The 288,358-nt window shown below is 43.0% G+C and overlaps 2 protein-coding genes across 2 annotated transcripts; both read right to left on the reverse strand.

Moving 5' to 3' along the window:
* Positions 1-45,117: 45,117 nt before the first annotated feature.
* Positions 45,118-48,768, reverse strand: LOC148476964 (uncharacterized protein F54H12.2-like). The gene is made up of 3 exons (XM_088457438.1): positions 48,540-48,768; positions 45,795-46,301; positions 45,118-45,476 (listed from the first exon to the last, which is right to left on the reverse strand). The coding sequence occupies exons 1-3, from the start codon at positions 48,766-48,768 to the stop codon at positions 45,118-45,120; spliced, it is 1,095 nt and encodes a 364-aa protein (XP_088313564.1).
* Positions 48,769-75,741: 26,973 nt separating this feature from the next.
* On the reverse strand, positions 75,742-237,948 carry TSNAX (translin associated factor X). The gene is made up of 7 exons (XM_088457419.1): positions 237,766-237,948; positions 237,506-237,662; positions 233,877-233,984; positions 196,415-196,529; positions 163,860-163,990; positions 100,144-100,256; positions 75,742-76,539 (listed from the first exon to the last, which is right to left on the reverse strand). Exons 2-7 carry the CDS (start codon positions 237,519-237,521, stop codon positions 76,153-76,155), a joined length of 870 nt encoding a protein of 289 aa, XP_088313545.1. The 5' UTR covers positions 237,522-237,662; positions 237,766-237,948; the 3' UTR covers positions 75,742-76,152.
* Between the last annotated feature and the right edge of the window lie 50,410 nt (positions 237,949-288,358).

Raw genomic sequence — 288,358 nt, forward strand, 5'->3', positions numbered from 1 at the left:
GTAGTCACTGGAAGTAGTGAAGTTGTTCAGGCTACTTCCTGTTCCCCCGAGCCTGGCTAAATACACTAAGGTAGCAATCCACTGAAGGATGGTGTCAGCTGACAGCAACCAATGCTACCATTGGGTAAATGGCTAATCAGGTGATATAGACTGTCATGGCTGTGTCCATGTTGGTTACTACAGAAACCAAATAACAGAGCAAAACTTGGATGTCTTAGCAGACCCCAGGAATAATTCTCATTGCATCACTCACTGCCGCATCTGGAGTCTGACTGCCCAGAAAGTCAGGGGAAGCCAGCACTTAGGCCGCAACCTGACACCCCGATCATGCATCGGATACCAGGCTCCCCCTGGCGATCAGCACTCCTGGCACAGGGGCCAAAGTTTGCAGTCACAGGGTCATCATACCAAGTCCCGAGAGCAACTTACCACCAATGCTAGGGATATAGTCCAAGGGGATTACCTCCAAACTCCAAAACCTGCAGTGAATTATAATGGTGGCCATATTGGACCTAGCCCCTTCTCCCCAGGATCAAGTGGCAATCTTGGGAGAGGAAAAATTTGTACAGCATACTGCAGCTACCAAAGTCCAGAAGATGGCTCTCCCAGTTCATTAGATGGGGTAAGTTTTATTGTGAAAGGACCAGATTTCTCTAGTCCCAGCAGACATATCAGAGAAAATGAGTGCTATCTACACAGGCTGGGAAGCAAGAGCAGGCAGACATGGGTGATACTAGGGGTTTCCAACTGGGCACAGTGGGAGATGTGCTCTATCAGGGAACAGGCTATTACTGGGTTGAAAGAGAATGCTCATTCACGCCTCATGCACACAATTTCCATAACACACATAATCAGGCCAACAAAGATAGGCAGTATGCAGATCCAAAGGATATAGGGCCTGATTCAGACCCGGACGCTATTTGCGGACGCTCGTTCTTAAAAAGCGGCCGGATATATTTAAATTGAGTGCTCGCTCTTTGCGGTGAGTTGACGCCTCTATGTCTGAGCGAACGTCAGAAAAATGCGCTCGCTATTTTGTAAAGACGCCCCTTTGCCGTTCGCATCACACATCATCTCCGTTATTTATTAGATTAATTGGGAACATCGAAAGGCATCTGAACTGCTCGCAGTGCTTGTGGTAGGATCTACTTCCCGCTATCACTGAGAGCAATTCAGGCTAAAAGACAACCAAGTGACGTGGTCGATGACACTCCTTTACTAATTATGCACTCCCATTAAACACCGTTTTGGCCGTTAGGCATGCCTGCGTTCGGATCTCCACTCCCCCGTTTTCAAGCACCTTCCCCTGTTACCACCCACAAATGGTACATTCTGTCAATCAAATTAGCAGCCCAACGTTGTTTTATGAGCGCACGATTTCCGACCACAATGACTGGTTTGCGCATGCGCATTGTGAACCATACGCATGCGCAGTTGTGCAAATATCGCTCAGAGCAAACGAGCGGCCACTTACGAGTGGCTCTGAATCAGGCTCATAATGCCAGTAAGTCTGAATATTCATTAGCGAGAGCAGTGAGACGTCAGGTACAGCGGTGGGTGACTTGCTGAGTATTATCCCCGGGGCCCAGATGACTGTCATGCAATTCTCCATATCGGAGTTCCTGCGATGATGGTCATGGGCGCAGCCATCTTGGCTGAATCACCTGATAGATCCTTATCCAGTGGTAGCTGTATCAGTTCTCAGCTGACTTGCTCATCCAATGCAGGCACAAAAAAATCTAATCACAGGTGCACAACTCCAAATTACTAATTATATATAAATACATTATGCAATGTAGGGAAGGTCTCTAACATACTAGAGTTCAAATCCAGAGAGCAGGACACCCCAAAACCAGCTCAGCCAAGCCACCCCAGGGCATCGCTCTAAAGAGTAAGGTGAAGTGTAAAGTATGATAGGTAAGAGCAGCTACGGCTGCATATATAGGATGGAGAAGTGAAAATACAAATCTAATAAACAAACAGTGAAAGTGATGGAGGGGTCACTGGTGAACACCTCCCAGCAGGGTTAGACTCCGCACCCTAGGTCAGGTCTCACCAACATTTGATGCTTGTGGACGAGGAGACTGAACATCCAGGCCCCTCACTCCTGATGCCTTCATTGACCCGGGACCACAACTTCCAGCCCCTTAGTAGGGGACTCCAGGACACTAAGCATGATGGTTGATCAAGCCAAATGTGGAAGTCGTGGCTTCTCTGGGTTTTGAGGCTATTCAAGTTCTCGCTTCCCATATGAAAAATCAGGAAGCAGCACAGTTACAACTGGCACAAATTATTCAGGCACTATCAAATCAATTTACTACCATTAAACCCTCCAGTACTCTAGTATCTTTAACTCCAGACATCTGACTACCTCCCAGCGATTACTGGAACAAGTACAACATTCCCTCCCAAAATATTTTCAGTTTATTCCTGAGTTTCTTGGTGTTACCTCTGATTCTTCTAAATCCTCTACTGCGCAGAATAAAGTAAAACATCAGAGTTTCCCACGTCATAAGCTTTCTGAGGCTGAATGTCAGTGGCATAGGGAGTTTTCTATGTGTTTGTATTGTGGGAACTCTGGTCATTTTATAAAAGACTGTACCATATGCCAGCCCAATTCTGAAACCAAAGGTCTACGTTCCAGTGTTCATGTCTCTAGTTTTTCTCATTCACCGTCTGCAGTCACAGTTCCCTCAGTCTCGGGCAAAGGGTCAAAATCTATTATGCTAAAGAAGGTTCATCTTTTTGACTGGGGTCCTGTAACAAGATACTCCAATCTGGGAACCAAGGAAAGATGTCTAACCCATCTACAGCCAGGGAGACACTTGACTTGCCAGCTTCAAGTGACACACTTGTTTTGCCAGTTCCAGGAGAAATATTAGAGTTGCATACCTCTGGAGGGGTCTCAGCTTCGAGTTTCTTACCCCAGGAGGGGGTCATAAGTTTTTCATCTCAACAGGAAGTTTCAAGTCTCTCTCCTCAAAAGGGAGTTTCAAGTGTCACACTCCTAGAGAGGCTCTCAAGCTTTTCGCACCAAGAGGGGGTTTCAAGTTTCATTCCCCTGAAGGGGGTCTCAAGTTCCCTACCCCAATAAGGGTATTCAAGTCTCATACCCCATGAGGGGATCTCAAGTTTATCTTTTCAAGAAGGGTTTCAAGTCTCACACCCCAGGAAGGGGTATTAAGTCTCTCACCCCAAGGTGGGGTTTCAAGTCTTGCATCCCAGCACTGGTTTCAAATCTCATACCCCGGGATGGGGTCTCCATTTCGTGTTATACCCCAGGAGGGGTTTCCAAGTATTATACCCCAGGAGGGGTTCTCAAGTTTCTCACCCCAAAAGGGGGTTACAAGTTTCATACCCCAGGAGGGGGTTTCAAGTCTTACACCCCAGAGGGGGGTTTCAAGTCTCTTATCCCAAGTCAGGGTTTCAAGTCTCACATCCCAGCAGGGGGTTTTCATTTCGAATTTCATGCCTCAGGAGGGGGCCTTCATTTTGAGTTTCACACCCCAGGAGGGGGCCTTTGTTTCAAGTGTCATGCCACATGAGGGGGCCTTCATTTCTAGTTTCATACCCCAGGAGGGGGTTACAAGTTTCACGCCTCAGGATGGGGTCTCTGATTCAAGTTACATACCCCAGGAGAGAGTGTGAAGTCTCCCTTCCCAAGAGATAGATTCAAGTGATGTACCTCAGGAGGGGTTTCCAAGTGTCTTACCCAAAGAGGGAGAATAAAGTACCATATCCCAGGATGGGTTTTCAAGTGTTATGCCCCAGGTGAGGGTTCCAAGTCTTATTCTTTCAATGGAAGTCTTCAGGTGTCATACCACAGGAGGGGGTCACAAGTGTCATTCCCCAGGAGGGGTTTTCAAATATCATGCCCCAGGTGAGCATTCCAAGTGTTATTCTTCAGGAGAAGTTTTAAAGTGTAATATCCTCAGGAGGGGGTTCCAAGTGTCCTACCTTAGGAGGGGGTTCCAAGTTTTATACCCCAGGAGGGGGTTTCAAGTGTTATACCCCAAGAGGGGATTTCCAGTATCCTTCCCCAGGAGGGGTTTTTAAGTGCCATGCCCCAGGAGGGGGTTTCGAGTTTCATGCCCCAAAAGGAACTTTCCAATATTAAGTCTCAGGAGAAAGCTTTAAGTGACTGAGCCATCCCAGTTGGGAACTCTTCCTTTTGTATTATTGAATGTACTTCAGAAGCTCTTGACATCAAGCAGACTCCCCAAGGAGTTAATAGTTACATAGAGGGTCAGAAGTTTGTGATCTTAGAGGTCTCAGGACTCGTGGGAAAAATGGAACTCAAGTCATTAATAGAGGCTGTTGGAGGCAAAATTATGAAAAACATTAGCAAGGAAGCCAACTACCTCATCATGAATGGTGACAATGAGGAATCCAAATGGAAGATGGCAGAAAGTCTTGGAACCAAGCTTATTGATGCGGATAGGTTGTTTGAATTAATGTGCTCCTCGACCGGGGAAAAATAATTTTCCAAGCCTATCGATGGATTATTTAACATCAATTCAACCTAGTCATTGGGTTCTATCCATTCTAATGCCCACCGGCTTCCGCCTACTGATACCTTTGCTGTTAAAGCCTCTAGTTTGAGTTTACCATCCACAGACATAAAACTTAGGTACACTGCTTTATTTCCCTCTCACATAACTATACAGACCAAGTTCAAGCTGTCTGGAAGGGGAAAAGACTCAAATAACTATTAGGGGTCAGCAACCTTATACCATCAGAATTGGTTACGCTTCCCTCAGTCCATCTCCGAAATCCTCTGAGTCTACAAATCATATTAACTCTTCCTTTGGACACGGATTCTGACTCCGAATTCAACCCTATACATGACAATACTCCTTTCCCTGAAGACCATTTGTTATTCAACCCTATTCTTCCTAGTTGTGTGTTTCCCTAAGAATTACCAATAAGAACTACTACACTGCAAAAGAAAAGTTCTTCTTTCCATGCTAGATATCATCTCAAGATAGGGAAGTCCACAGCTCCTCACGCTATATCTTTGTGTGCTTCATTTCTTGAAAATACTCCTTTTTTAGGCATTACCAAAGACTTTGTGGATGATGAAAGTTCCACCTATAGTGAAGATGAATGGTCTATGGACCACGAAGATAAGAATATTTTTTTGGATACGAGAGTTGGGAAGACGTCTGAAACTTAAATTTCAAGTCTTGTGGCACACAATTCTTTTTATGTCTTCAAGCAAGATTTTTTATTTTCTTGTGTTTCAAATTATTTTTTCAAGATTTGTGTTTCCTTGTGCTCCCAGTGAAGATCTTCCAAGGTTTTTGGAAGCTTTGAGTTAAAGAGGATTCCCTGGAAGATATTCACTTTTCATGGTGGATAGCCGATCATGTTTTTCTGAGAAGTTCCAGCTGAACCTCTATTAGTGTACATAGTCCACCCTAAAAGGAGGGGGTACTATCAGGAGTCTGCCTGGGATTGGCTGTTACTTACCACAGTGCTGGATATCCCTCATTAGCTAGAGCAGCAAGACATCAGGTGCAGCGGTGGGTGACTTGCTGAGTATTCTTCCCGTGGCCCAGGTGACTGTCACGCAATTCTTCATATCGGAGTTCCTGCGACAATGGTCATGGGCACAGCCATCTTGGCTGAATCACCTGATAGATCCTTATCCAGTGGTAGCTGTGTCAGTTCTCAGCTGACTTGGACAGCTACCTGGGGCTATAAACAGGACTCCAGGTAAACAGGACATTGCCTGATCAACTTTGTTATTCCCAGATTGTTGCCGTTTGCTTCATCCAGGCTTCACATGCAATCTTTCAGAGACTCTTCCCAGTGGTATTTGCAGTATATGCTTTGTACATCTCCTATGTACTGAGCCTAGTGATTCTTTACAAAGTGCCATATCCTTGTGCAGCAGTGTGATAGAACATCTTTGCCTGTTTGCTATTTACAAAGTGCCATATCCTTGTGCAGCAGTGTGATAGAACATCTTTGCCTGAGTAATATTTACAAGTGCCATATCCTTGTCTTTGTCTGTGTACAATTGCAAGTGCCACCTTTTGGTGCAGCAGTGAACCAAAATACATTTTGCCTGTGTACGCTGTACGCACAGTGGTATACAAGTACAGATCCTCCTTCTCCTCGAGTCAGCAGCATATCTTTATTCTCCAGTGTTAGCTACAGAACATACTATTCAGTGGATTTCCTTTCTCTGGTCTGCCATAGCACCTCTTCAGGAAACATCTCTATTGTGCTTCTCTGTACTAGTGGTACGGAGATTATATTTCCGATGCTTGTGGATGAGGAGACTGAACATCCTGGCCCCTCGCTCCTGACTCCTTCATTGACCCGGGACCACAACTTCCAGTCACTCAGTAGGGGCCTCCAGGACGCTCAATGTGACAACGGCACTGCGGAAGGACTCCAGGATGCTCAATGTGACAACGGCACTGCGGAAGTGCAAAACATCTAGCCCCCTCATGGGAAGATTACATAGCATGTAAGACTACGATGAGCAAAAGTTTACAGACAGACAGGGATACAAACCAGGTTAAACCGCTAACAGACATATTTTCCAAACAATGTGAGGTCGGTGCAGAAACAGAATGCACGCCATGCTCAGGAGATGCAAAAGCAGAGATACAATGAGCACTTCAGTCTGGTGTCACACAGCCAGTCTCGGTCCCCAGCTAGCTCCGGGGGAGCAAAGGAGGGTCCTTCATCCCTGATGCTAGAGAGTAAGTATGATCATTTCAAAACTTACTCCAGCCACACACCTGAGTAGTTCCAGTAGCTCTAGCTCAGATGGGTCTGGCAAGAGCTTGTGCAGGGTTATTCACTTGCTAACATGCAGCTTACAGAAAGGGCAGAAGTGCATGTGACCTAAGTGGTGGGTGCAAGTAATTTGGCTAAGCAGAGGGACAATAAAGGCTGGTATGACAACTACAGAAGTTTTGCCACACCTGTGGGCTGTAGTGAGAGAGAGTCGGTCTGCAGCCTGTGTGTCCAGTCCAGGTGGGATTACAGTTGGAGACCAGAATGGGCTGGGAAGCCACTGGTGGCTAGGAAGCTGGGTTCAGACCTACAGGAGGTAGGGAGAACTCCAAAACTCCAAAAGACTGTGTGACAGAACAGCAGCTAAGCGGCAGGCTGAGGAAGCCAGGGCCTATACCTGGAGGAGACAGGGAAGGCCACCAAGATTGACTGTGTTTTGTATAGCTGTGGCAGCAAAGCCAAGCCATTCTGGAGCCAGCAATAGGGCTTCAGAGAAGTTGGCAGAGACTTTTTTGGCAGACTAGCTGCACCCTTATAGTCAGGGGTCAAGAAGTGAGTTAGAAAACCTAAATAGGGGCTAGGCTGTTTATTATTTTCTGTTCACTTTTGTTTCTGGATTTCCCTGCTACCACCATCTACTGAGCTAATTACCCCTGTGTCATCACATTCCCATTCTAATATGTAGACAGAAATGCAGTCACCTGGGCTGATTAAACACACCTAAGGGCAGATGGGTGGGGTGCAAATTCCAAATAGTAGAAGTCTCAACCTTCAAGTATACAAAATATACACAAATATAGTAGTAAGGGGAGGGCTCGGGCTGCATTATTTTAAACATAATAGGAGGTGCTGCCATGCTGAGACTTGTAGTACAATGCAGGGGGTATAGAATGCAGGCACACACTCTAGGTACTAAGAAAAATGATAGACAAAATAATTATAAACTCTACAATTAACATGGAGTAAAAGTGAGGTTCTTGGTACAGTACATGTTTGGCCAAAAAAGTTTTCCCACCCACCGTGCCAAGGTGAACCCCATAAGATGGGTGCCAAACATCCCTATTACTAACACATTGTGTTAAATTTTCCTGGACTTACCTGTACTATTGCCCATTCTAATATGTAGACAGAAATGCAGGAACCTGGCTGATGATTAAAAACACCTAAGGGCAGATGGGTGGGGTGCAAATTCCAAATAGTAGAAGTCTCAACCTTCAAGTGTACAAAATATACACAAATATAGTAAAAATGGGGGGCTTGGACTGCACACCCTAATTTTAAACATAATAGGAGATGCTGCCATGCTGAGACTTGTAGTACAATGCAGGGGACATAGAATTCAGGCACACAGTCTAGGTACTAAGAAAAATGATAGACAAAATAATCCTGATAAACTCTACAATTAACATGGAATATAAGTGAGTTTCTTAGTACATGTTTGGCCAAAAATATTTGCCCATCCACTGCATCAAGGTCAACCCCATAAGATGGGTCCCTAACATCCCTATTACTAACACATTACATTCAATTTATCGAGGACTTACCTGTAAGAGCATCAATAGATGACGATCTTTATAATATGCATACAGACTAACTACATGCAAACAGGCTGACTACTTCGCCTGATTTAGAGATGGACGTAAAGGCGATGTTTACAAAGATGAGCAATTATCGGTAAAATGAACTGCGCATGTGTCAGTGGTCTCAGTGACTATTTTCCCACAGTGTGATTGACAGTAATGGAGCACTTGGGGGAGGTAACAGTGAGTGGCGGCAAAAAACGCAAGTGTGTTGTGACCATTTTGGGGTGATCACATTTCGGGGTGATCTTTTTGGGGTGATCACATCCTGAGTGATCCAATGCGCAAGAAAAATGTCTCAGGTGTTTCAGTTCCCGCAGCCATTCTACACAACCATAGGGTTACTAATAGACCAACAATCGAAGGATCTGCGTCCAATGCAATGTCTTTGTACAGTATGTAGATGCTTGAAATTGCAAAGCTGCAGGTGGGTGTCTCAATAAAAATCTAGGCTTCTGCAACAACTGCATATTTTTGCACATCCACTGTGTACACCGATGCAGCAGTGGCAGCATTAGCGTCCATCTCTAAATCAGGCCCAATGTGTTTAGGCCAGAGGTTACCAAACTTTCTTGAATAATGATGCCCTAGAGTATCAAAAAAATGTTATGGCACCCTGAGGACAAAAGTTTCTTATTGAGCAATTTAGCAAAAATTATTAAATTAAGTAAATTGTGCTTACCTGTCAACTTTAAGTTCAGTTGTAGTATATGGAGGTAGACATGTTTATGTTTCAGTGTGTCCATGTATTTTATAATTGGCAGTAAACAGGACTCATTTTGCCTACCACATTGACCAGAAATAATTTGACTTGGTCCTGAACCACCATCCCGTGGCAACCCTGCAAGTGCCCCGTTGTACCCAGTTTGGGAAACACTGGCATAGGCAATACTTGAATCTTTAGTTTGTATATCACACTATGTCATACTAAATGTATTTAACTTTTTTACTGTTGAATGCTAATGTGTGCTATGATGTATTCATTTATACCCAAGAATAAAGATTTAAATTCCTTTTTTTACTTTTTCCCTATACCTCATATCAAAAATGAAATGCAAGAGATTGTGGTAAGGAATGGCAAAATATATTTAGCAAAGGTACAGGCGCTGACAACTCCCGGCTGCAACAGAACCACACATAGATAAAAACACCACTTTATCCAAAAAAATTTTTGCAATACTTCAACAAAGTGTCCCATCTGCGCCAAAAGATTGTTCCAAACAAAGAAAAAATCCTCCTTCATCCACTGACAATGTTTCTCCAAAGTATATAAATATAAACAGGAGAAAAGGAGATATAGACACTAATTAGGAATACAATCCTTCCAGAATCACTTCAGATAGAGAGAATTTCCCAAATGACCAATAAAAGGTATTTTTCAGCCGACACCTCTAACAGTGGTATATGGAAAGGGAAAGCCACCTCTATGTACATAGGCAATTTTCAATATAGGCTTACATTTCATGCTTACATAAATAAACATGTGACATGCTCATCAAGGTTTCTTTCTTGAATCCTCCTCCTTTCCACTCCAAAAAAGTGCATATAAAGAGAGGAAACAAACTCCAGGTGTATAAAACAACCTTATATTTATTGGTAAACAAATAGACTAAAACAGAATGAAGACATCTGTACCATCACACTTGTACAGTCCTGTAATCACCCCAAAGATGTAATAAAGACCCGGGCTCAAATAGGTGAATGACAGGATTTGCAATAGTGCCAATGCTAGATTCCTCAAATGCCACTTTCTATGAATGCGTTTCGACGCTACTAAGGTGACTTTTTCTAAATATTGTGGCTAAAAACAAATTAAAACATTAGTAAACCATATCCTCCCAAAGCAGATATTAGGCGCTAGGTGGAATACTCACATCGTTGCAGTTCTGAATTAACATCCGACTGTGGCGTTTCCTTAGCCGTGTGTGTGCTATTTACCCACACACAGTGATCCGACTTCCGCGTATGTCACTTCCGGTCACATGTAGACTCGGACGTGCATCTCTAATTCCCTGCCTTTCCTGCCGCTTGTATTGGCGGAAGTGAGACTCCATCTATTTGTGGAGCCTGGTAGGGGTATTTTTTTGATAAAACTGAATGTTAGACCCGGGTTTTTATTACCTTATACAAACACTGTAATCAATAACTTCATATAAACTGTGCATAAGTGGAAGGTTTCAAGCAATACATAATTACATGAAATGGAGATTTCCAAAAAAATCTAAATTAATAAATATATAAAAAATGTCCAATAATAGGGAAGACATACAAACTCCAAACATAAAAAGTCCAAAATATATAAATACATAAAAATGTATACATAAAAATAGGGAAAGTACATATAAACTCCAAACAAAAAAATGTTTTACTAATGAAAAAAATACATATAATTCCATACGGTACTTCATAATAAAAAAAAAACATACAAGCTCTAAATCACAGCAGTCATTTACCCTCAATAAAAAGTTCTAATTCCAAATTTTATTTACTATGCCATTTTGGAAAGAACATATAAACTCAAAACTATAAAAAACATTTTATCTCAAAATTGCCAATAAGGCCAGTTGGTATTAATGTATCTAATTCAAATATAGTTCTCATCTCTGCTTTAGCCAATCTGTTCTCATTATTATTATTTCTCCAATCATCCTTTATTTGTGATAGGGCTGCAAACCTTCTTATTCCCATAGTGGAACAATTGTGTTTTTCTTTAAAATGTTTAGAGAAAGGGTGATCTTCCTTTCCCTTTATTACATTTCTGACATGTTCAGCCCATCAGACTTTAGCTGCTCTAGTAGATTTTCCTATATAAATTAAAGGGCAAGTACACTCTATTCCATAAACTACAAATTTTGAATGACATGTCAAGAAATCCTTTATTTGTATATTCCTTGTTGATGTTCCATATTCCGTTATTTTCCGTTCTCCTTTACATTCTATACACATCTTGCAAAACCCACATCTGTGGAAACCTTTATTTCGGGATGAATTTCTTTGATGTACCTGTGGGAGTACACTGGATACTAATCTATCTTTTATGTTCTTTGATTTTCTATAAATGAACTTAAGGGTTGGGTTGATTATTTTATTAAGTACAGGATCTTTTAGTAAAATATCCCAATTTTTTCTTATTACTTTTTACACAGTTTTATATTGTTTATTAAAAGTAGTAAAAAAATTGAGGATATATTCATTTGATTTTCTCTTATCTCTATTTCCACCAATCAGATTATCTCTATCCAATTGCCAATTTTGAGATAAAATGGTTTTAATAGTTTTGTGTTTATATGGTCTTTCCAAAATGGCATAGTAAATAAAACTTGGGATAAGAACTTTTTATTGAGGGTAAATGACTCCTGTGATTTGGAGCTTGTATGTTTTTTTGATTATGAAGTACCATATGGAATTCTATGTATTTTTTTCGTTTGTAAAAAAAAATTTGTTTGGAGTTTATATGTACTTTCCTTATTTTTATGTATACATTTTTATGTATTTATATATTTTGGACTTTTTATGTTTGGAGTTTGTATGTCTTCCCTATTATCGGACATTTTTTATATATATTTATTAATTTAGATTTTTTGGGAAAACTCCATTTCATGTAATTATGTATTGCTTGAAACCTTCCACTTATGCACAGTTTATATGAAGTTATTGATTACAGTGTTTGTATAAGGTAATAGAAACCTGGATCTAACATTCAGTTTTATCAAAAAAATATCCCTACCAGGCTCCACAAATAGATGGAGTCTCACTTCCGCCAATACAAGCGGCAGGAAAGGCAGGGAATTAGAGATGCACGTCCGAGTCTACATGTGACCGGAAGTGACATACACAGAGGTCGGATCACTGTGTGTGGGAAAATAGCACACACGCGGCTAAGGAAACACTGGAGTCGGATGTTAATTCAGAACTGCGACAATGTGAGTATTCCACCTAGCGCCTAATATCTGCTTTGGGAGGATATGGTTTACTAATGTTTTAATTTGTTTTTAGCCACAATATCTTGAAAAAGATGCCTTAGTAGCGTCGAAAGTGGCATTTGAGGAATCTGGCATTGGTACTATTGCTTATCCTGTCATTCACCTATTTGAGCCCGGGTCTTTATTACATCTTTGGGGTGATTACAGGACTGTACAAGTGTGATGGTACGGATGTCTTCATTCTGTTTTAGTCTATTTGTTTACCAATAAATATAAGGTTGTTTTATACACCTGGAGTTTGTTTCCTCTCTTTATATGCACTTTTTTGAAATGGAATGGAGGAGGATTCAAGAAAGAAACCTTGATGAGCATGTCACATGTTTATTTATGTAAGCATGAAATGTAAGCCTTTATTGAAAATTGCCTATATACACAGAGGTGGCTTTCCCTTTCCATATACCACTGGAGAAAGTTAGAGGTGTTGGCTGAAAAATACCTTTTATTGGTCATTTGGGAAATTCTCTCTATCTGAAGTGATTCTGGAAGGATTGTATTCCTAATTAGTGTCTATATCTCCTTTTCTCCTGTTTAGATTTATATACTTTGGAGAAACATTGTCAGTGGATGAAGGAGGATTTTTTCTTTGTTTGGAACAATCTTTTGGCGCAGATGGGACCCCTTGTTCTTGCAGTATTGTGGTAAGGAAAGTTAATGTATATTTAATGTGTTACAGCCTGCCATTATACTAGCTACCAACATGTCTCCCCACAGATTCTTTTACAAATAACTGGTTCCTTGTTCTACTATAAAGAACATGACTCATTCCCGGGATAAAGATGTTGATGTTTCCTGCTGGTTACCTTTAAAACACAGCTGCACTACATGGGTCTGATCACTTTGTGTGTGAAGTATAGAGGTTGTGGGATTCAGGGGGAAGGTACTCCTGATGCTGAATTAGTCGGCCAGGTGATAGAGAGCTGCTAATGTTAGCTTAGTGTTAGGGAGCCATATTTTCATCAGAAAAAGCCATCTGACAAATGCAACTGCTATCATGCGTGTTTATGTGAAAGGAGAATCTTACACTGGACATTGTTAGTACTGTATATGTGTAAATACATTCTAAGGACACAGGATAGCATTAATATACTGTTATAGGAACAACCCTCCTTGTTCTTGATTTATTCAAAGGAATTTAAGCACAAATATATAATTGGAGATTTATTACTTATAAACAAAACAAGAAACTTATCACCCTTGGAAGGCTAGAGAATATAACTTGAACACTGACCTATGCTGGCCATCCACTAGGCGATCAAACTTTGTGATTGAGTTATAACAATGATTGTTATCGCTCAATCGCTTGGAAATCGCCTACAAATCGGGCAGTAAAATGTCGTAAATGACCAGCGATGCGCGTACACGCTGGTCATTTTCAGAATCGAGTGTCATTCTGTTTTGCCTGTCAATTCATCATTATCGGACATCGCTGTTGTGCAATCGTACATGCATCGGTCCACATTATCAAAGCCGGAATGACCAACGACCAGTTGCTCCATAGCCACTCCCAGTTCTCCATTTTAGATTTTTCTTCAGCATGGTGCAGAGCAGTACAGATGCAGCAGTGAGGACAGAGCAGAAAAACTTCAAATAAAGGAAAGTATAGTAAAAAAAGGGCCCCACTGTCCACCAATGACCCCCACTATACACCAACATCCCACACTGTCCACCAATGATTTATAGGTGCCTGCAACTGCCCACTTTATTTATATCAAATAGAAAATATAAATAAATACATATATTGTATATACAGATGTGCCCAGCTAGTTTGTTGCTCCATACAGCCATGTAGCGTGCCATGCATCTCGCACCACACAGTAGCCTTGAGTCACGCCACATAGCGTAGCACTGGAAAAAAGTCATATCATGTAATACATCTTTTTGTCCACCAGGTGTCACTTTTCCTAAACTACACAGCACATGCATCAGAGTTCCAATGCATTCTCTGTATCACCACCCAATGATTGATTGACAGAAGCTGTGATTCGGTATACTATAGTATAGAATTTTGGTCATGGAATAAGGGCTCTAGAAGAATGTATGTAATAAAGTATTAAATAATAACAGTACAGTATGTGTGTGAGTCCTGTACTGTTAAAATATATATACATATATATATACCCAATCCAAATTACTGGCACTCCTGTAGTGTGAGCAAAAGATTTTCTTGCTGCGGTGCTCTCCCTGAGGATGGACGTCCCCCATATGTATAATTTTCAAAAGGCAGGCACTCGCAGACTACATAGGCTTAGAGAAAAAAAAAAAAACTAAAGCTTTATTGCATTAACGCATCTACGTTTCGGGGTACATTCCCCGTCATCAGGACACAAATAATGCATACAAAATACAAGTGATTTATACTCACAGACAAGGTGCAATTTCCTGCCGCGTGCTGTCCCGGTCTCCGGTGGCCGGCGTCCAACTTCCGGTTACCATGTCACCATATGACTGGAAGTGACACACGCCGGGTCCAGGAACCAGCATTGCAGCTAGGAGTGACAATTTAGTGTTGTTAAAATGGTGTGAACTGTCCGCATAAAGCGGGCTACACTATACAATCATAAATATACCATATTCGTTGTGCATTAACTACAATGTTATTTGGACATAAAAAGACTTCCAATATTATCTAAAAACTAACTATATATCATAAATTAGTTCTAATTAAAAAAAACATGTTATAAACATTATACTCCCTTTGCTCCATCTAGTGGGCAAAGTTATTAATACATATGTAAAAATAAACTATCCATATACACCAATCCAGTTATATTAATATATTGCCACATGTTTATCTAAAGTTATTATACAGTTGCCAACTACTTACTTAATGCCCACCAAAACAAGAATTGGGTATTTATAATCTTACTAACCCAAATTCTTTTCACTTTGTACCATTTCATAGAAAACAGCTCAAATTTAGAGATTCATTTAAACCATAAGGATTGACTGTGTTTAATTTGAAAATCCACTGACTTTCAATTTGAAGCAATTTTTTTGCTCTATCTCCTCCTCTAATATGCCACGGGACATGATCGATCATGCGGTATCTCAATGTAGCCAAGGGATGATTGGCTTCTAAAAAATGGCGAGCCACGGCCTGTTCACTATGACCCTGCGCTATAGCCGCCCTGATGGCTGCTCTGTGTTGGGCCATTCGTTCTTTGAACTGCCTTTCTGTCTTGCCCACGTAGCCTAAGCCACATGGGCAAGACAGAATGTAAATCACGAATTTTGAAGTACAGGTTAAAGAATGCCTGATTGAATAAAATTTACTAGTATATGGGTGGTTAAATTTATCACCAGCAATTAAAAAACTGCAGGCTACACACCCTAGGCATTTATGACAACCTGGTTTTCTCATCAAAAATTTTGTACTAGGTGTATTACGATCCATAAGGTCAGTCCGTACCAACAAATCTTTCAAATTTGGGTTTCGTGTGAACTAGGTAGTAAACGACTGTTTTTCAAGGTTTTTAATTGTGGATCAGTCGTAACTAAAGGCCAAAATCCTTTCACCTGTTTGACGATATCTTTGCTTTTATTTGTGTATCGATTCACCCAAGGAATACTATCCTTTTTAGATTGTTCTTCATTTTTTTCTTGTAATAAAACCGACCTTTCAGCTTTCTTCCTAGCTTCCATTACTATTTTTTTGGGGTAACCTCTACTCAAGAATTTATCAGTCATCTGTTCCAATTGAATATCCCTTTCTATCAAATCATTGTTAACATGGCAAACTCTAATGAATTGTGAATATGGCAAGCTGGATATGGTGGATCTGGGATGACAGCTGTCATATTTCAAAAGAATGTTTCTATCTGTAGCTTTACTATACAGTTTGGTATAAATCTTTTTATCTTTAATACTTAAATTGACATCTAAGAAATGTACATTGTCAATACTAGTAATCATGAAAGCATTTGCAAACACCGGGGCTGCGCATGAGCCCATGGCACATCCCGATGTTTGGGGTGTATCCTTAAGATGGGTGAAAGTGTTAGAGATGCACGGCTGTAAATATAAATCCACAAAGATAGCTAATGGTTCACATAAGGAACCACGTGCCGAGATTATAGGTCTCCCTGGAGGCCTTTCACTATTTTTATGTATCTTTGGGATTATATAAAACAGAGGTGCTTTAGGGTGTTGTGTTTGCAATACATTTTGTATCTCTACTGAAATGATTCCCTGTGAAACCGCAGTAGACAAAATTACATTAAGTTCTTTCTGATTGCACTCGGATCATGCTCAAGACAACTATAAGTTTTATCATCTGATAATAATCTTGAACATTCCTCTTTATACAAATCTATATCCCATACTACTATCCCTCCCCCCTTATCCGCTCCCCTTATAACAATGTCCCGACGTCCCCTCAAAGCTTTGAGAGCTTCTTTTTCTTTCTGGGACATGTTGTTAAAAATTGGAGACTTAGTATGTTGGGGAGTCTCTTCCGCCATCCTAGAGAACGTCTTAATTGACGAATTGAAAGGGACGTCAGGACATTGTTATAAGGACTGATTATTCAAGTACCTCAGCAAGTGATAACGAGATAAATGCTTCATCAATGTTTGATCCACAACCTTTCAATTCGTCAATTAAGACGTTCTCTAGGATGGCAGAAGAGACTCCCCAACATACTAAGTCTCCAATTTTTAACAACATGTCCCAGAAAGAAAAAGAAGCTCTCAAAGCTTTGAGGGGACGTCGGGACATTGTTATAAGGGGAGCGGATAAGGGGGGAGGGATAGTAGTATGGGATATAGATTTGTATAAAGAGGAATGTTCAAGATTATTATCAGATGATAAAACTTATAGTTGTCATGAGCATGATCCGAGTGCAATCAGAAAGAACTTAATGTAATTTTGTCTACTGCGGTTTCACAGGGAATCATTTCAGTAGAGATACAAAATGTATTGCAAACACAACACCCTAAAGCACCTCTGTTTTATATAATCCCAAAGATACATAAAAATAGTGAAAGGCCTCCAGGGAGACCTATAATCTCTGCACGTGGTTCCTTATGTGAACCATTAGCTATCTTTGTGGATTTATATTTACAGCCGTGCATCTCTAACACTTTCACCCATCTTAAGGATACACCCCAAACATCGGGATGTGCCATGGGCTCATGCGCAGCCCCGGTGTTTGCAAATGCTTTCATGATTACTAGTATTGACAATGTACATTTCTTAGATGTCAATTTAAGTATTAAAGATAAAAAGATTTATACCAAACTGTATAGTAAAGCTACAGATAGAAACATTCTTTTGAAATATGACAGCTGTCATCCCAGATCCACCATATCCAGCTTGCCATATTCACAATTCATTAGAGTTTGCCGTGTTAACAATGATTTGATAGAAAGGGATATTCAATTGGAACAGATGACTGATAAATTCTTGAGTAGAGGTTACCCCAAAAAAATAGTAATGGAAGCTAGGAAGAAAGCTGTACAAGTTGAAAGGTCGGTTTTATTACAAAAAAAAAATGAAGAACAATCTAAAAAGGATAGTATTCCTTGGGTGAATCGATACACAAATAAAAGCAAAGATATCGTCAAACAGGTGAAAGGATTTTGGCCTTTAGTTACGACTGATCCACAATTAAAAACCTTGAAAAACAGTTTACTACCTAGTTTCACATGAAACCCAAATTTGAAAGATTTGTTGGTACGGACTGACCTTATGGATCGTAATACACCTAGTACGAAATTTTTGATGAGAAAACCAGGTTGTCATAAATGCCTAGGGTGTGTAACCTGCAGTTTTTTAATTGCTGGTGATAAATTTAACCACCCATCTACTAGTAAATCTTATTCAATCAGGCATTCTTTAACCTGTACTTCAAAATTCGTGGTTTACCTTCTGTCTTGCCCATGTGGCTTAGGCTACGTGGGCAAGACTGAAAGGCAGTTCAAGGAACGAATGGCCCAACATAGAGCAGCCATCAGGGCGGCTATAGCGCAGGGTCATAGTGAACAGGCCGTGGCTCGCCATTTTTTAGAAGCCAATCATCCCTTGGCTACATTGAGATACCGCATGATCGATCATGTCCCGTGGCATATTAGAGGAGGAGATAGAGCAAAAAAATTGCTTCAAATTGAAAGTCAGTGGATTTTCAAATTAAACACAGTCAATCCTTATGGTTTAAATGAATCTCTAAATTTGAGCTGTTTTCTATGAAATGGTACAAAGTGAAAAGAATTTGGGTTAGTAAGATTATAAATACCCAATTCTTGTTTTGGTGGGCATTAAGTAAGTAGTTAGCAACTGTATAATAACTTTAGATAAACATGTGGCAATATATTAATTTAACTGGATTGGTGTATATGGATAGTTTATTTTTACATATGTATTAATAACTTTGCCCACTAGATGGAGCAAAGGGAGTATAATGTTTATAACATGTTTTTTTTAATTAGAATTAATTTATGATATATAGTTAGTTTTTTGATAATATTGGAAGTCTTTTTATGTCCAAATAACATTGTAGTTAATGCACAACGAATATGGTATATTTATGATTGTATAGTGTAGCCCGCTTTATGCGGACAGTTCACACCATTTTAACAACACTAAATTGTCACTCCTAGCTGCAATGCTGGTTCCTGGACCCAGCGGGCGTCACTTCCGGTCATATGGTGACATGGTAACCGGAAGTAGGACGCCGGACACCGGAGACCGGGACAGCACGCGGCAGGAAATTGCACCATGTCTGTGAGTATAAATCACTTGTATTTTGTATGCATTATTTGTGTCCTGATGATGGGGAATGTACCCCGAAACGTAGATGCGCTAATGCAATAAAGCATTCGTTTTGTTTTGTTTTTTCTAAGCCTATGTAGTCTGCGAGTGCCTGCCTTTTGAAAATTATATATATATATATATATATATATATATTTGTCTCATGGGCTCAGACAGGGGTCACAGGCATGCACAGCTTTCACTGAGACATGATGAATGTGCTTACGTGTACTGTACTAATAAGGCATGACTCGGTAGCTCGAGTGTCTTTTATGCAACTTTTTTCCTTCAAATGCATCTAAATCACACAGCGAATCAAATTGATAGCACAAGCAGCTTCTGCTGATTAAAATGATATGCAGCATGCCTATAATCTGTGAGCCAGTGCTGGTGTATCTGCATGCAAAATGTTACATTACACTAATAGCGACTATAACACTTTAACATAGTGATTTGCTTGCAGATACACCAGTATTAGCTCACAGAACATAAACATGCTGCATATCATTTTAATCAGCAGAAGCTGCTTGTGCTAATAAGATGCATTTAGGGTACAAAGATGCATAAAAGACGTTAGGCGCTACCGAGTCACACAGCACTCCTGTGACCTATTCAATGCTGCCGCATACTGAGCCTGCTATTGACATTGCCTGCTTTAATTTCCACACTTCACATCACATACACATCAGGTGCAGCTCTCAATATGGCTAGAGTGTCTGGGCTAGTGGTTATGGTCTGTACCTTGCACCTTGGGAGTCAGGGGTTTGAATCATGGAAGGGGAGTTTTTTTTTTCTTCTTCAGTTTATAAATCTTCACTACTAGATTACAAATAAATCACTTGGTGGTGTGTTTGAATTATGTTATTTATACAAATACATATACTGATGGGTCCTCATACATCCAGCCTCCTTGCACGTTAAACAGGCCATCTAGTCACACCATGCCATGGCGTGACTCAGTAGCGCGAGCATCTTTTATGCATCCTTTTACCTTCAAATGCATCTGAATCATACAACGAATTGAATTGATAGCACAAGCAGCTAATGCTGATTAAAATGATATGCAACAGGCCTATTTTCTGTGAGCCAGTGCGGGTGTATCTGCATGCAAAACATTACGTTACACTAATAGCAACTATAACACTTTAACATAGTGATTTGCTTGCAGATACACACGTATTAGCTTACAGAACATAGGCATGCTGCATATCATTTTAATCAGCAGCTGCTTGTGTTAGTAAGACACATTTTAGGGTACAAAGACGCATAAAAGATGCATAAAAGACAATCGGCACTACCAAGTCACATAGCAGTCCTGTGACCTTAGACTCAAAACATTTCTCTTGACATCCCACCACTTGGCATTTCTGCTATACAGTAGACATTGTATTGTACACATAGCAGGTGGCTGGTTTTTCATAAAAAGAGATCATGTCAGGTTCAATACTTTTAAAATACACTACTTTGCACTGCCCTTCTCCCTTCCTCTCTGTGTATGGCCACCCAAGTTCCTTCACCACCTCACCCCAACATTACAGAATTACTATTCAACTCCATTGAGCTCATTGTATGGCTCACCACCACGCCACCATCATTCGCTTCTATTCAATACTGCCGCAAGCTGAGCCTGCTATTGACATTGTACACATTGCCTGCTTTAATTTGCACACCTCACATCACATACATGACAGGTGCAGCTCTCAATATGGCTAGAGTGTCTTGGCTAGTCGTTAAGGTCTGTACCTTGCACCTTGGGGGTCTGGGGTTTAAATCACGGAAGGGGAGTTTTTTTTCTTCTTCACTTTATAAATCTTCACTACTAGATTAAAAATCTCTTTGAATATGATGCCACAAGCTTTGCACACCTATCTTTGGGAAGTTTCGCCCGTTCCTCTTTGTAGCACCCCTCAAGCTCCATCAGGTTGGATGGGAAGAGTTGGCGCACAGCCATTTTCAGATCTCTCCAGAGATGTTCAATAAGATTCATGCCTGGGCTCTGGCTGTGCCACCCCAGGACTTTCACAGAGTTGCCTTGACACCACTCCTTTGATATCTTGGATGTGTGCTTAGGGTCGTTGTCCTGCTGAAAGATGAATCAGCATACCAGTCTGAGGTCAAAAGCGCTCTGGAGCAGGTTTTCATCCAGGATGTCTCTGTACATTGCTGCATTCATCTTTCCCTCTATCCTTAATATTCTCCCAGTTCCTGCCACTGAAAAACATCCCCACAGCATGATGCTGCCACCACCATGCTTCACTGTAGGGATGGTATTGACCTGGTGATGAGCAGTGCCTGGTTTCCTCCAAAGATAATGCCTGGCATTCATGCCAAAGAGTTCAATCTGTGTCTCATCAGACCAGAGAATTTTGTTTCTCATGGTCTGAGAGTCCTTTAGTTGCATTTTGGCAAACTCCAGGTGGGCTGCCATGTGCTTTTTACTAAAGAGTGGCTTCCATCTGGCCACTCTACCATACAGGCTTGATTGGTGGATTGCTGCAGATGATGGTTGTCCTTCTGGAAGGTTCTCCTCTCTCCACAGATGAATGCTGTAGCTCTGACAGAGTGACTATCAGGTTCTTGGTCACCTCCCTGACTAGGGCCCTTCTCCCCTGATCGCTCAGTTTAGATGGATGGCCAACTCTAGGAAGAGTCCTGGTGGTTGCGAATTTCTTCCATTTACGGATGATGGAGGCCACTGTACTCAATGGGACCTTCAAAACAGCAGATATTTTTCTGTTCCCTTCCCCAGATTTGTGCTTCGAGACAATCATGTCTCGGAGGTCTACAGACAATTCCTTGGACTTCATGCTTGTTTGTGCTCTGACATGCACTGTCAAGTGTGGGACCTAATATAGACAGGTGTTTGCCTTTCAAAATCATGTCCAATCAACTGAATTTACCACAGGTGGACTCCAAATAAGCTGAAGGAACATCTCAAGGACGATCAGCGGAAACAGGATGCACCTGAGCTCAATTTTGAGCCTCATGGCAAAGGCTATGAATACTTATCTACACATGATTTCTTAGGGGTTTTTTTTATTAAATTTGCAAAAATCTCAAAACTTTTTACACATTGTCATTATGGGGTATTGTGTGCAGAATTTTGAGTACAAAAATTTATTTATTCTATTTTGTAATAAGACTGTAAGATGACAAAATGTGGAAAAAGTGAAGCGCTGTGAATACTTTCTGGATGCACTATATATATATATATATATATATATATATATACAGTGGGGCAAAAAAGTATTTGGACAGCCAGCTATTGAGCAAGTTGTTGCACTTTAAAAGATGAGAGAGGTCTGTAATTTCCATCATAGGTACACTTTAACTGTGAGAGACAGTTTCAGAACAAAATATTCCAGAAATCACATTGTATGATTTTTAAACAATTTATTTGTATATTCTTGCGGAAAAAAAATATTTAGACAATCAAAAAGTTTAACTCAATACTTTGTAAAGTAACCTCGGTTGGCAATTACAGAGGTCAAATGTTTCCTGTAGTTCTTGACCAGGTTTGCACACACTGCAGCAGGTATTTTGGCCCACTCTTCAATGCAGATCTTCTCTAGATGTGTCATGTTTTGGGGCTGTCGCCGGGCAACACAGACTTTCATCTCCCTCCACAGATTTTCTATTGGGTTGAGGTCTGGAGACTGGCTGGGCCAACCCAGGACCTTGAAATGCTTCTTACAGAGCCACTCCTTAGTTGCCTGGGCAGTGTGTTTGGGGTCATTGTCATGCTGGAAGACCCAGCGACATTGCATCTTCAATGTTCTTACTGAGTGAAGAAGGTTTTTCTCCAAAATGTCACAATACATGTCCCCATTCATCCTCTCCGTAATACGGATCATTCGTCCTGTCCCCTTTGCAGAAAAGCATCCCCAAAGCATGATGTTTCCACCCCCATGCTTCACAGTAGGTATGGTGTTTTTGGGATGCCACTCATCATTCTTCTCCCTCCAAACATGGTGTGTGGAGTTTATACCAAAAAGTTCTATTTTGGTCTCATCTGACCACATGACATTCTCCCAATCCTCCTCTAGATTATCCAGATGGTCATGGGCAAACTTTAGATGGGCCTGGACATGAGTTGGCTTAAGCATGGGGACCTTTCGGACGCTGCAGGATTTGAATCCATGACGACGTAGTGTGTTACTAATGGTAACTTTTGTGACTGTGGTCTCAGCTCTCTTGAGGTCATTGACCAGGTCCCCCCATGTAGTTCTGGGCTGATCCCTCACTATTCTCAAGATCATTGATACCCCATGAAGAGAGATCTTGCATGGAGCCCCTGGTCGAGGGAGATTGTCAGTGATCTTGTATTTCTTCCATTTTTTAATAATTGCACCAACAGTTGATCTCTTCTCACCAAACTGCTTGCCTATTGTTGAGTAGCTCATCCCAGCCTTGTGCAGGTCTACAATTTTGTCCCTGGTGTCCTTAGACAGCTCTCTGATCTTGGCCATGGTGGAGAGGTTGCAGTCTGACTGAGGGTGTGGATAGGTGTCTTTTATACAGTTCATTGAACAATTAACAATATATGGTAGGTGCTCTCAGGATGTATACCTAACCTACTAAACCACTAGCAGCTTACTCTATGAGGTGTTCCAACCTCTTATAATTATGATAGTAATTGTAGGGGAAGGGTGAGCGCTCTGTGGTCTAGTACTTAACATGAATGTGTACTTTAGAATTATGTGTATTGGCTGTATCCCATATTATGAATTTGTGCAAAATGCTGTGGCTCTGAGCTTCTTACTCCAACTGGTCGGCAATAACTGTAGGCAGAATTTTCAATTTGTAAATATTGTCTAAATGTGAAGTCACTAGTAACAGTTTATGGAAAGTCAATTTAAGATGGTGTGGTGTGTCTGCTCGGCAAAAACTGTAGACAGTGTATTCAGTGATGCTGGAGTTAAAGTGTAGTCCTACTTCTATATCTTGCTCCAGTTAATTCTTGTCTGTTGCATGCAAAGTGAACACCTTTTCTTGCCTCTCCTTCACCTTGGGTACCTCAAAACAATGAGTGCAGTATCAGGATTGTGTAGACACTGGTGGTGCAGATAAAGGTAAGTTGGATGGTACTTACCAAACAGCTTTTGCTGGTCCTCCTGGTAGCCGGCTCCTGTCCCAGTGGGTGTAAGTGATGTTATAATAATGGGAATAAGTAAAATAATTCAATTTATTTGTCAGATGGTATTATGGCCATCCAAGCATACGCGCTATAATATCCTGTTAAAAAGTCAATAATAGATAATGGGTAGTGGGTGCTGGCCCAATGCGTTTTGTCCTCAATTTGGAATTTTTCAAGGGCAAATGGGGTCATCTGTGTCATCCTCTGCTTTATACTCACTCAGTTGTCCATTCTCGGTATTTTCCTGCCGCACTTCCTGGTTTGTCACTGTGTCCGATCATGTGACCAGTCACGTGGGTTCCACCAATCAATGTCTTTATTGTGCATGCATTGAACTGGTGCTGCGGCCACTGTTTGTTTGTGTTCTGTGAGGCGGTAATGTCCTCTAGTGGCTGAGGTTCCCTTCAGTTGCCATATATGTTAGTTCCCTATTATCTGGGCTTCAGTCTCTAATCCTGGAGGTGGCCATTTTGTAAGGGTCTCACAGTATTATGTTCATATGGCTGATCCTCCAACTGTTTCTATACATCCTTGTGCAGATGTTATATTGTACACATGTTATTAATGTTTAATGTACATGTGATTGCCAGGAAGAGGGGTTGATAATGATCTATGTCCTGTGATTTGAGGAGTGTTATATAACTGTGTGTCTTTTAGTTTTAAAGACTATATAATCATGGTATGTCCATTGCTATTTTTATGTGCAGGTCAGAAAGGGCTGGAATTAGCAAGTAAATGGCTTTCAGGTAACAAAATGATGTATATCCCTCACAGTGTGAGGCCATGTGTGAACAACTCTCCCTTTTTATGACCCCTGAAGTCAGTGTCCTAGATCATAATCCCAGAACCAGACCTCCTGTTACTTCAGTGCCCTACTTCTAAAGACTCTTGTTATGCTATAGAGGCTAAGATAAGGATTCTGGTATTTACTATAGGTCTAGAAGGGGGAAGTTGAAGAGTGAGTTATATCATCACTTATCATTAAAGCAGGGACCCTGTTAGTTTGGCCAGGTAACCCTGTATTGGAAATCTATTAATCGCAAACCCTGCTTACCTTATTGGGAGACCTTGTTAAGTATGAACAAAGAATTAGGGATGTATAAAAAGGGAATACCAACCAGCATTCAATGTTCACTCCTTGGGGTTCAGACAGTCAGGTCTGGGAGTGCATCAGGATATTCCTGTGGGTGAGATCCCCCACCCCATCAGCAGTGCTAAGAACTTTAGTGTAAGTTGTCTTAAGGACTCTGAATTATTTCTCTCTTTATTTTGTAAGAGAATATTTGCATTATAATCTGTTTGTCATTTTAGTAATATTTTTGTAACTAAGCCTTGAAAATATTTTTTGGATTAAACACATTTAATCTAGCATATTCTCCATGATTCTTATTGAATTTGCGTGCCTATGCTACATATTTGTGTGTCATTTGAATGTGATTTATTATTAATCTGTTGGGAGATTGCTGACCTCCGGAGAACAGTCTGCGTGGTGGCAGAAGAACCGTGTATTTTGGTAAGTGACCACGGTGCGCCGGCATCACAATCAGCTGATCCAGATTCCTGTATCTGTGAGTCAGCCCGGGTTCATGACAAGAAGTAACAGGTCTGTGAAAACCTGAATTCTTGCTGGTTGGTAGGTGTCCAAATATTTATTTTCCACAAGAATATACAAATAAATGATTTCAAAATCATACAATGTGACTTCCGGAATTTTTTTTATCTGATTCTGTCTCTCAAAGTTAAAGTGTATCTATGTTGGAAATTACAGACCTCTCTCATCTTTTACTGTCCAAATATTTTTTTGCCCCACTGTATGTATATATATATATATATATATATATATGTAAATATATGTGTGTGTGTATATATATATATATATATATATATATATGATATGTATATTTCTATATATATGTGTATGTATATATATATATATTTATGTATATATATGTGTGTGTGTGTATATATATATATATATATACATATATATATATAATTATGTATGTAGACATATATCTATATATATGTAAATTTTTATGTATGTAGATATATGTATGTATATTTATGTGTATAGATATATGTGATAGAAGCACTGGTAAAGTGGTCAATGGCAGGTACATTTGTCCTAGGTTTTTGGCCTATGTGTTCTAAAAAACCCCAGGAGAAGTCTGTTTTGTAAGCAGACCAGAGTGTCAGCTTTTGGAAAAGCCGGTTTGGGTCCTGGGGGTGTAGATGTGAGGAGAGGGCCACTCCAGGTTTCAGGTCTTTTGGCCTGGGAGCAGGCCAATTAGTGGTTTCACCTGGAAGTGGCTCATAAGAGCTGTGTAATCTCTTGGTGCAGTGTCTCACACCTGGGAGAGCAGGCACAGGCTAGCTTGCTCTGAGACACTGCTGAATACAAAACCTGTGAGTAATATGGACATGCTTTTTGTTTAGTGTTCTGACAGAGAGGGAACATTATGTCTAGTTAGAGCCCAGATAAGCTAGGTTTTTATTTATGTTTGCTTTTGTATATGTGTCTGGATAATAAAGACTGGCACCGACCAGCTTGTATGAGAACCCAGACTTGTGTTCTGTTTATCTTGCTGCTGTGTACTTAAAGAGGGAGTCCATCTACCCAGGAGAGGGACCCCTATTCGGACTGTGTCACATTTGGTGGAGAATGCGGGCATACACACTGAAGTTGCAGCCAGAAAAAAAAATTCTATGTTTAAAATTTTTGGGGGAGGATATAATCGTTGAAGTCCATGGAGGTGGCACCTGCAGATGCTTAGAGAAGCTAGATTTTGCTTCCAGACCACACCTAAAAGCAGCATGGAGGACATCGTTAAAGCCTTACTCCAAGCTACGGCGGCTCAGCAGGAAGCTACCAGGGCTCAGCATGAAGCTACCAGAGCTCAGCAGGAATCCACCCAGGTGCAACTGTAGGCATTGGAGGTGGCCCATAGGCAGCAACAGGTTACCATTGAGGAAACCCACCAGGCCTTAGCGGAAAATAGCCAGACCTTGAAGGAGATGGGACAAAACCTAGTAGCCCGGTCTGGTGATGCTCCCACTGGTCCTCCCACCACCGCTTGCTCCATACGCGCCAGTCATTTCCTACAGAAGATTACTTCGGGCGATGATGTGGAAGCATATCTCACTGTATTTGAGAGAACAGCAGAGAGGGAGAGTTGGCCCAAGGAACAATGGGCAAGTCTGGTGGCACCTATCCTGTCTGGAGAGCTACAAAAGGCCTACTATGACTTGTAAAACACACACTAAAGCGCTGAGTGTGACCAATAATCCTCAGATATCAAAAATAGTCAATGGAGACTGCAGCTGCCTAAGGTGAGATGCTAAAACTCAGAAGAAAGAAATACAACAAATATAATAAAAAGTAGGAGCGCTGACCACATCAAAATCAAAATATCATTTTTAATTAAAAATACTAAATTGACTGGATTGTAAATCAATCCCAAAGGTAGTCAGGTCTATAATAAAAAAACATGTCATACAATAAATAATCACAATATATCACACAAAAAAAGCATACACATACATATAAAAAACAGACTAATGTCTGAATTAGGAAACAGCTGTCAAGATAATATGGGCGTCATTAATATAGCCCAAAAGTCACAATAATATTATCTGCAGTGGTTGAATGATATGATAAAAAATATATTAAACATCACAGTTCTGATGAGAAAGATGCAATATGCAGCTTTGTACAGAGTCCCGAAGAACAACCTAATCCATTAGGTGAAAAAGTATCCAAAAGTCAATATCGCAATGATGTTACAAATGTTGTAAACAAATTGATTGCCTTGCTCTGTGAATGAATGAGGTGTTCAACCAGTGTTAATTCTCTGATTACAATAGTGGCTGGGAATAGAAAACTGCAGAATCCCGTAAACCAGCCTGTGTAAAGGTAGATGGTTGAATAAGCCGTGCATGGCAAGTGGCCAACAATATTAAATTGCTCCTTTGCACAGTATCTGCTGGAAAAGTAGGAAATGCAAAAAGTCAGGGGCCCGTAGTACTTATCTGCTCCTGGTGATCCTTCAATGGACCTACATGAATGAGGATTCACTCTCCATCCACCTTGTCAGGAGTGATGTCTCAGAGACTGCTGAGCCGGCATTGGTGTAGTGCTCCTGTGTCTCACACACTAGCATCACTGTATAGGTGGGGATATGCTCTCTGTCCACCTTGTCAGGAGTGATGTCTCAGAGACTGCTGAGCCAGCATTGGTATAGTGCTCCTGTGTCTCACACACTAGCATCACTGTATAGGTGGGGATATGCTCTCTGTCCACCTTGTCAGGAGTGATGTCTCAGAGACTGCTGAGCCAGCATTGATGTAGTGCTCCTGTGTCTCACACACTAGCATCACTGTATAGGTGGGGATATGCTCTCTGTCCACCTTGTCAGGAGTGATGTCTCAGAGACTGCTGAGCCAGCATTAGTATAGTGCTCCTGCGTCTCACACACACTGGCGTCACTGTATAGGTGGGGATACACTCTCCATCCTCCTTGTCAGGAGCAACGTCTCAGAGACTGCTAAGCTGGTGTTGGTATAATGCTCCTGTGTCTCACACACTGGCGTCACTGGGTTAGGAGGCACAGGTATTAAACAGGAGCAGATATATACGGGCTGAGCAGATATAATTCTTACAGCTGATATCCCACAAGGAGTGTGTCTTAACGCATTTCTCAGCCTCCACACATATGGCTGTTTCCTCAGAAGTAACTCCTCTAAGTCCTTCCTATTCTTTTATCGTGTAGTTCCACTAATCAAGTCCATGTGTTCCTTGTTAGTGAAATTCATTCCAGTTGTTAACTAATTGTTTTTTCTTTCTTAGTAATTGAATAGTATTAATTTCACTAAAACAAATGTTACACAAAGAAAAAAGTATAAATAAATAAATTTATATATATCTGTAATACATCAATTAACATTATTTAAAATTATTTAAAAGATATCTGAGGTAGGTATCATCAATACAGCAGGCTTTTCTTTCTGTTCTTATTAGATAAAACACAAACTAAAGATAAAAATGTTTAAATATACATAAGTGTGTCATATATGCTGATCATCATGTTTATCAAAATTCTTAAAGGCAAACTGATAATCAATAAATCACCCTTTAAAATATAGTAATAATACATACAAAATTATTATCAGATGTGGACATTTGCAGTACATACAAAATAATCTCACTACATTGATAGACTTATATATAAAAATAAAAATAAACCACAATAAGAAGAAATCTAAAATTCCCTTTCTCTTCGGATCCATTTCCCTTACTTCTAAAGATAAACTACATACCATCCAAGGGAACTTAGTTTGTATATTGATACACACATGCCAGAGGATGCATGGAAATAACTATCCATCTAACTAACAGTACATAAAGAGAAGTGCATACAGGTAAATATAGTAGGGGGAAAAGGGTTACTAAAAGGATATATAATGGTTCCAAAAAGTAGGTATGGGAAAGAAGGGTATATAATGAATAGATACCCCAAATACAGGGGATATATAGGGGTCGGCGAGCCCCCAGGGAACTGGAGTAGAACACCAACTAAAATATACTATCCCCAAAACAAAAGTGCCAATAAAACTTAAATCCCATTTAATTCAATCATATAATTCAACCCATTTGGAACTAGCGTTCCTAATTTAAAAATATAAAAAGCCTCTTTGCGTCATAAGGATTGAAACCTATCACCCCCCCTACATGTTGGTCTAATATGATCTATAGCTTTTACTTTGATATTCTTCAAATCTCCGGACGGGCACATGGAAACATGGTTTACTAAACTATGTGTCTTCAGGCCTTTTAAAAGGCCATGTCTATGTTCCAAGAATCTCACATTAAGTGTGCGCATGGTCCTACCTATGTATTGGATTGCACATCCACATGTGATCACATAGATCACAAACTTTGATTAACAGTTTAGAAAGGAATCAATTTTGTGGGTTACTTTGGTCCACAAAAGAAGTCACTGTATTACTTTTATGATTAGCACAGGCACATGTGAGGCATTTATTCTTACCACATTTAAAAAATCCCTTTGGTTTGGGTTGCAACCAAGTAAGACCATATTCTCCCCCGGAGATTTTAGTTTTGCTCTTCAGCATGCTAGGTGCGAGTTTATTTTTAAGATTATCCGCTTTTCTGAATATTATTCTACTACCTTTTTCAAAATCTTTAGCCAGAAACTTATCTCTTTTTAATAAACCCAAATTTTTATTTATTATCTTCTTGATTTCTAGGGCAGAGGAATTATATTATCTTCTTGATTTCTAGGGCAGAGGAATTATATTTAGTAATAAATGCTAAAGACATTTTGTTCTCCTCCTCCAATTTAGCATCCAATCCTACAGTTTGTTTAGTCTTAGTCAGTAAAAGTTTAGATCTATCCATAGACTTCACTTGTTCTCGTGTTTTGTTCAACAGTTTTTCCGGATATCCCTGTTTTAGAAAGGCTTCATACATGACCCTAGATTGTTCCATGATAATTTCCATACTAGAACAGTTCCTTTTAAGACGCATAAACTGTCCTTTTGGGATGTTGTTTTTTCAGTTAATATTATGACAACTCTTATAGTTTAAATATTTGTTGCAATCTACACTTTTGGTATAAGTTGATGTGCAGATTTTGTTGTCTTCTATTGTGACTATGATATCCAAATAATTTATTGTCACATCATTACACTCGCTTGTGAATTTTAATCCGAAGTCATTAATGTTCAAATAATTGATAAACTATTTGACCGAATCTAAATCCCCGTACCAAATAAAAAACAAATCATCTATATATCTACCATATAGAACCAGGTTCACTCCAAAGTTACCTCCCCAAATGTACCATTCCTCAAAGCACCCCATGCACAAGTTGGCGAAACTCGGAGTGAACCTGGTTCCCATCGCTGTCCCATGCGTTTGAATATAAATGTGATGGCTGATAAAACAAATTCACGTGATGTATCTGACATATGGGAATCTTGTTGTAGGTAAAAATCCACTGCTGAGATTCCCTGTTCATGTGGAATATTCGTATATAGCTATTCTACATCGCAAGTTAATAATTTATATGATCCTTTCCATTCTATATTATTAATTTTATTTAAAAAATGCATATTATCTGTTGTATTAGACTTTAGATTCATCATGTGATCTTGTAAAAAGGAATCTATAAAAAAGGATAAATTACTTGTCAAAGAGCCAATACCCAAAATGATCAGATGACCAGCTGGATTAATCATACATTTATGAATTTTTGGCAAGTGGTAGTATATTGGATAACCGGGTGTGTAGTATATAGAAATTGCCATGTACCTTTTGATATCACTTCACTTTCTAAAGCTTGGTCTAACATTTTTTTAAAATTTTCCTGGAATATCAATGTAGGGTCATGTAATAACCTTCTGTAGAAGGTATTGTTATTTAATTGTCTCGCAGCTTCAGCCAAATAATCATTCTTATTCTGTAGCACTACTCCTCCCCCCTTGTCTGCCTATTTAATTATAAGATCATTTTCAGATATTAGTTTTTTCAAGGCTAACTTCTCTCCTTTTGACAAATTGTCTCTCCTTTTATTCTTCATTCTTTTACTTTCTAGTTTTTTACACATAGGGCCTGATTCAGACCCACTCGCGAGCGGCTGTCCACTCGCAAGTGGGTCGATGGTGTGCACTGCGCATGCGCACAACGGAGGGATCTCTGTTGTGTGCATGCACGAGACACGACGAGCGAAGGACTTTCCTTCGCTCGTTGTGTCTGATCAAAGGGGGCGTGCTGTCGATGTTGATTGACAGCACGCCCTGTTTGGTGGGCGTGCCTGCCAGATGGAGGCGTTCCCAAGGGAACGCCTACCGTCAGAAGCCGGCCCCACTGACATCACTAGTGATGTCAGTGGGAGTGATTTGGGCTCTGATAGAGCCAAAATCACTCCTGGCCTTGCGGTTGAAAGACCCCTCTAATTTTTATCCGCTTCAACATCAAGGACCTTTTGTGGAAGCATTTTATTCCACCACCAAGACTTCCACCACCAAGACTTCCACAGTATGGCCCTTTGGTGGGCGTGCCGGGGGCGTGCCTGCCAGATGGAGGTGTTTCCATGGGAATGCCTACCATCAGAAGCCGGCCCCACTGACATCACTAGTGATGTCAGTGGGAGTGATTTTGGCTCTGATAGAGCCAAAATCACTCCAGGGCTTATGGTCGAAAACCCCAACCACAGGCTTCTGGTCGCACTGACGATGGTCGCGATGGTCAAGACCATTGCGACCATCATCCTGCATGCTCGTATGTGCTGTGGGTGGTTACCCACAGCTATACGAGCGTCCAGGAGGACGCTCCATTTTTATGGAGGACGGCCCTCATTTAGAACAAGCGCTCTGCTCATAGCGTCCGTCTCTGAATGAGGGCCCAAATTTCTGTCAAGATATTTTTGTAATGTTAATTGATCCCACCAATGGCGGGTTTCTGATAAACAAACAGATCCCATTTTATTAAATAGTTTAAACATGTCACTGTTTCCATCTACTTTAGGCAAATGACCATAATCAGCATCCACCTGGGATAAATACTTATGTCTCCTTTCTAAGTGTTCTGAAATACATCTTAAACCTGAGTAGTATAGAGCACACTTTTCTGTCAAACTCAAAAGTGACAGGTGCCCCGCCCACTCTCCTCCCAAACCACGCCCACTTTCCTCCCACACCATGCCCACTCTCCACCCTAACCCGGCCCTAAACCCGCCCTAATCCCGCCCATGTCACTCCTCCTGACACTCCCTGTTTTACGCCCCTTTTTATATAAAATGTCATATAAATTTTATATCCAGTATAAATTTTATATCTTTTTTATATAAAATGTCATATAAATTTTATATCCTATTAATATTAACTGTATATAACTTTTATATGCTGTTGATAATAATGGGCTATCAAATTAATATAGCATTTATATAAAATGGGTAATTTGTAATTAATTGCAGCGTATAATGAATATTATTAACCCTTATAAGAGTAATAAGCTGATTATGTCTACAATCAAATACATCGACGTTTGACACCACGCGGCTAGCTGGGAAAAATGCGGATGAAAACAGCATATTACAAGTTTTATGCTGCAAATAAAGGCAGGTTTAAAAGAACCGATATTAAAAAATGGCTGTGTGATCAAGATGCTTAAATAAGCGCAACAAATTAATATAGCATTTATATAAAATGCGTAATTCGTAATTAATGGACGGCGTATAATGAATATTATTAACCCTTATAAGAGTAATAAGCGCAACCACTGCATGTTACGTAGTACGGTTTCACAGCGGTGAATACAGTAGTTAGATATATAAACGTATTACAGGACTTCATGTTCAGCTATAATAATACATAACATAGAGCGATTAGGTGTATGCTGTGTGAAGTGATCCACTCTAGCATTTTGAGAATTTGCAAGTCACGTAGTGTGAATACATTAATAGATGCTTTACAGGTGCTCATATAAAACCATATTAGCACATACCGCAGGACAATTAAGTGTATATCGTGTGAGGTGGTTCCCTCTAACGTATTGAGAATTTTCAAGACCACGCAGTGGGAGAATAGTTTAAAACCAATAAATCCATAGCAGTGTTTAGCTGTCAGTGTACACGTATGCATCTCCAAATATAAGGATATAATTCATCAAGGTTGCATATTCTGGAGCATATTGTGTAATACACATGCACAAAAAAAAAACACTAATAAACAGTTTTTACAAGGAAGGGGCTTCAAAGCAGGCCAAAATTTGCAGATGGGAGAGAATGCTATCGGAGTTTTGACAGGATGAATGGGTGGAGTGCAATCCACAACCCACTTGTTTGATGTTATGCTCAGATTAGGATTCACACTATGTATCCAGGGAGGGAGCTGCCAATGTAAAATTGTGTTTATGTGAAGAAAAAAAAAAAAGCCTAAGCTATTCCGTCAGCTGTTTAGGGTCCTGAATTATACCAAAGAAATAATTTATAGTTATATTATGTATAAAGTTCAAGACACTATAAAAGGAATAGTAACGACAAACCAAACTGGTGTTACATTATCGCCAGCTAATAATGATAGAAATTATGTTCAATTTATGGGATGTGGAACATACTGGAACTTATTTCTAAAACACTCACACATTTGTTTTTCACATATGTGTGTCTCACATTATAAGTGCATGTAACTTGTAAAGGTTTATTCATTATCCTGCATAGGGTTTTTTGTCTCACGCTATAATATATCTTATTTTAGGCAGTGCTAATAAAAGGTATATTTAAGTAATTGAGGTCTGAATGCATTGGCATTTAAACTTCAGTTTCAAATGCCGAAATGTAAGATATAAATACATCAACCCTCTGTAAAAGAAAATACAGCAAAAATATTTTATTCTGATTATGCAAAGCCAAACTGAGACGCTACATTATCACTAAAAATTATGTCCAATTTAAAGCAGTATAAATACATTGGGTTGAAATCAACTGATCACATTTTGCCACATTTATGGGGTTGGAGTGCCATCTTGTGGTCTATATATATGAGTGCAGCTGTCTATACTATACAGATATATGTATACAGTATGTATATATATATATATATATATATATGGGGCAGCATGTAATACAGTATGTACATTAATAACATAGGGCAAGTCTGGGCATGTCCGGGCATTATTATACTCTTTGAAGTGGTAATGCTATATGGTGAATACACAAAATATGCAGCATTTCCACAAATATTAGTTTAATCGCAACATAATTAGTATTAAAATTTAGGTCATAGACTGTGTAACATTCTAGTTTAAAAATGAAGACTTTTTAAGGGCTGTAAAAAGCTATTTTTTAACATTTAAAATTTTTTTTCATTTTAAGACATTTATGAGGTTGGAGTGCCATCTTGTGGTCTATATATATGAGAGCAGCTGTCTATACTATACAGATATATGTATACAGTATGTATATATATATATATATATATATATATACGGGGCAGCATGTAATACAGTATGTACATTAATAACATAGGGCAAGTCTGGGCATGTCCGGGCATTATTATACTCTTTGAAGTGGTAATGCTATATGGTGAATACACAAAATATGCAGCATTTCCACAAATATTAGTTTAATCGCTACATAATTAGTATTAAAATGTAGGTCATAGACTGTGTAACATTCCAGTTTAAATGTAGGTCATAGACTGTGTAACATTCCAGTTTAAATGTAGGTCATAGACTGTGTAACATTCTAGTTTAAAAATGAAGACTTTTTAAGGGCTGTAAAAAGCTATTTTTTAACATTTTAAAAAATTTTACATTTTAAGAACCAACCAAAGTGGGGTGGTGCCATTTTTGCAAGTTGTGCAAAGTCACTATTTTTTGTGTCTTTACACAAGTATTGCTGTGTCACCATAAATCCTCCTATATAAGTTGGTAACAGGGTGCTGAGAAACTTACCACTGACAGAGGTTGACTGGGGACTGCTGCCGTGAACTACACAGCTATCAGGTAATTTTATTATTATTATTATTATTACATTGAAATACTGCATCAATTAAATATTGAGTGTGTGTGTATTTAAGAGTCAAGGGTTTGAAATATTGCATGTGTGGGGTACTATTACCGAAATGAAAGATTATGTATGAAAGTTATTATACATTTTGTTAAAGCGGTAGGATGTTTTATATTCATTGAAATATTGATTGTGTGTGAGTTTAAGACTGTAATATTAATAATGTAATGAAAATACACACTCATTGGTAATAGTGCTTTTACTGCATGTGTTATATCAGGGTGGCATTTTAAAAGTCACAAAATGGGGTTTATTTAATCTGGCCAATGCTCGTATTTATGTGGGAATTTGTAATTTATATGGAAGCGCATCTGCATTTGCATAAACATCTTGTTCATTGGCATAAGTGTTTTACGGTATGTGTGACGGTGAAATAATTATAATGACGTTGAGTGGTTTTTATGTATTACAGATTTGTGTGGTATTTGCTATAAAAGTTCCTCTGAAGCATCAATTTAATATTCATAATGCAGGTTTGTGATTCTTCTTTTTTTATTATTGTATTTTAATTCTTTAATTGTTAATTATTTAAAATCTGTAAATTATTGCAATATGCACAGCATTATATTTTAAAAGTGGATATATTTTTGTTTCAGTTGCTATTTTAAAAATGGTACTGATTAGTAAAAAATAATTTCCCCTTTATATCATTTGTTTTAGAAACAAACCAAACAGAATGCTGGGGAAGCAGCAATAACATTGTGTATATTTCTGATTCCGAAGTACTGCCCAGCCATCAATATCAAACCATGAGTGGTACGTTAAAAGTTTAAATCATGTGTTCATACATTGTGGCTATGGGTATTAATTTATTACTAATATTTTAATTTCACTTATTTACACAATTACAGGATCTGTAGATGAATATGTGGCAGGAAGGAGTGAGCTATTGGGTGCCGATTACGTGTTTGGTGATGATATTGGTACATTCCGGAATCCTTTTCCCTCGTACGGAGATTTACCAGAATCACCAAACAGTTGTAAGTATATGAATGATTGTGAACAATGAATTGTCTTTTTAAAACATATTAACTGATTAAACAAGGTTGCAAAACATGTGTGAGTATTTTGTGCAAAATGGTTTTAAATGACACATATGTATTTCACAGATAGCCCAACCCAGGCATGTGGAGAAAAAAATCACTGAAATGTTTATACACGGGGTACCACCATGTCCACCCTCATCGCTGGAACCAGAACCGCTCCAAGAGCGTACTGTGGAGAGTAAGTTAAAACGTTGTGTGACTGTGGATCTAAAGCAATGATTTTAGCCTCTGCGCAAAATATAAATCATAAGTGTATATTTAACTCTAGTTTTTAACTTTCAGCACTCGAAGCAGATGACTATTTTGCTGATACAGAGGAATATTATGACAGGATTGTATCGGATGATGAAGCGGCTGAAGATGCTGCGGTACGGCTGAACACAGATGGGAAAAAATGTACCTCAACCCTGTTGAAGACTCAAAGTCGACTGAAGGGTTCTACAGCGTTGGTTATGAAGCAGTGTGTCTCAGCCCCAAGGAAGGCTCATCATCGACAGAGGGGTTCTACTGCATTGATTCTGAATCAGGAATATTGTAACATTGACCCAAACAAGAAAAGGCAGGTATTCAGTGCACGACGCTATGGGGTTGTGCAACTAAAAAGACAGGTAAAAATCTGAAAAGAAGACTGACCTATTCAGATGATGTCCCAGCTTATCTGTGATACCCAAAGATTCAATAATACTTAATGACGACGACGCACAGACCCCCGATGCAGTTGGCAAAGCAAAATGTGACATTATCATAATTCCCGACACCCAGGAGGATGAACATGCAACAGGTACTACTGTTAATATTACAGATGCTGTAAAAGTTAAGAAATCCTGGCGGTTCTCAAGAAGAAAACTTAATAAACCTGCCCCTGCAATACAAACCGACATCATCATAATCCCAGACACACAGGAAACCCCAATATGTATAACTGATGCACCTCAACCCATGCAAAGTGATATTACGGTGGTAAATAATGCTGATTCCTTGCAGGCTCAAAATCTTTTGCCGTGTGAAGTTGCAACACAGTCGGTAACCAGTACAAAGCAGTCGGACAACGTGGCAGCCGAACATGATGATTCTGTGTATGCTCAAGAACTATTGCAGGATGAAGTTGCATCAGCTGCTGATGTGGGATTGTCAGATGACATAGCATATGGACAACAAATTCCAGAGCGCTCAGACAAAGTGGCTGAATTGCAGTATTATGCACTGGTGGGTAGACTTTGTAAAGATGTTACATTTATGGAACAGATAACAAACACCATGTCAGCGCTCATGAAGAAATTAATGCAGAGCGGTAAAAGACACTAACATTACTTTGAAAAATTCATCACTCCGTATATTGATGCCACGTCAAAAATCAGAGATCACTCTGATGAAACATGGTCCTTTGTAAAGGAAAATATACTTCACATTAGTGAAGATGTGGAGTGGCTAGATATGATGGGTTGTGGTTTTAAACGCACTGTAATTAAGAATTTGTCAATTTGTAAGACATTAAAAACTGATATGATGTGGCGGTCGTCAAAAATGTAATCAGGAAATCAGTAAGGTTGTTGTCAAAATTGCAAAAATGTAAAAATGTTATGGGGCAGCGGTTGGCCAGTGGTAGTAGTGAGCAGACTGGTGCCGTGCTGCCTGAGCCAACACATGTAATACCGCATGAACCAGAATCACCAGATAATATTAGGTCAACGAGGTCACCATCAGAGCAGGGCAGTATTGAACATGCAGAATCACACATACAGGGTGGAGTGCGCAGCCCCCCATTACCGGGAAATGAGAAGGTGCAGCCGGTTTTTTTAGAGCCCATTGATCGGTTTGAACGTCAACGCCCCAATTTCAGAGCTGTTGAATATCATCATCATTATTGTTTTGTCAACCTGGATAGGGTTACATCTTTTGCACATGGTATCCAGGGTGTACATGATGCTATACAGGTTATGCTTGATAGTTTCCTGGTAGGTGTTGACACTAATGATCGCATTCAGTTACGTTTAGAAGGTAGTTTCTTACATAATGCAATCTATTCTCATCGTAAGCCCCACGAATCATTAGATGCAATCACTTCCTTGAATCAGATAATGAACACACTTCAAAGTAATGCAGAGTTCTTATTATCAGACAGTTTAAGATTTGTGATCACTGTTTTCAGGAATAGATCAGGTGGTGCTCTAACGGGGCGTGGTTTAAGGCGTATCCCCCACAGTCTTATTATTGAAAAACGTCGACGTGTGTTGTACGATTTTAACAATGTCAATAACAAACTGTGTTTAGCTGTTAGTATCTGCAAGCTTCTGGATAAAGATAACGCCACTGGCACAGTGATTTGTGAAATAGCTCAAGAGCTTCATAAAGCATTGAATCTTCCGTATGACAAACCAATTGGATTTAGTGATGTTTTTTTTGAAAAACATGTAAAAGTCACAATTAAGATATTATATTACAATACTGATTGGCAATATTTTTGCACCGACTGCAAATACAAAGACAAAATTCTGTTCATCTTATGGCATGACAATCACTACTATGGCATTTTAGACATTAAGGCATTTATAGGAGCTTGTTTCTTTTGCACATTTTGCCACACCGCATACCACCATAAAAATAGATAGGCATGTCATTCTTTTGTAAGGCATGTCTCAGGCCTGAATGCCTTGATTCAGGTATGCCCGCACTAAGGTGTTCAGTGTGTAGGGTATTTTGTCGGTCAACTGAGTGTTTAGAGACACACAGGTCCCTGGCGTTGGCCCAAAAATGCCCTGTCTTGAACGGGTTTATTGTGATGGCTGTTCAAAATACACAACTGCGAACCACAACTGCCAGGGCATGAAGTGTCCTATTTGCAAGGTATATGTTGATGGTTTTGCTGATCATTTGTGTTATATACAATGCACCAAGCCCACGAAGCCTACAAAGAAATACATTTTTATGAGTTTGAATGTATGCAGGAGACTGGTGTACACATACCAAACTATTGTTATGCTCTAACATTAGCGGATGAGGAGTCCTGGGAGTTTGAAGGCACTGCTTGTATTGAGGAATTTGTAAAAACTTTCATGAAGCCAAAATTTGCGGGGTACACACTCATAGCCCATAATGGCGGTCGTTATGATGCATACTTTGTAATGCACCAGCTGATTAAGGAGAAAATTAAGATCGATGTGCTGGCACAGGGTGGTAAACTGTTATGTGTAACAGTGATCGATTTAAAGATAAAATTTGTTGACTTTTTAAATTTCTTGCCCATGCGGCTCAGTTGATTACCAAAGGCTATGGGGTTTGAGGGCTCAAAAGGGTATTTCCCCCATTTTTTTAACGCAGCTGCTAACCAAAATTACATAGGACCAATGCCCTCTGTAGATCATTATGGTCCAAATTTTATGATGATCAAAGACCAAAAAGAATTTACAGATTGGTATGAGAAAAACAAGCACACGTCATTTAACTTTCAGGAGGAGCTTAAATGCTATTGTAAGGAGGATGTCAAAATATTACAAAAAGCATATAGCTCTTTCAGAGCTGGTGTGTAGCTATGACAGAACAAGAAATTGTTATACATAAGAAAAAGGGGCCAGTCATTGAAAAGAGGTATGCTGACCCCTTTCAACTGACGACATTAGCATCAGTTTGCATGGCTATGTATCGATGCAGGTTTTTACAGGAAAATACCCTTGCACTTGTACCCGGAGATAACTACCACAAAACTCAGAAGTGTTACTCAACACCAGCCATACAATGGTTAATGTACATAGAACACAAATAGGGTATTGAAATAAGGCATGCTTTACAAGGTGGTGAAAAGAAAGTTGGAACCTATCACCTAGATGGCTACGCCATAATTAATGGCACACCAACAGAGTTCCAAGGGTGTTTTTACCATGGTTGTGGGGCTTGTTACAACCCCAATGATAAAAACAAGCTGAGTAAAACAACTTATGGCCAGCTGCAACACAAGGCGCAGGTGAGAATGAACTTTCTTAAATCCTGCGGGTTACACGTCCGTGTCATTTGGGAATGTGAATGGAAAAAAATGTTAGAGTCTGATGAGGCTCTACAGTTTTTTCTGAAGGGCAAAGATTTGCCCGAGCCCTTGGATCCATGAGCAGCACTTTACAGCGGTCGTACAAATGCCATAAAGCTGTACCACAAAACAAACACTGATGAGCAAATACATTACTTTGACTTTACCAGTCTGTACCTCTTTGCCAACAAAACCAAAACTTATCCTGTAAGCCACCTCAGGATCATTTATAAAGATTTTGATGATGTTACCACATATTTTGGCATTGCTAAAGTAAAGGTGTACCCACCACGGGGTCTATTCTTTCCCGTTCTACCTGTTAAAATGCATGGTAAACTAATGTTTCCATTATGTCGCACATGTGCAGACTCTGTACAGACTGAGGCTTGTGCTCATAATGATGACTCTTGTGCTCTTTTTGGCACATGGTGCACCATTGAGTTAAAACTGGCTGTAGACAAGGGGTACAAAGTGTGTCAAATTTATGAGGTGTGGCATTTTGATGAACGATCTGATGATTTGTTTTCAGGTTACATTAAGTTACACCTCAGGGATAAACAAGAGGCCTCTGGTTATCCCTAATGGTGTATAGACTCTGTGAAACGCCAAGAGTATATAGACGCCTATCAAAAAACTGAAGGCGTGTCTTTGCACCCCACCCATATTGACATCAACCCAGCTAAGTGCCAGATCTGTTTTTGAATGCTTTGTGGGGTAAGTTTGCGCAATGTACGAACATGAGCAACACATGTCTTGAGTCTGACCCCGACAAGCTTTTTGAATCCGCGTTTTTACCGCACTATGAGGTATCTGCTCTAGACTTCATAGATGACGACACTGTCATGGTGAATTGGAAGTATGCAAAAGACCATTACACCAAATCATCCAATAACAATATTTTCATTGCTATTTTTACCACAACGTATGCACGCATTGAATTGTACCATCTCTTGGATAGATTACAGGAACGATGCCTCTACCATGATACAGACTCTGTGATTTTTGTCAGCAGACCCGGTGATTAGAACCCTCCACTGGGTGATTATCTAGGGGAGTTGACTAGTGAGCTGCCTCCGGGGACTCATCTAACTGAATTTGTCTCATCAGGTCCGAAATCATATGGTTATAGATTAAACAATGGGAAGACCAGTTTAAAAGTTAAAGGTATAACCCTCAATGTTGATAATGCGAAACATGTTAACTTTGACAGCATGAAGGAACTGGTCTTAGATTATCCAGTAAACCCTGAAGGAGACGCTCAGAAAAAAATTGTGCTCCGCCAATCTGGTATAGTTTGGTTTAAAAAGTACTGGCAGATTGAAACGCGAACACTGCAGAAAAAGCAAAAGTGCGTTTACACTAAACGGAGACTTACAGATAACTACACAACACATCCGTTTGGGTATTAAGATAGATACCCATTTGCAACACCCATTCTCGTGTATTTTAGCTGGCCCCTCCAATTCGGGGAAAAGTTATTTTGTGAAAATGCTGCTGCAAAATGCTGCGATACATCTATCCCAACTGCCTGATAACATTGTTTGGTTTTACGGCTGCTGGCAGCTTATGTACGATCAGCTTCTACGCAATTTCCCAGGCATGCTTTTTATAGAAGGGCTGCCTGAGACTTTTAACGATGACCAACTTTTTCCCCCGACCAAATTAATTTAGCTGTGGTTGATGATCTGATGGAGTCAGTTAGTAATAATTCAGAGATTGAGAAAGCCTTCACAAAGTATGTACACCATAGAAATCTCAGCATCATGTACTTAGTACAAAATGTATTTTGCCAGGGTAAAAAGAGCAGGACAATACATGTAAACACAAAATATATGGTCCTTTTTAAAAACCCTATGGATAAATTACAGGTAACAACATTGGCTAGACAGATGTATCCGGGTAAAACTAAATATTTTCTAGAAGCTTTTGAAAATGCTACGGGCATACCATACGGCTATTTACTGGTTGATCTAAGAACCAACACCCCTGATGAGTACCATTTACGAAGTTGTTTATTTCCACCAGATGTACCGATCGCCTATGTCAATAAAAAGTGTGGTTCTAAAAAGCTATAAATGAACAGTTTTTAGTCATTTGTCATAGTTCTACCAGCTGTGAACTTGTCAGCGCGGTTACGTCGTAATTGGGCGCTTTTAAAAGCATTAATAAAGGCGCCACCACTGCAAAGAAATGTTATTTTATCAACGGCTTCAAACGATTTGGTGACAGCCATTTGTGAGATTGCCCTCAATACGCTTAAAGGTAAAATACCACTGTCACAGCGACAGTTGAATTACCTTAAAAAAAAGCGTAACCTTATAAAATTGCTTTGTAATAAGAAATGCGGCATTGGTAAAAAGAAGCGACTGGTGAAGCAGTCAGGCGGATTTATTGACTCATTGCTTGGCTTCAATATACCCTTAATAATTGGACTTCTGACTAATCGGTGATGGAATACGCTGAGAAAATGTATCTGGTGCCTCAGCAACAGATAGAGCGATTACACAACAAACCGGGAAACAAGGATATACGTAAAACAGCAACACACGGCTTAGATATAGAGATCGTAAACATACTAAACAATAATGATTTATCGGAATATGACAAGGCAAAACGCTACACCGCAGCTCTGCAGAAATATCTGGTGCTGAGTAAGCAGTCTGATAGAGAAATGTAAACTTTAACTCTTTTAACGCCCGACGCAAAAGCTGATGATGTAACAACTAAAGCAGAGCCACATGTTGATGGCGATGATATTTATCGTGAAATTTTGGACGGCGTCAATGCGCGGTATAGGAAAATCAGTGAAATACTTTTGAGTAAATTTATGTGCTTTAAACACATCACAAAATGGAATGGTAAAGGCGAGTTTCTGTATAAAGGGCAAGTTGTACCGGGGTCCAACATATTGCATTTAATAAGAAACATTACGCAGAGTCATTGCGTTTCAAGCAGCAAGATGCTGAATGGCTGGCCTGTATTCATGCGCGCTATGTCTGAATTGAATGTCCCGTCCACTGTGGTTGGTAATGTGGCAAATAGACTGTACCTAGATCGTTTAAAAGCAGAGACGACCGATACTGCTGTTGGTATTGTAACATCACCTGCTCAGCTACAGCTCCTTAAAAAAAGACTTATAAATGTTTTAAATTCACCCGGCCTAACAACGCCCCATGGCTACTTGCTGCCTAGAAAAAGATCTGTAGGCCTGTTTCAAGAAACCCCCTGGTTGACTCTATAACATTTTGCCTGTTTTATGTGTTTATACATTAGAATTTGTGTGTTTATTTTGTAGCCTATTTGATTTGTATTATGACGCTGAATTGTAAAGAAATGCCGTGTTATATTTCTGCATCGGCCATGTATCTGAAATATACTTTTTATCTTACAATAAAACATGACTATGGTTTAGAAAGACGTGTTTTGTGATTGTGTGTTTCTTACCACTGCACTGATTAGAATAAAAAATTTAAAAAAAACAGCATAAAGTTTAAAAACATTGATGTTTATTTTAAAATCATCATAATTATGATGCATTGTACATAAAATACGTCAAGCACATCGGTTATTACAACAAGTTACACATTTCTGTATATATTTATCCGTATAATGACTCAAACAATGACTTCTTGGCATGCGGCTTACAAAGTTTGAAACTAAACTATCATTACGTTTTGTATTATTACTAAAACGAGCCAGGAATTCCCCATATTTGTAGTTTTTACACATAAAAAATATAAAGTAAATACAATGTTGGCCGCACACATCGCTTGAAAAATCTTGCAACTGACGATTTTGGTGACAAATACTTTTTGAATTAAAATGTATAAAATGTAATATAATCTTTGGGAAAATGCTACTGTCTGGCGAGAGGCCATAAGAATCAAAAAAGTAACAAATGCCCTGCTCATTAAAATAAACAGCCAGCCAGTGTTCACCAGGTTGTCCGCTAGTATGGGTGTTGATTACAAATGCACTCGGGTAGTGTGTCAGTTTACCATCAGGCAGCATATCACAGGGGTAGGTTCCTTTAAAAACAGACTGTGTGGTCGGTGCATCGTACAGAATGCAATTTATCTGTAGTGTGTTCATTTTTCATCGGGGTATTGACAATTAATAAAATATGAGAAAAAAATTAAAATAGGTTTTTTCACTTATAGGTAATCATACAGCACATCGCGCCTTTGATTAATTTCGATGATATTATCAAATAGCGCGTAAATGATCACATTGACCGTCCGGTCCAGCGCCTCTGCAAATCAGAATTTGGCATGTAGATTGCCTGTTCTTATCAGCGAAAGATGTTCCCCGCACTCCTGCTCTGGCGACAGATCAAAAGCAAAAAACGTGTAGCCGTTGAGGTACTCCTCGCGGTCAATCAGTGTAACGGCATCTGATTTCTGTTTATTAGTGATCTGTATGAGTGCCATGTACTCGCGCACCGCATTACCGTGTTCAAAGTCAGGTTGAAATGGCTTGGCTGGGTGGGGTGTCCCGTCCAGATAAAGGGAGGCAAAGTTCAAATTTTTATGTTCAAAACATAGCGGGTTCCGATAAATGGCACCTGAAAATGCTTTGTTGTCCACAAATCCTGCTATGACAGTTTTCGGCACCTGGCCTAAAAATATATTTTCTAAATTAAACACTCTACTGCCTGCAGGGATGCTGTAGATTTTCATTCCGACACGGTCAATCGCGTATTTCGCGTTGCCATTTAGCAGGGCCTGCGCGTGCCCAATCCGCACTTCTGGTGAGACCTGTACTCTTTTCACAAATAGAGATGCTGCGATGATCTGTATTTTAAGGGGTTCAACTTCCGCTGACATTAAGCAGAATGAATCTTTGTTTCTGGTGAGTTTAATTTTCAAATCAACCTCATTTAAAATTAGTTTATGCTGGTGAAAAAGGTCGCAGTGCAGGGGTCCAAGTGATTCACCCGACCGGCTCTGCGCTGTTGCTCTTGCGCGCTTTCTAAATCCAATATTTGCGCCATCCAGCGCACATGTGTTATGTTCTCCGGCCTCATCTTTGTAAAATAATCCAGTGGTGTGCTTTGTTGACAATGCATCAGAGCTATAATTCAATATAGTCTCAATGTACGCCCGATAGGTGTAAAGATTATTGGATTGTGAAATGAGCCTGTCACCCAAAGTAACATCCACTTGGCTGAATAATGTCGCTATGGGGTAGTTAATAAGGGCGGCCCATGCTCCTTGTGGTTTCGGTGTGTTATCGGCACGTACAATCTTACATGTGACGTACAGCAGAGTGTTGTTCAGATCGTAGTAGTGTTCACCACTGGCTGCTATATAAAATTCAAGTGGCGCTGTGTCGGATAACGCCGCTAAAGGCTGAACTTCGACATATAGACTTTTCTTCACGCTAGTTTGCGTCGGGGGTACGTCGAAAAGATCCAGCTCTGATTTTGCGCATTCAACTGACTCTGCGTGTATTAAAGACATTATTAAAAAATATCACAAACCCCTCGCGTTGCTTTTCTCTTCTTATTTAAGTTGCGACGTCTCCGGTTTTTGTTTAAAAGGTGCATACACCATGGCGGAAGTGTTGTCGTCCGCTTCCATTTTCTTTTAGCTGCTCCTTTCCTTATATGTATTAACCCCGAACCATCTTGTTTTGCTTGATTCGCATCATGTATTTTATTCACCACAGCCATTGTGGCGTGTCCGATAACATCTTTTGCGATATTACGTGCAGCGGTCTTTACGTGTGGTTTAGCCAACTCTAAACCTCTTCGGAAAAGAGGCACCGCTTTTCTGAAAAGGCTTAAAAAAATGCCGCCTAATCCGCGGGCGTACATGTACGCGCTGCCGTGAAAACCGGGTAAACCATTACCAGCTTGTGCTTTATAATATTGTGTGTAGAGTGCCGGATCACAATAATTTTTAATAGCGACTATTCTGTTAGTTAATAAAAATCATTTTTGCAACATCTAAAGTGTAGTTTCACGATCGCCTTCCGAAACTTAAATGCGATGTTCTCATTCTGGTCATTCTTTATTTCTATGGCTATAGTGTCAAAATGTGCTTTGCAAAAAGGTACAGAATCGGGTTTCTCATATCGAATTGTGACCATATCGTTGTTACGCCCCTTCATTTCAACCGTGCGTAGCAATGGGACATAACTATCACCGATCCTCTGGTGTTCGATAATGTCTGTGTACACGTACAATGTATATTGTCTTCCGTTGATGTCAGTGCAAGGCTTTAAAAACTTAGTTTTAGGTTGTATTCTTGTCAGCTTAGCGCTTGCTGTGAGCTGGTACAAGGGCTTACTGTCGAAGGATACGCTGTGTTCAAGCGGATCATACCATAGTTTTAACCCTCCCTCCAGTTCATGTCGCACAATTTCTGCATTGATTACCACAAGTAGCACATCGACTGTTTCATAAAAACCGGCTTTAATGCACACCCTCGTGATATCCATGCTCTGGCTATCCCAATTTGTTATTTGCAACACACAATCGTGTATATCCAAAGTATTCCAGGTGTGGGGGTATTGTATTTCTGTAAGAGCTACCTCCCATTTGCCGTTTAAGTGTATTAGTTTTGCAAGTTTTGTTGTATAGTTAGAAATCTTATTTTGTGGGAATGTGTCTGCCGAGGCATTGCTGGGTAAGGATATGTATAACGATCTGTCATCCATCTCTCCTTGTTTAGCAGATGTTGTGTTTTATATATCTTTTATCTCCGATGCAGCGACACAGCTGTTAAATTTTGCGGGGTATCCACGCCACTTGACCAGTGCATATTTCTGACCTCTGACCGTCTTATTTTTTAAAATCTTTTCCACTTTGTAAGTTCTATTATAGTTTTTTGGTATGGTTTGAAGCTCTTTGGGGTAAAAACTACCCATTATAGTTTCGCCATACAGATCCGTCAACGTATAAAGCGGCTTAAGACCTTTAGTGTTCACGCCACGTATTACAAATATTTCCTCAAAATAATTCTGTTTGTAGCCTTTCTGAAATATATCCTTATATTTGGAGATGCATACGTGCTCACCGACAGCTAAACGCGGCGGGGATTTACAGGCTTTAAAGTAATCTCCGTACGTGGTCTTGAAAATTCTCAAGGCGTTAGAGGGGTTCACTTCACATGGCGTACACTTAGGGGCATATTCAATTACCCGCGGGACTTCTCCCGCGAGTAATTGACGGGTGAAAGTCCCGCGGCGCGGGGTTAAGCTATTCAATAGAATAGTTTTTTCCCCGCGTCAAAAAACAGGACTTCCACACGAGAACACACTGATTCCGCGACAACTGCGGAGTCAGTGTGTTATTCATGCTCGCGCGAGGCCGAATAGGGCGGCCTCACGCTGATTTTAGGTGCAAGGTAAAATCAAACAACAAGAGACTCGCACGGGGTCTCAGGGACACCCGTGCGTGGAATCCCCGCTAAATGAATCCCGTCCAGTGCGCCAATTAATTGAATATGACCCTTAATCGTTCTGTGGTATGTATTATTATAGCTGATTATGAAGTCCGGTAATACGTCTATATATCTGTATGTATTCAGAGCTGTGAAATAATTCCACATCCGTGTTTTTAAAGTCCTATTAAAGCGCTCTATAACCGATGCTTTGACATCGTTATTGGTAGTAAAATGATGTACACCATATTTTTCTAACAGCTTTTTTAGGATTTTGCTTAGAAACTCTTTACCACGATCAGTTTGCAGCTTCTTTGGTATGTAATCCTGATGGAATATTTTTTCAAATGCATTAGCGACTGCTGTAGCGTTCTTATTCATTAGGCTTACCGCCCATGCTGTCTTACTGAAAATATCGATAATGGTTAGTATTGTCTTAAAACCATTGTTGTACTTCGCGAGATCTATGAGCGAGACCAAGTCGCATTGCCATTGCTGGTTTATATCCGATACGCAGATCATGTTCCTTCTATAGTTTTTCCTGGCCGGCTTATGTAAAGTATAAGCATCTTGATCACACAGCCATTTTTTAATATCGGTTCTTTTAAACCTGCCTTTATTTGCAGCATAAAACGTATCAATGCCGCTATAACTCCCTGGATTTAATACCGTGTAATACGCTTTTTTCATCCGCATTTTTCTCAGCTAACCGCGTGGTGTCACACGTTGATGTATTTGATTGTAGACATAATCAGCTTATTACTCTTATAAGGGTTAATAATATTCATTATTTGCTGCAATTACAAATTACCCATTTTATATAAATGCTATATTAATTTGATAGCCCATTATTATCAACAGCATATAAAATTTATATACAGTTAATATTAATAGGATATAAAATTTATATGACATTTTATATAAAAAAGATATAAAATTTATATACTGGATATAAAATTTATATGACATTTTATATAAAAAAGGGGAGTAAAACAGGGAGTGTTAGGAGTGATATGGGCAGGATTATTGCGGGTTTAGGGCTGGGTTAGGGCGGAGTGGGTGTGGTGTGGGAGGAGAGTGGGTGTGGGGTGGGAGGAGAGTGGGGGGGCACCTGTCACTTTTGAGTTTGACAGAAAAGTGTGCTCTATACTACTAACCTGCCATAATGAACACAGAGCAGCTAAAATCTAGCAACAATAGGTACAAGACCAGCAGAAATTAAAAACACACACTAAAGCGCTGAGTGTGACCAATAATCCTCAGACATCAAAAATAGTCAATGGGGACTGCAGCTGCCTAACTTGAGATGCTAAAACTCACTAAGAAATACAACAAATAGAATAAAAACCCCTGTATTTGGGGTATCTATTCACTATATCCCCTTCTTTCCCATACCTACTTCTTGGAACCATTATATATACTTTTAGTAGCCCTTTTCCCCTTACTATATTTACCTGTATTCACTTCTCTTTATGTACTTTTAGTTAGATGGATAGTTATTTCCATGCATCCTCTGGCATGTGTGTATCAATATACAAACTAAGGGCCTGATTCAGAGCCGCTCATAAGCGGCCACTCGTTCCGAGTGATGTTTGCCCAACTGCGCATGCGTATGGATCATTATACGCATGCGCGAACCAGTCAGTGCGGTTGAAATTCATGTGCTCGCAAAATAGCAAATGCCTGATAATTTGAGTGACAGAAAGAGGCGTATGTGGGTGGTAACAGGGGAAGGTGCTTGAAAACGGGGAGTGGAGATCCGATCGCAGGCGTGCTTAAAGGTCAAAACGGGCGTTTTAAGGGAGTGCATAATTAAAACAGCAGCGTCATTGACCACGTCACTGGGTTATTTTATAGCCAGAACTGCTCGCAAGATTGTGGTAGTAAAAACCAACCACAAGAATAGCGAGCAGTTCATACGCTGGTCGATGTACTCGATTAATCTAATAAATAGCGGACATGACATAGGATGCGAACAGCCAGGGGGCGTAGTTTTCCAAAAAACGACCGCAAGTTTTGTTCGCTCGTTCAGACCTAGAGGTGTGAACAGACCGCAAAGAGCGAACGGTTCATTTGAATAGCCACCCCTATTTTCTGGATGAGCGAGCGCTAATTGCGTCCGGCTCTGAATCAGGCCCTAAGTTCCCTTGGATGGTATGTAGTTTATCTTTAGTAGTAAGGGAAATGGATTCGAAAAGAAAGGGAATTTTAGATTTCTTCTTATTGTGGTTTATTTTTATTTTTATATATAAGTCTATCAATGTAGTGAGATTTTTTTGTATGTACTGCAAATGTCCACATCTGATAATAATTGTATGTACTATTACTAATTTTTAAAGGGAGATTTATTGATTATCAGTTTGCTTTTTAGAATTTTGATAAACATGATGATCAGCATATATGACACACTTATGTATATTTATAATTTTTTATGTTTAGTTTGTGTTTGATCTAATAAGAACAGAAAGAAAAGCCTGCTGTATTGATGATACCTACCTCAGATATCTTTTAAATAATTTTAAATAATGTTAATTTATGTATTACAGATATTTATAAATGTATTTATTTATACTTTTTTCTTTGTGTAACATTTATTTTGGTGAAATTAATACTATTCGATTACTAAGAAAGAAAAAACAATTAGTTAACAACTGGAATGAATTTCACTAACAAGGAACACATGGACTTGATTAGTGGAACTACACGATAAAAGAATAGGAAGGACTTAGAGGAGTTACTTCTGAGGAAACAGCCATATGTGTGGAGGCTGAGAAATGCGTTAAGACACACTCCTTGTGGGATATCAGCTGTAAGAATTATATCTGCTCAGCCCGTATATATCTGCTCCTGTTTAATACCTGTGCCTCCTAACCCAGTGACGCCAGTGTGTGAGACGCAGGAGCACTATACTAATGGTGGCTCAGCAGTCTCTGAGACGTCGCTCCTGACAAGGTGGATGGAGAGCATATCCCCACCTATACAGTGACGCCAGTGTGTGTGAGACACAGGAGCACTATACTAATGGTGGCTCAGCAGTCTCTGAGACGTCGCTCCTGACAAGGTGGACAGAGAGTATATCCCCACCTATACAGTGATGCTAGTGTGTGTGAGACACAGGAGCACTATACCAATGCTGGCTCAGCAGTCTCTGAGACGTCGCTCCTGACAAGGTGGACAGAGAGCATATCCCCACCTATACAGTGATGCTAGTGTGTGAGACACAGGAGCACTACACCAATGCCGGCTCAGCAGTCTCTGAGACATCACTCCTGACAAGGTGGATGGAGAGTGAACTCTCATTCATGTAGGTCCATTGAAGGATCACCAGGAGCAGATAAGTACTACGGGCCCCTGACTTTTTGCATTTCCTACTTTTCCAGCAGATACTGTGCAAAGGAACAATTTAATATTGTTTGCCACTTGCCATGCACGGCTTATTCAACCATCTACCTTTACACAGGCTGGTTTACGGGATTCTGCATTTCCAGCCACTATTGTAATCAGAGAATTAACACTGGTTGAACACCTCATTCATTCACAGAGCAAGGCAATCAATTTGTTTCCAACATTTGTAACATCATTGCGATATTGACTTTTGGATACTTTTTCACATAATGGATTAGGTTGTTCTTCGGGACTCTGTACAAAGCTGCATATTGCATCTTTCTCATCAGAACTGTGATGTTTAATATATTTTTTATCATATCATTCAACCACTGTAGATAATATTATTGTGACTTTTGGGCTATATTAATGACGCCCATATTATCTTGACAGCTGTTTCCTAATTCAGACTATAGTCTGTTTTTTATATGTATGTGTATGTTTATTGTGTGTGATATATTGTGATTATTTATTGTACAACATGTTTTTTATTATAGACCTGACTACCTTTGGGATTGATTTACAATCCAGTCAATTTAGTATTTTTCATTAAAAACAATATTTTGATGTGGTCAGCGCTCCTACTTTTTATTCTACTATGACTTGTGCCTAGCTGATGCCAAAGACTATGAAAAATTTAAACGAGAGATCCTAACTCATCTAGGAGTCACCGCATTCATTCATGCCCAACGAGTCCACCGCTGGGAGTTCCAAATGGCAAAAACCACCATGCTTACAGATGCATGACCTCGTCCATCTTATCACAAAATGGCTGCAGCCCGAGACGCTAACAGGACCACAGATTGTGGAAAGAGTCGTGATGGACCAGTATCTATGATCACTACCTGCATTTCTGCGCAAGTGGTGAGACATGCGGACCCTAAATCCGCAGACCAGTTAGTCGAACTAGTGGAGAGATACATGGCGGCTGAGGAGCTGTTGAGTCTGCCCCCCAACCCCTGATGATGAACCGGCGAACTCCCATCAAGACTGGTAAGATTGTTCCAGAGGAGAAGTGTGCTGGGCATTGGAATGTACCTAAGACTGAGGATGTGGAACCTGGAGACAGGCCAGCCAGGCCGGGAAGGTTCCTACCCCATAAAAGACTAGGTTATAATGTGATTCAGTGTTTCTGATGTGGTGGTTTTGGCCATATTGCGGCTAATTGTTCACTTACCTCTGAACCTATGCAATGTGATACTGCTCATGTTAACCGCAGGATGTTTTTCTTTGCACAGCCACTGCTGACCGGCAGGCTGAGACAGATAAGCACATGTGTGTACTCGCTGTAGAAGGCAACCATACAGACGCTTTCATAGATTCTGGTAGCCTGGTAACACTTATGAAAGCTGAACTGGTGAACCCCTTAAGGTGCAAGGGGAAAACTGTTGGTGTGACCTGCATACATGGGGATACTCGGTATTGTTATGGCAGAAGTGAACATAGAAACAAAGTGTGGTTCTGCTATAGTCTCTGTGGGTTTGGTGCATGGCTTAATGTATGATGCAGTAATGGGGAGAGACTTTGCTCACTTCTGGAAGTTGTGGGAAAGCCGATTTGTTCCAGAAGTAAACAACCCTGACTCGTTTGAGAGGGTTACTGATGTAGTAGCAGAGTCAGAGATGTTCCCTTCTTCTAGTATGATTGGTGAACTAGAGAATGCGGAACCTGATGGTGGCTCACCAAGTGGTGTGTGTCCCACTGAGGTGGGGAGTGTTTTTGAGCCCGTGGCCCACCTGCCTGATCTTGAGGTCAGGAGAGAGGTCTTTGCCGTGGAGAAGTTGAATGACCCTACTCTGGTAAAAGCCAGGGGGAATGTGAAGGTGATCAATGGTAAACCCATAGACCCCAATAGTCCTTTGTCATATCCTCACATGGCAGGATTTGTTGTATCAGGTGACTACGAAGGGGGAAGATATTGTGGAACAATTAATAGGTCCCAAAGCATACAGAAGAACAATATTAGATCTGGCCCATGGTCATATATTGGCAGGAAACCTAGGGGTAGAGAAAACTACTTAGCGAATTGTGCAGAGGTTTTTTTGGCCCAAGGTCCATAAAGAGGTATCTGACTATTGTGCATCCTGTCCTGAATGTCAGTATCATGCTCCAAGGCCACATTTCAAAAGTCCCCTGGTTCCATTACCCATTATTGAGGTTCCATTTGAAAGAATAGCTATGGATTTGGTTGGGCCATTAATGAAATCTGCCCGGGGCCATCAATATATTCTGGTGATAATGGATTACGCTACCTGGTAGCGATACCAGTACGCAATACGTCAACCAAGACCAATGCTAGAGAATTAGCCCTTGTCTTTAGCAGGTTGGGAATGCCTAAGGAGATCCTGGCTGACCAAGGTACCCTGTTTATGTCAAAAATCATGAAGGAGTTATGCTGCCTGTTTAAAATTTACCAATTAAGAACCTCTGTGTACCATCCCCTGGCGATGGATTAGTGGAGAGGTTTAATAAAACTTTAAAACACATGCTAAGGAAAGTAGTGGACAAAGATGGTAGAGATTAGGATTACTTGTTACCTTATTTTCTGTGGCCATAAGAGAGGTTCCCCAATCCTCCACATGGTTTTCCCTTTTTGCTTTATTGTACGGGAGACATCCAAGGGGGCATGTTGTCACTCTGGGCTGGTGAGGCCTGGTGGTGCTTCCTTTCCATTCGGCATGGGCGCCGCCATCTTGCCTCTGGCCATGTGATTCAGCCGTTCTATCCTGGTGTGTCATGTGCTCTCTCTGGCCAGTCACGGTACAGCACTCAGTATTTAGGGAAGTCCAGAGCCTCTCTTCATTGCCAGTGCATAGCTGAGAGAGAGTTCCCTGTGCTCACCACAAATTTTCCTGTGATACACTACCTGCCTGCCTGCTCCAACCTTGCTGGACTACCCTGCATCCTCCATTACCTTCTCCTTGCCTGAGTACCTGAGTCTGCTGTACACTCTGCACCTTGCCTCCACTGATACTCTGCTGGATAATCCTTCCTTAGCCTGCATTATTCATTTTAGCCACCACACCTGATTTCTCCAGCCTGTCATCAACTGGACATTTCCCTATTAACCAGTCACTACCTGGACAGTTCCCATTATCTGCCACTACCTGAACATTTTCTATTTAACCAGTCACTACCTGGACATTTTTCATTGTCTATCACTAACTGGACTTTTTCCCATTACTTCACCACTGCTCCCAAGTACACTTAGTGCTATATCTGGACTTTAGTTTTTGTCATATTCATGTCTATCAAACCACTCATTAAAAGTTCCACCTGTTCATTTAAACCTGCTTCAGTGTCTGCTCCAATCACCACCCCGGGCCCAACCAGAACCTCACAAACTGCTACCTTTCAAAGAATGATGGATAGGATTCTAAAGCCACATAAACAGTATGCTACTGATTGGATAATGTGGTCATTTATTGTCCTGATTGGCAGTCTCTCTTGCCCAGAGTACAAGCAGTGTTGGACTCCATCTATAAGGCAGGTTTGACAGCTCAATAAGATTGAGGCAATCCAAAACTAGCCACGACTCCTGAATAAAATCAGGTGAGAGTCTTCTTAGGGATCACTGGGTATTATAGGAGGTTTATACCCAATTTTGCCACCATTGCAGTCCCACTGACTGACCTTACCAAAGGCAAACAGAAAGTCATGGTGGAATGGGGTCCTGAAGCAGAGAAGGCTTTCCAGGAGTTAAAAATAGCGTTAGGTATCCAACCAATTCTGATGACCCCTGATTTTGAGAGTTTGTTGTACAAACCGATGCATCAGATGTAGGCATCAGAGCGGTTCTGTCCCAAAGCAAAGAGGGTGAAGAACACCCGATTTTCTTCTTAAGCCGGACATTAAATGTACATGAAAGAAACTATGCTACAATCGAGAAAGAAGCATTGGCCATAAAGAGGGCATTAGAGACTCTCAGGTACTACTTGGTGGGAAGAAAGTTCAGATTGATCACTTACCATGCCCCTCTGAAGTGGATGTCAGAGAACAGGGACAGTAATGCGAGAATAACGAGATGGTTCTTGGCATTACAAACCTTTAAATTTATGGTAGAAAACAGGCCAGGAATCCAGCTGGCCAATGCAGATGCTTTGTCCCGTGTTCATTGTTTGGGGGCTGCGGTTGTTCTGCCCCACAGGTCAAAATAAAGGGGGGGGGGGATATGTGATAGAAGCACTGGTAAAGTGGTCAATGGCAGGTACATTTGTCCTAGGTTTTTGGCCTATGTGTTCTAAAAACCCAAGGAGAAGTCTGTTTTGTAAGCAGACCAGACTGTCGACTATTTGGAAAAGCCGGTTTGGGTCCTGGGGGTGTGGATGTAAGGAAAGGGAGGGCTCCATCCACAGGCCACTCCAGGTTTTGGGTCTTTTTAGTGGTTTCATCTGGAAGTGGCTCATAAGAGCTGTGTAATCTCTTGGTCCAGTGTCTCACACATATGAGAGCAGGCACAGGCTAGCTTGCTCTGAGACACTGCTGAATACAAAACATGTGAGTAATATGGACATGCTTTTTGTTTAGTGCTCTGACAGAGAGGGAACATTATGTCTAGTTAGAGCCAAGATGGGCTAGGTTTTTATTTGTTTGCTTTTGTTTAAGTGTCTGGATAATAAAGACTGGCGCTGACCAGCTTTTATGAGAACCCAGATTTGTGTTCTGTTTATCTTGCTGCTGTGTGCTTAAAGAGGGAGTCCATCTACCCAGGAGAGGGACCCCTGTTCGGATTGTGTCACAATATATATACAGTCAGGTCCATAAATTTTGGGACATTGACAGAATTTTCAGATTTTGGCCTCTATTCACCACCACAATGCTTTAACTGCAGACTTTCAGATTTAATTTGAGGGTAATTACATCCAAATCGGGTGAACGGTGTAGGAATTACAACAGTTTCAATATGTGCCACCCACTTTTTAAGGGGCCAAAAGTAATGGGACTATCAACTCAAAAGCTATTTCATGGACAGGTGTGGGCTATTCCCTCGTTATTTCATTATCAATTAAGCAGGTCTGGAGTTGATTCTAGGTGTGACATTTGCATTTGCAATCAGTTGCTGTCGACTCTCAATATGAGAACCAAAGAGCTGTCACTATCAGTGAAGCAAGCCATCATTAGGCTGAAAAATCAAAACAAACCCATCAGGGAGATAGCAAAAACATTAGGTGTGGCCAAATCAACTGTTTGGAACATTCTTAAAGAGAAAGAACGCACCGGAGAACTCAGCAACACCAAAAGACCTGGAAGACCATGGAAAACAGCTGTGGTGGATGACAAAATAATTATTTCCCTGGTGAAGAAAAACCCCTTCACAACAGTTGGCCAAATCAAGAACACTCTCCAGGAGGTAGATGTATATGTGTCAAAGTCAACAATCAAGAGAAGACTTCACAAGAGTGAATATAGAGGGTTCACCACAAGATGTAAACCATTGGTGAGCCACAAAAACAGGAAGACCAGATTAGAGTTTGCCAAACAACATCTAAAAAAGCCATTACAGTTCTGGAACAACATCCTATGGACAGATGAGACAAAGATCAACTTGTACCAGAGTGATGGCAAGAGAAGTAAAGAAACTGCTCATGATCCAAAACATACCACCTCATCAGTGAAGCATGGTGGTGGTAGTGTCATGGCGTGGGCATGTATGGCTGCCAATGGAACTGGTTCCCTTGTATTTATTGATGATGTGACTGCTGACAAAAGCAGCAGAATGAATTCTGAAGTGTTTGGGGCAATATTATATGCTCATATTCAGTCAAATGCTTCAGAACTCATTGGACGGCGCTTCACAGTGCAGATGGACAATGACCCAAAGCACACTGCAAAAGCAACCAAAGAGTTTTTTAAGGCTAAAAAGTGGAATGTTATGCAATGGCCAAGTCAATCCCCTGACCTGAATCCGATTGAGCATGCATTTCACTTGATGAAGACAAAACTGAAGGGAAAATGCCCCAAGAACAAGCAGGAACTGAAGACATTTGCAGTAGAGGCCTGGCAGAGCATCACCAGGGATGAAACCCAGCATCTGGTGATGTCTATGCGTTCCAGTCTTCAGGCTGTAATTGCCTGCAAAGGATTTGCAACAAAGTATTAAAAAGTGAAAGTTAGATTTAGGATTGTTTAGTTTGTCCCATTACTTTTGGCCCCTTAAAAAGTGGGAGGCACATATAGAAACCATTGTAATTCCTACACCGTTCACCTGATTTGGATGTAATTACCCTCAAACTAAATCTGAAAGTTGCAGTTAAATCACATCTTGTTTGTTTCATTTCAAAGCCATTGTGGTGGTGAATAGAGGCAAAAATATGAAAATTCTGTCAATGTCCCAATATTTATGGACCTGACTGTATGAATATATATAAACAGAGACAGGGGGTGTCACATAGTGCTTTAAAAGTATAACAGTTTGATAACGCACTGTGTTCTATATTTATTTATAAACCTTACTTGTTATAAGAGATTAAATAATTCACACCAATACAGATTCTAAAATAAATGATAATGCTTTTACTTAAAGACAGTGTAAGTGTACATGTATTTTGCCAGTGCAGAGTTACAACAAAAACATAACACTTAGGTTATTTCAGCAGCAGTAGGAATACTTGTAAAATATATGTTTATGACACCCAGTGCAGCAGATCAATCAGCCAATTTCATACATATACGTATGGCAACCACACCCAGCACCGCTTAGACCCTCGATGTGCTCTCTCTCCCTTGTCCTCCGACTGCTCCCCCCTCCCTCTCTCTGGGGAGTTTTATACTATAACTCGTCCATATCTCTAATACATCCAAAATGACAAATATTAATTTATTTAATATTCATACATATTAGACTCTAATTGTTTATATGTCCTAATCATAATGTTGACAATATAATGTTATCTTCTTTTTCTCTGTTCCCATGTAGCTTCTAGCTCCTGCTTCTTGCAGGCCAAGGCTATGTTGATTAACTCTTTTTATTTATAAAGTCTGAGACTTATCTGCTGTTCTGCACACGCTAAATACTGACACACTTTAAACCCATGATTTCTACTACTAGAACAAAATGGCTTACCATTCTTATTGCTAACCACTAAACAAGATGGCTGCTGCATCAGACACAGGATTTGCCTACTTTAAAGGGGATAGATGCTCTAGGCTGAAGTCATTCAACAAATACGGTCTTCTGCAACTCACACAAGTAATTTATATATTCTCAAATATTTCTATACATTCTTAATTGCAATAAAAGTAATAGTGATATACATAAGCATGCATATATTCATGAATTGCTGACGAGTCATGTACAGTCTGCATATTCCTGTGTTATCAGTCCATCCTCTGGACACTCTGAACATAACTCAGAAGAAAGTTCATATCTCTCATAAATTGCATCGTCTGATTTCTTCTTAATGCATTGGAACATCTTGAAACATTTCAGTAATATATAGAAAATCAAAACATTATCATGACAAAAAAATATTATCCTTCCCATTATGTGCATCATATCGCTTAACCAATTTCCAACCCATGCGAACTAGGTATTGGGGTTCGACCAGGTGAACCAGCTGTTGGGAACTACACCTTCACGTTTATTTGTTCAGCAAATTTATTTTTATTAAATCTCCCAATTAATTTAATTCAACCTTTCTCTTATTATTTCTTCAGTATCAGAAGAATTTGTGATGTATGTATAACACTTTAACTCATATACTCTTTGTAATATGACACAATATCCTGAAGTTGCAGCTGTAAGGTAGTGTGTGCTGCATTTAATTCAGTGTTTTATTGCTTGAAACTCTCTTACCACAATGTCTGCGATATTGTTTATTAATAAGACCCATTTCAAAAGAATTCACCAGTAATCATTTATAAGCTCTATGCCCACACATATATAATATAATCCTTGTGGTAATGTCATGGTTTACTAGACAGTGTGTTTAGAAAAAGTATTTTAAGGAACATTACAACGGGCACTCTTTTCATCCACGCTTTCTTCTTGCTTCTCACATTCTGAAATCCGATGACTGTATGTTTTATTGTACCCCTACATTTTTTCTGTTTTTACAGATTATTAATGCACTCATGCATTATTCATTATTAGGTTTTGTGTATTTAATAATTTCTAAAAGATCCCCAAACAAGTTTAATTCTGTAAAATTGTATTACAAACACTGGTTCCCAAATAAGTACCTTCAACTCCTGTACCTTTGTGCTAATACACATGATGTTGCCCTGATCATACCTTGGATACCTTGTTAATTTTAAACGTAGGGAACCTGTGACATTATAAGGTTCAAGTGTGTGAGTTCTACATAGTGAGTGAAATGTTGTTTGATTTAAGTGCAATGAGATAAACATTAGCACAACATTCTCTGAATAACATGGTGACTACATACCCAACAATCAACTTTATTGTTCTTTCTATAAGCTCATGATAAGTGTTAAGGGAAGAAGTGGCAGTGTATATAGAGGTGCTGTTTTTGCACCATTGTATAGACCTCTTCTCTGAATTTAAACCACAGTATTTACATATACACCCTGGAATTGTGAGGCAAACCTTCACACCTTTGCCTTACTGTAATGGCTCTTCTTTTTCCGATACTTCATCAGATGTCTCTTATACCTAGCACCAGTATGAGACCTTATTTACCTGTATATTTTTACATTTATATATTTCTTTTAAACTTGCTATTTATTTTTACATATGAGTTATTAAAGAATGTTCTCCTTGGTCTTTTGACCATCCTCTGATCCTTACCTATATCTGGGAGTATCAGTAGTAAAAAAAAAGTGTGTGCGTCTTTTATGACCGTCAATACCCTGTCCCTTATAACCATGGATTTCAAAACAGGAGTGGAGTCTACCAATATGACCCTGGCAGTGCCCCTAGGATAACTCTCCACACCATCATCGTCAGCCACCAGTCCTTGACAGCTCTTATTCACTAGAAAAAATAAAAATTAAAAATGCAACAAAAATAACTGCTTCAATCAATGGATACACAGTGACTTGATCACCAATAGCCATCTTCCCTTTTCTTTGTCCACAATCCGCAGAACACTACTAATAATGTCCCAGATTCTGTGGGCCTTATCTTGGTCTGAACTGTGGCTCTGATCAAGCCCATCATCAAATAAGTTTATTAGATTTAAATCACAGTCAATGTCTTTATCTGCATCTTCTCTGGCTTTAACTGACCTAACCGCCGGGTCGGAAACCTTCTTGCAGTGAAACTTCATGAATCCAATTGTCCTTTTCAGCCACATTGAGGTTGTTAGCAGAACCTGGATCGGTCCTTGCAATCGATCTATGAGACAACCAGAACATAAGAAATTTCTCACCATTACATAGTCTCCAGGCTGGACTCCATGACAAGGTCCCTCTGGGAGTCTCTTCATAAGCTTTCCTTGCTTTTCTTGTAAAGTCTTTAGATGCTGTGAGAATTGTATAACATAGTCTGTAGTTAAATCATATAACAGTGACAAGTCTGGACTTACAATAAGGATAGGCAGTTTTCCAAACAGTAGCTCATAAGGCACAGGTTAAGTGGCTGCTTTGGAGTGGTGTGAATGCTATACATAACCAGAGGTAAAGCCCCCAGCCAACTCACTGTAGTCTCCATACCCACCAAAGCTAATTTTGTGCTTAGCGTTTACATATTCAATTTTGCTTTTTTATAAACCCATATATTGACATATTGCTTGGAATACCTTCCCTATAAAATGTGTACCTCTGTCACCTTTAACAACACATGGGATACTATATCTGGAAACAAAAATTCCTGCACAATTTCTTTGCTGTGAATGATGCTGCACATGATGACAGATTTCTGTGACAACATCTGTGTCACTTCATCAGGAAACTGTGAAGTACTCACAAACAATAAATGGTTAGATAAATGCAAGGTATCCAGGACACATTGAACCTGCTAATGATAGTGAGATTAGTTGCAGGAAGGACACGGACATCAGTAATAATCATCAATTGAATCAGCTGAATCAGATCTAGCAGTTCACTTCTGGGGAATAGTCATAAACAAATTGTTGATTAGAAAAAACAGACATAGCTATAACAGTAATCTTAGATATTAAGTCAGCTTCTGAGACAATAGTTTGTAAGATACAAATCTTGGTATTATTGATTAAAATAAGCAAGCATAGATATAGCAAAAAGCTTAAGCATTACATCAGCATTGTCATCACCAGAGACAGCAGTCTCTGGGGTTCAAACCTTGAAAAAAAAAATGAACAGACAATACAGGGAGATGAAAGGTAAGGGGGTTTGGGGAAGGAGGGCAGGGGGAGGAGAGCTATGAAGGTGGGGGGTGCCATTGGCTGACTGCCATACCACACTGTAGGTGTCATTGCATAGCTTCTTATTACTACACTGTAAAAAATTACAATTGTTTGATTAAATAAATTTGGACAATTTGTATAAAATAATTGTTGAACAGATTAAATGTGCCTGACATTGGTAAAGGTTCTGGTGACCATTTAAAGACAAATTTTACATTGTCATCATCATACAAGTCTTCTCATTCCTAATCACATATGCATTTTTTATTATTACCCCTAGATCTCGCATTACGCTAACTTCATTCCACATCCTCTGCTTCCAAGCTCTAAACATTTTTTTTTAAAATTGACTACCCTCATAACTCTTGGCAACTCACTCGATGCCATACACAAGAAATGTCTTTCTCTTTTCTTTTCTCTCTGCTACAAAAATAAAACTCAATTTTTTTCTCTCAAATAGCTAATTTCTTGATCTTGAAATGGTACACTCTTTCTTTCATCAATTTTTAACACTTGCAATGAGAAACATTAATTATTTCTTAAGTATAAGCGTGTTAGTGGGATTCCATACAAATTGTGGTAAACTACCCTGGTTCCATTAACCGTTTCACCAAACCAATTCCTTCTCACCTTAATCCAAACAATCATTACCATACAGGTGCTTCACGCGCCATTCCCCCATACTCTGTAGCTTATTGCAGGCTACAATCAACCTCTGCACATTCAAATCACTTTGCTCATGCAAATTGTGATACGTCTGTCAAAATGAAAACCCAAAAAACCTACCCCGTGTTACCTGTCTTTACATTATCAGGTCAAACACCTCTCATGTACAATCTGACCTCGTTAACATATTTGTACCTATACTGTGCTTATCTGCCCTTCGTTATTAGATTTAGCACTTTCACATCAATATTACCCATTTATCAGATATTTGCAGATTGATTTTACACTATCTAGCCACAGCCAAGGACTTCTCTTCTTTGTCTATAATATTACTCCTTCATAAACAGATTCACGTCTCTCTACACACACCTTTCATAACAGACAATAAAGAAAATCCAAAAAACACTTATGTCACCAATGCCTATTCCCTCAACCCCTAAACATGTATCTGACACATAACAAATCTTAAACAATATTTCAAATTCAGGAATAAACACCTCAAGTTTACAATATATCATAACACATCAGCAGAAACTGATCTATGTTAATCAAACTGTCTGCTAAATCTAACACAGCAAAATACACACAATTAAAACACATCTACTTTAACTACCTAATCAGGGGGGGTTATTAATAATTTCAGAAATTGATATATCAATAAAAAAAATTATGCAAAGAAAAATAGTCCATTTGCAATTTTAAAGATCATCAATCACTATTTCAATAGGAGGGAAGAAAAAAAAAAAGTCTTACCATTAGTGCTTCTTATCTAGCTTAGCACACTGCCCAGACTACGAAGGGGGAGGAGAATCTTCTGCTCCCAGCGCCATTTTATAACAATCTATAAAATAACACTTTTTATGATCAGGCATAAGTGGAAAAACTTATGAAACTTCTTTTTTTTTAAAGAAATGAACAAATCCAAAACATTCAACCAATACATCATTGTTCAACTTATCACCATAGACTGAGGGATAACGGGGGAGGGGGAAGGAAGAACAAAACAAAACTGCACATTTAACAATAATAAAAAATAAATATTATCTTATGTGCAGACTCTCTCTCTCACTCCCTCACTCGCCTATAGCGGGCGTAAACTGGTGTATCCGAGTCACGGCACAAAACTGATAATGCGATAAGTTCTACATTTATTTTTAAACCTTACAGAAGAAATGAATTAATTCACACTAAAACAGATTCTAAAATAAATGACAATGGTTTTACTTAAAGACAGCGTAATTATACATGTATTTTGCCAGTGCAGAGTTACAACAAAAACATAACACTTATTTCAGCAGCAGTGGGAATACTTGTAAAATAAATTTATGACACCCAGTGTAGCAGATCAATCAGCCATTTTCATACATACATACAGCAACTGCACCCAGCACCCTTCAGACCCTTGATGAGCTCTCTCTCCCTTGTCCTCCAACTGCTCCCCCCTCCCTCTCTCTGGGGAGTTTTATACTATAACTCGTCCATATCTCTAATACATCCAAAATGGTGAATATTAATTTATTTAATATTCATACATACTCAGTGGTCGAAGTGTGCCGGTATGCGGCGGTATGACATACCAGCACTTCGATTTGCACTGACCCAGAAGTTGCTGTGTCTGTACCCTACAGTGAACTTCTGCATAGCTGGGGAGTGGCTGCACGTGTGACTCATACAGCCACACACTCCAGAGCCCTGCTTGCCACTTGCCTGTATAATGCTGCTTCCCAACGGAAGTTCTGCTGCTCACAGGGCCTGGAGGCTGGATGGCCCTTGTCTGCTGTTGCATGTTGCTACTGGATGGATCTCCGGCGCTCCCCTCCTCATAGACAGACACACTCCCTCTATGCCTACCCTCCTCCTCAATTGACTGCTGCTCTCATCTCCTGCGGGGTTTCAGGTTACCGATGGGCACTGTGGTCCCTGCTCCCCTCATCATCTCCACTCCCTCAGTGCCTCCCCAAAACCCTCCTGCTCAATTGATTGCTGCTGCTGTTCCTGTCTCTCACGCGGTTGTGGATTAGGATGGTCGGAACTGCGGTCCCTGTTCTCCGCTCCCCTCCACTTCTCCTTATTTGACAGCTGTTGCTCCTGGCTCCCACGGGGTGTAGGTTGCCACTGGATGGAACTCAGGACCTGATTCAGAGGCGCTCGCAAAAAGTGAGCACTCGCTCTGAATCAAGGTGGGCGCTGGACTTTTTAGGAGCGGCCTTCTGGCCGCTCGCATAGCTGTGGGTAACCACCCACAGCTATAGCGAGCGGCCATGATGATAGTCACGATGGTCAAGACCATTGCAACCATTTGGCTTGCGACGAGACCCTTGTGGTAGGGTCTCGTGGCCGCAAGCCCCAGAGAGCTTCTAGCTCTAATAGAGCCAGAAGCTCTCTCACTGACATCACTGGTGATGTCAGTGTGGCCGCCCACAAACGGCAGGCGTTTGCTACAAAATGGGGTCCTGCCTACAAAATTGGGCGAGCTGTCGATCAACATCGACAGTCGCCCCTTTTGTAGTGAGTCCCGGAGCGAGAGCTTTTTGAGCTCGTTCCGGGGCTCACGCACGCACAGTGCATGCGCACTGGGCCACCATCGACCCGCTTGCGAGTGCAATGCACGTGCGAGCAGGTCTGAATCAGGCCCTCAGGTCCCTGCTCCCAACCACATCTCCACACCCTCTGTGCCTAACCTCCCATGCTCCTCATTTGACTGCTGCTGCTTCATGCTCCCTTGGGGTTGCGGGTTGATGGTCGGAACTCCACTCCCTGCTACTCTTCTCATCTCCACTCCTTCTGTGACTATAGACTGCTACTGGATCCTTCTCTACATCTGCCAACCACAGACACCATCCTAGGAGACAACCTTCCTACCTGTAGCATGTCTCCGCAGCTTTGTTGACTGATTAGTGAGTAATACCTTCTAGGGTGTTTGTTTTTCCTGTGGAGCCTATGTCTGTGTATTTATTACTGTGGGGGCCTATTTGTGTGTGTATTTATTACTGCGGGGGCCTGTGTGTGTGTATGTATTACTGTGGGGGCCAATGTGTGTGTATTTATTACTGTGGGGACCTGTGTGTATATTTATTACTGTGGGGGCCTGTGTGTGTATATATTTATTACTGTGGGGGCCTGTGTGTGTGTGTATTTATTCTTGTGGGGGCCTGTGTGTTTTTTTCATGTGAATTCTATGGGGGAATTCAAAGTGCATAATCTGTAATGGGCACTACTGTGTGTACAGAGGCATAACTAGGGTATTTGGAGCTCAGGGCAAGCCCCCCCTTTGCACCAAAAATGGGTATGGTCATGAGGGCATGGTCACTTTAAAATGGATGTGTCAACATGACACACCCCTTTCTCATCACTCTGCACCTTAATGTGTAGTCCCCCTAAGCAGTGCCCCTTATATAGTGCCCCCAGTAGTAGTGGTTCCCCTTATGCAGGCCCCCAGTAGTGATCCCCCCTATCCAGTGCCTCTTATACAGTGCCCCCTGTAGTGGTCCTCCCTATTTAGTGCCCCCAGTAGTAGTCCCCAGGAGAGGTCTCCCCTCCCGATGCAGTGCCCCCAGTACTAAACCCCCCAAGTAGTAGTCTGCAGTAGAGGTCTCCCCTCCCGATGCAGTGCCCCCAGTAGTAAGTCCCCAGTAGTAGTCCCCAGTAGAGGTCCCCTCCCAATGCAGTGTCCCCAGTTGTAGTTACCCCAGTAGTAGTTCCCCCCAAGTAGTGCCCAAAGTAGTAGTTCCCCCCCAGTAGTGCCCCCAGTAGTAGTCCCCTCCACATTAGTGCCCCCCAGCAGTGCCAAAAATAAAAATAAATAAAAAAATCACCTGAATCCCCGTTCCGGCTCCCGCATTCGTCCACACATCAGTCCTCCCAGGCTGGCACACTCTGCAATATGGGAGGGACGTCTCTCCCATTACCCACTGCAGGGCCGGAAGGCAGAGCTCATGAGTGAACTCCAGCCTGGCTCTTGCAGTGGGCGCTGCAGCAGTCAATGAGAGTCTGTCTGACTCTCATTGGCTGCTGATTAACACACACATTGCCACAACACTGGCGGCGATGTGTGTGTAAATACACAGCCTGAGCCCGCATATTTACGACTTTAATTTTTCCATACCCCCACTACAAATTCCCACTTCGACCACTGTACGTACTAGACCCTAATTGTTTATATGTCCTAGTCATAATATTGACAATATAATATGTTATCTGCTTTTTCTCTGTTCCCATGTAGCTTCTAGCTCCTGCTTCTTGCAGGCCAAGGCTATCTTGATTAACTCTTTTTATTTATAAAGTCTAAGACTTATCTGCTGTTCTGCACACGCTAAATACTGACACACTTTAAACCCATGATTTCTACTACTAGAACAAAATGGCTTACCATTCTTATTGCTAACCACTAAACAAGATGGCTGCTGCTTCAGACACAGGATTTGCCTACTTTAAAGGGGATAGACAAGGCCCTATCCGCTCTAGGCTGAAGTCATTCAACAAATACAGTCTTCTGCAACTCACACAAGTAATTTATGTATTCTCAAATATTTCTATACATTAAATGTAATAGTGATATACATAAACATGCACATATTCATGAATTGCTGACGAGAAGTATACAGTCCGCATATTCCTGTGTTATCAAGTTTTTATTGCAATCTTCCCAATAACCAATTAAGTGTACCAGAAAGGGCAGTCTTACACCACCGCATGTGTATACAGCATATAACGAAGGAACAAGGCAATCACTGGCCGCTGACCTGGACGTCTCCAAGTGGATCTCCGGGAGCTTGCTTCTGATCATGATCTCAAATGCCAAACCATGCCCCTACCGGTTTCATCACTCAGACTTCATCAGGAGGCTGGCTGGCATTATGCAAACATCTCTTTAAATAGTACTGGCCTCATTGAAAGGTACTGGCCTCATTAAAATATCCACAGTTGTCATTAATTGCATTTTAATATTGCAAACAAATACACAGTACATAAAATAATAAAAACAGTAACAGAAACAATACATTGTATCCACCACATATTGCTACAAAATATCATGTTACAAACCAAGTTTAGCCTAAATGCAAAAAATAAAAAAGAATAAAATTTAGCACATAAAATACAATAAATGCAACTTAGCACGTAAATTTTAGGAAGGTGGAATCACTCATCTGATAATTTTTAAAATGTCTGGGCATGCTGTGGTTCTCTACTTTATTTTTGCTGTTTTGCAAGTGCTCGAATATCCTAATTTCATAATTTTAAAGCTCTTTTTTTGGTTTTACTAGTTAATATTTACCACAACCACAGATTAATAAATATACTACAAAGGTGGTATTACAGTTAATAAAACCTTTAACTTTATATTCTTTACCCTTTATGTCACAAAACTTTTTCTTCCCCTTTAATCCATGTACACACGCTTTACATTTACCACATATAAAATCCATCAACCCTACAGTATCTAAAAATTAAGGATTATCGATTTCTATTTCTTTTAATATCGGCAAAGTGCTGGGTGCCAGATAAGATTTCAAATGTCTAGCCCTTTTAAATATAATTTCAGGTCTTTCTGACATAACAGACGACAATACTGGGTCCATTTTAATGATATACCAGTATTTATTCAATACTCCTTGTATTTCTTTATGATTACTACTATATTGAGTGACAAAAGCACATTTCAATTGGTCAGATCCACTCTGTTTATCTATTTCCTTGTTATAGGCAATTAGAGTATCTCTCTCTAAAGATCTAGCTCTGGCTATAGCTGATATGATAAGTGAGTGAGAATATCCCTATTCAAGGAACCTGTTTTTATATATCTCACAAAGCTCATCAAATATATCCAAGGTGCTACAATTTAGCTGCATACACACGTAAAGATTTTCTGTCCAACCATCCAACTAGTTGATTGGCTGGAATGAAAATCTGGTAAGGTATGAAAGCAAATGACAATCAGCAATTTGCTCCCAAATGCCGGAAAAAGGACAAAAACTGTTATTTGAACAAATTGTTTAGATCAGTGGTTCTCAAACTCGGTCCTCAGGACCCCACAAGGTTCACGTTTTGCAGGTCACCCAGCAGGTGCATAGGTGTAGTCATTACTCAATGACATTTTAAAAGGTCCACAGGTGGAGTAAATTATTTCACTTGATTCAGTGTGGAGACATGAAAAACATGCACTGTTTGGGGGTCCTGAGGACCAAGTTTGAGAACCTGTGGTTTAGATCAAACATTTAACAAACTTGTCTAAACAACCATTTTCATCTGTTTTATGGCATTTAGTAGCAAATTGCTGATCATCAGTTACTCTCATACCTTACCAGATTTTCATTCCAACCAATTAACTAGTTGTAACAATTTTATAGAAATAAATAAATCCTTCTAATGAGATAGCACTTATATAAGTAGTTACCCTAGTGTCTCTACCTTTATCAAGTACATTTTTTAATTTCACTAAGGAATTCTTTAGTGGGATCACTTTTTAATTTGCAATAAGAAGAACATCTTGAAACATTCTACACATTTATTTTTCATAATCTCCACAATCTAACATGACGATGCCCCCACCCTTATCGGCCTACTTGATAACCAGATCTTTGTTTTCTACTAATTTTTTTTAAAGAGGTGATTTCAATTGCAGTTACATTTGTTGTTGTTGCTATGGGTGATTTCTCACTAATTTTTTCAAAGTCTTTCTTAACCAACTGGGTGAACATATCAATGTATGAGCCTCTAGATTCTACAGGATAAAAAGTGGATCGTTCTTTCAATCCTGAAGTGGATATCTTTTTATTTTGTTCATAATTTTTCAAAGGAGCTAAAGATTTATTGTCCTGTCTTTTCAAAGTAATTTTACTAGCATATAAACGGAGATCTATCAGAAGGTTACATTTATTAACCCCTGTTGTAGGAACAAATGATAAACCCTTTTTTAAAAGACTTTTATCAGGGCTAGACAAAACAACTTTTGCAGATTAAATATCCCATGAGTATTGGATATTAAACGTGTTTCTGGTCCTGAAACATTGTGCTTTTTTTGTAAGGAGCCTTTTCCCCCCTCTCTGCCCTCGTCTTCTCTGTATCTTTTTTTGAAAGCCATGGGGGCAAAAAACATTTGATCCGTGCTGTTGATGGATTAAAAGAAGAAGACCACATAGTATTAGTTTGAGGAGTAGGAGATTATTCATTTCCTTGCAAAGTTTCCAAAGCTTCCAAAGCTTGGAATCTATTGGTAATTCTGGGTGGATAATTGGACCTAATTGCTCTTGGTTTCCAGGTTTTATCTCTACTAACTTGCTGCCATTGTTGAGGATTTTGCTCTAATTATGGTCTAAATTTAACTATCATTCCTGATAGGAATCTCCTGTTGTTTCACTCTCGAGGGTGGAAGTGAAGTTTGTTTCCACTGGAAATTAATGGGTTTATTTTCTTGTTTTATGAAATTAGACCAGTTTCTACCATTACCTTTAACATAATCCTCTCTATCTATTTTAAAATTCTATTTTTTCCTATCTATAATATCTTGCTCAATTTTTCCAGTTTTAGATTCCATATATTTGGTGAACTCAATAGTATCTCTTTAGTATCTTTCTGTGAATCAACTTCATGCTCTAAAACCATCATTTATTTTTCTAAATATTGCAATACTTTCTTTTTTTCAAACACAATTAGCCATATCAAATCAAGAGAACATTCATCTAGAATACGATTCCATTCCTTGACAAATTTAACATTCAAAACTGCAAAAGTGGGATGTTTAATTAACCTTATACCCCTAGGTATACGGTGATCATGAAAATAGATTAGCCAAAAGAGAGACCTTTTGGATAATCACGTTGAACTCATTGTACCCTTTGGGGTTAAATGAGGGGTTTGAAATTATTTCCTTTTATTGTTTTCCCTTTTCGGGTTACATATGTTTTCATATATGACTTGTTTTTACATTGCATGTTTTTAAAACATATTTTTTGTTGTTGTTGTTTTATAGGTTCGCTACTGGACCATTTATAGAGACAGTATGTGTTCTCTTTGAGATAAGAACATGAAAACACTTGTTATGTGTAGATGTCTTTATGTGAACCATTTTAAGATTGTTTTTTACATATATTTGTGATGGTTTTTATATACGTGTATTTTATTATGTCTAGCAAAATTTGTTGGCAATACATGTGATAGGCACTGTAATTAAATATATAAATTGTTTGTATGTACAGCAATGGTGTTTTACGTGTTAAGTTACATTTATTGTATTTTGTGTGCTAAATTAAATTTTCATTTTTTTTTGCGTTTAGGCTAAACTTGATTTGTAACATGATATTTTGTAGCAATATGTGGTGGATACAATGTATTGTTTCTATTATTGTTTTTATTATTTTATGTACTTTGTATTTATTTGCAATATTACAATGTAATTAATTACAGCTGTGGATATTTTAATAAGGCCAGTACCTTTCAATGAGGCCAGTACTATTTAAAGAGATGTTTGCATAATGTCAGTCAGCCTCCTGACGAAGTCCGAGTGACGAAACTGGTAGGGGCGTGGTTTGGCATTTGAGATCATGGTCGGAAGCAAGCTCCTGGAGTGCCGCTTGGAGACGTCCAGGTCAGCGGCCAGTAATTGCCTTGTTCCTTCGTTATATGCTGTATACACTGCGGTGGTGTAAGACTGCCCTTTCTGGTACACTTAATTGGTTATTGGGAAGATTGCAATAAAAACTGTTATACTTTTAAAGCACTATCTGGCACCCCCTGTCTCTGTTTTACTTTTAGTGTTTATCCGCGGCTTTTGGGTTTTTTGGATAAGACGCCATAAAATCTTTGGGATCTTTGCTTTATTCCACTATATAGGAGGAATTCTAAGTATTTACACTTGTTTAGACTGTTGTATTTTGTATTTGGCTGAGACAGCTGAGATGTGGCTTTGAGAACCAGGTAGTTCTTGACAAGAAGCAGCCTACGGGCTGAGGTGTGGCTTCGAGAGCCGGGTAGTTCTTGACAAGCAGCCTGCGGGCTCAGCTGCGGCTGGGACAGCCGAGGTGCGGCTTTGAGAGCCGGGTAGTTCTTGGCAAGAAGCAGCCTGCGGGCTGAGGTGCAGCTGAAACAAAGTCACTGGTGGTGCGCCAGATAGCGCACTAACATCATTGGAGTGCGGTCTGTGGTGCTGGGTTGACACGAGCAGCTGACGCTGTAGTGCAGCCTGTGCCACCGGGTTGACACGAGCAGCTGATGCTGTAGTGTGGCCTGTGCTGCCAGGTTGACATGAGCAGCTGTGATAGTCTAGGCAGGGTCCTAAACAGCAGACAGGTGGATTCAGATGCTGTAGTAAAACATACTGGAGGCAGCAAGGTAGAGACACTGCAGGTAACAAGCTGAATGCAGACAGACAGGACTGTGGTATAATACTGCATTGATGAATAGTGACAGGATCCAGATTCAATAACAGAAGAACTCAGTAGACCAGCAAGCATTTAAGAACTGAGCACAGCACACATACACTGGTAATGACACAGTATAACCGGCATGGAGTGAAGGGCTGGCTGAAATATAACAGAAGCAGGGTCCAATCAGAAACAATACCTGGAGAGAGCAATTCCTAATCAAAAGGCATGTGTGCACCTGCTCCGCACACAGACAGCTAGGTAATCAGTGAGCACATGACACAAAACACAGACAGACATGAATGACAGGATATGATCTAAACACAGACAAGACAGGATTTCCAGCTACCTGCAAAAAGCAAGAACAAGGACAGGACATGATGCAGTATCCCAGTAGCAACTACTGTATGACTGGGAACTGCCAATAAGATGATCTGCTAACCACAGATTCTATCAAGCGAGCAATAGAGGCATCTACTTTTATTAATGCTCAGAAGGGTCATAATCTCCAATCACATGATTGCTAGTTTGACATTTAACATTTGAGTTATTTGCTTCTGATGGAATGTCCCTTGTGGCTCTAGCAGCAGAGGGGAGCGAACAACATACTAATATGGCTCTTACAGACCAAGAAACGAATATTAGGGTGGATCCAGTACTCTGTTGGCTTACCCTGAATGTGGGGGAACAGAAAGGTCAAGCTTCTTTAAAGCAAATTTCTCCAGATGAGGCTTGAACTCACAGCCTCACCATTGTTCAACAGATAATGGGGTCTATTTATGAAGCTTTGTTAGGAGATTAAGTGAACGGAGATAAGGTACCAGCCAATCAGCTCCTGCCATTTCTCAAACATGACAGTTAGGAGCTGATTGGCTGGTACCTTACCTCAGTTCACTTTATCTCCTAACAAAGCTTAGTAAACAGACCCCAATGTCTTATAAGTACAGCATGCTGATCAATTCCGCCAGTGAAACACACTGCTGTAGCAAAATGGACACCTGAAACTAGACCTAGTACCGACTGGTGATACAAGGTTATGAATGTAATGTACTTTAGGTATATGACCATAGTCATGTGAAATTGAAGGAGATGACGAGAACAACAAGTGTCTTTAACTGAATAGATGTATATCTATCTTCTGCAAACTTCCTACCTATATCTCTAAAAATCCCAAATACATTTCAAGATATCAGATATATATTTATCTCTCCCAGTTCATGAGGTGATCAGTAGACAAAATTGCTCCAAGTAAAAGCAATTGTTGCAGTACAACAATACATCTGGTAACTACATTGTAATTTTTATTACATAGTTGCAATTGTCATCACAACAGGGATTGCTGTAAAATCTATAAGTAATCTCTTTGCAGACTTGTTGGATATTAAGACACGTCTCTGTAACAAAACAGAATAACGGCATAGGATTGGGATGGCCAATAAGGTGGAAATTTAGACAACATTTATTTGTAATAACTATAAGAAGACAAAAATAATTGAGGAAACCCCTTGGTTCTTATTTTAATTCACAATTTTTATTTAAAGATTTGTCTTCACTTTTTTGGTTTTAATTTTATTTCACTTGTTTGAGCACATACATTTAATCATTTTAATAGATTTAAATAAAGGTTGCATTTTAAACTTTTGTCAGTCAGTGTGTATGTGCACTAATACGGACTTCTTTTTTCCCAACTTTGGAAACGGTTTGCCGACTGGGATAAGCCCTGCAGCCCCAGGGAGAAGGGGGAGCAAACCGAATCGGCCACGGTGCCCTGGGCAAAAGTGAGGCACCCGCAGAGATAGTATCTGAAGGAAACAGTCTATACAAGGGCAACTTAAATATGGCATGAGTCATTCTGTAGGGCTCTGCTACCAGGGACAGAGACTGCTGCACCACAGCAAAGTAACCATTACAGAAGCCGCCTTGAACATAAAGCTGAACCTAAAACCTGACATGGCATTTTTCTTGCTGGGACAGCTCTGGAAGAATTCCCCTTAACAGACATGTAAGGAGCCTGTGTAGTGAGTCAAAGAGAGGGGACGAACAGTGGCCTGTGACGAAGACACTGCACTGGACTATAAAGTTGACACCATGGTAGTTGTGGCTTCAACGTTTTGGAGGGAAAACAGCAAATATGCTAGGATTGCAAAATTATAGATTTCTTGTTTACAAATCGGCATTTCAGCAAGTGTATATACAAGGTAAGCAGTATAAATGTAAATAAATATGTATTGAAATCGTTTAAAAATGCTGGTCTCATTGAACTTGTGACCTCCTGTGGGGTCTCTTGATTACACAATCCTGTGACAATATTAGCATAAATACAGCAGCCCCCTGCACACAGAAAAGTTCTGGAAGGTACAAAAAAGCAATCCAGGTAGAAAAGTGACAAGGGGTGTGCTGTGTAACAAATAAAATGCACCTAAAGCTGGGTACACACGTAAAGATTTTCTGTCTAACCATCCAATTAGTTGATTGGTTGGATGAAAATCTGGTCAGGTATGAAAGCAAATGACAATCAGCAATTTGCTCCCAAATGCCGGAAAATGGACAAAAACGGTTAGTGAACAAATTGTTTAGATCAAACATTTAACAAACTTGTCCGACGACCATTTTCATCTGTTTTCTGGTATTTAGGAGCAAATTGCTGATCATCAGTTACTCCCATATGTTACCAGATATTCATTCCAACCAATCAACTAGTTGGAAAATCTTTACGTGTATACCCCAGCTTAAGTTAGGTCAAGTTTAGTTAACAGCTTAAACAAGGCTATGAAAATGCATTATAGACAAAACATAGCAAACCCACAGCATACATGTTGGTCTAACTATAGTGTTTCTAGAGAATGTATAGATACTATTCCTATATCTTCAGAGGAATATTTTGGTGCAAGCATAGAGGAGGATTTAAAACCCTCCTGGATGCCAGATTAAACACGAGGCTGAAATTAGCTTCTTATTCATTTTCCAGCTTCTTATTCAGAACATGTTATATTAAAACATTTAAATCAAATCGAATCACTAAGCTTACATTGTATAAACAAAATATGCTATCTATTACACAAATTTCAATTGTATTTTGCTCGGCCCACAAAGCTTTTGGGCATGAAATAGGGTGGGAAATTGGGCACAACCACCAATTTATATATTTGAATAAGTAGCTGTAGTTGTGCAAGGGTTAAATAGCCTTGGGCAACAAATTTGACACTTGGAATCCACAGAGGGGGTTAACTTACATGAGTGTTTGGAGGAGGGGTTAAAGACGGGGGCACAGGGAGGGCAGAGGTTTAGGGTCCCCAGAGATCCAATTGTACCGGGCCCCAAGAGTTCTGTTGCTGCCCTTCCCACATAGGAATCTTTCTTTTTTTGCTCTTAGCATCTTTTGTAATCGAATAGTACAGACCAGTCCAATTTGCCTTACACCGATTCTGGTTAAAAAAGGACTGTTCTGTCTCCTATTGTTGAATTATTTATCGCACAGAGTAACAAAAGTCTATGCCAGCACTCTTATGGGTTTATTGCTTTTAAAGAAATGACACACAGAGAACGTATGGTGGGACAGACATAGATAGGTTATTTATAACAGCTTGTCAGACAGGTGACAGTGTGACACAAGAACGTATCATTCTCGGTATCTCAAAACAAAGGGTCCTCGTCGGAACTTGAGAATAGTTAGAGCAGGACACATCTGTACATAAAACATGGAAAACATTACATAAGGAGTTGAAATAAAACTTACAACATTAAAAACAAAATGGTGTTAAGAATAGTGCTTAAAATAATCACAAGGCTTGGGCAAGTAGTACCAGATAACGGACAAGTTTTAATTAAGATTTTAAATACAAATAGATTTACTGTGTGGTTTAGAGAATGTACATGGTGCCCTTATGACCTTATGTATTATATAAATAATTAGTCACGTAAGAAAATTAGTGGTCAATAAGTAATTTTATTTTCATAGGATGCAAATATTCAAAAGGGTATCAATTAAATTTAAGACTGGAAGAAAGACTAATACACAGTGAGTACTACAATTGCCCAACTTTTGAAAAAGATCTGTTAGAAAGGCATGATTTTCTGTGGACAAACATTGATACATTTCGAAGCTGCATGGTTTTCAATAATTCTAATAATGTATTTTTTTATAACTACAAAAGTAATGTAATTAACAAATAAACGGATTTGACACATTTTTAATTTATACCTTAGTCCCTTTAAGCTATGCCTTCATCATGCTCAAGGAGTTCACATTTTGACACAAACAAATCTGCCAGCATGTGTTTAGGAATTTCAGACCCTCTCACTTTCAATGTGTAACAGGCATTCTCCACTTTTGATAGGCTCTGCTTTAATGCATATAGTTTTCTAGAAATTTCATAGGGCCCCGTGTTCCCAATATAAGCAAATCCATCAAAAATTTCACGCAAAAATTGAGTCAGTTGAAAGGGAGTATCTATGTCTCCGTTCCCAACACTACTTATGCATAACCGCATAAGCTCTCCAGTAAGATCTGCTACTCCAAGCAAGTAATCCACAGAAGTTATTTGAAGGCTTAAGGCATTTGCTTCACTCTGCTCTTTTCCAAGGCAATCAAAGCTGGTCTATAAATGAAAAAACCTGATGTTAAAATAAAAATATTTAGACTGCTGCATTTCAGTGTAACAAACACATTAGCACAATAAGATGAACTTCATCTGTATATACAGTACATGCATATAAAATATCAGAGCCGTAACTAGACTTTTTGGTGCCCTGTGCCAGAAAGAGCATTGGCGCCCCCCTCATTTTTCAAAGGGGCATAATGCATCCAAAAAAGGGCCATGGCTTCATGGGGAAGGGCCAGGGAAGAGATATGAGAGGCCAGGAGATGCTGGGGATGAAATAAGAGGAAGCTATAAGCAAGACTGATAATAAACAGAAATTTGACAGGCCCAAACAGCACCCCCTGACTTGTGGTGCCCTGTGCGATGGCACCGACCGAACTACCCTAGCTACGGCCCTGTAAAATATTGACATACTAACACGTGCCATCCATATAAATCTGTTATTTTCAAATGTTCAAAATCACTCACAAGCAAACAACATTCCGTTTGAAAAATGCACTCAGACTTTTGGACTACAAACTAAAGTGGATAAATAAGAAATGGTCTAGGATGAATTTCCACCAATAAAAAATAAAGAAATATGACACACCAGAGAGAAAACACTTCCGTAGGCCAAACCGCCGTGAGGACATAAGAACATGGATAACTAGATGAAAATTGAAATGAAAGACATGAATTGCATTTAATTTTTTTGTAGCTAGGCAGTCATACTTTATTAAAATGGATGTTTAAGGAGATGGAATGTGTATAACCACAACAATTGATTTTAAAAACTGATACAGTCTATGTTCATGAACATTTGGGGCCTATGCAGAGTTGTACGGAAATCTGTAGTATATGCTATATGCTGTAAGATAGATCCCAAAACCTTCCCACTCAGTCTCTAAATTCATCACACTCAGCATGCAAAAGCAACCCACCAAATTTCCAGAAGCATTTAGTAGACACAAATACTATACTAACCTAATTATTTTAAACTGTTATTCCCCAGATCCAACCTCAGTCCTCACATCTCAGTGAATTACCCAAATTTCTGCCTCTATACCAAACTTATTCTCATCTATGTTCTCAACATCCCATTTCTCATTCAGCCCGAATCTCTGATTCAGTACTTATATACCAATGTGACCCAACATATTATCTCCTAGTCCAGAGGTTCCCAATCACGGTCCTCAAGGCTCCCCAACAGTTCAGGTTTTAGAGATATCCATGGTTGAGCACAGGTGATTTAATTAGTACCTCAGTCAATTTGATTTGACCACCTATTCTTAACCTTGGCTATCTCTAATACCTGAACTGTTGGAGAGCCTTGAGGACAGCGTTTGGGAACCTCTGTCCAAGTCATTTGCCATTTTCAACAACCCGCTCATTCCCCACCTACTAGTCTGTCCCCACAATCCAGTGTTACCACATCTTAAGTAGTTCTATATACTACCTACTATGATTATACCTATTGTGGCAGTATCACCAGACATAGCGCTGTGAGCTGTGTGGGGCAGAAGAGATCAGTCCACACAAAGGAGAAAAAGATTGTGGGAAGATATGTAATTGCTGCAGGGTGGAGAGAGCTCAGGTGTGGGCTGGTGAGAAGGCAGACCAGTCAGGCTGCCGTTGGAGACAGTCTAAGTGGGACTGTGGCAGCCAGAGAGCCCAGTGAAGCTAAGCAAAGCCACTGGGGGTCAGGGGGCCGAGTCAGACCTGCAGTAGGCAGAAGGGGACCACAAACCTCTCAGACTGTGTGACATTAAAGCAGCTAAGCTGCAGGCTGAGGAAGCCAGAGCCTATACCTGGAGGAGACAGGAAAGGCCACCAAGACTTTCTGTTTTGTATAGATGTGGCAGCCAAGCCAAGCCAGGCTGGAGCTGGCAATAGACCTGCAGACTAGCTGCTATTGGCAGACTAGCTGCACCCTTATAGTCAGGGATCAAGAAGTGACTTAGGTGCTCTAAAAAGGGACCAGGTTGTTTATTATTTTCTGTTCATTTGTGCTGTACCTTATTTATGCTGGAAAGTAAAGCACCATTCCATTTATTTTACCTAAAAACTGGGCGTGGACTCTCATTACAGCACCTAAACACTGCACCAAACCACCCTCTACCAAGCTAATTACCCCGTTATCATCACACTACTTTGTTTATCACACATCCTGCTGACACTGCATGCACACATGAAAGTGGGGACTGAATGGAATGTTAGCTGAGGCTGAAAGGGTTGATTGAGGGGAAGGAGTGTGATGGTTGTGTGGGACGATCATTTGTGCTACATAGCTGCTCAAGCCTTCAGTTGCATACCCTGCATGTGTGTAAGTGAACGCACATATCTACGCTTTAACAGCTCCACCCTTTTGCGCAAGACTGCAATTTCACTCCATGAAAGTGCTGAATCTGCAACTAACCACAGGGTGTGATGTCACTAATTAGAACAGCTGCATTGCTGTTAGAGAGATTAATTGGTAGAGTTTCAAGAGTTTTCTGATATTTTAGAATACTTGTGTTAGACGCTTTAATTGGACATTTTAAAGCTAAATACCTTGTCGTCTATGGAATACCTTAGCTTTTTGTAACATTAAAACAGTTAGAATTGGGGCGTGGTCTGGCTGTCTCTTTGGATGGACCAATTCTACTGCAGCTCCTGCTAGCCCCTAAAAAAGGAGCTGCTTTAACCCTCTGGCGGCAGCCCAAATCACTCACCCTCCTGCCTGAAGGTGCACGCTGTGTCCCCACTCCGTCCACCGGACCCTCCACAGCCCAGGTGAGCACCGGCGGTCTGGGGCCTACCTGCAGCCCAGAAGCCGCGGCCTGGAGCTTGATGCCCCGGCAGTGATGCACGTGATGCCATAGTCGCGGCCACCCGCGCTGGCCGTGGCTGATACACAGAGGGTGACGCTGCCTCCCTCCTTGCGGATCTTGCTCCTGCAACCCTCCTCTCACGAGCCCTGAGATGCGGCCCTGCGGATTACGTGAATATCAAGGACCCACCATTTTAGCTTCCAGACCCAGCTGCTAACCACAGACACTCGGTCTGCTGCCTGCCTCACAGTTGCTGGAGATCTGACCCAGTGGTCGCCCCTCTCTACATCCACTCAAAGACCTGTGGGTGGATCCCCCCCAGTGCCTGGAACCACTGAAGCAATTAGAATGTAGGACTTGAATTAGAGACATCTTTCTAATGACCTTCATCAGGCACATACTGTAAAGCTAAGTAGTCAATCTCACCCTCACCAGGCACCCTTGCCCCCTGGAGAGTTACAGATGTACCCCCCCTGATTCCCTGGTCATCATAACATATCAATGTAGTCTGCACTGATAATTCTCAGACCCTCAATTTCCCTCTGCACGGCCACTGTAACTGCAAGAGATTTGTGGGGTTCCCATATTAACTGCGACCTACCTGCAGATCTCCATTTTACTTCTGGGGGTTACACTGACTGCTCTCCAGCAAATCCAGTCTCCACAGCATCACCCCCCTCCCCCAATGGATATGTGTTATTGATATAAATATTTACGCTATTTGGGGGGCATGGCTTAGCAAGCAGACCGAGTGGATGTGTGCAGTTCCCGCATTGCCCACGTTTAAAACCACCCTGTCTGTACTCAATCGCGCTGAAATTAGCCCTAATTGGGATCCCTAAGCCCCTTTTGCTACCCGGTGCCGCTGACCAAGCTGAATAGTGGCCCTGAAGCGGGCATGAGCCACCGACTCGAGTGCGGCCTACCTGCCGCGGGCTCAAGTTTGAGCGACGCGCGGCCTGCTAGACACACCGCGTCCACCCCCACTGATCTCCGATATCAAATGGGGTGCCGCTGCCGCTCTCCACGAAGACCTCACCTCCACATAACCCCCTATCTCCCCCCACGAGCCCTGAGAAGCGGCGCTGTGATAGAGAACAGCAAGGAGCCGCCATCTTGGCCCACAGTCTCTCCTCCTTGCCACAAACACCTGGCCTGCTATCTATTTTACCTGCGTGTGGCTTCATACAGCAGGTGTTAACCTCTGCATCCCCAGTGACATGCTGCAGGGTGACTCTCTCTCACAGGTCCGGAATCATCACTAAGGACAGATTGTGAGACTTGTAACAGGGGCCTTCAACTGCCGAATGATACACAGCACATCAAGGTCAGTACCAGCCTACCCTACTCACAACTCACAACCTAACCTACTAGAGAGCTGCTACAAAAGGGGCGGCTGTCGATGTTGATCGCCCCTTTTTGTAGGCGGGCCGGAGGGGTGGTTTCCAAAATGGAGGCGTTCCTTTAGGAACGCCTACCGCTTTGTGGGCGGCCGCACTGACATCATCAGTGATGTCAGTGGGGAACTCCCTGCTCGATCAGAGCAGAAAGCTCCCTGGGGCTTGCGAGTGCCCAGACCCAACCTTAGGGTCTGGTCGCAAGCCACGGTGGTCGTGATGGTAATCACCATCGTGACCATCACCCTGGTCGCTAGCTAAGCTGTGGGTGCTAAATCTTATGAATCCCTATATAAAACTAACTACCCTACCCTCATCAGATCAATCCAAAGAGACCTGCAACAGTGGCAAACATATTTTCTTTGGGTGGGTCGCATCAACGCCGTAAAAATGAACAGTCTCTCCAAATTATTATACCTTTTTCAAACTCTCCCTGTCCCTATCCTTTGTCACACCCTCAATTCCCTACAAACCAATCTCTGTAAATTTATTTGGAATTATCGAAAACCCCGGATTCGGCGAGACATACTCTTTAAATGTTCTCGGGACGGAGGTTTGGGATTGCCCTCTCTACATCCTACTACAACGCGACCCGGTTGAGCAAGATGTCCGCATGGCATTCACCTCGCCATGTTAAGAGATGGGTCGACCTGGAGAGTGATTTGGTGGATTTACATTCGGTCTCTTACTTACCCTGGTTGCCCCGTAAACATAGACCTAGATCTGCTCTTCTATTTCCCACTATAAAACTGACACTCAGTAACTGGGACTCACTCAACAAAAAACTAAATCTTTCTACACGCCCCTCCTCTCTAACCCCCATTTGGAACAATCCTGCATTCCCCCCAAGTCTATCTCAAAAAATGGCAGGTCCCTGGATATTAGCAGGCGTCACAAGGTTTCACCATATAATTGAAGCTTCCTTGCCTAGGTCCTTTTCGGACATTCAAGACAAGCATAAAATAGCCCATAAACTTCATTATCAATATCTACAAATCAGACATTTTACCACCTCAATTCCTCACGCCCACTCCCCCCCTACTCCTATAGACAGACTATGTATTTACAGACATCACGACAAGGGAACTATATCGCACCTTTATCACTCTATATTGGCATTGGAGTCTCCTCCACTTGAAACACACAAGAGGGCTTGGGAGATGGATCTCCCTTGGGAAAGAAACATTAGCGTGGCCATCCACGAGAACTCCTATAAGGTGTATTCCAGATGGTATTTAGTGCCAGTACGTCTACACCAGATCTATCCCAGCTCCTCTAACTTCTGCTGGAGAGGTTGTGGCCAAGTGGGAAAATTTTTTCACATCTGGTGGACGTGTCCTTTAATTGTCCCATTTTGGAACATTGTCCGTACCCTCCTATCTCAAGTTACTAACAACCCGACTTCTCCCACTCCAGCTAACTTTGTACTATGTGCTCCGATTGACTTCATCCCCAATACCTCCAACAAACTAGTTCTTTATATCTCTTGCGCTGCCAAGTATCAAATTGCCTGTAACTGGAAAGTACAGTGTACCCCCAGTCGCCAGGAACTCATGAACAGAATTTCGTTCATAGCAAAAATGGAATATACAAGTCTATGGAACAATAACGTCCAGAAGTTCCACACAGTGTGGAATTCCTGGTATACTTTTCATAAATTGCCTCTCCCAGGACTAGGTTAGCTTCAACATTATTCTCCCTTTCACAATCATACATCAATGTGCGTTCACATTTATTTTACTACTCGCTCGCTCCTAATCTTCCCCTTTCCCCTCTACCCCCCTTTTTCTTATTGTTTTATTCTCCCCCACCCCCCTTCTTCTTTACAAACTTTCTCTAGTTTCTTTTTTTGCAGGTCTTTTTTTCTCTTGATTATTTATGTATGTCAGGCAAATGATTATAGCCTATTGAATAGCCATTTATTTTCTGACAAATTGTTACTGATTGTTTATTTTTTATATGTTCCGTCCTAATATTTTATATTATGACAATTGTATTACTCATTGCATTGTTATATCTGTTCAATAAACGAATACAAAAAAAAAAAAGTTAGAATTATAATTTTAAAAACAAGTACTTGAAATTCTCTCCCATTACCCACCAGTATTTCCATCACATACCACCGGCCTGCTCAACATTTTTCTATCAAATGCAACCCCAGACCACCAGTCTATATATCAAGTGCTAAGCCCTGACCACCAGATTTTCTATAGCATGCCATCCCCTGCCACGTGCTTCTCTCACAAGTACCCTGTCAATTAGCCAACACTTTCTAACAGGTCATGCAAACTCCACAGGCAAACATTAGCAGTGGAGTGGGTTGTACTGAAGGGCACAGTGGCAGAGGATACCATCTTTCCAACAATTCAGTTTGTATCTCTGCTCTGCTTGAACTATCCTGGTCACCTGTCAGTGCTTTTATTGTATAGTGAAGACGCAAAGGTGCAAAAACAGACCAGCCACAAAGTTGTAGGACACATAAGCTCACAGAATGGAACCACAAAATCTTTAAGTGCATATAAAATATTTGTCCTCTCATGCAACATTCATTACCGAGTTTCAAAGAGCCTCTGGAAGAAACATCAGCACAGGAACATATATTGTGAGCTTCATTAACTGGGTTTCCATAAGCCACATATCATGTGCAATCATCGGATAGGGTTGTATAAAGCTCACTGGCATTGCATACTAGAGCAGTGGAAATGTGTTTTCTGGAGTTAGTCCTGCTTCACCATCACCAGATGAGTTAGGCAGTTGACAAAAGAACAATTCGTGCCCAAACATGTACTGCCATCTACAAAGAAGGGGTAAGGTGGTATAATTGTCTGGGACAGTTTTTCATTGTTGGGCCTGAACTACAGTATGTTCCCCTGTGCTTCCTTTGTTGTAAGCAAGGCATACATGACAATTGCCCTATGCACAAAGCAAGGTCCATCAAAAAATGGTTTGCCAAGTTTGGAGTGGAAGGACGTGACTAGTTTGCACAAAGCTGTGACCTTATTCTGATTGACAACTTTGGGAAGAATTAGAATGCCAATTGCCAGCCACACACTACCATTACACTATGCAAGCCTCATATATGTACAGTAACTGACACTATGTACATCTTGTTAGACTCATACAAGTATGTCCTGTTGGCCTCATATGTACAGTAACTAATACCCAGCACAATACACAAACCATAAAACTGACCTAACTATGCGGGCCTCATATGTAAAGTCATTGATACTTAGCATATTACATAGACCACATACTGACGTAACACTGTGCTATGAGCAGAAACTATACAACTACTCTGGAGACCGCTTTCGGGAATCATAGCTCGCTTGATGTTTTCTTCGCAATTGTATAGTGCTATTCTTTATTTTCTTTCTACACTTCTGACCATTTAAAACACTCTCTGGGGTATATTTACTAAAGTGCGGGTTTTTAGAAGTGGAGTTGTTGCCCATAGCAACCAATCAGATTCTAGCTATTATATTCTATAAGGTGCTAGATAAATGATAAGTAGAATCTGATTGATTGCTATGAGCAACAACTTCATTTCTAAAAACCCACACTAAATATACCCCTCTGCCTTAGGCTCAAAACAATTGTTCTTTTTTTTGTATATTCTGTTTTTATTAAGATATACAAATAAACATCAACAATATAGACATTACACATCTGAGATAGTACATAGCAGAACTTGCTCGGAAAAGCAATTGAAAAAACACAATAATAATAATATACTGCATACAAAGTAGAAACTGTCTCATAGAGAACATAGACAACAAAACAAAAAAGAAAAAAGACAAAAACCCAACTTAAAACTGGAAAAAATATATATATAAAAAAGAGTGAGGAAGGGATCATCTCAAATAAGAAAAATATATAGTAACTTTATAAGAGTTATGAATCATATGATAGTTGAGTTGGAAGACATATAATTCTTATAATTATCTGTGGATTTATACTCTATCAATATTTGGTTCCCTTAGTTAAAGTCAGAAAATTTATCTGAATAGGAGTACAAAATATCTTCCATTGACATGAAGTAGTCAAGTCTTTACATGTAGGTGGTGTTGTAGATTTCCAGAGTACAGGAATAACAACGCGTGCTGCGTTACTGAGGTGACGAAGCAAAGGCTTTCTGAACTGGGCTACCAGAGTTGTAGAGTGGTTAAGTAACCAGAATTCTGGGCCTGTGCGAACAGATCTGCCTAAAATTTTTTGGGATACAGAAGTAACATCTGACCAAAAATTTGATAGAAGGGGACAATCCCACCAAATAGGTCACAGGGTGCCTAGAGCATTAGAACATCTCCAGCAAGAACTGGGTACAGATGGGAATATGGGACCTCATTCAGAGGGAGTGATAGGTCGCACCCAAAGTGATCGAGAATATGCAAAACGAGCGCTCAGTAGCAACGCTCATCGTAAGCGCGGAAACACCCACAACAATGAAAGCACACCTTCTATCTCTACGGCTAATTCAGAGTCGGTCGCAGGCGGCAACCTACGTCAGAACGATTAACACCTGTTACATTGTTAATTGCCTGCAAACATCGGTTGAGGCAGAAACCATCGCCAGCACTCGCAATGCTTAAGGTAGACCCTGGGCTACCCTTAGCTCTGCGAGCAGTAGCGTCGTTATTGCAACGAAATGACGTGTGTGATGACTCGCTCAGTAATATATGCACGCCCTTAAAACGCCCTTTTTAAGGTCACCCATGCCTGCGTGCGCACCACCACACCCCTGTTCACAAGCACCTTCCCCTCTAACCACCCACAAACGGCACGAAATGTCAATCACAGCTACGACCTCGTAGTGACTAGCGAGCAAGAGGATTGCGGTTGGGAAGACAAGCTTGCGCACGCGCACTGCCATGTACACGCATGCGCAGTTGAAAAAAACATCACTCGCTACGACAAATCGCTCTGTGCGACCGCCTCTGAATGAGATCCATGGTGTTTAGCAAAGCTGGATGTCTGTACCATCTCATTAAAATCTTACACGGTGTCTCCCTAATAGTTATACAAATAAAGCTAGTGTGAGCTTTAAGAAAAGTTGTCTGCCATTCTGAATCAGAGAAGTAGATGCCTAGATCCTTTTCCCAGGTTTTGGCCGAGGGTGGGATTGAGGAAAACTGGCTAGATAATAGCAATTGGTAAAGAGCAGACACTGTATGAGAAGGGGATAGAGAGACACAGGACCTCATTCAGAGGCGGTCGTTAGTTGCAAGCGGTCGCATTGAATCAGGGCGGCCACTTGCATCCTGAACGGCGGCCTACTTGTCCATCGCTAAACGCTTAACGTCCGACCAGGTTGATGGTCACGATGCTGAACACCATCGCGACCATCGGGGCTTACAACCAGTCCCCAAGGTTGGGTCTGGGCACTCGTAAGCCCCAGGAAGCTTCCTGCTCTGAAAGAGCAGGAAACTCCCCACTGACATCACTGATGATGTCAGTGCGGCCGCCCACAAAACGGTAGGCGTTCGTTAAGGAACGCCTCCGTTTTGGAAACCACCCCCCCCCCCGGCCCGCCTACAAAACGGGGCAAGCTGTCGATCCAGGAAGTTCCATGGAATCTCTGTCTGAGGAAGAAAGAGTAGGAAGAGAGACTGTATAGAGATAATCTAGTAAATCTTGTGAAGAAGGTGGTGTTGGAAATCCAGAAGAGGAACCCGCCAGATTATAAAGGGTAGAGTAGTAATATCTAAAGCAGGAAGCAATTTTCAATGTCAAAAAGTGGGTTTTGCCTGAATTGTCTTTAATATTAGGTACAAATCCAGATGTTCGCTGGGCTCGCAAGGCCAGGGCTAAAAGCTTCCCTGGTTTGTTCCCCCATTGGTAGAACCGGCTTTTACATTTCCACAGGGATGATTATATTTTATCAGAAAGCAACTTGTTGAGAGCTATTCGAGACTCTGAAAGTTCCAGGTAGGTGTCGCCACAAAGGGAAGATTTGTGAGAGGACCCAAGCAGGCTAATACGCTGAAGCAAGGCTGAAACCTGTACGGATCTCTATTTTTTAATATAAGAACCAAGATGGATGATTTTGCCTCTCAGGACACACTTATGAGCTTCCCAAACTAATATGGGAGACAACAGAGGTGTCGTTATGTGCTAGGCAGTGAGAGAGAGCCGAATCAATCTCAGCCCTGAAATAAGCATCTTGTAGGAGAGATTCATTAAGCCGCCAAGTCCACTGACCTGGAGGATAGGTAATGCCAATTGTAAAGAAATTGGGGCATGATCTGACCAGGTAATCGACCTGATAGTAGCGTCAGTGAGCATGTGGAGGAATCTGTTTATCACGAATAGATAATCTAAAAACAGGAGTAGGTCTTATGGGGGTGGGAGTAGAACGGGTAGTCGCGACCAGTAGGGTGTAAAATTCTCCAAGAGAGTCGGCCGGCTGGTGATCATGGAAACTCCGTCGAACTTGAAGATATTTAATTTGCAAAAATCGATGGGAGCAATTAGAGGTATGAAGCATGGGGTCTAGGGTCCAATTGAGATCTTCCCCTAAAACTGTAATACATTTTACCAAAGGATCGACTTGGTCTATGCTTAATACCTTTTACCAAAGGATCGACTTGGTCTATGGCTGTCTTTAAGGTGTGTTGGACTTGATTAGGGGCATGAGTATTAATAAATGTAAAGGCTTGGTTAAAAAGCTTACAGGTGAGTAGAAGCAGTCTGTCTGGGATCAACTTATGAACTATAACATCAGTGACAGGTAATCTCTGTTAAAAAAGAATAGCTACACCTTTAGATTTCCCTTCAGGACTATTGTTAAAGAAAGCTGTGGGAAAACGATGATCATAAAGAGAAGGTGTATGCAGGCCAGATTTAAAGTGGGTCTTGTATCATTGCCACATCTACCCTACCAGCCCATAAAGAGCGTACTAGCTTACACCTTTTTCCAGGGATGTTAAGACCTTGAGCGTTAATAGAAAAAACTAAGTTTAGTGGCTGCAGTCATCATGTGAAACTTGGGGAAAGTATGGTGGCGATCCTTGGGGCAAGAAAAGAAAAAAAGGAAAGTGAGAGGAAAAATAAATCAACATCAAAAACAATGAAATTCCTGCATCTGTAAAATAATCCAGAGTCTCAGTAGGCAATAACATAAGGTGCGGGTACTGGACCTAGACAGAAAAATTAAGAAAAACAGAGAGAAACCACAAGAAATATACAGCAAAAAGAACCTCAGGTGTCTTCCAGCTTAGTTGGATCGGGAAGATTTCTCGGTCACCGTCTTGAGTGTTGGACCCGTTTCCAAGAAGAGCGTGGTTCCAGATGAACAGGCAAATCCAGTTAAGCCAAGGGATCTCTCCATTCGGGCTTCTCAACCAGGGGTAGGCCCAGTGTAGAACAGAATGAAGGAATATCTGATGGAGTGTGGAGTGAATGTGTTTTACCGGAAAAAGTTACTTGAAGGTGGAATGGAAAACCCCAGCGGTATCTCAGCTGGCGTTAGCGGAGCTCATCAGTCAATGGTTTTAAGGTTCTATGTAGCTGCAATATTGCCATTGAAGTCCACTCCATCCAACTGTCGAACTTTACGCATGATCTCTTCTTTTTGATAAAAATAGTGTAATCTGCAAAGGATCATTACCGAGGATTTCATTAAAAATCTTCGTGAGAGCGTCGATTAGGTTAGGGGGTTTGAACTTCTTCGGGAAGGCCTCAAATACAGATATTATTCCATCTCCCTCTATTGTCGAGATCGTCCAACCTAGACTTTAAGGACTCTAGTTCCGCAGATTGGGATGAGATGACATCAGACAATTTAGAGAGAGTAGTATCTGTGGATTCTTGACTCTCTTCCAGAGATGTAAGGTGATCTGAGAGTATTGGCAGCTCTTGCTTAAGAGATGCCTTTTCTTGCCTGAGGGTGGTTTGCAGATCTTGTTTAGTAGGTTGTGTTCTGATATAAGTCAATATTTCCTTAATCTCATTACCCAGTGTGGAAGAGGGCTGGAGGGATGGGTCCTCAGCAGAATAAGGGCTCAGTGGGTTGGAGGGTGCAAAAGAAGGGTCAGAGGAGTCCAGGGTAGAACCCTCTTTAGAAGGAGTCAGAAGAAGAAACGGTCTCAAGTCAAGTTGAGAGAAGTCATTCCGGGGAAGATTATGTTCTTTTTCTGAGCTTATTTCTTATCTTTTCCCATAGCTAGAGATAATTTGCTAATTTAGGTTATGAATGGGCTGATGTAGCGGTGGGAACATAAAGATGTCACATAGAAGGACATCTTTATGGTCATTCGCTAGGCCGCCATTGCAGACATCGTGAGCACATCCTCAATAACAGGAAATTGAGCACTGGACATCTTATATATAAAGGCAGTGATGTGGAGGGGCTTATGGATATGAGCATCCAGAAATATTATAATGATATAGATAGAAAGTACACTACAAAGAAAAAATATGTGCTTAAATAGTGTGGTTATTACAATATGAATCAGGATGCACACTATATAATAAAAGGCAGCTTTGCGCCAACAGAAAAATTGTTTAAAAAATGGCCCTGAGTGCCATAAAATATTACATCTCCCAGTAGTGTAAAAGCCCACGGTGCAAGTAAACATATAGGGCGGACAGGGCGCAATCCGCAAAGACACAAGGAGTGTCTACTGATTCCGCAGTCAGCAAAGCAAGCCTCAGGAATGCAGAAGGGTTGGTAGAGAGCCCCTACATCCACAAGGGAGCTGTACAGTATATAGGGTGTAAACAGGACGCTGCTCAGGAGCTGATTGAAAACACGTCTGATCCAGAGACCAGCCAGGCCACGCCCCCCAAAATTTGTTCTTTACAAATCATTTACATATGCAACAAGCATCAGACGACTTCCGTTTAACGCTGGACTATAAAACAATCTGCTCAGTGTAATTTGTACAGGTGTAATATTAAAGTTAAACCCTAAAAAATTCATAAGTTTTACTTAGGTTTATAGATAAGTCATTGTAAATACAATAAAGATGCGTATTTCAAACTGCTACTAAGTTGTGACATAAATTGTAAGTTTTTATGTTGTTAGGACCTGTAACAGCTGTTTAATAGCTGTTACTGCTAGGTATGAGTATACAGTCTATCGTGACCCAAGGGCACTGGGAAATATTGCTGAGAAACAACTGACGCGTCAGAAAAAGGGACACCCTATTTCTGTCTGCAAGAGACCATGTCAGAAATCCAGCAATGTACCACCCAAAACAAGTTGTTTGTGTTTTTGAACATCAAGAATTGTACTGCTGTGAAAAAATGTATGCTGTGCCCCCTAAGCCAAGGGGAAGAGTCTTTTTTTGAAAACTATTTGAGCAATAAACATCTTGCGTTTACAACTACATATCTGAATCATGCAACAACAGAATTGCGCCAAACACTACTCCATTCTCCGGCTGCCTCCAAGCTCAAGCCCTCTGCCAGCTACCAAGCAGGGCCTGGTCCATTAAAGGATCAGTGGGAATCAGCCGACACCAATCAGGAGTTGTGGCTGCGGCTTTGCTACGCATACGCAGCAGAGGCGGTTCCAGGTGCTGATGTAAGAGCCTGGGAGAAATGGTTCCAGGTGCCAGTGTAGGAGCCTGGGTGTACGTAACTGGTACCAGGTGCCGATTGTAGAAGTTTGATGGTAGCAGCAAAGTCACATGCCCATGGCGCAGTGGGTGGAGTCAGTAATAGGTGGTTACTGATGGTAAGCGGGGGTTCTCTCAACAATAAATATATAATAAAAATGTTTACTCAGTTTGCTGCTAAAAGAATGAACAGACTATCCAAAATTCGTACAAGGGACTGAAAAATAAGTAATGATGCATAATGATAAATAAGTAATAATAACCAGGGTGCAGTTCCTGCATAGCAGCATCCTAAATGCACACTAGATGGTGCTAGATAGTAAGAAATAGTGTTTTATCCGGCCTGTGCAGAAGTTCCTGCTTTCACTGCAACCTTCCTGCCTCTATAGAACATTACGTTTCAGTCTGCATTGCAATGACAATAATGGGTCTATTTAATAAGCTGATAAAAGCCCCTTGTCTAGTGTTTTCCCCAGAGAGAAGACTCTTCCAAACTCTTCTCAATTTATTAACATGCTTAAGGGGCCTATGGATCAAGCTTTTTTTTTTTTACATTAACTTGTATAGAAACTGCAGCTCACACAGTTTCTACATAATTGAATGTAAACAAGTTCCCCTTCATAAAAACTCCTGTATGTAGGTGATTGAGTGGTAAAAAGTGTGTATAACATATATGTCCTCCGACAGGAGGCTGGCTAGGTCATGGGGTGGGCACAGTCATTCCACTATACAGGGCATTTCCACCTCCCTCCCTCTATGGCCTTGCTACTCCACCACTATGCCCCATTCCCTCCTGGTTCTGCCTGTCACCTCCAGGGCTGCCAAGAAAAAGTGTGGGCCCGGATACAGCAATATTCTGTGGGACCACAGCATGTTGGGCATTGCTGCACACATTTATGGGTGGGTCTAGCATGTGAGATGCACCCACTCACAGGACAATGGCATAGCACCCAGCAGCTGGGACTAAAGTATTCACTACTGTATTAGGATGGCGGGACAGTCCCATAATAGCTGCATTTTTAGCAGGATGTATTTAGATGTTAAAATGGAACACAGAAATGAAAGCGAGTAGTTGACATCACTGTCTATTAAAGAATAGTAAACTAAATTAGCTTCAACCTGCACCAGGCAGCCAGCAAACGGTTCTCACGCTTTAGTGAAAGGCAGCCTCAAGCTGGTCAGCACAAGCCCAGTAAAAGCCCACCATTGAAAAGTGGTCACCAAAACATTTTCTACATAGGAAAAAAATAAAATAAAATAAATCTTTCTTGACCCAATGAGGGGCATTAGGCAGTCATTCGAGCCTTCACCTTCAGCCACCAGCTTTCTTTGATTAAGTTTATTATTTAGGCTTATTACAGAGATTAGATAATGTTTGAAGGTTAGCATGCACCATGTGTGACCTCTAATTGTATCAGGGATTGCTGTCACCAATTCATATTATAAAACAGAGATGGGCCGTATAAGGCCCGCGGAATCATTTGGTCTGGCCCTCAGAGCTTTTTTCTGCTAGCCTCATCTGGCTAGCAGGGTGTCTAGAATTGCACCCTGCAGCCAGAATCTACAGAATGCAGCAGTACTGCCTGGAGTGTCCATAGGACGCTTCAGACACCCTGCTGCCCTTACAGCTCCCCAGAGCATTCTCAGGATGCTCCGGGCATTGCTGTTATCACCGGCGAATGTGGCCCCACTCCGTGTGTGATAACAAATCATTTTATATATATCTAAAAAGGTTCCCCACCCCTGCTAATACACAATGCTTACTATTATAGATTAGGCCACTAATTATATGGGTCCAAAATGATTAATGGTCTTAAATACTGAAGAAGTTGACCAGCAAAGCTCTGATTAACATAGGATACATTTACCGGTTTCAAAGACTTTTTGTGATGTAAGAAAAAAAATATGAGATATGGTAAGAACTTACCCTTGTTATCTCTATTTCTACGAAGTCCATAGGGTTCCACATGATACCTTGGGGTATAGGTAATGACGTCAGTCGCAGGGCACCAAAGAGTTAAGCTTTCAGCCTCCCAGGATGCACTAGGTCCCCCTCCTATACCCCGCCCCCGGGCCAAGGCACCTCAGTTAGTTACCAAGCCATAGGCCGGAGGAGGAGAAGGAAGAGAGAGAACAAAGATCTGGACACATACAAGAATCACATTCTCACCAGAGGGAGACGGAAAACCGGTGACCAGAGCAAAGCCCATCTGCAGCACAGGTGCGACAGGGCGGGAGTCCTGTGGAACCCTATGGACTTCGTAGAAATAGAGATAACAAGGGTAAGTTCTTACCATATCTCATATTTTCTACTTCAGGGTCCATAGGGTATCCACAGGATACCTTGGGGATGTCCCAAAGCAGTATCCTTTAAGGGTGGGGACGCTCCTGTGCAGAAAGGAGAATCCGCCGCCCGAAGGAAGCATCCTGAGAGGCGAAGGTGTCAAACCTGTAGTACCTCACGAAGGTATGGACAGAAGACCACGTAGCAGCCTTGCAGATCTGAACTGCCGAGGCACCACGTCGAGCTGCCCACGAAGGACCCACAGACCTAGTGGAATGAGCCTTCAGAGAAGGAGGGACCGGTAGGCCTTCATGAAGATGAGCTTCAGAAATAGCCATACGGATCCAGGCTGCCAAAGTTTGCTTTGAAGCAGGCCAACCCTTTTTACGGAAGCCATAGAGGACAAACAAAGCGTCCGACTTCCTAAACGAAGAAGTGCGGTCAACATAAGTCCTTAAGGCCCGCACAACATCCAAAGAGGCCTCACCCACGGAAAGACCCGGTGAGTTAAAGGCCGGAACAACTATTTCCTCGTTAACATGAAACTGGGAAACAACTTTGGGAAGAAACTCGGGCCGAGTGCGGAGTACTGCCCTGTTCCCATAAAAAACCAAGAAAGGGGGTCTACAAGAAAGAGCCCCTAACTCAGAAACACGTCTGGCCGAAGCAATGGCCAGAAGGAAAACAGTCTTAGCTGTTAGCCATTTAAGATCCACTGAGCCCAGTGGTTCAAACGGCGGTCCTTGGAGAGCCCTCAGGACCACAGCCAAATCCCAAGGCGCCACAGGTGGAACAAAGGGCGGCTGAATGCGGAGAACACCCTGCATAAAGGTGCGCACATCCGGGATTGTAGCAATCCTACGGTGAAACCAGACAGATAGGGCCGAAACCTGTACCTTCAAAGAAGCAAGGCGAAGCCCATGATCTAGTCCCGCTTGCAGGAAGGCGAGAATCCGAGACAGACGAAACTCCCGCGGTGCATAACCTCTCGGTCGACACCACTGGAAGAACGTATGCCACACGCGATGGTATATCCTCGCGGAAGACGGTTTCCGAGCTCGTAACATGGTACGCACCACAGAGCTGGAAAACCCCCGGGACCTCAGCATGGCCGTCTCAACAGCCACGCCGTCAAAGACAGCCGAGTCAGGTCCGGGTGAAGGCAAGGACCCTGAGACAGAAGGTCCGGTCGTAGCGGCAACCGCAGAGGACTGTCCACGGACAGACCCTGAAGGTCTGAGAACCAGTGCCGTCTGGGCCACGCGGGAGCTATCAACAGGAGCGTCCCTCCTTCCTGTTTGAATTTCCGGATTACCCGTGGAAGAAGGGAGACCGGAGGGAACAGGTATGCGAACCGGAACGTCCACCGGACGGACAGAGCATCCACCAGAGACGCCCCTTCGTCTATTGTGCGAGACCCGTACACCGGCAACTTGTTGTTGTGCCGGGACGCCATGAGGTCGATTTCTGGAAGACCCCACCTGTCCACAAGTAGTTGAAAAACGTCCGGGTGCAGGGACCATTCCCCCGGATGAACGTCCTGGCGACTTAGAAAGTCCGCCTCCCAATTGAGTACTCCCGGGATGAAGACCGCTGATATGGCTGGAAGATTGCGCTCCGCCCAAACCAGGATCCGAGAGACCTCTACGAGAGCCGCCCGACTGCGAGTTCCTCCTTGCCTGTTTATGTAGGCCACGGTGGTAGCGTTGTCCGACTGGACCTGCACCGGGCGACCCTGGAGAAACCGCTGTGCCTGCTGGAGAGCATTGAAGACCGCACGGAGTTCCAAGATATTTATTGGAAGCTCCGCTTCTGTCGGCGTCCACCTGCCCTGGAACAAGTGTGGACCCGAAACTGCTCCCCAGCCCCGAAGACTGGCGTCCGTTGTCAACAGGACCCAATTTGGAACCCAGAACGGACGTCCCTTGTTGAGGTGGGTCGTCTGTAACCACCAAGTAAGGGACAGGCGAACCTCCTGGGTGAGCACAATCGTCTGGGACTTCAGAGACTGAGTCAGCCCGTTCCACTTGGACAGGATCAGGTGCTGCAGAGGTCTGGAGTGAACCTGGGCGTATTCCACCATGTCGAACACCGACACCATGGAGCCCAGAACCTCATCGCCGAGTGTAAGGACACCCGGCGGCTGTGCAGGCAACTGCGCACCCTTGACTGTAAAGCAGAGATCTTGTCCTCCGTCACGAAGATCCTTTGCTGTCCCGAGTCCAATAAGGCTCCAAGATGCAGAATCCTCCGAGACGGGATTAGAGTGGACTTCTGCCAGTTGATTAGCCAGCCGTGCCGTTGCAGCAGTGCAATGGTCAGGTCCAAGTGGCGTAACAGGAGCTCTGGAGATCCTGCCACCAATAACAGGTCGTCCAAATACGGTAACATGCGGACTCCCTGCAGCCGCAGAGAAGCCGCCATGACCGCCATCACCTTGGTGAAAACACGTGGTGCTGTTGCCAGGCCAAAAGGTAACGCCCGAAACTGGAAGTGGTCGCTGCGGATTGCAAACCTGAGGAACTGTTGATGGCGCAAAAGAATAGGGACATGCAGGTAAGCGTCCTGTATGTCCAATGACACCAAGTAGTCCCCAGGTTCCAGCGCCAGAATGATGGACCGTAGGGTCTCCATCCGAAACTTCGGGACCCGCAAAGACTTGTTGAGTGCTTTGAGGTTGAGAATCGGACGATATGACCCATTGGGTTTCTGTACCAAAAATAGATTTGAATAGAAACCCTGGCCCCTCTGGGAGAATGGAACAGGCACTATAACTCCAGCCTGGAGCATAGTGTGCAATACCTTCCGCAGCTCCGTAGCCTTGTTCCGGTCTGATGGGAGACCCGTGGTGAAGAAGCGAGCCGGGGGTCTGTGCCGGAAGGAGAGGGCGTATCCGTGGGAAACCACCTCCAGAACCCAAGTGTCTGTCGTAGTGGTCGACCAACACTGGGCGAACTGTAGCAGGCGGCCTCCCACCCTGGGATCCCCCAAAGGGAGGCCCGGACCGTCAGGCCGCAGGCTTGTCATCTGGCTTGGGGGCCGGACGTCTGGTACTCCATGCCTGCTTCCGGGGCTTGACCGATTTCTTAGGGCCAGCCTGTCGAGGAAACGACTGTGGTTTGGGCCTGCCCTGGGCCCTAGATGACCGAAAGGACGATGGTCCCGAACCAGAAGGAGCAGCGGCCGACGGGAGACAAGCAGATTTGGCTGCCGCCAGCGTGGCCACAATCTTATCCAGATCCGGACCGAAGAGAACTTCTCCGGTAAACGGCAACGCTTCCAGACCTTTCTTGGAATCTGCGTCCGCCTTCCAGGATCGCAGCCACAAGGTGCGACGAGCAGCTACCGCTGCTGAAGAAATTCTAGACACCAGAGTACTAATGTCTAGAGCCGCCTCGTTGATGTAGGTGGCCGAATCACGGAGATTGCCAATCAACTCCGCCTGTTCGGCCGGACAGTCGGATTCAAAAGAAGCCTCTAATGAATCCGCCCAGCGCTCCATCGCTCTGGCAACCCAGCAAATGGCCATAGCCGGCCGTATTGCCCCCCCTGCAAGGGAATAAGCGGACTTCAGGCAGATTTCTACCTTGCGGTCCGTAGCATCCTTAAGGGAGGACATGGATGGCATCGGCAATGTGGCACTACGGACAAGACGGGTCACGTGAGAATCCACCTGTGGAGGGGATTCCCACTTAGCAAAATAATTATCCGCGAACGGATAAGCCACCGCCAGGCGTCTCTGCGGCTGGTATCTTTTGCCAGGTTGTTTCCACGCCTCCTCTAAATGGTCCACCAACTGACCCGAAAGAGGAAAGACTGTGGCATCGCCCTTCACATCTTTGAAAAAGGCATACTTAGATTTAGCCGCTGGGGGAACTTCGTCCTCAATCACCAAGGCTGTGCGGACCGCCCGAATAAGTCCAGGAATATATACTTTGGACTTAGCACCAGCGTCCTTAGTATGGAGAGGTTCCTGATCGTAAGGATCCAGAATCTCCCCATCATCAGACGTCCCTTCGTCATCCTCATAAGGAGCGGACAGAGACGCCACCGGCCTTTTATGAGGCCGCATCACAGACTCCCCTTGCAACACATCCGACAAGTGTTGTACAGAACTCGTCAGGGAGTTAACCCACGCTGGCTCCTGAGAACCCGGGAGCGGGGAAATAGGGAGACTGTGGGGTACCACCAATTGTCGTGGGAACCCCTGCATGGGTGACGACACCACAGACTGCTGGGACAAACCCATCGGAGTAAACGCGGGCTGCGGAGCTAACTGGCCCACTAAAGCTGTTAATGCCTGAGCGAAACAAGCCCAGGGCGGCTCCTGTACCGGTGCTGTAACCGTAATAGGCCGCGCCATGGACAAACACTGCCGGCAAAGGCCCTCCGCGCTACCCTCCCCCTCCGCTAACGGTACTTTGCACGTGGTACACTGTAGCCGGAGGGGAAAATCACTTTCAGACATGATGGCACCACGTATGTGACCTCTCTCACCAATTAAGTATTAAATAGGCGAGAGACCACCCTGCAGCACCGCACCGCAAGGGCTTTAGCAGAAGAACAGGGACAGTAATAAAGCTGACAGTTTAGAGAAGAAAAGTTACAGGCAGCGCTAGCACAGTCACATACAATGCAGAGAAATAACAATTCCTGCACTAACAGCGCTGATTACTCAACTACACAGACACAGGGCCTGGTAGGACACAGCGCTGCATACACAGACCTGAGCCACAGCGGAGGAGAGGTATGCGGGGGGACCCAGACCACGATGCTTCCGTCCAGCGCTTCCAGCAGCGTTCACCATGCGTTCTGGAGAAGATGGCCGCCGAGGAGCAGAGAGGAGGCTGGCCTGGGGGAGGAGCGCTGCCACAGGACCAGTCGGCAGCATGCAGAGAGGGCTGTGTGCAGCGGGGGAGGCGCCGGCTGTGAGACAGGGAAGGCGCGCTCCCCTGGCATGCATTTAACCCCTGGGACGCCGCAGCGCTACCGCTCTGCTGCGGTCCGCTGTCCCAGGGGGTAGTGGAAGCGCAGGTTGGTCGCCTGGCTCCACGCTGCAGCCAGTCCCCAGGGAGCCCCCTGCCTGGGGACTTAGGACCATGTGATCAGCGGGGACCCACCGCGGGACCCCGCTGCTTACCTCTGTCCCCCTTGAATCCGGCCATGGTCCGGAGCATCTGGGGTCACCGCTAGCTGTGACCCCAGACGCCCACCAGCATCCCCGGATCAGTACCGGCGTTCTGGTACCGGCGGGGTGTAGGGAAGACAGCATGGACGTCAGGACTGACTGTCCATGCTGTTCATCCAGATGTGCAGCCACAGCTGCATGAAGAAAAAGCTTCAGGGGCTCTTCTAGCCCCCACTCCAACAGGTGCACTCGACTCCGGCCGGGCACCAAACTAAACTGAGGTGCCTTGGCCCGGGGGCGGGGTATAGGAGGGGGACCTAGTGCATCCTGGGAGGCTGAAAGCTTAACTCTTTGGTGCCCTGCGACTGACGTCACACCTATACCCCAAGGTATCCTGTGGATACCCTATGGACCCTGAAGTAGAAATATGAATCCACAACTGACATTTATTTACACAGGAAAGATGAGATAACAAAGACATAGGGCCAAATGTAATTGTTAACAGTACAAACATGCACTTTCTCGCACTTTTAAAAAGTGCGAGTTTGTCCTGCAACTCGCATATGCTCGAGGATACTACATATGCAAATATAGGCGAGTTTTGGGCTATGTAAACTGACACATTTTAATGCAACTAGCATTAAAAGCTGCGAGTTCTACAGAAGCCATCACAGATCAGTGAGATCTGTGACGGCTTCTGTGTGTGTTTAAAAGAAAAAAAAGATGTGCAGCCCCTACCCAAAAGCATAACCAGCCCCGTGCTCTGTCTAGCTTGTCCTGGTCCTGGGATTCTGTATATTAAGAACCAGCACAGGGCTTTGCTGAGCCAGTCATGGTTGTGGAAAAACAGGGGACAAAACTAGTAGGGGTCCCCTATAATCTCCATAACCAGCACCGGACTCTTTCTAGTGGGGGGGGGGGTAATGCCACTGCCAGGGAAAACCTTTCACTCGTTTCCTCGGCCAAAGCATTACCCCTATGGAGATTACAGGGTACCCCTACTCGTTTCGTCACGTTTTTCCACAACCAGGACTGGCGCAGCAAAGCCCTGTGCTGGTTCTTAATATACAGGGGCCCCCTATGCATTTTGGCCCCTGTATTTTTCGAACCAGGACAGGCTTTCTAAAGCCTGGGGCTGGTTATGCTTTTGAGGGGGTGGGGGGAGAATGGCTGCACGTCATTTTTTTTTAACAAAAAATATATCTTCATATGTACACACAGAAACTTGCACGTATCTCATGGATATGTGCATGTTTCTGTGTGTCACAAACTCTCGTGCGGATTGTGGATGCAACCCGTATTCAGGGAATTGGCTAGACCTATTCCTGAGGCGCGGAGTCTAATGTGCCGGCAGCATTCACCAGGAACCCTCGCAAGACGTTAAGGACTTGGCTGCGTCCGACACACAGGCCGCGGCCCTCAGGTTAGATTTCCCTTTACAGGTGCTGGTGAACGTAGTAGGAGTGCAGGAGAGTTTAGCGTAGTCGACAAGCTGGATCAGATCCAAACAGACGAAACGGTACCAGGGAGGAGGCGTAAACGGATCACAGAGAATAACAGAGGTCAGAACCAGATAATCAACGCAAATCCAGGGATCAGGCAGAATCAGAGTCACGAACAAGCCAAGGTCAGAACCAATAGTCAGGATATACACAGGAATGCCAGAGTATGGTAATGGAGCCTATACTCTGGCACTGAGGTACTCCTAGGAACTTCCTTATACAGGTCAGGGTTCAAGCCAGACCCAATCAGCAACTCCCTAACCATGCCCTGCCCACTTCTTTAATATACTTGCAGTACGGCACGCGCGCCCCTAGGGGAGCCATGACCGTCTGCACATTTGACAGGAGAAGCCCGCGGCAGCAGGGCCGGGATCTCCCTGCTTGCCGCTTGCCGGGAGGACAAGACAGGCAGCCCGGGAGGACGTAATTGGCAGCGGGCGCCAGGATCTCCCCACCCGCTGGCCATCAGGGAGTCAGTGCCACCGGACCCGGTAAGTGATGACCGGTGTCCGGCACACTGTGACACTGTGTTACTGTGACCTGCTCAGGATATATTGCTATCCTCAAGCTGGTCTATTATTTGGGGAGTTTTGGTTAACTTTTTATTTTCAGTTTCCAACTCGCACCCCATTACATTGAAAGAGCTGATTGTTTTAAATGGGAAAACATCTGGATGCGATTTTGATAATGGGGATTTTTAGTAACTCTGAAAAAATGCTAGTTCTAATGAACTGACACCCTATTACATTGGACAGTTATGAAAAAGTGCGAGTTTACCGCAAAACTCGCAATTTACCAAAACAGATACCCTATTACATTTGGCCCATAGTAATTGTATTTCATGGTACAAGGGGAAATTTCCAAATTATATTATAACCATTTCAACTTAAATCTTTTCTTAAAATATTATTACAAATTACATTGAAGAAAAAATAACTTACATTATTGTCCATGCTTTCAAATATTAACCCTCTGTTTATTTCATGAAGGCTTAAAAGAGTTCGGTTTGTAATGAAATGTTGAAAGGTGACAGCTTCAACATACTCTTGAAGACCTACAGAAAAAGACCGATTAAGTGTTACAGTATACATATTAAAGTGAATGGTATTATAAAACCAGAAACACTAGCATTTAATTTAAATAATTAAAAATGCATTATACATATAAGACAAAAATAAATGCAAAAAAGGAAAAAAAAATATATATATATATATGACTGTCTGATGCATCTCAATATGCATCCAGCAGTGGCGTAACGTGGGGGAGGTAGAGTAAGGTATGTGCCCTGGGCGCCGTCAGAGCGCCAACGCGTAGGGGAGCGCTGCGTGGTCCTGGATACCGGATTTCAAGTCAGTGTAGTGCGGTCCACGCTACATAGTACAAGCACTCGTACTACTCGCCAGCAGTGTGTTTGTTTTGGCAGCCAATGAGTAAGACAGACTCTCATTGGCTGCTGCACCAACTGCAGGAGCCGGGCTGGAGCTCACTCATGAACTCCGCCTTCCAGCTCCCGCAGTGGGTGATGGGAGAAACGTCATGACGTCTCTCCCATAGTGCAGAGGGGGACGGGAGGACGAGGGAGCGGACAGTGGCGGGCACGGCAGGAGCAGGGATTCAGGTGTTTTCTTTTTTTGTGTTTTTTATATAAGGGGCACTGCATAGAGGGGGAATACTACTTGGGGCACTGCATAGAGGGGGAATACTACTGGGGTCACTACATAAGGGGGACCACTACAGGGGGCACTGTAGGGGGACCACTACTGGGGGCACTGCATAGGGGGACCACTACTAGCAGCACTGTATAAGGGGCATTATTGGGGTCACTGTACAAGTAGCACTGCATAAGGGGCTCTACTACAGTGGGCATTGCAAGAGGGGCACTACTACTGGGGGCATTAAGGTGCATATGGAATGGAAAGACGACATGTCATGTTGACACCCCATTTTCCACTGGCCACACACACTGCGACATGTGACCACGCCCACTTTTTCAGAGCGCGCACATACTTAGGGGGGGGGGGGCCTCCATTTTTTTACTTGCTCTGGCTCCAAATGCCCTAGCTACGCCACTGCAAATTATCATCAGTGCATGTTATGTCCCGTGATGGATGGGGTTGTGGCTTGCAAGTTTTTGAAGCAAATATTCATACTCAATATAATACTGTAATACAGTGTTACATCTACAAGAGAGATTATTAATTATTAATAAATGCAGGAGTCCCATGTTCAATATAAAGGAGCCTACTTACCAAAGTAAATTTGCGTTAAATCCCCCAAAAACACACTTGGTGGATTTCTGCATATTTACAGTACCCCCTGAATGTATCTATCGGGAGACCACAGGAAATATCAGCGATATTTGCTGCGGCCCCCAGCTTTCGGTCGCAATAGCAGCCCCCATAGGTTTCTATTGCAAAAATCTATTACGAATTTATCAAACACCGGAATGCGATCCATTCTGAAGCTTCGCCCCAGTAGCTAACGCCAACTCTGTGAAATGAGAGCTTATGGAGCATCAAGTCGGGATACTCACCCAAGTATGTACATTTCATTTAGTCACAATTGTAAATCCTGTATAAGCTGTCCCAGCATCTCAGAAGTGCACATTCAGTTACATGCCTGTAATGCATGAGAAACTGGGTGTTTCCATTTGTGTTTGGGTGCATTTGCTTAAGTTTAATTTAGAGATGTGCTGGCTCGGTTTTATGATAAGCAAGCCCACCCAATCTTCATGGATCCAAATTAAACCAAGCGGCGGATCGGATTTGCCAACCTTGCTCGGATTCCAAATCGAGGCAAAACATCATCCTGGCGTCGGATTCTTATGGGTTTTGCATTCTATATAAGTCCTTCCCACGGTGATTCAGATGCCATTTCACACTGACTCCAGTCTGTGCGGTGTGCTAACGTGTCCAAAGATTCCAGTGCTGTGTCTATCCTCTCCACCTCCAGTGGCTGCTGCATGCTGTGTCCATCCACTCCCTGTGACCAGTGGCTGCTGCCGTGTCTATCCCCTCCCTGTGTCCAGTGGCTGCTGTATTGTGTCCATCCTGTCCACCTTCAGTGGCTGCTGCTGTGCTGTGTCCATCCACTCCACGTCCAGTGGCTGCTGCTGTGTCCATCCACTATTTTACTAGTTTAACGGTCACACACAGGGGTGCTGCAGTGACTCTGCAGGCTATACCCCACTGCGATAAAAACAGTGCGACTCCGCAGTTGTCATTTGTGGAAAAAGTAAAAAAAAATGTCCCGTGTGCGAAGTCCCCAGTGCATTTGTTCATGTACATATAAGCGCTGTGTCTCCACGTAGTGTGAGCTGAGAATTAAGAAAAAAATATATTTTCTATTGGTTTGTATTGTCTGTGTGCTGTCCCCCAAGCACAAACATAAAACGCTGTGTCTCCACAGCCAATTTATTTATTTTTTTTATTTGTTTTACTTTTATCAAAATATTTTTTGTGTGTGTATTATCCCTAATACACCTCATAAATGTACTACTGGGTGTGTTACCCAATTAAGGGGGGATAGTATGGCCAGCAGGTCAGCCTCCTAATATTTGTTAGTATAAAGGTGGGTACATATTAGACGATATGTCGCCTGATCCAACGGATCGGGCCCACATATTGTCGACATCAGCAAGTGTGTACGCAATATGTTGGCCCATGCGTGTTCCCGCAGGGTCGTTCATCACATCGACAAATCTGCCATACATGCTGCTCAATCTGACAATGTGATGAACAACCCCACGCATTTGAATGCAGCTGGTGAATGACATATCGTGTGGTCGTTCACCAAATCGCGCCGTGTGTATGGACCGCACAATATGTTGTCCGTCACATCGTGGGTTAGCTGGGTTCACAGGTCGTCTAAGATAGGTTGAGTTGGAGTTTGCTGCTCTACAGTGCAACTATTCATTTTCTTGGCTTCTCTGTCAACCCTTGTGAGGAATTCTTGGCTATTAACAATGTACTCTTATGGCCTTAAATTTAAATTTCTTAATCAATTGTAATTAATCAATGAATTAATGCACAACTTTCATACATTTTGGGTGCTTGTTTTTTAATAGCATTTTCCACTTTTCTGCATTGTTTTTTTATAGCAGTAATAAAATAATGATCAATTAATCAATCTCTTTTCCACTACATACTCTACCCCCCTTTACTGCTCTCGGGCCTCTGATCTAGTTCTTGATTGAAAACAATCAATAGCATTATATAGTTTATATTAAACCACCATCCTGTCTGCCACTGCGGTGCCGCTCTATTTCATAGATGTGCCACGTTGGAGGTTGAACTGCCACGTGTTTTTGCCGGCCACTGCTGCCAGCTAATATGTAATAAAAAACCAGCGCTCACAAATATTATATATATATATATATATATATATATATATATATATATATATACACATACATACATATATATATACACATACATACACACACACACAGCTTATTTAAAGCTAAACACAAAAATACAAAATTATTAAATTTATACGTAATAATAGTTGTGTACACAATAAAAAGTTATAGGTTATACAAAATATAATAAAAAAATGAATAAAGAGACGTAGAGTTCTATAGTAGTTATAATGTGCCTAATTCCGGTATACTAAGACAACAATAAACAATACACAGACTGTACACACAATGAAAATCAGCAATAGATTGTAAGGATATATGCAGGACTACTGTAGCTATTCCTTTAGGAAGTCAATTGTAAATGCCCTACACTGTAAAAACATTCAACAAGTCAGGATGCACGGATCTCCTTGTTCTGTTGCACACAAATTGGAAGTCTGAAGGAAATACAGATGCTGTGTGCACAAAGGTCAGGGACTAATGGCTTATAAATCCAAAGTGATAAGCATCACAGTGCAGCAGTACACCTAAGAAGGCAAGGCGATTTCAGCAGCTAGCTCGTTGCAACCTGTTGGCCTAAACTGGATGAAAAATGTGGGGTGGTCAAAATTGACGGGAAATTACTGAAAATGAATGTTATTGAGATTAATACTCTAGGAACAAAAACAAGCCCAAATTATGTTATTTTAGTTGTTTTTATCAATGAAAAAAAACCATCCAAAACCTGCGGGGGCGGTTTTGGCAAAACCAGATGATCAATTCGAACATGGGGGTCGGCGCACTAGTTTAGATTCATTCCACAATCTGTCAGACACAATACATAAAAACAAAATTTCACATAACCGCTAACATTTTACTATATTTATGAGATCGTAGTATATTGTGTGACTGTCACAGTGACTTCAGATGATATAATTAACATTTGTAACTGGTTGAATATGATGGCGTTACCCAGGTGAGATCAAGGACATGAGATGGTGAATACTTAGTAAGTACATTACAGCTAGCTGGCAGGAACTGGAAACGTTCATCATCACCAGATGAAATATTTTATACATCTTCACAGTTAAATCAGAAAGATAAACAGGCCTACATTGATTAATTCATGCAGATTCTACAGGTTTGAGTAATTTGTGTTAGAACTCATTGACTTGGGACAGAAATGTAACATTCGCATGTAGCACCAATATCATTGTATAAATAATTAGGAGAGCAGGTTTTTTAATATATATATATATATATATATATATATTTATCTCTCAATACGCAATACCTTTATCTCGCGCTGAAAAATAAGCAGAACCTCAAATCGGAACTCGTTAGTGGGCATCAAAAGATAACGCACAGTAAAATAGGTTTGAGGGCGCTGAGAAGATACAGATAATGAAATTTTCTTTGAACACACAATTAGTCAATTAGTATCTTAATGAGGTAAAAAAATATTTCTTTGATATATTCTGGTTCCTGGGACCATTAAGAGTTGTTTCTTCTTGTACAGTTAAACTACCACTGGAAGGATTCTCCTGTGCATACATTTGTTGTGGATTTAAAGCCACATTTGGAATACTGTTCTCTGTAGGAATTCATGGAGTATTTTGTCCAATGTAATATTTACCAATTTTGATTGTACCCCTGAAGTAGTCCCATGCTGGGAATGAAATGCACAGGGTCTGTTTTTGTGCCAAACTCCATCCACCACCAGTGAGGTTTTCTACCAGAGAGTTCACACCCTTAGTGGTGATGGTGTGAAGTTACATCAACCCCACAAAGGCATTGGGCATTGGTTACCATTGTGTCTGATGTAAGCAAATTTTATTGAGTCAAAAAATAACTTTTTTATAAAGAATAAACAAACAAGGGGCCTTTCAGCCATGTTTTTCAGTGAGAGGGTGTAATTCCAGAAAGCTTCAGAAGAAGAAACCCAGGAACCAGAATATATCAGACATTTTTACCTCATTAAGAGACTAATTTATTAATTGTGTGTTATAATATAACACACAATTATTAATTTCTCACACAATTGGAATAATTTGTTTTATATATATTTCATTTGGTTTCAGTATATTATGTCGACCGTGCCCATAGTGATGTACATAATGTTGTTATTCTTTTTTTTTTCAATCTATTTTGTTGGTGTAGATCCTTTTTACTAGCAGGAATAAGGCACACACCTATAGCCCAACTGAATGTAATCAAATTACAGTGCATCCGGAAAGTATTCACAGCGCTTAACTTTTTCCACATTTTATGTTACAGCCTTATTCTAAAATGGAATAAATTAATTTTTGTCCTCAAAATTCTAAATACCCCATAATGACAACGTGCAAAAAGTTTGAGATTTTTCAAATTTAATAAAAAAAAACTAACAAATCACATGTACATAAGTATTCACAGCCTTTGCCATGAAGCTCAAAATTGGCTCAGGTGCATCCTGTTTCCACTGATCATCCTTGAGATGTTTCCTATTTTAATTGGAGTCCACCTGTGGTAAATTCAGATATTTGGACATGATTTTGAAAGGCATACAACTATTTATATAAGAGCCCACACTTGACAGTGCATGTCAGAGCACAAACCAAGCATGAAGTCCAAGGAATTGTGTGTAGCCCTCCGAGACAGGATTGTCTTGAGGCACAAATCTGGGGTTGAGTACAGAAAAATATCTGCTGCTTTGAAAGTCCCATTGAGCACAGTGGCCTTCATCATCCGTAAGTGGAAGAAGTTCGGAACCACCAAGACTCTTCCTAGAGTTGGCCGGCCGTCTAAACTGAGCGATCGGGAGAGAAGGGCCAGAGTCAGGGAGGTGACCAAGAACCCAATGGTCACTCTGTCAGAGCTACAGCATTACTCTGTGGAGAGAGGAGAACCTTCCAGAAGGTCATCCATCTCTGCAGCAATCCACCAATCAGGCCTGTATGGTAGAGTGGCCAGACGGAAGCCACTCCTTAGTAAAAAGCACATGGCAGCCCGCCCGGAGTTTGCAAAATGCACCTGAAGGATTCTCAGACCATAAGAAACAAAACTCTCTGGTCTGAAGAGACAAAGATTGAACTCTTTGGCATGAATGCCAGGTGTTATGTTTGGAGGGAACCAGGCACCGCTCATCACCAGGCCAATGCCATCCCTACAGTGAAGTATGGTGGTGGCAGCATCATGCTGTGGGGATTTTTTCAGCGGCAGGAACTGGGAGACTAGTCAGGATAGAGAGAAGATGAATGCAACAATGTAGAGACATCCTGGATGAAAACCTGCTCCAGAGCGCTCTTGACCTCAGACTGGGGCGACGGTTCATCTTTCAGCGGGACAAGGACCCTAAGTACAATATCAAAGGAGTGGCTTCAGGACAACTCTGTGAATGTCCTTGTGTGGCCCAGCCAGAGCCCAGACTTGAATCCGATTGAACATCTCTGGAGAAATCTGAAAATGGCTGTGCACCGACGCTTCCCATCCAACCTGATGGAGCTTCAGAGGTGCTGCTAAGAGGAACGGGGTGAAACTGCCCAAAGATAAGTGTACCAAGCTTGTGGCATCATATTCAAAAATACTTGAGGCTGTAATTGCTGCCAAAGGTGCATCAACAAAGTATTGAGCAAAGGCTGTGAATACTTATGTACATGTGATTTCTTAGCTTCTTAAATTACTAAAATCTAAAAAAAAAAAAAAATAAACAAAAACTTTTTACACGTTGTCATTATGGGGTATTGTGTGTAGAATTTTGAGGTAAAAAATTTATTTATTCCATTTTGGAATAAGGCTGTAACATAACAAAATGTGAAAAAGTGAAGTGCTGTGAATACTTTCCGGATGCACTGTATATCAAACCCTCATTAAAATTATATATACATACATATATATACACACACACACACACACACACACAATGCTGAACAGCACTCATTCAATGATAATAGTTCAGGTGCCGCAGTTCCATAATCAATAAATAAAAATAGTATCCAATGCTTGCGCACAGAACAAAAGACTAGCACACTTCTTAAGATGCAAAAAAGACATAATAGTCATAGTGTATTGAATAGAATTACAGTATGTAGCAATCCACAAAAAGCATGTCACTTCTAATGAAAACGGCAATGGTAACTAGTTGAATGGTCCAGAATAAACACTTGGAGTATATAATACATGAATAGCATGGACCAATGACAAACGGTAGTATACTCATCTATAGTCTGGTGACTTAAAATGTAGTGAGTGGTATCGGCCCGACGTCCGTTTCGGTGTGCCCATGATGACTGTCATTTTTAAAATGTTGAATTTCACCTGCATTTGTGTGTGGTGCATTTAAACTTCTAAAAATTAACATGCAATATAATGTAGCTATAGAACCATGTGTCTGAATAGGCTAAAGTAGCATTCATAGTTTCCATATTATATGGTCAAATCTTTGTCTGAGCCCCTTCATTCAGTGAAAACTTTATGGTTTTTGCCTTTATCTTGACATCTTGCATTGTATTTGGTGAACTTGGGGGAGTTTCCTTTGCACATCATACCTCTAAGACAAGGCACCATGACATAAGAATGTCGACCTGTTTTTTCTTAATTTTTAGGGTTAGGTTAAAATAATAATAAAAAAATGTTGACATTCTGGTGTCGATATGTTAAATGTCAACATGCTGAATGTCATTTAAACCATGTCAACATATTGGTTGTCAACAATGTCTAGGCAAAACAAAATCCATGATCAGTGTCTATTCAGGGCTAATTGGATAGCCCCGGCATAATTGGATACCTGTCAGGATGCAGCAAGGGATCAGCCGCTACTCAACTCTGCGTTGGCGTCCTTGGGCTTAGGTGTTCAGTCGCTGGGATTGGAGGTGAGTGGTGTCTGAGTATTCTCCCCGCTAGGGCTTCCGTGCGTGCATCCTGGTTCCGGGGTGCTGAGGATTGGGCGCAGCCATGTTGGTCCATATCACCTGACGAGTCTCTCTCAATGGTAGTCCTGTGGTCACTCAGCTGATCCTCTGATTCAATGACCAGCTACCTAGGGGTATTTTAGTCTGACTCCAGGAACAGGAAACTGCTGTTCAACTTCGCTGTTCCACTGTGTTACTCACCAGTGCTTCTCTGTGTGTGACTTTAACTCTCTCAGAACTTAGGAGCTCATTCAGACCCGCTTGCTAGATGTGTTCTTTCGCACCCAGCGTATGCAAATCCAGCACGGCAAGCGATCGCACAGCAACGCATAAGCATGCCCACTATGTCTTGGCGTGCAATCACTTGAGTAGGCAGACACCCACTAATGCACATCATCTCCAGGAGGTGCATGCAAGCATCGGTACATCGGGTACCATCGGAAGCGAACGCATCGCTTTATGTTGACTATACTCTACCTCAAGCACTGCTATCACTTCAGTGTAAAAAAACAGCCAGGTGACGTAGACAATGACTCTTCCCTTTAATTATGCACACCTCTGAAACGGCATTGAAACACTTAGGCACGCCTGCGTTCGCACCTCTAATCCCCCATTTCTAGTGGCCCTCCCTTGTCACTACCCACAAATGGCTTCTCCTGTAACTCACTCTGCTGGGCAGTCTATGCGCAGCAAGTGAATGCTTCCCGAGCATTCACATCTGGTTCGCGCACTGCGATGCATAGGCATGCACAGAATGCGAACATCAGCCAGCTACGAGCGAACGCTTCTTAGCGTCCTGGTCTGAATCAGGTCCTCAGTGTTTCATGTTACTATTCCTGTGTGTCTTTTAGTGTGCTGCTTAGCTCTACTGCAGCCCCCCTGAGTTACCGTGGTGTCAGCTTTCATGCCAATTACTAGTTAGCTCTCAGCTGGACCTCTAGCAAGTCTGCACGTCATCTCCTGTGTTCAAGTACTCAGTTCATCTCCTGTTTTCAAATATTCACTCTAATATAGTTCCGGTCTTCCTGACATTCCAGGTACCTGTCCTGAGGGCAGCGACCTGTTCACTTGGTGCAGCGAAACCCATATTCCAACTGGGGGGGGGGGGTCACCGGTGAAGACCACCAAGTGAGTTAGACTCTGCTACTCTGGGCAGGTCTAGTCAAACCTGGGTTTGGCCGCAATCGGGAGTCCTAGCTGTCACTCACCTGCTTATTCCCTAGCCACCCTACCCCCTGGCTTTTCCCATATGGTACGTGACAGTTTGAACAGCCCAAATATGCAAGCCGCCAGGTTCCAGGGTGAAGCGAGTTTTCAAGATCTACTCCTTCGTGTGACTGCACAAGAGACAGCCCAGCAACCCATGGGTCTACAGTTACAAGAATTTTTTTTCTCAATTAAGTTCCATTCATTTTGTTGCTGCCACTTCATCCCCATCCTCATCTCAAGTTCCGTCCATAAATTCTTCTAGGCCTCTTCCTCCTGAGCCTAGTTCCCAAGAAATTTTTACTCCGACTGCATAATTCCTTCCTGACTGTACAACCAAACCTACCAGTAGTCCCCTGGCCTAGGAATCCTCCAATGTCTGTACTCCGGTACAGTTTACAAGTTTCTACCAGCTTCTAAGGCAACTTCAAGATCTCCTCTCTAAATTTTTCCAAATATTTCCCAAGCCGTCTAATGCTATCCATTTCAATTGTGCCACCTGTAATTCCTTTCATGCGAGATAAAGTAAGACATTATAGCTTCCAACTGCGGAAGCTTACTGAGGCAGAACGACAGGGATGCCAGGAATTTTTTCTTTGCTTATATTGTGGAAAAGAGGACCATTATATTAAAGGACTGTCTCATTCATCAACCCAGTAAGGAAAATTACTGTAAAACTTACTATGTCAACACTCTTTGTTCCAGCCCGCAGCCTTCTGCAGCTTCTCTTTCTTCTGCTCAGGGCAAGGAGGTGACGTCGTATCCACAGGATAAGGTTCGAGTTTACGATTGGGGTCCTGTTACAAGACGCTTCCACTCTCGTCTTGGTAAGTTAGGCAGAATATTCCAACCGCAATGTTAGTATATCTCATCCAGTCTGTTCCGGTCTCAGGCTGGGTAAAGCTTCTTCTAGTTCCAACTCTGGTGACGATTGTGTTTCTCGCAGTTTCTGTAGGACGTCAGTTTCTTTAACCATGGAAAAATTATTTGATTTAAAGGTTTTGGAGGAGACATCTGAGCAAACATCTTCCATGGGCAAATCCATTCAGCTAACTCCAGGAAGCATTCCTGTGTTCTCACCATCAGAGGGGGTTTCTACTTGCTTACCCCAGGAAGGGTCGCAAGCTTCTCACCCCAAGAGGTTATCTGAAGTTGTACCCCAGGAGGGGTTTCCAAGTGTCTTACCCCAGGAGGGATCTTCTGATGTTATACCTCAGAGGGTTTTTTCAGTATCGTACCCCAGGAGGGGTCTCAAGTTTCTCACACCAGCAGGGGGGACGAAAGTTTATCATCCCAAGAGGGGGTTTCAAGCCTCGTACCCCAGGAGGGGGTCTCCGTTTCAAGTTTTATACCCCAAGAGGGAGTTACTAGTTTTTTACCCCAGGAGGGGGTCTCAGGTCTCTCACCCCAGGAGGGGGTTTCTAGTTTCACACACCAGGATGGGGTCTCAAGTCTCTCATCCCAAGAGGGGGTTTCAAGTCTCGCACCCCAGAAAAGGGTCTCGAGCTTCTCACCCCAAGAGGGGGTTACAAGTTTCCCGCCCCAGGAGGGGTTTTTGTTTTGAGTTTCACAACCTAAGAAGGGGTCTCAGTGTCGAGTTTAATTTCGAGTTTCACGACCCAAGTGGGGGGCCTTCATTTCGAGTTTCATACCCCAGGATGGAATTTCAAGTATTGTACCCCAAAAAGGGAATTTCAAGTCTCACACCCCAGGTGGAGCTTTCGAGTGTTGTACCCCAGGAGGGAGTCTCAAGCTTTTCACCCCAAGAGGATTTATCTGAACTGGTACCTCAGGAGGGGTGTTCAAGTGTCTTACCCCAGAAGGGGGTTTCAAGTGTTATTCTTCTGAAGTCTTCAAGCGTCTCTCCCCAGCAGGAAGTTTCAAGTGACTTGTCCTTTCCAGTCTGTATGTCCACTTCGTCTGAAGTATCCATTTTTCAGAAAGGAAAGGGTATAATTCATCTAATCTTTTTCCTGAAGACAAAACTAGTTAAACAGCGAAAGCTTTCAACAGCAAGCAAATTCCCCGAGGTGCAGATAAATGCTTGGAAGGTCTAACATTCGTGTTTACAAGAGTTTTGGAGTCCATAACGAAAAACGAAGCAAATACATTAATAGAAGGCTATGGAGGAAAAGCCTGAGAATATTAGCAGTAAGATCAATTACCTCATCATGGGTTGTGATGGTGGTGAGTCCAAATGAAAGGGCAAAGGGCATAGGGACTAAAATTATAGATGAAGACTGCTTATTTTGAATAAAAAAAAATACCTTGTTCAACAGAAAGTCATCTTTAGAGCATTTAATCTCAGTGGACAACAAATTGTCTAATACTATCTTGTCACTGGGTTCTACCCATTCTAGTGCTCTTCAAGGTTCACCTTCTCTAGTTCCAACAGTTTGTGATGTCTCCAGTCTCAATTCTGCCTCGTTTAGATGTTCTAAGGCTTCTTCAATTAATACCAACTCCAATTCTCCTGAATCTCAATCTGGTTCTTCTGTTGATTTGAGTGATGAGCTTCAATCAAGTTTAGTTGAGTCACCCAATCTTCGATCTAAGGAATCGCTAAGTGGTTTTGTTTCTAAAGAGAATTCTATAACTCAGGACTTGTCTGACGCATTAGTGCCTATAGTCTTCGATGGAGAAGTGCCCCAATACACCGCATTACTTAAGCACTATGACAAACTAATGAAAACCGATCCGTCTTGTGGTATCACTTCCACCAACCTTGTCAAGTTTCTCATCATGAACTTCAGAGGAAGAGCTTTGGAGTGGGCTAACCCATTTATTGAGTCCAAGGATCCAATCCTACAAGATGTGATGGCCTTCAGTACAGCTCCGATTAAAGAATATGCTCATTTGGGTCTTATCATTTGGGTCTTAACTTGGGTTAACTTTTCTGACAAAGGTTCTAGTTTGACTTCACCACCTTTAGACATCAAACTCAGATATATCGCTTTACTCCCTTTACAAGACAATAAGGTACAGGATCTATCAGTTTGGAAGAAAAAAACATCCTTTTGTACTAGATATCAACTTAAGATTGTTAAATCTATAAGTTCCTCATACCAAGTCTTAAATATGTTCCTGGAATCTTTTGCTTCAAGTTTTCTCGTTTTTTTCTGGTGTCTCAAGTATTGAGTTGTTGAAGTTTTTCAGTGCACTTCTTGGTGCCCGGAGTCCACCCTGAAAGGGGAAGAGGGGTACTGTGAGGATGCGGCCTGAGATCGTCAGCTACTCACCACTGTGCCGGCGTCCTTGGGCTTAGGTATTCAGTCGCTGGGAGTGGAGGCAAGTGGTGTCCAAGTATTCTCCCCGGGGTCTGCTAGGGCTTCCGTGCATACGTCCTGGTTTCCGGGCATGGGCGCAGCTATGTTGGTCCATATCACCTGACTATTCTCTCCTAATGGTAGCTGTAGTTTCTCAGCTGATCCTATGACCAGCTACCCAGGGGTATTTTAGTCTGACTCCAGGAACAGGAAACGGATCTTCAACTTTGCTGTTCCAGTGTCTGTGTTACTGACCAGTGCTTCCCTGTTATTTCCTTCAGAGAGTGTTGCTTCAGCCTACTCACAGTTCTCCAGTGTTATTTGTATCAGCTTCCATACTAATTTTCTGTGTGTGACTTTAACTCGCTCTCAGAACTTAGGGCCTGATTCAGAGCCGTTCGCAATGTTGTATGCAAATTGCGTAGGCAGTGCTATCACACAGCAATGTATTAGCAAGCCCAAAATTTCTTAGAGCGATCACATAGTGTATGCAGACAGCCACCAGCCTGTTGCCAGATGCCCACTTTTGCACATCATCACTTGAGGTTGATCATACCCTGCCGCAAGCACTTCAGTGTAAAAACAAGCCAGGTGACTTGTACTGTGATGCAGTCTTTTAATTATGAACACCTCTAAAACGCCGTTGAGATGCTCAGGCACGCCTACATTTGCACCTCCACTCTCCGGTTTTTAACGGCCAGCCCCTGTTACCACCTACAAACGGCTTCCCATCACTCACTCTGCTGGGCTGACTATGTGCTGCGAGCGAATGTATTGTGAACTTTCGCTAAGGCATGCACTTGCGCACTGCAATGCATGCATACGCACACTGCATACCATCGGTAGCAGTGAGAGTATACATCTTAGCGAGCGGGACTGAATGGTGTAGAAACACTCAGGCATGACTGCGTTCGCACCTCTACTCTCCCATTTCTAGTGGCCCTCCCTTGGCACCACCCACAAACGGCTTCTCCTGTCACTCACTCTGCTGGGTAGTCTATGCTCAGCAAGCGAATGCTTCCCGAGCATTTGCATCTGGATCTGGTTCGCGCACTGCAATGAGCAAACGCTTCTTAGCGTCAGGGTCTGAATCAGGTCCTCAATGGTTCATGTTACTATTCCTGTGTGTCTTTCAGTGTGCTGCTTCGCTAAATTGCAGCCTCCCTGTTTTCATGCTAATTACTAGTTAGCTCTCAGCTGGACCTCGAGCAAGTATTCACTTCATCTCCTGTGTTCAAGTACTCAGTTCATCTAGTGTTCAAATATTCATTATAATATAGTTCCGGTCTTCCTGCCACTCCCACGTACCTGTCCAGAGGGCCACAACCTGCTCGCCTGGTGCAGCAAAACCCATATCTCAACTGGGGGGGGCGGTCACTGGTGAAGCCCACCAAGTGAGTTAGACTCCGCGCCTCTGGGCAGGTCTAGCCAAACTTGGGTTTGCCCGCAATAGGGAGACCTAGCTGTCACTCCCCTGCTTATTCCCTCGCCACCCTACCCACTGGCTTTTCCCATACAGTTCATGACAATACCGGTCTTATCATTAAGTCTCTGTACATATTTGCTATATACCCCCAGGAAGACTAACATATTATTTTAAATATTTTTATCTCATTTTTAGAAAATCAATCATTAAAAAAAAATTAATAATACATTATCTCATTATTAATCCATATATAAAAGTATTTTTCCATAAAGATAACAGAAAATAGATACTAATCACAGCGCTACACCAATTACAATGCTTAATGTCCAATAAATATCTCTTGTGGATTTCTTTCCACTATACATTTATGTGTTCATGGTGGCAGCTCTATGTTTCTCCAGTGAGACCGTTGTTGTAGAGTCCCAAAAAGATTATGCAAGACAAAAAGTGAAAAACTAGCGCCTCAGTGTATTATTAAGATAAATAGAGTCAGGTGAAGGGTAATTTATATGTGTACCATATGAAATATCAAATTATGCATGTAATGATTTTACTTTGTCCAAAGATCCTGGAAGACCGATATATCCCCTTGCCTCCACTTCCCTCTGGGTATGTGGTAGTGCATTTAATTCAATGATCACATGCATATAAAGGAAATGAAAGTACTCATAGTGTAGTATTATTGAAACATTTATGACATACAACACACATACATAAAATTACTTTTCAGAAAGTGCTTATCTGTAATCAGCAGAAACGTTCAGAGTGTGGATGTCACACCTGTCCCAAACACATTTCGCCACTTATGATAGCGTCTGTCTAGCTGGACTTCATCAGGAGGATGTTCCCCGGGTGTCCCTATCCAATATTTATACCTAGTGCAATAAACTAATCAGACCATGTACAGCGCTTCCGGCTTTCCACAGTCGCCGCCATTTTGGAGTCCAATGCACATGCGCGGGATTTCTGTGTTATCGCGGTAATATACATGTATTACTCCATCGCTAAATAAACAACAGGAATCCCTATCAGGATGTTCTGCCTCCAAACAGGTCTTTACCTCTACCTCCGTCTATGGGACTTCGCCCGAACATTAGCTTAGTGTCCCCGATATTATTTATATCAATAGTGGTTAAACATCCACCATTTTAAACACCCTAGGTTGGCACTAGAGTTTTACGAATAGCATTGAGACCTAATTCAATATTATGGGCGCAGCCATTTTTGATAAGTTTTACTTCCCATAGAAAAAAGGTAAACATTACATGTTGAACTCAATAAGCACAAACGGAGATAAAATATCCTCTTCAAAACCCCTATTGCACTACATTAAATATCAATACATCAGGTATTAAAACTTACAATCAATTATCAGAAAAAATCAATACATCACCATATTATGGAATAAATATCTAAAATATAATATAAAGTATAGTTTAATATAACCGTATATCTCCTTAGAAAAGGATTAAGGACTTGTTAAGACCATTTGGGACCATAGTATTCAGGGTGAAGATCCAGTACATCTCTCTTTGGGAAAGCTTCTTTTCCCGATCTCCTCCCCTCTCTCCCATTTGGACCAACTCCACTGCCTTAAATCTAAAGGTGCGTACACACTACACGATATGCTCCCTGAGCGATATCGTGTAGTGTGTCCCCGGCAGGCTGTGCTCAATGTCGTTCATGACATTGAACACAGCCGCTGAACGATATCATTAACGATATCGTTCAGCGCCGGGCTCTCTCCCCCATTCCCCAACACGCAGCAACCTGACGAGGTCGTCAGATTGTGCTGCATGTTCAGGCGATGGAGTGCGCATCGCTGGTCGTTTCCGACATAAAAGTGCACGATTTGTGCATGATTACTGAGCGATTGCACGATTACGATGTCTTAATCGTGCAGTCGCTCAGTAATATCGCCCAGTGTGTACCCACCATAAGGCTTTTAGGGTCTGCACTATGGTGTTCAAAGAAGTGTCTGGGTACTGAATGGTTTTCTACCTTATTCTTAATACTCCTAACGTGTTCCTGCAGTAGCAATTTGAGATTTTGCTTTGTTCTTGCAACTTGAAATACATAGGAAAGACATTCTAATTGGTATATCACCCATGTTACGCAGTTCATTAGATTCTTAATTTTGAATTCTTTTGAATTATAATTATAGAATTTACTAGAAATATTGCTTATATATATATCTATATATTTTTTTTAATTATTTTTATTAATTTTTTTCTTTTTATCAAAAAAAGAAAGGGAAAAAAATAATGAACATATAAAAGCAAAAAATAGAGAAAAGAAAAAATAAATACAATTCAAAATCCAGGGTGAAATCTTTCCACAAGCTACATCCACTTCTTTCCAACCGTTAAAGTAGACTTATAACTTATTCCTATATTCATTCAGTATTTAAACCGTTCATTTTCCTTATTCTAACTTCACAAATAGCGTTTGTTATTTGATCACCATATAATCCTCCATTTGTGCCACTTTTTTAAAATATAAAACTTATTATAGGTGTTTGTTTCCATCCTATAACTGTAGTTTATATTAATTATCAAAGAGACATGTGGGATTTGATCTTGTTTCTAAAATTTAGCAATAGTTATTTTAGTAGCTGTAAAGATGTGATTTAGATAGATCTTATAGATATTTCTATATCTGGAAGATAGATGTGTAAAAGAGCCATTTGAGGAGTAATATTGATTTATGTTTTGGAAATTAGAATTAGTCTCTCTAGCTCTACCCACAAAGTTCTAACTTGGTACACCCCCAAAAGATATGTATTATATCTCCAACCTCTTTTAGACATCTCCAACAGATATTAATCTGGTCTGGCTCAATTCTATGTAGCTTATCCGGACTCAAGTACGTACAATAAAAAATATAATTTTCTATATGCGATATGGATTATGAAATTTTGTATATTGCTCGAAATAGCGGAGAACATTCCTTCTTATCCAGAAATTCAACTCTTGTTCCCATTTAAGTTGGGGATCTGATTTGCCAGTTATATTTATTTTTGACAAAATAGAATACCAATATAAAATTTCTCCCCTTTATATCAGAGAAGATATTTGTCTTGACATATATTTCCAATTTATATTCTAATACATTTGGAGATAAAGGAAAGGATTGTAACAAGTGTCTGATCTGGAGAGATTTATAAAATTCAGCTGTTGGTACAGGATTGCACTCTTTGTTTCAATCTGTGTAAAATACATTCTCATTATTTAAGTACAGATCTTACAGTATACAGATTCCTTTCACAATCCATATTTCCAAGTTCAAATTTGGGATATAATCGGTTACCGCCTGGATTGAGAGATGCATTATATGCCCTAAAAATTGGCTTTGCTAGACTATTAATATATCCCAAGCTTTGAGAGTAGCTTTTATGACTCGATGTATATTTTGGGAGAGTTCTACTTGTGGGTGGAATCCAAATTAGATCTTTTATTGGGATATTACCTATAAATCCCTCTTCTAGTTACCCAGTTTTACCCTTGCTAATTTAGGTATTTTGTTCCTCTAAATCACAGGTTCTCAAACTCGGTCCTCAGGACCCCAAACAGTGCATGTTTTCCAGGTCTCCTCACAGAATCACAAATGAAATAATTAGCTCCACCTGTGAATCTTTTAAAATGTGTCACTGAGTAATGAGTACACCTGTGCTCCTGCTGGGTGACCTGGAAAATATGAACTGAGGACCGAGTTTGATAACCACTGCTCTAAATGTATCTATTCAAAACCACATTTAATCTATATAACTAATATTTAGGGAGAAATATTGGTATAGACAGGAACAAATCCAGTTTCTTCGGTAAGAAAAACATTTTGACAGCAGCTATTCTTGGACCATAATTATAGTCTAAAAGGTTTTCTTCTTTAGCAACTAGGTATATCCACAGATATTTTAAATAATTAATTTTCCAATTAAATCTAGATTAAGATTTAAGGGACAATAAATCTATCGGATTGATATTTATAGGGAGAGCTTGTTTTGTTTTTGTTTAATTTATAGTAGGAAACGTTCGCATAATTAGCCAACAAATCTAGGACTACAGGAAGAGAATCTTTAGGTTCAGCAAGTAATAAAAGAATGTTGTCAGCAAATAGAATAATTTTATGTTTTACAGTGTTTATGATCGGTCCTTTTATCAAATGATTTTTACAGATACCTCTAGTAGAAAGTTCGATAGGACGAAAATGATTGGGAACAAAGGGCATCCTTGTCTAGTTCCATTACTAGTCAGAAACTTAGAAGAAACATTAATTTCAATAAACATGGGTTTGGGGTTTAAGTAGATAGGAAGTTTCTTGGAAGCAATTTTAGCTATTATTCCCTATTTTTCAAGTTCTGCTTTCATGCTTTTTCTGCATCTAGTGACATTTTTAACAATACTTCTCTATAGGCAAAGTTTTCTATTAAGTTGATTGTCCTCTAAATGATATCAGAACCTTGTCTACTTCTTACAAATCTGACTTGGTCTGGCCCAAGACGACCAGAGAGAACCGCGTTCAATCGATTTACAATACATTTTTGCATATATTTTTAGGTCAGTGTTTAATAGACCTATAATTTTGAGTGGATGTTGGATCTTTACCTTTTTTAAGAATTGTCACTATGCATGCTTCTAGCATCTTTCGAAGACTAATTTACATAATTCCATATTTACATATGCTTTATGCTGTATAATGAAGCAGTACATGAGATATAATAGGGCATTTGTATGTCCATTTTGTTTCTCTGTCCAAACTCACATTTAAATGGAAATTAGTGTGTGTCTTTAAGGCCGCTCCCAACAAACAAAGTGAACGAGAGCATGCCCATATATGTATCCTTGTGTTGAGAACAACGCTCAGACTAAATATGGGGATAGAGCAAGCAATGAGTATCTCTTAAAAGAATTCAATTTCGGTTCTGATTGCCAAGGAGGAGCAAGCAAGAGCAAGCTTTGTCTATCTGATAATTTTAGTGGGTGTATAAGGGAGGCGTATAATCTGAATATTGTAATAGGGTATAAGTACTGTGTGACAATGTCAATGGTTGTTGGGTTTTTTCTGCATCCACCCTGGGAGAATATGTCCCAGTTAAAAGGGCTTGATCTATTTATTTAATTAATAGAATGACAAATTCTTAAGTATACTGGATTGGAGTATATTACTTATTATGGAACAACACCTGGTTAAAGGTAACTTAAACACATCTCAGAAGGGAATCTACCACAAAAAACGCACCCGATTCATAAACTTGAATTAATAATGGAGCAATTTGATTTTGATTTGTTTTATAAAATTATTAATAAACCCATCTGGTCCTGCAGTTTTGTCTATCTTTAAAAGGTATTAACAACCTCTATTACTTCCTGTAAAGTCCATGGGGCATACAGTATAACATCTATTTGACGCTGACTCAACTTGGTAAACTCCATATTTTAGGTGTTAATAAATATCCTTCAGTATTCCATGTAATGATTACCAGAGCATGATCTGACCAAGTCTTTGATAACATTTCTACCTTCTTAATTTGCTGGAGAGTATTTTTATCTGTAAGTGCCAAATCTATTCGTATGATCTCTGAGCATTTGAAAAAAGTATAATCTCTCCCTGTTGGGTGTTTTGATCTCTAGCTGTCACAGTTCAAATTCCCCAAGTAAGGTGTTCAGTTTTTTTGAAAGACTAAATACTGGTTGAAGCACTTTTAAATTTGAGAAGCCTGAATTGTCCGTATAAGGGTTCAAAAGAAGAATTAAAATCTTCTAGGACTAAGAATGAACCCTTCTCAACTTTTTGAATCTCCTTAAAAAAAAGTACTTTATAAATGCTATTTGCCAATGATTTGGGGCATAAACAGATGCATGAGTTATCTCTTTTCCATTTAATAAACCTGTCACAATAATATATCTCCCATCTTTATCCGATATTTGGGATTCTAGTTCAAAATTGATTTTACGATTAAGCCCGTTTCTTACACAACACATTCCAAAAGCATTTGTATACTTCTTATCAAGGAAAGAAGAGGGAGCTGCTCCCCTTGGAAAGTGTGTTTCTTGAAATGCTACTACAGATGTGTCCTGCTACATCTTTGCTCCATATGCCCTGCTAGTCTCGCTGTGCCATGGCGTATTGAGTTGCATCGTAACGTTCTGAAGCGCTGGAAAAGCCGGAGTGTAATACAACTTTCCGACGCTTTTCCTAAACTACACTGCACATGCAGAAAAAAAAAAGACAATGCAATGTCTGTAGTACCACCTACTGTTTGGTTGACTCCACCTGTCATTAGGTACGCTAGAGTACACTTTTGAAAAACAATTTATAAATGTGTTCTGCCATCATTATTACATTATATTATGCTAGATACACCTATCAGCAAGATAACATCTCATTTTAGAAGTCAGTGCGACACTGTTCTGAAGTGATGTGCGGCACTCAGAATGATAACATGCCTTAGAAATGAACAGATGGGTTTGAAGGGAACTGTATAGAACTATCAATGAACTACAAGTCTCAGCCCTGAAAGATTTATCTTTAAATTACAAACTGACTGCGTTTTATGCAGCACGCTTGTGGCAATGTCGGCACCGCTGTGCCACTTGGAGTATGTACAACATGTCGCTAATCGGTACACAGAAGTAAGTGCCTTCACTGTGGCACTGTATAAAGTGGTGTGCGGGGCACACACAGTGATGGCATGTCTTAGAATTTAGTAGTGAGGTCTGAGCAGTGATGCATAAAACCATCACTGAGCTACAAGTCTCAGCCCAGAAATAGAAGTCTCTGCATTACAAACTGTCCGTTTTATGCCGTACACTTGCGGCAAAGTCGGCACTGCAGTGCCACTTGGAGCTTGTGCAACATGTTGCTAATAAGTACACAGCAGTAAGTGCCTTCACTGCAGCACTGTAGGAAGTGATGTGCAGTGCTGACACAGTGATGGCATCCCTAAGAAATAAACAGTAGGGTGCACTGGATACCACTTCTTCCCCATATCACCATATAATACATTTACCCCTATTGGCAATGATATCACTTCTCCTCCATGTTGTAATGTGGAGACAATAAAAACACTTAATTTTACAATTAAGCATTTTTCTGTTACACAGAGACTGGCTAATCACTAACGAATCGGCTGTGGAGATGGAGACTTCCACAGCCGATGAGACGGAGCGGTCACATTTAGGTAATGTACTGTAGATTCTTCTGCTGCTCCTCCAGATTCCCAGATTTGGTACAATGCTACACAGAGCATTCTAAAATGGTGCCCTAAGACAGAAAAAAAAATATCTAGCTCAGACATACATGACTTACCATGAGCACTGAGTAGTATAGTATATACACTGTACTTTGCATGAGGCAGATTATATCAAATGTGCTAATTATGCCCTCTTTAAGAACAAGGCCGGATTAAGGGCCACATGGGCATGGGGCTGACAGTGATCAAGGACATACTGTGGGAAGTGAAGGAGGTGGGGCCAGTGCTGTGTGGGTATGGCTAGTGCTATTTAGGTGCTATTCCCTACACTATCAGCCCCAATATACAATTTAGATCATGCTCTGACATTACATGTGATCTTCCTCTCATCCTCCATAATGTGAAGTAGTTGCACTGCAATGTGGTATAATGTGAATTGTGTGCATTACAATGTGTCAATGTGAAGTGGCGACACTACAATTAGACATAATGATATGTGGCAGCTCTACAATGTTGCATAATGTAAAGGGTATACTCCATCATCATATATATATTTTTTTTTAAACAGCTAAATCTTCTGCGACGGTTCAGCCTCCAGGACCAAAGGGGCCCATGCGGCTCAGAACCAATTTTTTGAAGGGGCTACACACGAGGTATAGTACATCAATGCTTACTATTACAGTACACAGTAGTGTACTACTTACAGTACATTGTGGATGACAAGATTCTACAATATAGTGTACTGTACAGTACTGTATATAAGTGTTGTAATACTGTGCCTTTTTCTTTTTTTTTTTCCACAGAGCAAGTTCTTTGGATGATAGCCCTCTTTCAAGTTATTGCCCACATTTTAGTGGATTTTTTTTTTATTCTATGTGTTCTTTTTTTATTTATTTAAAATGTATTAACATTTTTGTTGTACACCATGTTTTGTATGTTTCAATTTAACAGTAGAGAAAGTTCTAGCTGTTAGGGTGGGTGCAAATGACGAGTCTAGTACGTCTGAAAAAACAAGGGGACATGATTGGAGTACAGGGATAGAGACCCCAAGGAGGATGTTGGGCAATTGTGCAAGAAAATTATGAGAACAGGAGGGAGGAGGGCCCTGCTCATGGAGCTTACAGTGTAAAGGTAAGGGGTACAAACGGAAGACATAAGGAGTGAGCCAGTGTAAGGGGAGCTAAGGGCAAAAAGCAGGAGTGAGAATTTGAGTGTGCAAAGGGGTGAGGTAGACTAATGTACATGGCAACATGGTTAACATACAAAGATTTATACAATTTGCCATTAATGGTAAAGAGTTAAAGTGTAGGGCACAATGGGCCTGATAGAGAGATGCATTTGAATCTGTGATTTCACTCGGAACGCTGCTGCGAAAATATGCTAATGTTTTCAAAGCTTACCCAAGCATAGGGACACCCACTACTACCCTCTCATACAGAGCATAGACATGGCATAATTTGCCTAACCACCCCATTACCTCCCCCAAATGTTGACTACCTGACACTCACTTTGCGAATCAAATTATGGCAAAACAATTTCTGCATGTTGCACAGTGCGAAACGCCCGATCTGCGTAAATGTCGGCATTACGTACATCTCCGAATCAGGCCCACTGTGCAAGGTAAAGTGCAGGGCGGAATGGTAAAGGGCATATGTGCAAAGTGGATTTAATCAAGTTCACCTGAGCTGTCTACATCGTCAAAAGAAGCTTCCATGTTATACATTCCTGAGTTACAGTAATAAAGCAGAAGCCTATTGGGACCAGTGTTGCCAACTCTGAAATGAAAAATAAGCAACTGATGAGTGAAAGGCAAGCCAAAAACAAGTCCAAAAGAAAAGCCCAACTTAATGTGGTGCTAAGGGGGTGGGGGTAATTTAACAAAAACATGTCCTTTATTATGTTAATAAAAGGCTCATGCTTCACTAGGGGGAAGGGACCTAGAGGGCACACCAAGTTTGTAATTTAAGCACACCGCCCACTCCAAAGATTTCATACAGTATCATTTCAGTACAGTATTTACAGTTAGCACTAACTGATAAATTAATAAAAAAACAACCCTGCATGTGTCCCCTTACAATCATATTCACCATATAATACACTATAGAGCAAGCTGGGCTGAGACTTGTAGTTGAGTGAAGATTTCATACACAGTGCCGATATTGCCACAAAAAAATTGATGTAGGGTCCCCCTCCCCATCAAAGCATAACCAGCCCAGGGCTCGTGAGCCAGTCATGGTTCTAAAAATATGGAAGGAAAACCTTGTAGGGTTCCCCGTATTTTAAGAACCAGCACTGAGCTCAGTGAGCCAGTACTCGTTTTAAAAATAGGGGAAAAAAACATTGTGGGGTTCACCCTATTTTTAAATCCAGCACCGGACTCTAAAAAGCTGGGGTGTAATGCCACAGACAGGGGAACCTTTCACCGGCTCACTGCAGCCTAAGCATTAACACCCAAGCTAGGGATCACAGGGGAGGTGGGAACCCCGCCAAAAAAGGGGTCCCACCTCTCCAGAGCAGCCCAGGCTGGATAATAGTGGGATTTATATATGCCTACTATTGTTTTTTTTTACAGTGAGCCTACAGGTACCAGCCTGCCTGCCATTTGGTACTTGTGGAACTACAAGTGCCAGCAGGCGGCCGGTACCCGTACCACCACTGTAAAAAAAAAAAAATAGTAAAATAATCACTGACACTGGTGAAGCCCACCAAGTGAGTTAGACTCCGCGCCTCTGGGCAGGTCTAGCCAAACTTGGGTTTGCCCGCAATAGGGAGACCTAGCTGTCACTCCCCTGCTTATTCCCTCGCCACCCTACCCACTGGCTTTTCCCATACAGTTCATGACAATACCGGTCTTATCATTAAGTCTCTGTACATATTTGCTATATACCCCCAGGAAGACTAACATATTATTTTAAATATTTTTATCTCATTTTTAGAAAATCAATCATTAAAAAAAAATTAATAATACATTATCTCATTATTAATCCATATATAAAAGTATTTTTCCATAAAGATAACAGAAAATAGATACTAATCACAGCGCTACACCAATTACAATGCTTAATGTCCAATAAATATCTCTTGTGGATTTCTTTCCACTATACATTTATGTGTTCATGGTGGCAGCTCTATGTTTCTCCAGTGAGACCGTTGTTGTAGAGTCCCAAAAAGATTATGCAAGACAAAAAGTGAAAAACTAGCGCCTCAGTGTATTATTAAGATAAATAGATTCAGGTGAAGGGTAATTTATATGTGTACCATATGAAATATCAAATTATGCATGTAATGATTTTACTTTGTCCAAAGATCCTGGAAGACCGATATATCCCCTTGCCTCCACTTCCCTCTGGGTATGTGGTAGTGCATTTAATTCAATGATCACATGCATATAAAGGAAATGAAAGTACTCATAGTGTAGTATTATTGAAACATTTATGACATACAACACACATACATAAAATTACTTTTCAGAAAGTGCTTATCTGTAATCAGCAGAAACGTTCAGAGTGTGGATGTCACACCTGTCCCAAACACATTTCGCCACTTATGATAGCGTCTGTCTAGCTGGACTTCATCAGGAGGATGTTCCCCGGGTGTCCCTATCCAATATTTATACCTAGTGCAATAAACTAATCAGACCATGTACAGCGCTTCCGGCTTTCCACAGTCGCCGCCATTTTGGAGTCCAATGCACATGCGCGGGATTTCTGTGTTATCGCGGTAATATACATGTATTACTCCATCGCTAAATAAACAACAGGAATCCCTGTCAGGATGTTCTGCCTCCAAACAGGTCTTTACCTCTACCTCCGTCTATGGGACTTCGCCCGAACATTAGCTTAGTGTCCCCGATATTATTTATATCAATAGTGGTTAAACATCCACCATTTTAAACACCCTAGGTTGGCACTAGAGTTTTACGAATAGCATTGAGACCTAATTCAATATTATGGGCGCAGCCATTTTTGATAAGTTTTACTTCCCATAGAAAAAAGGTAAACATTACATGTTGAACTCAATAAGCACAAACGGAGATAAAATATCCTCTTCAAAACCCCTATTGCACTACATTAAATATCAATACATCAGGTATTAAAACTTACAATCAATTATCAGAAAAAATCAATACATCACCATATTATGGAATAAATATCTAAAATATAATATAAAGTATAGTTTAATATAACCGTATATCTCCTTAGAAAAGGATTAAGGACTTGTTAAGACCATTTGGGACCATAGTATTCAGGGTGAAGATCCAGTACATCTCTCTTTGGGAAAGCTTCTTTTCCCGATCTCCTCCCCTCTCTCCCATTTGGACCAACTCCACTGCCTTAAATCTAAAGGTGCGTACACACTACACGATATGCTCCCTGAGCGATATCGTGTAGTGTGTCCCCGGCAGGCTGTGCTCAATGTCGTTCATGACATTGAACACAGCCGCTGAACGATATCATTAACGATATCGTTCAGCGCCGGGCTCTCTCCCCCATTCCCCAACATGCAGCAACCTGACGAGGTCGTCAGATTGTGCTGCATGTTCAGGCGATGGAGTGCGCATCGCTGGTCGTTTCCGACATAAAAGTGCACGATTTGTGCATGATTACTGAGCGATTGCACGATTACGATGTCTTAATCGTGCAGTCGCTCAGTAATATCGCCCAGTGTGTACCCACCATAAGGCTTTTAGGGTCTGCACTATGGTGTTCAAAGAAGTGTCTGGGTACTGAATGGTTTTCTACCTTATTCTTAATACTCCTAACGTGTTCCTGCAGTAGCAATTTGAGATTTTGCTTTGTTCTTGCAACTTGAAATACATAGGAAAGACATTCTAATTGGTATATCACCCATGTTACGCAGTTCATTAGATTCTTAATTTTGAATTCTTTTGAATTATAATTATAGAATTTACTAGAAATATTGCTTATATATATATCTATATATTTTTTTTTAATTATTTTTATTAATTTTTTTCTTTTTATCAAAAAAAGAAAGGGAAAAAAATAATGAACATATAAAAGCAAAAAATAGAGAAAAGAAAAAATAAATACAATTCAAAATCCAGGGTGAAATCTTTCCACAAGCTACATCCACTTCTTTCCAACCGTTAAAGTAGACTTATAACTTATTCCTATATTCATTCAGTATTTAAACCGTTCATTTTCCTTATTCTAACTTCACAAATAGCGTTTGTTATTTGATCACCATATAATCCTCCATTTGTGCCACTTTTTTAAAATATAAAACTTATTATAGGTGTTTGTTTCCATCCTATAACTGTAGTTTATATTAATTATCAAAGAGACATGTGGGATTTGATCTTGTTTCTAAAATTTAGCAATAGTTATTTTAGTAGCTGTAAAGATGTGATTTAGATAGATCTTATAGATATTTCTATATCTGGAAGATAGATGTGTAAAAGAGCCATTTGAGGAGTAATATTGATTTATGTTTTGGAAATTAGAATTAGTCTCTCTAGCTCTACCCACAAAGTTCTAACTTGGTACACCCCCAAAAGATATGTATTATATCTCCAACCTCTTTTAGACATCTCCAACAGATATTAATCTGGTCTGGCTCAATTCTATGTAGCTTATCCGGACTCAAGTACGTACAATAAAAAATATAATTTTCTATATGCGATATGGATTATGAAATTTTGTATATTGCTCGAAATAGCGGAGAACATTCCTTCTTATCCAGAAATTCAACTCTTGTTCCCATTTAAGTTGGGGATCTGATTTGCCAGTTATATTTATTTTTGACAAAATAGAACTCCGATATAAAGGGGAGAAATTTTATATTGGTAAAGATATTTGTCTTGACATATATTTCCAATTTATATTCTAATACATTTGGAGATAAAGGAAAGGATTGTAACAAGTGTCTGATCTGGAGAGATTTATAAAATTCAGCTGTTGGTACAGGATTGCACTCTTTGTTTCAATCTGTGTAAAATACATTCTCATTATTTAAGTACAGATCTTACAGTATACAGATTCCTTTCACAATCCATATTTCCAAGTTCAAATTTGGGATATAATCGGTTACCGCCTGGATTGAGAGATGCATTATATGCCCTAAAAATTGGCTTTGCTAGACTATTAATATATCCCAAGCTTTGAGAGTAGCTTTTATGACTCGATGTATATTTTGGGAGAGTTCTACTTGTGGGTGGAATCCAAATTAGATCTTTTATTGGGATATTACCTATAAATCCCTCTTCTAGTTACCCAGTTTTACCCTTGCTAATTTAGGTATTTTGTTCCTCTAAATCACAGGTTCTCAAACTCGGTCCTCAGGACCCCAAACAGTGCATGTTTTCCAGGTCTCCTCACAGAATCACAAATGAAATAATTAGCTCCACCTGTGAATCTTTTAAAATGTGTCACTGAGTAATGAGTACACCTGTGCTCCTGCTGGGTGACCTGGAAAATATGAACTGAGGACCGAGTTTGATAACCACTGCTCTAAATGTATCTATTCAAAACCACATTTAATCTATATAACTAATATTTAGGGAGAAATATTGGTATAGACAGGAACAAATCCAGTTTCTTCGGTAAGAAAAACATTTTGACAGCAGCTATTCTTGGACCATAATTATAGTCTAAAAGGTTTTCTTCTTTAGCAACTAGGTATATCCACAGATATTTTAAATAATTAATTTTCCAATTAAATCTAGATTAAGATTTAAGGGACAATAAATCTATCGGATTGATATTTATAGGGAGAGCTTGTTTTGTTTTTGTTTAATTTATAGTAGGAAACGTTCGCATAATTAGCCAACAAATCTAGGACTACAGGAAGAGAATCTTTAGGTTCAGCAAGTAATAAAAGAATGTTGTCAGCAAATAGAATAATTTTATGTTTTACAGTGTTTATGATCGGTCCTTTTATCAAATGATTTTTACAGATACCTCTAGTAGAAAGTTCGATAGGACGAAAATGATTGGGAACAAAGGGCATCCTTGTCTAGTTCCATTACTAGTCAGAAACTTAGAAGAAACATTAATTTCAATAAACATGGGTTTGGGGTTTAAGTAGATAGGAAGTTTCTTGGAAGCAATTTTAGCTATTATTCCCTATTTTTCAAGTTCTGCTTTCATGCTTTTTCTGCATCTAGTGACATTTTTAACAATACTTCTCTATAGGCAAAGTTTTCTATTAAGTTGATTGTCCTCTAAATGATATCAGAACCTTGTCTACTTCTTACAAATCTGACTTGGTCTGGCCCAAGACGACCAGAGAGAACCGCGTTCAATCGATTTACAATACATTTTTGCATATATTTTTAGGTCAGTGTTTAATAGACCTATAATTTTGAGTGGATGTTGGATCTTTACCTTTTTTAAGAATTGTCACTATGCATGCTTCTAGCATCTTTCGAAGACTAATTTACATAATTCCATATTTACATATGCTTTATGCTGTATAATGAAGCAGTACATGAGATATAATAGGGCATTTGTATGTCCATTTTGTTTCTCTGTCCAAACTCACATTTAAATGGAAATTAGTGTGTGTCTTTAAGGCCGCTCCCAACAAACAAAGTGAACGAGAGCATGCCCATATATGTATCCTTGTGTTGAGAACAACGCTCAGACTAAATATGGGGATAGAGCAAGCAATGAGTATCTCTTAAAAGAATTCAATTTCGGTTCTGATTGCCAAGGAGGAGCAAGCAAGAGCAAGCTTTGTCTATCTGATAATTTTAGTGGGTGTATAAGGGAGGCGTATAATCTGAATATTGTAATAGGGTATAAGTACTGTGTGACAATGTCAATGGTTGTTGGGTTTTTTCTGCATCCACCCTGGGAGAATATGTCCCAGTTAAAAGGGCTTGATCTATTTATTTAATTAATAGAATGACAAATTCTTAAGTATACTGGATTGGAGTATATTACTTATTATGGAACAACACCTGGTTAAAGGTAACTTAAACACATCTCAGAAGGGAATCTACCACAAAAAACGCACCCGATTCATAAACTTGAATTAATAATGGAGCAATTTGATTTTGATTTGTTTTATAAAATTATTAATAAACCCATCTGGTCCTGCAGTTTTGTCTATCTTTAAAAGGTATTAACAACCTCTATTACTTCCTGTAAAGTCCATGGGGCATACAGTATAACATCTATTTGACGCTGACTCAACTTGGTAAACTCCATATTTTAGGTGTTAATAAATATCCTTCAGTATCCCATGTAATGATTACCGGAGCATGATCTGACCAAGTCTTTGATAACATTTCTACCTTCTTAATTTGCTGGAGAGTATTTTTATCTGTAAGTGCCAAATCTATTCGTATGATCTCTGAGCATTTGAAAAAAGTATAATCTCTCCCTGTTGGGTGTTTTGATCTCTAGCTGTCACAGTTCAAATTCCCCAAGTAAGGTGTTCAGTTTTTTTGAAAGACTAAATACTGGTTGAAGCACTTTTAAATTTGAGAAGCCTGAATTGTCCGTATAAGGGTTCAAAAGAAGAATTAAAATCTTCTAGGACTAAGAATGAACCCTTCTCAACTTTTTGAATCTCCTTAAAAAAAAAGTACTTTATAAATGCTATTTGCCAATGATTTGGGGCATAAACAGATGCATGAGTTATCTCTTTTCCATTTAATAAACCTGTCACAATAATATATCTCCCATCTTTATCCGATATTTGGGATTCTAGTTCAAAATTGATTTTACGATTAAGCCCGTTTCTTACACAACACATTCCAAAAGCATTTGTATACTTCTTATCAAGGAAAGAAGAGGGAGCTGCTCCCCTTGGAAAGTGTGTTTCTTGAAATGCTACTACAGATGTGTCCTGCTACATCTTTGCTCCATATGCCCTGCTAGTCTCGCTGTGCCATGGCGTATTGAGTTGCATCGTAACGTTCTGAAGCGCTGGAAAAGCCGGAGTGTAATACAACTTTCCGACGCTTTTCCTAAACTACACTGCACATGCAGAAAAAAAAAAGACAATGCAATGTCTGTAGTACCACCTACTGTTTGGTTGACTCCACCTGTCATTAGGTACGCTAGAGTACACTTTTGAAAAACAATTTATAAATGTGTTCTGCCATCATTATTACATTATATTATGCTAGATACACCTATCAGCAAGATAACATCTCATTTTAGAAGTCAGTGCGACACTGTTCTGAAGTGATGTGCGGCACTCAGAATGATAACATGCCTTAGAAATGAACAGATGGGTTTGAAGGGAACTGTATAGAACTATCAATGAACTACAAGTCTCAGCCCTGAAAGATTTATCTTTAAATTACAAACTGACTGCGTTTTATGCAGCACGCTTGTGGCAATGTCGGCACCGCTGTGCCACTTGGAGTATGTACAACATGTCGCTAATCGGTACACAGAAGTAAGTGCCTTCACTGTGGCACTGTATAAAGTGGTGTGCGGGGCACACACAGTGATGGCATGTCTTAGAATTTAGTAGTGAGGTCTGAGCAGTGATGCATAAAACCATCACTGAGCTACAAGTCTCAGCCCAGAAATAGAAGTCTCTGCATTACAAACTGTCCGTTTTATGCCGTACACTTGCGGCAAAGTCGGCACTGCAGTGCCACTTGGAGCTTGTGCAACATGTTGCTAATAAGTACACAGCAGTAAGTGCCTTCACTGCAGCACTGTAGGAAGTGATGTGCAGTGCTGACACAGTGATGGCATCCCTAAGAAATAAACAGTAGGGTGCACTGGATACCACTTCTTCCCCATATCACCATATAATACATTTACCCCTATTGGCAATGATATCACTTCTCCTCCATGTTGTAATGTGGAGACAATAAAAACACTTAATTTTACAATTAAGCATTTTTCTGTTACACAGAGACTGGCTAATCACTAACGAATCGGCTGTGGAGATGGAGACTTCCACAGCCGATGAGACGGAGCGGTCACATTTAGGTAATGTACTGTAGATTCTTCTGCTGCTCCTCCAGATTCCCAGATTTGGTACAATGCTACACAGAGCATTCTAAAATGGTGCCCTAAGACAGAAAAAAAAATATCTAGCTCAGACATACATGACTTACCATGAGCACTGAGTAGTATAGTATATACACTGTACTTTGCATGAGGCAGATTATATCAAATGTGCTAATTATGCCCTCTTTAAGAACAAGGCCGGATTAAGGGCCACATGGGCATGGGGCTGACAGTGATCAAGGACATACTGTGGGAAGTGAAGGAGGTGGGGCCAGTGCTGTGTGGGTATGGCTAGTGCTATTTAGGTGCTATTCCCTACACTATCAGCCCCAATATACAATTTAGATCATGCTCTGACATTACATGTGATCTTCCTCTCATCCTCCATAATGTGAAGTAGTTGCACTGCAATGTGGTATAATGTGAATTGTGTGCATTACAATGTGTCAATGTGAAGTGGCGACACTACAATTAGACATAATGATATGTGGCAGCTCTACAATGTTGCATAATGTAAAGGGTATACTCCATCATCATATATATATTTTTTTTTAAACAGCTAAATCTTCTGCGACGGTTCAGCCTCCAGGACCAAAGGGGCCCATGCGGCTCAGAACCAATTTTTTGAAGGGGCTACACACGAGGTATAGTACATCAATGCTTACTATTACAGTACACAGTAGTGTACTACTTACAGTACATTGTGGATGACAAGATTCTACAATATAGTGTACTGTACAGTACTGTATATAAGTGTTGTAATACTGTGCCTTTTTCTTTTTTTTTTTCCACAGAGCAAGTTCTTTGGATGATAGCCCTCTTTCAAGTTATTGCCCACATTTTAGTGGATTTTTTTTTTATTCTATGTGTTCTTTTTTTATTTATTTAAAATGTATTAACATTTTTGTTGTACACCATGTTTTGTATGTTTCAATTTAACAGTAGAGAAAGTTCTAGCTGTTAGGGTGGGTGCAAATGACGAGTCTAGTACGTCTGAAAAAACAAGGGGACATGATTGGAGTACAGGGATAGAGACCCCAAGGAGGATGTTGGGCAATTGTGCAAGAAAATTATGAGAACAGGAGGGAGGAGGGCCCTGCTCATGGAGCTTACAGTGTAAAGGTAAGGGGTACAAACGGAAGACATAAGGAGTGAGCCAGTGTAAGGGGAGCTAAGGGCAAAAAGCAGGAGTGAGAATTTGAGTGTGCAAAGGGGTGAGGTAGACTACTGTACATGGCAACATGGTTAACATACAAAGATTTATACAATTTGCCATTAATGGTAAAGAGTTAAAGTGTAGGGCACAATGGGCCTGATAGAGAGATGCATTTGAATCTGTGATTTCACTCGGAACGCTGCTGCGAAAATATGCTAATGTTTTCAAAGCTTACCCAAGCATAGGGACACCCACTACTACCCTCTCATACAGAGCATAGACATGGCATAATTTGCCTAACCACCCCATTACCTCCCCCAAATGTTGACTACCTGACACTCACTTTGCGAATCAAATTATGGCAAAACAATTTCTGCATGTTGCACAGTGCGAAACGCCCGATCTGCGTAAATGTCGGCATTACGTACATCTCCGAATCAGGCCCACTGTGCAAGGTAAAGTGCAGGGCGGAATGGTAAAGGGCATATGTGCAAAGTGGATTTAATCAAGTTCACCTGAGCTGTCTACATCGTCAAAAGAAGCTTCCATGTTATACATTCCTGAGTTACAGTAATAAAGCAGAAGCCTATTGGGACCAGTGTTGCCAACTCTGAAATGAAAAATAAGCAACTGATGAGTGAAAGGCAAGCCAAAAACAAGTCCAAAAGAAAAGCCCAACTTAATGTGGTGCTAAGGGGGTGGGGGTAATTTAACAAAAACATGTCCTTTATTATGTTAATAAAAGGCTCATGCTTCACTAGGGGGAAGGGACCTAGAGGGCACACCAAGTTTGTAATTTAAGCACACCGCCCACTCCAAAGATTTCATACAGTATCATTTCAGTACAGTATTTACAGTTAGCACTAACTGATAAATTAATAAAAAAACAACCCTGCATGTGTCCCCTTACAATCATATTCACCATATAATACACTATAGAGCAAGCTGGGCTGAGACTTGTAGTTGAGTGAAGATTTCATACACAGTGCCGATATTGCCACAAAAAAATTGATGTAGGGTCCCCCTCCCCATCAAAGCATAACCAGCCCAGGGCTCGTGAGCCAGTCATGGTTCTAAAAATATGGAAGGAAAACCTTGTAGGGTTCCCCGTATTTTAAGAACCAGCACTGAGCTCAGTGAGCCAGTACTCGTTTTAAAAATAGGGGAAAAAAACATTGTGGGGTTCACCCTATATTTAAATCCAGCACCGGACTCTAAAAAGCTGGGGTGTAATGCCACAGACAGGGGAACCTTTCACCGGCTCACTGCAGCCTAAGCATTAACACCCAAGCTAGGGATCACAGGGGAGGTGGGAACCCCGCCAAAAAAGGGGTCCCACCTCTCCAGAGCAGCCCAGGCTGGATAATAGTGGGATTTATATATGCCTACTATTGTTTTTTTTTACAGTGAGCCTACAGGTACCAGCCTGCCTGCCATTTGGTACTTGTGGAACTACAAGTGCCAGCAGGCGGCCGGTACCCGTACCACCACTGTAAAAAAAAAAAAATAGTAAAATAATCACTGACACACACCGTAGAAAGGAACGTTTTATTACATACAAAACACACTCACACATACTTCTACCAGGTGATCGGTCCCCTTCTACAGTACTATTCTATTCAATACTGTAGCTCATACGCCATGAAGAAACAATCCAAAAAGCTAGATGTATTTTAAAAATAATATTTTTTTCCTTTAATAAAAACAAATCCATAAAAGACGTCACAAAATAAGTGCATATATCCATCCTATTGGTCAGTGGTAAATTAGTCAGACAGAATAACTTCAAGAGCTCACCTATTATCGCTATATAGACAATGTGATTTTCATTTGGAGGGGAGGAAAAGATGCACTTCAGCATTTCAGGATAAATTAAACACCAATGATTTTGGGACATACTTTTTCATCGAGTGAAATTACAATAAACTATTTGGATTTTAATATATATATATATATATTAGGGGTGATCCTAATCCGAACCCCCCGATCCGAGGCAGATCCGAGTCAGGCTCGACTTTTCCCGCCTGACTCGGATCTGAAATCGAGGCAAAACGTCAATATCCCGCCTTCCGAGTCTCGCGGGTTTTGGATCCTATATAAGGTACCCGCGTCGGCGCCATTTTCTCACTCGGCTGTGGACAGTGAAGAGGGAGGGTGGGAGTTAGGGCTGGCTGGGCTGTGTAGTGTAGTGTAGTGCAGAGTAGTGTTGTGCTGTGCTGCGCTGTGCTGCTGTTGTCCACTACTTCAAAGTCCATAGGGGCTGGCTGTGTTGTGCTGTGCTGCTGTTGTTAATAGGGGCTGTGTCCACTACTTCAAAGTCCATAGGGGCTGGCTGGACTGTGTTGTGCAGTCAGTTCTCCATAGGGGCTGTGTCCACTCCAAAGTCCTGTGCAGTGTCCCAGTCCTAAAGGGGTGCTGTAGTGTTGTCCAGAGGGTGCTCTGTCCATCAGGGGTGCTCCCCCCAGGTGCCAAAAAAATATATATTTTCTGTGTTTGTGAATTGTGTGCGCAGTAGCCGCACGTGCATCAACAAAGTAGTGCCAAGCGTGCGCCTGTGTCATAAGTAAAGGGCCGGCTGGCTTGACCGTTAAAGGGTGCTGTAACCCCCAAAGTACACTCCAAACCCCAAAAAATATTTTCTGTGTTTGTGAATTGTGTGCGCAGTAGCCGCACGTGCATCAACAAAGTAGTGCCAAGCGTGCGCCTGTGTCATAAGTAAAGGGCCGGCTGGCTTGACCGTTAAAGGGTGCTGTAACCCCTAAAGTACACTCCAGTCCAAACCAAAAAAAAAAAATATTTTCTGTGTTTGTGAATTGTGTGCGCAGTAGCCGCACGTGCATCAACAAAGGAGCAGCGCCAAGCGTGCGCCTGTGTCCCATAAGTAAAGAGCCGGCTGGCTCATTTCTTAAAGGCTGGTGTAACCCACAAAGTGCACTACTCTCCAGCAAAAATAAAAAAATATTTTCTGTGTTTAGCCGCACGTATATATCAAATCGATATAACATAAATGGAGGACCAAACTTTCTCCGATAAAAATAAAATAGAGAAAGATCAAGAACCACTTCCTCCTAGTGCTGAAGCTGCTGCCACTAGTCATGACATAGACGATAACATGCCATCAACGTCGTCTGCCAAGGCCGATGCCCAATGTCATAATAGAGGGCACATACAATCCCAAATGACAAAGTTCAGGAAAATGACCTTGAAAAAAACATTTAAATCAGCTGAAGAGAAACGTAAACTTGCCAATATGCCATTTACGACACAGAGTGGCAAGGAACGGCTAAGGTCGATCCCTAGTATGTTCATGACTAGTGGTTCAGCTTCACATGACGATGGAAGCCCTCCTCCCACTAAAAAAAATCAAAAGAGTTAAGCTGGCAAAAGCACAGCGAAGAACTGTGCTTTCTAAGAAGATATCACAAATCCCCAAGGAGAGTCCAAGTGTGGTGGTGGTTGCGATGCCTGACCTTCCCAGCACTGGACGGGAAGAGGTGGCTCTTTCCACCATTTGCACGCCCCCTGAAAGTGCTGAAAGGAGCACCCACAGTCCACTTGCTGATATGCAAATTGAAGATGTCACTGTTGAAGTACAACAGGATGAGGATACTGGTGTAGCTGGCGCTGAGGAGGAAGTTGGCGAGGAGGATTCTGATGGTGATGTGGTTTGTTTAAATCAGGCTCCGGGGGAGAAAGTTTTTGTCCGTGGGATGAAAAAGCCCATCACGGTCATGCCTGGGCAGAAGACCAAACATTCCACCTCTTTGGTCTGGCAATATTTCTATCCAAATCCGGACAACAACTGTCTTGCCATATGTACCTTATGTAAAGGTGGAATAAGTAGTGGTAGGGACGTCAACCACCTAGGAACATCCTCCCTCCCTCGTCAATTTCCTCCTTAGTCTGGATCGGAAGTAGTCCTGCAGGCCATGTCACTGGCATGACTGACTCTCCTATCCCGGATTCCTCCGGAGGATCCTGCATTGCTACGCCTCCTGCTGCCGCTGCTGCTGTTGCTGCTGCTGGGAGTCGTTCATCATCCCAGAGAGGAAGTAGGAACACCACTACTTTTACTAAACAATTGACCCTCCAACAGTCCTTAGCGAGGAGGATGAAGTACGACAGCAGTCATCCTGAAGCAAAACGTATAACTGAGGCCTTGACTGCTATGTTGGTGTTAGACGTGCGTCCGGTATCCGCCACTACGCTGTGTATCACCGGTTTCAGTAAGAGGCACACCGCCGACAACCTCTTAGAGAAACTGAGGGAAATCATCGCCCAGTGGCTTACCCCACTTAGACTCTCCTGGGGATTTGTGATATCTGACAACGCCACCAATATTGTACGGGCATTACATCTGGGCAAATTCCAGCACGTCCCATGTTTTGCTCACACAATAAACTTGGTGGTGCAGAATTTTCTGAAAAGCGACAGGGGCGTGCAGGAGACGCTTTGGGTGTCCCGAAAAATTTCTGGCCACTTTCGCCATTCAGCGACTGCGTGCCGAAGACTGGAGCGCCAGCTAACACTCTTGAACCTGCCCCGCCATCACCTGAAGCAAGAGGTTGTGACGCGGTGGAACTCAACCCTCTATATGCTTCAGAGGATGGAGGAGCAGCAAAAGGCCATACAAGCCTATACATCCACCTATGACATAGGCAAAGGAGGGGGTATGCACCTGACTCAAGCGCAGTGGAGAATGATTTCCGTGTTGTGCAAGGTTCTCCAGCCCTTCGAACTTGCCACACGTGAAGTCAGTTCAGACACTGCCAGCTTGAGTCAGGTCATTCCCCTCATCAGGCTTTTGCAGAAGCAGCTGGAGAAAGTGAAGGAGGAGCTAAGACAGAGCGATTCCGCTCGGCATGTGGGACTTGTGGATGAAGCCCTTCATTCGCTTTGCCAGGATTCCAGGGTGGTCAATCTGTTGAAATCAGACCACTACATTTTGGCCACCATGCTCGATCCTAGGTTTAAATCCTATGTGGTGTCTCTCTTTCCGGCCGACACAAGCCTGCAGAGGTGCAAAGACCTGCTGGTGAACACACTGTCAGCTGAAGCGGAACGTGACACGTCAACAGCTCCTTCTTCATTTTCTCCCGCAACTGGGGCTGCCAGGAAAAAACTTAGGTATCCTAAGCAACCCGCTGGCGGTGATGCAGGGCAGGCAGGACCAAGTTTGGACATCTGGTCCGGACTGAAGGACCTGGCAACAATTTCTGACATGTCTACTGTCACTGCATATGATACTGTCACCATTGACAGAATGGTGGAGGATTACATCAGTGACAGCATCCAAGTAGGCATGTCAGACAGTCCATACCTGTACTGGCAGGAAAAAGCGGCAATTTGGAGGCCCCTGTACAAACTGGCTCTATTTTACCTGAGTTGCCCCCCCTCCAGTGTGTACTCCGAAAGAGTGTTTAGTGCAGCCGGGAACCTTGTCAGCGAAAGGCGTAGGCGGTTGCTTCCACAGAATGTGGAGAAGATGATGTTCATCAAAATGAATTATCAGCTCTTCCAGGGAGACCAGCCTCCAGAACGTACAGAGGGACCTGTGGTGGTGGATTCAAGTGGGGACGAGTTAATACTTTGTGAGGATGAGGATGTACACACTGAAGAGGGTGAGGAATCGGTGGATGAGGAGGATGAGGATGACATCTTGCCTCCGTAGAGCCAGTTTGTGCAGGGACAGATTAATTGCCAGCTTGTTTTGTGGGGGCCCAAACGAACCAATCATTTCAGCCACAGTTGTGTGGCAGACCCTGGCGCTGAAATGATTGGTTTGTTAAAGTGTGCATGTCCTGTTTATACAACATAAGGGTGGGTGGGCCCAAGGACAATTCCATCTTGCACCTCTTTTTTTTCTTTGCATTATGTACAGTTTGGGGCCTAGTTTTTCAAACTGCCATCCTGTCTGCCACTGCAGTATCACGCCTAGATGGGTCACGTGTTTGTGCCGCCCACTCGTGTCGCTTAGCATAGTCATCCAGCTACCTCGGTGCAACCTTTTGGACATAAAAACACTATTGTGAGGTGTTCAGAATAGACTGGAAATGAGTGGAAATTAAGGTTATTGAGGTTAATAATAGCATAGGAGCAGAAAAACCTAGAAATTCTGTGATTTTAGCTGTTTTTATGCTTTTTTTCAAAAAAATACAGATCCAAAACACAAAACCCAGAACCCAAAACACGGAAGGGTGGTTTTGGCAAAACCAATCCAGATCCAATACACGAAGAAAGATCCAGATCCAAAACACGAAAAGTGGCCGGTGCACACCCCTAATATAGATATAGATATATATATTTGTATAGGATGTGTAGAATGGCGCTCTGGTTCAAGTCACAAGTGATATTGCACCGTAGTGCAAAAAAATAATAAAGTCCAGTTAGTGCTAACAGGTGTGACACTTAGATCCCTTTTGGTTAAGGTGGCAGCAGTCTTCCCGGATTCCTGAATGGCAGTCAGGGTGAATGTGATCTAGAAATAGGGTATGGAAAGAACATGCGCCTGATAGTGTAGTATTTCAAAATATTTTTAGCACATGCTCGAATATAAATGTGCGTACCAGAAAATAAATCTTTAAAGCTTATCTGTAGGTCTTTTACTGGGACCTCATATGGTGGGATGTTTTCACAGCTTCGGGGTGACCAGGAACCTTAAATAAGATTGGCTCGTATCGAGCCAAAACAAGCACATACAGTGTAGTAATTTTATGTCCAGAAAGAATGGTGTGGTAAAGCAGTTATAAATGCGTACCAGAAAGTTACTTGAATCTCTGCATAAAGTACTAAGTCGCCTCTTCAAACTCACACGGTGGCCCAGCATTAGCATGTGCAGGTGGAGTAGGTCAACTTGCACTCCGCTGGTGATCAGCCCTGCACCTTCCAGCAGATCCAGTGGGTCTGCTGGAAGGTGCAGGGCTGATCACCAGCGGAGTGCAAGTTGACCTACTCCATCTGCACATGCTAATCCTGGGGCCACCGTGTGAGTTTGAAGAGGCGACTTAGTACTTTATGCAAGAGATTCAAGTAACTTTCTGGTACGCATTTATAACTGCTTTACCATACCATTCTTTCTGGACAGAAAATTACTACACTGTATGTGCTAGTTTTGGCTCGATACGAGCCAATCTTATTTAAGGTTCCTGGTCACCCCGTAGCTGTGAAAACATCCCACCATATGAGGTCCCAGTAAAAGACCTACAGATAAGCTTTAAAGATTTATTTTCTGGTACGCACATTTATATTTGAGCGCGTGCTAAAAATATTTTGAAATACTACACTATCAGGCGCATGTTCTTTTCATACCCTATGTCTACAATATGTACAATATGTATATATATATATATATATATAAATATATATATACATATACACACACACACACACACACATACACAGTCAGGTGCATAAATATTGGGACATTGACAGAATTTTCATATTTTGGCCTCTATTCACCACCACAGTGGCTTTGAAATTAAACAAACAAGATGTGGTTTAGCAGACTTTCAGATTTAATTTGAGGGTAATTACATCCAAATCAGGTGAACGGTGTAGGAATTACAACGGTTTCTATATGTGCCTCCCACTTTCTAAGGGGTCAAAAGTAATGGGACAAACTAAACAATCCTAAATCTAACTTTCACTTTTTAATACTTTGTTGCAAATCCTTTGCAGGCAATTACAGCCTGAAGTCTGGAACGCATAGACATCACCAGATGCTGGGTTTCATCCCTGGTGATGCTCTGCCAGGCCTCTACTGCAAATGTCTTCAGTTCCTGCTTGTTCTTGGGGTATTTTCCCTTCAGTTTTGTCTTCATCAAGTGAAATGCATGCTCAAGCGGATTCAGGTCAGGGGACTGACTTGGCCATTACATAAAATTCCACTTTTTAGCCTTAAAAAAACTCTTTGGTTGCTTTTGCAGTATGCTTTGGGTCATTGTCCATCTGCACTGTGAAGCGCCGTCCAATGAGTTCTGAAGCATTTGACTGAATATGAGCATATAATATTGTCTGAAACACTTCAGAATACATTCTGCTGCTTTTGTCAGCAGTCACATCATCAATAATACAAGGGAACCAGTTCCATTAGCCATACATGCCCACGCCATAACACTACCACCACCACGCTTCACTGATGAGGTGGTATGTTTTGGATCATGAGCAGTTCCTTTCCTTCTCCATACTCTTCTCTTCCCATCACTCTGGTACAAGTTGATCTTTGTCTCATCTGTCCATAGGATGTTGTTTCAGAACTGTAATGGCTTTTTTAGATGTTGTTTGGCAAACTCTAATCTGGTCTTCCTGTTTTTCTGGCTCACATCTTGTCGTGAACCCTCTATATTCACTCTTGTGAAGTCTTCTCTTGATTGTTGACTTTGACACATATACACATACCTCCTGGAGAGTGTTCTTGATTTGGCTAACTGTTGTGAAGGGGTTTTTTGTTCACCAGGGAAATAATTCTTCTGTCATCCACCACAGTTGTTTTCCGTGGTCTTCCGGGCCTTTTGGTGTTGCTGAGCTCTCTGGTGCATTCTCTCTTTTTAAGAATGTTCCAAACAGTTGATTTGGCCACACCTAATGTTTTTGCTATCTCTCTGATGGGTTTGTTTTGATTTTTCAGCCTAATGATAGCTTGCTTCACTGATAGTGACAGCTCTTTGGATCTCATATTGAGAGTCGACAGCAACTGATTTCAAATGCAAATGTCACACCTAGAATCAACTCCAGACCTTTTACCTGCTTAATTGATAATGAAATAACGAGGGAATAGCCCACACCTGTACATGAAATAGCTTTTGAGTTGAAAGTCCCATTACTTTTGGCCCCTTAAAAAGTGGGAGGCACATATAGAAACCGTTGTAATTCCTACACCGTTCACCTGATTTGGATGTAATTACCCTCAAATTAAATCTCAAAGTCTGCAGTTAAAGCACATCTTGTTTGTTTCATTTCAAAGCCACTGTGGTGGTGAATAGAGGCCAAATATGAAAATTCTGTCAATGTCCCAATATTTATGCACCTGACTGTATATTATAATTATATATGAGCGAGAGAGAGAGAATTCTAACATATATATAAGTATAAATTATAAAACAAATAGACTAACCAGTTCCTAATATAAATCTTATCTTTATACTTGGATAGAGAAAGCTTTTCACACATTTTTTTCTTAAAATCAATTTTTTGGATATAGGCAATACACATTAACATCAGAGAGAAAAAACAGGGAAAGCAGCGCTGTTTTATTTTTTATTTCTACAATAGTATTGTGAGGTGGACGGGTTGAACTACCTTTTATGAAAAGGACAGCTGCAGTTACTTGAGAAGTGTTTTTTATTTAAAGTATTATTTTTGTTGTGTTTTAAAATTCTCTTCAACTGTACAATATGTGATTGGTCCGCCTGTCAAGGCTTACTGTTCTATTATATTCTGTAGTGCCATACTGTATCCATCCACTGCCAGGGGCGTCAAGAGGGGAGGGGGTACTAATTACCCTGGCTTGCTGGAGGGGCCCAGCACCGCTCCCCCTCCATGTTACGTCACAGCAGCTGGGCTGCACTGGGAGACTGCTCATGGCTGCTAAAATTATTCTCTTTTTTTTCTAAGGGGGCGTAGTCACGCCTCCCACAATTAGGAAACGCCCTGTCACCTGGGTCTGGCGCGGCTGTCGGTGGCCCTTTCCACTGCTGTATTATCCACTTATTCATACTTATTCAGTGGAGCACTGGCCACCCATCAGTGAAGCTGTGTGTTGCATGGCGTGGATATTGTTAAGTCTCACTGCTCCATGCCGCGCTATTCTCATGCCGTGACTTCGAAGCCTGCATGGCGTGCTATGAACAAAGATATAGCAGGACACATCTGTACATCTATTTTCTGGGTTTTAAAATATCTTAATGCCCTTTTCAGTTTTTGTGGGGAATTCAAACCTTTTGCATTAATTATAATTTTTAGCATCTTAAAAGGTTCTGTTTTCTATTTCCCTCTCTTATCCTTCTTTTTCCCTGTACCTCTTCCTCATTTGTTTTTATTACTTTCAATATACAATTCCCCTCTTTATTAAGTTGAAAAATACAGTGGTTTATTAACCATTTGTTTAAGTGAAAAAAAAAAAAAAAAGTGTCAATAAAAAATAAAAAAATACAACAACAAAAAAAGAAAAGGTACCAAACATATACACACATGTGGCTCTACAGCAAAAGCTCATGTGACCTCCTAATCTACAGGCTATCATTTAGTGTGTTTTAAGGGGGTAGCATCTTAATTCCCATCACCTATACGCAATTGTAGATTGTTAAGAATAATACATTCCTAAAAATAAAGAACACAGATATTTATACTAAATTAATGGGTTTTAGACTAGTTGTCTCTCTTATACTGCTTTTACACCTAAATCCTGGGTCTGACCCGAGATCTGGAACACAGTTCCAAAACAGTTCAGACCCAGGACAGACCTTTTCTACTGCGGCGCCAATCCGGATTATTCCTGGATCGGCGCCATTCACACTGTACATGGGTGCAGTGGAATACTTCTCCCAGCGCTTGGAGATGACCAAGAAGTCCCCATTCTGTATACGGGACCCGCGTCAAAAGACGCGAGGTTCCAGTTTACATTGCAGTGTTTCACGGGTTGTTCCCATTTAAAACCCTGCAAGTTACCTGGGTTGGATTGTCGGGTCGACCCGGGAATCCAACCCTGGCCCCTTTTACACCTATCAAAGAGTAGAGGGGAACATGGGGAAAAAAAAAAGTCCATCAACATATGCAACAAATCTTTTAAAACTCATCTTGAGACTGCTCTCTCCAATTCTACCTTACCATACATCATGTACAATCATGTGCAAGGATTATTATAATTGTTTTAAAACAGTATATATTTTGTCGTTAATATTTTTACTATTTATAATTGAAAAATAAATAATTTTGTTCAAATTACCACCTAGTAGAGTAATTGTGATTTCTAACCGCAACAGTTATCCAACCCTAAAAAAAAAAAATGTAATAAAGACTTGGTGAATATCCATATTCTTCTAAATAACTTTAATATATATATTATTTATCTATTAATATCTACTCCATCGTGCGGGTTAGTTATTTCTGTGTGCTTTGCATGTCTTCTACTAACTCATTTGCCAATTTTCTTATACCAACTTAACTATTATAAAGTGTGCGTATATTTCCTATTGAATTAAAAAAAAAAAAAATAACCTTAATTATATTACAAATAATTTCTAAATGCAAGTATCGTATATAAACACATTACTCAAAAAAACCAACAAAAAAACCACCTATATAAACCCCCTCATCCATCAACTGACGTCAGATATTAAAACATGTTAAAAGCGAATTGCATTTAGCGAACAACAACTATAAATCATAAAACTACTTCCAAGAGGTAGGTTTATGATTTATATTTAATAGCTAAATGCACTTATGCCCACTTTGTCGCCATTCTTTTTGCCTTAATTTAATTTCTTCAGATGTTTTGGGGGAATGAGCTATCTTCCAAGAGTCTAAAGGTGCGTATCCACTAGCAGACTGTGAAACGACTGCACGATTACAACATTGGAATCATGCAGGTCGTTTCACAGTCTATGCTGTACCTATCTGTACACTGAACGATCAGTCGTTCAGTGTAGGCACCCTCCCTCATCCCCGAACATGGCCAATCTGAAGTTATCGGAAGATTGACCAGCATGTTTGGGCGATGATGGATGTCGGAAATGACCAGCAGGAGCGCGCATCGCTGGTAGTTTCCGATATTTACATGCCAGATTTGCGCACGATTACGATGTTGTAATCGTACAATCGCTCAGTAACATTGCGTAGTGGATATGCGGCTTAATGAATCTCTCTTTATTAATGTTGCTGTAGATAAATCCCCAAATATCTGCACATTTCCCAAAATTGCTGATACATCTGTCGCCTCACGTGCTACCTTCAAGATTTGTTCTTTTGTTTTATATTAACGTAGTCTCAGTATTATGTCCTTGGGGCTGCTTCAGGGCCTCTTCTTTGCCTTTGGTACTCTGTGTATTCGGTGTATTATAAACTGAGGTTTTGGATTTTCTGGTAGGAGTTTCTTAAAAATATCCACCACATGCTGCTCAAGCTCAGATGCCTGCACGGATTCAGAGATTCCTCGAATTTTGAGATGGTTTCTCCTTGCCCTATCTTCTAGTTAAGCGATCATTATGAGAATTCTTACAAGGTACAGTACCTTCAACAGATACAAAAAATATATAAGTCGGTAATAGTTATAGCATTTTACGGAAGGTTATGGGTTCATCCATATTCTGTTCCTCGTCAATAATAGGGGACATAGATTTTGCCATATGGGAAGAAGATATTTGAGACTGTGGCGATGTTTATAATCTACCTTTCTGTTTTCTTGGAGGAGTTCCTGCATATGTTTTAAAGACGTTTGCTGTATTTTTAAACCTTTTTATAGGCATGATTTTATTTCCTTGGAGACATATGTTAACACATTTTTGCAGATTTCTTTCTTTCTTTTTCTTTCCGCCCCCTTGCTCTAAATTATCGACTTCTCACTCTAAAGAAACAAAGGCTTAGAGCAGAGGTTCCCATAAATGGTCCTCAAGGCTCCCCAACAGTACAGGTTTTAGAGAGATCCATGGTTGAGCACAGGCGGTTAAATCAAATTGACTGAGATAATAATTAAATCAACTGTGCTCAACCATGGATCTCTCTAAAACCTGAACTGTTGGGGAGTCTTGAGGACCGCATTTGGGAACCTCTGGCTTAGAGAGTGTGTTCCATATAAGTGATGATAGGACAGCCACTTATTCATCTTTAAGGCATTTTATTTAATTATTAGAGGCAGCATTTCATGGTTTTAACAGTACTCTATTGTCTCATACAAGAAGTTTCAGCTCTTCTCGCTAGATGTTATCCCCCAGCATGAAGATAGAAAGAAATATCCGCACAGACCTCTCCTCTTTGATTATTCTGCCCACTTTGTAAATTAGTTATTCTATGTAATTTTTGAGAAGGGAGGTGCAGCCAGGAATAAAAATAATTACAACAAAATAGACATATGGGCAAAGTATTCCTATAACGGGGCACTCACAGATTAATTATAATGTGTACCATAACATATAGTGACCCATCATTAAATTAAAATATAAAACTTTTATTAGAGCCTCTAAAATTAGGACAGCAAAATATTTATAATAAAAAAAAAATGTGCAAGTAAATTAAAACCACTGTATTCCACAACTATTATTCATTCATTTATAATCCTCCAGTCCATATGCCACATTGTATAGTCACTGCATAAATTGTGTGAGTAATTCACTTTAATAGAAAGTCTACTATGATTATTTACACATTCCCAGTAGGTTAATTGTTCCTTAATTGAGATCTTATCCTTAACAAAATGCTGTATATACAGTGGCTTGTAAAAGTATTCACACCCCTTGACTTTTTACCTTTTTTGTTACATTACAACCTGTAATTTATTAATTAAAATTCTGAAAATTGGCATGTGCATATGTAATCACCTCTTTTGCTATGAAGCCCCTCAAAAGTTCTGGTGTAACCAATTACCTTCAGAAGTCACATAATTAGTGAAATTAAGTCCGCCTGTGTGAAATCTAAGTGTCACATGATCTGTCAGTATAAACACACCTTTTCTGAGAGGCCCCAAAGGCTACACCGCCACTAAGCAAGAGGCATCACACCATGAAGACCAAGGGCCTCTCCAAACAAGTCAGGGACAAAGTTGTTGAGTACAATTCTGGGTTGGGTTATAAAAAAAAAATATCCAAATCTTTGATGATCCCCCGAAGCACCATCAAATCAATAATCATCAAATGGAAAGAACTAGGGGATGAGAAGGTTCAGATTTACTCGGTTCTTATCGCCACATTACCGCAAGTTCGGATTAGTTTGGATTCATTTTATTGGCTATCCAAAACACTTGATAGCCGATACCCAATAAAATGCTGTTTTGAGAACAGAGTAAATCCGAACCAGCTCATCTCTAGAAAAAACATGGTGCCACAACAAACCTGCCAAGAGAGGGCCGCCCACCAAAATTCACCAACCGGGCAAGGATGGCATTAATCAGAGAGGCAGCAAGAAACCCTGAAGGAGCTGCAGAGTTCCACAGCAGAGTCTGGTGTATCTGTTGATGTGACCAGAATAAGCCGTACACTCCATAGAGCTGGGCTTTATGGAAGAGTGGCCAGAAAAAAGCCATTACTTAGTGATAAAAATAAGAAGACACGATTTGAGGTTGCCAAAAGGCATGTGGGCGACTCCCCAAATGTATGGAGGAAGGTGCTCTGGTCAGATGATACTAAAATTGAACTTTTCGGCCACCAAGGAAAACGCTATGTCTGGCGCAAACCCAACACATCCCATCACCCCAAGAACACCATCCCCACAGTGAAACATGGTGGTGGCAGCATCAAGTAGTGGGGATGTTTTTCAGCAGCAGGGATTGGGAAACTGATTTGAGTTGAGGGAAAGATGGATGGTGCTAAATACAGGGATATTCTTGAGCAAAACCTGTTTCAGTCTGCCTGTGATTTGAGACTGGGACAGAGGTTCAACTTCCAGCAGGACAATGACCCGAAGCATACTGCTAAAGCAACACTCGAGTGATTTAAGGGGAAACATTTAAATATGTTGGAATGGCCTAGTCAAAGCCCAGATCTCAATCCAATTGAGAATCTGTGGTCAGACTTAAAGATTGCTGTTCACAAGCGGAAACCATCCAACATGAAGGAGCTGGAGCAGTTTTGCCTTGAGGAATGGGCAAAAATCTCAGGGGCAAGATGTGGCAAGAGACTTATCCAAAGCGACTTGCAGCTGTAATTGCCGCAAAAGGTGGCTCGACAAAGTACTGACTTTAAGGGGGTGAATAGTTATGCACGCTGAAGTTTTCTGTCATGTTGTCCTAAATGTTGTTTGATTCACAATATGTAAAAAAAAAAACACAACTTCACAGTTGTAGGCATGTTCTGTGAATGAAATGATGCCTACCTTCGAACAATCCATTTTAATTCCAGGTTGTGAAGCAATAAAACATGAAAAATGCAAAAGGGGGGTGAATACTTTTGCAAGGCGCTGTATCTATAATTTGTGATTCTAGAGAGTATATGCTCAATCCACACTATACTCTTAGAGTACCCACCAGTCTCATTCCTTATATTCGTCCACCCTATATCATCTATATCTGTTAAATTGCTGAATAAATCGGCTCCAGACACTGGAGTACAGTGTCTGGAGCCGATTTATTCAGCAATTTAAAGGGGTGTCATCAATCAATGACACTTATTGGGAATTCATTAAATCCCTCCTGTTCCATACATCATTTGTTATTCTTTGTGTTTCATTAATCCCCACAACAGCAGTTTATACACTTCACGGTCTGATCTAATATTCCTCTACCAGGAGTTAAGTCATATCTAGTTGTGGTTTTATTTAACAGTGTACCCAAAAGGGGCTAACAAAGTATCATTAATAAAGATTATATAAATTGAATAATAAGTATTAGTGTGTGTATGTGTTCATACAGTTATTTATTAATAGGAGTAATTTCAAAGAGGGTTCCAAGACGCTTAGGTACACCCTTATTCTAAATAAACCTCATTCTCGTGAGGCAAGCGTCACATTAACACTCTAATACAGGAATGTTTCAAGCATAGAGAAAAGATTCACTACGGCTATTATTCTAGTCACTTACATTGCCAAGTGGGTTATAACATTGGGGAGCGCTTCATATACCACCATTTAGTAAATAAATCATACAGTTATCATTGCAAGTATGGAGGTTACGTTATTCAATGCTCACCTATTTCTGCCAAATAAACTAACACTGTGTGGCGCCCAATATTTATCCATTAAATAACTGAATCATACAGCCTGTCATTATCAGTATGTGGGCTATGCCACTTAGTGCTCACACAGATTTGCCAAATAAATGCTACAATAATGTAGTGTTATGTACGAACTAAAATGTGATACTATATCCACCCCACTACAAAACAGCTAGTGAAAAAAGAAAGATAACATGCAAATTGTGAAAATTAATACCCCAGTTATTATATTATTCTACTCATTCATTTCTATCCTAGAAAGAAATGGCCTATCCATTTTCATATGTCGTACTAGTGATATTGATACTCCAAACGTAATTCATCATATTTACATGGGATATATTTCTATTTGGCTCCAAGGTGTTCATTTGAGAAAAACACCATAATTTATATTATCATTTATCCCCATCTGCTGTAATCCTCCTAGCAGAAAAATACAATGACTTCTTTTTTTTGGTAATTCTTGGGAAATTTTGCCACCTCTAATCCCAATGTGTATTCTCTCCACCCCAAAAACTCTCATATGTTTCGGGTCACCATGGTGTTGGACATAAAAGTGCCCAGCTACTGAAGTTAATTGGTTAAACTTTGCCAAGTCTGAAACGGAATTCCTTATATTACCCACATGTTCCAGTATTCTTGTTTAAGGGGTCTAAAAGTCATACCAATATATCGTTTAACTCTTAAATGAACCTTCTGCTACTATTTCAGTTCTCCTGTTTCTACTTTCTACTAAGAGTATATTGTGGATTGAGCATATACTCTCTAAAATCACAAAAAAAAAGTGTGTGTGTATAGATATATACAGAATTTTGTTGAGGATAACATCTCAATTAAGTAACAGTTAACCTACTTGGAGTATGTAAATAAGCAAAATATACTTTCCTCACGGCCTTGCTGGCTATAGCGTCTCCATACGTGCCCTTCCGGTTCCTGTAGCAGTTTCTACCTCAGTGTGATTGCAGCCGCACCTCGGCTAACCAACCCACGCCACGGTCACTCCAAGGCCGCATCGAATTCTCTGGTAGCGTAAACCGCACCACGGCTAACCAAGCCGCACCACGGCCAGTCCTAGGCCGCATCCATTTCTCTGGTGGCGTAAGCCGCACTTCGGCTAATCAAGCCGCACCACGGACGCTCCAGGGCCGCATATATTCCTTCGGCGGTATAAGCACCACAGCAGCGAAAACAAGACGCACCATGGTCACTCTCCAAGGCCGCATCAATTCCACAGGCTGTACCAGTCATATAAATTCCACCAGCTAACTAGCTGCATAAATTCCACAGGCTGTACCAGTCATATCAATTCCACCAGCTACTAGCTGCATCAATTCCAGAGGCTGTACCAGCCACATCAATTCCACCAGCTAATTAGCTGCATCAATTCCACCGGCTGTACAAGCCATATCAATTCTACCAGCAGCATCAATTCCACTGGCCATCCCAACCACATCAATTCCTACTGCCTAACTATCCATTTTACGGCTAATTGGGCCACATATCGGTTGTACCAAGCCAAATGTATTCCTTTCAGTATGTGTTTTATAGATTTTAAAATGTTTTTTTTTTACAAGTAAACAAATATATATAGTTGGCTAGACCTATGCCTGAGGCGCGGAGTGTAATGTGCCGGTGGTATTCACCAGGGACCCTCGCAAGAATCAGCGGTAGAGGATACTGGTCCTTAATGGTAATTGCATTCAAGCCCCAGTAATTGATACATGGTCTCAATCCTCCATCCTTTTTCTTAACAAAGAACAGGCCAGCTCCAGCGGGTGATTTAGACTCCCTGATAAACCCCTGCTCCAGATTCTCCTTAACGTATTCGGTTACAGCCTGGGATTCTGGAAGTGAAAGGGGAAAAATTCTTCCACGGGGTGGCACCTTCCCAGGTAGTAAGTCTATAGCGCAATCCCACTCCCAGTGAGCAGGAAGAGTCTCTGTAGCCTTTTTACTGAACACGTCACTAAAGGATTGGTATGGAACTGGAAGTTGGTCTTCCGGAGAGATGATGGAGTTTTGAATGACACGGTGTGGAGGTTTAACAGCTGACAGACAGGACCCACGGCATTGGGAACCCCTCGATAGGATTTGATGTTCCATCCAATCTAGAACAGGAGCATGCTTGCGGAGCCAGGGAAGACCTAGAATGATCGGACTCTCGGCTGACGGAAGAATATAGAATGTTATTAATGCTCGATGAAGAGCCCCTACTTGCATGGTGACTTCGGTTGTCCGCGAGTGAATGGTAGCCGTAGGAAGTTTATTCCCATCCACTCCAATGATGCAAAGGGGTTTTTGCAGCGGCATAAACGCAATCCTTAACTCTTGGACCTTCTCAGCCGTAATGAAATTACCATCGGCACCTGAATATAAGAAGGCCTTGGTGACTTTGGAAGACTTTCCCACAACCAGAGTTACTTCAATGGTAAACTGGGAAGTAACACTGTTTTTTGGGGTGTATTGGAATGCACCTAACCTGACCACCCCTTAATCAGTTAGGCCTTCCCGGACACTTTGGACAGCTAGAGAGAAGATTACCTGGTTTGCCACAGTACAAGCAAAGTTTATTCTTAAATCTCCTATTCCTCTCTGCGGCAGGGAGGTGCGACTTCCCAATCTGCATGGGTTCCTCTAGAGGCTCAGTAGGTGCTGTGAAACGTGGAGCAAGCTTAAAGGTGAAGCAGCGAGACTGTTCCCTTTCACATGCTCTTTCTCTGTGGTGCAGATCCACTCGGATACACAAGGAGACTAAGGGCCTGATTCAGAGCCGCTCGTAGGCGGCCGCTCATTCGCTCCGAGCGATGTTTGCCCAACTGCGCATGCGTACGGATCGTTATACGCATGCGCGAACCAGTCAGTGCGGTCGAAATTCATGTGCTCGCAAAATAGCGAATGCCTGATAATTTGAGTGACAGAAAGAGGCGTATGTGGGTGGTAACAGGGGAAGGTGCTTGAAAACGGGGAGTGGAGATCCGATCGCAGGCGTGCTTAAAGGTCAAAACGGGCGTTTTATGGGTGTGCATAATTAAAACAGCAGCGTCATTGAGCACGTCACTGGGTTATTTTATAGCCAGAACTGCTCGCAAAATTGTGGTAGCAAAAACCAACCACAAGAATAGCGAGCAGCTCATACCCTGGTCGATGTACTCGATTAATCAAATAAATAGCGGACATGACGTAGGATGCGAGCAGCCAGGGGGCGTAGTTTCCCAAAAAACGACCGCAAGTTTTGTTCGCTCGTTCAGACGTAGAGGCATGAACAGACCGCAAAGAGCGAATGTTTCATTTGAATAGCCACCCCTTTTTTTGAACGAACGACCGCAAATAGCGACCGGCTCTGAATCAGGCCCTAAGTCGTCCAAAGAAGTCGGCTATTGCCTTGATGCAAGGACATCCTTAATTTGATCCGACAGCCCCTGCATAAAGGCGGCCACCAAGGCTTTGTTGTTCTACCTCAACTCAGAAGTAAAGGTTCAGAACTGCACGGCATACTGTCCTGCAGACTGATTTCCCTGTTTCAGCTGTAAAATGGCCTACCCAGCGGAGGATACCCGTCCAGGCTCAAAAACCTTCCAGAAAGCTTTCAGGAACTCAGCATTGTTGTTGACCAGCAGGTCATTCCTCTCCCACAATGGAGAGGCCCAAGCCAATGATTGATCTGACAATAGCGAGATTATATAAGCCACTTTTGTCTTGTTTGAAGGGAAGCTTGCTGCCTGGACTTCAAACTGGATCAAACACTGATTCAGGAATCCACGACAGCTTGTAGGATCCCCATCATACTTTGTTGGATTTGGAATCCGAATTGGTGTGGAAGCTCCTGCGGCTGGTGCAGTAGCGGATGGACCTGGTTGTACCGGAGGTGCTTGAGTGGCCCCGACTTGCGGCATTAGTGTCTGCAAGCACTGCATAATCTGAGCCTGGTCTTGTTCTTGCTTCTCAACTCTAACAAGTAAGTTCTTGAGCAGATCTCTGGTGACGGGTTACCAGCAGCATCCATGTTTTGGGCCAGAGTATTCTGTCACAAACTCTCGGACAGATAGTGGATGCAGCCCGTATTTAGGGAGTTGGCTAGACCTATGCCAGAGGCTTGGAGTCTAATGTGCCAGTGGTATTCACCAGGGACGCTCGCAAGAAGGTTTAGACTTGGCTGCGTCCAACACACAGGTCGCGGCCCTCAGGTTAGGTTCCCCTATACAGGTGCTGGTGAGTACAGGATATTGTGCAGAAGAATAACATAGTCGACAGGCCGGGTCAATACCAAACAGATGAAACAGGAGCAGGGAGCAGACGTAGACAGGTCACAGTGAGTAGCCAAGGTCAGAACCAGATATCAGGAGCAGTAAGAGGGATCAGACGAAATCGGAGTCACGAGCAAGCAAAGGTCAAGATCAGGATAACAGGTGAGTACTTGGAATGCTGGAGTATGATATGGAACCTATACTCTGGCACAGGAGTGTTCCCAGCAACTTCCTTTTAAAAGGCAGGGCTAGCATAGACGCCTCTGGTGACGTCATCACAAGTAGTGCATTGGCTATTTAAATGTTCTGCAGAACGGCGCGCCCGCCCCTAGGGGAGCCGCGACGCCTGCACACAGCCGTAACAGCAGGAGCCGGAAGTAGCCAACGCTGGGATCTCCCTGCTGCCGTCCACCGAGAGAAGGAACAGAGAGCCGGAGGAGGCTCTGTCGGCAGCGGGTGCCGGGTTCTCCCCGCCCGCTGCCCTCCGGAAAACCAGTGCTGCTGGACCCGGTAAGAGATGACCAGGTCTGGCACACTGTGACAGTTATGCACTATATATGTATGTTTATTGATGTTCTTTTATTTAGTGTCACTATGTATTTTTTCAGTGTGCTGTTGCTTTAATTTATTACTGAGTGCTAACCTGACATTGCAATCGGTGACCCAAGAAAATCCCCACACACAAAGGCATAAGCAGCTAGTGTGCTTCAGAGAATTCACACAAAGAGTGTCTAAATGGGATTTGTGTAATAAAAAAAACAACAAGTATATATCTACATACACATACAGTACATCCGTCCCCAAGGTGCCAAAGCAACAGCAGGGCACAGTATAATGTACTGACATGGGCTAGTAATGGTAATAATGCTCATCAAACCAGCTTTTAATAGCAGGTAGGAGCTAAATCACATAATCAGGCTTAGAAAGCAAGATATGGAAGAGACAGCCCAAATATCTCTCCCTGAGCTGTGCTGAGGCGGGCAATGCATAAAATGGCCGCTCAGCATCTCAGAGGAGGTGGAGAGAGGGGAGGAATGAACATGGGGACGCACTGTCTGCAGTGAGGAGGTGCTTCCAGGGCCGGGGAAGGGGCTAACAGGAGGATCCCTACTTCCCTGTCTGGTATGGACCCCAGGGTATCGGCCAGCTCCACTATTAAGCAGTGTCCTATTCTGCGACAACCCTCAGGGTTCACAAAATACGCGCTTTAGCGCATATTTACGCACTGCAGGCTGTTGGGGGACCTAATTTTTAAAACTAAGTGTGTCCCGCAGGACGCGCTGTGTGCAGCCAATCGTCGCCGGCGGCGGCGGCGCCCTCACAACCAATAGCCACCAGTGGAGTTTCCTCGTCTAGTCCCCCGCAACTCACCCAATCTCCAGGCAACTCCGACCAGCCAGACACCCGGACTGCCAGGCTCCACCCACTCCCCAGAAGCAGCAGCGCCTCCAGCCAAACACTCATTACTTGTTTCCCCACGAGTCTTTCCTCCAGCTCAGGTTGGTCTCCTGCGGTGCCTCTGCATCCTCTACAGGGCGTGCTGACTCTGATACTACCGCAGAGATTGTCCCGACTCACCCAGTGCTGTGCAGCCACCCTCCTCCTCATCAAAGGTAGCGCTGCTCTCTATCACTGCCCCAGGATGTGTGGTCTGTGTATGGGTAGCGAACCACTGTAACACTCCCATGTCTGCCTACACTCCCTTGCCTTGCAACTGTGCCCGGAGAGATGGTTAGGCTTATGGCTGTGACCCTGTACAGTAGGGATGTGTAGATGTGTCTCCCCCTTGCAGTAGTGTGTGTCTCCTGTGCCTGCACTGCCTTAGAGCCTACCCCCAGTAATGCCTGTCCCTAAGCACCTGCTTGCCCCAGCTACTATCTGTCCATACCCCCTTCCCCAGTACTGCCCCAGCTGCTATCTACCCTTACCTCTTTCCTACTGCTAATCTATCCCCATCCTTGCCCCCCCAGCACTTTCCCAACTGATATCTGCACTTACCTCCTCCCTGCCCCACGGCCTGTCCTTAGCCCCCCACTTCTCCCTGCCTCTATCTCCAGCTCTACCCCAACTACTGCTTACCCTTAACCCCCTATACCCCAACTGCTATATCCCCCAAGCATTGTACCATAATATGTGAGGGGACCCAGAAAAAGAGGAATAGGACCCCAATATTTTAAAGTGAGGGGTCCCTGGGACCCCTCACTTTAAAAAAGTGAGCGGCGCGGAGATGACCGGTGCCCTCACAACCAGCACTGGTCTCCAGCACCGCTGTGACTTCCACGTGGTGTGCAGCTACCTGTACCGCTTGCTCAGAAAAATAAAAACATTAAAAAAAAAAGTTATTAAAATAAAGGGGGACATCTAATACATCCCTCCTGACAAGGTGCCCAGCTACTACCTATGGAACCAAACTAAAAACCGAGGTCCCAGTGGCTGGGAGCGGGGTATAGAGCAGAGTGGGCTTGTGGGTAAATGTCATTAACCATTTGGTGCCCAGTCTTTCCTCCCCAGGCTATACCCAGAGTTATCCCTGTGCCCCCTAGTGGAGGAAGAAGAAATAAAGAAAATTAAATAAAAGAAGCTTAGATTGGTGAGCAGTCTCTAGAGATGTGCCTTGCTTCTGCAGGGAATCAAACGAAACTGACCTGGCTGGGGTAGTGGAGTATAGGGGGGAGGAGCCGGGACTGCTGGGAGAATGAGCTTAACTAGTTGGTGCCCGGACTCCTCCTGCTACACCATATAGCCATGGTCTCTGCCTATGTCTCCTATTGAGCATTGAAGAAACAGACTTACGGTATCTTATTTGAAATTTTATAATTTTGAGACTGTTAACACAAGTACTCAGGCAGAACGGAAAATCTAAAATTGATAGAAAACTGTAAATACTTCATAAACATGAAGGTGGATGTTGTTTTCTTGATGTCCTCTCATTAAATATGGCTACTCCTTTATGTTTCTGATTGGTTTCTGAGTTGTGAATGCTTTACTCCTAAATTCACCGGCTGCATTTTTAACTTACTGAAATCACTCATCCCAAAGCAAATGTTCAATAACTTACTCTTCTACAGTACTTGTGGAAACATGTCAATACAAACATATAATAGGAATTTCAGGCACACTAGGGTGGAATACACACTTTGTTCCCAGATTGAAAAATGCTTAGTTGGTAGAGAAATACAATAATAATGTCCATAAAATATATATTTGATCCAGGGGGTGCCATTTCAATATGTGAAGGTTGAAGTTGAACTTCCTAAATAATTGATGATTATGTACCTCCCAGTGAAGCAGGATGCATGGTCCATTATAGTGCACACCCCACTATTCCAGACCTTCTTGACTCATTAATAACCTTTGTACGCAGAAACCCTTTAACAACTCGTGTGGCACAGGCTTGGCAAGCATATTTTTGTATCCATCACTAATACAGACTTGCTGTTGAACTGCAATCGCACTATAAAACCACAGCTTTACAAGAAACACAGCTAAAGGTGCTTAACTGAGTATAAGTTTCCCAATATGCACATATGGTTAAAGTGGAGTAAAGAAGATGCTTAAAGTATGGGACTTCCAGAGCTGACTGATTCTATGGAATATAAATGTAAGAGGGAAAAAAAGGTTTTGGTATATAATTTCTTAATATTACATTTGAAAAACAACCTACCAAGATCCCAGTATTTTGCAGTAATTATCCCACCGCATGGGATGCTGGCGCTTAGACTACCGGCGCCAGAATCCCGAAGGTAAGTAGTGGGGTTAGGGTTAGCGGTTATTGTTAGGCACTAGGGGAGATTTAGGCTTGGGATTCGGGGGGTGAGGTTAGGTTTAGGCACTAGGGGGTGGAGGTTTAGGTACCGGGAGGGTTCGGATGCTGACCGACGGGATGGGTATGGGATGCCGGCGCTCAGGATCCCAGCGGTCAGAATCCCGATGCCAACATCCCGGCAGGGTTAGAATACCTAACCTTCCCATCCTTGCACCCTAAATGTATCCCTCCCCCCTTGGTGCTTAACCCTCCCCCTAACTTACTGTACCTTCGGGATACAGGCGGACGGCATGCCGGCACCGGGATTCTGACAAGTGTCGGGATCCCGGTGCTGGCATTCTGAGCACTGGAATCTCTGTGGTTGGGATACTGACCGCATCCCCTGATCGATAGGTTTCATTATCCTAACCCTGTCGGGATGCAGGAGTTGGGATTTTGACCACCGGCAACCCTTACCCAACCCCCCTAGCACATTCCCAATACCCCTTTTTTTCATTAAAACAGTCGGTAAGAGTTACAATTTCAAGAAAAAAAAATATAGTAGATTTATGGTACTTCCCATTTAAATCTCTTTCTCTGACTCCATCTGGAGGACCACTTCATTACACATGAGGTTAGAGTGGCGTTGAGTCGTGTCCCCCAGATGGAGTCAGAGAAAGAGATTTAACAGATAAGTACCGTAAATCTTGTTTTCTCTTCCTACATATGGGGGACACTTCATTACATATTGGGATGTCCAAAAGCGAGTGGAATGAGTAGAGTTCCTACCTGGAACTGGTTTATTAGCTGAAGTTTAAGTCTGTCTAATAGATTCTTTAATTTACAGTGTTCTCCCCAGAAATTTTTTCCAGCCAGGTGGCATCCAAAAGTAGCCGGGGGCCATCGCAATTATGCGCGCCTCGGGAAAAGGAGTATCTCCCTTACCCATCTAGCCCGACAGGTCTCAGGCTGCTCCCCCACTGGCTCTCAGGCAAAAGTGCCCCTTATGCAGTGCCCCCTGTATTTGTGCCCTTTATACAGTGCCCCCTGTAGTTTTCCCCTTTATGCATTGCCCCCTGTAGTTTAGCTTTGCCCTTATGCAGTGCCCCCTGGCTGAAGTAGTGCCCCAGGTTTAAATAGTGCCCCTTAGGCAGTGCCTCCAGGCTGGTCCTGGCCCCAGCCCAGAACTTACCTTTACTTGCTGGCCGCTCGTGCTCCCACTCCCGTTGCTTCGCGCTGACTGGATCTAACTAGATCCAGCAGGCGCGCAGGGCAGGCTCCTCACGTCGCCGGTGACGTCACCCGCGCAGTGCATCACTGGGAACGCTTGCCTCTGAAGCGATCGGAGGCTTCTTTAGCCCCCGGCCACTTTAGAGGCCAGCGTTCCACAGCAGGGGTCGGCGGGGGAAAGTGCCGGGTGGTAGGCTGTTTCTGCTGGGCGATGCACCCGCAGAAAACAGTCTGGGTAAAACACTGATCTATTTAGCTATAACTTGTGTAGATTCTGGTCACCTTCTATTCTTGGCATCATATAGAATGAAGAGATTATCTGTCTTTCTAAGCCTTGCGGTCCTGTCCAAGTACATTCTTAAAACTATGACCACATCTAGCAATGAATTTTTGTTTGCTTATAGTCTGCTTTAAAAAATAAGTGGGATCACTATTTCCTGAATTAAATGGCAATCATACTACTACTGCTACATACTACTTTAGGTTGAAATGAAGGATGTGTACGAAACACTGCCCTATCTTTATGGATAACAAAATATGGATATTTACAGGATAAAGCTCTCAATTCTGAGACCTTCCTAGCGGATATAATAGGTAGGAGAAAGACCAAATTTCCAGGTTAACCATTAAAAGGTCTACCTCCTCCACCGGTTCAAAAGGAGGAGCCTTAAGAGGGAGGGGGAGATTACAAACCTTCTTCTCTAGGCACCAATCAATCTATTTTTTCCAGACTCCATGATAATTATCTGAAGAAACCCTTTTTCTATCTTTAATCATGGTCTGAATAACTGAATCTGAAAACCCTTTTTCTTCAGAATCTTGGCATCAAGAGCCATGCAATTAAACTTAGCTTCTGTACTTCCTGACATAGAATTGGGCCCTGAGATAGTAGGTCATTCTGTAGAAGGAGACAGACTCCCTGACCCACAGCCATTTCTACTATACTACACTCTTTGGACAGTTCGGTGCTACCAAAATGGTTTGCGGTTAATATCCCGGCAATCAGGATGCCAAAATTGAGGGGAGGGTTAGGTTTAGGGGCCCCGGGGAGACTTAGGGTTAGACTGCAGGAGAGCAAAGGTAAAGGTTAGGGGACAGGGTGGGGTTAGGGTTCAGGCACCACCGGACGGAGGTTAGGGATAGGCACTAAGGGGGGAGGGGTTAGGATTACGCATTTACCGAGGGGGTTAGGGTGTGGGGTAGGGAGGGGGTCCCTCCCTCAATAAGTTTAGAATCACTATTCGTTCCAACACATTCATGGGAAGCTGTGCTTCCATCTGGGACCATAATCCCTAAAAGTGATAATTTCCCAGTAAAGCCCACTCAGCCCAAGACTGGTGTCTGTGGAAAACACTGTCCAGTCCAGAGAGAGGAGACTTTGGCCCTTGTTCAGGTTTTCTATTTTGCTCCACCACACGAGAGACTGCCTTATCTCTGGTGATAAACAATTACACCGGACACCTAACCGGCACAAGTGTGGAGATCATTTGCTGCAACTTTGGAGTTAACATCCTCTCAGCCCTTCAGCCTGCTGCAAACCTACCCAGCACCTGCCGCCCACCACAGGGAAGAGATGGCGGTCTCACAGGGATTAAGCAGCGCAAATGCTGCACTGAATTCAGAGGTTGACAGGCCGTGGATCGATCGCTGTAAACTGCCATTTGGGGAAGCAGCCCTGACAACCTCAATAGCCGGACGACCATATCGGAACAATTGTGCAGCCTTGAGGGCGAGAAATTTTACTTCTCATTGACTATTATTGCGGATACCATCGGCTCTTATTTGTTGCTATTATCCCATTCTGTGCTGGATTGGAATGGTGCTCCCCTGTTCTCTTAAATTCTTTAGATACTTGGACATTAGTGCAATAAATAAAGGAAGGGGATATACAGTCTCTCTCTATGCATATTGTGAATCAAATTTAATTTTATTGTGCATATTTTTGCGTTTTATATATGTGTGATTTTATGCTTGCTGGGTTGAGTTTCAAAACCTTAACAGACTGATAGCGCAGTTCTGTTTTTTTCTTTTTCTTGCTATACTATTAAGAGTGCAGAGAATTATTTAGAACAGCTACTGAGATCAGTCTGTTAATGCCACAAGTGTTATTCAGGGATAATCAGCGCCCACTGGTTTTAGTTCTTGCTTCTTTGATAGAGCAATGAACTGCTTTGCTAAATGGTTGGATCTCAGTATTTAACGGGAACATCCTGAAATTAATCCTTGCATATTTAATGGTCTCGAAAAAGAAAACCATCATTCCTAGTAGTTTCATACAAAGAAGAACTGACAGACTTCTTAGCCCTAGAACTCTATTGACCAGTGTCTGAACTTTCCCTCTGTCAGAAAAACTTTGGACACTTCTATGTTGAATCTTAAACCAAATATGTGTATCTGCCGACTGGGAATCAACCTGGATTTTTTCCAATTGATTATCCAACTGTGGTACTGTAACACTTCCAATGATCTTAGAAGATCTTTTTGAAGCATCTCCTCCCATACTGCCTTGAAGAGTAAATAGTCTAGATAGGAATCAGGATGACTCCCTTCTTCTTTAGTAGGTATAAAGATATATTCCCCTGTTTATAGGAATTTCTTTATTCAAAAGGAGTATCTCAAGTGTTACATTTAATGAGAAAAATAAATACAAACAAGAAATGTGATACTGTTTGATGGAAAAATATCTATTAGCAGAAGCGCCAGTTATTGGGGATGCCCCCCACTCATAAGACTCACAGCCTTAAACTTGTGTTCAGACATATAATTGGTATCTTTGAATGTGAATCTGTAAATAGTCACCATATGTGATGAATATTATGGGGTTACCCCCCTAAACATCTCACTCACTGTGTAATAAAATTTCAGTCCAATATAAAAACAATAAGGATATTCTACCCAGCCAGAGGGAGGTGGTAGTCCATAAGGTGCAAAGATGTTAGAGATCCCAGAATTGTCCTTCTTATGGAAACACACACTTCCTTTCAATGAGTAGGTAATCCTAAAAAGTAGCCACGTATCCACACCTAGCATTTCAACCCACCAAAGTTTTTTTTTCAAGGTGTGCAGTAAGAGTATAGTAATGAGAGTCAGTGGATTGTGATTGTTGACAGTAATATTGTTGAGTCCACAATAATCAATGCAGGGCTGAAGCCCACCTTCCTTCTGCTTAACAAAAAAGAAACCTACTCCTGCAGGTGAAGAGGATGGGTGGATAAACACCTTCTCCTTAATACAGGCAGACATCGCAGTAGTCTCAGGAATGGAAAGCGGATAAGTACAACCCAGAGGAGGTAACTTTCCAGGAAGTAAGTCGATAGGGCAATCCCATTCTCAATGGAGCGGTAACTGGTCAGTGCAACCTTTGCTGTAGGCATCTTGATACTGGAGGTACTGAGAAAGTAGTTTCTCAGGAATAGACTAGTCTGAATTTCGAAGAGGAATTACTTTCTGTAAACAGAATGAAGAGCAGGCTTTACTAAAAGACAGAATTTGCATGGTTGACCAATCTACCTGTGGTTATGGATTCACAGCAATGGAAGACCAAGCACAAGTGGATGAGAGGCCTTGGGAATAACCAAAAAAAGAGATCCGCTCTGAATGCAAGACTCTGATCCGGATGTCAGAGTTTGGTGCGTAAAGAGACTGGGCACTTTAAGTGCCAAAAACCACAGATAAAAAGAAAGAGTTTAAAGGTAAAGTGTCTATAGGAATCGGATGCTTGTCCACATAATCAACAGAAAATAAATTTTACGCTGCTCCAGAATCTAAGAGTCGATAAGGTGTCAATACTGGAAGGAAATTCTATGGAGACTGTGATAACTAAATAATTTTTCTGCGGAGAGAGAGATTCAACACTCCTAATCTCGTCTCACCCTTGGAGACTAGGAGCACCCTTTTCACCGGTCAAGAGTCCAGGGTGTGATTGGTCTCCCCGCAGTAAATGCAGTGCTGGAATTGACGATGTCTGATGGTCCTTAGCCAAGATCTTGAATCTGTTGACCTGCATAGGTTCTTCCTCTAAAAAGGTGGAGAACTGGAATGAGGGGAAGGACGAGGTCTGAAGTGCTCATTCCTAGATTTTTCCACAGAACGTTCCCTGATATGCAAGTCAACTTTATTGCACAAAGACATAGATAATTCAGTTTGGCGGACTGGTCTCTCGAGACAAGTTCATCCTTGATTCTGTCTGAATTCCAAAATTCATTTAAAAATGTGGTTGTAAGAGCCTCCTCATTCCACTGGAGCTCCAAAGCGAGGGTCTGATGTACTGACTGACAGACTTGGTACCCTGACGGAGTCTCATAATGTTCCCAGAGGCAGAAGTTGATTATCCGGGCTCATCAAATATTTTATGGAAAAAAGTGATGAACGAGGCATAGTCATCCAATAGTGGGTTTTCTCATAATGGGGACACCCAATCCAAAGTACAATCAGTCAGTAAGGATACAATGTAGGTAACTCGTGTCTTGGCGGTAGGAAAGCTGGCTGTCTGCAGAGTGAAGTACACATCACACTGGTTGAGATACCCACAACACAATTTAGGGCTACTGTCAAACTTGTTCGGTATTGGCAAGTAAGGTAGTTACATGGGAGGAGGAGCTGGAGCCACTGAACTAATGGAAGGATTAGGAGGATTGTGTGCTAGAGTCTGCTGCTGGAAACTACCTTGATAATCTGAAGATTTGCAATTAACTGACACAGGTGGATATGCACAGAAACAGACAGGATGCAGATCAGGATAGTAGCAGACCAGCTTTTCAGGATTGTAATAATAAGGGAAGGGAAACAGGGGAGAACCTAAGCACTGGTAAGAAAAAGGAAAATCACAATATGGTATTTTAATTAAGACATACTACCCACTATTCCAAAAGGATTAGATGGTAATTTATGATATCCATGAGAATCACAAGTGTGGGGGGTGCTCCCCTGAGAGTTAAGGTTTAGAGTACAAATTGAGAGAAAAATTTGTAAAGCTTTTCAGGATGCATGGTGGAATAAGGCTGAAGCAGTTATGCTGGATGTGGACTTGGTTGTGCAGGCCAGCTACTCAGGATGCAAATTTTAAAACTCGTTGCTTATCATAATGGTGCTCCAGCCAATCATCACCTAACCATCATCAGGTTTGGAAGTGAATTGGTTTGAGCATCATTTATCATATTTAATGAGTTTCATAAAGTGCTGTGTATGATAAAACACATTGATAAATGATGCCCTTAGTCTTGTCAGTATTACCAATTATCAGATATGATATATGTATTAGGCAATACCCGAATGTTACACTGATATTATAACAGACTTATACCCACAGAGATACAGCAAATATCTGAATAAAAGTAAAATATAAACTCTCAGATATTTATCACATTCCCTGGAGTTGACTGAGGTGGGGGGGAGGAGCTTTGTCAGATCATTCCATATTATCTTTTTTTCAGCTGTTGGACTGAATCATTCAGTCTGGATAGGATTTCTCCTCCTGGCCCTGCTGCTCCAGCTGGCCGGATGACTTATCTCAGCACGTTACCCTCTCTGCTAGGGTAGGCACTGAGTGCATCTGCCCATCCTAACTACTATTCTGTTAGCGTGATAAAGGGGACCATTGCCCAAGATCCAGCCACCCCTCCTTTGCCTAGGAATGAAGTCTGGCCTCTTCTGCTAGATGGTTTCCGGTATACTGTAACACCTCCGTGCGACTTCCGGCTTCTGCCAGTGTATCTATCCCCTGCGTGCGGGCCCCCTAATCCCCACGAGCAATGGCTGCCCCTCTTGCTGGTTCCATTAAGCCTTTGAACAGCGTCTACAGTGCCTCTTAACTGCTGACCTCTCTTTATCAAAGACCTTCCTTCCCCCTAACTGTATTTTTGCCACCTCTGGTTCACCTTGGACCTGCTAGATGGAGGTGGCAAAGTTGTTTGACACCTCACGTTTGAGGTCTGTAGGTGGAAATTTATATTTACGAGTTTTGTATGTTTTACATGCGCACACTAACTTTTACCTTTGCCGCAATTTACCCAAGCTTTGTATAATCATTTATCAACTCTGTACTTGACACAATTTACAATTTTTCGGCTGTACTGTTTTTTTTTTATACAGAGACAAATAACATGAAGTAAAACTTTTAAAAACAAAACACAAAACCAGTAATAAAAAGTAATAAATTTGTTCTTACCAGAAGTAATAGCTCTGTGATATTGATACATATCTTCATCTACTAACTCTTGTGCCATTTGTCTGATTTTCTCCTGAATAGATTCTAATTTTTTATTTGCTTCCTTTAATACCTCATCTTTCTTGGGGTCACTGTAAATAACATTCATTAAAGTGAGTACCAGAGTGAAAAATGTGCTATTCAGTATTCAAAACATATTGCATGGATGGTTTTCATACAGATGTGTCCTCATACACTATTGCTGCAGTCACGGCAAACAGTCCCTCTTGGCACGCCAGATCTCGTGTGACTCTGCTTTCGCCGAGCATCTCTTTTGCGTCTTATTCGCTTGAAACTGTGTTTTTGAGTGCTTCTAAGTCAATCTATACACGAAGTGCTATGCTGCACCGACCGTAGCTTTTTTTCACTCCAAGTTCCGTTGTGCAACACTCGCGTGAACATCGGCCATCTGAGTAACAGTCAGATTACATTTGAGCCTGCATTATGTGGTTCTGACAGAGTTAATAAAAAACAACCACCTGGTCTGTCTACAGAAATTATTACACTCCCCAGTATCTCTCCCACTTACTATTAAGTAACTATAATAACCTGTAGTACAGATATGTAGCATGGATAAGCCAAATCTAAAAGGTAAATTGGATCCAAAAAGAATCTGAGACCAATTTTATTAAATTAAGTTTAGTATGAGAAGAATACTGACAATGCTTAAAGTACATATAGCAAAACAATAATAAATCACATGCAAAAGTTTAATTTGGCAAATAATTATGTCGTACATACAGTCAGGTGCATAAATATTGGGACATTGACAGAATTTTCATATTTTGGCCTCTATTTACCACCACAATGGCTTTGAAATGAAACAAACAAGATATGCTTTAACTGCAGACTTTCAGATTTAATTTGAGGGTAATTACATCCAAATCAGGCGAACGGTGTAGGAATTACAACGGTTTCTATATGTGCCTCCCACTTTCTAAGGGGCCAAAAGTAATGAGACAAACTAAACAATCCTAAATCTAACTTACACTTCTTAATACTTTGTTGCAAATCCTTTGCAGGCAATTACAGCCTGAAGTCTGGAATGCATAGACATCACGAGACGCTGGGTTTCATCCCTGGTGATGCTCTGCCAGGCCTCTACTGCAAATGTCTTCAGTTCCTGCTTGTTCTTGGGGCATTTTCCCTTCAGTTTTGTCTTCATCAAGTGAAATGCATGCTCAATCGGATTCAGGTCAGGGGATTGACTTGGCCATTGCATAACATTCCACTTTTTAGCCTTAAAAAAACTCTTTGGTTGCTATTGCAGTATGCTTCGGGTCATTGTCCATCTGTACTGTGAAGCGCCGTCCAATGAGTTCTGAAGCATTTGACTGAATATGAGCATATAATATTGCCCGAAACACTACAGAATTCATTCTGCTGCTTTTGTCAGCAGTCACATCATCAATAAATACAAGGGAACCAGTTCCATTGGCAGCCATACATGCCCACGCCATGACACTACCACCACCATGCTTCACTGATGAGGTGGTATGTTTTGGATCATGAGCAGTTACTTTCCTTCTCCATACTCTTCTCTTCCCATCACTCTGGTACAAGTTGATCTTTGTCTCATCTGTCCATAGGATGTTGTTCCAGAACTGTAATGGCTTTTTTAGATGTTGTTTGGCAAACTCTAATCTGGTCTTCCTGTTTTACTGGCTCACCAATGGTTTACATCTTGTCGTGAACCCTCTATATTCATTCTTGTGAAGTCTTCTCTTGATTGTTGACTTTGACACATATACACCTAACTCCTGGAGAGTGTTCTTGATTTGGCCAACTGTTGTGAAGGGATTTTTCTTCACCAGGGAAATAATTCTTCTGTCGTCCACCAAAGTTGTTTTCCGTGGTCTTCCGGGTCTTTTGGTGTTGCTGAGCTCTCCGATGCGTTCTTTCTTTTTAAGAATGTTCCAAACAGTTGATTTGGCCACACCTAATATTTTTGCTATTTCTCTGATGGGTTTGTTTTGATTTTTCAGCCTAATGATGGCTTGCTTCACTAATAGTGACAGCTCTTTGGATCTCATATTGAGAGTCGACAGCAACTGATTCCAAATGCAAATGTCACACCTAGAATCAACTCCAGACCTTTTACCTGCTTAATTGATAATGAAATAACGAGGGAATAGCCCACACTTGTCCATGAAATAGCTTTTGAGTTGATAGTCCCATTACTTTTGGCCCCTTAAAAAGTGGGTGGCACATATTGAAACTGTTGTAATTCCTACACCTGATTTGGATGTTATTACCCTCAAATTAAATCTGAAAGTCTGTAGTTAAAGCACATCTTGTTTGTTTCATTTCAAAGCCACTGTGGTGGTGAATAGAGGCCAAAATATGAAAATGATGTCAATGTCCCAATATTTATGCACCTGACTGTACATGTAGATGTTAAATAGGTTTTATGGCCCTTTGTTCAGAGCATGCTTAGACCAAATGTCTGATATGAGGAAAAAATATGAGATATGGTAAGAACTTACCTTTGTTATCTCTATTTCTACGAAGTCCATGGGGTTCCACAGGATTCCTTGGGGTATAGGTAATGACGTCAGGCATTGTGCACCATAGAGTTAAGTTTTCAGTCCTCCCAGGATGCACTAGGGTCCCCCTCCTATACCCCGCCCCGGAGCCAAGGCATCTCAGTTAGTTACCAAGCCATAGGCCGGAGGAGAAGGAAGAGAGAGAAAAAAAATCTGGACACACACACAAGAATCACATTCTCACCAGAGGGAGACGGAAAAACAGGTGATCAGAGGAAAGCCCATCTACAGCACAGGTGCGACAGGGCGGGAGTCCTGTGGAACCCTATGGACTTCGTAGAAATAGAGATAACAAAGGTAAGTTCTTACCATATCTCATATTTTCTACTTCAGGGTCCATAGGGTATCCACAGGATACCTTGAGGATGTCCCAAAGCAGTATCCTTTAAGGGTGGGGACGCTCCTGTGCTGAAAGGAGAATCCGCCGCCCGAAGGAAGCATCCTGAGAGGCAAAGGTGTCAAACCTGTAATACCTCACGAAGGTATGGACAGAGGACCACGTAGCAGCCTTGCAGATCTGGACTGCAGAGGCACCACATCGAGCTGCCCACGAAGGACCCACAGACCTAGTGGAAAGAGCCTTCACAGAAGGAGGAACCGGCAGACCTTCATGAAGATAAGCTTCAGAAATAGCCATACGGATCCAGGCTGCCAAAGTTTGCTTTGAAGCAAGCCAACCCTTTTTACGGAAGCCATAGAGAACAAACAAGGCGTCCGACTTCCTAAACGAAGAAGTGCGGTAAACATAAGTCCTTAAGGCCCGCACAACATCCAAAGTGGCCTCACCCACTGAAAGGCAAGGTGAGTTAAAGGCCGGAACAACTATTTCCTCGTTAACATGAAACTGGGAAACAACTTTGGGAAGAAATTCAGGACGAGTGCGTAGCACTGCCCTGTTCCCATGAAAAATCAAGAAAGGGGGTCTACAAGAAAGAGCCCCTAAATCAACACGTCTGGCCAAAGCTATGGCCAGAAGGAAAACAGTCTTAGCTGTTAGCCATTTAAGATCCACTGAGCCCAGTGGTTCAAACGGTGGTCCCTGGAGAGCCCTCAGGACCACAGCCAAATCCCAAGGCGCCACAGGTGGAACAAAGGGTGGCTGAATGCGTAGAACACCTTGCATAAAGGTGCGCACATCCGGGATTGTAGCAATCCTACGATGGAACCAGACAGACAGGGCCGAAACCTGCACCTTCAAAGAAGCAAGGCGAAGCCCATGGTCTAGTCCTGCTTGCAGGAAGGCGAGAACCCGAGACAGACGAAACTCCTGCGGTGCATAACCTCTCGGCCGACACCACTGGAAGAACGTATGCCACACGCGATGGTATATTCTCGCGGAAGACGGTTTCCGAGCTCTGAGCATGGTACGCACTACAGAGCTGGAAAACTCCCTGGACCTTAACATGGCCATCTCAACAGCCACGCCGTCAAAGACAGCCGAGTCAGGTCCGGGTGAAGACAAGGACCCAGTGACAGAAGGTCTGGTCGTAGCGGCAACCGCAGAGGACTGTCCACGGACAGACCCTGAAGGTCTGAGAACCAGTGCCATCTGGGCCATGCGGGAGCTATCAACAGGAGCGTCCCTCCTTCCTGTTTGAATTTCCGGATTACCCGTGGAAGAAGGGAAACCGGCGGAAAGAGATAAGCAAACCGGAACGTCCACCGGACGGACAGAGCATCCACCAGAGACGCCTCTTCGTCTCTTGTGAGAGACCCGTACACCGGCAACTTGTTGTTTTGCTGGGACGCCATGAGGTCGATCTCTGGAAGACCCCACCTGTCCACCAGCAGTTGAAAAATGTCCGGGTGCAGGGACCATTCTCCCGGATGAACGTCCGGGCGACTGAGAAAGTCCACCTCCCAGTTTAACACCGGGATGAAGACAGCTGATATGGCCGGAAGATTGCGCTCCGCCCATACCAGGATCCGAGACACCTCTACGAGAGCCGCCCGACTTAGGGTTCCTCCTTGCCGGTTTATGTAGGCCACGGTGGTAGCGTTGTCCGACTGGACCTGCACTGGGTGACCTTGGAGAACCCGACGTGCCTGCTGGAGAGCGTTGAACACCGCTTGGAGTTCCAAGATGTTTATTGGAAGCTCTGCTTCTGCCAGAGTCCACCTGCCCTGGAACAAGTGTGGACCCGAAACTGCTCCCCAGCCCCGAAGACTGGCGTCCGTCGTCAACAGGACCCAATTCGCCACCCAGAACGGACGACCCTTGTTGAGATAGGTCGTCTGCAACCACCAGGCAAGGGACAGGCGAACCTCCGGAGTGAGCAGTATCGTCTGGGATTTTAGAGACTGAGGCAGTCCATTCCACTTGGACAGGATCAGGTGCTGCAGAGGTCTGGAGTGAAACTGTGCATATTCTACCATGTCGAATACCGACACCATGGAGCCCAGTAACCTCATCGCCGAGTGTAGAGACACCCGGCGGCTCTGCAGACAACTGCGCACCCTCGACTGTAAGACAGAGATCTTTTCCCCCGTCACAAAGATCCTTTGCTGTCCCGAGTCCAATAAGGCTCCGAGGTGCAGAATCCGCTGAGACGGGACCAGGGTGGACTTCTGCCAGTTTATTAACCAGCCGTGCCGTTGCAGTAGCGCAATGGTCAGGTCCAAGTGGCGCAGAAGGAGCTCCGGAGATCCTGCCACTAATAGAAGGTCGTCCAAGTACGGCAACATGCGGACCCCCTGCAGCCGGAGGGAAGCCGCCATGACCGCCATCACCTTGGTGAAATCACGTGGTGCTGTCGCCAGGCCAAAAGGTAACGCCCGGAACTGAAAGTGGTCGCTGCGGATTGCAAACCTGAGGAACCGCTGATGGCGCAAAAGAATAGGGACATGCAGATAAGCGTCCTGTATGTCCAATGACATCATGTAGTCCCCAGGTTCCAGCGCCAGAATGATGGACCGTAGGGTCTCCATCCGAAACTTCGGCACCCGCAAACATTTGTTGAGAGCTTTGAGGTTGAGAATCGGACGAAACAACCCATTGGGTTTCTGCACCAAAAAGAGATTGGAATAGAAACCATGGCCCTTCTGGGAGAATGGAACAGGCACTATAACTCCAGCCTGGAGCATAGTGTGCAAAACTTTCCGCAGCTCCGTGGCTTTGTTCCGGTCTGATGGTAGACCCGTGGTGAAGAATCGAGCCGGAGGTCTGTGCCGGAAGGAGAGGGCATACCCGTGTGAGACCACCTTGAGAACCCAAGTGTCTGTCGTGGTGACCGACCAATACCGGGCGAACTGCAGCAGGCGGCCTCCCACTTTGGGATCCCCCAAAGGGAGGCCCAGACCATCAGGCCGCAGGCTTGTCGTTTGGCTTAGGGGCCGGACGTCTGGTACTCCAGGCCTCCTTCCGGGGCTTGGCCAATTTCTTGGGGCCAGCCTGTCGGGGAAAGGACTGTGTCTTAGGCCTACCCTGGGCCCTATAAGACAGAAAGGACGGAGTACCTGAACGAGAAGGAACAGCAACCGACGGGAGACAAGCCGATTTAGCTGCCGCCAGCGTGGCTACAATTTTGTCCAGGTCCGGACCGAAGAGAACTTCTCCGTTAAAAGGCAACGCCTCCAAACCCTTTTTGGAATCAGCGTCCGCCGTCCAGGATCGCAACCACAAGGTGCGACGAGCAGCCACAGCTGCCGAAGAAATTCGAGATGCCAGGGTACTAACATCCAAGGCCGCTTCGTTGATATAAGTGGCCGAATCCCGGAGATTGCCGATCAACTCAGTCTGCTCAGCCGAACAGTCGGAATCGAAGGACGCTTCCAACGTATCAGCCCAGCGCTCCATAGCTTGGGCAACCCAGCAAATGGCCATAGCCGGCCGCGCAGCCCCCCCCCCCCCGCAAGGGAACAGACGGACTTCAGGCAGATCTTCACCTTGCGGTCCGTAGCATCCTTAAGGGAGGACATGGATGGCATGGGTAATGTGGCACTACGGACAAGGCGTGTCACAAGAGAATCCACCTGAGGGGATTCCCACTTTGCAAAATAATTGTCCGCAAACGGATACGCCACTGCTAAACGCCTTTGAGGATGATATCGTTTGCCTAGCTGTTTCCACGCTTCCTCTAGGTAGTCAACTAATTGCCCCGAAAGAGGAAACACTGTGGTATCTCCCTTAACATCTTTGAAAAAGGCGTATTTGGACTTTGATACCGGAGGCTCCTCATCCTCAATAACTAAAGCAGTACGGACTGCACGAATAAGGCCAGGTATATACACCTTAGACTTAGCGTCCGACTCTTTAGGGCGAGAAGTTTCCTGGTCAGAAAGATCCAGAATCTCCCCATCATCGGACGTCCCGTCGTCATCCTCATAAGGAGCAGACAGAGACGCCACCGGCCGCATCACAGACTCCCCTTGTAACACTTCTGACAACTGCTGTACAGAGCTTGTTAACGAATTAACCTACGCAGGCTCATGAGAGACCTGAGGAGGGGAAATAGGGAGACTGTGGGGTACCATCAATTGTCTTGGGAAACCCTGCATGGGTGATGACACCACTGACTGCTGGGGCAAACCCATCTGACTGAGGGCAGGCTGCGGAGCTAACTGGCCCACGAGGGTTGTAAGCGCTTTGGCAAAACAAGCCCAGGGCGGCTCCTGTACCGGAGCCGTGACCGTAATCGGTCGCGTCAACGAATAACACCGTCGACATAGTCCTTCCGCACTGCCGTCCCCCTCCCACCTTGCATGTAGTACATAAAAGCTGGAGAGGAAAATCACTTTCAGACATAATGGTAAGTATGTAACCCCTCTCACTGATACTCGTTAGTATAGTGTGAGACCACCCTGCAAGCACCGCACGGGCTTTAGCAGAAAGAACAGGGACAGTTAAATGCTGACAGATAGAAAATTAAAGTACAGGCAGCAGACGCTAGCATAGGTCACATACAATGCAAAGAAATCAATTCCTGCACTATCAGCGCTGATCCTCAACTACACAGACTCAGAGACTGGTAGGACACAGCGCTGCATACACAGACCTTATCTAACGGAGGAGAGGTATGCAGGGGGACCCAGACCACGATGCCACCGTTCTTCAGCGTCCAGCAGTGCTCACCATGCTTCTTCCAAAGATGGCCACCGAGGAGCAGAGAGGAGGCCGGCCTGGGGGAGGAGCGCTGACACAGGACCAGTCAGCGTGTGCAGAGAGGGCTGTGTGCAGCGGGGGAGGTGCCGGCTGTGAGACAGGGAAGGCGCGCTCCCCTGGCATGCATTTAACCCCTGGGACGCCACAGTGCTACTGCTCTGCCGCGGTCCTGCTGTCCCAGGGGGGTAGTGGAAGCGCAGGTTAGAACCTGGCTCCACGCTGCAGCCAGTCCCCAGGGAGCCCCCTGCCTGGGGACTCTGGACCATGTGTTTCAGCGGGGACCCACCGCGGGACCCCGCTGCTTACCTTTGTCCCCCTTGATTCCGGCCATGGTCCTAAACATCTGTGGTCACCGCTAGCTGTGACCCCAGATGTCTACCAGCATCCCCGGATCAGTACCGGCGTTCTGGTACCGGCGGGGGTGTAGGGAAGACAGCATGGACGTCAGGACTGACTGTCCATGCTGTACTTCCAGATGTGCAGCCACAGCTGCTTGAAGAAAACTTCAGGGGCTCTTCTTAGCCCCCACTCCAACAGGTGCATCTGACTCCGGCCGGGCACCAAACTAAACTGGGATGCCTTGGCTCGGGGGCGGGGTATAGGAGGGGGACCCTAGTGCATCCTGGGAGGACTGAAAACTTAACTCTATGGTGCCCGATGCCTGACGTCATCACCTATACCCCAAGGTATCCTGTGGATACCCTATGGACCCTGAAGTAGAAATTAAAACACATATCTCCCTGCAGGTGTACATCAGAGAGAAAAAAATAATATGGGATTCAAATAATACAGCTTCTCATTATCAACATTCTCATTTGCTAGGACCCAGCTGTAACCAGCCAATGAGCAGCAGCTTTACATTGGCCAGCGATCCGTGGGAAATACAGATGACAGTGGTCATCTGTAATTTCGCATAGTGTAAGTATATGGGACACATGTACGGCATGGATTGGGTCAGTCGCTTTTTTATTTTGTCAATTACGGGGATGCTACGGAAAGCGGCGCAAGGATGAGGGTGAATATAGGATCTTTTTCCAGGTACCCTCATTTGATTATATTACACAAGGGGACAGAACAGCTGGCAGCAGGTAAGTATGTGCTAATGAGTTAGGTAGGTATGTAATACAGTTTTAGTATACATGATGTGTGTGTCTTGTGGTTATTTAACTATTTATTTTACAGTGGGGGTATGGGTGCCGGCCGCCTGCTAGCACTTGTAGTTCTCCAAGTGCCAAAGGGCACCTGTAGTTCCACTGTAAAATCCAATAGTTTTGAACTATTTCCCCCCATTATTATCCCCATACCCACAGCCCAGGGTTGTGGAGAAGAGCCCTGAGCTTCAGCCGAAGCCTGGGCTGTCAGGTGAGGAAGGACCCCTTCTTGGGGGGGGTCCCAATCCTTCCCCGAGATCCCCAGCTTGGGGTGTGAATGCTTTCGCTGGGGCGACCCGGTGATAGAGTCCATGCTGTCTTCCCTACACCCCCGCCGGTACCAGAACGCCGGTACTGATCTGGGGATGCTGGTAGACATCTGGGGTCACAGCTAGCGGTGACCACAGATGTTTAGGACCATGGCCGGAATCAAGGGGGACAAAGGTAAGCAGCGGGGTCCCGCGGTGGGTCCCCGCTGAAACACATGGTCCAGAGTCCCCAGGCAGGGGGCTCCCTGGGGACTGGCTGCAGCGTGGAGCCAGGTTCTAACCTGCGCTTCCACTACTCCCCTGGGACAGCAGGACCGCGGCAGAGCGGTAGCACTGCGGCGTCCCAGGGGTTAAATGCATGCCAGGGGAGCGCGCCTTCCCTGTCTCACAGCCGGCGCCTCCCCCGCTGCACACAGCCCTCTCTGCACACGCTGACTGGTCCTGTGTCAGCGCTCCTCCCCCAGGCCGGCCTCCTCTCTGCTCCTCGGTGGCCATCTTTGGAAGAAGCATGGTGAGCACTGCTGGACGCTGAAGAACGGTGGCATCGTGGTCTGGGTCCCCCTGCATACCTCTCCTCCGTTAGATAAGGTCTGTGTATGCAGCGCTGTGTCCTACCAGTCTCTGAGTCTGTGTAGTTGAGGATCAGCGCTGATAGTGCAGGAATTGATTTCTTTGCATTGTATGTGACCTATGCTAGCGTCTGCTGCCTGTACTTTAATTTTCTATCTGTCAGCATTTAACTGTCCCTGTTCTTTCTGCTAAAGCCCTTGCGGTGCTTGCAGGGTGGTCTCACACTATACTAACGAGTATCAGTGAGAGGGGTTACATACTTACCATCATGTCTGAAAGTGATTTTCCTCTCCAGCTTTTATGTACTACATGCAAGGTACCTATAGCGGAGGGGGACGGCAGTGCGGAAGGTCTATGTCGACGGTGTGACACCTGAGAAAACCAAATCACTAAGACACAGATGCATGTACGTATCATTGAGATCCATCCATGCATTGTTTTAAAAAATTAATGTGTAATAAAAAAATAAAAAAAAAGACGTGCCCCCACAGCACAACCAGCATCAAGCCTTGGAGCCCCAGTGCTGATTGTCCTAAACACAGGGGACAAACGACACAGCACAACCACCACCAAGCTAATCAGAGCCAGTCCTGGATACCAAAATACAGGGGAAAAATGACGTAGGGGTCAACTAAAAAAAAAAAAAAAAAAATGGAATTCTCCCATAGAGAATTCCAGAGAGGGGGGCATGGTGTTTAAGGGGCTGCACCTCAAAAGCTATTGGAAGGTACAGAGCTGAAATTTGGCATGGGCTGGTAGAATTGTCACTCGGTGCTGTATGCCAGGGCAAAAACATAAAAATTAGAACTTGGGAGTAATCTAAATTTCCAACGGTCAGTTTATTCTGACACTCAATTAGGACCACTTTTCTGCTGTTCTCTATGGTGGATTTTTGGGAAGGCATAAACTCAGGGTAGGGGGCAAATTTAGACTTGGGGTTTGTATTATTAGGTAACTATTTTTCAACGGTAGGTGCTTTTGGGTTTTAGGGAATTGAGAAAGTTGAAGTTTTAAAACTATTACCTCACAAATCCGCCATTATAGAGATAGGAAGTTTCAACTTGATGCGCAGCCTCAGTAGGAGCCTCCATCTGGTGTACTCACTGTGGCTTCACTTGGGTGCACCAAGATGGCAGGTCAGCGCGGGCGGTAGCAGCACATGGGCTTGGGGGAGGAAAGCAGCCGTAAGTTACGGCAGGAACCATGGAGGGCAGCAGACGTTAGCTGTGGCCGGGACCCGGGGGCAGCAGATGTTAGCTGGGAACCTGGGAGCATTAGTGGCGGTGGTGGAGCAGGCGGAAGGACTCGGGGGAGGTAGCAGCAGACAGATGCAGGCTCGGATCTGAAAAGATGTGTAAAAATAAAATTTTAAAAAATGGCGCGCCCCCTCCCCAAAAACAACAACCAGCACCACGCTTTGGAAAGCCAGTACTGGTTGTGCTAAATACAGGGGACAAATGACGTAGGGGTCCCCCGTATTCAGCGCAACCAGCACTGGGCTCCGAGCCGGTCCTGGTTCAGGTAAACACAGGGGGAAAAATGCATAGGGTCCCCCTGTATTTCCCAGAACCAGCACCGGACTTTCTAGCAGGGGAGTGATGCCACAGCCAGAGGAGCCCTTTTACCGGGTCCCCCAGCCGAAGCATCACCCCTGACCACTAGTCAGCCCAGGCCGGGTATCCTTGGGGAGCTGAGGACCCCCCCAATAAAGGGGATCCCCTCCTCAGGGCACCCCAGGCCCAGGCTGATAGCCCGGGGCTATCCCCAGCACCCCTGGGCGGTGGGTGCTGGGTTGATTATGTAGTTTAGTGCGTATGAAAATATAAATATTGTCTTTTGCAGCAGTACTACAGGTCCCAGCAGGCATCCCCACACACTGGTACTTGGACAAGTACCAGCAGGCGGGGCATTAACGGTCTGCTGGTACCTATGCAAAATAAATATTAAAACAAAATAGACAATTTAAAAAACTATTTTATTTAGCTGCCCCTTCACCTGGGGAAGCGGCAGCCTTTAAGCTCTTTTTCATGGCTGCCGCTTCCCCCAGGACTTCTACGGCGCCTTCACCTGGATGGTGGCGGCCTTTCAGTTCTTTTGCACGGCCACCCCCGATCCAGGGCTTCCCAGGCGTCTTCTGTCTTTGGCAGCTCTCCTCTGCTGCCTCCTGACGTCGCGAGCCGTGATTGGCTCACGGCGGCCATCTTTGAATTTCAAAAATGGAACTGAGGTGCCATTTTTGAAAAAGGCAAGCCCAGTTCTCACCATTGAAGTCAATGGTGAGAACAGCTCAATGGTTGAGAGGCGGAAGGCTTGCCTCTCACAGCCAATGAGCGCTCCGCATCAGGATTTCTTAACTGAAATGCCGGGCAGAGCAGTCATTCGGGTAGTAGTGTTCTCTAAGAACAGCACTAATGTCCGTGGGTCCTCGGTTTTTTTTTTGTTTGTTTGTTTTTTGCCAAGACCCTGGATTGCTTTGAAAAGGACAGATCCACGAGGCAAGTATGGAATTTTTATTACAGGTAATCCATTGAATTGTCTACTGGAGAAGAGGACAGAATGAATTCAGGGATACATAGGTGAGTATGTGAGATAGTATGTGCATGTGTGAGTACAAGTGTGTGTGCATGTATGTTCTAATAAAATTTTACATTTCAAAAGGTGTGTGTGTTGTGTGCTTTTTTAATATTGTTTATGCTGTGGAAGTACAGGTACCAGCAGGCCCGTAATGCCCCGCATGCTGATACTTCTGGTTCTCCAAGTACCAGCATGCGGGGGAAGCTTGCTGACAACTGTAGTTCCACAGCACAGCAAAAGACAATATTTTAACTTTACTTGCACCACACTTTACACAATCAACCCGGCGCACACAATGCTCCAGGGGTGCCGGAGATAGCCTCGGGCTATCATCCTGAGCCTGGGGATCCCCGGCTTGGGTTGACTAGCGTTCAGGGGTGATGCTTTGGCTGAGGGGCACGGTGAAAGGGCTCCCCTGGCTGTGGCATCACCCCCCTGCTAGAAAGGGTCCGATGCTGGTTCTGGTAAATACAGGGGGGCCCTACGCATTTTTTCCAGAACCAACTCAGAGCCCAGTGCTGGTTGCGCTATATACGGGGGACCCCCTACATCATTTGTCCCCCGTATTTAGGCAACCATGACTGGGTGTGAAAAGCCTGGTGCTGGTTGTGTTGAATATGGGGGACCCCTACTTTGTTTGTCCCCTGTGTTTAGTACTGGGTCTCCAAATCCCGTCGCTGTTTTTTTGGGGGGTGGGTTTTTTTTTTTTTTTGTAAACACAGGCAGCCAGTCCTGGTTGTGCTTAAATACAGGGGACAAATGATATAGGTGTCCCCCGTATTTAAGCACAACCAGCACCGGGCTAGTCAGAACCAGCCCTGCTTGCCAAAATACGGGGGTCAAATGACGTAGAGGGTCCCCCGTAAGTTGCGCAACCAGAACTGAGCACTGATCCAATCCTGGTTCTGTAAATACAGGGGAAAAAAATTAGTAGGGTACCCCTGTATTCTCCAGAACCAGCACCGGACTAATTCTAACGCGGTGCTGATGCCACAGCCAGGGGAGCTCTTTCACCGGGCCCCCCAGCCACAGCATCAACCCTGACCGCTAGTCAGTCCAGGCCAGGGATCCCTGAAGAGCTGGAACCCCCCCCAATAAAGGGGTCCCCCACCTCACGCCTAGGCTGATAGCCCGGGCTATCCCCAGCACCCCTGGGCGGTGTGTGCCAGGTTGATTGTGTGATGTGGTGTATTTTAAAGAATATTTTCTTTTGCAGGTGAATTATAGGTCCCAGCACGCCTCCCTGCATGCTGATACTTCGAAAACCACAAGTACCAGCATGCTGGGCATTAGGGCCCACTGCCACCTGTAAAAAAAAAAAAATATTAAAATAACACAACACACTTTAATATTGTAATATTTTATTTTACAGGTCTTCACCTGGGGGACGGCCTTTAAGCTCTTTTACGTGGACGACGCTTAGGAGTCTTCACCTGGCAGGCACCAACCCGCCAGGGCTTCGGAGTCTTCCCCTGGCAGGCGCCAACCCGCCAGGGCTTCGACATCTTCACCTAGTGGGCGGCAGCCTTTGTCAGCTCTTTTTCGTGGCTGCCACCCACTAGGACTTATGGCTTCTTTGCCTGGCGGGCGCCAACCCACCACGGCTTTGGCGTCTTCGCCTGGCGGGTGACCACCCGCCAGGGCTTCTGATGTCCTCACCTGGGGGGGTGGCTGCCACCTCCCCAGGGCTTCTGTGGTTCTCTTCAGGTGCTGCTGCCTGCAGTGATGATGTGAGCCGTGATAGATTCGCAGCAGCCATCTTTGAAAATCAAAAATGGCCGTCGATAGCCAATCACGGCTCACGACATCATCGGCGGTGGCATCCGGCAGCTGCGGGACCGGCACCTGTTCGGTTGTCGGCGGTACCCAGCAGCAGCGTGATTGGCACGTGGCGGCCATCTTTGAATTTCAAAAATGGTGCTGAGGCGCCATTTTTGAAATAGGCGCTGCTGTTGTTCTCAGCAGAATGGCTGGCGGGGACTGGATCCCCTCGGATCCAGGCCCGCTGCCAACGCCCGCACCGCCGCTGGTTCCTCCGCCACCTCTAGGTCCCGCTGACAACTGCCGCTGACACCTGCGACCGACACCCGTGCCGCTGCTGATGTCCTCACCGCTGCCTCCATATCCCCGCCGCTACTACCATTGGTGTTTTCCAGCGCCGCTATCGCCCACAAACGACGTCCATCTTTGTGCACCCAAGTGAAGCCACAGTGAGAACACCTGCTGGAGGCTCCTACAGAGGCTGCGCAACAAGTTGAAAAGTCCTATCTTTATAAAAGGCGCATTCTTGAGTAATAGTTTAAAAACTGTAACTTTCTAATTTACCTGAACCCCAAAAGCACGTACCCTGGCACAATAGCTACCTAATAAAACAAACCCCAAGTCTAAATTCGCCACCTACCCCGAGTTTTGCCTTCCCAAAAATCCCCCATAGACTATAGCAGAAAAGGGTTCCTAATTGAGTAGGTCAGAAAAATGTGACCGTTGGACCTTTAGATTACTCCCAAATCCTCATTCTACCCGGGCCATACCAAATTTCAGATCTGTAGCTCTAATAGCTTTTGATGTGTAGCCCCTTGAACACCCCTGTCCACACCCCCCCCCCGCCCCCCTTCGGAATTCTCTATGTAGAAATCCATTTTTTTTAAATGCCCTTATAATTAAAATAGTAGTGAATAACAGTTAGAGTAGTGGTCACATGATTTTATTCAATTGTATTGTGTTTTTTTCTTTATATTTCATATCATTTTAGATTGGACAAATAAATTTATATTTTAATATATCAGAAGGTTTCCCCGATTCAGTTGACATACTTATTGCCATTTAGTATAGTTTTGATCCGCGAGTGCCCCACAAAAGGAATTACTTTTTCTCTTTTTGTTTATACTGTTAATCTTATTCCAGGGTGCACCTCCTTTAAGTCTACTGATTAATTTTTCATTGACAGTCTTGTAGTGAGGAAGGATCCAGAACATTAGCTTAGATACCCCAGTGCAGGTTATTTTGTTTCTCTAATGCAGAATGAGATTGGGCAGACTTGTACAGTCCTACAGACAGGCAACAATGCTTCAAATGACGAATAATCTGATTTGGAACAATTTAAATGGCCTCTCAGTACACTGCACATTACATCATATGGACTACGGAAGCAGAAGGCCAGTCCGAATGCCATTGCTATCTGCTGCAAACGGGGTGAAAGACCTCCAGTGTGCCCAGGAACACAGGAATTGGATAGAAAGTGATTAGAAATGGGTAAATGTGGTCTGGCAAACCATATTAACAATAACAGTGGAGAAATGTCATAGTTAAAATGTATATTTTTATCATTATCCTTTATTTTTAAAGGCACCATACATAAAGTTTCTGCAGTGCCCTACAGGATATATACACAGTAATAGTAAAACAAGACATCACTTGCAGAGTAATGGCATATCACTGGACAATACAGGACAAGAAACTGACAAACTACGTAGGATGTGGACTAGAGACAAAGGGTTGGTGACTAACTAGTTCTTGGCAGGCAAGTGGAGATGTGTCAAAGGAGGAGGAAGTTGATTCAGCATTCAGTGGGGGGGAATTCAATTCAGCGCGATAATGAAAAGCCACGGGAGGGAGCTCCCGCACCTATTCAATTCAATGTGCTGTTTGCCTTGTCGGGAAACAGGTAAGTCAGAGAATGCCGATTCTCGCTACTTAACCTGGGTGTTAAGGCGCAGTAATCGGCATTCTCCAACGAAAGTGCCGGGCGCGCAGCTGTAAGCGCCACGCTAAGCCAGGACACAGCTGCGTGCCCAGCACTTTTGTCGGATTTCTTTTCGCATCCCCAGGAGGTGGGAGAAGAAATCCTCTGCCTGCCCAAACAGCGCGTTGAATTGAATAGCTTTGGGAGCTCCCTCCCGCAACTATTCTCCATCGCACTGAATTGAATTCCCCCCAGTGAGTCTGTACACAATGAAGGGTAAGTATACAGAGTCAAAGTTGCTAAAAAGGGACTAGGAGACAAAGAACTGGAAGAAAGGATAACGCTGGGGAGGAACATGAGGATCGAGGTTCCCGTCTATTGCTGCCCATACACCTACGCGATTTCGAGCAAATTACCAGATTTTCAACGCACCGTACGATGGATCGTGTGTAAATCGTGCATTTTTAAAGTAGGATACGATCCGATACGCGCTCCCGCGGTTCTTAAAACGGATCGTATGATCAGATGTGCAGCCCATATTATCCATCATATCATGTGCAGATCATAAAGTTTATTTTGTGCATCCGATGCATCGTGCCTCCATTCATGTCATTCAAAGACTATTCCCAGATGAGCGCGTGAGGCACACAATCGATCGCACGACAGATCGTGTGCAATGGAAAACAAAAAATCGTGCCACCGGGACTGCCAGGGAGCTCCGGGGAGTCATATGTGAATTTTATCTTAAGATGGTTGTGCAGGTGTATGTCCAGCATATCAAAGCTTACATGCTAAAGAGAGTGGAAAAACTGAGAAGAAGTGAAGAGCAGAGATTTAGGATGATGGCATTGATGAAAAGGTGAGTTCTGAGTAAAAGGTTTGAAGATGACAAGATTGGGAGAAAGTCTGACTTGGCGAGGAAACAAGTTCCAGAGGAGGAGGGCAAAATGAGAGGAGGTAACCATGATGGAGTGGAGGTGCTGGACCAGCTACCTCCAATTTATTCAAAGTGTGTTTGAATAAAAAGCACAATAAAACAAAAAAGACTAGCATTCCCATACACTACTCTCAGATACCTTATAAGGCGAATTATGGTTTGGATGGCAAAGGGAACTGTTTAAAAGTGCTAACCTGAATTAAGAAATTATCAGTTTTTTTTTAGAGTGTCAAGTATCTATTGAAGAAATGTCCACTTTCTAGCCTTATTTTAAGAAAATACTCTGTCCCCCTCCCTTTCTGTCACTTCTCACTTCATAAAAAGTGTATTGCACTGTGGTAATGTTTATGTTTATTATCTCTGAGCAAAAACCTTGTAAAACTAGGGGTCTGACTCAGAGATGGACACTAATGCAATCACAGCTGCGATTTCGCACGGAACACATCTGCGAAAATATGTGAATAGTTCCAAAGCTTACCAGAGCATAGGGACTTCCACCGCAGCCTACTCATAAAATATCGGTAACATCAACACACATTGACCAGCAATGCAGGCCTTGCGGCAGGTCAGACCTATCTCAAATTTAGCAGCTTTCGATACACCCAGAGCCCTCATGTTACGTAGATCACAATGACTAATTTATGCACACCCACATAACTGCATTTTAACGTTAAGACACACCTGCGTTTTTCTAACCCACCTCAGTTACCTCCCCCAAACGTTGACTACCTGTCAGTCACTATGCTATGCGAACGGGTTCTCTGAGCATGCGTAAATTGAAACCAATCGCTACACATGCACCTGTTGCTTACACGAATGAGCAAAAGCAAACAAACAATTGCTTGATCTGCGTACAATCACCATTGCGTCCATCTCTGAATCAGGCCCTAGGCGCACTTGACCCTGGAGGAGAGTGACTGGCACATACATTTCCTTATGGGGTTCAAAATGTACAGGTGCAGAAACCAGTCTGAGTGGTAAAAAAAACTTGTCACACCAGAGAATCAACATCATACCAGGGAAACCACATAGGATTTGGCCTACTCAGACAAACTTTTGTTGGCTTAACTGTTGATATGGTGCTGACATAGTACACATCTGGCATTCTGGTGTTAGGCACCTTCTGAAAGGAAATCTGTGCCTTAATACCCATTTTTGGGCCTTGGCATTATTCTACTTCAGGGGTAATGCTAATTCAACTATATCTGTCATTACACACTATAACAGGTATGAGCTGAGAAAGCAGCTATAGCCCAGTTACAGTATGGAAGTAAAGTACGCCCAATACTATATTGGTTGTTATACCCAAAATTCATAGAAGCTTCCTGATGTAGACAACTTATTGTGCTTCCTCCACCTTCACATCCTCACAACTAATTAAATGGTTTCAATGGCACAAATATGTTATGAATGGTCCAGGAAAAAAGTTAAATAGTGTGGTTAGCTTTAGGACATTTGGCATGTACTTAAGTATTAATATTTTTGACCTCGGACTAGTTCACATCTGCCATCCTCATTGGCATTTATATTTCTGTCAGCTTGGCACTTGCAGAGATTTCGGCAGGGGCACAGAGGGGGAGGACCGGGGGGGGGCGGCAATCCAGCACACAAGCGGTGCTTCACGGCCGCGCACTTGTCAGGTTTGGCCACATCTCCCCAGGTTGGCTACGCTCCTCCCCTGACAACAGGCAGCAAGCTTATAGGTTTTGATAAAAAAAACAAAATAGAAATGCTTTTATTTGGTAGATACAGCAGGCATATTTATATTCCGTTTAGTTTGCTATTACCATTTTGTATTTAATAAGCATTGTATCCACTCTTGGACCAAATATAGTAAATAGTTCCTATGTAGTATTTACCAATTAAGTACACTATTTTGATAACAAAAAATGCATTTTATATACCCAATAACATGTTAGCAATTAAAAGGAACTCTAAAAATATTACCAGATTTGTCATACATATGAAATACATAACATTTGATCGATAAAGAAATTGCTGAAAGTGGATCATAAAAATACACAGAGATATAGATAGAGATATAGAGATATATATATATATATATATATATATATATAATCTATCTCACAGACAAAAAAAAAGAACCAGCACATCCAATAATAAATGCAAAAAAACGATGATTTTATGAAGAAAAGCAGCGGCATCATCTAAGTGCATATACATAGTATGTAAACCACTATATATTAAAAAAGCATGACGAAAACAGCAGATACTTAGCATAGTACAGACAGGGTGGTCAATGTTTGCCAGTCTGTCAGCATAGTAGACACAATAGTGGGATGCCAGACAGCTGTTTCGGCGTGACCCACACGCCTTTCTTAGGTACAAAGTTACCAACATATGGAGCATCACTATATACCATAAACAATCAAGCCCGATTACACTCACCTGCACATGACCGAGTCCCTGTCCCAGAGGGGACCGGAAGTGACACGGCACACTCAGAGAGCCCAGTATAAAACAGTCCCACGTCATCAGCCAGGCGTCAGGACCAAACACGTTGCTCAGGTTGACATAGCAACCAGAGCAAACGTGCAGACCGGAACTAATGTTAATACCGTGGTGATGTCGGTTGCTAGGCAACCACAAAAACACCAATATCCATATACATTGCGGCTTAAACCCAGTTATACAAGTAGTTAGGTCCTCAATTAATGTTACAAACAATCTAGTGATGTAGAGGGGCATGGATTGGTAGGTATATATGATGATTATATGTATACACAGTACACAAGACCTACAAAAATCAAGAATAATAATGATATAGAAACACATGCAATACACACAAAAAAAAAAATTAAGGAAAAATTAACAAACTGAAAACACTGGCATAAGATTGTTATAGTATCAAGAACGTCCCAAGTCAGAACAAAAAGATCACAGAAAAAAGCTCAGATACTGTCCCTCATTAAGCCCGCTTGGTACAACAGTGTTTAAGCAGTCGATCCAAAAACATTCTTTCTGCAAAAGTAGTTGGTTTCCGTCACCCCCACATCTCAATGGGGGGATACAATCAATAACCATTCAATGAATAGCTTTAAATGTATGCCTATGTGTTGCAAAGTGCCTCACGACCGGAGGTGTATTAAGATCAATCGAAACAAGGGCTCTTTTAACATATGATCTGTGCAAAGCAATTCTTTCTGTGAAAGCACAAATGGTTTAACCCACATATAGTAGGTTACAAGGGCATCTTACCAGATAAATGACAAAGCGACTTTTGCAGTCCCAGTGATGTCTGATGTAATATTTAATGTCCTTCTTAGGATCCACAAAATAATTTCCAAATATCGAAAATTGGCAGTTGACACACCCATGGCATTTAAATGCTCCATTTTCATATTGAAGCCAGGTTTTATTCCTGATGGGTCCTATGTCTGATTTGGCAATCACTTCTTTAATGTTGCCACTCCTCTTGTAACAAAAAAGAGGCTTTTGACGACAATAACGTCCAATAGCAACATCCGAATGTAATATGTGCCAGTGTCGCAAAACAACATCACGGATGTGCTTGGAGGCAATGGAATATGTGGAAGCAAAAACCAGTCTCTTGTTCTCTGGTTTACATGCTTTGTCACAAGAGTATCCTCAAGTTTAATGTTCAAGCATTTAGTGATGGCCTCATCAATTTCATTCATCTGACAGCCCCTGTCAATGAATTTTTGGCCTATCTCATGCAATGCCAAAAGGTAAGTCATCTTGATTCGAGGTAACTCATACTACACGCAAAAGTTGCGAAAACGGAAGTCCTCGTTTCCATGGTGTTGGATGAAAGCTGTCCACCTGTAACAGCGTGTTTTTATCCATTTCCTTATGGTATAACCTGGTAGATAATTTACCGACACTATTGGTCACACAAACGTCAAGATAGTTAAATTGTAACACTACTGAATGCTAATGTAAACTGATGTTGGTATCCAAAACATTGAGAGCATCTATGAATTCCGTCAGGCATTTTTCTCCTCCAGTCCACACCACAAACAAGTCATCAATGAAACGTACATAAAAGAAAAAACAAATTCAGAAAAAATATGGTGTGACAAAATATGTTGGTTTTCATACATGTGCATAAATAAATTGGCACACTTTGGGGCCATATTAGACCCCATCGCAGTCCCTCTTAAATGTAAGTAAAAACAATTTTCAAATAAAAAATAAAAGCCCTCGTTTCGATTGATCTTAATACACATCCGGTCATGAGGCACTTTGCGACACAAAACCATTCAATGAATAGCTTTAAATGTATGCCTATTGATTGTATTCCCCCATTGAGACGTGGGGCTGAAAGAAACAAACTACTTTTGCAGAAGGAATGTTTTTTGATCGACCGCTTAAACACTGTTGTAACCAATGGGCTTAATGAGGGACAGCATCTGAGCTGTTTTCTGTGATATATTTGTTCTGACTTTGGCATAAGATGGTTATAGTATAAAGAATGTCCCGTGTTTTCAGTTTATTAATTTTTTCTTTTTTTTGTGTGTATTGTATGTGTTTCCATATCATTATTATTCTTCATTTTGTAGGTCTTGTGTATTGTGTATACATATGATCATCATATTGTTAAGGCTCGAGCAAACAAACAGTGGGGAAATAGTCTTGCATAGCCTTGAGGGCTGGAGTATCTTGGCAAGATGCGGCCATATAGTGGTGGTGCGGCCTTTGGGCCGGTCGCAGCCTCTGGACTGGTTGAGGCCTGATGGCCAATAAGTTGTGGTGTGGCCTTTGAGCTAGTAGCAGCCCCAGGACAGTTGAAGCCTGTAGGTAAACGAGTTTAGGTGCGGCATTTGGGCCGGTAACAGCCTCTGGGCTGGTTGCTGCCTTGAGGGCAGAATTAATTGGCAAGAGGACGCTAAGGTGCGCACAGTGTCACCAGGATGACACCAGCAGAAGGAAACAGTTGCGTACACAGGATGCTGAGGTGCGCTTAATGCTGCCGAGATGACACCAGCGGTATACACAAGGTTGCGTACTCTGATGTGCGGTCTGTGTTGCCGGGTTGATACAAGATGCTGAGTTGCGCACTCGGAACGCTGAGTGCGGGCTGTGCCGCCTGGATGACACAAACGACAGCTGGAGCAAATGCAGACCGTGCCACCTGGATGACACAAATGGCAGGAACAGGGAAGCAGGCTGGGTGCTGGGAACTCGACTGTGATGCAGGAGACCAAAAACGACAACCGGAAACACGTGAACGCTATCACTGGCAAGGAGTTGAATGGCTGGCTGGAATAGAAAAGGAACAGGGTCCAACCAGAGCAAGTTTCCCTAATGACAAATTATTGAACACCTGGGCTGTGTTTAGACAGGAGAATCAATCAGTGTGCACACAGACAGGCAGTAATTAGTGCAGAGGCTCAGGAAGCAGCCAAGACTGGAACTGCAACAATATGCTGCTAACCACTGATCCTAACAGGAGGAAGGAGGAGACTTCAGCAAACGATTGCCTGGCGGCTTGTTACAGCACCCCCCCCCCCCTTGACGAGGGTTATGGAACCCCTAGAGCCTTGTTTGTTCGGAAAGTTCTCAAAGAAACTTCCTTGCAAGTTGGGAGCATGCAGAGATCTTTCTGGAACCCAAAAATGCTCCTCTGATCCATACCCTTTCCAGTGAATCAGGAACTGAAGATGTCCACAAGAAAATCTAGAGTCCAGAATCTTCCCCACCACAAACTCTTGGCAGCACTGGATGAGCACTGGTGGAGGTCTGACTGATCGTCTAGAAGTGAACCTGGAGGAAAAGAACACTGGCTTGAGGAGAGAACAATGAAATGTGTTTTTTACCCTAATGGTCTTTGGTAACTTCAACCTGAAGTCTACGGGATTAATCTGGTCAACAAAGACAAATGGCCCGATGAACTTTGGCCCCAATTTCTGTGACCTCTGGCGCAAATTGATGTTCCTGGAAGATATCCACACCAGATCACGACTCTGAAATTACATGGTCTCCGATGCTTGTCTGCCCGTGCCTTGGATCGTCCAGACGCTTGAAGGAGAGCATGGTTTACCTTCTTCCATACTGACCATACCCTTGACACAGAAGAAAAATTAGTTCCAGTAGTAGAAGGCTCGAATTAATTACTCCTAGGATGTGTTCCATAGGTCAAATAAAATTAAGAGACTGAGGATGCAGAATGGCAGGAGTTGTTGTGTGCAAATTCTGCAAAGGGCAGAAGTGGAACCCAATCGCTCCAACGACTGATTGGCCCGCTCCATCTGACCATTGGATTGTGGATGATATCCAGCGGACAGACTGACGTTGATACTCAGATTGGCACAGAAGCACCTCCAAAACCGGGCAACGAACTGCGTACCACGATCTGAGACGATGTCTACTGAAAGTCCATGGAGCCTGAAGACATGGTGGAAAAATAGTGCAGACAACTCCTTAGCAGATGGTAACTTGCTCAAGGGAACAAAGTGCACCATTTTGGAGAACCGATCCACAATGGTACAGATGACAGAGCAACGTGAGGACATTGGCAGGTCGACAAAGTCCATAGCAATATGGGACCATGGCTTAGAGGGCGGAGGAATAGGACACAGCAACCCTTGAGGAGTGGTCAGGAGAGGTTTTTTTCTCGAGCAGACATCGCATGCCAAGACTAATTCCCGAGTGTCCCACGACATGGACTGTCACCAGATAGAACGGGACATCAGCTCCAAAGTTCTGGTGATGCCAGGATGACCCTCCTTCTTGGAAGAATGAAAATTCTTTAGCACTTCCTTGTGCAGTCTCTCAGGGACAAAGAGCACTCCAGATGGTGTCTCACAAGGGGCTTCCGACAGATAAGCGCTAAGGGAATCTGCCAAGGTCCTGGTCACAGCAAAATGGATTCTGGAAGTCGGCACGATATTCTCTTCTGAGGCCCTTGGAGGATGAGTGGTGGAAAAACTTCGAGACAGGGCATCCACCTTGACATTCTTAGATCCCGGTCTGAACGAGAGCACATAGTTGAATCGAGTAAAGAACAAGGCCGAGCGGGACTGTCTTAAATTCAGCCTTTTAGCAATCTCAATATACCGTAGGCGAGATTCCGTGAGAACCGTCACCACATGATTAGCACTCTCTAACCAGTGCCTACAGTCCTCAAAAAAGCCCACTTGATGGCCAACAGCTCTCGATTGCCCACGTTATAGTTTCTCTCCGCCTAATCAAATTTCTTGGAGAAAAAGGCGCACGGGTGAAGCTTGCCATCTTTGAGCGATAGGATAGCACCTACTCCAAATTCCGATGCATCAACCTCGACAATGAAGGGAAACTCAGGATTGGGATGACGGAGGACAGAAGCCGACACAAATGCCTCCTTCGAGGTTTTAAAGGCCCGTATAGTCTCAGGAGACCAATTCACAACCTCCGCTCCTTTCTTCGTTAAGTCCACAATGGGGGCCACAATCGAGAAGGACTTAATGAACCTCTGATAGTAATTAGCAAAGAAAAAAAGGCAAAAAAAGCAAGATATTCCTTAGTGGGGCACGCACAGACCAATATAAACCAATAGGATATGAGTCTGACCTTGGAGAAATCGACAAAATTATAAAATATAACTTTTATTAGTGTACCAAGATTAAAAGTTGTATGCAAATTATAACATAATAAAATCCCCAAAAAATTATATAAATACACAAATAACAATTAAACCACTATGTATCTCCTGTATATAGATAACAAAATATATAATTACATTTCATTCAATGATGGTACATATAGGATACGGGTGTCTGTAGATCTTGAGGACAAATAGATAACATCAAATAATAATAATGGTGGTGATCTCACAACTATAGTTCACCACTCATGCCCGATGTATCAAAATAAAATAAGAAATACAGTCAATCTGATAAAAGTATCACTGGAAGATAACTGTACTAGTTCGGATGAATATTAAATGTCATTATCCAAAAGCCACATACGGATCGAAGCCTAAATATCATCCAATAATATATGGTATGGCAACAATAAACCGCATGTATATTAGGGGATAAAGATAAGCCCCAAATAAACTCTCATGTGAGTCAAAGGTGCGTTAAATTGACCTGTTATATATCAAATTTAACTAATTGATATAACACCTTAATCACTTGAGGAATTTAGTGGTAATTCCACACTATGGATATCATATAGAATATACGTATTGCGGCAAAATCACCCCTAGTCAGGAGGATGTTTATATATTTCTGCATATGCCAATTGGCACCTTATCTACAGAATCATAATACATCCAAACATACATAAGGTTAGAGGTGTAATGTGTGCATCTGAAACTTAATTAATATAGGAATTAAACGTTCAATTTCCTCTATAATAGCTATATTTGGACAGAAACACCTCAGGTATACAGAATGAAATGATGGTGTACCGACCCCTATTAACTAGAGAAATCGGAACGCACATATCCCTTATGTTGATACAAGGGCTCATAGAGAGTAGATACCTCAAATATTCATCTACTGACATATAGGGGTTAATGCTGAATTTTAAACTTGAGTCAGGTGGCTGATAGTAAAAATATCACTCATAGATTGGTCAGCAATACCATGGATAAATCATTCCCTATATGGCTTAAATACTAAAACCAGCAGATGTAATTTTCATGGGCACAAGTGTTTGGACATACACCAATATATTCAAATAGTAGCAAGCACGTGGTCCCCCTTTATGTGTAACATAATGTATCAATATGCCGCAGTAACAGTGTAACTGTCACAATAATATGCACTCGGAGAGTCACGTGCTCCCGCTGAATAGTCCTTCTGTCTTACAGACACCCTTTACAACATACAGTAGTGGTTATGACATTACAATTATTAAAACATGACACGCATCACATAGCGTGTATAGCGTGTCTCTGACGCGCATTTCGCATCCAGCTTAATCATAGAGTCAACCCGTCTGCCGGGTTGACAGCTCTCTTGTACCATCATCCGACCAATCAAGGTCAGTTGTAATGTGATAGACATTTAATATGGCCAATCATTAGGTTTCCTAGTGAGTTACTAGTATCCGAGCCAATTGAGACAGCCTGTCAGCTTACTCATTGGTTCCTAATTATACCTGGGAATCCTAAAGTGAAAAAAACTAACTGCTGCGATCGTAAGTGGCTTATGCAGAGCGGAAACATCCCTAAGATAGATATAACATCAATATAGAATGAAAATACTGATGAAACCTCACTTACTACACATCATTATCCACTATAACATTAATACTATTTGCAAGGACCTGATGAACATTATATATCATATAATATGATCTAGATTAGATGATAATCAAATGGTCTCATATAGATAAAAATGAATTCTAATGAATACATACACTTTATACATAAAAACATATAATAATGTAAGACCTACATAAACACTCACCCTATCAATAATGTGAATATAAAATAAATAATAATAATAATGGTGATTGAAAAAAAACCAAGAAGAAGAAGAAGAAGAAGAAGAAGAAGAAGAAGAAGAAGAAGAAGAAGATAAAAAAGTGAATAATAAAATTAATATATGATAAATAATCATGTAGTGAATATCAAAGTGACTACGGATATGAAATCAAAATAAAACTGTCAAGACATATCATTAAAGAGCATAATAATATATGGTGACCTAAATAGACCACATAAGTGAATCTAATTATATGTATATGGTAAATGAGAATATTCAAATAAGAACGGTAAAAAATATCTAACAAGTTACTAATATCTGAGCCAATTGGGGCAGCTTGTCAGCTCTCTCATAGATTCTTAATAATGCCTGAAAATCCTAAAATAAAACACTTTACTACAGCAATCGTAAATAGCATATACAGAGTGGAAACATCCCTAAAATAAATATTACATGAATCTATCACGAAGATAGAGAGAAAAACCTCACTTACTGTGCATCATTATCCACTGTAATATTAATACTATTACGTTACCTTTATAACGAGCCATACAGAGGTAACATTTTTGGATCTTAAAATCCAAAAGATGTCAGATGGAAGAATCCAGACTGACCTCTATAGGAAGGAAACAGCCACCAATAGTGTGCTACATAGGATGAGTGCACACTTCCCGCCTGTATTACGAGGTATTCCTAAGGGTGAATTCTTACGTCTTAGAAGAAACTGCTCGAGTTTGGAGCTATTCCATACTAGATCTGAAGAACTGAAGGAGAGATTGGTGAATAGAGGGTACAGCAAAAGAGCTATTAAGAAGGCTAAACATCATGCCCTACATCAGGATAGGAACCATTTACTGTACCCGAATAAAATTCACACGATAAAGGAAGACAATACTATTCGGTTTGTGGGAGATTACCGTGTGGAGTGGAATGAGATCCAGAAAATTATTCAGAAACATTGGTCGGTATTGACATTGGACAATGATCTTAAGAACAATCTAGGACAAAATGCTCGGATTAGTTGGAGACGATCTCCCAATTTAAGGGACAAGCTAGTTCAGAGTCACTTTATCAACTCAAAACTTAGAAAACCTCCTATAGAAGGATCTTTTAAATGTGGCAACTGTAAAGCTTGTATTTACATGCAAAGAACTACTGAATTCCTTGATAAATATCAGAAAAAACATGTTATACGACAATTTATCAACTGTAACTCCTCAGGAGTAATTTATTGTATCATCTGCCCGTGTGATATGAAATACATAGGGATGACTACTAGACCTTTGAAGCAGAGGATTCTGGAGCATGTGGGGACAATAAGAAATGTGGAGACAGACATAAAAAAACTTAAAAAAATTACTACAGTAGGAAAACATTTCCATGATAGACATCAGGGTAATCCAACGGTTCTAAGAACCTTTGCAATAGAACAAATTAATCTTGGGATCCGAGGTGGAAATCTCATACAAGAACTGCTTAAAAAGGAGAGTTATTGGACATTTTTGATGGGAGGTCTTCAATCGACCGGTCTAAATGAACATATTTATTATGGAGCTTTTTTATATAGAGACTCGTTAGATATATTTTTTTATTTGAACATTTTTTTACTAATTGCACATACAATTAACTGTATTCACTTGTGTGGTTGGTTTAGGTTACTATATATTATTTTGTTGTTTAATGATATGTCTTATTAGATTGAATTTATATTTGTAGTCACTTTAATATTCAATTTATGATTGAAATTATACAAATTTTCACTTTATTTTTATATATTTTTATTTTATTTCAATTTTTTATTATTTTTATTTTATGATTTTTCGCTTATAATCATCACGTATTTCTAATATTCACATAGTATATAGGGTGAGTTTTTAGGCAGGTCTTACACTATTATATGTTACTATGTATAATGAGCATTTATTTATTAGAATTTATTATTATTTATGGTATTGACTATTATTTTTAATATCTATATGAGACTATGTTATCATTATCTTATTAGACCATATTACATAATATACAATGTCCATTAGGTCTCTATAAATAGTATTAATATTACAGTGGATAATGAAGCACAGTAAGTGAGGTTTTTCTCTCTATCTTCGTGATAGATTCATGTAATATTTATTTTAGGGATGTTTCCACTCTGTATATGCTATTTACGATTGCTGTAGTAAAGTGTTTTATTTTAGGATTTTCAGGCATTATTAAGAATCTATGAGAGAGCTGACAAGCTGCCCCAATTGGCTCAGATATTAGTAACTTGTTAGATATTTTTTACCGTTCTTATTTGAATATTCTCATTTACCATATACATATACATATAATTAGATTCACTTATGTGGTCTATTTAGGTCACCATATATTATTATGCTCTTTAATGATATGTCTTGACAGTTTTATTTTGATTTCATATCCGTAGTCACTTTGATATTCACTACATGATTATTTATCATATATTAATTTTATTATTCACTTTTTTATTTTTTATTTTATTAGTATTTTATTTTATTTATTCTTTTTCTTATTAATTATTATTATTATATTATAATGTTTATTTTCAATCACCATTATTATTATTTATTTTATATTCACATTATTGATAGGGTGAGTGTTTATGTAGGTCTCACATTATTATATGTTTTTATGTATAAAGGGAATGTATTCATTAGAATTCAATTTTATCTATATGAGACCATTTGATTATCATCTAATCTAGATCATATTATATGATATATAATGTTCATCAGGTCCTTGCAAATAGTATTAATGTTATAGTGGATAATGATGTGTAGTAAGTGAGGTTTCATCAGTATTTTCATTCTATATTGATGTTATATCTATCTTAGGGATGTTTCCGCTCTGCATAAGCCACTTACGATCGCAGCAGTTAGTTTTTTTCACTTTAGGATTCCCAGGTATAATCAGGAACCAATGAGTAAGCTGACAGGCTGTCTCAATTGGCTCGGATACTAGTAACTCACTAGGAAACCTAATGATTAGCCATATTAAATGTCTATCACATTACAACTGACCTTGATTGGTCGGATGATGGTACAAGAGAGCTGTCAACCCGGCAGACGGGTTGACTATGATTAAGCTGGATGCGAAACGCGCGTCAGAGACACACTATACACGCTATGTAATGCGTGTCATGTTTTAATAATTGTAATGTCATAACCACTACTGTATGTTGCCGTAAACTATGTAAAGGGTGTCTGTAAGACAGAAGGACTATTCAGCGGGAGCACGTGACTCTCCGAGTGCATACTATTGTGACAGTTACACTGTTACTGCGGCATATTGATACATTATGTTACACATAAAGGGGGACCACGTGCTCGCTACTATTTGAATATATTGGTGTATGTCCAAACACTTGTGCCCATGAAAATTACATCTGCTGGTTTTAGTATTTAAGCCATATAGGGAATGATTTATCCATGGTATTGCTGACCAATCTATGAGTGATATTTTTACTATCAGCCACCTGACTCAAGTTTAAAATTCAGCATTAACCCCTATATGTCAGTAGATGAATATTTGAGGTATCTACTCTCTATGAGCCCTTGTATCAACATAAGGGATATGTGCGTTCCGATTTCTCTAGTTAATAGGGGTCGGTACACCATCATTTCATTCTGTATACCTGAGGTGTTTCTGTCCAAATATAGCTATTATAGAGGTAATTGAACGTTTAATTCCTATATTAAGTTTCAGATGCACACATTACACCTCTAACCTTTTATTATTATTTGATGTTATCTATTTGTCCTCAAGATCTACAGACACCCGTATCATATATGTACCATCATTGAATGAAATGTAATTATATATTTCGTTATCTATATACAGGAGATACATAGTGGTTTAATTGTTATTTGTGTATTAATATAATTTTTTTGGGATTTTATTATTATGTTATAATTTGCATACAACATTTAATCTTGGTACACTAATAAAAGTTATATTTTATAATTTTGTCGATTTCTCCAAGGTCAGACTCATATCCTATTGGTTTATATTCTTCTGTGTGTGCCCCACTAAGGAATATCTTGCTTTTTTTGCTTTTTTATCTTATACTGTTTATTATATTCCAGGGAGCACCTCCTACTTGATTTGTAATTAGTGATTCAAACTGACATCTATATCATCATGACTCATAGGAAAGACCTTTAATTATATATTGATCGGTGCGGGTTATTCTATATTTTTAGTAATTAGCAAAGCCCACGAATCGCTGGATGGCCTTCAGCGTAGTGGGTTGTTCCCAATTCAAGATGGCTTTTACCTTGCCAGGGTCCATAGAGAAGCCTTGCAAAGAGATTATATATCCCAAGAATGACACCTCCTTCACGTCAAAATTGCACTTCTCAAATTTGGCATATAGTTTGTTGGCCAAGAGTCTTTGCAAGATCTGCCGTACCTGTCCCCGATGCTCCTCTACAGACTCAACCGTAGCAGACGCAGTGGCACCAAATTGCCTCAACTTGGAGGGACAGCTCCTGCAATTTTTGTGTCAAAATCTGGATCCGACCGGCCAGGATCTGAGCCGTATTCTGACCGGGGTCCATGATGAAAAATTCAAACCCTGCGGGAGTATGTTATTTGTGGCCAGTGATAATGCTTAGAGCAAACAGTGGGGGAAAAAGTCTTGCACAGCCTTGAGGGCTGGAGTATCTAGGCTATATGCGGCCGTTATAGTGGTGGGGCGGCCTTTGGGCCGGTCGCAGCCTCTGGGCTAGTTGAGGCCTGATGGCCAATAAGTTGTGGTGCAGCCTTTGGGCAAGTAGCAGCCCCGGTACTGTTGAAGCCTGTAGGCAAACTAGTTGAGGTGCGACCCTTGGACCGGTAGCAGCCTCTGGACTGGTTGCTGCCTTGAGGGCAGAATGATTTGGCAAGAGGACGCTGAGGTGCGCACAGTGTCGCCGGGATGACGCCAGTGGAAGGAAGCAGAGTTGCGTACAGAGGATGCTAAGGTGCGCTTAGTGCCGCCGTGATTACACCAGCGGTTGTACACAGGGTGCGTAAACAGGATGCTGAGGTGCACTTAATGCCGCCGAGATGACACCAGCGGTATACACAAGGTTGCGTACTCTGATGTGCCGCCGAGTTGACACAAACGACAGCTGAAGCAAATGCAGACCGTGCCGCCTGGATGACACAAACGGCAGGAACAAGGAAGCAGGCTAGGTGCTGGGAACTCGTGTGAGATGCAGAAGACCAAAACAACAACCGGAAACACGTGAACGCCAATCACCAGCAAGGAGTTGAAGGCTGGCTGGAATAGAACAGGAACATGGTCCAACCAGAGCAAGCTTCCCCAATGACAAATTATTGAGCACCTGGGTGTTCAGACAGAAGGATCAATCAGTGTGCACCTGATAGTGCACACAGACAGGCAGTAATTAGTGCAGAGGCTCAGCAGCAACCAAGACTGGAACTGCAACAATATGCTGCTAACCACTGATCCTAACAGGAGGAAGGAGGAAACTTCAGCGAACGCTTGTCTGGCGTTCACCCCACACCGCATTGGTAGTGCAGCGGCTTGTGACACACATATACCTACTAATCCATGTCCCTCTACATCACTAGATTGTTTGTAACATTAATTCAGGACCTAACTATTTGTATAACTGGGTTTAAGCCGCAATGTATATGCATATTGGTGTTTTTGTGGCTGCTTAGCAACCAACGTCACCACGGTATTAACATTAGTTCCGGTCTGCACGTTTGTTCTGGTTGTTATGTCAACTTGAGCGACGTGTTGGTCCTTACGCCTGGTTGATGACGTGGGACTATTTTATACTGAGCTCCCTGAGTGTGCCGCGTCCCTTCCGATCCCCTCTGGGACAGGGATGCGGTCATGTGCAGGTGAGTGTAATCGGGCTTGATTGTTTATGGTATATAGTGATGCTCCATATGTTGGTAACTTTGTCCCTAAGAAAGGCGTGTGGGTCACGCCGAAACAGCTGTTGGGCATCCGACTATTGTGTCCACTATGCTGACGGATTGGCAGACATTGACCACCCTGTCTGTACTATGCTAAGTATCTGCTGTTTCAGTCATGCTCTTTTGATATATAGTGGTTCACATACCATGTATATGCACTTTATATGATGCTGCTACTTTTCTTCATAAAATCATTGTTTTTTGCATTTATTATTGGATGTGCTGGTTCTTTTTTTGTTTATACCACATGAATTTATGTGCCAGGCACTCCTCAGTGATCTGTGTTTTGTGTGCAGTTGGGATGTGTACTATACATACATACAAACATACCTGATAACTCTATGTAAAATAAATATTGTTCTCTTGCTTTCAATAGTTGTATCTCTGCCCAACTTCACAAGACGCTCATACTTATCATGCCTTGCATCTAGCTCCTGTTGAAACGCTGTAAAGAGAAGAATAAAAAAAAAAAAAGAAAGATTCAGAAACTAGTATTGCTAAGAACTGAAGTAAAAGGTGTGCATCCACTTGCAGATCTTGGAACGACAGTACGATTACAACATTGTAATTGTACAGTCGCTCCCCATCCACTGCAGTGCTTACACTGAACGATATGTCGTTCAGTGTAGGCACCCTCCCTCATTCCCGAACATGCCCAATCTGTCGTTATCGGCAGGTTGACCGCATGATCAGGCAATGATAGATATCGGAAATGACCAGCGGGAGTGCACATCGCTGTTCGTTTCCGACATTATAGTGCACGATGTATGCACGATTAATGAGCAATTGAACGATTACGATTTCGTATTCATTCAATCACTCGTTTAAAAATCGCCTAGTGGATACGCGGCTTTACACTATTCACATTTATTCTTTAAAAAATAAAACTACAAAAGACTTCTTGAGATGCTGCATTAGTATGATGTGAAGCGACTGCATAATGAAAGCCATAGCAATTTCCATTCAGTCAATATAATCTCCTCTTTAAATGCTTACATCTCTTACTTTTGCACTTTTTCTATAATATGCAAAAGGTTAAATATTTTTAGAAATAAAGTACAATTAATATGCATTATGCATGATGTGTTAGTTATGTTCTATCTAGACTAAGTACAGTATGAATACCCCTTAATCGCTAGTCACTTTTAGCGCTGCAAGTCACATAAGAAATAATTGCTTTCCAGCCCAACTGTGGTTCCAAAGCACAAAAGTTATATTATTCACATAAAGGATAATAAATGCTTTGATCTAAACAATTAGCGCAAAGAAGCAAGTAAATACAAAAGGTACAGCTTGATACATACGCATGCGCACCGGTCCCAGTATACAGTCGTCAATCCTGAGGTCTGTGGTCATCCAAGAGAATGGCTACTGACTGGGACCGGGACACAGGTTATATACCCTACAGATCATGGTAATGTAGACAGACAAACATAATTCCATTGGTTCTTGCTCTTGGTCTTTGTAGCACGCTGTAGTTCATAGGGCAGTTCATATGTTGTCACTAGGGCTATGTCCAATTCTCCAACAGTCTCTTGAGATTACACTGTCTTTCTTTCTGGTTTAAACTAGGGATGAGCGGGTTCGGTTTTACTCGGTTCTCAAAACGGCATTTTATTGGCTATCGGCTATCACGTGTTTTGGATAGCCAATAAAATAAATCCGAACTAATCTGAACTTGCGGTAAAGTAGCGAAAAGAACCGAGTAAATCCGAACCCGCTCATCCCTAGTTTAAACTAGCTATAGACACTACATACAGAGTATACATTCTAACCAATAATTTCCTATAATCCATAACCATCGAACGCAAGATGAGACTCCCTCGCTGATCGATTCGGATATCTGGAAATAAACAGGGTGTCAGTATAGTACCAAACATGCCATGTCTACCATGTTGTATACCTTAAATATCATATATGCACACTTTATACCATAATGATTGTCTAATAAAACCTTTTCTATATGTGCTTGCATAAGTAATAGTGAGATATTTACAGAAATACATAAGTATGCGCTGTGCGTCTGAGCACAGCGCAAATGTTGCGGTGCGTGTATGTATTGTGCACAACACAATTATGCACTGTGTGTTTGTGCATTTTAACTTACGTACGCTAATGTGCGTTGTGCATCTTCATATTAAAATAGTTACAGGGTATGTTCGTGTGTATGTGCGTACGCATAACAGCGTCTATGTGTTCGCATTGTGGATACACATGCAATTGTCTATTTGTATGCAAATGTGCATTAGTGTTTGTGTCATGGATTAAAAAAATAAATTATATATATAATGTATGAAATAATAGTGGTGAATTGCGCTAAAAACAAGTGGTGGAAGTCCAAATAATAGTTCAAACAATAGTGAAACAGCAGCACCATCTAGTGTGTGAATATCAAAACTGTATAGTTATTCCAGGAGTATAAAATCTTCCTTCAAAGCTCTGGAGATTGAATATAGTGAAAAATATGAAAAAACTCCTCTGGTGTGAGGAGTGGTCCATACCCTACGTTTGGTGATCTGACTCAGCTAAGCTCAAAATTCTGTTCTTAGATGTACGTTTTAGATGCTGTTTTATTAAATGTGATTTTTTACATAATACTCATTGATTGGTACCTATGTTCCCTCCTTTTCAAATAACCCATGTGAGTGACAGTGTGGACGTCAGGACAAAAGCCAAGAGTCCTTTGGTACAAGCACATGCACTATATTATGGGTAGGGGTATTTTTGGGGTATAAGGTATATATTTATTTGAGTTTGTATTTTGCACAAGCACTGTGCACTTTTTTGCTGAGAACTAAGCAAATATACACTTATGTGTTTTGTGTGATATGCACTAGTGCACTTTTATACATCTACATAGGTGGTAGTTATATGCACAAAACACCTTTGTGATATTTATATGATATTTTACTAATACAATTATTTTTCACTATATTCAATCTCCGGAGTTTTGAAGGAAGATTTTATACTCCTGGAATAACCACACAGTTTCGATAGTCACACACTAGATGGCGCTGCTGTTTCACTATTGTTGAAATAGATTAGATAGAGATTATATAATAGATAATATATATCTATCTATCGAGTAACTGGTATTTTTGATATTATATCCGTCTGAATCCAATTCCAAAAAGGTCATATAAATTGAAGTTTGTCCTGTTCACAGGTGGAGCAAGCCTTGGTCGGAGTAAGGATGTCTGATAACTTTAACAAAGGCTTTCATATGCTTATTTAGAATACAATTGTCAGTTCTTAACCACATCAGCATTGGACAAAAGGCATACAATTGCTAACGTTAATCAAACTTCTGACAATTGTTTCTAACTCTACATTCAGAACACTTCCTCTGAGCATATCAGTGCTTGTGTTACACTTCAATTGCCACAGACATATTGTATCTGTATGCAGAGCTTCTCAATATATATATGCAAACACTCACAGTATCTTTGTGTATTTTTAATTACTAGTCAGACATACTCCAGAAACCTGCTTCTCACACACTTGACTAAACCTTGAATGAGATTATATATTTATATATATAGTTTGCATTTGTGCGCATCAGCTTGCTTCTGACGCAGAGTAGCGTCCGATTTACTCTTTATCAGCCCATAAATGACTAGATCGTCAGATAATTACAAACGATCATAACCAATTATTTTACTTCGACAACAGCCATGGCCAAAAGTTTTGAGAATGACACAAGAATTGGTTTTCACAGTCTGCTGCTTCAGTTTTTAAGATGTCAAATTGCATATACTCAAGAATGTCATGAACAGTGATCAGATGAATTGCAATTAATTGCAATGTCTCTTTGAATTTATTCCCAAAAACATTTCCACTGCATTTCAGCCCTGCCACAAAAGGATCAGCTGAGTGATTCTCTCGTTAACACAAGTGAGAGTGTTGACGAGGACAAGGCTCATTCTGTCATGCAGATTGAGTTAGAATAACAGACTGGAAGCTTTAAAAGGAGGGTGGTGCTTGATATCATTGCTCTTCCTCTGTTAACCATGGTTAATCGCAAGGAAACATGTGCAGCCATCATTGCTTTGCACAAAAAGGGCTTCACAGGCAAGGACTTTGCTGCTGGTTAGATTGCACCTAAATCAACCATTTATCAGATCATCAAGAACTTCAAGGAGAGAGCTCCAATAGGTGTGAAGAAGGCTTTAGGTGTCCCATAATGTCCAGCAAACACCAGGATCATCTCCTAAAGTTGATTCAGCTGTGGGATCAGGACACCACCAGTGCAGAGCTTGCTCAGGAATGGCAGCAAGCAAGTGTGAGTGCATTTGCAAGCACAGTGAGGTGAAGACTTTTGGAGGATGGCCTGGTGTCAAGAAGGGAAACAAAGAAACCACTTCTCTCCAGGAAAAACCATCAGGGACAGACTGATATTCTACAAAAAGGTACAGAGATTGGATTGCTCAGGACTGGGGTAAAGTTATTTTCTCTGATGAATCCCCCTTTCAGATTGTTTGGGGCATCTAGAAAAACGCTTGTCCGAAGAAGGAAAGGTGAGCACTACCATCAGTGCTGTGTCATGCCAACAGTAAAGCATTCCTGAGACCATTCATGTGTGGGGCTGCTTCTCAGCCAAAGGAGTGGGCTCATTCACAATTTTGCCTAAGAACACAGACATGAATAAAATATGGTACAAAAACATCCTCGAAGAGCAATTTCTCTCAACCACCCAAGAACAGTTTGGTGATGAACAATGCCTTTTCCAGCATGATGGAGCACCTTGCCATAAGGCAAAAGTGATAACTAAGTGGCTTGGGGAACAAAACATCGGAATTTTGGGTCCATGTCCAGGAAACTCCCCAGACCTTAATCCCATTGAAAACTTGTGGTCAATCCTCAAGAGGTGGTTGGACAAAAAACCCCCCACAAATTCTGACAAACTCCCAAGCATTGATTAGGCAAGAATGGGCAGCCATCAGTCAGTATGTGGCCCAGAAGTTGATTTGACAGCATGCCAGGGTGAATTGCAGAGGTCTTGAAAAAGAAGGGTCAACACTGCAAATATTGACTCTTTGCATAAACTTAATGTAATTGTCAATAAAAGCCTTTGACACTTATGAAATGCTTGCAATTTTACTTCAATATACCATAGTATAGTCTGACAAAAAGGTCTAAAAACACTGAAGCAGCAAACTTTGTGAAGACCAATATTTGTGTCATTCTCAAAAACTTTTGGCCATGGTTGTATGTACAAATAGCTGGCACTATTCTTTAATTACAGTTCTTAAGATAGATATAAACTGGCCAGAATGCCAAGTTAAACATATCAAGCATTCCTTCAGGGCCACAACCTCCTGGTGCCTTTTCTGAAGTAAGGGATACCTTGACCATATTTGTGACTGCACCTCATTTTTCCCAGAGCATGGACTCTGGCAAGTGTACTTCTTAGGTAAATGATAGGCTAATTTCTAAAGACTAGCGGCACACACATAATATTACTGACAGTCTAACAGATGGGTCAGGGAACTTTACCTTTTTTCCCAAAATATATTTAGATATGCCGACATTACCCCCTTGATTTGAAAGGAAGGAAATCCTATAGTAGTGCCCCCATAGTTATGCCCCTGTAGCAGTGCCCCCATATAATGCCCCTGTAGCAGTGCCCCCATATAATGCCCCTGTAATGCCGCTTGTACAAAAAAAAAAAAAAAAACTTACCTTAATCCCCGCTCCTGCATCCGCCGGCGTCCTGTCCGCCTGGCTGCTCCTCAGAACTATGGGAGAGACCGTCATGACGTTTCTCCCATAGTGCGCATGGAGAGAGCCGGAAGCTGGAGTTCAGAAGAGAACTCGAACCTCCGGCTAACGCGGCGCTGAAGGAAAGGAGCCAGGCGCCCGCTGGTAATAACATCTCAGCGGGCGTCCAGCCTAGAGCCTCCATGCGGCGCCGGGCTGGAGGTCACTGACGTCGGGTGCAGCAGGTGCGCCACTGCACCCGGCACCAGTGACCTTCCTGGGGGTAATGGATGGACAGCAGGGCATGCAATGATTCATATGCATACCCGGCTATCCATCCATTACCCCCAGGAATTTCAGTTTTGCCCCAAATGGGGTAATTTACCCCTGTTCCCCGACCACTGGTCTAACAGTACCCTGTGCAAGCTGAAGTATTCTTGCTTGTAGAAGTAGCCGTCACTATTCGCAAGCAATTGAACCAGCACTATAACTGATGAGATCCGTCCAAAATCAGACGGATGTCTTTGTACGATCAATTCAGCATAGCTCGCAATTCCATGTACACATCCACTACATGACTTCAGAACAATAAGCCTATATGCAAACACTTAGTTGCCACCAATTCAGAAAGTACAGTAGAGATGCGACGGAGATAGATGCATTCATTGGTACACAAAGCATGTTTAGAGCAAAACAAAATAAAAATTGTTCAGTAAAACAGAGTTGCGTGCAACACTGAATCTGCCCTATTGTTCTAAAGGCATGCTGAAAATATTCAATTAGATTTAATAGCACAAAAGTCTGTAAAAAAGGCCATAATAGTAATGGAACATGAAAGCTGTGATGAGAGAAGGTTGCCCAGCCCATTTGCTGAAGGTTATAACCAGTTGGATACCCTACCTTCCGTGGTCCCCACAGAAATATTTTAATGTTAAACTATCTGTGCTATCCTCATCTACATGGGACAATTTTTTTTAAAAGTATTTATTCATATTGTGTATGAAAGAATTACATTGCATTACAGTGTTTCTTAAATGTTGCTAGGTGTGCTTTGGGTAATTATCGCAAAGGCCTTGGTCTTATATCACTTATATCCTTTTCTTAACTCGGACAACTTATTGGGTCCACTTCAGTCAGGCTTTTGTTCCCAACACTCCACAGAGACAGCACTGACTAAGGTAGAAAACTATCTGGTCACTGCCAGGACTAAAGGCCATTACTCATTTCTTATTCTTCTACATCTCTCTGTTGCCTTTAACACTTGTTGACCAGTCACTTCTCATACAAACACTACAATCCATAGGTCTTCAAGACACAGCCCTTTCTTGGTTCTCATCCTACCAATCTAATCGCTCTTTCACTGTTTGGTTTTCTGATTCTGCCTCCTCTCCATCAGTTGGAGTACCGCAAGGCTCAGTCTTAGGTACTCTGCTTTTCTTAATCTATACCACCTCTCTTGGCAAACTAATCAGGTCTTTTGGTTTTCAGCATCATCTATATGCGGACGATACTCAAATTTATCTATCCTCCCTAGATTTGTCACCAACTGTGCTGGTCTGTGTCTCTCTGCCATTTCATCCTGGATGGCATCTTGCCACCTTAAACTTAATATATCCAAGACAGATTAATTATATTTCCACAGGCCAATATTAGTTACCAACCTGATATCACTGTTGACAACTCGACAATCAACCCCACCCCACAAGCCCACTGCCTAGATGTCATGCTTGACTTTGAACTGTCCTTTGTTTCCCACATTCAATCACTCTCAAAATCATGTTATATACATCTAAAAAAACATAGCCAAAGTCCAACCGTATATTACAAAAGATACTGCAAAAACTCTAATACTTGCACTCATTATTGCCCGCATTAACTCCTTACTAGTCTTCCCAAAAACAGACTCTTGCCGCTACAATCCATTTTGAATGCAGCTGCGAGGCTGATCTTCCTCGCCAAACATTCATTGTCTGCTAATCCACTCTGTCAGTCCCTCCATTGGTTTCCGGTCTTCTACCGTATTCAATATAAAATACTTACACTCATACAAAGCTATTAACCAAACCACATCAACATACATCTCTTCACTTATCTCAAAATATCTTCCAACCAGACATCTCCGTTCTGCACAAGATCTGCATCTCTCATCCATACACATTACTTGTTCCCGGTTAAAAGGACTTATTTCGTGCTGCACCCACCATGTGGAATGCCCTCCCACGCACTATAAGATTTTCCGCTAGTCTCCAAACATTTAAGCGCTCCCTGAAAAAACACACCTCTTCAGACAAAGCTCATCATATTCCAGAACCACCCACATAACCTTCATAGCTTCCCTATCCAACTCCCTTCTTACAGTATACACAATATCACCAAATTTTCTCTTGCTTCAATTTCAAACCCTCATAACCTTAGGCCAACTTTCCTGTGTGACTGAATCATACAGATTACCAATGACATCTACAATCTGGCTGGACCAATTTGCAATATGCAACACCTATCCTTGTGTATCAACACCTATTTCCCTATAGTTTGTAAGCTTGTGAGCAGGGCTCTCTTACCTTTAGGTCGGTCTGTTACTAAGTGTTGTTCTATTAATGCTGTTTCCATTTGTAAAGCACAATGGAATATGCGTGTAACGACCAGGGCTGTGTGTGCTCAGGGGCAGCAGACCTTACCTGTCTGGATGCTATGGCGGGGTCCCACTGGCAGAGGTGCTGGCACTTGGAGGTCTGCGCTGCATGCCAGGGGGTTCCGGAGGCACACTGTCCTGAGAGCTTGTGGTGAGTCTGGGTCAGGTCTGGCAGCGCGACATGGGCGCTGCCATCTTGGATTTCATCATGTGACACATTCCAGCCAATCCAGACAGAGCATCTCGGGAGTCCTAGCAATCATTATGCACTTCCTCCGGGTATTTAAGGGCTGACATGCAGTCCTTTCTTTGCCAGTGCAATGTTATTCCCAACCTTGCTGGCTGCTAGTTCTCTGTGCTCCTTGCTGTGTTTCCGGTTCTAAGCTTGCCGTTAAGACTCTGCTTGTTCTAGGCTCCAGTTATCCTCATTATACCCCTGTGTGTCAGCAGCGCTATTCCTAGCTTCCATTTTGCCAGTCTGGGATCCCTGCTTAAGGTCCAAGACATCAGTGTCCCCTCCGGCTAGGCTATCCAGTTACCTATCGGCGGTACCCATGTGCCTTCCTGGGTACACGGCCGTCTGAGTCACTCACTGCCATACGGGCCACTCTCGAGCAGTACTCCTCTCAAGCCAGCGTCCTTCTAAAGCTGGCCACACATCTAGAGATTATCTGGCCAACCAGCCAACTAGTTGATTGGTTGGAATGAAAATCTGGTAACGTATGGGAGTAAATGATGATCAGCAATTTGCTCCTAAATGCCAGAAAACAGATGAAAATGGTTGTGAGACAAGTTTGCTAAATGTTTGATCTAAACAATTTGTTCAAACAACAGTTTTTGGCCATTTTCCGGCGTTTGGGAGCAAATTGCTGATTGTCATTTGCTTTCATACCTTACCAGATTTTCATTCCAACCAGTCAGCTAGTTGGCTGGTTGGACAGATAATCTTTAGATGTGTGGCCAGCTTAATATCAGAAGTCTGTTCTTAAATCCGCTCACAATTCCACTCCGGGTGCAAGTCCACAACCATCCGTGATAATGCAGCGCTATATTAGAAACAGTTAATAAAATAATATGGACTGTATAAGGTTCATCAGTACTTAGGAGAAAAGCCTATTTTCCTTTACACAAAAATCATGAGATGGAACCAGCAGCTGATACAGAGGAACAGTTGACAACTCCCGAAATAGGACACCAAGTTTGGACTCCGTGAAGAGAAGACAGAGTGAAGACCCTCTGACACATCTTATGTACTGTTAACCATGAAATGTATAGTGTGCTGTTAACAATTATTGGCAAATGCTTGTAACACAGCAGTTTTCTTGAACTTATAAAAGGCAGCTTAAAGAGAAACTACCTCAGAGCGGAGTTAAATTAGTCACAGTGCGTGCTGGATAGGAATCGGTATGAAATACCGCCAGCCACATGGCCGAGAAAAGCAGAGTTCCCGGCAGCGGAAGCCCGACAGCGCTGGAAATCCCGATCGTCGCTAAGGTAAGTATAAACTAACCTAACCCTCCTTAGGGGTGCCTAACCCTAACCCCCACTTCCCCGCTGCCTAAACCTAAGTGCCCCCCCAGGGGCGCCTAATCCTAACCCTCCCTCCCCCTGGCCTAACCATAACCATTCCGGGGGGTGCCTAACCCTAAGTCCCTCCCCAGGTGCCCTAAACCTAACCCTCCCCCCCGCAGCTGTCCACTTGCGGCACCCGGCATCCCTTCGATTGAGATGCCGGTTGCCTGTCTCCCTGCGTCGGGGAAATGAAAGGCGTCTAGATATAGACACCTGGCATTTCACCCTCACCAGAATATGACGGTCGGGAAGCCAGCTGTCGGTACTAAGGCAGCCAGTTTCCCGATTATATACTGCTAGATAATACAAGAGCAGAAGTTTCTCATACCTTGGTCTAGGGGTAGGAAGCCTCGTTACCCCCAACACCCTAGTGATTGTTGTGTCATTTGATGCACCCGAGACCTCCGCCAGCGCTGGTCCCGGAGCCGCGCCAGTCTCTGATGCGTTCTCAGCTGCGCAACACGCCTGTTTCTGTCTAACACTTACAGGACGCGGCGTCTCACGGGCGATTGGCGAAACAGGCGAGTAACATTGCATAATTTCAGGTTGGTGCCTACTTCTCTCTAAATATGGCTTATTGTGTAGGAACACCGAAACGGCCGTCGGGCCATTGACCCATATTTGCATACTGTCACCAGGCTGCTGCTCAAGTATACATGTTGCCTCAATTCATTTGTGACGTGCATGTCTTGATGGACTTTTACATGCCTGTATTTTTAATACAATTATTTTGATTACCATTTCTAAATTAGGGTGGTGTGCTGGTCTCTCATTTCTGTTCTCTGTAACTGAAAACTGCATTATGAGAGTTATCGTAAAACTTACCTTTGTTAACTCTTTTTCCACAGGGATACCGGTTTGTTGAGGGTTAATGTGCTTCACATTGATGTATCATTTGTGAAGACTGTCACATACTGCTAATCACAGTGCCAATACCTTGTGCTGTACTCTCCTACAGTTTCTATAAGCACAGGCTATACTGCATACACACTTATACTTGGTGAACACTGTTGCATGCCTTGTGGTTGCATATTGCTCAGTACCATATTGTGTATTGAGATATATATTTTATATGTACAGTGCATTGGGAAAGAATTCACAACGCTTCACTTTTTCCACATTTTGTTATGTTACAGCCTTATTCCAAAATAGAATAAATTCATTTTTGTCCTCAAAATTCTACACACAATACCCCATAATGACAACGTGTAAAAATTTAATAAAAAAAAAACAAACTAAGAAATCACATGTACATAAGTATAAGCCTTTGCCTCAAAATTGAGCTCAGGTGCATCCTGTTTCCACTGATCATCCTTGAGATGTTCCTACAGCTTAATTGGAGTCTACCTGTGGTAAATTCAGTTGAGTGGACATAATTTTGAAAGGCATACACCTGTCTATATAAGGTCCCACACTTGACAGTGCCAGTCAGAGCACAAACCAAGCATGAAGTCGAAAAAAATTGTCTGTAGACCTCCGAGACAGGATTGTCTCGAGGCACAAATCTGGGGAAGGGTACAGAAAAATATCTGTTGCTTTGAAGGTTCCAATGAGCACAGTGGCCTCCATCATTCGTAAATGGAACAAGTTCGGAACCACCAGGACTCTTCCTAGAGTTGGCAGGCCATCTAAACTGAGTGATCGGGAGGAGAAGGGCCCTAGTTAGGGAGGTGACCAACAACCCGATGGTCACTCTGTCAGAGCTACAGCATTCCTCTGTGGAGAGAGTAGAACCTTCCAGAAGGGGACAACCATCTCTGCAGCAATCCAGCAATCAGGTCTGTATATTAGAGTGGCCAGACGGAAGCCACTCCTTAGTAAAAAGCACATGGCAGCCCACCTGGAGTTTGCCAAAATGCACCTGAAGGACTCTCTGGTCTGATGAGACAAAGCTTGAACTCTTTGGTGTGAATGCCAGGCATTATGTTTGGAGGAAACCAGGCACTGCTCATCACCAGTCCAATACCATCCCTACAGTGAAGCATGGTGGTGGCAGCATCATTCTGTGGGGATGATTTTCAGTGGCAGGAACTGGGAGACTAGTCAGGATAGAGGGAAAGATGAATGCAGTAATGTACAGAGACATCCTGGATGAAAACCTGCTCCAGAGCGCTCTTGATCTCAGACTGGGGAGACGGTTCATCTTTCAGCAGGACAACGACCCTAAGCACACAGTCAAGATATCAAAGGAATGGCATCAGGACAACACTATGTTCTTGAGTGGCCCAGCCATAGCCGAGACTTGAATCTGATTGAACAGCTGGGGAGATCTGAAAATGGCTGTGCACCGATGTTTCCCATCCAACCTGATGGAGCTTGAGAGGCGATGCAAAGAGGAATGGGAAACTGCCCAAAGATAGGTGTGCCAAGCTTGTGGTGGCATCATATTCAAAAAGACTTGAGGCTGTAATTGCTGCCAAAAGTTGCATCAACAAATTATTGAGCAACGGTTGTGAATACTTATGTACATGCGATTTCTTAGGTTTTTTTTTTTATATTATTAAATTTACAAAAGAAAAAAACTTTTTACACGTTGTCATTATGGAGTATTGTGTGTAGAATTTTGAGGACAATTTCATTTCATTTTGGAATAAAGCTGGCCACACATCTAAAGATTATCTGTCCAACCAGCCAACTAGTAGATTGGTTGGAATGAAAATCTGGTAAGGAGTACAATCAGCAACTTGCTCCCAGACGCTGAAACATGTACCAAAACTGTTCTATAAACAAATAGTTTAAATCAAACATTTAACAAACTTGTCTGACGACCATTTTCATCTGTTTTCTGGCATTTAGGAGAGAAATTTCTGATCATCATTTACTCCCATTCCTTACCAGATTTTCATTCCAACCAATCAACAAGTTGGCTGGTTGGATGTAAGTTGTTCTAGTGTGTGGCCAGCTTAAGGCTGTAACATAACAGAATGTGGAAAAAGTGAAACGTTGTGTATACCTTCCGGATGCACTGTATATATACATACATACAGTACCAGTCAAAAGTTTGGACACACCTTCGTAATTCAATGGTTTTTGTTTATTTAAATTATTTTCAACATAGTAGATTAATACTGAAGACATCAAAACTATGAAAGAACACACATGGAATTATGGCTTCTTAGAAACGGGGCAGAGCCTTGTGGCAACCCCCGTTAGTGTCATTATAGGGGGCGTGCCCAGGCTCTCCCTACACAGGTGAACAAATGCCGTGCACATGGCATCTGTTCACCTTCTGCACAGCCGCTGCTCTGCTATGCAGAAAAGCAGTATGTGCTCTCCCCAACTACCCCCCCCCGCGCGGGACACTGCGGCCCGCGGGTGGGACAGTCCCAGAAAAACAGGACTGTCCCGCTGAATGGGGGACAGTTGGGAGGTATGAGTATATGGCAAGTATAAATGGGTAACCGATGCTGTATATACTAAAAATTTTGGATAGATAAGAATATAAAAATGATGTCACATTTATTAAGACAAAGAAAAGAATAACAGGAGATATGGTAAGAACTTACCTTTGTTATCTCCGTTTCTACGAAGTCCTTAGGGTCCACAGGGATACCTTGGGGTATAGGTCTTGGCTCCACAGCCATGGGCACCACAGAGTTAAAGATGTCCTCCCAGGATGCACTGGGCCCCCTCCTATACCCCGCCCCCCGGCCAAGGCACCTCAGTTTTAGTATCAAGCCATAGGCCGGGAGAGAGGAAAAAGGAAGAAGAAAGTCTGGAACACACAAGATTCACATTCTCATAGAAAAGGGAGACAGAAACTGGTGACCAGAACACCCCCCTACAAAAGCACAGGGCGTCAGGGCGGGCGCCCTGTGGACCCTAAGGACTTCGTAGAAACGGAGATAACAAAGGTAAGTTCTTACCATATCTCCTGTTTTCTACCTCAGGGTCCTTAGGGATCCACAGGGATACCTTGGGGATGTCCCAAAGCAGTATCCTTCAAGGGAGGGGACGCTCCTGTGCCGAGAGGAGAATCCGCCGCCCGAAGGAAGCATCCTGAGAAGCAAATGTGTCAAAGGCGTAATGCTTGACGAAAGTATGGACAGAGGACCACGTGGCCGCCTTACAAAGCTGAAGAGTTGAGGCGCCACGTCGAGCTGCCCACGAAGGTCCCACAGATCTTGTAGAATGAGCTTTCACAGAGGGTGGCACTGGGAGTCCCTCGTGAGTGTATGCCTCAGAGATCGCCATGCAGATCCAGCATGCCAAAGTCTGTTTATTGGCAGGCCAACCCCTCCTATGAAATCCATATAGGACGAACAAAGAGTCCGATTTTCTCAAAGAACTGGTACGGTCCACGTAAATCCGCAGAGCCCGTACCACATCCAAAGAAGCCTCACCAGCTGAGAGATCAGATGAATTAAAGGCTGGGACCACAATTTCCTCGTTAATGTGGAAACTAGACACTACTTTAGGAAGGAATTCAGGACGGGTATGAAGTACCGCCCTGTCCGAATGAAAAATTAGAAATGGGGGACGACACGAAAGAGCCCCCAAATCCGACACCCTTCTGGCTGAAGCAATAGCCAGAAGGAACACTGTTTTTGCCGTAAGCCATTTCAGATCCACAGAACCCAGAGGTTCAAATGGAGGATCCTGTAGCACCTTCAGGACCACAGCCAGATCCCATGGAGCTACCGGATGGACATAGGGAGGCTGGATGTGAAGGACACCCTGCATAAAGGTACGGATATCAGGCCGCGTGGCAATCCTTCGTTGAAACAAAACCGACAGGGCAGAAACATGCACCTTCAGTGAAGCAAGGCGTAGACCTAAATCCAAGCCTGCCTGAAGGAAAGCCAACACTCTCGATATTCTAAACTCGCGAGGATCGTACGCTTTAGGGCGACACCACTCAAAATAGGTATGCCACACCCTGTGGTAAATTCTAGCTGAAGCCGGCTTACGAGCATGTAACATGGTATTGACCACCGCTCTAGAGAAACCCTTGGACCTCAAGAGGGAAGCCTCAAGAGCCACGCCGTCAAAGATAGCCGACTCAGGTCCGGGTAGAGACAAGGACCCTGAGACAATAGGTCCGGCCTCTGAGGTAACAGCCAAGGAGTGTTGATGGATAGACACTGGAGATCCGAGTACCAACTCCTTCTGGGCCACGCCGGGGCCACCAGCAGGATCTTGCCTCCTTCCTGCCTGAACTTTCGAATTACTTGAGGCAGCAGGGAGAATGGAGGAAACAGGTACGCGAATTGGAAGTTCCACCGTGCCGACAGAGCGTCCACCAGGAGAGCTCCCGTGTCTCTTGTTCGGGATCCGTACGCCCACAGCTTGCGGTTGTGTCTGGAGGCCATGAGGTCTATTTCGGGAAGACCCCACTTGTCCACCAGAAGTTGGAACACCTCCTGGTGAAGAGACCATTCCCCTGGGTGTACATCGTGGCGGCTGAGGAAGTCCGCCTCCCGGTTCAGCACACCCGGAATGAAGACAGCCGAAATGGTCGGCAGATTGCCTTCTGCCCAAGTCAGAATGCGGGACACCTCCTTTAGAGCCGCTTGGCTTCGAGTTCCTCCCTGACGATTTAGGTAAGCCACCGTGGTGGCGTTGTCTGACTGAACCTGCACAGGTTTCCCTAGCAGGAACGGTCTTGCATGTTGCAGCGCCCTGAACACTGCTCGAATTTCCAATATATTGATTGGCAGGTTCGATTCCTCCGACGTCCACCGGCCCTGGAAGACATGTGGGCCTGTCACAGCGCCCCAGCGCCGAAGGCAAGCATCCGTTGTTAGAAGGACCCAATCCGAAATCCAAAACGGACGTCCCCTGCTGAGATGAGACTTTTGTAACCACCACGTCAAAGACAGGAGCACTTCCGGAGTGAGCCTGATCATCTGCGTCTTTATTCGACGGGGATTTCTGTCCCATCTGGACAGGATCAACATTTGTAGAGTCCTGGAGTGGAACTGGGCATACTCCACCATGTTGAACGTTGACACCATGGATCCCAGTAACTTCATCGCCGAGAGAAGAGACACTCGGCGACTGCTTAGAACATTGCGTATCCTGGACTGCAACAGGGCTATCTTTTCCTCCGTCAAACAGATCCTCTGTTGCTGAGAGTCCAACAATGCCCCGAGATGGACCATTCTCTGAGAAGGAATTAGAGAGGACTTCTTCCAGTTCACTATCCAGCCGTGAGCCTGCAATACCGATATTGTCAGTTGTAGATGGCTGCAAAGGACTTGTGGCGACCCTGCCAACAACAGAAGGTCGTCCAAGTAAGGTAACAGGCGAACTCCCTGCAACCGCAGGTGTGCCGCCATTACTTTTGTGAACACCCGAGGAGCCGTGGAAAGGCCAAACGGTAGGGCCTGAAACTGGTAATGGAGGTCCAACACTGTAAATCTGAGGTAGCGCTGATGAACCCTGGCAATGGGCATATGCAGGTAAGCATCCTGAATATCCAGGGACACCATAAAATCCCCAGGCTGCATAGCTAAAACAATAGAACGCAGAGTCTCCATCCGGAACCGAGGGACCCTTAAAAACTTGTTCAGGGACTTGAGGTTGAGTATAGGTCGGTATGATCCATTTGGTTTTTGAACCAGAAAAAGGTTGGAGTAATATCCGGTCCCTCTCAGGGATAACGGAACAGGTTCTATTACTCCCATTTGAAGCATAGAACGCACCGACTCTTGGATCGCTAGAGCCTTCGTTGGATCTGAAGGACCTGCTGTTACAAAGAACTGATGAGGAGGCCTTCTGCAGAAGGAGAGGGCATATCCTTGAGATACCACCTCCCGTACCCAAGTGTCTGTGGTGGTTTTGAACCAACACTGGGCGTATTGCAGAAGTCGGCCTCCCACCCTGGGATCCCCCAAGGGGAGGCCCAACCCGTCAGGCTGAGGGTTTGTCGTCCGGCTTGGCAGCTGGACGTCTGGTACTCCAAGCTTGCTTCTTGGTCTTAGTGGTCTTTTTGGGACCTTAAGGTCTCGGAAAGGACTGAACCCTAGGTTTTCCCGGAGGGCGATAGGGCCGAAAGGACGGATTTTTAGACCCAGACGGAGTCGGGGCTGAGGGTAGACACGCAGATTTGGCAGCCGCCAACGTGTCTACTATTTTGTCCAAGGCTGGTCCAAACAGGACCTGTCCATTGTAGGGTAAGCATTCCAAGCCTTTCTTGGATTCAGCGTCCGCCCTCCACGAACGTAACCAGAAGGAGCGTCGAGCGGCCACAGCCGCCGCAGAAATCCTAGAAGTAAGCAGGCTCAAATCCAAAGCTGCTTCGTTAATGTTGGTAGCGGAATCCCGAAGGTTACCCACTAACATAACCTGTTCGCTGGTACCCTCAGAAGCGAATGATGTCTCCAAAGCGTCCGCCCACCTTTCCATAGCCTGGGCCACCCAGCAGACAGCCATAGCTGGTCTAGATGCTCTTCCAGCAAGGGAATAGATGGACTTAAGACACACCTCCACCTTACGGTCTGTAGTATCCGTCAGAGAAGACATAGACGGCATAGGCAAAGTTGCGCTCTTTACTAAGCGCGTAACGTGAGAATCCACCTGAGGAGGAGACTCCCATTTAGTGAAATAATCTTCCGCAAAGGGATAAGTACGTGCCAGACGCTTGTGAGGTTGAAATCTTTTTCCTGGAGATTTCCAGGCCTCCTCCATGTGATCAACTAGCTGACCAGATAGGGGGAAAACTGCTGCAGCTCCTTTAACCTCTGTAAAATAAGCATGAGTAGGCGCTGCAGGTAAGTTGTCGTCAGTAATTACCATGGCCGCACGGACTGCCCGTATGAGGCCTGGAATGTAAATACTAGACTTAGCCTCTGCTTGAGGAGTGTCGTGTCCGACAAATCTAGAATTTCGCCCTCATCAGACGACCCGTCATCCTCATCATCCTGAGCGGATGGATATGACAATAACGGTCTTTTAGCAGGTCTGGATTGATCCTGCTGTGTGCTCCGCACCCCAGAATCAGACAAACCTGGGTCAGCCTGATTAAGGACCTGTTGCGGGGGGTACTGCATTACTATCGGTCCCGGAACTCCCAGAACAGGAGGCGGGACTACCGCCTGCTGTGCAAACCCCAATTGTGGAAACGTAGGAGGGGCTGCAAGCCTATTTACAAGAACAGTCAGGGCTTGTGCAAAACAAGCCCAAGGTGGTTCCTGAGAGGTGCTGGGTACAGCAGAGTTACCAGGGACAGCCAAACATGCAGCACATAACCCATCCTGGAGTACCGCCCCCTCCCCCACACCTGCTTTACATCTGGAGCAGGAAAATAGGAGAGGAACAGAGTCCTCACTGGACATAGTGGTATGTGACTCTCCTCTCACAGAAATAAATCATAAACTGTGAGGTAAATTCCTACCCTGACAGTACTGGCACTGAGAGGGCTGGTCAAGAGGAAGAATAGGGATAGCTAAAATGGCTGACAGGAGAAAAATCAGGCACACAGAGCTAGCATAAAGTCACATACAATGCAGAAACGCTGCACTAAGTGCACTATCACTTACACAGACTTACAGCCTGGCAGTGATAGCGCTACATACGCTGACCTTTACTGGAGGAGAGGTATGTAAGGGGCACCCCAGGCTCCGCACCCTGTCACCACAGCGTCTGCATAAAATGGCCGCCGGAGGATGAAGGGAGGCGGGCCTGAGGAGGATCACTGCCTCAGCCCGCCAAAACCTTAATGTAAGGCGCCGACAGCAGTGATGGGGAGGAGCCTCCTGTGCGCTACAGGGAAGGCATCCTCCCCTGGCAGGCCATTAACCCCCCGGGATGCTGGAGCGTGTTCCGCAACGCTCCAGCCCCGTATCCCTGGTGGTCTAGTGGAGAGCGCAGGCATCCGCCTGGCTCCACTATACTGCCGTCCCCAGGGAGCCCCCAGCCCTGGGGACGCCGGACTGTGATTCAGCGGGCGCCTACCGCAGACGTCCGCTGCTTACCTGCTGCCCCCCGTAGGTCCGGCCATAGTCCCAGGCCCCCGGAGGTTCCGCTAGCAGGAACCCCCAAGAGCCCGCCGAGCTCCCCGGATCACTACCGGTGGTCGGCGCCGGCGGGGGTGTCGGAGCGGTAGCATGGACGTCCGCTGGACGGTCCTATGCTACCGCTCTTGAAGATCTTCAGGGGCTGTTACACAGCCCCCCTCTGCGATGACCCAGCTTCCCGGCCGGGCACCTACTGAAAACTGAGGTGCCTTGGCCTGGGGGCGGGGTATAGGAGGGGGCCCAGTGCATCCTGGGAGGACATCTTTAACTCTGTGGTGCCCATGGCTGTGGAGCCAAGACCTATACCCCAAGGTATCCCTGTGGATCCCTAAGGACCCTGAGGTAGAAATTAAGCTATAGAAGAAAATGATGGTATATATCTTGGTCATGCTATAATAGCCAGATAAATGCATATATTGGTTCTTAATCTTGAAAGTTTTCCATTAGGACTTGATCTCCAAACAGCATTGTGTAACACAAATGTTGTGGATCGTTGTTCAGGCACAGTCCTTAAGCAGCAATGTGCAGGATGGATGGGTTGTGTATGTAAACCACTAGGTGTCCATAAGTTGTGCAACCAGTGGAGACTTTAAAGTCCAAATGATGGTGAAAAATTATATACAATGGTAAGATTCAGCAATCCAGTGATATTCAGTTGTAATGGCAAAAGTCAAAATAGAAGAAGTAGCGATATGGTAAGAACTTACCTTTGTTATCTCTTTTTCTACGAGGTCCATAGGGTCCACAGGAAACCTTGGGGTATAGGTGATGGCGAAGACATTCGGGCACCACGCAGTTAAATTTTTCTTCCAGTATGCAAAGTGGCCTCCCTCTATACCCCACCTCCGGGCCGGAGGCTCCTCAGTTACGTAGCAAACCAAAGACCGGAGGAGGGTAAAAGAGAGAGAAGACAGTCTGGAACACTCAAGAATCACATTCTCACACAGGAGACAGTAAACCGGTGACCAGAGCGTAACCCATCTGAAGCACAGTTGTGTCAGGGCGGGCGCCCTGTGGACCCTATGGACCTTATAGAAAAAGGGATTAATAAAAAAGTAAGTTCTTACCACATCTCTACTTTTCTACTTCAGGGTCCATAGAAGGTCCACAGGAAACCTTGGGGATTCCCAAAGCAGTACCCTCAAGGGTGGGGATGCTCCTGTGCAGAAAGCAGAATACACCGCCCGAAAGAAGCATCCTGAGTGGCAAAGGTATCAAAGGCATAATACCTCAAAAAGGTCTGGACAGAAGACCATGTGGCCGCCTTACAAAGTTGCACAGCCAAGTCACCACGGCTAGCTGTCCACAAAGGACCCACAGACAGAGTAGAATGAGCAGTGACCGAGGGCGGCACAGGCAGGCACTCCTGAGTGTAAGCCTCAGAGATAGTCATGCAAAGCCATCCCCTCTTGTGGAAACCATAAAGTACAAACAAGGGGTCTGATTTTCGAAGGGAACTGGTATGAGTCACATAAATAGTGAGAGTACAAACCACATCCAAAGAGACCTCACCGACCGAGAGGTCTGGGAAGTTAAAGGCCGCCACAATAATTTCTTCATTCAAGTTAAAAGTAGAGACCACTTTAGTAAGGAACCCAGGGCGAGTTCGAAGCACTGCTCGGTCCCTGCGAAAAACTAGAGATGGGGAACAACAGGAGAGAGAGAGCGAGCCCCCAAATCAGAAACTCTTCTGGCAGAAGCAATGGCCAGAAGAAACACAGTCTTGGCAGTAAGCCATTTGAGGTACACCGAGCCCAGTGGTTCAAAGGTAGGGCTCTGAAGGGCCCTAAGGACAACAGTCAAATTCCAAGGCGCTACAGGAGGGACAAAAGGAGGTTGGATACGCAGCACCCCCTGCAAGAGAGTGCGGATGTCAAGAAGAGGAGCATTCCTTCGCTGAAACCACACTGAAAAGGGCAGAGATATGAACCTTCAGTGTAGCAAGGCGGAGACCAAGGTCCAAACCCGCCTGCAGGAAAGCCAACATACTGGATATCCTGAACATCTGGGGGGGGATGGGTCATAACTTTTTGGATGACACCATTCAAAATAGGTATGCCACACCCTGTGGTAAATCCTAGCAGTGGTAGGTTTTCTTGCTCTGAGCATGGCATCAACCACAGAGCCAGAAAAACCCTTGGACCTTATGAGGGATGTCCCAAGAGCCACGTCGTCAAACACAGATGACCCATATCTGGGTAAAGGCAAGAACCCTGAAACAACAGGTCCCGATGTTGAGGCAACAGCCATGGAGTGTCGATGTAGACTCCAAAGATCAGAGTACCATGGATGTCGGGGCCATGCTGGTGCCACCAGACCGACCATGCCTCCCTCTTGTTTGAATTTTCGAAGAACACGAGAAAGAAGGGAGATTGGAGGAAACAGGTACACAAACTAGAAGGTCCACCTGACTGACAGAGCGTCCATCAAGAGAGCTTCGGCGTCTCTTGCCATGGACCTGTACTTTGGCAGCTTGTGATTTAGCAGAGAGGCCATGAGGTCCACGTTTGGAAGGCCCACCTGTCCACTAAGAGCTGACACACTTCTTGGTGGAGAGACCATTCCCAGGGATGCATGTCGTGATGGCTGAGGAAGTTCGCTTCCCAATTCAGCACTCCCAGAATGAACATCACCGTTATGGATGGTAGATGGCCTTACGCCCATGTCAAAATGCGTGACACCTCTGTCATTGCCACCTGACTTCGAGTTCCTCCTTGACGGTTTAGATAAGCCACTGTCGTGGCATTGTCTGACTGTACTTGCACGGGTTTTCCGTGAAGCAACAGCCTGGCTTGCTGCAGGGCCCTGAAAACTGCCTGCAGTTCTAATATATTGATTGGAAGCGCAGATTCCTCTGTGGTCCACCTTTCCTGAAAAAAGTGTGGACCCGTCACTGTGCCCCAACCCCGAAAACTGGCATCCGTCGACAGAAGGACCCAGTCAGAGATCCAAAAGGGATGCCCCTTGCTGAGGTGGGCCATCTGTAGCCACCAAGTCAACGATAGGCGCGCCTCCGGAGAGAGCACCATCAACAGAGTCCGTATATGATGGGGTAATCAGTCCCACTTGGGGTGTATCGATTTCTGCAGAGGCCGGGAATTAAAATGGCCATACTCTATCATGTCGAACACTGACACCATAGATCCCAGCAACTGCATCGCTGAGTGGACTGACACTCAGCGATTGTGAAGGTATCTGCGTACTCACATCTGCAAAGTGGAGATCTTTCCGGCTGTCAGAAAAATACTTTGCTGTTGTGAATACACAGCGCTCCAAGATGGAGCATCCTTTGAGACGGAATCACTGATGACTTCTTCCAGTTGACCAACCACCCATGTACCTGGAGCACAAATATCGTTAGCTGCAGGTGGTGGTGGTGAAGGACCTCTGGAGACCCTGCTAGCAGTAAGAGGTCATCCAGGTATGGCAACAGGCGGATCACCTGCAGCCGCAGATAGGTTGCCATTACCACCATGACCTTTGTAAACACCCGAGGTGCAGTTCCAAGGCCAAACGGTAGAGCCTGAAACTGTAAATGTTGTTGTGACACAGCAAACCTGAGAAAACGGTGGGGAGTTGAAGTAATTGGAAGATGCTGGTATGCATCCTCGATATCCAGAGACACCATAAAATCCCCAGGTTCCATAGCCAGTATAACTGAGCTTAGGGTTTCCATCCTGAACCTGGATACCCTGAGAAATTTGTTGTTCAGGGACCTGAGATTGAGAATAGGACGGTAAGAACCGTTTGGCCTCTGGACTAGAAAAAGGCTGGAATAATATACCCTGTTCCTCTTTGGGACATCGGGACCGGTACAATGACTCCTGCCTGCAGCATGGACTGTACCATCTGTTGAATAGCCAAAGCCTTGTCCGCGTTTTTCGGAAGCCTTGTGCAAAAGAATTGATGGGGAGGCCTTCTGCGGAAGGAGAGGGCGTACACCAGAGAGACCACTTCCCTCACCCAGGAATCCGTGGTAATCTGACCCCAGTGCTGGGCAAACTGAAGAAGTCGGCCTCCCTCCCTGGGATCCACTAGGAGGAAGCCTGTCCCATCAAGCGGAGGGCTTGTCATCATCAGGTTTGGCAGACTGACATCTGGTAGTCCAAGGTTGCTTTTTAGGCTTGGCAGATTTCTTGGTGGTGGATGGCCTGGGAAAAGACTGAGTTCTAGCCTTAGCTGGGGCCCGATAGGTCCGAAAGGACGGAGTCCGAGCCCCAGAAGAAGCTGGAGCTGAAGGCAGACAAGCCAAATTAGCTGCTGCTAAGGTATTCACGATCATGTCCAAATCCGAGCCAAACAAGACTTTACAGTCATAAGGCAAACATTCCAACCCCTTCTTGGATTCCGCAACAGCTCTCCAAGAACGGAGCCACAGAGAGCTGCAAGCCGCAATGGCCGCCGAAGAAACCCTGGCATTTAGTAGGCCAATATCCAAAGCAGCCCTATTTATGTAGGTCGCAGAATCTCTGAGATTTCCCACCAGATTCAACTGTTCCCTGGTAGCACTGGAGGCTAAGGATGTTTCAAGGCTGTTAGCCCAACATTCCATGGGACGAGCCACCAAGCAAATGGCCATAGCTGGCCTGCACACAGCCCCCGAAAAGGGAATACACAGATGTAAGGCATACCTCTACCTTCCCATCTGTAGCATCCTTGGAGGGATGACATGGAAGGCATAGGAAACGTTGTGCTTCTTACCAAGCGCGTGACATGGGAATCCACCACCGGTGGAGTCTCCGATTTAGAAAAATAATTCTCAGCAAAAGGGTAAGCAGAGACTAGATGCTTCTGCAGTTGATACCGCTTTCCAGGCGTTTTCCAAGCTACTTCCAAGTGATTAACCAATTGGTCAGACAATGGAAATATAGCCTTAGTCACCTTTTCTTCCATGAAATATGCATGCTTAGATTTAGGCGCAGGAGGCTCATCCTCCTCAATGATCAGGGCTGGCTTTACAGCTTGTATTAGCCCTGGAATAACAAGAGATATGGTAAGAACTTACCTTTGTTATCTCGGTTTCTACTAGGTCCATAGGGTCCACAGGGTGGACCTTGGGGTATAGCTGGATCTGCATCCACGGGTACCACGCAGTTAAAGCTTTGCTGCTCCCAGGATTCACTGGTCCATCCTCCTCTATACCCCGCCCCAGCCACAGGCACATCAGTTGGTAAGTAGCCAAGGCCGGAGGAAGACTGGAACACACAAGAACCATACTCATGGAAAGGGAGACGTAGAACCGGTGACCAGCCGCATAGCCCATATGAAGCCAGGTGTGTCAGGGTGGGCGCCCTGTGGACCTCGTAGAAACAGAGATAACAAAAAGGTAAGGTATCTCTTGTTTTCTACTTCAGGTTCCATAGGGGGTACACAGGGTTGACCTTGGGGATGAAAGGAGAATCCGGCACCCGAAGGATGCATCCTGAGAGGCAAAAGGTGTCAAACTTATAGAACCATAGAAAAGTCTGTATGGAAGACCAAGTGGCCGCCTTACACAGCTGAACAGCCGAGGCGCCATGGCCAGTAGCCCACGAGGGACCCACAGACCGAGTGGAATGAGCCTTAAAAGAGGCCGGAATAGGTAAGCCCTCCTGTGAATAAGCCTCACAAATAACCAAACAAAGCCAATGGGCCAAAGTTTGTTTGTTGGCAGGCCAACCCCTATTGTGAAAACCAAAGAGGACGAACAAAGAATCAGATTTGCGAATGGAACTAGCGCAATCAATATAAACTTTGAGAGCACGGACAACATCTAAGGAAGCCTCACCAGCCAAGAGATCAGGTGACTGAAATGCCGGCACAACAATTTTCTTATTAATGTGGAACTTAGAGACTACCTTAGAAAGAAAACCCGGACAGGTGCGAAGCACTGCCCTGTCCTGGTGAAAAATCAGAAAAGGAGAACGGCAAGAAAGTGCGCCTAATTCTGACACTCTCCTGGCCGAAGCAATTGCCAGGAGAAAAACAGGTCTTAATTGTCATCCACTTCAATTCCACTGACTCAAGAGGTTCAAATGGAGGACCCTGCAAGGCCTGAAGCACCACTGCCAAATCCCAAGGAGCCACTGGTGGAACAAAGGGAGGCTGAATCCTGAGGACACCCTGAAAAAAGGTGCGGACATCAGGCAGAGTAGCGATTCTACGCTGGAACCACACAGAAAGTGCAGACACATGAACTTTCAACGAAGCAAGGCGTAAACCTAAGTCCAATCCAGACTGAAGGAAGGTCAAAATCCTAGAAACACAATACGCTTGAGGATCGTAGTTTCTGGACTCACACCATTGAAAATAAGTGTGCCACACTCTGTGGTAAATCCTGGCGGAAGCAGACTTGCGTACCTGTAGCATTGTGCTGATGACTGAGCTGGAAAAACCCCGGGCTCTTAAGACAGATGTCTCAAGAGCCACGCCGTCAGAGACAGACGACCTAGAAGCAGGTAATGGCAGGGCCCCTGAGACAACAGGTCCCGACTTTGAGGCAGAGAAACGGAACGTCGTTGGATAGGCCCAGAAGATCGGAGTACCAGGGACGTCTGGGCCAAGCCGGTGCCACCAGCAGAAGCGTGCCGCCATCCTGTTTGAATTTCCGAAGGACCAGAGGCAGCAAGGCTATCGGAGGGAAAAGATACGCCAGCTGAAATGTCCATTTCACTGACAGCATGTCCACCAGGCTTGTGCCGGCGTCTCTTGTCCTGGACCCGTACACAGGCAATTTGCGATTGTGACGGGAGGTCATGAGGTCCACCTCCGGCAGTCCCCACTTGTCCACGAGCAGTTGAAATAAATCTGGATGAAGGGACCATTCCCCGGGATGCACGTTGTGACGGCTGAGGAAGTCCGCTTACCAGTGGAGGACTCCTGGAATGAAGACTGCTGAGATGGCCGGAAGGTGGCATTCCGCCCAAGACAAGATGCGTGACACATCCGACATTGCTGCTCGACGGCGAGTCCCACCTCGACGGTTGATGTAAGCCACTGTGGTGGCGTTGTCTGACTGAACTTGCACTGCCCTTCCATGAAGAGTGTGACCGGACAACTGGAAGGCCCTTTACACGGCCCGAAGTTCCAGAATATTGATGGGAAGAACCGCTTCCTCTGCCGTCCAATGGCCCTGAAGTGAAAGGGGACACTGCCCCCCAACCGCGGAGAGTGGAGTCCGTCGTGAGCAGGACCCCAAAACTCTCATTGCCAAGTGAACCGAAACTTGGGAAGTCTTCAGACAACTGCTCACTCGTAGTTGTAGGGAGGAAACCTTTTCCGGAGTCAGGAAGATCCTTTGTTGATGAGAGTCTAGAAGGGCTCCCCATATGAACCTTCCTCTGTGACAGAATAAGGGACGACTTTTTCCAGTTTATCAGCCACCCGTGTGCTTGGAGACAAGCAATCGACAGGTGTAGATGTTGCAAAAGGAGAGCCTGCCAGCAATAGGAGGTCGTCCAGATATGGCAGAAGCCTTATACCCTGGCTGCGCAGATGGGCAGCAGTGACAGCCATCACTTTGGTGAAAACACTCGGAGCCATGGAAAGATCAAAGGGCAGAGCCTGAAACTGGAAGTGAAGATGTTGTATAGCAAACCTCAGATACTGCTGGTGCGAAGGGGCTATAGGAACAATGAGGTAGGCGTCCTGGATATCCAGGGAGACCATATAATCCCCCGGTTCCATAGCCAGAATGATGGAACGTAAAGTTTCCATTCTGAAAGTGGGCACTCTGAGGAACTTGTTCAGCGATTTCAGGTTGAGAATGGGCCGATGAGACCCATTGGGTTTTGGAACCAGAAATAGAGAAGAGTAGTAACCCGCCCCGCGTTGAGATGGAGGAACAGGAACAACAACCCCCGCTTTCTGCAAGGACTCTATGGCTTCCTGGATCTGCAATGCCTTGGTCTTGTCTTGGGAAAGACTCGTGCAGAAAAACTGTTGAGGGGGTCTGTAGCGGAAGGACAGGGCGTACCCCTGAGAGACCACTTCTTGTACCCAAGCATCCATGGTGGTATTGCGCAAGCACTGGGTGAATTGAAGAAGTCGGCCCCCCACTCTGGGATCCCCCAGAGAGAGGCCCGTCCCCATCAGGCTGAAGGCTTATCTTTGGGCTTGGAAGCAGGGCGTCTAGTGCTTCAGGCCTGCTTCATAGGGGCAGTCTTGGTTGACGACTGCCTCTGGAAGGATTGACCCAAAAGTACCGAAAGGCTGAGGTCCTAGCTTTAGAAGGCGCAGCTGCTGATGGCAGAAACGCCGATTTAGACTTTGCCAAGGTATCAACAATTTTGTCCAGAACAAAATCTCCCCATTAAAGGGTAAGGCCTCCAGGCCTTTCTTGGAATTTGCATTCGCCCTCCAAGAATGAAGCCACAAAGACCTGCGAGCAGAGACCGCTGCCGCCGAAACTCTAGAAGTGAAGAGACTGGCATCCAAAGACGCCTTCCCAATATAGGAAGCGACATCCCTCATCTGACCAACCAAAGCTCTCTGAGCCTCCTGAGCTTCTTCAGGAAGCTTATCCTCCAGTACATTGGCCCAGCTCTCAATGGCTTTAGCCACCCAAGAGATGGCCATGGACGGACGGGCCACCGCCCCAAAGAGAGAATATATGGATTTCAAACAAGTCTCCACTTTCCTGTCTGTGGGATCCTTTAGGGATGAAATGGACGGCATTGGCAAGGTAGCACTCTTGATCAGGCGAATAATGTGATAATCCACCGCAGGTGGTGTTCCCCACTTCTTGCAATGACTAGCAGGAAACTGATAACTACTGCTTAAACGTTTCTGCGGCTGGAACCTCTTACTAGGCGACTGCCAGGCCTTCGCCATATGATCACTCAGTTGGTCAGATAAAGGAAAAACAGCCGAAGTCACTTTTGCCTGTTTCAAATTTGGATATTTGGACTTGGGGGCCGGGGCGTCATCCTCTATATCAAGAATGGACCGCACCGCCCGCACCATGCTGCTACAGATTTCATCTCCACTTCCGCAGCAGGGGAATCTGAATCCTCATGCAATTCGCCCTCATCCGAAGACGCATCTGAGTCTGATAACTGCGCAGACTGGGATGACTTAACAGTGCGTTTTGGCGCCTTGTGAGGCTTGTCACTAAGCAACATGGTTTGAAAAGCCGAAGAAGAGGCCGCCAAACTCTGGACAGAATTGAAGAATATATCCACCCACGGTGGGTTAGCTTGCAGGAGACCCTGGAAGGGGATTACGGACTGCTGCATCATCGGAGGAGACTGAACATACATAGGGAACCGCGCATATGTATGAACTGTCTGAGGCCCATGGGAGGCTGCAATAATTGCGGTACACCCGGAGAAGGGGGGATGGCTGGTTGTGGTAACCCCCTATGGGGGAAAGTAGTCGGGACCGCCAAACGGTCCGCAATGGAGGCCAGCACCTGCGAAAATACCAGACCAGGTAACTGACAACACACCATCCTGCGATACATCCTCCATATTCCCCACTGCAGCGTCTGCAGGGGAGCAGACTGGGAGCCGCAGAGCGCTCAACTTACTCATTAGACTTGCTAACAAATAGATATATACACCCAAAGATATACAGTCAGGTGCATATATATTGGGACATTGACAGAATTTTCATATTTTGGCCTCTATTCACCAACACAATGGCTTTGAAATGAAACAAACAATATGTGCTTTAACTGCAGACTTTCAGATTTAATTTGAGGGTAATTACATCCAAATCAGGTGAACGGTGTAGGAATTACAACGGGTTCTATATGTGCCTCCCACTTTTTAAGGGGCCAAAAGTAATGGGGCTATCAACGCAAAAGCTATTTCATGGACAGGTGTGGGCTATTCCCTCGTTATTTCATTATCAGTTAAGCAGGTAAAAGGGCTGGAGTTGATTCTAGGTGTGACATTTGCATTTGGAATCAGTTGCTGTCGACTCTCAATATGAGATCCAAAGAGCTGTCACTATCAGTGAAGCAAGCCATCATTAGGCTGAAAAATCAAAACAAACCCATCAGAGAGATAGCAAAAACATTAGGTGTGGCCAAATCAACTGTTTGGAACATTCTTAAAAAGAAAGAACACACCTGAGAGCTCAGCAACACCAAAAGACCCGGTAGAGGCGGAAAAGTATCTCGCGCGTGCCTGCGTATCCCTGTATTCAATTTAAAAGTACGCGAAAACGGGACCCGGCGAAACTGAAACAAGCGGAAAGTCATGTCAGATTTGGGGAAATCAGCCTGACACCCCCCCAAAAGATGCTCCGATATGAAGGTTCGCTATGGTTACCCCGATTTGGTTTGCTGGAGGTATTTGGTGTTTTTAAACGGGCTCAATAGCTGCTAAATAGCGTTTTTGTATAAGTGGTGAAGAATAGTATTCAGGTTATTTTTTTGCAGAAAAGAACTTATCCCAGCAAATTTGGGGTACTTGCAAATGGGGGCCAGTATATTTTAAAGTTGCTAAAGTTAAGTTTAAAAAAAATTGTGAAAAACCCATCTTCCACAAGCACCTGCAATGAAAAAAAATACACATGGGGCATACTTGGTGACCCCACTAGAGTCTAGTTCGCTAGTTTTTAACTTTGTCCCCCAACATTTTTTTTTTCGCCCCCAAAATGAAAGTGATTTTTTGGGGTGTTCTTAACGGTTTTTAAAAAAATGTACGCAGTCTACCTTTGGGGGCCTTTCTGAAGGTTGCACGGGGGTTCCCGAAACGTTTCACCCCAAAAACACAATTCTGCACATTTTTTCAGCCTGCTATTCATAGGTGAAACTTTTCCGCCTATCACATTGCATTGACTTTCCGCCCTAGGCGGAAAGTCTTTCAAATTGAATACGGCAAAACTTTTCCGCGGCTTCCGGCTTTTCGCCTCAAATTGAATACGGGCCTTAGTGTGGACGCGGGACTCAGTGCCTGGCCGCACTTGCTGTCATCTCCAGGGTGTCCCCCAACCCTGGAGGAAAAAGACTGCGACTCGGCATGCACCACGTGTCGCTTACCTGCACCCTGTCGCCTCCAGCCAGTCATGGGATCCTGCTAGCCAAGACCTCTGAGGCCCGCCGAGAGGCACGGATCAGTATCGGCGTCTCAGCACCAGTGAGGTGATGATGCGGCAGTGCGAACTTCCACTGTATTATTCGCGCTGACCGCACTTCTAAAAAACTTAACATTTTCAGGGGCTGTTGGCAACAGCAGCCACGGCGTACCATGGCGCACACGCACGGCATGTCGCGATGCGTGCGCACATCTGCCGCACAAGCGTCAAAGATACAAGTGTATACATCTGTATATCCCAATGTGTCCTTTTTATAACTTCTTAACAAGTTCATTCATACACAGGTGTGCGAGACATATAATTCAATAGCTTTATCCGTCAATTAAAATAAGCTTAAAATTAATTAAGGCAATCCTGTGAGAATTTTTAAATTGCAGCCCCGACCTGGTCACGTGACATTTACTCGTCACTTGATCAGAATGCTGCATCCTGTAAAACCTACAGAGTCGGCATCTACAACAGGGTTGGGTACGGGATGCCAGCACTCAGGATCCCGGCAGCCGGAATTCTGATGCCGGCATATCGACAGGGTTAGGATACAGACAACCAGCGGTAAGTACCCTATACTCTATCCCTAACCCTCCCCGCAGCCTAAATCAAACCTTTCTACCCCTCATTCTAACCCTAACCCTCCTTCCCCACATCCCGACCTCAAAGATCTCAACTACATCCCCTAGAACACACCGGGTGCTCTATGGAAGCTTGGTCACGTGACACTAACATAACACGTGAACAGCTCTCACAATTAGTGAGGCTAGAAACAGATATCATAAGAATAATGGGTATAGAGGACAGGGTAATGTTGACATTTTGTTGCTAAGCAACATAGATTTCAGCATATTATAAAGTAACAGTCCCACAAAGTTGTTTTAGCAGGGCACCGAGCCCTGACGGATTTTAAACTGCTAAAATGTGCCACGTCTTTATGGAGGCACCCTGGCGCCCCTCTCAACTCAAGTCGACTTTGGTGGACACAGGGCACCCTGCCCCCGATCAACTTGCTCCCACCTACAGCCGTGCAATGATTAGACAGACCGGTGACAGCATGCAATCTGATTCGCCGACAAGTTGCCATGACAGCCAGGGGTGGGGTTCGTGTGACAGGCTGGAGCAGCGCGGGTGCTCTGCAACTTCAAGCACAGGGTCAGCAGTCCAATCACAGTGCGGTCGGCTCTGGATTGACCATGGCTTCCCCGCTGTGCGGATGCTGTATGCGCTGAGGATGCAGGGTGCACCTCTCCCTGCAGGAGCTGCTCACACTGGGTGCCAGTAGCTTGGATTTTAATGCAACCAGCTCCATGTGACTGTGTATGCATGTCTAGTGACGTCCTGCAGCAGCCCATGTCTTCCGGAATCAATCATGCGCAGGTGGGGGAGGGGGGGTGGAGGTGAACATTGGGCAAGGGAGCTGTTGCTGCAGCCTAATAGGGGATGGGGTCTATGTGTATGGTAAATGTCTATACCTACCCCTGCCCACAGTGCGAGCATAGGTGGGTGTACTGAGTGTCGCCACTAAGTACCAGCACAGCAATGTTCTGTACACCCTGTATGGTTACCCACAGTGTCCTATTATAATGTCTCTGCTCACTGCAGGAGATGCCCATTCCCCATATTAATGATGAGTGTCTTTTGTGTGAATGAGGTTGGGCACACCACCAGAGTGATGAGAAGGGGGCATGCCACAAGACCACACCCCTCCCGAAAAGGCCATAAACACTAGTATATAGATGATTTTGGGAAATAATAAACATATAATCTAAGATATATATAATATATACTGTATGTATTTAAAAATTGTAATGACTACACATTCAATATAAATAAATAAAATTAAAAGTGATAGTTTATACCAGGTTACAGAATATTTAAAATTGCTATATGTCTATATGATAGAATTCAAGGTAATGGTATTACTGAGACCTACAGGATGTAGAGAACTGAATTGAAGCATAGATTATTAAAATGGTCGCCGCCTCTAGAGGTAGGAGGTACAAATTCTATACAAACAATACATAGGTTAAAATCCCATTGTATGTTGTAATTTGTACAGCAGTTTAGAATGTTACTTCTATGTTCCAAATACCGCACTTATAATGGTCTAATTGTGCGGCACAACATAGTGGAGGCCACAGCCACATGTAAGTAAATAAATAAGTTAGAATCACAGTACATAAAAGTATTCAAACAATATAACTTAATTTGTGTGGGCATTTTAACAGAGTGTTTTTCTCTCAATGCAAGTACACATTTTCCCGCATCTGTAAAATCTGGATGGTCTATTTAGTAACCATCCTGAACCACAATTTTCAATGTTTTTCCATACCGGTTTTAAATGGCTAGGCGCAAGTATTGTTTTAAATGACCTATTTGTTTTTAAACGATTTGTGGTTTGGAGGGGAGAATATCTCTAAAGTATTTTATCCTGTCTTAAGATGCGGTAGTTTCCCCTAATTATATTTTTAATCTCCCTTGCACTATTATTACATTTACATACGCCATTTTTTTTATCATTATTTTTATATAAAACATCTAAAGATCTTGTTTGTGGTTTAGGTTGTAAGAGGGCACATCTATCCATATTCAATACTTTCTTATACGATTTTTGCAACAATTGTTCTGGGTACCCACAACTTCTAAAGGAGTCCATCATATAAGCGGTTTGGTGGGAAAAGGTATCTAGTAGTGAGCAATTGTGACTTAAGCATGTCAGTTGACCTTCTGGTTCTGTTCCCATAATATGCGCTAATGTAGTGCAAATAACAGTTTGTGTTAATATCTTTAACAAAATTGGACGTGACAATCTTGTTGTTATGAATTTCAAGGGTCACATCCAGAAAGTCCACACGAGTCCTACTATAGACGAAGGTGAAGGACAAATTATAAATGTTGGTGTTAAGGGCAGTGATAAAAGAAGTGGCAAATGATAGATTCCCATCCCAAATAATAAAAAGGTAATCGCTGTAATAACCATAGAAGAACAGGGATGCGTCCTAGGGAGTCGCTCTCTGCTCTGGTGCTTCTAGCACACTCAGTTATGCAACAGACTGCTGAGATTCGGCAGTTTGTGTGCTAGAAGCACCAGAGCAGAGAAAGACACCCCAGGCAGGATAGAGGAACTGCATGGGTTGTGACAGGTGAAGGCTGCTAGAATGAAGACTACTGTACTTTCCGCAGTGTAGCTCTCATAGCTGTTAACAGACTAGTATTTTAGATCCATTATTCACCAGACCATTTGCAAGCTCATCAAACTAATTGGGCTCGATTCAATTGCCCGCGATGTAAATAGCACCGGGAGATAGCTCCCGGAGCTATTCAATTCTGCGCAGTGTTTAGTCGGAGAATGCCCGTTCTCGCGACTAAACACCCTGTTTAAGGCGCGAGAACGGGCATTCCCCGACCTAACTTCCGGCGCTATGCTGTTTTCCAGGCGCGAAGGGCAGAAAACAGCATCGCGCCTGGAATTTTGTCGGATTTCTGCTCACATCCCCGGAAGGGTGCGAGAAGAAATCCTTAGTCGGGCTTAGCAGCGCGGTGTATTGAATAGCTCCGGGAGCTGATTCCCGGCGCTATTCAGTTCACGCAGAATAGAATTGAGCCCATTATTTGACTTCAGCAAATGCTTCCATCTACCCAGGGTAAGGGACATAGACCCCTATGTATTGCCCAACAGGGCTTGTTAACGAGCATGCCCAGTATATTTGCTAAAGGCACCACTGTTTGGAGACGATGAGTTACTGAGTGAAAATTGTTTTTATACAAAATTTAGTAAATTGTATACAGTACAAGATTTTTAGTTGTCTTGTGTCAGCATACCCTAGTCTTGCCTTTTAAATTATTGCCGCTTTAAATGCAGCACTTAATCACTGAAAGTTCAGGGTTGCCTTTAACTTGAAGGGTATTACATTTACTCCATAATCGGTTTCCTGTGTTTAGGTTATGCTATTTTTTTTTTTCTTTGTTTTTCTTTACACACTCGCCTCCACCATGTTTTGTGTTCTTTATTTGTCTCTATTTTTGGGTTTGTCTTTCTAAAGCTGGGTACATACTACACAATATAAGTTTTAAGTACAGAGCGCTGTGGGTGTAAAATATTTAGTGCAAAAACATTTATTAACCAAACAAAGAGTGAAACACTTGTTTTGTTTATAGCTCTCTTGTGAGAAGTTTGCGGTTCCAAAGTTGTTTTTTTGGAGAAGAATTTCTATTTAAACCAAATGTGAAGATGCATTCATAATGTACTGAGCTAACTGACCCTAAGCTCCTACCTCTGGATATCTTCGTAGCTTTGCGGGTAGTCTCCCTCGCGGCTGGTTTCCTGAACACCCGCTGGTTTACTTTCAGTATCTGCGCTCCCCAAACTTCCGGTTTCTGCAGACGTAATCCGACGGGTTTCGTGACGTGCACTTTGTCAAGGATCCTTGACAAAGTGTGCATGCACAAAACCCGTCAGATTACGTCGGCAGGAACCGGAAGTTTGAGGAGCGCAGATACTGAAAGTAAACCAGCGGGCGTTCAGGAAACCAGCAGCAAAGCTTTGAAGACATCCAGAGATAGGAGCATAGGGACAGTTAGCTTAGTACATCAGGGCTCGACAAATCCCAATCGCCATGGCGACTAAGATTTTAGTCTGCGATTGAGTTTTCCAAGAGCCCCTCCCACCCCCCTTTCCACAGGGAAGCTCCATTTGCCAGGCGCCCGCTGAAATTTTACAAACGGGCGCTCGACTCCCCGCAGCGGCAGCCGAAGCTCACCCCTGAGCTCTGGTGTCCGGCTCCCCCCACGGCACTATGGGAGAGACGTCTCTCCCATAGTTCGAAGTGCGGCGGACGGCAGCGGACGCAGGATCGGGGCTTAGGTAAGTATTCTGTTTTGTTTGTTTGTTTTTTTTGTGTGCGCGCGGCACTATTACAGTGGGCTTACTACTGGGGGCACTATTAAAGGGGACTTACTACTGGGGCACTATTACAGTGGACGTACCACTGGGGGAACTATTACAGGGGACGTACCACTGGGGGCACTATTACAGGGGACGTACCACTGGGGGCACTATTACAGGGGACGTACCACTGGGGGCACTATTACAGGGGACTTGCTACCAACAGGCTCCCGACTCCCCGCAGCAGCAGCAGCCAGAGCTCACCTCTGAGCTCCGGCATCCAGCTCCCCCCACGGGCACTATGGGAGAGACGTCTCACCCATAGTTCCGAAGAGCGGCGGACGGCAGCGGGCGCAGGATCGGAGCTTAGGTAAGTATTCTGTTTTGTTTTGTTTTTTGTGTGTGCTCGCGGCACTATTACAGTGGACTTACTGCTGGGGGCACTATTAAAGTGGGCTTACTACTAAGGGCACTATTAGAGGGGACGTACCACTGGGGGCTCTATTACAGGGGGCACTATTACAGGGGACTTATTACTGGGGGCACTATTACAGGGGACTTATTACTGGGGGCACTATTACAGGGGACTTATTACTGGGGGCACTATTACAGGGGGCTTACTACTGGGGGCACTATTACAAGGGACTTACTACTGGGGGCACTATTACAAGGGACTTACTACTGGGGGCACTATTACAAGGGACTTACTACTAGGTTGAGGGGCACTGAAAGGGCATGTGTGGTGGTCTATACAAACTTTCATATATTTTGGTAATGGACGATGGTCTGGCTCCTAAACTTTTAAGATGGCTCCTAGATTTTACAAAAATTTGTCGAGCCCTGCAGTACATTATGGATGAATCTCCACATTTGGCTTAAATAGGTATCTTTCTCCAATGAAACAACACCGAAACAGCCAACTTCTCACAAGAGAGCTATAAACAAAACAAGTGTTTCACTCTGTTTGTTTAATAAATGTTATTGCACTAATTATTTTACACCCACAGCGCTCTGTACTTAAAATATATAACTGATTCTTCAACATAACAGAGCTGTTTCTGTTACATAAAAGTGCGGCTATATCATTTTAAAGTTACGTATTACACGATGTCTACTCAGAACCACATCGCCGGTGAAGGGAACCTGCATACACACTTGCCGATGCCGGATCCAACAAGGGGGCAGCATACGTGTCATGCTGCATTCTGCATGGCATCATTAGCGACATTCTGATGGGGGATGTTGCTAGCGACCCGCGGGAGCACACATATAATGGGTACACACTAGGTGATGTACCCAATATGTTGCTCCGATCTGCGGGATTGGATGACATACCTTCTAGTGTGTACACGGCATAAGAATCACAAATACTCGAGAAAGCAATGTCTCTCTTCTAAAAGCTCTCACTTTAGTAAATTTACCCCTTGTTGTGCTGAAGCTTTTTTTTTTTAAATTTGAATGCGTGGCCAATTCACTGCACATTGCATGTCATCGTGAACACGATTAGGTAAATTGGTGGTGAAGATAGGAGAGTATTTATTTTTCCTATTGCGCAAGATTTAATGAGCGATTGGAGAGATCACTTTTGGGTCTGTCTTTATGTAGGTCATTAGGTGGTAATACGATTTCACAGAGTATTTACGACAAATGCCACCTGGGTATTCCCCATCTTAACTTGGTCTCTGTAGATTGGTGCTAATGAAACGCTGGATACAGGCCCGGATTTCCCACAAGGCAACCTAGGCACTCGCCTAGGGCCACGCGAGTCCCAAGGGGCCTGTGGATGGGACTCTTTTGACTAGCGGGCCCCTTTTCCCCAAGTAATCTGGCCGGTCAAAATGCTCCCAGAGGAGCAATATACGAGTACCGTGTGACATCATGATGTCACAAGGACCCGCTTATAGAGTCCCGCTGCGGCACCGCTGTCTGCATTGTCACAGAGTGACTGTGCATAAGAGGGAGGAGGAGAGTCACCAGGTCCTCCGACCAGCCCCATCTAGCTCCAGCCCACCCCAGCACAGCAGCCTCTGCCACTGACTGCCAAGCTTGCAGCTTGCCACCAGCAGCACGCATCGGTGGCACCCAGCGAGGAGCAGAGGGACAGGCCAAGGCAGAGTCTGGATGAGTGAGACGGTGACCGAGGATCCAGATCTCAGGGAAATCACAGCAGCCAGGCAGGTAGGGTCAAGTACTGTGCTATTCTCAACTACTCTAATATAGATTGAATTATGTAGGATTTATTTTCTATGGTAGATGGGGTCTGGGAAGAGGATAGGACTGCCTTATATTACAAGCATATAGTAATATACATTATGATGATCATGATATTATTAGTATTATTAGTACATCAATCCAGGATGATGGTATTTTCATGTTAGGTACTTGTAATATACTATAATGCAGTCCTGTCCACTACCCACCTACCATTAAAAAAATAAATCCTGTAGTGTACTTAAAAAAAAAAAAAAAAAAGGTGGGGGTGTAATGATGATGACTCATCCCCATCATTGCACTAAGGCTGCCATGGAGTTGAAAAGGGAAGCACAGTCCAATTTCCGTCTTATGCTGGGCATGCACGGCAAAATAAAATGTCTGTCAGACCGACAGACATTTTTATCTGGCCGGTTGCCAGCCGCAGATGTCCACGGCATACACTGTGAGAGAAATCTCACAGTGTATAGCCCGACATCTGCGCTCCGCCCCCGGGGGAGGAGACATTTCCCTGTTCCAGGAAATGTCTGTCTGTCGGCCGCGCTGGGCATACACTGCCCGATGCGGCCGACAGTTACCGGGTAAATATCGCATCGGACGGGCATGCTGGACAATACAGCATGCCCGACCGAGCAATATTTAACCCTCGGTCGCCCCCCCCCCACGCTACAATTATCGCGGCGATCCGCCGATATCGGGCGAATCGTCCCGATAATTGCAGCGTGTATGGCCAGCATTACACTGCTGAAAATAAAGAAAATATTATGGAGAAGGGAAACAGTAATACAATAAAAAAAAAAATTTAAAAAAACTTACATTTAAAAGCAATGACGACAGGCGATGAAGAGTCAATATTAGTTCCTTTCTCATCTTTCCATTGAGACTGCTTAAAATCATGCTTGCATTTCTTTAACACTCCAGATCCTAATCCCAGAAAATAAATGGTTTAGCTCACAATTTACAAATAACATTACATGCTGAATCCAAAATAAAAACAGTATTAACTTATCTAAAAAAATAGATGGCTAAATTGGTTTTCAGATATTAAATGTGCTAAATACACATATACATAGCAGAGGTGTTAAACTGGTCATAGTTTAAAGATTCAGCCAGCGCACCAAAGAGTATGAGGACCATGCAATGGGTTGGGTATGGCATCCAGAATCAAAGCAGTAAAACCACCGCAGGCTAATCCTAATCCACAGCCTAACTCTTAAGGCGCGTACACACAACGATTTTTTTGAACAATTTAACTATAACGATGGTTGGATGAAAGTTGGTCTAGTGTGTGGCCAGCTTAACCCTTAAGCTGGCCACACACTAGACCATGGATGGGGAACCTCAGGCCCAGGGGGCCGTGTAAGACCCCCGGAATCATTTGGTCTGGCTTTTTTCTGCTAGCCTCATCTGGCTAGCAGGGTATCTATAATGGCACCCTGCAGCCAGAATCTATGCAGCAGTGCCGTCTGGCGCGTCCTTGGGACGCTTCAGACGGTCACACCGCTGCCCTTACAGCTCCCCGAAGCATCCTCAGGATGCTCCAGGCATTGCTGTAATCACTGGCGATTGTGGCCCCGTCCCTGTGTGACATCACATGGAGGGGGCGTGGCCTGAACCGGGCCCGCAGATAATGTTTTATATATCAAAATGGCCCTCGGCAGAAAAAAGGTTCCCCACCCCTGCACTAGACCAACTTACATCCAACTAGTTGATTGGTTGGAATGCAAATCTGGTAGGGAATGGGAGTAAATGATGATCAGCAAGTTGCTCCTAAATGCCAGAAAACAGATGAAAATGGTCGTCAGACAAGTTTGTTAAATGTTTGATCTAAACAATTTGTTCAAACAACAGTTTTTGTCCATTTTCCAGCGTTTGGAAGCAAATTGCTTATTGTCATTTGCTTTCATATATTACCAGATTTTCCTTCCAACCAATCAACTAGTTTGATGTAAGTTGGTCTAGTGTGTGGCCAGCTTAAAGCTAGCCATCCACTATACAATTTTCTGGCAGATATCTGTCCAATCTAGCTGGTTGGAATGAAAACCTGGTAATGTATGGGAGCAAATGACAATCGTCCATTTGCTCACAAACCCTGGAAAATGTTCGGACAAATTGGTTAAAACACACAAATTTAACCAATTTGAACAATTGTTTTTGTCCTTTTTTCAGTGTTTAAAACCATATGATCGACTGTCATTTGCTCCCATACATTACCAGGTTTTCATTCCAACCAGCCAGATCTGACAGAAAATTGTATATTGGATGGCCAGCTTAACAGTCCAGATTTTAAGGCTATCCATGCTAGACCACAGGTGAATTAATTTGTACCTCAGTTAATTTGATTAAACCACCTGTGCTCAATCAGGGATCTCTCTAAAGGCCCCCATACATCAGCAATTGATTGCATCAATCGTGCAATCGATTGAAAAAGGGAAAGATTTTTATACACAATCGATTGCAAATTGCACGATTGCTACAATCAATCTCTGATGTATGGGGGCCTTAAAACCTCAACTGTTGGGGTGCCTTGAAGACCGCATTTGGGAACCTCGGGAAATAAGGCCGAATTATGAGTCATCCGTAATGTCGATGTTCACTAAGTTTAATTATTTTTGCTACTTTGCAAGCACGAAAATCTCTAAAAATGCTTACAACGCACAAAAACCTGCCACTTCGTAAATTTAGCCCCTCATATCTAACCAAGGGGCCCATTTATCAAAGTAATTTGAGGTAAATTCCCCAAAAACACCTGTTTTTCGGGGGTTTACCTCAAATATTAAGTATCCCCCGGATGTATGAAAGAGGTATCTCCCAAAGCTGCTGCGGCTGCGATCCCTCCACTGCCACCCGCAGCCGCCTCCCCCATAGGTTTCTATTAGGGATGCGATGCTGCCAAATGTATCAATATCGGGAATGCAAAGCATTCCCGATATTGGCCCCAGCAGCTAACGCTATCTGAAGATAGCGTTAGCCGCTGTAGTCCATGGGGACTTACCGCATTTCAGCCGGCGGAGGGATCTCCCAGATCCCTCCACCGGCAATGGGCGCCGCTCATGTACAGTCCACGGGACTGCGCATGCGCAGCAGTCCCGCATGCACTCCGGCCACATCGCAGGGACGGGCTCCTTTCGGAGCCCGTCTCCCTGCATGTGCCGGTATATACAATCAGCCGGTATGATCGCATTTTGTAATGCGATCATGGGCGGTACTGGATTCCCTGATCGCATTGCAAAATGTGATCATTAATAAATGGGCCCCACGCCAAGGTTTATTTGCTCTCTGAAAGGGAGTTATAGGTCTGAAGCTGGACAGATTGGAGGAGATGTACGACCATCGACGGCTAGCAGTCATCGATTGTTTCAATGGCCCCGTCCCATCTTCTCAAGTTAGAAGATTCATTAGAGGCAGCACCTTTTGCTATTCTGTGTAAACATTGTTGCAGTGCTTTCTGATTAGGTGCTTGTGCACATCAAATACCAGCAGTCCAATAAGAGAAGGCTTCCAGGTGTATTACACACACATGGAGAGGTGGGCATGGCAGAATCTGGGAGGTAAATGTAATAGCCTGCACGACGCAGGCATTGGCGAGTTCCCGTCAAGTTTTAAAGGGGCAAACATTTACAAAACAAAACCAGGTTGGTTTTGCCTTTTAAATGATTGCCCCTTTAAAACATCAGGCAGACTTGCCGAGAACTCGCGCTGGCATTTAGACTTACGGTTAGGACTAGACTATACAGCGCAGATGGACCTGAGACATCACACCCACGTGACCCGGCCTGAAAGGGGGAGGGTCGGGGATGCTAACGGGGGACCAAAAGTGTCCGCTCGCCACAAATATATATTCCCCCTCTATGCCCTAGTGGATGGTAACGCAGGAGCGTTCCAGCCTCCTGCAGCGGTCACGTGGTGGATACGTCACAGAGGTCCTTTCTCCAACTAGAAAATAGCAGCAACCTTAGACTTACACCTGGCAGTTCAAAACATTAATGGTTTTCTGCCATCAATGGAAAGTAATGAATATGCCATTAATGGACAACCCTATGGATGGAGTCGGGAAATCATTAAGGGAAACTCCTTAATAAAGTACAGTCTATCACTCCACACTACTATCAAGAAAACGTCATCCTCCGTGTAATAAAAGGGAGGCATCAAGTAAGTGATGCACATATAGCTAACAAGTGCCTTATTACTTTGTGTGAAAATAGCATAAAATGTAGATAGACGGGAACAAGCTCTATATAATAATTAAGCACCAAGGGATGTCACTAATATGCCTCCCTTTGCCGAAATATCCGAGGCAATACTGTAGTACCAACCAATGTTTATTTGGGGTAAATATAAGAAATGGGGCTGTATTCGGCATGGCAACATAACTATAAAAGCAGGGCCCAACATCAGCCAGCAGAAAATGTACAATTAGAAACAGTGTAACGCTGTCCACTCACCTTCCTTTTTGCTCATATTTCACCGAATCAGTAACTAGTTTCGATATTATGCAACCAACAGATTCTCCGTATAGTGTTTATTGTTTAGAGATCAGGAACAGACAGATCAGCTATAGCGTCACAAGAGAGGACCTCAGCACCACAGGCACACACGCTGCTGATATAACACAACGTCAATAGGTTTACCAGTAAAATAAAAAAATTACACTATTATTCGTGCAAGGCACACATACTTAACATATGTTTCTCAAATAGCTCACATAAATAAACCGCTATTAGTCTATCAGGAGAATCTGTAAACACCTAATCCCGCTATGCATCATGGTAAGTGTAGTTCTTATGGGCAATAATCTAGTTGCTACTAGACGTCCATCTTATTTTATGATTGCCGTCATCTGTGTTAAACTAGCTAATTGTTAAGAAAGGTGTTTCAACACAGTTGACCTGACAGCAAGCATAAATTAATAGGAAAGTCCAGGAGCCAAGCGGCATAACGGTTTTATTGCGTCCCTGTACCCGCCCCCTGAGCACATGATGTCATGTTTAGTGAGACAGATCCGCCAGCGACAGTCAGGCATTACAGCACTAGCCGGAACATCCTTGATGTTGTACATCATGGTGCGCTGTGCAAGTCAGGAGTCCGGGCGCCACTGCAGCAGCGAACGGCACCCTGATGGAAAGAATCATGTTCGAGGGACTGCTTTATTATATAAAGATCATGTTAGCTCACACACACACATAAGCCAGCAAGTATTCTATTGGTAGAATCTGTTTTGTTATAATCGAGTGCCTAGCTATATTACATAGTGCAGGGGGTGCGTCTGCTACAGGGCTTTGCCTTCCCCCTGCATCCAGTTACGCTGCACCGCGCTACTGCTACAGTGAGGAGAGCCAGCAGGGACAGCAGATTGCTAAGAAAGCAGAAGCCGCCCACTGTGCTCAGGAGGGGAGCACCCGCCCCGCAAATTAGTGTAGAGCAGCTAAAGGTGGCCTGTGAAAATTATGCTATGGGGCCCCCATAGGTCTCGTTACGCACCAGGTACCAGTGGAATGTAAATGGAGGTTAGTCCACACAGATGTTCTTCCCAGGCTGGATAGCTGATTTGGTAACAGATGGTATATACAGGGTTAACAACGGTGTTAGCTGAAACACAGTAGTGAACACAGACATCAGTAACACTAATGGCTGTGACAGTGGTAATTATAAGTCTTACTAACAGGAGCTAAGTACTGCACATCGGTGCAGTACTGCAACATTGTACAAAGTGGCGCAAACAGTTCGCACATCAGCTCAAGCCTGGCAGTGACGTCATCCCGACGGCGCATCACAATCAGAGAAGGAGAAAGCACAGGAGCGCTCTCCCCTCTAACACCCAACTGCAAAGTGGTATCCGATTGCATAAAACATATTGGTGTAGATGTATGATAGTGACACTTAACGTGCCGCTATAACACTACGCCTCTTTACCGAGGCGAAGCAGGAAGCACTACCGATGAGATGTAAGAACATCGGCCGGAGAGGGGGAGCGTTAACTCCCCCCTCCGGCGCTACCCGCTAGAGACAGCAGCGCATCAGCCTAGTACAAGTATCGCGAGGTCCCTGCGTGCAGCACTGGAGCTGGCAGCAGCCCCAGCAGGAATAGGCTAGCGCCAGGCTGTAGCTGTCGATAATGACAGCTACAGCCGGCCGAACGGTCATGCCGCTCGGCGCTATCTTGTAGATAGCAGCGCCAATAATGACGGGTGCATAGCGCCCCTGTCATTTACTGCCCAGACTCCCAATCATACATCGGGAAGAAGCGGTATCAGCGCACATAACGTGCGCTGATACCGCTTCTAGGCTTTGTACATCTACCCCATTGTACTTTACACAACTTTCAGACAGAAAAAGGCAAAATACACAGCTTTTACACAGCATTTGCGTGCCGGGTTGTTTCAGACAGGTGCAAATTACCGGGTCATACATTTCTACCCGTGATTTTGCTGATTAACACAGGTATTTCTTCTGTCTGAAAGGGTCAACCCGGGTCTAACTTCCCTGGTCTCAGGGCCTGATTCAGACCCGGTCGCAAGCGCTGTGCACTCGCAACCGGGTTGATGGTGGGCCAGTGCGCATGCACAAGACCCGGATAGCGACGGGCCATCCGTCGCTCTGGGTCTCGCAACAAAGGGGGCGAGCTGTCGATGTTGAGTGACAGCTCGCCCCCTTTGGTGGGCGGGCCGGGGGAGTTGCTGCCCAAATGGAGGCGTTCCCATGTGCATGCGCACTGACATCACGAGTGATGTCAGTGGGAGAGATTTCGGCTCTGTTAGAGCCAAAATATCTCTGGGGCTTGCGGCCACGAGACCCTACCACAAGGGTCTCATCGCAAGCCCGATGGTCTTGACCATCGCGACCATCTTCCTGGCCGCCCACAGCTATGCCAGCGGCCAGGAGGCCGTTCTAAAAAATCAGAAGGCCGGCCCTGATTCAGAGCGAACGCTCTGTCAGAGCATCCGGCTCTGAATCAGGGCCTCAGACCCTGGTAATGTCCTGGGCCGAAGTCCCGGGAATTTCGAACGATAAACAGTGGAACATATCAACACTTCAAATACACTATATAGACAAAAGTAACTGGACACTTACAGCAAATAGATCAACAAAACTTTATTGACGTCAGTACTTTGTAGGTCCACCACGTGCAGTGATTACTGTAGACACCTTTCTTGGCAAACTGTCCACAAGTTCCTGGACAACAGCATGCAGTATGTTTTGCCATTCCACCTTAAGTACAGTGGCCAACTGTGACACTGAAGAAGGTCCAGTTGGCCTATGACGAACCCGTAGCTCCAATCGTCCCAGAGGTTCTCAATGGGGTATAGATCTGGTCTCTGAGCTGAATAGTCCATCCAGGTTACCAAATGTTTTGTATACCATTTGAAACTTGTGTGCAATGGTATGCATGGGACCATTACACTTGAGCTGGGGTGTACATTCCATTCCACAGTTTCTCAGGAACACATTTAGCAATTGTGACGTTAGTCCCTTTGTGGGCATATCAGCAGTATATCTTTACTTGCTACATAGGTTACACTGATAGACCTTTTATCCACTAATTCACTGATGAAGTCATGTATAATAGCAATGAACTTAGGGTCTGGGTAGAGGACAGGATCTCCGTCGGTCGACAGAGATTTTTCTGGCTTCTTTCTCTCATCGGAATCTGTATGATTTACCACCGGCCGCATGGCCAGCGGTTCAAATCCCGACAGCGGCAGCCCGGCAGGGGTGAAAATCCCGATTGTCAAAAGGTAAGTATTCACTAACCTAATTCTACCCCCTAACCATCCCTTAGTGGTGCCTAACTCAAACCTCCTCCCCCCCAAGTGCCTAACCCTAATCCCCCCCCATAAGTGCCTAAACCTAACCCTCCCCTTCCCCGCAGCCTAACCCTAACCTCCCCCCTGGGGGTGCCTAATCATAGCCCCCGTTCCCCTAGCCTAAACCTAACCTCCCGGGGGGCAGGTGCCTAACCATAAATCCCCCACGGGAGCCCCTAACCTAGGGCCTGATTCAGACCCACTCGCGAGCGGCTGTCCGCTCGAAAGTGGGTCGATGTTCTGCACTGAGCATGCGCACGACGGAGGGAGCTCCGTCGTGCGCATGCGCCAGACGCGACAAACGAAGGACTTTCCTTTGCTCGTATCTGATCAAAGGGGGCGTGCTGTCGATGTTGATTGACAGCACGCCCCCTTTGGTGGGCGTGCCGGGGGCGTGCCTCCCTGACGGGGGCGTTCCTAAGGGAACGCCTACCGTCAGAAGCCGGCCCACTGATAGAGCCAAAATCACTCCGGGCCTTGCGGTTGAAAACCTCAACCGCAGGCTCCGACTCGCAGCTATACGAGCGTCCAGGAGGACGCTCCATAGTTATGGAGGACGGCCCTCATTCAGAGCGTGCGCTCTGCTCAGAGCGTACGGCTCTGAATGAGGGCCCTAATCCTCCCCCCTGCACGGCTGTCCGCGCCCGGCACCCGGCTTACCTTCGATCAGCAAGCCGGGTGTCGGGCTCCCGTCGTAGGTCTAATGACAGGTGTCGGGATTTTGACGCCTGTCATTAGTGCCTTGCCGGGATTAGACAGTCGGGAAGCCGGCGGTAGGGATTACGTCCATCGGCTTTCCGACTGCTTCCCCTCTCATCTGTGGCGGCCAGCTTGCGTGACCCCATGGGTCACTCTGCCGGCCAATGTTCCCACAGATTGTCCGATGCTGCGTTCTACAACGTAGTTTGGTAATAGTAATGCATGCAGGAGGAGTGATGCCTTCTGCTGCATTACCGTAATTGCAAGGACAGAATTGCAAAGCTGCTTGGTGCTATAGGACAAGTCAGGTGCATCCTTGTCACATTCACTGCTGATAGCTTATTTTAAGACTTTGAAGACTTAGGGCTGATTCAGAAATGTACACTAATTTCACAATCACTGTGTCTTTGTAAGGAGCGGCTGTGCGAAATTATGTAAAAGGAACTTACCTCAGTTTATCTATCTCTGCCTCGCTTGTTGGTGACATGGCTTTTTTTATTTTGTGCCTTTGTCAATCAAAGTACTGACTAGTTTTGAATCTGTCATTGCATACTTAGTAATTATTGCATCAATAAGTTTTGTCACAGCATGCCGGGACCCTGAGCTCAGTTATCGAGTCCAGTGGCGCTGATCACCTAAGCTGCAGTGCTCCCACTGTGGGTGGATGTTCAGCGCCACCCGCCGTGGTGATGTGATGGCGGCTGGCACTTCCTCCTGATAGCTAGTCCTGGCTGCAGCTTAGATGGCCGCGGCTCCCATAGGGACTTGTGCGCCAACCTGTTTGAAATTTAAAGGGGAATGCTCCGAACATGATGTCACTTTTCGCACCAAAATTGAATCTCCTCCATATAAAAGGGAGGCTCTGAGCACTGACAACCAAATTATTAGGCTCAAAACCTTACTCCAGCATCTATACTATACTGTGTGCTAATAACCACTGTGATTCTGTTCCTGACCTCGGCTATTCCTAGTGACCTGATTCTGCTCTATCTCTGTTACTGCGCTTAGTGGATTCTGGTTAGATCTTGGTTATCACGTGACCTGTTATTATCTGTTCCCTGGTACCATGTTTGGATGCCTGGTTCTGATTCATACTGATGACTACGCACCTGCACGCCCCCAGTCTCTAATCCTGTTCTACAAGCTCGTACTTAGGAACCTAGACAGAGGGCAGCGACCTGCGCGTCAGCAAAGCCAAAATCTCTGGCACGTTAAACTTCCCGCCTATGTCCTATGTATCAGCCAATACTACGGTCCAGACCAGTATCTGCACTATCCTGTGAATTGTGACAGTAAGTTCCTCAACAGGCGGCCATCTCATTAGAATTTTTCATTCTAATAGAGGCTTGACACTGGCTATATGTTTCTCCTGACCTGCTAGCTACAGATCATCCACGTATACTACTATCATTAACAATTTTTGCTGTATCGTCTTGTGATTTAGACAGTGATCAGTCTCTGAGCGCACAAAGTCCATCTCTAATAGTACATCATTTATCTTAATATACGAACAACTGCCTCTCTGTTTTAGACCATACAATGCTTTTTTTCAACAGGCAGACTTTTCATTCTTGGAACATGTCCTCATTGTAATGCTCAGAGGGATCCATATAAATTTCCTCAATGAATTCTCCATTCAAGAAAACTGAGTCAAAACTGGTAAAGCGGTAAATCATATTTGGCAATGACTATACATAATGTACCTAGCAACAGGTGAGAAGATCTCCCAGTAGTCAATCCCTGATTTTTGTTTATTTCCTTTTACGACTAGATGGGCTTTGTGACGGGCAATAGGTCTGCATGTAGTTAGCTCTTTGTTCTTGACTGTCTTGCAATGACTCGGCCAATTAACAACAGTTCATATATTGCTGTCATCCAATTATATTGTAAGGGAAAAAGATGTGTCTGCATTCTACACAAGTTGTTAGTGTGAATTCTCACAGGTAACCCCAAAATACTAGGTATTAATCAATTCTTAGTAATGGGGGTGCTGCCCAATTCCAACCAAATTATACCATAATGAAAAAGAGAGAGAACTAGGGGTTGTATTCTAATGGGCGCACAGAAACAAGTATATTAAAAATGTTACTTTTATTATCATTCATTTAAGAATATCCCAATATTTGGGAGATATACAGTGAAATATATAGGTTAAACAATAAAAAATACATGTAAGTGAAAAGAAAAAGTAAATAAATAAACTGTGAAAAATTCATAATATTAAAAAGCGAGGTCCACTACTAAGTCTCTGCTAATGCTGGATACTGCTTATTAATTTATAATCTGATAGAAGTGGAGAGATCTGTAAAATAATATCTCCTCATACTATTAAGCCTAATATTTGCTGGGGTTATCCATTCAAATGTTATCATAGAAATTCAAATGCTGACACCAATTATCTCTAATCCATTAAATAAAGAATCTCCCAATAATGATTAGTGCCCGCAGAGACAGCAATCTCAAAGGAGATCTTATAATGAATAGGGTTAGACTAGTGAAGTTCATTAAGGATATATATTTCCAAGATGTAATTAGAATAAGTGAGTCTTAGAGGATGATAGCTGTATTCACTAGGTAATTAGTGCTGGCAGTCTCTCATTTCATTCAACCAGAATATGCAACATACTTAATTGTATATGTCAGGGACCCGTACCCAGTATCCCTGATGTGAAGAGTACCTATAGACAGAGCGCCGTAATACAAATACCTTACATACCAAACTGAAACCACCGATGGGAACGATTTAAAGAGGCCACTGGTCCTCTATTATTCCAATAATTGCACAGGCTCGGCAACAAGATTCCAACGCAGTTAATCTGTTTGCCTCCTGCTGCTTGCAATTATGCATAACCTCTCCACAATTGCACAGACTCAGCGTCCCAGATGACAACACAGTTCGCTGAGACCAACCCTCTGCTTCCCGTACTTAATAGATGTAGCGTCACCCTAGTGGACTATTAATCTTCAAAGAATACTTTATTTACTAAAGGAGTACAATTCTTAAAAAGAATGTTACAGAGAAAAGAATAGTTACAAAGTTACATACATGTATAGCAATATTACATAAAAACGGGATACGTACAAATTAACACTCAGCTAATTTGCCTGGAAGGGACAGGAAGAAATGCAAGGACTGCAGGTTAAAACCTCAATGTTGCATTGACCCCTCAGGTTGAACGCAGAACCCATCACTTCAATCCCTTTTTTCAGAAGAGCATCACACCTCAGGTGATGTCATACCAGTCCGCTCTGATTGGTGGATGAGATAATTGAAGGACAGGAACCTCCCAGCTAGCTTCTAAATCCCTTTAAACTTAGAACAGAATAAGCCAAATAACTTCCCCTGCGGATGGATTACCTACAATATGGGGTGTTCATTGTACAGGTCCTTATTTTATCTATTATAAAAGTATAGATGTGATGTGGTTGTCATAGTGCTGTCACGATCCAGTGCAAGAATTCCTCTGTGGAGGACGGTGAGCCGAGGGGTTCGGGTGACTAGGGGAGTGACTAGACTAGGTCTCCTAGTTGCGGCCAAACCCAGGTTTGGCTAGACCTGCCCAGAGGCGCGGAGTCTAACTCACTTGGTGGTTTTCTCCAGTGACCCCTCCAATTGGGATTAGGTTTTCAGCTGCACCAAGTGAGCAGGTCGCGGCCCTCTGGACAGGTACCTGGGAATGGCAGAATAACAGAAGACCGGAAACTATAATGAATTCAATATGACTGTAGGTGAATGGAATGAATGAACTCTGGAAATGGAACTGAATGCTATAACATAGGCAATGACTGGAAACAGTTAAGTATGCAGAAAAACACAGACATATACTGGGGATTGCAAAGGCAAGAGCAGAGAGGACTCAGGGAATATATGGGAATGCTAGAAATGATTGGAGCTGATTACCAGAGACAAAGACGCTGAGCAAAGAACACAGACATATACTGGAGATTGCACAGACAAGAGCAGAGTGGACTCAAGGAATATATGGAAATGCTGGAAATGATTGGAGCTGATTACCGGAGACAAGACACTGAGCAAAGAACACAGACATATACTGGAGATTGCACAGACGAGCAGAGTGGACTCAGGGAATATATGGGAACGCTGGAAATGATTGACAGAGACAAGACACAAAGAAGTCAGGTATACACTAGGAGAGTGCTAAATGCAAGTGCAGATTTGCACTGACAAGACACAGGGCAGATTGACACAGATATGTGCTGGGAGGTCCAACTGTGGGCAAACTAATACCAGCAGGTAATCTGACACCTCAGTGACACAAGGAAGCTGCAATACTAGCAGCGCATATACAAAGACACACAGACATAGAAAACAAAACAGTCTGGATACTGGGAGAGAACTACTCTCAGACTAAGAATAGCTTGGAAGCTAATACTGGAGAACTGTGAACAAGCTGAAGTAACTCTCTGAAAGATTAGCACAGAGCAACGCTGGTATCACTGGAACAGAGAAGAAGAAGAAGTTGAACAGCAACTTTCTGGAGGCGGATTTATACCCAGGGGTAGCAGATTACTGGAGCACAGCATCAGCTGACTGAAATCATGCTACCATAGGTTAGGAGTACTGTCACATGAGAGGAACTGTCATGGCGGCGCCCATGATGGGAACTCCGATCCCCAGCACACACAGCCGACCATGGAAGCTCGCAAAAAGCACCTAAGGCAGAATACTGAGCCCCACATCCATCACTGCACCAGACGTCTGACCGCAAGGAAGTCAGGGGAAGCCAGCAAGGAGGTGAGAGAGGCCGATCCTAGGCTGAACCCTGACAGTACCCCCTCCTTTTAGGGTGGGCACCGAACACCCATAAAGGCTCAACTGGAACTCCTCAGAAAGACACAAAAAATATATTTGAAAAACACAGGAAACTCAAAAATCTTGATTGAAGATACAATAAGAACTGGAAAATTTAGAAGAACAAGGTTCCCAATACCAGATGGATTCTGAGACTAATAATTGGAAGAAATAGTCAACTTGGTCCAAGAAAGGTTGGTCACCAGGAAGTCATCGATTCTTCTTTTTCCAAGACTTTTTCGAACCAATTGTAGAAGAAGAAGACTTAAGTTGCAAATTGTCTTTCAGGGGAACTACCGAAATTGTTTTTTCATCGTACTCAGGATCATAGTCAGAATCTGTGTTATATTTCATCATCCTTATGCCTCCTTGAGTCTTATCCTTCTGGACAGGTTGTTTTTGTACTGGATCTTTTTGAGAAGGACTCAAAGAAATGCATCTGAGCTTAATAGCAGAGGGTGGTACCCCAGAACTTGAGACTTTGTTGAGATGAGTATCCTCGAGAGAACTGTAAGGATAAGTTGGACAAAATTCTTTAATGACTGCCGCAGTAAAGGCTACTAAATCTGACAGCATTGGATCCTTTGAATCATAAATAGGCTCAACCCAGTCCCAAGCTTTACCTCGGAAAGATGAAATTGTAAATTTTACTACATTAGTAGGCTTGATTTCAGACCATGGAGAGGATTTCATAATAGCGATGAAATGATCCACCAAAGCATAATACTGTGTTCTATCTCCATCAAAAAAAATGGACATAGAAACATCAGATGGATCCTGAGGTATACCTTTAAATGTAGTGGTAGCATCATCTTGTGAACCTCTTAACGGATTGGGCACTAAAACATTTGACACAACACTAGAAGATTCTTCCTTGAGTAAAGAACCGGAGATCTTTCCTTGGGATACAGATTTTGAAATCCCTTTTTGAGATGTAAAACTTGAGACTTTTCCCTGGACTATGAGACTTGATACCCCCTGCCGGGGTACATAACTAGAAACCTCCTCTGGAGGTATAATGCTTGAACCCCCATCTTGGGGAGTAACACTTGGAAACCCTTGTTCTTGGGGTACAAGACTTGAGACCCCTTCCTGGGGTAAGACACTTGAACTCTTCGGAAATGCAATACTCAAAATCCCCCCCTGGGGGATGGCACTAGGAATCCCATCCTGGGGTGAGACACTTGAAGTCCCCTCCAGGGGAATAACACCACGAACCCCATCCTGGGGCATTACACTGGGAACCCCGTCCTGGGGTAAGACACTTGAATTCCCCTCCTGGGGTATAACACTGGGAACCCCATCTTGGGATGAGGCACTTGAATCCCCTCCTGGGGTATCACACTGGAAACCCCATCCTGGGGTGGAATACTTGAAATCCCTTTCTGGGGAAGAATATTTAAGGCTCCCTCCTGGGGCGTAACACTAGGAACCCCCTCTTGGAGTATAGCATTAGAGGCCCTTCCTTGGGGTACGACACTTGAAACCCTCTACTGGGGTATAGAATCAGGAAACCCCTGTTGAGGTACTTGACTTGAGGCCCCTTCCTGGGAAACAAGATTTGAAACCTTCTTTTGGGGTGAGAGACTCAAGGCCCCCTCCGGGAGTACAGAACTTGACACTCCCTGTTGGAGTATGGGACCTAAAATCCCCTTCTGGGGAAACTGACTTGGCTTTTCCTTTCAGGGTACGCAATATGAAACCCCCTTTTGGGATGCAAGAACACAGACTTCCTCCTGGGGTGAGTGGCTCAGAACCCCCTTTTGAGGTATGGAACTTGAGATCCTTCCTAACACTTGAAATTATGGCCCGCTCCTGGGGCATAACACTCGAAACGAAGGCCTCCCCCTACCCTCAGACTAAGAATAGCTTGGAAGCTAATACTGGAAACTGGAGAACTGTGAACAGGCTGAAGTAACTCTCTGAAAGATTAGCACAGAGCAACGCTGGTATCACGAACAGAGAAGAAGAAGTTGAACAGCAACTTCCTGGAGTTCTGGAGGCGGATTTATACCCAGGGGTAGCAGATTACTGGAGCACAGCATCAGCTGACTGAAATCATGCTACCATAGGTTAGGAGTACTGTCACATGAGAGGAACTGTCATGGCGGCGCCCATGATGGGAACTCCGATCCTCAGCACACACAGCCGACCATGGAAGCTCGCAAAAAGCACCTAAGACAGAATACTCAGCCCCACATCCATCACTGCACCAGACGTCTGACCGCAAGGAAGTCAGGGGAAGCCAGCAAGGAGGTGAGAGAGGCCGATCCTAGGCTGAACCCTGACAAGTGCATTCTTGAGATATCTCATATCTTCAAAACTGTATGTCTCAGTGACCTGGAATCGCACACAACCTGGATGTTGAGTCCTTTTATATGTATATAATTTTCCAAACTTTCAGCTATCACTGATACATCAATTTTTATCTCATAAACCATCTCAAATATGAGTTTGTTTGATCTGGCCATCTCTCATCACATCTGAATGTCAGCCTGGTTACTGTTTGTTTTACCCCTATGGTGCTGACTGTCTACTGATGCAAACACAAAGGGCTGAGCAATACAGATGCCCTGGTGCCATTTTTACCATAATTGAGTGGACACACAGATGGACTCTGTGCTAGATAAATCTGTTTAGTATTTCCTTACTTCATTACCAGGCTAGTGGGAACTTGGCCTGTCCCTGTTAATTTCATTTCCTGGGCAAGACTCTAACCAAAAGGCTTACTGCCTTGGACACTTCAAAGAATAATTATCATGTGAGTCATGACATTAGCATCTTATTGACCAGTGAGGGGCCAGAGTTCAACAACAAATTATTATGGAACAAACTTACAATCATATAAAATCTATGATTCTTCACACCTCCCCATTTAAGAAGAAGCGCAGGGATATGATCCACCATATCATTCATCAAGCATCTCTCCCATATTGCCCTGACGAAAAACTATGATTCAAACTAGGTGCCATATCGCTATATTCCTCACAGTATACATCAAATGTCTGTGACGTTTTCACTTAAATATAATGTGTGTGCACTTTATCACTAGTGCTCTCAATCCCTCATTTTATTCCGTCAAATTAGATGATACACACACTTTATTGTAGTTGTAGTTATCATATTTAGCAAATGTGTAGCAATTTAAGGTATTTCTATTTATTTAGAGCTGGTAATCACAGATCACAACAATGTAACATTTATCAAGCGGTCATCTAATGAAATCGCTGTTACAAAGTGTCAACGTTTCACTGATTGTTACCTAGGTGATTCATACAGCCTAATACAGCGATAATTGTAACAGGGAGGGTATTGAATACTGTTGCACCCTCACCTAGCATATATAATAACATATATTTGCACAGTATATATAAGAGTATTTACCAGGTGCTGCGCACAACCTCTATACTAAATGTGTAATATTTAATGTGAGTGAATCTGAGTAGGCAGAATAGTGTTGTAAAAATGGTATTTATTATAGTTTGTTAAAATAATATATAGGAAGTGTGCTAGTGTGTCTTGTACACATACGTGAAACAAGTGATGGTGTACCCACACTAACAATTTATCCCCTTCTGCAATACTGCGTGGTTTAATTTTTCAGCATGAAAAACTGCTGCTACACTTGCATGGATTGCTATTGCCAATCACGACAGATGGGAAACAATCCAGGGGAAAAAAAAAAATGGGTTTTTCCAATCTTAATAAATGAATAAGTCACATGTGCCGTATAGCCACCAGTATCAATACACATATGTGTCTGTAGGTAACAAAAAAGTCTGGGTGTGAGAGATATGCAGCGGCATCCCGCTGATCTCAATTACAGTACCTTGAATAATGTTCTATGTGAGATGTAGCCGTTGCCCGGGGTGAATCTTCTCGTGATATGGGGACAACTAGCTTGAGCCTGTAGCGGGGATCACTCTGAGCTGCGGCGCACTATACCGCATGAGCATGGACACTGCCCCTTACTTCATAATGTTGTATCAATAGCACACACCGAGGGATAGATCACAGGATTTTTGACAGAATGGAGATAAACAAAGGCTCTCATTGGATGGCCGCGTCACGTGACAACAAGTAATAACATGAATGGGGGTCTCGGTCCTGCTAAATATATTGCTGGATCACACTGAAGGAGGGATCATATGATCTCTGACATAATGGAGATAAACAAAGACTCTCTTTGGATGGCTGCATCACGTGACATAAACTAAGAACATGATTGGAGGTCTCTGTCCTGTTAAATATCTTGCCGGGTAAGACAATCGGGTTTAGCCTTGACAAAGCTGTTCATGCAGTGAAACGCGCGCGTTGGCATTTCAGTGGGTCCACTATAAATGTCCTCAATTGAAATTAATATACAAACTGCCTGAAAGTAGTTCCATGCTGTGAATATGAGACTAGTGCTTACAGTAGATGGCTTGAGTGGTGAACGGTATTACTAAATAAAAGTCATGTACACTGTATAGCCTTTCTACTGCTAATATCACTATATGAGGCTGTGTCAGTTATCGATAAAGCAACTTATGATACGTTTATGACTTGATACGGGAGCCTCATAAAAAGGATGTATAAAGAAATATCACATTAACTTCATTTCTTTAAATGTGATGATTATTAGCCCACAACTAATGGAAACAGGTTGTGTTATTATATATGCTAGGTGAGGGTGCAACAGTATTGAATACCCACTCTGTTACAATTATCGCTATTTGTGATTAAAACTGTTATCAACAATGAATTTCAAAGGCTGCATAATTAAAACTGGGTGTTAACACATAAATAGAAAGAAAGAGATAGTTAATTCTGCGCCTCTGTTCTAATACCACCAGCAGCTTATACACTTCTTTCAGAGAACACCCATCTCTCTTAAAAACAATAGAAATACAAAGATAAAAAAGTGACTAGCACTGTATTTCTATGTAATTAGTCTAGAGTGACCATATACATAGATTCTTTCTGGTTGATAGTTCTATCTCTTTCTGTTGTTTTCCTTCATTTAATTAGACAGATACTCACATTATATTTCTGACACATATGTATGTAAAGGTTTCTTTATCTTGTTGTAATCCCTGTAGTCAGACAGTACTCCTTTGTCCCAAAGGAAAGACACATAATCATTCTATCACAAGTGCATATACATGCTGTCTTTCAAGGCCCTTCAGCTGGATGAAGCAAACTGTCAGAACATTCCACTTCTCATAAAAATACTAGGTTTTATTTGTCACATAAAAAATTCACATTGATATCCAAGTGCCATATATCCTTATGAATATAGTAAAAATCGGTCAATAAAAGTCCCTAAAAATAGGTCCCATACAAAAAGGAAACAGATACCACAATCCCCGGGGAATGATGGAAAGCTGCTGCCACTCTCCGTGCTGCAGATCAAGGACTGGGTAGATGGTGTTATGTGGCATGTCCTCTCGGGCAGGAATCCTTTTAGTGGGTGTGCAGCTTCTCCTCTACGCATTTCGGAGAGTCCTCTCTCCTTTCTCAAGATATGCCGTCTTGTTATTCTGGCTTTGTTTATCTCTCTAAGCCAGCCAATCAACTACAAAAATACAACTACCAAATACATTGTATCATAAAGTCTTCTGTGTTTACACTTATACATGTTAAAAGTCATACAAAAAACTATGGATAACAGGAGAATACGACCCCAACTCTAAATATGTTTTTATCCATATAAATCTCATTGTTTAATACCTTTTTATATACTGTGTATATATATATATATATATATAATATATATATATATATAAACAGCATAGATTAAGGATTCAGGCGGCACTCGAACAGTTAAACCAAAAAATAAAGACACGGATACACCGCAAGTCTGAGTCAACGTTTCATCAGGACATAAAATATAAATAAAACATGCACTTACCTATATACCCTTCACCTTCACCCAAATGTGTACTGCAGACGCTCTCACACAATGACGCCCGTCGGCGCCGTCCCGGAGCCCCATTGCAGCCTGACTGACGTCATCAGTGGGAGTGTAGTTGCTAGGTGACAAAAGCAACAATTCAAGCTCCGTGTAAAACAATAATAACAGTGACTAATATGTACACCAAGCGTTAAGCAAGGGATCATCAATGGGAGGCTGTACCATAACCAAACTATACATCAACAAATATTTCTATAATAACATGAATACAGGAGTCTCCTATCAGAAGAGACATATATACATATACAGAAAGCTCAGTAAACTTACATGAAACAATGTATCCATTGGATAAGCCCGTGAAAACAAACCCGTCCAATAACCATGAACAGATATACCTTCAGAGAGTTAAAAAAGGGGACCAGCAGACCTATCACATAATTATGAATTCCTATTAATCTTTATACCCTAAAGTCGCTATTTAGCATTGCAAGTTGCACAAGAAATCATTGCTTTCCAGACTTTAATTGTGGTTCCAAAGCTCAAAAACTTATTATTATATAAAAAGCATTCAGTTACACGCCTTGATCTAAACACAATTTAGCACAAAAGATAATACATACATTAAGGTACAGTCGTTACATATGCAATCGCTCTGAATCCAGATTTCCCGGCATCAACGATGAAGCCTCCGCCAACAGCAAGAAGATGATGACTAACTACCAGAAATAGAGAGCTTGCATATATACCCTTACAGAGACAAGCAATACAATAGAATGAGTTGGCATAATCCCATTGGTTCTTCCTCATGGTTCTGTTACGATACAATTCATAGGTCAGTTTGTATTGTAATAGTTCAGCCCTCCAACGGCTCTTTGTGTGCATTTTCCCGCCGAAGAACAAGTCTAAACTGGCTAATAAACATTACATTACAGAGCACATTTCAATGCCTATCTCTCTATGATCCATAACTTGCAGACGCATGTTGCGATCTCCTTGCCGATGGAACCGGAAATCTGCAAATAAACAGTGGTTTAGAATAGCACCAAACATGGTCTGCTTATCATGTACTAAACCTTAGATACCAAATATATGTATTTCACAATAGACTTGATAACGAATAAAACCTTTAATATTAACCTTTATGCTAGGGAACCTTTGGTGTAAGTATGCAATGTGTCAGTGTGGAGATATTAAGAAAAGACGCTAGTATGCGTTTTGCATCTACGTGTTTGTGGAGTACACCGTTATGTGCTTTGCGAGATTATTCATATTATGTGTATTAATAAATGTACGTATTGTTTTAATCAAGACTTTTAACAGTGTTCTGTTGTGTGGGAGACGCACAATACTAAATAACAACATATATATATTGTATATATTGATACTCTGTGGGACACGCAAAATAGCGCTGTGTAGCCATTTGCAAAATGGAGATGTGTAGCCATTTGCAAAATGGCGTCATGCAGATTTTGATTTTACAATTTAAGTCTCAGCCAAACATCCGGCTTCAACAGTCCACCCTTTGATAGCAAACCATACGCTATCACACTGATCTTAACTCGCTGTAGTCATGCAGGATAATGGATTATTTATGGTTATATACGGTATGACACAAGTAGGTCAGTGAACCATTGAATAATGCGTCTCAAGAGGGTAGAACAATCCTCATACGCTATCTGCAGATCTATAGGGATCATTGGTGGGATGTGGGATCTCATCAAACCTATAAAGGAAGTCTGGGGACTTGAGAATACATTATCTAGGGTGTTTTAGAAGTAATCTTAATAATACACCTATGCATGACCACACAATTTCATATTTCATCAACCGTTGGTACACTCTAATTCAGGATTGTAATACAGTTCTTCCTTGACCTTGGTATCCATAATATCATTGCTCACCACCATCATCTCGGTTTCTCTGTGCACCCTTGTACATTTTCCACACTTCAATACATTAGGAACACACCTGACACATAAGCCAATTACTGAGATGACAATCAGTATAAGGATCAGGAGCTTACCCACAGTAGCAACCAGTTCCTGGACCCATTCTCCTAGACCGGAGAACCATTTCACAGGGTTCAACCAAGTGAACCACTCTTCTACCTTTTCCTCAACTTCAATCAATGAAGCATTATGGTTCTTCCGAAATTCCCATTTTAACTGCAGAATTTCATCCATCTTCCGGTCTATCACCTCCCTGGGGTCACTAGTGTTATTTGTGACATACGTGCAGCACTTGACACCAAATTGGGTGGCCAAAGTTACACAGTACCCACCAGTGACAGCTGTTAAACAATTTAACACTAGCCTATGTTGCACAAGTTCTTTCTTATAAGCTTGTAATTCTCTACTGGTATACCTGAATGTGTCATCATACATCTCGGTGATATTATCTATTAATTTGGCTAGATCTTGAATATATCTAAAATTTAAAGTGCCCCTATCGATCCTGGTGGGATCCAATGCTACTAAAACTTGAAAGCCAGTTGTTTCACTAATCAACTGTGTGGCTTTGTGTATGTCACCAGGTATCATATTTCTTTTGTCTCGGTGTTCATAATGCGTATGCAGATATGGGGGTGGGGTTTTTTATGGATACCAAGCATTTCACCATGTGTACGGGTCAAAACCACTGGAACTACTCTTCCTAGGTAGCATAAACCTTCTGAACTTGGAGAAAGACACTTATACACTTTCCTTCCACATATAAAATACACATCATCAGGGAGTACATAAGGGATAGCATGCATCATTATCGTTAAACACATTTCCCTAGCAAGTGATCCTATCTCAGGTTCTGCCATTTGACTCATACAAGTTTCTGGTTGTATAACCTTGGCACAGTACGCTTCTGGTACCCTACCAACCATTTCCTTGGTGGAACTAAGTGTATATTTATACCGGAAATGTCTCCCACCTAGTCTAATGGAGCGTAAAAGTTCAAAATTAATAGGTTCATTATCAGCTCTTAGTGAGAAGGTCATCGTCTGGTTATTCCCAGTCACCTCCCAAATTCCTGTTTTTTTAGAGTTGGTGATGTTCAAACATAAAAGTGATCTATCTACTTGGTACTGGTGGAGCTTAAAATGGGGTGGTTTGGACATAAGAAATATTCCATCCAGTGCATCTCCTCTTTGCAATTCTAAAACCTCAGAGACATCAATGGGAATGGCACTAATCCTACATTATGCTGTCCCTGACGCACGTAAGAGCACACCCAACAGTCAGTTTGGTTTAAAACTTTGCCCACCATGGTATGATAATCCTCTAAAGGATACCCACCCCAATATGGGTTATACTTAGGCTGACACCGCTGGATGCATCTCTCATCGACTAGGGACCCACAAAACTCACAAATACAATAGTCCTCAGACGATAGACCTCCACACTCTCCAAGTTTCCGAAATAACAGATCTCTTAGCAGTTACTGTACTGGGTTTGGTCAGATACTCCCACGATTGGTTTAGCACTCCTTTTTCTGACTCCACTCCATCAATATCACCATTGACCTCTCCCTCCATCTGCCCACCATTACAGAAACAGTACATCCCGAACCAAACAAAGATCATGAGAACTCTGGAAGAAAATAAGAACACAAACCCAGCCCGCCACTCCATTGTTGGAACAGTGGGCTGCAAATTTCCCTAGCTAAGGTAAACTCACTGCAGTCTTTAACTCTCTCGGAATAAGCTCGCGATTGAGAGGTCTACGTTGTCTGCCTTGACTCCGCCTTGTATCTCCACCGGTTGGTTGACCTTTCTGCAGTGAGTGGAATGGACCCAGGTATCTCTCTCTGCCACTTTCAAGGATGTTGTACTCGTCAGCAACACTTGATACGGACCTTCCCACCGATCTCTCAGACAACCTGAACGTAAGAAATTTCTGATCATAACAAATTCTCCAGGTTTGACATCATGACAGTTTGTTTCTGGCATATCAGGTGACAACAATTTCAGTTTCTGCTGCTGCTGTTTCAACTGTTTACTAATTGTTATAAGGTACTTCACAGTAACCTAATTGTTACTCTTCAAATCTTCCTGCAGACTTACAATCAAATGAGGTTGTCTACCAAACAGTATTTCAAAGGGGGACAGATTAAGAGGGGGTCTAGGAGTTGTCGTGATGCTATGAAGGACTAGCAGTAAGGCTTCTGGCCATCCCAGTCCAGTTTCTGCAATGATCTTACTCAATTTATTCTTAATAGTACTGTTTACCCTCTCCACCTTGGCACTGGCCTGTGGTCGGTAAGGGGTGTGAAGTTTTACTATTACTACCCATCAACTTACACATGTTCTGGAAGACATCACCTGTGAAATGAGTACCCCTATCACTTTCAATAATTCTAGAGATACCGTATCAGCATACAAACTCCTGTACAATCTTTTTAGCAGTGAACGCAGCAGTATTAGTGGCAGCTGGGTATGCCTCTACCCAGTTAGAAAATACATCTGTACAAACTAATACATACTTGAGGTTCCTGCAGGGTGGTAATTGGATGAAGTCAATTTGTATTACCTGAAAAGATCCGTCTGTCTGAGGGATGTGAGATGGCTCGGTTGGTATTGTTTTTCCAACGTTCTTCCTCAAGCATGTCAAACAGGACATTGCTCTCATTTCAGCTTGGGAAGATAAACCCGGTGCACACCAATATGCTCTGACCAACTTGCACATACCTTGCTTTCCCAGGTGAGTCAGACCGTGCGCTGCCTCAGTGAAGCTTGGGTAGTATGCCTGGGGTGCCACCGGCTTACCTTGTCCATCTCTTCAGAGGACTCTTGTTCACATCCCTTGGATCTCCAGACTGCCTTTTCCTGAATGGAACACAAATTTTGCATCTCAATTAACTTCTGCATATCATTACTTTGAAAAACCATCATCTGATCAATTGGTGTATTCATTTTCATCCCTGATGCCCACTTGGCAGCTTCATCTGCTCTATTATTTCCCAGTGACACCGGATCATCCTCGCATGTATAGGCTTTACACTTAATGATGGCTACTGACTTTGGTTTTTGGATTGCTGTCAAGAGTCTTTTTATGTGGTGTGAGTGTGCAACTGGTGTACCTGCTGCTGTCATAAAATTTTGAAGATGCCAAAGAGCACCAAAATCATGCACTACACCAAAGGCATACCTGGAGTCAGTGTAGATGTTAGCTGACATTCCTTCTGCCAGTTTGCACGCTCTCCTTAATGCCACCAGCTCAGCTACTTGTGCTGAGTGAGGTGGACAAAGTGGTTCAGCTTCTACAACATCTTCATCATTTACAACAGCATAACTTGTACATAACTTAACAGTGTCAGTTTGTCTATGACAACTCCCATCCGTGTAAAATGTCAAATCTGAATTTTCCAATGGTTTATCACGTATGTCAGGCCTACCGTGTTTCCCCGATAATAAGACCTACCCTGAAAATAAGCCCTACTCTTACTTTTGTAGCCCGGTCTAAAATAAGCCCTACCCCGAAAATAAGACCTACCTTTTTTTCTTTTTGAGTTGGGAATGCTGCAGAGACCAGCGTTCCCAGTCATGCAGTGCACGGGTGACGTCATGACGTCACCCGCGCACTGAGGATCCTGTGCGGCCGCGCCTGCTGGACCATATTAGATCCAGTCAGCGCGCAAGTGAAAGGGACATCCCGGACAGCGGTGACTCAGGTAAGTACCGTACTTGCACTGCAATAAGGGGGCCTGCATAAAGGACACTGCTACAGGGGGGGCCTGCATAAGGGGCACTGCTACACAAGGGAGGCTGCATAAGGGGCACTGCTACAGGGGGGGGCCTGCATAAGGGGCACTGCTACACAAGGGAGGCTGCATAAGGGGCACTGCTACAGGGGGGCCTGCATAAGGGGCACTGCTACACAAGGGAGGCTGCATAAGGGGCACTGCTACAGGGGGGCCTGCATAAGGGGCACTGCTACAGGGGGGCCTGCATAAGGGGCTGTCAATGTTAATTAAAATAAGACCTACCCCGAAAATAAGCCCTATGGTGTTTTTTGGAACCAACAAAAAAATAAGACAGTGTCTTATTATCGGGGAAACACGGTAGCAGTAAAGGTTTGATTCAAATAATCCATACAGTCATGTTTGTCAGTACTCCTGCAAAACTCACCTTCAATCAGTAACTCACCTCTCTCCACCCTTTGTGCATCCCGAGGCACATATGGTAAGTACGTTGCTGGGTTTAACAGATAGCACCTGCAAACATCACCATTAAACGGTGCAATCTGGGCTAGTTCCCATTTTGTGAACCTAGCTGAGGAGACATGTCTGGTTTGGGCTGAGTTCAACAAGGCAGATACTGCATGGGCTGTATAGACAGTTGTATCCTAACACTACGTCTTCACTCTTGTTTACCAGAACAGCGGTTGCAGCAACGCTTCTTAAACACGTTGGGAGTGATCTTGCCACAGTGTCCAATTGTGTACTGTAGTATGCTATGGGTCGGCTAGCGTCACCATGTTTTTGAGTGAGGACACCTGCCGCACAGCCATCAGCTTCCGTACAATATAAATCAAATGGTTTTTCGTAATCTGTTATTCCCAAAGCAGGTGATCTTGTCAGACTATCCTTAAGGTTAAGGAAAGCCTGCTCTGTTTCCTCTGTGTGTACGACATGATCGGGCTTTGAGGAAGAGACTAAATCCTGCAATAATAGAGCCAAAATAGAAAAACCTGGGATCCACATTCTGCAGTATCCACGCATTCCCAAGAAGGTATGGATTTGCTGTTGGTTCTGCAGCAGTGTCTGTATGGCCTGAATTCAGGTCAGATGTCGTAGCCCCTGGGTTAGGCAGTGTCTCAAGTATTTAACCTTAGCCTGGCATGGCTGTAATTTGTCCTTAGCCACGTTGTGCCCTGTTTGCGAGAGATGAAGCAATAAAAGTTTAGTATCATTTAAACATGACATAAACGAATCAGTACACAACAATAAATCGTCTACATATTGGATTAGAAAAGATCCATTGGCAGGTTGAAAAGATTGTAAACATTCGTGTAAGGCTTGGGAAAAGATACTGGGGCTGTCTATGAAACCTTGGGGAAATCGTATCCATGTGTATTGTACTGTATTGTACTGACAGGATGAAGAGGGACAGAGAAGGCAGAACAGAGGTCAATGACAGTAAAATGGGTTGCAGTTGGTGGGATCTGCATAAGAATGACAGCTGGATTTGGCACTATAGGGAATTGGCTTTCAACTACGTTATTAACCCCTCTAAGGTCCTGTAGTTATCTATAGCCCCTCCCCCCAGCCTTCTTTACTGGAAAAATTGGACTATTGGCTACACTTGCTGTATGGACTAAAATTCCCTGTTGCAATAGCCGCTCAATTATGGGATAAACCCCTATCTCTACTTCTGGTTTTAACGGGTACTGGGGAATTTTTGGAGCTTGCCTATTACTTTTTAGGTTTACCATTATGGGAGCTACATTTTCCATCAACCCAGTGTCCTGTCCATCTTTGGTCCAAAGTGAACCTGGTATTTGAGATAACATCTGCTCTACCTAAGATGGATTTTTATCTGAAACAGTAGAGTGAAACATTAACAATTGGGGAGTGTCCATTATATCCCTCACCTCGTGCGCAACTCCATCAGGGGTACAATAAATGACACATCCCATTTTACATAACAAATCCCTTCCCAGTAGGTTAATAGGGGCCGCTGCTGCCAGGAGAAAGGAATACCTGTTATGCAAAGGACTGATAGTAACCTCTGCAGATTTGGTTAAAGGATAATGTTGCACTTTACCCGTTACACCCATTGCTGGTACTGTTTTGCTGGTCATCTGTAAATTGGATAGAGTTTTTATCACTGATCTGGTCGCCCCTGTGTCTACAAGAAAAGAATGTTTAGTACCAGCTACATCAACTATCATTACAGGTTCTTCCCTAGTATCCCCAGTTAACCTGACTGGCTGTAGACTACAGGTATGACCTGACCCCTAGAGCTGACTATCTTCTTCCAGCAAAGCATTCACCAATATGATGTGAGCAGGTGATGTCTGGAATTGTCCTGCCTGCGGTGGGTGTCCCTTCTGTGGGTATCTCGGTGTTCCCTGGTTTGGGGGTTCCCACTGTCTATTTTTACAAAACCTACTTATATGTCCCACCTTGTTACAAATATAACACCTTCGTAGTTGACGAGTATTGAAAGGTTGTTGTTGTGTGGGTTGGGGAGTGTGGAAAGATTGTGGTTGTGTAAGGGGATATGGGTTTGGAGGTTGTGTGGGGTGAGTGTATGTTGGCCTTGTGTGATGAGAGTGTTGCGGTGGTATTTGCTTTCCTTCCAGAGCTTGAATACTAATAGCCATTCGTTTCTCGCTCTGCATTTCTCTCTTCCTAAAGATGTTTTTATCATGTTCAATTGCAGATTCCCTGAGTGTGTCTACAGTAATTCCCCTTTATCCAGGAAGTGAGGTCTGAACCCTGGCCCTTAGAATGTCTTTAAGACCATCCATAAGCACCGTTACGGTCATTTCCCTGTAATGGGTCTTGTCTTTTGATAGCTTCTATACCTGTGTAATGGGTAATAATCTGCTGCAGACTCACTCTCTTTCTGTTATTTGTAAAAATCTTACACCAGTTAACTACTACTGGGAAATGTACGGCCAACTGAGTGACAATGCAGGTTATTTTGTCCTGATTACCTTCATCAGTTATGGGACTATCTCCATCCAATACAGAGACCTTGATAAACTTTTTCATGCTGGTATTGTGTGGAAGGCATGCCCGTAATACCACTCGCCAATCTTTGTTGGTTGGCTCATGAGCATTACCTAAATCCTTTACAAATCTCTGGCACTTGGCTAGTTCTTTCCTAGGGTCAGGGAAATCTGTCATGGAATGTAGCTCTGCTCTCGTCCATGGACAATGCATTGACACATTCCTTGTTGCCACTACACCATGTGTGTCCAGATTCACAGTGGGAACAGTTATTGTCCGGATGGGATGGATGCCTGCCACACTGCTACCTTTGGCCTGATTACCTGGTGGAGGGTTCAGCCTACGACTACTACATACGGTATTAACAACCTCCGCTACCATTACAGTGGGTGTTAATACTTCCTGCACTATCAATGATGGGGCTACCTCCCCTACTGGTGCTGGTGGTGCAACTACCTGTGCGTGCTGTGATGGTACATTTAACATTTGGGCAACTTGGGAAAGAGCTGACATTACATCAGGTTCATCATCATCTGCATTATAAACATGTTCCTTATAGTTACTCAGGAGAGGGTACAAGTTACTTATTACATTTTTATGATTTTTGAGAATGACTACCTTCACCCCCATCCACATAGGGCGGAGGTGGTGTGCATGCGCTACTAACATTCCCTTCGGCAATGCTACTTTGCTGTGCGTGCTCGCTACCTTGTGTCACGTGCACAATGCTATTTTGTGTTGCATAGTGCTCCCTTGCATCGTGAGCACGCCGCTGGTTTGCGTCGCGTGCACACCGCTAAGCCACATACTCCCCTCATACTGCCACAACTTTAAGCAATCATTACATTTTATCCTTTTCTTCAGATACTTCACTAAACATATACTGTCTCTAACATTATTTCTGAACCTCCAAATCAAAGCTACCAATCTTAGGATGAGGTTTTCTACATTTCTTGGTCATCTTGACCCATATGTCACAGTACGCCGTAGCGTACACACCATACTTTTTAAACATAACATACCTGGCCAACCCAAGCGGCCTTTCCACCAGCAGCACATCATCGACCATTACTAGAGATTGCCTCACACCCATCTGAGAAAACGCTTAGCAATTTCTAGACAATTTCGATTGGTGAACGATTTTCAGAGAGCTACGTTCACGCACTCCCTCCCGTTATGCACAGTCGGCCCGCTGGGTGTTACAGTCGGCTTGCACAATGAGGAGTAGAATAACCATCTATTGTAAATTATTCTACCTGCGGCAAATTCAAACCAAGCTTCAGCTGCTCGCGTCTTCCCGCTATGCACCACTTTCCCGCTAGGCGATATGGTCCGTGTGCATAAACGAGGAGTAAAATAACCGCCTAGTGAATTATTTTACTTGTGGTGAATTTAACTCCAAACTTCACCACTCGCTTCCTATTTTGAGTTTACTCCTAGCTGGCAGCATCTGGAGTACCAATAACTCTTAACCTTGCCAGCAGTTTCACTCCCACAACAACCCACTTCATGATCACAGTTTATATAACCATGCGGTTCAATCGAATTGCCCAAAGATCCTAACTGATCAATGGACTTTGCGATTAATGGGTGTCGGACCGAGAAACCCCTTAGTTTCTCGATAACCACAATGTACCTGCTTTGTACACTGGCCCAGTAGTTTGCACGGCCCTGTCAGGCCCTGTAGCTCCACCTATTTTAGTCTTAACAGACAGTAGCCTTCACTTTGCAATCACACGTTTCAATTACATACACCTTTTCTGCATAGAACAAAAAATAAAACCTCCCTAAATATAGCAGTATAATTCAGAGGTTTAATAAGCAATCACGCTATGAATACAATGACCGTTTGAACACGTGGCAGCAATACAGGAAATATGCGTACGCTATTGTGCGAATTACCCTCTAACACAACGATAACAATGAAAGAAAACAAACTTTTTCCTTCCTTGTCCCTAAGGTCCTAGTCATCGCTCCTCTAACTCATACAATAACGGATAGCGGTCTCTCAGCATCAAGTGGTAGCAAGTTTTCGAAGGCATTGGTTTCTTTCCTGCGTATGGCGCCTCCACCCTTTGGTGAGAGACCGATAAACGTGTGTTACCATGTGAATTGTGGTAGCTTGGCTTCACTCGACGAGACCCCAACTATGAATTCCTATTAATCTTTATACTCTAAAGTCGCTATTTAGCATTGCAAGATGCACAAGAAATAATTGCTTTCCAGACTTTTAGTGTTGTTCTAAAGCACAAAAATTATTATTATATAAAAAGCATTCAGTTACATGCCTTGATCTAAACACAATTTAGCACAAAAGATAATACATACATTAAGGTACAGTCATTACATATGCAATCGCTCTGTATCCAGATTTCCTGGCATCAACGATGAAGCCTCCGCAAATATCAAGAAGATGATGACTAACTACCAGAAATAGAGAGCTTGCATATATACCCTTACAGAGATAGGTAATACAATAGAACGAGTTGGCATAATCCCATTGGTTCTTCCTCATGGTTCTTCTGTTACGATACAGTTCATAGATCCATTTGTATTGTAATAATTCAGCCCTCCAACATCTCTTTGTGTGCATTTTCCCGCTGAAGAACAAGTCTAAACTGGCTAATAAAAATTACATTACAGAGTACATTTCAATGCCTTTGTCTCTATGATCCATAACGTGCAGACGCATGTTGCGATCTCCTTGCCGATGGAACCGGAAATCTGCAAATAAACAGTGGTTTAGAATAGCACCAAACATGGTCTGCTTATCATGTACTAAACCATAGATACCAAATACATGTTGTCGAAGCTGAATAATTGGCTGAGACAAGTTCAGTTTAAAATTTAATCGCGGCGACGCCATCTTGCGACTGGCCGCAAGATGCCATCTTGAAAATGAGATTGCAAGACACCATTTTGCGAATGGCCACCTAAGCGCCATTTTAGATCAGCTCACATTTTAGTACATGTGGCGATAATATTATTAGCACCATTTCCCATACGCACAATAATACACACAATTGCGCTGTTAACTAGTCGCATATTACCGAATGCATAGGACTTTGTATGAAACCGCTGTTTTATTAGCTTTATACGCACGCATATGCCCCAAGTTAACTAGCGTCCTTATATCAAACCCTGAATACCCACACATTACATATTCACACATAAGGTTCAATAAGCTTTAAAGTATATGATTTAAGTTGGTTCAGTTAGTTTAAATGCTGAGAAATCAAGATATTTGATAACTAAGGTATTATACATGCTAAACAAGTCGTGTTTGGTTTTGTACTGATGCGTATTCTTTTTACAGTATTCCGGTGTTATCGGTGGGGAGGTCGCATCATGCAAACTCGAGTTATGGATCACAGAACCTACAAGCAACAAAATGTATATTTCATGAACAACTGTTAGGATGTTGCAGGGGGCGGGAAGGGAAAGATTCCCAGCTGTTAGAGGCAGGGAGAGTCTATTTGAACCAGCCTGTTAAATGCGCTGTAACAGATGCTTCTCCCCTGGGAACCAATGACATCAGCAACAGACTTCCCTATTGTCCTGTTTATTCTGGGGGCTATAAATATGTGTGCTCAAACGCTGGTTCTTAGTCTTCATGCTGAATACTGTATGACTAGGGGTCTCTTGCTGATGCCTATCTCCGGGTCCGGAAGCGCTGCGTATGTATACTGTACGTGGGTCTGTATAATTTCCTTTTGCGCCTAAATTGTGTCTAGATCAATTGCGTGTAACTGTCTGAACTTTTACCTGAATAACACTTGTGCTTTGGAACCACAGATTCCACATCTAAGTCTTTATTTACGGTATGACTGCATACGCAAATTAGTGTCATCCTTAGAAGGTATAGGCAGGATATTAGAAGGTATAGGCAGGACATTAGAAGGTATAGGAAGGTGTGTATAGAGGTTCTGATCCAGTATTGTTAATGTATTTCACAATAGACTTGATAACGAATAAAACCTTTAATATTAACCTTAATGCTAGGGAACCTTTTGTGTAAGTATGCAGTGTGTCAGTGTGGAGATATTAAGAAAAGACGCTAGTATCCGTTGTGCATCTACGTGTTTGTGGAGTACACCGTGGTACGTGCTTTGTGAGGTTGTTCATATTATGTTTATTAATAAATGTACGTATTGTTTTAATCAGGACTTTTAACAGTGTTCTATTGCGTACACACGATGCTAAATAACAACATAGCGCCGTATATATTGATACTGTGCGGGAAACGCAAAATAGCGCTGTGTAGCCATTGGCAAAATGGAGTCGTGTAGCCATTCGCAAAATGGCGTCATGCAGATTTTGATTTTACAATTTAGTTCTCAGCCAACCATTCGGCTTCGACATAACAAACACATTATCAGTTTTAAATATAGATATGGAACATCAAAGTAATCATGGCATTTAACACATAGCAAGAAATTTTAAGTCAAAGCATACAGTGTTTCAGATGAAACAGTTCAAGAGACACTGTTCATTTAACCCTTTAGGTTTCATGGTTTCCAACTTATGGATCCAACGTGCCTCCTTTTGTAACAGCAACCTGGATCTATCCCCTCCACGATTATTCTCATGGATATGGTCAATCATTTTGTATCTTAGAGAGCTAAGGCTATGCTTAGCATCTTGAAAGTGTTTGGCCACAGGTTGATCAGATAATTTCCCTTCAATGGCCATACGGATAGCACTCCTGTGCAGCGCAATCCTTTCTTTGAACTGTTGTGTGGTTTTCCCAATGTATAGGTATCCACAAGGACAATGAATACAATATACCACAAACTTACTGGTACAGGTAAGTATATGCTGAATGCATGTATCTCCGACTTCCAAAATCTACACGTGGTACAACTCAAGCAACGATAATTCTCTAGTTTTTTAGAAAGGAAGTGTACTAGTTACTCCAGAACCCCAACCAGTAATATTAGTCTTGACAACCCAGTCCCTAATATTTTTGGATCGTTTATAACAAGGGACAAGTGTAGCATCCTTAAGTAGAGGTAGCTCAGATTCCTGATTAATAAGTGTCCAGTATTTTGGCCGGAGGCCAACCACATGTGATTAAAATGGTTACCACGGCATTGAAGAGATTAAACCTCATGCTGCTGCACCATTTTTAAAAGGACCTCTAGGTGCAGTGTGCCACGTACTGCGAATTTATAAGCAGTGATCGCGAAAAGCGAAAAAAAATGTGGGTCCCAGGGACCCCTCACTTTATAAAAATGGGGTCCTGCTCCACTCTTTTTGGGTCCCATCACATTATGAGGGTTAAGGGCAAGCAGCAGTTGGGGTAGAGCTGGGGCTAAAGGCAAGGAGAAGTTGGGTTAGAGCTGGAGCCAGAGGGCAGTAAGGGCATGCATAACTGGGGATAGGGAGGGGTAAGTGCAGACAGTAGTTTGCGACAGTACTGGAGCCAAGGAAGAGGTTAGAGGCAGGCAGTACGAAGGTTAGGGAGGAGGTTAGAGTAGATAGCTGGGATAGAATTGGGGCCAAGGAGGAGGTTAGAGACAGGCAGTGCTTGGGTAAGGTGGGCAGTGCACACAGTTAATAGTCAGGGTAAATGGGAAATACACACAGTTACACAGTCAGGGTTAGGGGGTCTGCATACAGTTACACAGTCAGGGTTAGGGGGTCTGCACACAGATACACAGTCACAGTTATGGGCGGGGGGGTGGCCACAGCTTCACAGTCAGGGAGGTTTAGGGGGATGCACATGGTCACACAGTCAAGATTAGGGGGGGCTGCACACAGTCAGGGTTAGGGGGCTGCATCCAGTTACACAGTCAGGGTTGGGGGGGTGCACATTTACAAAGTCAGGGAGGGTTAGAGGCGAAGCACATGGTCACACAGTCTGGATTAGGGGGTCTGCACACAGTCAGGGTTAGAAGGGGTGCACGCAATTACATTGTCAGGGTTAGGGGAGCTGCACCCAGTTACACAGTCAGGGTTGAAGGGGGTGCGCACAGTTACAAAGTCAGTGTTAGGGGGTGGGGGTGGCCACAGTTACCCAATCAGGGAGGGTTAGGGGGATGCAATTGGTCACACAGTAGGAGTTAGGGGGGCTCTGCACAGTGATGACTGTAAGCTGTAAGTGACTGACTTGTCTTGAGTTCAAGGTCTTTTCTCTGTCACCAGCCATCAGAGCAGCACATCCCCTGTACATGCTGAGTCCTCCCAGCATCTCCTGACCTGAGTCCTCCTGACCGCTGTCCCTGGATGCAGAGTCCATCCATTTTCTGAAGAACGCATGGCACAGAGCATGGTGTCAGGCAGCAATTAAATCAGATGCTGCCAGCAGTCATTGGTTGAGGAGATGCTCCCGGCAGCTATGGGTTCAGGATATTCCGCCGGCGGTGATTGGCTGCTCCTGCGGCCGCCAGCGGTTATTGGCTGCTGCTGCGGCCACCGGCATTGATTGGCTGCTGCGGCCACCTGGGGTGACTGGCTGCTGAGGCCGCCGGCGGTGACTGGCTGCTGAAGCCGCCGGCGGTGATTGGCTGCTGCAGCGCTACAGGCAGCAAAGTCAGCCAGCGCGTCCTGCGGTACCCCCAGGGATTAAAAAAAATGGGTCCCCATCTTGCTGTAGCACGTAAAAATGCACTATAGCGTATATTTTGCGAACCCTGATAAGTAATGGAGATAACTCCAAATGGGTATTTAAGAAGGCTGGAATCCTTTTGACAGACACCTTGAAAAAGTCATTGAATGACGAAACGCGTTGGTGTTAGGAAAGGCAGCAGTAAGAGCACGGAGAGACAATAGGAGCGCAAGCGGCAGCAGGAACCCCAGACTTCGACTCACTCCACAGAGCCCAAAACAACACAGCCCGGGAAGACTCCAGCAAGACGGCAACAGCACAGAGCTTATAGCCGACACTACCGGTTCCCACAAGTCGTCAGCAGACTCCAGTCTGCGCCATCAATAGGGTAAGTTAGGGTAAGCTTTCAACCGCTGCTCCACTCTCAGCGTGCAAGACACGGGACTGCCACAACAGATTCACTTTCTTCCAGCACACACACATTTTTTCCATGAAAGAGCTACAAACATCCTTTTGTCATTATGTGTCTATTTTCAGTCCTCTGTTTACTTAGCAATTGCCGGTCTCATTAACTATTGATCATTGTAACATCTGCACATATCTGTTTTGTTTATTACAATATCCTTTTTCCACCCCACCTGTAATCACTAGCTCGTCCAAACCCCATTTGTATTTCCATGTCATTCAATGTGCTGTGCGCAGTTGTGGAAATGTACTTTTAAAGTGTTTAGCCTATGCACTTATAAGGAATGTATGAGTTGTTTTTTTTTAGAAAGCTGTAACATTTAAGTCAAATGGTTATGAGACATTCTCACCTCCTGACATAGGAAGTGATATGTTAATCATCCTGACCTATGCTAGTGGTCAGACCCTTTGTGTAACAAAGCTTTCTTTGAAGTGCATTCCAGATTAGACCTGGTTTCTGTATGGTGTGAAGAGAGGCAAATGGCCAAGTCTTCCTGTGATATGTCCCTGAGATTCTCTCTTGTGTGTTTGCACTTTTGGGGAGAAAAGTGTTTGTTTAATTTATGATTTTCTGAATATTGCAGGAGACGAAAGCGAATATTATTTCTGGTTACTCTACATAGATATTTTTTACACTGTGTGATAAATGTATCAAAGGATGAGAGTAAATTACCAGTTCCTGTGGAATGTGAGTTGTAATTACATTTGGGATAGATGGTCTGATTGGTGTACAAGACCAACTGTGGGTGGATTTCACCATGCTGTATTATGTGTTCTCTCTATATATACAGGGCCTATGAGCCTGTGTTTTTTGTACATCTTTGAAAATCCTTTGTGGAGAATTGCTGTTTGATTTCTGTGTGATATTCCCCTTCAGGCAGAAGGGAGGGTCTTCTTTAAGACATTGAGCAATAAAACACCGTTTGCATTTACTTCAATTGCCTCGATCCTGCGACCAAAAGAATTGCGCCAAATGCTATTCTGTTCTCCAGCTGTTCTGGGTAAGAGTTCCGCGTCTCCAAGTTCAAGTCCTCTGCCAAGCTACCGTGCAGACCTGGTCCATTGCGAGGAATCAGGTGGGAACAGCCAACACCAAACAGGAGGTGTGTCCACAGTTAATCAAACACATACGCAGCAGAAGCGGTTCCAGGTGCCGAAGTAGGAGCCTGAGGGTAACATAAAAAGCGGTTCCAAACGCTGATGGTAGAGTTTGGTGGTGGCAGCATCGTTAAACGCCTACGGCGCAGAGGGCGGAGTCAGTGACAGGCGGTCACTGACGGTGAGTGGGAGTCCAAAAGCGCTAACCCATGACCAGGGCCGGCCTAGACGAAAGGCTCCAGTCACAAGTATCTTTTGGCTGTCCTAGTGATTTCAGCACTTGTGGTTGAGAATTGGTTGATAAATAGCATGGGGTTCTCCTTGGTTTTGCCAATGAATTTTTGTAATCATTTTTCTGTAGGTATTCCTACCACTTTCGCTCTTGCTTCTGTAAGAAGTGGTTAAACATAAGATCCAACTGCTTGTTCTCTTCTTCACTGTCATCACAAATCCTTCATACCCTCACAAATTGTGAAAATGGTAATCCCTGTTTCAAAGCCCCTGGGTGGTGGCTTGCCACAAGGAGTGAATTCAATCCGTAGGCTTGCTGTAAACTGATGTGCAAATTTTACCTTCTTTCTGTGTTACTGCCACATACAAAAAATTTACATTTTCATTACTCACTTCATATGAGAACTTAATATTGGGGTCTTTCTGGTTAACCTGTGTTATAAGATTCACAAATTCCTCCTCTGTGCCAATCCATAACAAAAATACGTCATCTATGTAACGTTTATAGAAAATAATTTTAGCAGCACTCTCAGGGTCACAGAAGAATAAATCTCTCTCCAGCGAAAACATAAAGGCATTTGAATATGCTGTGGCCACATATGACCCCAAGGCATAGCCTTGATGCTGAATGAAGAATTCACCATTAAGGATAAATACATTTTGGGTGAGGACGAGGCGTAGGAGGTCTAGGAAGAATTTAATATCAGGACCGAGATAGCCTTTTCATGGCCTCGATACCCCTGTCATGGGGTATATTCGTATACAGGCTAATGATGTCAATGGTAGCCATATAGAAGTTGGGAGGTAAAAAATCAATGGTCTTTAGATTGTTAAGGAAAGTAGTTGTATCCTTGATAAATGTACTTTCCCTCTGAATCAACGGTTGTAAAAACATATCCAGGTATTTTGAAATGTCATAATACAAAGAATCTCTTGCCAATATAATCGGTCACCCTTGTGGCTGAACACTATTCATATGCAATTTGGGCAAAAGATAAAACACTGGTACCCTTGGAGCATCATGCAATAATGTAGTTGTTATTTTATTAGTTATGATGTTTTCAGCCACCGCATTATTGAGAAGTCCTTCAAGTTCTTTATGAAAAATGGCAGTGGGATCCTTATCCAGACATTTGTACACATTGGGATCATTCAATTGATAAGCCTCCTTTTTAAGCCTCATCTATGCCCCACACAACAATGCCCCCACCCTTATCTGCTGGGCATATAACAATATCATTATATCTTGCAAGGTTTTTTAATGCTGTACATTCCTTATAGGTCAAATTATCCAATTGGGTAAAGATTGTACCATCAACCTTCTCAATTATCTCCAGCATCATCTTGGTATAAGACTTGATGTTAACATTACTGGAAGGAGAATCAAAAAAAGATTTAGATTTCAGAGTACCTTTTTTCTCTTCTTGAGGGATCGAGTAACGTGGCATCTCTGTATTGCTATAATATTCTTTTAGTCTGAGTTGGCGATTAAATTTGTACAGGTCCACCTTACTTTGAAATAAATCATGTTTATTTGTAGGTACAAAACTTAGGCCTTTTCTTAAAACCAATTGTTCATCTACCATCAGGGTGCGGGGGGAGAGGTTATATATTACCTTCTCCTTCTTAAATTCTGTCTTCCTTTGCCGCATACACTGTCCACCCCTCTGAGTAGCGGATCTCTTATCAGGTGCTTGACGCTCTTGTAGCTACTCCTAAAGGGGGGCTTGCTGATGATGAAGCACCCCTTTCCCCTGCACATTCTGTTTCACTTTGTGAAGTCAGAGACTCTCCAGAATTATCAGTATCAAATGGAAATCGATGTTTTTTTCTGAATTAAGTGAACTGTCTAGGTTTCCTTGATGTATTGGTAGCCCAGTATCATGGCTACAGACTCTTGAGACTCCTGAGGAGAAACAGGCTTAACGGGTGGTACAAACTGAGGGGGTTTAAGGAATGACCTTCTCATGAAATATTCCGGCATGCAATGTTAAAGGTAAACAAGATTTATTCAAAGACAAGGCTGTGCTGAAAAGTTCTAGATACTTAAGCATGAACTCTCCATAAGGCAAAGTTCAGATTATCACAACAAGCAGGTGTCAGGATAGTCAAGGAAGAACTAAAGTTCATATAACACAAACTAACAGGTGTGGAGTTGAACTCTGTGAGGTGATGAAGATCCGGTATGGGGCTGAGCCCCAAGACATGACAAAGATCCAGTATGAAGTGGTGCGGGGTTGAGCCCCGAGAAGTACCTGAAAATCTGGTATGGAGAGGTGCGGGGCTGAGCCCCGGGACATGACTGAAACCGGTATGGAGTTGTGCTCCAAGGTGCAAAGGAGATCTGGTATGAGGAGGTGCTGGGGTTGAGCCCCAAAACATGACAGAGGTCCGGTGTGGAAAGATGCAGGGTTGAACCCTGAAGTGCAGTAAAAATCCGGTATGGTGTTAAGCCCCAAGACTTGACAGAGGTCCAGTGTGAAGAGGTGCAGGGTTGGGCCCTGAGATGAGGCAGAGGTCCAGAGTGAAGAGTTGCAGGGTTGAGCCCTGAGATGAAGCAGAGGTCCGGAGTGAAGAGGCTTTTATGATGCAGTTGACAACTGTTAGTTGAAGGTAAACATGAAGAGAACATGAAACCAGCAAAGCTTGGCTAGTAGTACAGCGGAGACTACCAGTAGAGTTAGGTTTAGTATTGCAGCAGAGAGTTCAGTAGCAGAGCTGGGATATGTAGTGCCATCAAGTATTTGTAGCAGAACCGGGCAAAGAGAGCTAACAGCATATATCGAGTACAGCGAGGATCTGACAGGAGTCCAAGGAAGAACCTGAAGGTAACATTGCACAGACAACAATGCTCAGTTAGTACAGACTTTGATACCAGATGCATGAAATCCATTGAAAGTGTTAAAGCATGTGACCCAGACAGAACCATGTTTGGAAAAGCAAGTAATCACAGACCCCAGCAAGCAGACGATGCCCAATGAATAGAGGATCACTTTAACTCTGTATACTCCATGCGATACATGCCAGCAGCCCAGAAGGATACTCCAGCGACCACAACAGAAACTGGGCAAGTGTAGTTTATCTTTAAACAGCGATACAGTTCGGGTTCTGACAGTACCCCCCTTTTTTGGGTGATCTCCGAATACCCACCAGGCTTACGAGGAAATTTAGATTGAAAATTATATATCAGTCTAGGAGCATGGACATTAGAAGCTTTTACCCATGACCTCTCCTCTGGACCATAACCTTTCCAGTCTACCAGATATTGCAATTGATTTTGATGCTTACGTGAATCCAGAACCTTATTAATTTCAAATTCCACTCCTCGAGCAGTTGATACAGGAGGTATTTTAGGCAATCTCTCATGAAATCGATTAAGGATCAATGGTCTAAGCAGAGAAACATGAAAGAAATTAGGCATACGCATGGTAGGTGGTAACTGTAACTTACATGCCACTGGATTGATAACTTTCTCGATACGGAAAGGTCCAATGTACCGAGGAGCAAACTTCATGGTAGGTACTTTAAGTCGCAAATTTCTAGTAGATAACCAGACACGATCACCGACAGAATACTTAGGAATGGCTGAACGTCTTCTGTCAGCAAAAATTTTGTATCTATGAGACGCCTTTTTAAGTGACTTATGTACCTGTTTCCAAATTTTAGAAAAGTGCTGGAGAGTAGCTTTGCCTTCTGGAACATCCACAGTGGGAACAGATCGAAGTTCAGGAATCCGATGGTGCAGACCGTAGTTGGCATAGAATGGACTTATACCTGTAGCAGAAGAATAATGAAAATTATGAGCAAACTCCGCCCAGGGTAGAAGATCTATCCAGTCATCTTGAGATGAAGAAAGGTACAGTCTCAAGAAAGTCTCCAAATCCTGGTTCACCCTATCGGTTTGTCCATTTGACTGAGGATGATATGCTGAAGAAAATTTAAGTTTAATTTGTAACGATGAACACCGAGCCCTCCAAAAACCAGCGACAAACTGAACAACTCGGTCAGAAACTATTTCAGAGGGAAGTCAGTGAACACGGAATATTTCTTTGATAAAGATTTGTGCCAACTTAGTGGCTGATGGAATTCATGCTAAAGGACAAAAATTGGCCATCTTGGTAAACCGATCCACCTCTACCCAGATAACTACATCCCTTGGACTCAGGGAGGTCAGTAATAAAATCCATAGAGAGATGGGTCCATGGTTGAGTGGGACTGGGTAATGTATGGAGAGGACCCACTGGAGCATGACGAGGAGATTTATGTTGTACACACTTGGAGCAAAAATGTATAAACTCTTGAATATCTTTTTTCATAGAAGGCCACCAATATGACCGTTGAAGGAAAGTGTACATTTTATGGGTGACCTGAGTACTGTGAATTATGAGCCCAAGAGAGAAGTTTACCTTGTAACTCAGGCACCACCAATGTCCTTCCAGGAGGTGGATCCAGAGAAATGGAAGTTGAAGAAAAGGCCAGAGGATTTATTATAGGATACCTTTGATCTTCAATTTGTTCTTTCTCCTCCAACATCAAGCGAGAAAGCACATCAGCCTTCTTATTCAGCGAGCCAGGGTGGTACCTGAGAACAAAATCAAAACAAGAGAAAAAAAGTGCCCAATGAGCTTACCGTGGGTTTAAACAATGTGCTGATTTTAAGTATGACTGATTTTTATGATCCGTAAAAATGGTGAGTGGATGTTTTGCACCTTCCAGCAAATATCTCCATTCTTCTAAAGCCAATTTAATGGCTAAAAGCTATTGATCCCCAATGGAATAATTACTCTCTGTACTAGAAAATTTTCGTGAAAAAAAACCACAGGCTACTGTTTTCCCATCAGCAGCCACTTGGGACAATATAGCTCCTACTCCATAAGCCGATGCATCCACCTCCAAGATAAATGGTTTCTCAACATTCGGCTGAACCATAATTGGAGCCACTGAAAATGCATCTTTAAGAGTCTGAAAGGCAGCAAGAGCCTCTGGGGACCACACTGCAGGATTAGCCCCTTTTTTAGTCATGGCTGTAATTGGGGCCACAATCGTACAAAATGCTCTAATAAACTTCCTATTGTAATTAGCAAAACCTAAGAATCTCTGAATAGACTTTAAGGAAGTGGGCAAAGCCCAGTCTTGTATGGCCTTAAGTTTCTCAGGGTCCATCTGAAGTTCGGTACCAGAGATAATATACCCCAAAAAGGGTATGACCGGGACCTCAAAAACACATTTGGAGATCTTACCATAAAGTTTATTGGCTCGGAGACGACTTAGCACTTCCTTAACATGAATGCGATGGTCAGAGAGACTCCTGGAAACAATTAAAATATCATCAAGATAAACAATAACAAACTGGTAAAGTATATCTCGGAAAATCTCGTTCACAAACTCCTGGAAAACTGCAGGAGCATTACATAAGCTGAAAAGGCATAACAAGGTTTTCATAATGACCATTTCGCATATTAAACACAGTTTTCCACTCATCACCTTCTTTTATCCTGATCAAATTATAGGCCCCCCTTAAGTCAAGCTTGGTAAACAGTCGTGATCCCTTGACCCTATCAAAAAGCTTGGTGATAAGGGGTAAAGGATATTTGTTCTTTACTGTAATCTTATTTAGACCTCGAAAGTCAATACAAGGATGGAGTCCTCCATCTTTTTTTTTACAAAAAAGAACCCTGCTCCAGCAGGAGATGAAGAGTGCCTAATAAACCCCTTACGCAGATTCTTTTGGACATATTCCGTCATGGTTTGAGTCTCCAGAATGGAGAGAGGATATACTCAGCCTCTGGGTAGTGTTTTACCCGGAATCAATTCTACAGGACAATCTCAGGGACGATGTGGCAGGAGTACATCTACAGCCTGCTCAGAAAAAATGTCAGCAAGCTCGTGATAGGGCTGTGGAAGAGAAGGTGGAATATCAATTTTAAGTTTAGCTAGTCGGACAACAGGAGTCAAAAAATTCAATTTACATTTTGGACCCCAGGAAAGAATTTGAGAACCAGTCCAATCAATATGTGGGTTATGAAGAGTTAACCATGGTAATCCAAGGACTACATCATACACAGAAGTAGGGAGTACCAAAAACTCTAAGGTTTCCTCATGAAGAACTCCAATCCTCAACTTTAACAACTTAGGGCCTGATTCAGACCCACTCGCGAGCGGCTGTCCGCTCGCAAGTGGGTCGATGGTCTGCACTGAGCATGCGCACGACGGAGGGAGCTCCGTCGTGCGCATGCGCCAGACACGACAAGCGAAGGACTTTCCTTCGCTCGTTGTGTCCGATCAAAGGGGGCGTGCTGTCAATGTTGATTGACAGCACGCCCCCTTTGGTGGGCGTGCCGGGGACGTGCCTCCCTGACGGGGGCGTTCCCACGGGAACGCCTCCCGTCAGAAGCCGGCCCACTGACATCACTAGTGATGTCAGTGGGAGTGATTTTGGCTCTGATAGAGCCAAAATCACTCCGGAGCTTGCGGTTGAAAACCTCAACCGCAGGCTCCGGCTCGCAATTTCGATGGTCGCGATGGTCACGACCATCGCGGCCATCAAAATGCACGCTCGTATAGCCTGTGGGTGGTGACCCACAGCTATACGAGCGTCCAGGAGGACGCTCCATGAAAATGGAGCCCGGCCCTCATTCAGAGCGTGCGCTCTGCTCAGAGCGTACGGCTCTGAATGAGGGCCTTAGTTTGATGTGTCACACTTCCATTAGTAATCTTAGTCCCATTCACTGCAGAGAGGGATAGAGGACAAGGCAGCTTGGTAACAGGAATCTGCAATTGTTGAACTAAAGATGATGAAATAAAATTACCAGCCACTCCAGAATCTATTAAAGCAGAAAACACTTGACACGGCGAACAGACATCACCAATAATAACAGGTATTAAACAATCTTGTTTGGAGGGAATTTTAGCGAGCACCCCTAGTTTGACTTCCCCTCCATCAACTAGGGGTGACCGTTTCCTGGCCTTACAGCACATTTAATCAGAAAGTGCTCAGGAGAAGCACAGTACAAACACAAATTAGAATGTCTTCTACATTGTTTCTCTACCTCAGATAACCTGGACTTATTAATTTGCATAGGTTCATCAGTTATACCATGAGATGAGCGAACCTGTAGAAGAGCAGTCTTAGAGTGATCACTACGACCTCTTTGAACCCCTCACTCACGCATCCGCAAGTCAATTTTAATAGTTAGAGAAATCAACTCATCAAGTTTCTCAGGAAGATCCTGTTACCAACTCATCTTTTAGTCTCTCAGAAAGACCATTCCAATATGCAGCTCTTAATGCCTCATTATTCCACTTAAGTTCTGCAGCTATAGTCTGAAAGCGAACCACATACTGACCAACTGGAGACGTCCCTTGTTTAACCCACAGGATATCCACAGATGCGGCCACCGATCTTCCGGGTTGATCAAATATCCTCTTAAAGGCACAAATAAAGGCTTGATAATCAGACAATAAGGCATCATTCCTCTCCCACAATGGGGAGACCCATTCAAGAGCAGTACCAGACAACAATGAAATAATATAAGCCACCTTAGTACGATATGTAGAAAAGTTTTGTGGCAATAACACAAAATGTATCTTACATTTATTTAGAAATCCTCTGCAGGCTTTGGGATTACCATCAAAATGAGTTGGAGTGGGAAGTCGCAGATGGGAGGCGGAAGCCAAAGGGGTAACCACAGATGCATTTGTATCAGGAATTTGGAGTTAATCCAAACGAGTAGAAAGATCCTGTAAACATTGCAAAACTTGAGTTTGAGTATTTTCCTGTATTTCAAGATGAGTGGTCAAACCCTGAAGCATCTGTACCCTAGAAGCCTGTTCCAGATCCAAGTTCATTTTATGGTCTGTGCAAACTGTCATGGCTACAGACTCTTGAGACTCCTGAGGAGATACAGGCTTAACAGGTGGTACAAACTGAGAGGGTTTAAGGAATGACCTCATGAAATAGCACCAGCACGTAATGTTAAAAGTAAACAAGATTTATTCAAAGACAAGACTGTGCTGAAAAGTTCTAGATACTTAAGCATGAAGTTTCCATAAGGCAAAGTTCAGATTATCACAACAAGCAGGATAGTCATGCAAGAACTAAAGTTCATATAACACAAAGTTCATATCATACCAACTAACAGGTGCGGAGTTGAACTCCGTGAGGTAACAAAGATCCGTTATGGGGCTGAGCCCCAAGACGTGACAATGATCCGGTATGAAGTGGTGTGGGGTTGAGCCCCAAGACGTAACTGAAAATCCGGTATGGAGCAGTGTGGGATTGAGCCCCGGGACGTGACTGAAAGCAGGTATGGAGTTGGGCCCCAAGGTGCAAAGGAGATCCGGTATGAGGAGGTGCTGGAGTTGAGCCCCAAAACGTGACAGAGGTCCGGTGTGGAAAGGTGCAGGGTTGAGCCCTGAAGTGCAGTGAAGATCCGGTATGGGGTTGAGCCCCAAGACGTGACAGAGGTCCAGTGTGAAGAGGTGCAGGGTTGGGCCCTGAGATGAAGCAGAGGTCCAGAGTGAAGAGGTGCAGGGTTGAGCCCTGAGATGAAGAAGAGGTCCAGAGTGAAGAAGCTTTTATGATGCAGTTGACAACTGTTAGTTCACACACTAGTGTGCCGCGAGCGGTTCCCAGGTGTGCCACGATGATCCGATCCCGAGTTCCCAAGTGTGCTGCTGCAATCATTATTACCGGACTTGAACAGCGCTGGGATTTACTAGGCGCCCAGACGTGACGCGACCCACAACCTATGACTCATAGGTCACGCATGTCACGTCGCCTTACCACCTGCCCAGTGCTGCTCCTCGCCTGCCTTCCCACCCACCCAGGCCAGCACTGCTCCTGCTCCAGCTCCAATGCTCCGTAACATAGAAAGACGGGCACTCTGACAGTCCCTCTGCATAAACTGCTGCCACTGAAGGAGGGAGAGGAGAACAGAGCTCCTTCAAAGTAGGGGCCAGTGCATTTTTATTTATTTTATTACTGTGGGGGACAATGTGGGTGTAATTACTATGGGGCCAAAGTGTTTGTTTTATTACTGTGGGGGCCAACGTGTGTGTAATGTCTGTACTGTGGGGGCCAATGTGTGATTACTGTACTGTGGGGGACAATGTGTGATTACTGTACTGTGGGGGCCAATGTGTGTGATTTCTGTACTGTGGGGGCCAATGTGTGATTACTGTATTGTGGGGGCCAAGGTGTGATTACTGTACTGTGGGGGCCAATGTGTGATTACTGTACTGTGGGGGCCAATGTGTGATTACTGGACTGTGGGGGCCAATGTGTGATTACTGGACTGTGGGGGCCAATGTGTGTGATTACTGGACTGGGGGGGCCAACGTGTGTGTAATGTCTGTACTGTGGTTGAGTGTAATTACTATGGAGGACAAGTACAGTAGGGGACAATTCTTTATTACTGCAGGGGCCATTTTTTGCTGTAGGGGCAGCAATGTGTGAGTTTGTTTTTCTGTGGGGGCCAATGTCAGTGCTTTTTTTCTGAGGGGCCAATATGTGGGTATTTTTTTCCCGTCGGGGCCAATGTGTGTGTTTTTTCCCATGGGGGCCAATGTGTGTCTTTTTTTCCCCGGGGAGGACTGATGGTGTGCCCCAGCAATATTAAAATCTTGTTCGGTGTGCCGCGAGTTAAAAAAGGTTGAAAATCTCTGTGTTAGTTGAAGGTAAACATGAAGAGACCATGAAACGGCAGCAAAGCTTGGCTAATAGTACAGTGGAGACTATCAGCAGAGTTAGGTTTAGTATTGCAGCAGATAGTTCAGTAGCAGCGCTGGGATCTGTAGTGCCATCAAGTATTTATAGCAGAACCGGGCAAAGAGAGTCCACAGCATATATCAAGTACAGCGAGTATCTGGCAGGAGTCCAAAGAAGAACCTGAAGGTAACATTGCACAGACAACAATGCTCAGTTAGTAACAGACTTGATACCAGATGCATGAAATCCACTGGAAGTGTTAAAGCATGTGACCTAGACAGAACCATGTTTGGAAAACCAAGTAATCACAGACCCCAGCAAGCAGACGATGCCCAATGAATAGAGGATCACTTTAACTCTCTGTATACTCCAAGCGATACACGCCAGCAGCCCGGAAGGATACTCCAGCGACAACAACGGAAACTGGGCAAGTGTAGTTTATCTTTAAACAGGGAGACAGTTCGGGTTCTGACACCCAGCTATACACTTGTTTCTCCTCATAGTCCCGATTCACAATAGCGAGTTTATTTTTTTTAAATTGAATCAGTTCCATTTTATATTTGTTGACCTGAACCTGCAACTTATCCAACCAATCACATGTTTTATCCTCAGAGTACAGAGATGTTGACTTTCAAAGGTTTTTATTTTTTCTTTGATGATGTTAAGTTCTCGTGTTGATTCTTCAATTACCAGAAGAATGAGATCAAAGGAAGCTCTATTTAGAATTGCAGCCCATTTCCTGCAAAATTCATAATTATGTCTCCCAATCGTAGGAATATTATGTATCCTAAAGCCACGTGGTATCTTCTTTTCTTTAAAATAATCTGATAGTGTTACCCAGAGCCATAACTAGACTTTTGGTGCCCTGTGCCAGAAAGAGCATTGGTACCCCCTTCATTTTTCACAGGGACATAATGCACCCAAAAAAGGGGAATGGCCTCATGGGAAGGGCCAGGGAAGAGATAGGGGAGGGCAGGAGATGAAATAAGAGGAAGTTACAAGTGAGAATGATAATAATCCAGTTCACATTTTTTTTATTTAAATAATGAAAAATAATGTTGAGCAGATTCTTCCCCTGCAGTTGCTTCAAAATTCTCTGTATATAATAATTAATTTGTCTTCTCATCCGTAAAAGCATGAATATCTCCCACTGGCAAATCCACCTCCTGTAGTTCCAGATTACTGACTTGGATAGTACTCTGTGACATCACTACTCCAAAAAAAACCACACCGTGAGAAAAAATAATTAGAAAAACAAAAAGGAAAAACATAAATGGGTCGAGGACAAAAGATATTGTAGCTTGACTGGAGTGTGCCTTAGCAAAATGTACTGAAAGTACAAATACAGCAGTCCAACCACTCGGCACTAACACCTAAACACACTTCAACAATGGTTGGTGCCCTCCTTCAGAGAAATATAATAGCATAGATGAAGGATTCAGACGGCACTCGACCAGTTAAACCAAAAAATGAAGACACAAATACAACGCAAGTCTGAGTCAATGTTTCAATTCCACTTTAAGAACTTTCATCAGGACATAAAATATAAATAAAACATGCACTTACCTACATACCCTTCACCTTCACCCAAATGTGTACTGCAGAGGCTCTCACACAATAACGCCCGTCAGTGCCGTCCCGGAGCCCAGTTGCAGCCTGACTGACGTCATCAGTGGGAGTGTAGTTGCTAGGTGACAAAAGCAACAATTCAAGCTCTGTGTAAAACAATAATAACAGTGACTAATATGTACACCAAGCGTTAAGCAAGGGATCATCAATGGGAGGCTGTACCATAACCAAACTATACATCAACAAATATTTCTATAATAATATGAACACAGGAGTCTCCTATCAGAAGAAACATATATACATATACATAAAGTTCAGTAAACTTACAACATGAAACAATGTATCCATTGGATAAGCCTGTGAAAACAAAAACCCGTCCAATAACCGTGAACAGATATACCTTCAGAGAGTTAAAAAAAAAAGGGGACCAGCAGACCTATCACATAACTAACACAATATCAGTTTTAAATATAGATATGGAACATCAAAGGAATCATGGCATTTAACACATAGCAAGAAATTTAAGTCAAAGGATACGGTGTTTCAGATTAAACAGTTCAAGTGGCACTGTTCATTTAACCCTTTAGGTTTCATGGTTTCCAACTTATGGATCCAACGTGCCTCCTTTTGTAACAGCAACCTTTATCTATCCCCTCCACGATGATTCTCAGGGATATGGTCAATAATTTTGTATCTTAGAGAGCTAAGGCTATGCTTGGCCACAGGTTGATTAGATAATTTCCCTTCAATGGCCATACGGATAGCACTCCTGTGCAGCACCATCCTTTCTTTGAACTGTAATGTGGTTTTCCCAATGTATAGGTATGCACAAGGACAACGAATAAAATATACCACGAACTTACTGGTACAGGCCAAACACTTTTGAGATGCTATGCATAGCATTAGCTCTCTATATATGTTTCTTCTGATAGGAGACTCCTGTATTCATATTATTATAGAAATATTTGTTGATGTATAGTTTGGTTATGGTACAGCCGGCCATTGATGATCCCTTGCTTAACGCTTGGTGTACATATTAGTCACTGTTATTATTGCTTGTATTGTTGCTTTTGTCACCTAACAACTACACTCCCACGGATGACATCAGTCAGGGTGCGACGGGGCTTCGGAACGGCGCTGACGGGCGTTATTGTGTGAGAGCATCTGCAGTACACATTTGGGTGAAGGTGAAGGGTATATAGGTAAGTGCATGTTTTATTTGTATTTTATGTCCTGATGAAAATTCTTAAAGTGGAATTGAAACGTTGACTCAGACTTGCGGTGTATCCGTTTCTTATTTTTTTGGTTTAACTGTTCAAGTGCTGTCTGAATCCTTAATCTCTGCTGTTATATATATATATATATATATATATATATATATATAAAATTATTTGACTTTTAACATGTATAAGTGTAAACACAGAAGACTTTATGATACATGGCTACAGGGATTAGAACAAGATAAAGAGACCTTTACATACATACATACATACATACGTGACAGAAATATAATGTGAGTGTCTGTCTAATTACGTGAAGGAAAACAACAGGCAGGAATAGAACCATCAACCAAAAATAATCTATGTATATGGTCACTCTAGACTAATTACATAGAAATACAGCGCTAGTCACTTTTTATCTTTGGATTTCTAGTGGCCCTCTCTAAGCTGATCTGTGTCTGCGGACTCACTGCATCTGCGACATCACCACCTAGCTGCCTCCATCTGCTTCCAGGTCATCTTGGCACCATTGCTGCCCCTCGGCCCTCAAAGCTGCACCTTGGCACCAGTTACGAACCTTGGCCCTTAAGGCCACACTTTGGCCCTTAAGGCCTCACCCCATCACAGTGTTGCACCTCTGCCCTTAAGGTCACATCTTCACTTTCAAAGCCGCACCTCTGCCCTCAAGGCAGAGGTGCCGCATCTCGGCCCTCAAGACCGCACCCCGGCTCTCAAAGCTGCACGCCTTACTCAGTTGGTACCTTAGTTGATAGCTTAGTTGAACAGGAATCCAAAGCCACTTCTAAGAAATAAAGGGCCTGATTCAGAGCCGGACGCAAATGGCCGATCGTTCGTTCGGCGTACGTGCCGAAATATGTAAATTTAAGCGCTCGCACGTAATTTAAAACGCACCTAAAATTCCACCCCAAAGACTACTGACCCCTCCTCTACCTAACGAGCAAGCCAAATAGCGAGCGTACATCCCCAATGTGGCTTGCAGGAAACGCACGCACAAGTACAAACCGGAAGTGGGCCTGTCAGATTCCGATTACCTGCTCGTTTATTCTGCCTACCTCCCTCAATCGTATCATGCCAATCAATATCTCAATTAGCTTAATTGCTCTTCACATGATTTTTTTGTTTTTTTTGACATGCAATAAACTTTACTCTTGTCCGTGTTTGTGTTTACCCGCAGAATACGTACGGTTTAAACATTAGCTTTCATTTGTCAAAATACATGTTTGAGCCAATTATCCATTTGTTTTCTGTGTTTTTACCCACGCATATTTTACTGGGTTCATTTCTTTATTTAAATTAGCTTATGCATGTCACTGCATCAAGCCTATCATAACTCTCAATAGATTTTTGGCCCTGTCGAACACATGACTCATACACTAACCAATAGAATGGGTCCTGTTAATTACCCAAATACATTAGCCAATCAAAATTATTTTCTGGTCTTTATTAAAACTGTTTTATTAAAAATACACCATTGCCATCATGAGAGCCTCTGCATTCACCAAGCGCGAGCTCCTGGTATTAACAGAGGTGATGGACAGGTGGATCACCAGCCAGCCTCCCCCCATCACCAATCGTGAAAAGCATTCCGCATATGCGGAGGTACGTGGACGCCTGCGTTCCTTCGACTCACGCCGCCAGATCAGCCAACTGGAGCGCAGGTGGTCCGACCTTCAACGGCGGACGCCCCGCTTGCTGGCATGCTTTTGCATACAGATAGCGGAAAGTAAGTTTATTTGACTTTGGTTTTCATGTTTATCTTTGTGGCCCTAACTGCATGTGCATGTTTTCTTGTATGGCCTATTTATTCTTTGTACTCATATCTGCATGTGCATGTTTTCATGTATGGCCTGTTTATTCTTTGTACTCATATCTGCATGTGCATGTTTTCTTGTATGACCTGTTTATTCTTTGTACACATATCTGCATGTGCATGTTTCCATGTATGGCCTGTTTATTCTTTGTACTCATATCTGCATGTGCATGTTTTCATGTATGGCCTGTTTATTCTTTGTACTCATATCTGCATGTGCATGTTTTCTTGTATGGCCTGTTTATTCTTTGTACTCATATCTGCATGTGCATGTTTTCTTGTATGGCCTGTTTATTCTTTGTACTCATATCTGCATGTGCATGTTTTCATTTTTTGGGGTTCAACAATTAGCGTTTAACTAGGTGATGTTCTAAACTAACCTCAATTTGTTTTCCATCATTTAGGGGCAGAGCGAAGACTACGGCGTCATCGCCGTCAAAGATGGTGCTCTCGTCCCCTCTCCCCAACCCCCAGCCAAACCTTCTCTACCCAAAATACCCAAAATTCCCCCTCCTCCCCAGCCTGCCCAGACCCTGTCGCCCATCCCTCTGTGCTACTTCCCCTCTATCCCAATTCCCCCTCCCCTCAAACCACCCCTCTCTTGACCACCCCATCGCCGGAATCGGTCATCACCCCTCCCACCTCCTTGGGAAATTTGGCCACCTCCGAGGAGGACGAGGGAGTTGTTTCGGGCCAGCCGTCATTCAGAACGGTATGTTTCCCTTTTATCCTTTTTTGTTGTTGAAAATGTGTTGATCTAATCCTTTGTCTGTGCCTTTTTTTTTTTTTTTTGGTTTGCCAAAAGTTTTGTTATATATCTGTTTGTATTTACATTTTACTGCTGATTTCCCCATCCACATATCCCACATGGCAAAACAGTCAAACTTGTCTGTCTGGTTTTTTTTTGTTTTGTTTTTATGGTTTTTTGTTTGTCCATTTTTTGGGGCTTCTGGGTTTTGTTTAAAATGTGCTTTTGGTCACACTATTGTCACTTTTTGATAACTCTCTTTTGCTTGTGTTTTTTTGGAGATTCTTAAATTATGGATTCATTGTAGTAAGCCCCACAATTTTCTAACCCACAGAGGACCAGAGGAGTTTGGCGGACCTAGCCGGTTGCGTACAAGTGATGCGGGGGCACGTGATCGGCCTGCTGGTGGTCCTGGATCGTATGGCAGGGATCCTGCGTCCCTAATTTTTTTATTTTATCCGCAAATTAGTTTTCAGAATTAAAAAGTTAAATTTTGAGTTCAGCCTCATTCCTTGTCTCCAAATCTTAGATTGTTTAAACTTACATAAGTAGACTCTTGCAGCAAGTATTTGCAACTAATGTCACTAAGATTGTGTTTTGTTGATTTTTAGAAAACAGGCACATGAAACAGCTAACACTAACAATCGGTTTGGCTCGTTTTTTTTTTTTTTCCTTTTTTCACTTTGAAAATGTTACAAGTTCCAATTTTGGGGGAAACCTGCTTAGGCCGAGATTCCAAAGCATACTGATTCTACATAATACCTTTTGGTGTTGGTTTGGACCCAGAAAGCATAGTTAAATAATGTGCAAATTGCGACATTACAGGATTAACCCTTAAGCAAATTTAACGTGGATGAACCTGCTTACACTTGCTTGTAATGTTCAAGAAAATTTTTGGAATTACAAAAGCAAAAAATTTATTCACCACATAAACAAAAAACAAAAATGTTGGCTCACAAACAATACACACAGTGATAACAAAATGTAAAAACCATCAAACACCATAAGAAAAATTTAAAGAAAAATCAAGAACTGGTTGACGAATGAGCATGCCAACATGATTCCACAAATGTTGCATTTCAATATTGGGTCCAGAATATATATCCAATGTGTCCCCATGAAGGTTTGTTTTGGGTAGCAGGAAGTAGTCATCGTTTCAGTCCAAAAGATTATGAAATAAAACACAAGATGGGAAATAATAAACCAATTAATTTGATGGTCTCAAAAAATCCTTACCACATTGTGTCAAAGAACTTCTTTTGTGCCAATAATTACCTAAAATATCTGGCCACCACATCATCGCGTATGGCCCCCCCACATACTGACCTCCGACCAACCTCGGGGGGGCCATCCTCAGGCAAGGCATCCTCTGGCTGCATTGGGACTCCACTCCTTATGGCGATGTTGTGAAATATCCCACACAGGACCACAATTTTCGAAACCATATCCGGCAAATACATGAGTTTGCCACCAGAGAGGCGGAGGCATCTGAATCGGCCTTTTAAAAGGCCGATACAGCGCTCCACCACTTGCCTGGTGGCTGTAAGTGTGGAATTAAAATTACTTTGTGGCCCTGGTGTGGGAGCCAAATAAGGAGTGAGCAGCCAGGGCATGCAAGGGTAGCCACTGTCTCCTGTGAAAAAGAAGTGACAACATCAGGAACACTGTGTATCAAGCTTAACATTGGTATGTACTAAAGGTCTCCACTTACCCAGAAGCCACGCATCACCAGCTTGTAGGTTGTCTAATTTTTGCCATATCCCTGATTGCCAGATGACGAATGAGTCATGTGCACTCCCGGGTAATTTTGCATTCACGGACAGGATCTGGAGGGAGGCATCACATACCACCATTACATTCAGTGAGTGATAGTGTTTGCAGTTCCTAAAAATGGCCTCCAGCCGTGCTGGAGGCTGAAGTGGTATGTGAGTACCATCCACAACCCCTATGATGTGTGGGAAGCCAGCTATTTGGTAAAAATTGGCCTTTACCACACTGAGGGCACCCATATCCAAAGGCATTTTAATAAAATGATGGAGATGCTTGAAAAGGGCCTCCATCACTGCCCTCAGGATCCTGGAAAAGGAGGATTGGGATATTCCCGCAACTATTACCACCGTGGTTTGAAAGGATCCTGAGGCACAGAAATGTAACACCGCCATAAATTGCGTAAGTGGTGGTATTGCTGTAGGACTGTCAATTTGCCGCTCAAGATCACTCTCTATTAATGAGAGAGTGTCTATGATGATTTGGGGCGGAAGACGGTAGCGTCTTAACACCTCATCATCGGGCATTCCAAAAAGGGTGACACGTGTTCGATATATCTGGGGCCTTGCACACCTACAATGCCTATGCCTGACGAGATTGAGGTTGGTCGGCTTCCGGGAGCATGGCCACAACAATCCGACCAAGATCAACCTGAAATGGCAAGAATTGAATGTAAGGTTTGTTTGCCCCCCAAAAAAATAAAAAATACTTATCTTTACGATACAATCCAATGATGCTTACATGCCGGGGTATTGTCATGATTTAACAAGCCTAAAAAACAAAATACCCAAACAATGAAAAAATGTTGCGTGGCTATTTAGGATTCTTAATTTGGTAAAAGACAAAACATAAAAGGGGATAAACACACATTTCTCCAAAGAGCAAAACGACAGTGCGCAGACTTCCACAATTTGGGGCCCAAAAAACAAACAAGATTGCTAACGGTAAATCTCACCCAATTTAACTACAGAAAATAAGCAGACAAAAATGCGCTAATTAGTTCGCAATTACAATACAGAAAATAAGCAGACAAAAATGCGCTAATTAGTTCGCAATTACAATACAGAAAATAAGCAGACAAAAATGCGCTAATTAGTTCAGACATTTAGGAAACACAAAACCAATGGTAAAAACTGTAAGGGGAACAAAAGTTGCGAAAAAAATTACATGAACATTTAACAAACAAGTGAAAATCCAAACTTACCAATACAGGATATATAAGTCATCGGACAAAAAGGTTGTTGGGGCAGAGCCAAAAGAAACCTACAAAAGAATAATTGTGAAAAAATTAGAGAACAAAATAAAAAAAAAAGAAGGATAGCCAAATTGAACAAAAGGAAGATGGCAAAAAACTTACCAAAAAAATACACCACAAATAAAAGAACCACACCAAAAAAAGCGAACAGAAAGATAAACTCCAAAAAAATGCACAGAAACAAACGCCAAACACCGCCAAATACAATTCCCGCCAACAATCCACTCCGACCAACGTACCCTCCAACAACCAACACCCGCCACCTAGACTCGAGACGGCGAAAGCCATAAATAGTGTTTATTTTCCCGCTCAAATTAAGGAGGGATCATAGGAACGCACAATCAATGATGCGGCCGAATAATAAGGACGCATGTATAAATACGTCACGACCAAAAAAAACGGTCTGGTGTATTTCTTGTTTTGGTATAAGAAATGGCTACAGACCAGCCAAACAATGGCCAAGAGGCGGCCGGTAAGTTTTTCAGGCATTTCCAAACAAGGATTGTTTGGAGACAGAATATAGTGAAAGTTTGCACGCTACAATTTCTCAATTTTTTGGAAAATAGGTGTGGAGGATGACATGGAAGAGGCTGCTGGGCCCAGTATTCCGGGCAAAGCAGGGAAAAAAAAAAGGCAGCCACAATTCACAAGAAAGGAGATGGAGGTTTTGGTTCAGAAGTGTGTGGACATCCTGCCACAGGCAGACAGGAATATGGGTGCAAGCCAGAAGTGGAGAATGTGGGAGGAGATAGCCAGTGCTGTCAATAGGGTGGGTGATTATGTCCATCTAGCCCGGGATGTCAAACGGCGGTAAGTAAAAACTTGACCCCCCCCCAAAAAAAGATTGAAATAATGCAGGAATAATGGCTACTTTTTCACCCACAGATGGCAAGACTTCAAATATCGCCTGAAACAAAAAATGGCTGACAGGGCTAGGCATGCAAGGGGGACAGGTGGGGGTCCCACCCCTGT

This window comes from Taudactylus pleione, unplaced genomic scaffold, assembly GCF_031769625.1.
Source record: "Taudactylus pleione unplaced genomic scaffold, aTauple2 ptg000760l, whole genome shotgun sequence".
Lineage (NCBI taxonomy): Eukaryota > Metazoa > Chordata > Amphibia > Anura > Myobatrachidae > Taudactylus > Taudactylus pleione.

Bases quoted from the DNA above. Each gene is read 5' to 3' on its own strand.
- LOC148476964 (XM_088457438.1), bottom strand. From the start codon at position 48,768: ATGATCTGCGTATCGGATATAAACCAGCAATGGCAATGCGACTTGGTC. The intron at 46,302-48,539 runs GTAAAGAGTTTC...TAATACACGCAG, and splicing joins GAAGCTGCAAACTGATCGTG to AGTCAGTTGAATGCGCAAAA. The intron at 45,477-45,794 runs GTGAATCACTTG...ATATATTTTTAG, and splicing joins AACAGCGCAGAGCCGGTCGG to GCCAGGTGCCGAAAACTGTC.
- TSNAX (XM_088457419.1), bottom strand. The intron at 196,530-233,876 runs GTAAGTTTTTTT...TTCTCTTTACAG, and splicing joins TGTCGTCATTGCTTTTAAAT to CGTTTCAACAGGAGCTAGAT. The intron at 163,991-196,414 runs GTATGTTTGTAT...TGTTATTTACAG, and splicing joins ATTTTACATAGAGTTATCAG to TGACCCCAAGAAAGATGAGG.